The sequence below is a fragment of the Pyxicephalus adspersus genome, chromosome 5 (genome assembly GCF_032062135.1).
Source record: "Pyxicephalus adspersus chromosome 5, UCB_Pads_2.0, whole genome shotgun sequence".
In the NCBI taxonomy this organism is placed as follows: Eukaryota; Metazoa; Chordata; class Amphibia; order Anura; family Pyxicephalidae; genus Pyxicephalus; species Pyxicephalus adspersus.
This window is the reverse complement of record NC_092862.1, coordinates 73,649,647-73,872,119: the sequence shown is the minus strand read 5'-3', so window position 1 is coordinate 73,872,119 and position 222,473 is coordinate 73,649,647. Positions and strand designations below refer to the sequence as shown.

The following is a 222,473-nucleotide window of genomic DNA, read 5'->3' as shown; positions in this document are numbered from 1 at the left end:
AATTTTATTAAAAGTATTTTTTTTTTTTACATGATTGTGTGTTTCAAACATTTTTTTATATTCATGATATCTACTAGAACCCTGTTCGGACATATTTCTGTAAGTTACAGGTCTGCAATTTAAAAAAAAAATTTCATGAAAAACTGTTAACGCTTTTGGAACAGAAATCTAGACCTCAGGTGGTTAATATTATTATTATTATTAATATTATTAATAAACAGGATTTATATAGTGCCAACATATTACGCAGCGCTGTACATTAAATAGGGGTTACAAATGACACACTAATACAGACAGTGATACAGGAGGAGAGAACCCTGCCCGGAAGAGCTTACAATCTAGTAGAATTCCTTCTGGAGTGCAAAACTGTAAGCAGCATACACAATTCAGGCAAAACTTTCTATTACTATATCTGCACCTCTTTCTCATTAACTAGAGACAGCAGCAGATCATTTGGAGGTTAATTTTGCTCAGATGTAGGTCCTAAAACCCCACTAAGGGTTTTTTTTTTGGTCCCCTTCTTTTACTGAGTTATGTGGCTCCTTACCTCTAAAGCTGCATACACACATACAATTATTGTCGTTGGAAAGGATCTTTCACGATCCTTGCGATCCTACGACTAAGGACTACATGATGCATGAACGACTGCTGTATATACATTCTGCTCTATGGAGAGGGGAGGGGGAGAACGACCGAGCGGCCCGCTGCTGCATGCTCTCCCCCTTCCCTTGCATTAGAATTTTTCGTCGTCCATCGTCTGTGGATCCGCCAGGACGGTTGTTCGGATGATGACGACGGGCACTGTACACACGCCAGATTACTGTCCCATATTGGGCGAGAACTATTGGACGTGTGTACGTAGCTTTAGGAAGGTGATTGATTAACACATTTCATAATTTTTGAAGCTGTATGCTTGGGCTTTTCTGGCCACAGTTAATGCTAAATGAAGGTTTATGTCCAATATAATGCCAATAAACTTTGGTTTTGTGTACTTATTTTAAGTTGTTTTCACATGATGCTACTGTTTCATGCTTTTTATAGTGTATATATAAACAGTTAGGTCCATTGTATGTGGAAGATTGTGCTGTGAACAGACAACATGCGGTCAGAGGAGCTCTCCATGCAGGTGAAACAAGCCATCCTTAAGCCATCCAACACTCTCCAGGAAGTAGGCGTATCGATATCCAAGTCTACCATAAAGAGAAGACTGCATGAAAGTAAAGCTGTGTACACACGGCAAATTTTTCTCGCCCGATAATCGGTATCGGCCAATTATCGGGCGAAAATCTGCCGTGTGTACAGTCGGTCGTCGTCCATCGTCCGACGACCGTCCTGGCGGATCCATGGACGATGGACGACGACCGATCCTAATGAAAGGGAAGGGGGAGGGCGCGCAGCAGGGTGCCGCTCCGTCGCTCTCCCCCTCCCCTCTCCATAGAGCATGAACGGTGCTGTATGTACAGCATCGTTCATGCATCGTGCAGTCTTTTCTCGTTGGAAAGGATCGTGAAAGATCCTTTCCAACGAGAAAAATTGCAGGTGTGTACGCAGCTTAAATACAGAGGGTGCACTGCAAGGTGCAAGCCCTTCATTAGCCTCAAGAATAGAAAGGCTAGATTGGACTTTGCTCAAAAACATCTAAAAAAGCCAGCACAGGTCTGATAAAACATTCTTTGTACAGATGAAACCAAGATCAACCTTTACCAGAATGATGGCAAGAAAAAAGTATGGAGAAGGCATGGAACAGCTCATGATCCAAAGCATACCACTTCATCTGTAAAACATGGCGGAGGCAGTGTGATGGCTTGGGCGTGCATGGCTGCCAGTGGCACTGGGACACTAGTGTTTATCCATGATGTGACACAGGACAGAAGCAGCCGAATGAATTCTGAGGTGCATTAAAAAGAAGGAAACCCAGCATCTGGTGATGTCCATGAGTTCAAGACTACAGGCTGTCATTGCCAGCAAAGGGTCTTCAACCAAGTATTAGAATGAACATTTTTTTTTCAGCTTTTTTAATTTGTCCAATTACTTTTGAGTGTCTGAAATGAAGTGATTGTGTTAAAAAAATATTTAGTTCCTCACATTTTATGCAATCTTTTTGTTCAACCCACTGAATTAAAGCTGAAAGTTTGCAGTTCAACTGCATCTGAGTTGTTTAATTTAAAATAATTGTGGTAATGTACAGAACCAAAATTAGGAAAAGGTTGTCTCTGTCCTAACTGTGTATAGTGAATATAGTGTATATAGTGAATATAGTGTAAAAGTTTGTATAGTGTATAAGTGTATATAGTGTGTATAGTGTATATAGAATATAAGTGTATATAGTGTATATGGTGTGTATATGTAAATATAGTGTATATGCTATATAGTATATAGGTGTATATAATGTATATAGTGTGTATAGGTGTATATAGTATATAGTGTATAAGTGTATATAGTGTGTATAGTTTATGTAGTGTGTATAGTGTGTATAGGTGTATATAGTGTATATGAAAATATAGTGTATATGGTGTATAGTATATAGTGTATATAGTGTATATAAGTGTATATAGTGTATATATAGTGAATATGGTGTATATAGTGAATAAAGTGTATATGGTGTGTATAGGGTGTATTTAGTATATAGTGTGTATAGGTGTATACAGTATATCGGTGTATATAGTGAATATGGTGTATTATTATTATTATTAAACAGGATTTATATAGCGCCAACATATTACGCAGCGCTGTACATTAAATAGGGATATAGTGAATACAGTGTATATGGTGTGTATAGGGTGTATATAGTGTATATAGAATATAGTGTGTATAGGTGTATTTAGTGTATATGGTGTATAGTATATAGGGTATATATAGTGTATATAGTGAATATAGTGTATATAGTATATATATAGTGAATAAGTCTGCAGCCCCTGAGACACTGGCACTGTGATGACAGACAGATGCCCCCATGCTCCCTCTCCAGCTGTTGTCATCCCTCTCCCTCACACACAGGCTCCATTGAGTGGTGAGGTGCAGCCGCTGTGTGTTGGGAACAATCATGGAGCCATAGCTCACCTCTGCTTTTAGCAGTAGAAGGACGTGTGCAGAGAACAAGGCTGATGGTAATGATAGGCAGAGCAGGCAGACTCCGGGGGAGGGCTCTCATACTGGGACTGGGGGGGGGGGGGGGGAGGCTTCCAGCATACTGCGAGCCAGCCTAAGCAGCGCCACCGACACAGCTCCGGGACAACTTCATCCACAGGCTTGGAAAGTTTCAGAGAAATAGACAGGGAACATGTGCCGGGATCAGCCCCAGTGCTGCTGAACTCAGGATACCTAAAACAAAGGACAAAGGTGCAGATCTCTGGAGGAGAGGAATGGATTAGCTGCCTTATACATGGTGCTCCACAATCCTACACTAACCTACACTTCCTGAGACTGGAATAAACAATGGATCATTTCTTTACTGAGGTGAGTAAACAAATGGAACACATGTGTATTGTATTTGTTGATAAATATATGCTTTGTGTTATAAAAGTGTGAATGGAGTGAGCACATGCACACAGATGTGCCCACCTTTACCCATTCACTCTCCTGTATCCTGGACAGAAATACTCCTAATACAGCACAACTATTTCTGAATACTTAGAAGTCTCCTGAACAACCTCCCTCAATTCCTGTCGCCTCTGACTTTCCTGTTTTTCTCTGGAAGGGACGTGATACAGACGGCATTCCCAGATGCTGCACAAAGGACATATAACCTGGACCATCACCCTGTCATTTGTATCAGCGCTGCTTTCATTATATAAATATGCTTTTCAGGAGTTTTATACATTGCACATGTGCGCCTGAGCTGAACATAGCGTGCCATGGTGTATCTTCTTTTTATAGCTTATTCTGGTGTTTTGTTAGTGTCTAATTCTATACACAACAAAACAAAGGCTTGAAACAAGATGATGGCAGGGTGCCTGATTTCTCACACAGGTCTGGTATTTCCTTTAGTTTCCTGTGTGGGGTACCTTGATGGCTGAGGTGAACGTGCAATTCATCCGACTCACACCAGGGAATAATGAGACATACGTCTGGCAAAGTGCTTGGGAAAAAATTTATTATAGATCCTGACAGATGAAAAACTACCTTTGTAATGGGTCGTCCTATCATTTCAATCACTCTTTTACTTACGTTATCCTTGGCTCTCCCAGCAGCAGACCGGTTCCCTTGATGTCTTCACATTGCAGGATTGGTGGTCCTGCATTATGTCAGATGATTTCAGGTCTGTGAATGATGGAGAAATCTTCGAGGGACCGCTTACACAAAAACAAGCATCCAACAGGGAGCCCCATTGCAAGGGTTGGTTTTTATTTTCATCAGAGTTCAGCTTTAAATCTGTCTGTGACTCCACACAGGAAATGGTTAATTGAAGGGATTTACCCTCAATTTTGGTGGTGTAGGCACAACAGAATGAGAGTAGTGGGGCAATCATTTCTCAGGTCAGGAGTAAGTTTCACTAATAAAAATTTCTCCTCCTGTTCTGGTGACAATTCAAAGTTTTTAACCACTTTTTTGTTTCAGTTCACGTGAACCAATAGAGAGAATGATTCTCCTGAGAAACAAATGGCAATAAAAGCAATAAAAAACGAACAGGGTTGGGCTTGGATACAATATATTGCTGAACTCCAGTCACAAAAGTAATTATACACATGCAATTCATCTATGAAAGTTGTTTTACCCGCCAAACATTTGTATTTCTGTCCTAAGATTTTTACAGCTCAGCCACAGAGCCCTATCATGTACGGATCTTTCACTGCTGCAGTTTATTTTTCACTGCAAACAGTGCCTGGCCCTATAGGAGAGTCAGAGGGGTGCTTGACGAATGCCTGCCTAGCACAATCTAGGGCAGGCAGACAATTGGGCACACATTCATACCAAAGTGTGTTGCTTTATCTTTCATTTTGGTGTAACAATGAAAATGAATGGTACTCCAGTGCACTCAATGTTCTCCCCAGCCACTTTTAGCCAGGCGCACCACCTAGCAGTTTTCAGTAACCATCCGGCTGTTTTTAAATAGTTACTGAAAAGTTAAGTCACAATACAGGGTTTGATACCTGCCTACAGTTTCTTTCAACCCTTTTTGAAAAAAATTCTGGGGAGAACGCTGAGTGCACAAATTCACGTAGTATAGAGTCAATTCTGGCTCCAATGGACATGTGAAACCTGTGTTATTTGTATTTGTACCCAAAGCTGATCTGCTGATTCATGGCAGGGATTCCGAAAAAAGAAATCCTGGCATGTACTAAAATGCTTTCTGGACAGCACATATCTGTTAAGAAGATGTTGAATACTTCTTCTACCCCTAGCATCACTGAGTGCTTATGAGTGACTGAGTTGTAGAGCAGTGGTCCCCACCCTTTAGGAGATCGCGGACCACTAAATGCACGGACACCAGAGCCGTCTGTCACTCAAAAGCGGAAGAAACTTCCCCCAGAGTGACGTCATGATGTCAGAACCTTCCCACTCTCCCATCGCAGGTCTGCACAGGTCCTTCTCCTGAACCTGCTGGGGGGTCCACTGGTCCCCCACTGTGGGTTGGAAACCCCTGTTGTAGAGAACTGGTCCCCTGAAGACCACAGAGACTGACACTCCTGTAAGTGTTGGTTACCCATCAGACTTTGGGAATCCAGTTCTCTGTATAATCACAGCATTAGGTGGCACAAGCAGTGTGGATCAAGAGGGGCTGGGGAAACACTTTTGGTCTTCAGTAGAAAAGAGCTCCTCCACAAGAGAAGCACCGAGTATAGTTGGGGGCAGGAGTGCTAAGTATTCATTTGCCTTCTGTTTAACAGGCTTTTTCTGTAACTATTTTTGTACTTGATTGGGTCTCTTTTTAAGACTACATACTAGAACAGATGGGGTCATTTTTCACATTCAGTTTGCTTAAGATCCCAAAGGTTTCTAACATCTTAAAACCTGGATACGTCCTCTACAAAATGCTGATTAGGTAAGATCACCAATGGTGAGAATAGGATCTCCCCACCTCTATTTTCACCAATATGGAGTTACGAGGACTATAAGAATTGCTGGTATATTTCAGCCCACATTTTTACCATCTTAGCAGACCTCATTAGAAATGTTTCTGATCATGGCATTGTTGGTAATAAGTGGATAGTGTATGTTTTTTTAATGAAAGAATCCATTCAGAGTAATATTATCCTGAATTATTTAGGTTGGGAGTGGAATACATATGTGCTGCAGATGCCTGCCAGCTGTAACAAGGTGGCCACACATGTCATATATGTAGAAGGTAACTATACAAAGGCCGGCATTAGTGGTACAAGTAAACCAATCAGTCAGAGTATAGGTGGACTATAATATTCAGCACTTGTAGGTATCATTTTTTGCTATTTACCATATTGTTACCAATGTTTTTGTCTGAGAACTACCTATGTGAAATGAGAACTTCAAGGTCAGCATGTTAATGCAAAACTGAACTGCACCATTCACACAAGCCATGTGATGTGTTATCTCGAGCTGTGTTGAATGGGCTGTTTCATGCTGTCTGTAATGTCTACAGTAAAGAAAAAACCCTATTTTCAGTTACAATAAAAGCCACATTTACAAGAAAACCATATCATGTCATTGGCAAGCTAAATTTGCAAAGCAGGATGTAACAGCACTTTACAGTTTACAACAGTTGGTGAATCAGGAACAAAGGATGAATACTCATCTACGCTCGTCGCACTTTTAAATACAGAGTTTTGATAGGTGCTTGGTCCACCTATACTTTTCTAATAGGGGGTGTTTTGAACCAAATAGTTCAGCACACACCGGTGTTTAGTGTATTAGGCATGAAGTATTTGCATTTCTCTTCAATTCTAGTTCTAGGAGTTCTAGCTCACCTATTCTCACCCATGGCACCACTTCATCAGACGTCTGATAACTGATAAGTGCCGCAGCCAGCATGAAGCTACAGGGAAGTGTTATGGATATGGGATTCTTACTAGTGCAGGGCACTGGGATGATATCTGGAACAAGACACTTCCCTGCAACTTCAGGTGCTGCAAAGCAGTGATCATCAGAGTTCTGACAGAAGCAGGGGGCATGCTGAGCACATTTAATAGAAGGATATATTGGTGAGGGGATACTGGGAGTTTGCTAGGAAAGAAAACATGAATAATGGGGAAAGTCAAGTTTCTAAGGGGGGACATGCACTCTGGGGGTTGCTAAGGTCTCTCAAGTTAATTTTTTTGTGAGGATGCTGGGATGGGGGTGATGTTGCCCTTCTAAAACTTTGCTATAGATCCAGTGATTTCTAGCTTTGTCCCTTGTTGGACATATATATGTGTATATTTCTGTCATATGGCATCTGTTAGTCTTTGATCCTTATTCACATTCAATGCTGCTGGTTTAATTTTTTTCTTTGACTCGTATTCTTGAATATGCAACTCCAGATCCAAAATCCCACCCATGCTCGTGAAACTTAGTCCTACTCCACAAGCCAGTAAGTTCTGGCTGATATGATCCAAGGACAATATAAGAAATGAGCGGGACAGCTTGGCAGCCTGCAGAAAGCCTAATTTGTTTCCAAAACACTTTGTACTTGGTTTTTGTCTGCAAAATCAGACAGAAGTCCATAGCTGTGGTGATATGTTTATAATGACTGAAATGTAATATACCTAGATACTCATACAAAAGAATATTGAAGGAATAATAATCCAAACATCAAAACTTTTATAAATGATGCCCAGGATCTCTATTTAACACTGTAAGAACTAAATACTAGTATAACCTTTATTTTTATACCATAGACTAGAAAGTAGTTTCATGTAGATTGGCTTTTCATGTCATGATTTTTATGTGTGCATAATGAAGAGAACATTATTAAATAATTGTGCATTTTGGTATTTTCTAAAACTTTCCATTGAACTCGTTTGATATAAATATATAAAACTACAGCCAATTGAGGGTTGAGTTGGGAGGACCCTGGAAGGTTTTATTGTTGTCTGGGTTCCCATTTTCTTCCAATCTAGGATTTTGCCACTTTATCACTGTATCAGTGCACACAAATACTTGTTGACGCGCAAGAAACACACTTAACTTTTAATTTTCTCATTGTGAGTTGACAACATATAGCATGTTTGTGAACTGAATAGTGGTAGCCCTACCCAATTATGTTTAACAAAACTACTGACACTCTCCCACTGTCCTAATCTGTACAGGTAAAAACCTGTATAGGTAATATTTGTTCTTTAGTTTGAAAACAAAAAGACTAATAAATTTCCTTAAGGTAACCCAGGAACTGCACCACAGGACATTTAACAAACAAAAACAGAAATGTATTGTTAGGGCTTGCGTGCACTTGTTTAAACCAGGATTTCTCAACCAGGCTTCTGTGGAACCTTAGGGTTTCTCTAGAGTTTTTTCAGGGGTTTCTTGAGCAATAAGCAATTTGTGACTCTTGGGTCAGTTTAAGTGACCCCAATGATCTTTTTGGCTATATGTAAGGGTGACATTCTACCCACTGACCAGCAATGTAAGAGTCATTCTTCTATTTGACCACAAGCTTCATATTGTAATATTAGAAGGGGTTCCTTAAGACATGAAAGTTATTTCAAGGGTTCCCCATGTCTAAAAGGTTAGGAAACACTGGTTTAGATTATGGGCTAAATGTTACTTGTGAAACAGACATGTCAGCTTTCCCTCCCAGAAGGAGTCACCTTGAGGTTCATAGGAATGTGTGTTGAGGCCTGGTTTTCAAAAAGGACAAACTGGGGAAGAGTTTTTGCTCACTGAATATAAACAAAATATTGGATTTATAGTGGTAATATTGGATATATAGTAAACCACTCAAGATATAACTAAGTTTTTTTATTTTATAGCTTTATTTCTTCATTTATCTTATGAATCTGTTGGGAAATGTAGGTTCCTAACTTTTTTTTACTGAACTCTTTGAGATTTACGTAACAGTTGTCCTGTTGGTACTAGATGTGCATGATTTGTCTGTCCCTGCTGTTAATAGGATTTACACAACAAAACCATTAATTGATGTGGAATTTGGAGGATTCAGAGCCAGGGAGCTGAGGAGATTTCACCCCCCCCCCCCCTAAATTCATGTTCTGCCATTTGTTTGTGCACAGCATCTTGCCAGATTAGGGCATGTGGCTCTATTAGTAAATCAAATTATGTGAGGAAGGAATTAAGGTTTGGCAACTCTGCTTAGTTTTAGGCAACCCTGCAGCTAGACATGATATGACAGTACCTGCTTTGACTATTTTTATGAACTGCCGTGGCAGCTGACCACTGGAAGAACATGTAAATAGACCTGCTTCATTTATTATGATCTGCAAACTTTGCATACTTCTGCCTGTGCCTGTCTTATCCCTAAGCCACCTTTGTAAGGTTCTGGAGCACATACCGTGTCATAAGTGCATAATAAATGTGCAACAATTATCTTTCTATTGTATTTCCTTATAGAAGCATATTGATGTCTAGGTGATTTTGGATAATAGAAGTGGGTACACAATAGTGTGAAATGATTACATGTCTAATTTAGGCTCATTGACAAAAGCTGTGTTAGTTAAAGATTAGTGTACAAAAGGCATAGTTTGTTGTACATTCCCTCATACCATGACATAAATGAACCATGCCTTTTGTTTATTACAGACAATTCCCATTGAGTTACTATACTGATATATTTAACAAATCTTGTATACAGATCACCTGCCTATTGTTAGCTTAGTATGGAGGCACAGGTGAGACACATCCTCAGTGTTTGTATATGCATGAAAGTAAAGCTTTGTATACAATGTGTAATTCATTTGTTGAATTGCCTTGCTTGTTTTTAATCTCTTGTGTATGAGCTTTCAAGATCAAAAAGCACCTTTAATATTGGAGAAACTTTACTGGGGGAAGGAACATGTTTTATCCTTTATTGAACAAGTAAACTTGAAAGATCTGCTAATGATTAACCAGGCATAGGAGGTTGAAGCAATAAAGCTTTGGGATCCAGCCACAGCTTTCTGACTTGCTCCACTTGTTACCACTTGCTTTTTTTCAAACAGGACTGTCATGTCACTAACAGTCAGTGGAAATTTGCTGACTACTACTGATTCACCTCAGCCAGCAAACCAGGAAATCCTAGAAGCCTAGACTTTGTTTTATGACTTACTATGCACTGTGTAACTGAGACGATATGCTGTAAAACTTTCTGTTTCGGAAGGAGCATATATTCTATGTCTCTTTTGAAACAAGTGAACATTCCATTGGAGTTTTTTTTTTTTTTGCTTATGGTGTCCATAGATGGGAAGATGTCTGACCAAGAAGAAGTGGTAGCAGCCAATACTCATCCCTTGTGTCAATCAGCCAACAAGCAGATTTGACATTTGAATATTTTATGCTCTTGTCTCAGGAAAGGAAAGGATTGACAGGTTTCTACAAATTATATAATAATCGGGAACAATATTTAAACTTCTTAATCTTTGAGCAACAAGCACAACTGGAAGTCAAATCAGCACTAATTCAAGATGTCCATGGCTACTTTTAAAGCACGCTTAGATGTCTTTGCTGGGTGAACAACATAATAATGGGATTGCATTATGTTGTTCACCAAGCTAAGTACATACTTACTTTGAAACTCATCTTGCAGATTGAATGTTAGTAAAAACATTGAAATTTTATTCACATATTTATGTACAAAATAAGATTTATGCAAATACATTATTGGGTGTTCAGAGAGAACAAGCGAAAAGATTCAGCCTATTCCTCATATGATTTTACTTAGCTTAACTACCCAACCCTGGTAAATGCTTATACACAAGACAGAGTGTAACTAAAGTAGGTAGTGGGACCATATCTAATTTGGTGATCCTTAAACTTTGGATAGTCTTTCCAGACTGGAAATACCAATTGCACTTCAGTCAAAGAAATGATGTTCTTTTTTTCGGACGGGTGGGGGTCATCTCCTAATAAACCAGAAATGGCTTCAACTCAAGCAAGGTATTCTGTTTTGTCTGCATGGCTTTAGGAGGTACTGTATATACATGAACACCACCAAAATTACCAAAAACCACTAATAAAAGCAGCGTTCGCCTTTCCTGAAATCAGTGCTCTCTGTATAACTGGAAGTTACATAGTTGATGCAGCCTTTGTAACAGTTGTTGTTTCAAGAGGTGTGTCAGCAGATAGGACTATTATATGGGAAATGTTTAGACACTCTTTGAAGTATTTTAAGGTACTGGTAAACCTGAACTGCAGCTTGGTAAACATGTCCTTATAGAATTGCTATTAAATGAGTCAGTTTTGACATGACAGCCACTGCTGATTTCAGATCTCAAGTAGGGTTGTCAACTGCAAGGAGAAAGTACTGACGGTGTTTCAAAGTGAAATGTGCATGTATTGGAGAGTACATAGTAATAAAAAAGTGTTTTGATATTTTTGTAAATTATGTTTTATGTGTTAATTTAATAATTATTTATTTCTATAAAATATGAACTTCAGGGCATGCCCACTGGTTTAATTAAACAGCTCTCTATGGAACATCACACTAAACTCTACCAACACTGCACTACCAACTGCATTTTATAAGTTATTCATGAACTAGGCTGCACTCAGAAGTCAGTACAGTAATCAAGTGTGTTGTTAAGAAATGTTCATGACATGCTTGAAGTGACTTATAAAATTATTGTTCTGTACAGTAGTGTTTAGTTTAATTATAGGTACGTTATATTCTAATTCAAATCTTGATGATTTTCTAATGGGCTTTGGTAGGCAGATGTGTCTATGAGAATTAGTGGTTGGGAGGTACCACTGGAACTGAGATCTGCCATGATACTCACCAAGAGATGTATGGTGGGTATGTTCAGTACCTCAGATCCTTTGCAATTCTAAATTGCATGGAGAGGCGTGCTTTTAGGTAGAATCCCCAACAAACATGGACAACAGTGGAACTCCAGGCTGGCTGCAAAATAAATATTGTAGGTCTATTAATTCTTCTGGCACATAGTAGATATCTGGATTGTTTATTCTAAGGGGGCTCTGTTGGAATGTATCACTTTATTCCAAGGTTCTGCAGACTTCCATCTCACCAGTAAAGCTGCGTACGCAATTTTTGTCGTTGGAAAGGATCTTTCACGATCCTTTCCAACGACAAGGGACTGCACGATGCATGAACGGTGCTGTACATACAGCACCGTTCATGCTCTATGATGAGGGGAGGGGGAGAGCGACGGAGCGGCACCCTGCTGCGCGCTCTCCCCCTTCCCTTTCATTAGGATCGGTCGTCGTCCATCGTCCGTGGATCCGGCAGGTCGGTCGTTCGGACGATGGACGACACCGACTGTACACACGGCAGATTTTCGCCCGACATTTGGGCGATGCCGATTATCGGGCGATAAAAATCTGCCGTGTGTACGTAGCTTTACAGGGCTAGACCAGCAGTATTTCCTTGTATTTGGTGATAGGGAGATAAAGGAGGCTGGAGGATTAGCTACCATAGTGCCAAAGTGTAGGGCAAGCAATTGTCTCTATCACACACCCCTGGTCAAAACAAATGTTTAAACAATAATATATATATATATATATATATATATATATATATATATATATGCAATGGAATAATATTTATTTTTGCAACATGTCTGTAATTGTACTTTAAAGCCACCAAAACAGCACAACAGGTAGACAACTAGCAATTTCTAATATTGAGATGTATTTTTCTAAAAAGTATCTTTACCTAATTTTCTCTTCTCTTGCCCCTCACCCACTGCAGTTGTACTCATATCCCTTACCATAAATAAACATCTGTCCCAGAAGGGCTTTCCAATTACTTACAATTACCTCTGAAGATTCCCGTCTCAGGCAGGATAAGTTGTTTGGGTTTGAAAGCTAGTTTTGTGTGCGTTGAAAACAAATTCATGCAACCTTCACAAGTCATGTGGTAGTAATTTCATACACAATATCCAATGTGAAAGGAGCTGGCATGCTACATTTGATTTATATAAGGTTTTGCCAATGAACACAGTTGATGCAGTTAAAACTTACTGCATACACCAGTTTGGATGTATAGCTGATATCTGTCCACTTACATAGATACCTAATGTTGTTGCCATTTAAAAAGAGTCCAGTTGTTATTAAAAAGCACAGAACACCAGCAATGTGTGTGCTTTGCATCATATCTGAAATTCAGAATGAGGGATACTCTGAGTGGACCATGCCACGTAGTGAATTCTTAATATAGAAGCCAAGCCATAATTTTATATCGCGTTTCTGCTAGGATCATCCAGCTTTGGGAAGACAAAGCAGGGACATAAGCTGTATCAACTAGATGTGATTGGATATATTTGTGTTATGGTTCATCTTGATTATTTTTATATTGTGTAATCAGTGATTTTTTCATATTTCTTTATTATTGGGACAAACAGATGTTTTGAAACATGATGATTTGTAACCATTGTTCTGAAATCCCTGTTAGAATAATTTTGCTTTAAAGTTACCAAACGTTAAAATGGTCTTTTCTATTTTATTTATTAAATAGGCAAACATTTTGATTGTTACCAGACTATGAACGTATAATTAACCTCTAGCTGATTTTAAAAGTATTTTTCCCTTTTTTTCACATTATATGCACCATACAGATATGATTAATACATGTCTGGCAACATCTAACTATCTCAAAAAAGTATATATTTTTTTAATAAATATGTTAAAAAAAAGGAAAAGCACCATGATTTCTATTGTTATTATTGGGGTTATTTTGTTTGATAATCCAGTAGTCAAAGATTTTATATTTGACTCTATTTGGGTACAGACACAAACTGACTGAGGTCCAGCAGCCCAGTATGAAATCCGTACCCAAATCCATCTTTATGGTGTCATTTAATTCCTTAATGATCATTTATCATCAACATTCACTCTATACATGATTTTAGATCTAAAACGCTCTTGTATGCTCTTATACAACCTGGTCTTTTTCCGACATAAATGAACAGTTATGAGACGCTTTCTTTTATGTCAGGTTAGCAGAAGACATGGTCAGAATACTTTTTTATGCATAGCTGAGCTGAGTTTTGGTAAGAAGTTACAAATTCGTCATTATAAGCGTCAATATATGACAAATTAATTATAATTCGTCATATATTATATTGTTTATACCTAAAGCTAATCTCTAGAATAAATTTGTTCTCCCTTCTACACCTGGCTCTCACTTTCTTCCTTGCACATCCCTGGCACTAAAAAAACCTAAAAATGTCCATGTTACTGCCCATGTAAAGTAAAGCCCATCAGCCAATAAATAATATGAATTTTTTAAATCATTGTTACCAGTGTGATTCTGGTTCTATATGTGTGCAGTAAAATGCCCTAAACTTGTTAGGCCATGAGGACAATTTGACCTGCCTTTCTCCTGCATCTTTGTACCTTTACTTGTGAAGAGTCTTAGCTCAGATGTATTGTGTTTGTTGACAGCTCTGTAATCTTTCCCTAACTACCACTAGATTTTCTAGGATAGGTTGTATGAGGATTTTGTGTCAAAACCTTATAATTACATGAAACATTGTCTTGTCACCATGCATGTCAATATTATAAGACAGGTACTTGAATGATATGAAGTGGTATCCCAAAATGTTCTCCTGTAAAAAGTTAATTGTGTAGTTTTTAAATAAATTGTTTTCACTTTTTAGTCAACTACTACATTCATGAAATAATTTACATTTAAACAATATGGAGATTTTCACATTCCCAAAAAGATAATTTGTGATCAATATCACACATTTTCATGACTCAGAAATGTTTGTTAGTAATTGTTGCCTTGTGCACACTGCCATTGTTTCTTAAGTACTGCTTACATTTTTGTTTTGTCAGATGAAAAATTGTACCGTGTTTAGCCAGTTTAATTTATGTGTTTGTTGTACAAGTAACATCATCTAGAAAACTATAAAATTGTCCATAACAGAGCATTGTGAAAAGGGACCGATTCTTTTGTCCATTATGGCAAAATGTTATACAAGTCATTAACGGCCAGCCTTCTTTATGGTTGATAGCGTCATGTCAATATGTAGGTAAGCAAAATTATTAATATGTTAATTCTGCCACTACATTTAACACTCCTAACAATTATAACATGTAAGAATATAGAAATCACGGCACATTTAAGATAGGCCTTGTTGTGTCTATATAACTTGTTGCATTGTTTTAAAACACTTATACATACAACTGTTCGCTGTAAAATGTACAAAGGACCTCAAAATTATACACACTTCCTATGTGATTACTATATTCCTAAATCTTTTTTTAATGTTTTGAGTGTTACTGCCAGAGCTTGTAAACCTGCTTGGAATAAAGGCCTCATTTATGCTTTTTTGTTGTTGTGACACACCCGGTCCTGAAACACAGTTTTGCCGACCATGTGGCAAATTAAATTCCTATTCATCTCTGCCCTCTGCCCACCCAGACTTCCTAATGACTAAGAGTTATATTTTTAACTACTAGCAGTTACTGTTGCCAGACAGACATAAATTGTTTCTCCTTTTTTAATGGGCTGGTTTGCTAATATTAAATTTCTGCCTTTAGCAATTTTAGGTTTCTGCTTTTCAAAACCTGGTTTCTGATTTACTAGTTTGTGGGATGGTAATGTTTAAAATGAGCTTTATAGAGAGCAGATTTTTTTTTTTTTTTTTTTTTTTTTTTTTTTTTTTTAGTACATTGTTCTTTCGCAACTACTGACCCAATATTTCTGAACTACAGATATATACAAATCACCAGGGAACAGGGATACCTCTAGCTTTTTTTATTTACTTTTTCCATGTTAAGAGGAAAAAATAGCCATCTTGTCATGTATGAATATTGACTACCTGCAGGGTTGGCTCAGGCTGACACCTGAATGTGTAATCAAAGGTCATAGATGAGAAAGAATGGGATTTGAAGTCATAATTACATCTTTTAATGTGCATATGTTATTCTCAAACCATTATCTCACCTGTTGCATAAATAATCAATTCGATATTAGGTTATGGAAAAGAAGAACAAGGAATCTTTTAATTTTTTTTTTTTTACAGAGCTTTTTACCATTGTTTGTTATGCCCCTACAAACAGTTTTATACATGCTAAAGCACAGGGGCCAAGCCTTTGATCAGAGGACATGGTTCATAGGGCATAACACATCTAAAACATTGGCTACCACAAGCATTGATGAGGAATAAACACATAATCCCATACATTTGCAGACCATAGGCTAAAAATATAATAGAATCCTTGTTTTAAAAGAATAAAGTTGACTTTTGCTTGAGTTTGGAAAATAACAGACACATGACTAAAATAAAGACCCTTATTGTTGTGTTAAAGCCTTGTGAATTGAGCTGTATGTACAAAGTCTTTTTTTTAATGGTTGTTAGTAACAATCTAATTTTAAAGTGGTAAAAAACTGCAATACTCCTTCTGTCGCAGGGCATCTTCTTCTCTTCCTGTAGAGCAGGGGTCCCCAACCCCTGGTCCGCTGCCCACTAGTCTGTGAGTCTGACAGCTGGGCCACGAGAGCTCGAAGACCTGCGGTCCCCAACCTGGCGGGGCACACCGGCCAGAACCACGGACCTTGTCTCCCATATGCTTTGCAGGCTCAGGGCGATGGACGGGTTGTGTCTCTGGACACAACCCACCCACTCTCCCATCACAGGCTCATGACGTCACTCTGGAGAAAGTTTCTTCCCCTTTGATTGACATACGGCGGCTCCCTGCGCATGTGCGACCCAGAGTCTGTAAACGTAGTGGTCCAAAAGGTTGGTGACCACTATCTTTGGCAATCTTCATTCTCGGGCCAGGATGATCCTTACCTGTCTGATCATGTATTTTTAAATTGTGAACTTTAGTTCCGCTTTAGGCAGCACTTCACCTATAAAATCATTTTGCCAACAGATATTTATTTTAGATTTTCACAGAGCTATTATTCATATTCATCTATAAGTAAAACTAAATAATATCTCAGTATTGTTTCTACCTTCTGACTTTAGGTGCTTATCTTTGTCATCAACTTGTTTTACCATGTACCTGGCCTAAAACATTCACTGATTCACTGGTGTGCATACCAAATATAATTAGACATTGTATTCTTTGTGCATCCGTATGTCAAAATGATGGGTGTTATCACCAGGCAGTCTGCTTGCTCTTTGACATTTGGTGACACAACAATTAGTAATGAATGACTTGTAAGCATTTGCAAATCATTTTAGCCTCAGGTAGCCCATGGCAGTAGTTCTATCAGTCATCACTTATGAAGGGTGTGGTGTGAATTAGTTTTGTGTTACTGACTTACACAATCAGATTTATATTTAAATGACTCGGTGGGTGTCATCAGTTTTTGAAAAGCTCATGAAAGATAAGAAAGGTTACCTACTTTTGTACCACGTGTAGATACTTCTTTACATTACTAACGAGTTACTAACCAACTATTCCAATATGAGAACTTGTTTCTGTCTAAAAAGAACACCCTAGGTTATCTATTCTGGGAGAAATCAAGTTAGCAGGTTTTGTGATATTAGTATTGTTTACATCAATTGTTGTATTTGTTTATGTTAAGGGAAATTATTATCACAGTATTGCAGTCCAGACATGTATTCTTTTACAAGCTACCATATTGACATTTATGCATTCATTGCACAAACAATAGGTTCTTCCTCTAAAATTCAGGCTTGGATTGTCTGGTAACATACATATGGAGATTTGTTCCCCAGTCCTACATTTTTACTCTTTTTATTGCCTATTGTAAGATGTCCATGAATACTAAAGGTACATGTCATGACAAACACATTAAATAGATCTGCGTAGGTCATGCACATTTTCTCTGTGTTTTATCCCCTAAAATTCTGCATGAAATGACCTTTCTGAAACCCAGTGTTCTCCTAAATTCCTGTTTAGACTGGCAACACATTGCCTTTGCTACACTGAAATCCTAACCAGTGTTGGTCCAACTCTAATGGACTACATCACTCTTATCCCACCCCTTGGTGTCCCACTCCACATACATATGTGCATTTCTTCTTTCACAAAACAATTCTGCTGCCTTGACTCCCAAGGTCCTGCTTGTACATACAAGTGTATGGAAAAAGTTTTTTGGGTTTGCCTACACTGATAGATATTGACCTACTAGTAGCTGCACCAATCATTTATAGGCCTAGTGATAGAATCATAGGAATTAATACTGGCTGTTTTGTGCTATACAAACAAAGTAAAGGAAAAAAAAATGTTTGGACATGCTCCAGATGGGAGTTTGAAGGAATTATCTATAGCACCCATGTATGCACACCTGGGCAGTACTGTAAAAATTATTTCAAAGAGTTAGTGGCTTAAGTCCTTGAATTATTTTTCTAGGATGCCCGCAAAAAGAAATGAAAAAGTTGTGAATTATTTAGGTCTTTTTTGAGAACTGATAGTGATAATTTTCAATCATGAAGCCTAAAAAATGCAATGGTAGGTTTTATGTAAAACATAGATACATTTATCAGTGTGTTTTCTGAGTTTTATTTTGCTTAGATAAAGTACTCTCTCTCTCCGTGTGTGGAAGTTTTACACATGACTAAGCCTTGTCCTATGTCATTACTATCGCTTTGATATTATCTATTACACGGTAACCTTTGTACCCAACTTGCAGCCTGTAAATTTATTCTCTGTATGGGATTGGTAGGTTTTAATGTTTGTGGGAGGCACCTGAGATATGTATTCTTTTCAAATGTTAACCGCTCTTACTGAATGGAAAGTATAATACTGACTCTTCATTGTCTCAATTTACCTGGTAACTGCCTTAACAAAATTATTTAATTTTCTAAGCTATTGTGCCATATAGAGGATAATCTATTGAAGTGTACTATTTGACTTCAATCCCCAATATTTAATGAAAAAACGTTAGGGAGCTATACCTGTGGAGTTTACTTACCAGTTTATTTATCAGTTCTTTCCTCATTGTCTGTGATCAGAAAAGGATGGAGGAAGGAGCAGTGGACATATTTCGTTCCTGTCTTCCTGTACATTGCACTGGCCACCAATAGTGCTTAGACATAAATAATATTTCAATAATACAAACTTCACGTGGCAGGTATTCCTGTCCATCATATGAGCTAATTTGAACTCTTGCAGTCACCACAGTGATACATTTAGAAGTCACACATCTTTTGCAGCTCAGTAGGGTAATGTAGGTTGTTAATGTAAATTATCAACCTGTTTAGGCCTAAGATTGGATTAAATAATCTAAAAATGGTATCCCATGACATTTCTCAATGAAAGGAAATCATTGCAAAAAAGCACATATTTGAATAGCCCTTCAGCTGTAATAGCCCTTTATGGTGTCATGTCATGTTGTACTTTTTGTGGTCTTGTGTGTTTAGTTCTGACTAAAACTGAAGTCGGACTGAAGTCCTTTGTTACAGAATGGACAGGCCATGTTCCTTCCACAATAAAAAAACCCTACCTGCCTAGCCTTCTAGTGGGCGGAAGCTCAGTCAGTCCTGACAGCCCCAATGGTGCATCCTGGCATCATGATCTGAGCTGCGCATACATGTGCAACTTTTATTGCAAATCGGACATCAACTTTTCCTTTCTGCAATGAAGACCTGTTTAATTGCAAATTTATTTGTGGAACTATAGTTTCGCTATAATGCATGTGGTGGCTTCTATCAGTGGACTACCATGTAAGTCACACTCAATGATGCAAGAGCTGGGTTAATAATATAGCATTGTTGAAGTTTAGATATACAATAACCCGAGCTGAACAGCAGTGGCAGGATTAGGATAAGCCTTCTCTCTCTCTGATGTCTTTATAAAAAACATTTCTTTGCTTTATGTACAGAATAAATAAGGAATTTCCATGTGGCACAAGACCAGTAATATAATATAAGGACAAAAGCACTTGCAGCTGTTAAACAGGACTGGTAGAATCTGTAGTACTTGTTAATCAAGTTCTCTATCCAAACACTAATCCCATATAGTTTAGAAACAATTTATGAGTGTTTATTAGAGAAAGTCAGTTTTACCTAAGGCTTTTCTAACCAAGTACAGTTTGTTGGAGTCTTGATAATTGCTTTAACGCAGCTTTAGCAGTTGTTGGCTTTCATGGGGTCTCTGTCACCCCATCTGACCTACAATTCTGGTTCAGTTATTTGCATAACATTTTTAGGATGTTTTTTTTATCTGTTTTATATTGAGAAGGGAAAAATATGAATATTTAAAGAGACCCTGTTACCAGAGCATTCATTTCAGCAAGAATAAATTCATGTTCAAAACAGCTCATATCAATTAGCAGAGTGGAATGTTGCATCTGCACCACCGGCTACATAAATGAAATAAAGTCCAAGAACCTTAAGCAAGACAAATAATTATGTGTTGTCTTTTAATTATACTTGTGATTTACCTGATTACTTCTGAGGAGATTATATTACAACACTGACCTGAAAACAAAAAAAGGCTTCAGTCACTATGTTTATCTAACAATTCTCAAATTTCCAATTAGACTTTACTCCTGTCTTTGTTTGATGGGACTGCAGAGGTAACTTGAAGTGGACAGGACTGCACAGATTTTTTATTTTTACTCAGGTTTACTAGCTTGGTAATTTCTGAAAGACTACCAGGTGTCAGCTTTCTGAACATAACACAGTAGAAATCTATATTAACCAGTCCGGAAGTAATACTTCTCTGATTTGGTTGTGTATTATATTTATTGATATTACTTGAGGCTACACATTTGTCCTTTGCCATCATGGTCACATATACATCTATTCATCAGTTTGTCAAAATGTGATGAATATTTTTTTATGTAAATTTTTATTTGCTAAATAAAAGTGTTAAAAACAAATATAAAATCTTCTTATATGATTTTATAAAATAGTCAATATTGTAATTTTACCAAAATAAAGCATGCATTGTGCATGCATTGCTTTGTAACTGTATGATCTGTATGGTACACAGCAGTTTTATCTTCTCCATGCTTTTAGCAGTCTGCACCAATACAACAATGTTTATATTCAAATTCAAATTGTGCAATAAAAGGCGAGTCTACGGTACGCCGTTACCTGCAGCTTAATCATTGTTGGGAAGCTTATCAGCACTCGTCACACCTGGCTTCTGGGACGCTGCTCTGCAACAGCTTGTGGGCTTGCACTATGCTTTTAGTCAATGTTATGAATCAGATTACAAGGTAATAAAAAACCTCAGCAGTACAGTGTATCCCAGGGATTCATGACACATGAACATTCATTTTAGGTGAAAATCCAGTGTTTGTACCACGGTTCTCCAGTGTCGTTTAGTGATCTGTCCTGCGTAATCAGTAAATGACCAAGAGGAACAGTCAATTTCTGTTTTCTAATGGAGAGGATGCAGCATGGTACCTCCCTTTCCAAAAAACAAACAGCGCTGTCTGTACAGTTTGTTCCTATTATCACTGGTAACAATTGCTAATGATTTATAGGTAAGTATCTGTACACAGTTATGTTGCACTGGTGAATTCATGGTGAAGAAAGCCTTTTTATGTTAACAGGTTTCTTCTTTTGTGCCAAGTCTTTGTGTGTTGCTCTGGTTAATGTTTTACAATGAGGGAGTTTAGGCATACCCTTGTCTCTGTTATACTTTGTCTGTATAAAGAATACAAATGAACTAAGATTGAGGGCAGCTGTAATAGACAGCCCCAATCAACTTTAACAGATTACCTCTATTTTACATAAAAATTAGCACTTAGCTGTAACAACACGCTTGTGGTACTGGGAAGTCCCCGTGAGATTGATTAAAAAATATTGTTGTCTACACTAACAAAGTATACATGAACTGCAAATGCTCAGTTATTAAGAAACAGTCCATCTGAAAAGATGTGCATTTTATGAACACCAATGTATCCACATACTGTGAGAGCTATAGCATTCAGGTGCAAAAATAGCTGCCATTTTCACACTTTGTTATGAATTCTGGTCTGCCCTCTCTTATGGCTCCAAAGCGACTTGTTTAGTAAGTGTATGTTCATGAATAGTTTTGATTGTTGATAATAAATTTAGTCTAAGTGGATTTTTATTGGTAAAACTGTAAGCATTAAAAAATGTAATTTGTTGAGCAGATGTTGTAGGTGAATTTAAGCTCTGCCTTACCCGAAATCATACCATAGTGGGTATGAAAACCCTTTTTACTTTAATGTGTGCATTGTACTGGACATCAATGCGTGTTAATATACATGCTGATGCATGGTACAACAACATGAACTGGGCACTCTTAAAGCGTACCTAAACTCAGAATTTTCACTTTACATAAAATGGTAGGAACCCTTTTATGAAAGGTAAAAATTCTGGGTTTTTTTTTAGGTGCAACACACTTTAAAAAAAAAAAAAAAAAAGGTGCAGCACTGCCCCCCAATTCTCGGCATTGCGCAGAAGGAGCCTTTTTGCTCAAAGAGAAAAATCTGCCTGTATTCGCAGTGAGATGGGCAATTTTTTTTTTCATCCTACGTCACCCAATCTCTCACCTGGGTCAGGTGACCTAGGATGAAGACCCCAGGAGAGAAGACAAACATCCAGGACGGATGCCAAGACTACACGGGACCCGATGCCGGACATCCCCCGAGTGATCAGACTGCTCTGTGGGATTGAAGGTAAGTGTATTTTTGTTTTGTTCTTGAGTTTTGAGTATAGTTCCTCTTTAACACATTGGGTTTGATTTATTAAAGCTCTCCAAGGCTGGAGAGGATGCATTTTCATCAGTGAAGCTGGGTGATCCAGCAAACCTGGGTCATATTCCTTCCAAGATATTTTCTAGCAAAGTTATTTGCTGGAAAATGTTTTAAATCCATAAGCAGATCCATTCCAAGTTTGCTGAATCACCCAGCTTCACTGATGAAAATGTATCTTCTCCAGTCTTGGAGAGCTTTAAATAATCAGACCCAATGTATGCATTGACCGGTCCACTAGCGTAACACTCTCACCTGGGTTGTGTAACAGTAGATTGTGAAAGATTGTCAACATTCAAGCACATAAGGCAAATTTATTGGTGTAGCAAAATGTTAGGGGTCCCATATTGACCATCATACTTTTTCTGGTGTTATAGAAAACTGAATTTGATTTTGTGCTATTATTCATATATATGTGTATGTGTATATATATATATATATATATATATATATATATAATATATATATATATATATATATATATATATATATATATATATATATATATATATATATATATATATATATATATATATATGTTTGTGCGTGTGTGCATGTGTATATTTATAATTCATGTATTTTTGGTACGTTTAAAACTGTCTTCTAAAATAAATAATATTGAAGCAGTTGGTAGTTTGGTTGGAGCCTGCCAAGTTCTACAGAAGTGCAGCTGTCCTTTAATAACTAAATTTGCCAAATCCAAGGGCAGCTGCAAGTGTCGAATGTATTATACCCTTTAAGGCTATTTCTTTTAGGTTTTCTGTTTGCTGTCAAAGACACTGTATTTTTAAATCAACTGAATCAAACATGTGCACCTATGACTCCAATTATATCAAAATGTTGAACCCCCATTCAAGAGAGTTAAGCTTTGCAAAATACCCTTGCAGACCATTGAATGCTATTTTATCATTATCCTAGTGTTCCTCAGCTCTTTGGAACCACTGATTTGGTATGTTTTGAATCAGTAAAAAAGCTACCTAATTTCCCTTTTGATTTTGTGAACGGTGATGATGCATTCATACAATAAGTCAGACGATTGTTGTACTACTAATATGGCCTTCACAAATCAGGTCTATACCAACGGTGTGCATGCAGTTTGGACGTTATTCTACATATAGTACTGAAATTGAAATATCCTATTTCCCTAGCTTTCTTTATTTTCAAATTGCGATGTTGTTCCAAATTGTTGACCGATATTACAAATGTAAAATAAAATATATAATACTACAGTTATTTTCCATGAATGCTAAAGTATCACGTAACAGCATGTTGACAATATGACCTACGTCATTAAAAGTGAAATGGTTGCTTCTCTTGTTGCATCTTTGTTTGGTGGTTTATTAATAGCAACACAAATACTGAATGCGTAATCACATTTTCCCTTGTACATCCCTGCAGCACATAATGCAATGGCAAAAGGAGGGAAAAAATGTTGGGTTGGGTAATATATTAATGTAAATTCAGACTACTGTAAACCTTTGTAATTTGCAAAGAATATATTTTTAGGATGTTATTAGATGATATTATATTATTAATAATCATAATTTTACTAATAATATAATTATTATTAGATAATATTTGAAGCAGCTGGTGAGTTCACTTTTTACGCCCACTTTAGTTATATTGTATTGTCAAGGAGAATACCTTGCCAGCCTGCAGGGGTAGAAGGTGGAAATAAATGGGGTCAGATGGGTGAGACCTGGACCAGGGAAAAGAAAATTGAAAGGTTCCAATAGTTGAGATTCAGATCAGTAGGGATGCCAGGTTAATAAAATTAACCATTATGTAGTGGTAAAAAGTGGTAAAACAGCATATAGTCCACTTTTGGTTTTGCCAAAAGTTTGTAAAAGAGAAACAGAGATTCCTATATATTTTAAGTGGTTATCTTTAAAACATGTTACAATTCATTTCAAACATGGTAAAATTCATTTCTTAGAGTGAAACTCCAAAATAAGTCAGTAATATCTAACTCTAACTATAAAAGTCATGTACACGTAATCTTCGTGTGCTTAAAGTATCTCTTGCATTGTAGTGATAAGTTAGAAACTTTACCACCATGCAGGAGCCTTCTGTATGAAGATTAATCACCACTGGCCTCTCTCTATGTGTTTGGTGATTAGTCTTTGGCTTTTTCCCCTTCTGTAGTTTTTCAGACAGTTCTGTGCAGCAATGTCAAACTAATTTTACAAAGCAATAAAGAGTTTTAAAAAAACATATACTGCTTACACATTAGGCCTGATTTATTAAAGCTCCCCAAAGCTGGAGAGAATACACTTTAATCAGTGAACCTGGGTGATCCAGCAAACCTGGAATGAATTTCTTAAAGTTTTTGCTATTAGCAAATGTTTTCAATCCTGGACAAGATCCATTCTAGGTTTGCTGGATCACCCAGCTTCCCTGATAAAAGTGTATCCTTTCCAGTGTTGGAGAGCTAATAAATCAGGCCCATTTCTTTTGTTATATTTGTTCCTCTAAATTTGTATAATTATGTAAAATAATATATATATATATTTTTTTTTATGCAGGGAACACAAGTCTGGTTACGAGAAAATGGACAGTACTACCCTAGTTATGTTCAGTCCTGTTCTGGGGGTGTTATTGTATTTAAAACATATTATAATCAGGTAAGTACCTAAAATAATCTACATTATGCCTAATGATGCAAAACTAAATAATCTTTTTTGAAAATAAAGGCTGTAATTTTTGCTGATATATATGTTAACAACACACTGCTATTCATATAGGCAAAGAATAAGTAACTCATAGTAACCATTATAACTTATTTTAGGAATTTGAAATCTGGTTGCTATTGGCTGTTTTACTTTGAAGAGTTCCCTTTTCCACAATTTCTATTCTAGGCTACTTTTAGTGAATCATATGCGTATGTTGACATTTAAAAGAGTGCATAGTGACATTTACAATGATTGTTATTTTATTGCTAACACAGACAGTTACAATAAAGCTACTATATATTATTTACCTTTCTATATAAAAAGTTAAACTACACCAATCCTTAATGTTCTTCAGGACCAGTTCAATATTAAAAAGTTTGACATTATTTTCAGCATTGTAGATGAGCTGCTGTAGTTATTATACATTATGTACAGACATTCAGTGAACTCCGAATTTGTAGAAACTGTTAGAACTAGACAGCATCAAAACACATCTAATATGAATTTTAATTAGTCACATTGCAGAATTTCTAAAATATTATGTATGGTGAACCGTATAACAGTCATTCCTGGATTCATAGTCTGTTGATTCTTGAAATGCAAAGACTAATTCAGGTCATTAAAAAAGATGTTTATAACAGTTGCACTCATGGCTCCTCCCTATTCTTTTATACACTGGTTATGTCTACAAGACGTGTAAATGATTGGCGATGATAGCGTGCTTATGTCATGGCTATTGTATACAAAAAGTGTTGCTGGATGTGTCTCCTCTTTGTAAAAGTATCAATACATGTAATTACGTAAACCTATACAGAGTTTAGCAACTATTGTAACGCTGCTTGCACATATTTACTTATTCCTTTCATGGTCTGCTTCATATCTTTTGTTGGAAAATCATGTTGTTTCATAGATATATATATAAATATTTATATATAATAGGAATGCATGCCATCCATGAATTAACATACAATATCTACATGAAACCTCTCTCGAGCTGCAGAAGATGAGCAAAGAACTGAATGAATGTTTAAAAGAACTATTTTTTAAACTAGATAGTGCTACAGTGTTAAACCTTTTATAAAAAGTTATATATATATATATATTTATATATATATATATATTTACAAACAAAGGGCTTTTACAGAAAATGTTATACTAGATAGCTGATATAAATCATATGTCTTGGCAGTAATCTTGTTCCAGTGACACTTTCAGTTCTAGAGACAATAGTAATAATGACAACAAGTCTGGGTGAAACTCCAAAGTGGAGAAATGGACAGCAGTAAGGCAGACAGAGGTTTTAACCCTCCTACCCTCTTTCCAAATGGGTTTTAGGTGGGAACTCCAAATCCCAGACCAGTGGCATACCAATAAGTTGTAATTATTATATAAGGGATGTCACAGAGGTAGGTATGGATTAGTACACTCACAGCACATTATCTGTAGGGCAGTGGAAAAAAGTCCTGTTAAGTTCGGCACGCAGGAGGTGCTGCTTGATTGTGTGTCAGCCTGACATCTGCAACATCCCTTATATGATAATTGCAACTTATCACAAATTGCAAAAAAAAGTTTTTCAAACTCCCTGAGGATGCCGAAAGGCAAAACGCATCGGTTACGAGTCATTTTCTTCCTTTTGCTAACACTTCATTAGGGATACCACTGTATAGTTCGTCAGTCGCTTTTCCCAAATGGGAAAGACCCTTTAAAACATTGTGCTCTTATGCTAAACAATGATTTAAATTGTTTTCTACAATACATTATCTTATTGCCACACCCTAGCTGTTCTTGGTCTTCTTTTTTCAATTTATTATCTCCAGGGAAGAGATAATGCTATTCTCACCTAGGGAAGCAATTCATGTGTGTGAGGAAGTGAAAACTACACCCACCACACACTATCACTAATTTTGTAGAAAAATGCACCAAATTATAATAAAAACATGCTCAATGTTGCATTTATCCTCCAAATTACTATATTCCTAATTGTAATAATAATTTAGATGTGTAGTTACTAAAATACACTTATGTTCTCCTAAAGGAATCATTGTTTAGATTACAGGTCCATAGGACAGTTATAAAAGTGATAACATATGTAACAAATAATGTAAACCAAATATATAGAATTGGGAAACTACATTTTGTAATGTATTTATGAATATATTTATCATTTATAATATAATCATAAATTTGATGGCTGATTTTTTGGTTTTGGCTTCTTCTTCTGGCCTTCCTACCCTGTATTTCACCGGTCCTGGTTTAATTCCTTTGACACTAAATGCAAATTATCATGATTATAGAAAATTGTTGATGTTTGTAATTAAATAGCCTGGGAATTTTTGGTCCACATGATTTGTACTAATACCATTTAGATAAATGACTACTTGTTTTAGTAAATCTGAACAATTTTTAACTAAAAGCTGCAACACAGCTGTTATAAATCAAAGCCATATTACAGCTTTTGCCAAAATAACTCTACCTAACTTTCTGCTACAATAATGTCTTTCATTCAGTAACTTTTTGCCAGCAGAGATCTTTTTATATACAGACGCAAGCTCTGAAATTTCTGAATATAAATATAGCATGAGTGGCTGGAATCATTAAAACACTCCAAAATGGTAATATAGTTTACACTGCTTGCAAACAAGCTGAGGCTGTTATTAACTTATGGCAAGTTGGGTTTACACTTCTTTTTTTACCTGTTTGCTCCTTAAAGAAGACATTGTGGTTCTATATTTATTAGGTAAATCATACAGTAGTGTCCTCTCTTTCAGCTGGTTTGCCAAATTACATATTCGCTAGTTTGTATGTTGCACAGTTTACTGTGTCTAATCCTATCACTGCCAGAGCCATATTTTTTCATTTTGCCCCTATATTTTAAAGTTTTGTTTTTACAACCCCAAAACTTTGTACAGTATACTTTCTGTAAAGAGAGAACCTGTAGAAATAAATCATTTTTATGTCACCCAATATTTGTGCTACTGGTTATCAAATGTGTAATTTCAGCAAAAATACACTTAGAAAAGAAATATAAGGTTGTGTTTACCAAATAGATATAAAATATGCCAAATTCTAAAGTTGTGTGCACTTGTCAGGTGGTAAAAAATTAAAAGCCAGGCTGTGGTTACCAATGTAGTAAATACAGTAGATTCCAAATATGTCAACCTTGTGCACCTGTAAAGTGAAGCTGATCAAACTTAAGCTTCATTCCATACCACAAACATCACTTTATTTTTTTTATAATATATTAAATAATATACCTGTAAAAGAACAACTAGTGTCTTCTTGATGCTTGTGCTGTTATAGGGGTTTGTAAATCTCAAACAGCTAAGCACCTACTTGTACATGGCCTCATGTATCAAAGCAAATTTCCTTTGCTTCATCACCGGACATCTTATATAACAGCAAGTGTTCTGAAAGTCTGGTAGACTGTGTTTTATGTTATCCCTTTGTTCAAACCAATTAGCCATCAGATTTATTGAAGACAGGAAGATGTCTCATCTATGTCTCTATGGCTAACCTAAAGCACTTTTATATTTCTGAATATTTGTGTTTTTGTGGGCAGAATGGCATGTCCATGTGTTTTAAATAACTGAAACAGAAATTTGTTTTTTTTACTTACATACATAAATGATGTATTTTTAAAAAACACCTACTGAAATAGCAGATGTACCATTGATTATGTCAGGTTTGCCCTGTTTTTTTTTTTTTTTTTAGTAAACTTGGCCTTAACTATCAAAAAAATTGGTAATGAGATGCCGAGCAGCAAAATGTTCTATTACTGTTTATTCTGGCTGTTATTATATGTTATAATTAGCCCATTTTAGACATAATATTTGCTCACTGCTCTTCCCTTTGTAGTCAAGTGTGATTGGAAAACTTGGTTAGGCACTACATGCAACTTTACACTTATGTAGTTATTGGCCGGACCTGTTAATACCCTACTCAATTTATCCTGGGCTATATATTCCCATTATTAAAGGACCATGCATGGAAAAACCAGCTGTCAGGATGAATGGCCTGTCAGTTATTTACAGCTTTGTGGATCATCTCAGGGCCTGATTTCCCATGTCACCAATTTTGTGTAGCCATTTCTGGGAGGTCTCATATTGTATATTGTATTGTTTTTTTTGTGGTGGTTAGGTGACCACATTTTCCTGTTTGAATCCTGCAAATCAGTTATTAATTATGAATGGACATATCACAATGAACCAATTGCTTGTTTTTTGTGATAGTCTAGTGAGATGCTTTTAGTCATTTTCCATATTCATTGATGTGTATTAGGGAGAATGCAAATGGAGTACCCCTAGTTAATACCTCAGGTAACCATATGAAAAAAAAACTGAAAGAAAAGATGCTTAGCCAAAGCTTATTTCTGTTGAAATAGCTGAGCAAGTAATTCCAGTTGGTACAAGTAAATGCTTCAGCACATTTTTGTGCAGGATTGCTTATTACAACTAAGCAATAGCGCTTTTCACACCAAATGAAACATTTTGTACTTTATAAATCTAGTGTATAATGTATACATTTTGTACCTAAAACAAGAAATGTTTCTTGAATAATTACAAGTGTATTAGTCCTGTAATTAAAAATAGTAAATTATATTTGCCTTTAGCTATGAAAATGATGAAACTCCATTGTCTTCTGCACTGTTTTAATGAATGCATCCTCAGAAGAAAGAGTTCCTTTTAACTATTCTCAAGCATTCTGGCACATTGCTGGATAAAATTTTGCATAGTCAATAAAAGGTCACATTTCCAAAAGTTTTGTGAAACACGCCTTAATTATTATTTTTTTTTAGGAAGTTCATCTTTAACAGCTGTGGGATAATGTGATGGAAAAATGAAGAATATTTTAGGTGAATAAAAATGTAGCAAGATCAAAAACAGAGGATGCACTTTTATCAAAAGAAAAACAGACTTTCTAATGAGAACATCTTTTTGGCATTAGTCAAGTTCACATGTAACTTGCTTGTACATTATCTTACTACCAAATGTTGATTCCAACAATGGTACTTGTCAGTATTGAAAACATCTCTGCCTGTCAATGCTGTTTTCCTGAATGCTAAGCATCTGTTAGGGTCCCATGTAAACAGAGCCACTGGCAGATGCTAAATGGTCAAGATATATATACCCTGATAACAATACATTGCACAGCATATGCTGCTCATGGCCAGACATCCAGTTTTGTTTCCTCAAACATTATCTGCTTAGATCTTTACTCTAAAACCAAGGTAAAGTTTCAGGAATCAGCTCAGTTGGCACAATAATCTGCAGTATTCTTTAGAAAGAGTGACCATGCAAGAAGAAGACACTAGCGATCTGAAAACTGTGCTAATTAATTAAGATGATTCCATACTGTAACATATATCCAAAAAATGCTGAAAATCTTAATGCATATCTGACCTTGAAAACATAAATTGAATATAATGCAGTGTGCTGGTCCTTGAATGTAAGGACTGTTATAGTTTTTCAAGCTAACAACATCAGTGCAGAAAACATATGGTGATCTTTCCAGAAATGCAGTGTCCTTGCCACTTCCTCTGAGCTTAAAAGAAATCACAAAGGACCTTATATTTATTGTATAAGCTACTACACCCATATATCCACTATGTAATGAAGATGAGCAATGACGTCGAATGACCTACTTCCTCACTCCTGCTTCCTCACTCATAACCTCATCACACAAACAGCTCCAAGACTTCTCTAGAGCTGCCCCGACTCTCTGGAATGGTCTTTCTCAGCCTATTTGGCTTGCTCCTACTTTCTCATTTACCTTGACTTGCTCATTTAAAAGAGCACTCAAAACCCATTTTTTTTAAACTTGCCTACCCATTTTCTTCTGTCTGATGTCATTACTTCCCACCACTACATATCTCCCCTCCTATTGTGTGTTACTTCCCCCAGCTACTAGATTGTAAGCTTTTTGGGGCAGGGTCCTCTCCTCTGTGTCACTGTCTGTTTTCGTCTGTCATCTGCAACCCCCATTTAATGTACAGCGCTGCATAATATGTTGGCGCTATATAAATCCTGTTTAATAATATTAATATTAATACAATGGAAAAATGTATGTAGACATGAAGGATCAGTAATTATTTCATTGTTATTCACTGAATTAATAAGTGAGAATAAAGTTAAAAAAATTATAATAATAAAAAAGATGAAAAATCAGGCTAGTTCACATGGGCATTTGTTCATAGTGGTATCTCCGTGGTTCACATCCGACAACTAGTCCTCAACAGTCCCATTTCCTGGTTATCATTGAAATGACTGAGCAGTTAAAATCCCCTTTTGTACAGGGGAGAAAATATCTTGTGATGTAATGCAACCTGTGCAAGCCTCAAAAACACCTGTCATAAACTCTAATGAACACTTCAGGACATCTAGGGATTAAAAGTGAGCCCCTTGAATGGTTGAAAATGCAATTTTATCCTTGTGTTTAAATTTGGCCATTATACAGTCAGTATACCTAAATGGTAAGATGTGAGGTATAAATGCTTTTGCTTTCAGAGTTTTAGATACACATTAATAATTCTATTTTACTGATTATTATATGATGGATAATATTCTGTCATTCAAGTAAAAATATTGCATAGTGTATCGCCAGCTTTAATACATTTGAAAGCCTTTCTACTCTTTGGTTTCCAGCCTAATTTATTAGGCAGAGGATACATTAAATACATTGAACCTTTTCTCTTACACATTTATATATTTTTTCCATTTATGTGCTTTTGTATTTAGTTTTAAAAAAATTTGAAGTTATAAAAACTACTTATTTTTATAAGTAAAACAAGCATGTGAAGCAGTTGGGTTTTTTTAACTTTATTTTAGAAAGATGGGCTAGAGAATCACCACTGTTGGTAACGGGATATCCCACTAAACAGTTCAAGGCCTCAGTGGAATGCACGTTCATTTATGACCATAAAGAACAGAGCAAGGTCTCATCACATAGGTCAGGCAATGCCAAGGAAGTCATTTAACCTTTGAACTGTCCCTAAATACAGTAAATCACATTCAGGGATGTAGCTGTAGTAAGCTTCTACAACTATGATCTCGGGGAAGAATTACAAAGCACCATTTGAAGGGCATGGGATAGGCATATGCTTTTGTGTAGTAACATTTTAAAAAGACATTGAAATTCTGTTGTACTTTGTCAGTGTTCACTGCAGAAAGTTAACCAAAAACTCAATGACCTACAGATGTCAAAAGCAGTCCAGATTCCAGCAGAGAAGGCTTGGAGGTCAGAGAAGACTGGATCCTTTGTGTATCTGCTTTGTGTTGTGCTGCTGTTGGTTGCAGGCTGACGTCTGAATTTATGAAGCACAGTAATTAATTTTTTGCTTTTCTAACTTCTCTCACAGAAGGAAACAGCAAATGTCATTAGTAATTTTAATTATTTCAGTATTAAATATTTACATTGAATCTTTCCCAAAATAGAAATAGTTGCAACTGTTTTACTGGGTTATCGACTCAGCTGCTGACTTCATTTAGTAATTCACAATTCATTGTAAGCCATATTTATTGAAGAAAAGCCAGAAGTGTGTCCTATTGCTCCTGGCACATTTGCAGCTAAATCCTTCAGGAGACGCCACTGTCTGCAGCTTATAACTGGAAGATAATGCATTCATATTAGAATGTGCAGCTGACTGTACTGATGTATAGAACTAAAGTTACCGCAGTGTTTATATATATTACTGGATGAACTGTAAATGAAATGAATATATATTACCAACTGGATGAACTGATAAAAGGGTCCTTTGAAGCTCAATGTATATGTATCTTTTGTAAATAGTTCAAATAATTAGCACTTATGGAAATGGCTCACTGCTCTCAGAGGCAACATCTAGTTGAATTTCTATTATCTCCCTTGTATTCTGCAAGAATAAATGTGAATGAAGCTGTTAGCTAAATTAATTTTACAGTCACTTAAAATGAGTGTTTGCATATGTGTGCACAATTTCTCATTATTTGTATTGGCAATTATGTGGTGTGCTAACAGCAACTATTTTATTAGCTAAAAATGCTTACTTGGCTGAACACCTAGGATTATTATGTTGCATTCTGGAAGCTGTTAAAAAGCCATCATGCTCAGCAAAATTTGAAGCAGCACCACCCTGGCATAGGCTACCAAATGAAAGCCATGAACACACCTTAAATTATTAAGAGACTCCAGTTTTACCATGATACCTTGTATGTTCCAAGTAGTGGTCTGTGATTTGCCTCTAAAGAAGTCATTACCAATAAAGCTATTCTGTTTCTAGTAGATATCTGTTTGCTTTATGTGGTCTGATGGCTGAAGTTATTGTACCTATTATTGTGAACCATCTGTTGCTGACAAGAATTGTTTCTTTGTAGCTGTCACACTGCCTAAAGACACTCTAGTGTCACATTGTGGCTTCTCATTTATAAATACACAGGCAACAGCTGAGGGCTTTTATGTATTACTAGTAAGACTTCTTTGTATTCAGATCATTTTCTCTATGTTAGTAACATTAATTAAATGCCAGTTTAAGTAAGAACTCTACCTTTCAGTGGTAAATAAACTTTAGAGCTTTATTCCTCACTCCCTTAGCTGTACTCCTCTTCATTTACCTGACCCACTGAAATTACTTTACTTCAGAATTCCATTAGTAACAGGCACTCTGACATTGTCACATATGATTTAAAACTAGCAATCTTGAATTGTAAGTGAGGATGCTAAAGGCCTGCCAACAACCTGTGGTGTTAAAGAGAACAACCTGCACTAGAGAGAAACATTGCCTAACTGCCTCTCAGCTCTTTGGGGCAGGGTCATGTCCTCCTGTGTCAATGTCTGTATTCCTTTGTCATTTGCAACCCAATATAATGTACAGCGATGCGTAATATGTTGGAGCTATATAAATCCAGTTTAATAATAATGATTCATAATATAATATATATAATAAGATAATAATAATAATTTAGCGTAGCAGACTTTCCACATGCATGGTATTAAGGGGTCCAGGTTCACTTGGTGCTTCAACACTTGCCTTCCACTGCATTGCCTCAGTTGACACACACACACACACACACACACACACACACGCACGCACACACACACACTTACATCTATTGGTAAGAGTCATGAAGGGTCTAGATAGGGCAGCTTGCTTTACTTGCAATAAATTATAGGTCTCCAAACCAATAAGAAATGACACGTCATGCTGTATCTGACTTGTTCTGTGTTGGTGGTGGGATTAAAATGACACATGTTGCAGAAATGCTTTAAGTATGTATATTCCATGTAGATAACAATTCCCGGGTCGGGCTGAATACAGGTAGATTGAATGGCCCACATGTCTGGCACTGCCCATTGTTGACCTTGTTGGAAAAAGGTGTTGGGCAGGTAAAAGGAAAGACCCTATTGCAGTTTCCCAGGCACTATCCAAACCGGCACCTGCCACCTCTTATCCATTTCCTGTTTCTCCCCTCTCTATAGACAAAAACTTGCAAAGTCAGTAGAGCCAAACATAGATCTTTATGGAACACTTGCCCTGAGAGCAGTTAGATTGTGTCTGGACAAGTAACTGTCTTCTTTAAGCCTTACTTTATTTAGTCTAATATAAATGGGTTTAAAGGAAGTTAATATATAATGTAGGATTTTATATGTGAAACAGAAACCATATGTGTACCATTGTTTGTGGAGAAAAGTACAGGAATAGCTGCACTGCTGTTGGATTTAGATCCAAGCAGATGTTGCACACAGACCAACATTCTCATTCTGGTATGTTTGAGTTCTAATTCATTTCAGCTGTGTAGTTGGGTATTTGAGAGGCTGATGAGAAAGCCCTCTTTTGATTGTCTGTAAAATGAATTGTTCTGGATAAAAGGTTACAGTACAAGACTGAGACATGAGAATGTTTATTAACTACAAGTAGCAGGATGTGAACCAAGAGACTGGTTCACATACATAGAGGAACTGGAAACAAAAAAATAGATGATATAAACAACAAACTAATAACATGTTAATAAAAAATAGTTTACTTTACTTTACTATTCCATCAAAATCGAAATTAAAATCTGCATGCAAAAGTTTATTTAAATGGGTTGTGTCAGTAAGAACTTTGTGTGCAATAAACATGGGTACCTCCCACCTTAAGAACTAAACAGCCTAGACAAGCTACAAAAAGTCTTCAACAATACAAGAACAAGTCCAGTTAAATGTGACTGCTGCCAGATAGATTTGCTGCTGTTTTATTTCCCAAATCCTAATCAGACTCGTTGCTTGAAAGTTTGTAAGAAGTGACATCTAGTATCATTTCTGACATTCTTACTGGTGGTTGGTGTCCTGTACAGCAAAAAATAAAATGTATGAATGTTGTATTGAATGAAAATGTGTGTTCTACAAAATCATCTTTTCATTCAATAGGCCTGATTTAATAAAGCTCTCCAAGGCTGGAGAGTATACACTTTTATTGGTGAAGCTGAGTGATCCAGCAAACCTGGAATGGTTTGCTATTTGTTTTTTGCTAGCAAATGTTTTGAATCCTGGACCAGATCCATTCCAGGTTTGCTGGATTACCCAGCTTTACTGATGAAAGTATATCCTCTTCAGCCTTGTAAAGCTTTAATAAATCAGGCCCAATGTCTCATCAGGATTCATGTCTTGGCATTAATGCCATTTCAGAGTAAAAGGACTTTTTAACAAGACAAATCAGTCATTATGGTTGCCAGGACATATTTTCAGTCAATGCTAGTGGCTGTCAACATTTTCAGACTCAGCCAATATATATAATTTTTCGAGCCAATATAATGTAAGTTATCACCTCCATCCAGTCTGAGATTTTCAAACATATTTAAATAAAAGGTTTTTAAAAGTAAAAAAATCAACAATGATCAAAAAAGTGACAATATGGACACCTCATATTTGTGAATCTGACAAGCCTGGGTAGCAATCAGGGTAGCAATCAGGATGACTAGGCGACTGACTAGAACAACAGACGATCTCAGGACACCTCTGTCATGGGAGAGTCATCAGTTTGGAAATCTTTCATGAAAAGTCTCTGGTTTGCAGCCTTTGCTATATGGAAAGTGATTCATAGTATAGGAGGCATGGTCTGCTAAAGCTAATGGCCAGCTTAAAGCACAATTAAAGTGTCACACCTCTTTTCCTTTCTTAGGTTTGCCTAAAGTGCCTTCTAAATTAATTCTGCTTGGAATTGTGTAATACTGTTTCATTTTAATTAAAAATGCCAGTGCTCACCTGCCTGACAATCCCCTTCACCAGAGGTGTCCCCACAGATTCTTAGTTCAGAGAAAGACTGCCTAGAATTCATAGTTCATTGAACAGAAAAAGCAAACTCAGGTACCTAATAGGCAAAACAGTCTTAGACACTTAGCATCTGCTATCACACCAAAGTAGAGGTAGGATTGGTAAAAAGTTGTTTTTTGTAGCTGTCTGTGACTGTGTTTTAACCCCTGTCATTTCCATGTTCTCCTTGTATGCCTTTAAAAAGTCTTCATGTTCTTACAAATTATATTAAATTAAAGTTATACAGTGTTTATGAAAAGGAAGGAGACAGCAAGAAATAGCATTGCAACTTAAGTAAATATTAGTACAGATGCTGTTTTAAGTTATGAAATGATTCATAGTTTAAGATTAAAAACTTTATTACTAATTAAACAGTTTATCAACATCTCTTTTCCTGTGAACTCTTACAAAAAAAATCATGTTTACTCCCCCAAAAAATCACTTATAGATACATTTAGGATGGCAAGGTAATTTTGTCTTTTATGTTTTTTTTTTGGTGTAATATGTTTGGAAAGAAAACACTTGAATTCCTTTTTATCAGACCGTATTTACAAGTTCCTATAAATATTACCCAAATTGGTCAATTTTTTAACTAGAAAAATATTTGTCTACTGTAATTAGCTCAGAGGCTGCTATTAAATGTTCTGTGATGTCAGTTGGTCTCTTCAGTCGTTCTCCGTCTACCAAGGCTACCACTGCATGTAAAGAAATATATCTTATGTGATTCATAGGTTGGGTTTTATATTACAGGTATTTTTCTTACCACAGTTGGCAGACTTTGTAATATATTTTGGATTTTCACCTTGACATGTGCGTTTTGACATTTCTACTGGTATGTTTGTCACAAATTCCTTTAAAAGTAATGGTTAATCTGGTAGCCTATTAATTAGCACACTTTCCTGCAGCTCTATGTTCAGATTCCATTTAGAATGCCAAGCTAAATGGCCACAAGCTTGTGTACACCTGTCATTTAGTCATATATGAGCTTGTTGCATGACCCTTTCCGTAGTTAAGGATGTTACTATACAATTGCTCCCCCACCTCACGCACCCCACTTAGCAGATAAAACAGCCAACATTCTTCTGACAAAGCTTCCCACAAGACTATGGAGTGCGTCTGTAATTTCTGCACATTCACCCAAAAGAACATTTGGGAAACAAAGCACTGATGTTGGATGGGAAATTCTGGCTTGCAATCAGCGTTCCAAATTCTTCTCATTAATAATTCCAGGAACAGCTTCCAAATATGAACTATTTCGTTTATGAAGAACCCAGCAGTGCATAATAAGAAAACAAGAACTCTGGTTTGCACTCACTCAATTACTTTCTATGGGCAATGCTATTTTAACATTTAAACCTAACATTGGCTAGCTGTCCTTCAGAGTCCACATATCAAAATGTGATGATTATGGCTACATTTATATTGGGGGTTTTGTGGTGGCTGTCTCACGTTTTGCAAGGGCTGTAATCCTGTTTCTTAGGTTTTAAAGTATACTACTGTAGTTCAATGTATATGCTTTGTCAGTTTGCAGTCAAAACTGCTTTAGTAACATCCAAACTAATGTAAACTTTTGGTAACTAAATGTGGACTTCATAGCATACTTTGCAAAGAAACTCTCTCTGAAGAAAAACAAATAGTAATTTTTTGGCTTTCCTGAAATGTATTGTGCCTAGGAGGACACCATCCAGATGTTCTGTTAGGGTGATAAGACTATAAGAGATACTGTACATACTTCTGTATGCAATGGGGTGTATATAGGCTTCAAATTTTGGTGCGATTTTTTTTGCTTGGGTTTACACAGAAGCAAGCAGACCCTTTGAATGGTGCTGAGAATAAATTCTTTCACAGTACATTATTCTCTGAGAAGGAGGAAGAAGAGTAAGTCAAAACTTCCTGGGCTTTTGGATAACAGGGAAAGTTTTTGTATAACCACCACCCACCACACCCTTTACATTTAGAAAGAAAAAACACACATAGTAACATTTCAATGCTATTTTTATTAAAATCATGAACGTGAGTTACATCAGCCATGTTAGATCTTATATGTTTATATGTAGACATGGAGCCTTTAGTTTTAAAGTTCTACTTGAACGTATCCTTTAGGACAATCGCAACCAGTTTAAGAATGTAAATATAGAGAATGGGGGCAAGAGGGGGTAATATTTACCAGGGAAATTTAGGCAGCAGGAGTTGGGAAGACGGAGTTTACATTATACATTAAAAAAAATCAAGACTTGCATAACATTTAGGCGGCTTATGTCATCAGATATGCTTACTGCTTGGACATGCAGTTGTCACTGAAGATAACCTTTTCATATACCTTTCTTTTTACCATATTCCCAGCTTGCCTGGAGGGTGGTATAGGCTACCATGGACCATCCAGGTTTGTGGCCGGTTGAATTTAGAAATCCAAATTAATTAAGAAATGATGTATTTTTTGTAATGGTAACATTATGTGTTTTAAGTTGGAAAAGTCAAACCTTTGTTTATAATGTCTTTTGTAGACAGAGAAAGAGAATTGGCAATGTCAATTCAGTGTTTTTGGGCCACATGCAACCTTCTAACCCAGGGGTGGGCAAACTTTTTCAGTCAGGGGCCACAATATAAGGGCCAGAGAAATGACTGTATTGGGCGGTATATGGCCCGCGGGACGTAGTTTGCCCGTGCCTGATCTAACCCACTTATTTCTTTTCTTTAGATCTCAACTTATGAAAGTATTTTAAGTTGAACAGGTCTCCAGCTGCTCTTTCGATAATATTTTGCAGCTACATACTTCCATGGATTGAATGCATTGCTTTAAAGCGGATGTAAACTAAAGACAGAAGGGGAGGGGCTTTACTTTCTTTTAAGAAAGGCTTTTAAACCCGCTCCCCCCAAAAAGAAATGTATTTTTACCTTACATAAAAGGGTTTTGTCTACCATTTTATGTAAGGCCAAAATTTTAGTTTAGGTCCACTTTACCAGGTTTGGTTTTGGGCTGCTTTAGTTCATACAATGGACTGATGTACTTCTTTTCCGTCCCATAGGTCAGCTTTATTATCTCATATAAAACCTTGTACAGGTGCTCAAAAATTTTCACTCAAAACAAATATTAATGTTTTTTTTAGGATAGGAAGATCTGATAGAGAACTGATTTACAAGTGGCTGTTAACTTTCCTCTTTTAAAATGATACCTTAAATTGCTATTTTTGTTATTTACTTTCCATTGTGTACTTCTTATAGTAATGCCTGATGGTGCTTGTTGTTACAAAATATGTTTATAATATCCTGTATGCATATGCCCTAAGACTTGCTATTTAAATCTAACTTTCCGAAGTCTTGCCAGAAATTTCTTTGACTTGCTTCTACTGTTGCCCTATAGGGTATAACCAGCAACAAACTCAATGGTGTCTCACAAACTGTGTTTGAAAGCAATCACCAAAGGCACACAGCTAAATCTTCTATTCAGGTCACATAAATATCTCATTTATCTTTTCAATGAGCTTGTCCAAATTACTGTACCCAAAATCATGAAATCAGGATATTTTGGGCTTTTTCACAACACATCTATTGGGTAGCGTTACTCAACATAGACCCAACGTAATGATGTGCCAGTAAGAAATTGTTTCCAGTAGGCTCATTTTACACTAATGCTGTGCATTGGTGAGTGCTTGGTTGAGAAAGAAATATTATGTATGTTGGTGTGGCGTAGTGCACTCAAGACAAAGGTGAACTAATTCAAGCTCTGAGAAAACCTGGGTTCACAAATCACCAACAAATTTGCCAAATCTTCCTAAATTAAAATATTATTGATATGGTCTCTCAATATATATATATATATTATAGTTTACTGAAAGGTAATATAAAGCAAATGTAATGTCAGTAGTACAAATGAACATATCATTTCATACAGGCAGAGCATGTACGTGTATATTAGTCATTATCAGCTTTTAGAAGAGGTATCATTTTCACCTAAGTTTCAAAAAGAGCACTTGTCTTATGTTCATTCATCGTAAATTGATACTAAATATAATCAAAATATAGTCTAATCATATTTAATGCCTTTTTGAAAAGTGTTATTTTGAAGTTCTCTCTGTGGAGACACTACTTACTATGCTTTGATGTGGCAGACACCATTCTGGCTTGATCTTCAGTTTGACTAATGTGGTTGTGTGGGGCATGGCACAGTAATGCTTGAAGAAGAACATGCTACAAAATAAACTCAATTCACATGTTGTTAAGAAAGAAAGTTTATTTCAAAAACTTACATTTATTCCCTATCGCACTTGTGTTAATGGAAACTGAAATCCTGGGCAGGATAAAATCATTGGCATTTTTTGCATAACATTAAAGTAAAACTGTGGTCACAATAAAAAAAAAAAAAACTAAATAGCACAACTTAAATGGCCCAAACATGGGAAATGATCCTTATTCTTCTGGATCTGATCTTGTTTAAATCTAAATCGGATCAGCAACACATGCATCTTTCTATTTCAAATCTTTTCAAGTGTCCTGGTCAGAACAAGATTGTTAATATACATCTAAAACTGTTTTGAATATGTACAGAAAAACTCAGAAGCCCAGAATCTGAGAAAAACTCACTCCAAGTAAATCCAGATAAGGCTATCATCCTTTGTTAGCTCTATGCATATCTATATATTGTAGTTTCTGTGCACAGATGGCACATTTCCAATCCAAAATGTGAACACAGCTGTTGATTCAGAATATCACTTGCTGAAAGGTATATACTTAGGTTATAGTGAGCAGTCAAACTATCTGTATGCAATATTGCAAATATATATATATATATATATATACACATATAAGCAGTGCGGATATAGTTCCACTTTAATGTTATGAATTATAAAGAAATTTAAAAGGTTATATTTTGCTTTCCACATATTTACCTAATATTGACAGATAAAAACTTTCATTAAGTCTATATCTCAGAAATCCTCTATAATAATAAGCATCTTACCTGACTAGGGTGTTTATTCCTGGTAAGTACACAAAATACAGAGGATTATTACAAAACCTTGAAAGAAGCTGTTGGAAATTCCCTTTCCTTTTATGTACAAATGTTGTAACTGTAATAATTCTGCAGCTGTAGATTTTAAACCGTGCATTGAAACAGTCACAATTTGGCATTCTGGAAGAATATACCACAGAAACGTATAATTATGTTAACTTTCCCTCTAAGAAAAAAAATAATTACTATCAGACTTTATTTTGACAGTTGTAAAATGTTTTATCATGTTAAAGTTATCAACCACAGTGTTCTACCCAGAAATTTTTAGGTGGGTGGCAGCCATTGTATTGTGATCTAACACTTTAGTAACCATCCAAAAACACTCGGGTGGTAACTGAAAACTGCCGGGTGGTACACCTGACTAAAAGGGACTGGGGAGAACACTGAACCATATGCTGACACACTTGTATAAAACATTTGTCAATAGACTGTTGACATATGACATAAATAACATTAGGTTCTACATTTGCAGAATATTTGGCTTGTGTAATGTGTACGAAAGAATTATAAATGGCTGCATTGGTTGGCTTCAGCCTGAGAGCTGACTGTAGATGCAGGGCAGCCTTTAGACATATGTGGCCCAAGACAAGAATTGTTCTAGAGGTTAACCCTTGAACTATTTTTGCAAAGGCAGAAGATAACTAGAGTAGCCTCTTAGAGTAGACATTATATACAAAAATGTTTTAATACCCAGTTTTGTTCTATGTTCTGAGCTTTTGCCCATTAGTCGTTTTGGTAAATTGCACAATTTACTCCTGAACTTTATTCAATGGTGGGCATGGCCTCCTGAGGTATAGGTACTTTGCCATACTGTGAGGGTATCTGATATGTATGAATATCTTATGTGTAAAAAAAAAAAATATATATATATATATATATATATATATATATATATATATATGTATAGCAGCTCCAGTGGGACTATGTGATAAATTGTGATAGTGGTAGTGCTATGTTTTTATTATTTGTCTCCAGAACGTTTCTGTATTTAGAAGTGGACAAATGCTAGGTAAACCTAACTATAAATATAATTGTATTAATAACAACATTTCCATATCAATACTTATTTTTTTCATGGTCATGGTATGTCAGTGGTATGCCCATATTTCTTCTACAGATCTTTGGGGTTTGAATATAAGCAAGTCAGTTTAAATGCAGGAGATAGCCTTTTTTATCTTTTGGCCCCAGGGCCATCATTACCCTCTATTATTTTGATCGCCATGTTGACAAAGTGAGGACCTATTTTTCATACCATTCCATCCAAGATATTTTATATCCTTCATTCTTACCTTTTAAAAAAATGGAAATATCATGATCTACTCACAACTACAAGTTGGAAAATCATCCTTTACAGTACCAGCAGCCTGTTCTGCCATTTCACTTGCCAGAAACAGCCTGATAATTACTAGAGAAACTAGTATTGGTTGTCTAGCTTTCATTAGGCAAGATATTCTTAAACCAACCAGAAAAAAAACTGTTTTGCTGAAAGTCATTTTAAAATGTTAACAAGTATGATTTAATGCCTGTGGTTTTTGTGGCAGACAGAAAAATATAAAATAACACCTAATACGCTTTAGTATTGCGTCAAAGAGCAATTATTTGCTTTTTGGAAGTAGATAAGGGCTATGTATTTTTGTTACAATCAATCTGTAGTCAAGGATGTGGTGTAGTTTAATTTTGTCTCTCAGTTAAAGAGCTTAGCTATAAATCGTGCAGATTGTTGGCTTTAACCATTATTTAGCATTGAAAGCAATCAGAGTGCTACAAGGTTATTAGGCAAGGAACACATGATAACTTTTTTGCTGCTATAGGCAGAGTTTGTGATTACATCTATGCTTTTGTCTTATATAATTATAGACAATATTATAATTATTAAAGCGTGTTAGATTTTTTTTCACACAGGCATAAAACAGGGACACTTGATGTGTTGTTTAACACTGTCCAGTTCCCCTCTTGGGAACAAAGTATATTGATCTTACATTTAACTTTGTAACAAATGTATTACACAAGTGTTCAACAAGGTTTGGCTCTGTCATGAAAAGTTGTCTCAGTTTTATGTTGGCTTATGTTGAGCACCATGGCTTTCTTAGGTTTAATTCTTCACACTTGCAGGCCCAAATCATACACTGCTGCATACAGTGCTTAGCATTAAGGTGTTTATATCGATTTGAAAAATATAAATAAATAAATTAAAGAATATTTACATATTGCTTGACAGATTTCTCATTACTTTTTAAAGTGACTTTGAATTGTAGTTTTGGTTTCTTGTTACTCCCTTCTACCTTAATTGTTATAATGAAACCCTAGATCTTCTAACAATTTCTGCTGTGTAGGGAAAGTATGATCTAACTTCTGTATTTTGTAATCCACAGGGAGAGGCAACTGCTTGCTTACTCTAGTGAGTCTATTAATTGTAACATTTCTAGGCCAAATCCAAAAAAAAGAATGTCAGACAATTACTAGGGAGATTTGCATTGGTTGGACTTTCATGACTTAAGAAACTGAATATGGGTCATTGGCCCTGATTTATTAAAGTTCTTCAAGACTGGAGAGGATACACTTTCATCAGTAAAGTTAGGTATTTACCAGCAAACCTGGAATGGATCTGGTCCAGGATTGAAAACATTTGCTAACAAATAGCAAATTACTTTTAGGATGTCCATCCCAGGTTTGCTGGATCACCCAGCTTCACTGATGAAAGTGTATCCTCTCTAGCCCTGGAGGGCTTTAATAAATCAGGGCCATTGCGTCCCCTCAGTTCCCAAAGAATGCAGTGGTGGGATGACATCACAAAAAGGGGACCAGTAAGTCCTCTGTGTATCACTCATACATGCATTTTGAAATTTTATCTTATAATGCACTTGTTGTTCCTTACCATCCCCTTCCTACCCCTAGCACTTATTATGATATCCTCACTAAAGGGGGTTGGGATGATAATTGCATTTATCATATACATTTTGGGGGAATTGGCATGTACGCATCTACAACATTTGGTGTTCTTGTGTTTTGAGAATTTATTTAGTAAATGTTGCAGGATCATTCTAGTCACATGCATTTTCATGCATTTTTATAATTTTCCATGCATGAGCAGTAGAAAAAATCCATTGTTTTCAGTAGGGCCCTCAACATCATCATGTTGTGTTCAAATAGAAAAGGTAAAAAAAAGTCCTGTATGCTATTTTATTGAGTTGACTTTTTTCATATAACTCTGAAAATGAAGTACTTCCATTGCATCCAGGAACATAAAGTAATATATGTATGTTTTTTAAAGTCCCTGTTACAAACCTAAAGCTTAGGAAAATTGTGTACAATTATGTATATTATGAACATTACTAAACTTACTTTGACTTGCTTTTCCTTTACCTTCACATTGAAGTAGTCTAGGCTTTTCTTGTAGGACACATAATGATAATATCACATGTTTCCGTTCTTTACCTGACTGCATTCTAAATCCCTGACCATGCTGAATGACAGTGAACTTTTAGCATGACTTGTGTTTCAGGGCAGACATTCTTACCTCCTGGGCTAAATGATTAAACAGGAGCCCTTAATGTACTGTGGGCGTCTGTTTTTCATCAGCTAGTCTGTCCCAGGGAGGTTCACAATTTAGACATATAAGGTACCAAACTATTACAATTTTGCAAAGAACTGAACATGGAATGTTTGTCCTAGGTTATGTTTATATTTCTGGTAAATGTGTTCCAGTATAGGGAAAGCAAACCCCCATACATCTATTAAAAGTTACTATTTTATGTCTGCACACATTATAATATAACTGTGCATTGTTTTCTACAAATAGCTGTATCCAGTGAGATATTCTTATAACAGTGTCTTCAGACTGCAAAAAGAGTCTGGCATCTTAGGTCAGGCTCCATTGGATGTCACATTCCACAACTTGTAACATGAACCCTGGGCCTCATTCCCCCCTACAGGGCTAAGATGTGAGAGCTTTAGCAAGTTTGGGGTATATGGGTATAGTTTCTAAATATATACAATTAAGAATTCCCTATTGTCAGGCAGATTTCCTTGGAATTTCTGCAATGCAGCAGTCTGATATGATACACGTGTATTTGTATAGATAAAACAAGGGGGGCCATCAGTCTTTTAAAAAATGTATACCGTAGATATTTATGGTAACGTGAATAACTTAATTCAAATAATGTTATCCATATGTATTAAGGCCAAAACACTTTTTTTTTAGCTGTGGTGCATTGCATACATTAGTGCCTTGCGGTGCAATTTATTATCAGTATCCAACCCAATGCCCCAAGCTATCCCAACTCTAAAACACGTGCATTGCAGTGCTACACCTTGCAAGGCAAGTGCTCTATTGTTTGTTGTGCCCCCCTTTTTTTTTCTTTTAAATGTTGTCTCTGCAAATCATTTATACGAATAGGCTACCTTATTGCTGTGCATGTTAGTGTTTGAAAAAACACATAGCTCACCAGGACTCAAGGTTTGAATGGACCTTTAATTGTTTGAAAACCTTATTTTTGATTCCACCTATTAAAAACATATGTGAATGGGCACAGATATACAAGACTTTTATATTTGCCATTTGTGCTTCCCACATCATAACACTTGTCCTTGCCTACTCACACTAATAAAAGACAGAGAATTTCCAGATATGTACATATACTCTGCAGCTTGAAGGTTAAATAATAATCCTTTTTTCAGTATACAGTAGTTTCTTTCTGGTTAAATTCTTCAGTATGGGTGCATAGGATGAAATACATACCATTCTATACTGGGTAAGAAAGTTGAATGGGTTGATTAGACCTGTAAATTTCTGTATATAATATACATGTCTGTGGAAACACCTTTTAATCTACATTATGCTCTGTTCCTAACTGCTGCCATTTCTGTGCTGTAAAGATTTATTTTTACTCAAAAATGTATGTATATTGATATTGATGGTATATATACAAAAAAAGGAGCAACATATTCAATTAACATTGATAAATTGATGTCTTGTTTAGTTGTATTCACTGTAAACAGTTAAATGTTGAGTAAATTGATTGCTCCTATTTGTTTTATTTTGATTTAGGTATTCACATATAAACAAAGCACAATTACTCGTCAGAAGGTGACCACTATGCATCCAACCAGCACAAATGGTGTAGAAGACATGGCATCATTGGGTGATCTCCATGAAGGGTCAATAATGTACAATCTTTACAAGCGATACCAGGAAGACAACATTTATGTAAGTTTATATCTGAAATACTTTGGAGGGTAATAACAGCTTCTTTGATAAAACATTTTTGCACATCCAAACACAAACCAAAGAAAAAAACATGTATTGCTTTAACTGGAGATGAACAAAGCCCATTCTGTGTGACAATCATGACTGCCATAGACACAGTGAGTGTAGCTGACCATGCAAGCTAGTAAAAAAAACTAAGCATTGTTTTTTCTAAACCTTAAAAGTATTAGATGTTTGACGTTTCACATAAAAGAGAAAGAGTTCCTGTTGAATGTGATTGGATTCCAGCCCTTTTATTTTAGATAATCAGTTGCATTATCCGACAGTCATTTTTCTAACTGGCTTCTTTCACTTATTTATATCTGCCTTTTACAGCTTAGCTTTTTACTGCATCTCCAAGGAACGAGTGGAGGTGGCAAATTTCATGTAACAGGTGCAGAGGGGGTAAAACACCTGTATGGGCCATAAACTTGAGTTTAACTGGCAGAGCATTAGGTTACTACAGGAATACACTGGATATATAGTAGAAAAGTTTTCTGAGTGGATTAGGGTTATTTAGGTGATACAAATGGAGTGTTCTACTCTTTTGAGTGAGCTCCCTTGGGCTTCTTAGCCTCAAGGAGCCCAGTTTAAAATAAATAAAACATTGCAGCATTGTATTAAAAATGTGTAAACATTATATTACTTCCAGGCTTGGCAGACATAGTCACTTATGCAGGTGTGGGTTGGTGTACGCCTTATATTTTTATTGCTGCCAGTTCAGCCTTGAGAGATGATGATGCCTTTTACAATCTGTTACAGGTGTCCAAAAACTCTTCAATAAAACTTCTTCAGTCTATATAAAATAGTTGTGAATGTCTGAAGGGTCAAATTTGAATCAAAATTTTCCTCACTAGAACATTTTTCAGGGCTATGTTTTCTCCTAAGATACAATTTTCAACTAAAATTCACACATATAAAATGTTGTGGTCTAATGTTTTTGTGGGAGTAAATTGACTGCCATATATGGATTTATTTGTAATACAAATATGCATTTAATGTGAATATTGTGGTAAAATGAATGCTTTAAAACTTCACGCTAAAGTCCCTCACTTTTGCCCTATTGCATGGATGCTAAATCTGGTAGCATCTAATACTATAGTTTTTATTGTTCTGTATACATAGTGCAAGATACACAGTTTGTTTAAGCTAGAATGGACTCAGGGTTCAGTATTTGGGTTTGGCAATCTTGAAATGCTCACATTTAAATTTTGGAAAACACAGAACGTAAATTTTTAACTGTCCTTGCCCGAGGAAGACTGAAACCATCTGGTAATTATCTTGTTCATCCAGTCACTAAATTTTCAGGCAGAAAGCGGATGTGTCAATTAAATCATTGCTCTTTCACATTAGTTTAAACTCATCTTTGCCCTAAAGGCAATTAACTATTATCTTTTAACCCATCCCAGCATCTGATTTCATAGTACATGCACTACCCCTCAATTGTGCTTTTTTACTCTGCCAGAGTATAGCCTTAGTAAATCCTGTCCCAAAATGACAGATGTGCAAATACAGATATCCTAAATGATTTGTATAGTTATCATTTTTTAATTATGAGGCTAGAAGCACACTATAATGTAGAAGCTGCCGTTCAGTAAAGCTTCAGTTAATATGTAATGTATGACCTACAATGGATGCACAGGTATGGTTCCAACAAACTCATCGGAAATACCTAACTTGTCGATGATTGTTTTTCTACATTACACAGTAGATTTTGACAGCCACTTATGATAGTTCACATAGATAAAACCAGTTTTGCATAGCTCATAATAACAACGCACACGAGTGAGAAGTAACCCATAGCAGCCAATTTGATTTCAGTTTGTAGTAAAGTAAAAGATGAATTCTTAATGGTCGAACACAACTACTTAGTACACATGTATAAATACTATTATTTAAAATATTGTTATCCTTTTGGATAGCAGTTTAGGAATGATGACTGTAAAAATTTGGTACTTGGCAAAGTAGCCTTTACTTTTCCATGGAGAGGGGAGAGGAGCATGAGGCACCCAGCCTCATTTTTGTACTTTAATATAACAATAGGGGTTATTAGTAGATCTTTGTTAGTGATCCACTTATCCAAGTGGATCGCTAACTGCCTGCTCATCCAAGTCCAGTGACACTTGTACTAACATTAGATTATTACCCAAGAGCATCACAAACAATTGTTTTAAGCAACTAAAAATCTATAAATCTAGAGACCTGACTTTGTGTTACATGACATTTATTACATTTTTGTGATATAGCATGTATTATTCACTTTCCCGACATGTTGCAAGATATATATATATATATAAATAATATATATTTAAAGCACATCGTTGCTTTGATGTTTTCCAGCAATAGTACCAGCACAGAAAGAGTTTTGCAATTTCTACTTTAGTCTTCCCACACTTTATAGAATATGCATGGAATGCTTTATGAACAGGAAACCTCAGTGCTGATATGAAATAAAAAACCATTCCTAATCCACAACTGCTATCTTTGGGGCAGCATTCTATTCCATTGTGTTAAAAGCTGTCTCCAGCTGCACATAGTATCATATGTGGCATTAAAGAATGAAGCAAAATCATGCAAAGAGCTCAGGAATTTCAAACTATCATTCAAAAAGGAAAAAAAAAAAAACTCGATTGCTTATATTCACACAGCATTTTTGTGGTATGAGTTGACCTTTACCTTCACAGCAAACTATAAATATTCTTTGCTATTCTTTTTTGTTTAAAATGGACCTATATATAGTTATGTAGCATGCAATGTGAGGGATTAGCTTTATTGGCAGGCTGGCAATGATGTAACTCAGGCAACAGTGTCTCTTTATGGCTTCTGCCCGTATTTATTTAGTCCAAAACAATGGCAAAACCAAAACAGCTCCCTTGCAGTGCTGTTTCAACAAAACAAAAGTCCTTGAAATCAAAGATATATCATCTTGGCTAACATAAATCAATTGTCTAGGCTGCTTCAAAAACCAGCGCTTTTCTCTATACAGGTCAGAATCAGAGAGACTGGTTGACACAGTCACAGAGCCACAGCTTCTTAGCACTAGGTGTGCTTCATAGGCTTGTGGGCCTTGTAAAATGTGGGACCCAGAATTGGGAATCTACCCCACCCTGCTCTTGCAGATTCCCAGGGAAACCAGCCCCAGGATAGATATTTTACCCAACCATCAGGGAAAGCTAGAGCTTCCCTGCAAACAAAACTCTGCTGCTTCCACCTAAGTACTGACACCTGAGATACCGCCGTCCCACATACTGTCCATTCAGGACTTTTCCCAGTAACACCGGTGGTCTCTTTGTCCCCATGTTACAATATTCACTGTAGATATTGAGGGATATACATTCTCATAGAGAATCCATGCAAATGGTATTCTTGGTGGGATATTAGCCTATGACCCAGCAAACGTGCCTAACTGTTGTGCTAATCATGTTCTGAGCTTGGCATGGTAAATAGTTATGAGGTATTTTAATCACACTATCCAAATGCTTATCTAGACTTGTGTTATTTACTAATTAGACACTCGTTAGTGTCCTGAAATCCTGAGAATGTTACTGCAATGTTGCAGATGCAGATTTTTTTTCTTTTCAGTTTTAGTTTTTATTATTATGTCTGTTTACTCTTCATTGAAACCTTTATATAGGTAAGAGACACTTGCAGAATATGGCATTTACAACCACTAAGGTATGAAGGATATGTGGGCGTTATTCTTACGTAGACTGAGGGAAAAGACTTTAGACATGGGCTTTACACATTTTGTGACAGTTAGAAACATAAAATGGAAGAATGCCAACGCTCTAACATAAATAACCAAGATTTGTCCCATGGAAAAACACTGTAAAATGTAAAATATATTTCCTAACAATGATTAAAGATAGAGGGACAAAAGGAAAATAAACAGATTAAACTAATTTAAAAGCTGACATTGAGGTGGTTTAGAAATGAGTAAAAAATTGGATTTGATAGAAAGTTTAAAGCTGAATTATGTATATAAAATGCTGTTAAACATTGGATTGAAAATCAATGTTTACACACTGTTGGTATATGTACCTTGTTCTGTTTTTCATTCAGCTTCACGTAATCCCCCACATAGCAGAATTTATAAATAGAGAGTGTGGTCCAGTGGAAGCCAGCTAGACTACATTGCAGGGTATGGTCTAACATTGGTAACATGCTCACAGGAGGGAAAAGCACAACAATAAACTGCTTTACTGTTACTTTGTGGTCCAGTAATCATTCTCCTGGCTAGGCAATGTGGCAGGGGTGAGTGAATAGAAAGTGGCTGATACAAATCACAAATATTTTGGTAGGTATGTGTTTCAGTTGTGTTCAGCTGTTTGGCCAGATGACAGCTTGAAATTCACATTTATATCCAAAAAAGGAAATCCAACCACTTCATAGAAAATTTCATAATAGACGCTGCTCTCTTTCACGCTGTAGGTAGATCAGCGATGGCAAAGATCTGCGTTCCTTTTCAGGAGTCACTTGAACATTAAAAACTTTAAAACTAGGACAAATTTAAACTGCTGTCGGATTCACCAAAATCTCCATTAGCTAAGCTTAATTTTTATAAAAACGGTGTTTTCCTATAAATAAAATCATTTTGAAGTTTTGTCCTTTGTTACAGCCATGAACATTGTTTACACCAGATATGGGCAACATGTGGAAGATTTTTGCACAACTACAGCTCAATGTATATTAAAAAAGTGTTATTCCAAAGTACAGAGAACCCTGGATTGCCATCATGTGCTCTTTACTGCTGTAAATATAAATGTTCTCAAATAAACCTTAATGTTTTTAAATCGTCTCAAGAAAATATTATAAATATCCAAAAAAAAGCATACAACTAATGTGCCATATTTTATTTCTCACATACCTGTAACATAGGGATTTACTTTTTATAAAGAGAACATAAGAACATTCCTTTGCCAAAAACAACCTGTAATTGATTTTTGCAGAGATCCTGGATTCTTAATCCAGGTCTTCCTGTTCTTCAGGACGTGATTCAGTCCAGTGTGTTTCCTGCATTTCACTGCTGGTTTCCTATTCATTTTTATCGTGCTTATGAAAATGAAGACAAATAATAAAGTGCATACGGTCTGAAGAACTGACTTATTATAATCATACTTCAAGGCAGTATTTGATTGCTGTGTAAGCTGTTGACGTTTTACCAGGTAGTAGTTCAAGTTGAGTAAATTTGATATAATAATTTAGAGGTGGATTGGAACTAATTGGCCACCTACCACCACCTAGGAATGGCTTTATGCTAAATGTTTTTTTGTTCTTTGCAGTATGAAACGCTGCAAGCCAGTTTTGTAGAACCTATAGTAACATTGGATAAGTACAATGAATTTATTTGGTTTCTCTTGCACAGGGTATTTTAATATTTAGCCAGCTATGTAGTGTCTGGAGAGGGCCCATACAGTAATTTAGAATTGGACAATAATTTGCTTGAGATGAATGGGCATCTTTGGTAGAAGAATTTCCTGTAGCACTGTAGAGGTGGAATCATTGATGGTATCCCAAATTTTGCATCACACAACCTCTTTTTTCATTTTAACATCATGATAGTACAACTAAAAACTTTTGTCAGACCTAGCAAATGCAGAAACTACAAGTGTTTTAAAACTAATATTTTGTATTCAGTTAACTTTTGCACAGATTTTTAAGCACAAGAGTACACAAAATTGACCTTGTACCTATGAATAACTAATCTCTGAAGAATATGGTTTGATCTTTTGATCTCTAACTGTACCAATGTGTTCTGGTATGAAACACATCATTGTCTAGGTAGATTTAGATTTAATTCCATAACATAGACTAGCATGTGTTTCTCTAACACACTGTCTCTTAAATTGTTTTTTTCAGTGTTGTGATTAGAAGAAATGTATATTGTTTTTTTCATGTACCTTCTCTAGTAATTGTGTTCAGGGCTAAAACATTATCACACATGTACAGTTGGATAGGACAGAGACCTCCTTTTCTTTGTGCTAGCATATATAGAACCATATGACTTTCCAATTGTAAGAGCTTTATTAACACCTAGATGCTTTTGTTGTGGTGACAGATGTGGGATTTTGTCAAAGAAATGCTAAGCGCAGAGTATACCTATTAACCCTGAGACCTGTTGTGGTTGCACAGAGCCCAGAGAGGAGACAGGGCTGACCTTTATTTCCTTTTTAAAGGGTCATGTGGCTGCCTGTGGCCCTGCCACCTCTTTTTCCCTGCTGTTTTAATTGCATGGATGGCATAGAAATGTAGAAAGTGTCCGACCCTGTTGTAGCATCCACTGGAATTAGACACACTCTTAATAATATTAAACAGTATTTATATGGCACCAACATATTACACAGCGTGTACATTAAATAGAGAAATTACAAATGACAGACAGATACAAACAGTGACACAGGAAGAGGAGAGGACCCTGCCCCGAAGAGCTTACAATCTAAGAGGTGGGGGAAGTAGCGCACAATAGGAGGGGCCCTTTCTGGGCTTTACAATCTTTATATCTGTCGACTGCACATCTTTTATAAAGCTAATTACATATTCTGCAATTAAACAAATTAAGCAAATGCTGTGCCCATTTACCATCCTGTACACTTAATCATATTATTAAACAACCTTAACCTTGTTATCATAAAACAGAAACTGGCAGAATAAGCATATACAAAAAATAAATAAAGTAGAAAACTTTTATAGCTACCTCATTAAAGGACCAAAAAGTTGTACTTTTTTTACAGTTTGTGTTAGAATTTAGGTGTGTGTTAACTTTGTATGATAAATTTGAATATAGCAAAATATACATGTCAGTAGCATACATGATTTGTTATTGGTCATGCCACAATGCAGCTCTTACAAATAAATCTGTAAAGCAAATCAATATGGATGAAACAATTTAATTAATTTGTGACCTGAGCTGTTTTTCCAAGGTCACAGAGTCCTGGGGTGATCCTACAGCATCTGTGCCAGTCATGCGGGTTAATACTGCCTCCAGCACTTTCAGCTTACATGTCTAATTTCTGCTCACATGGCTCTGATTTTTCTACAGTCGGCCATTAAAAACACATGTCTGCTTATATTCAAGCCTATTAAAAGAGAAAAAAATAAATAAAATGAGAGTTTTATTAGTATCAGCTTTTCAAATTGTACTAACTTGAAAATGATCTAATGGAACTGATAGCCGGAATTTTTATTGCAACTTTGCAGGTTGTTTTGATATAAAATATATTTTTCATAGTATCTATGTGTATTTGTGATTTTTTTGTTTTGTATTCTGATTTTATATGTAATAAATGTGTTCAAATTGTTCTTAGAATATACAGAAAATAGTTCTAATATAAGTATAAAAGGAGTGCTAATATAACAGGAAAAGTACAGTATATATTCATGAAATATACATTTTGATTTGACTTATTTAATTACTTTTGAAATTACTTTTATGTTCTTATATTCCTACTTTTCCATGTTTTTTTATTATATGAATTATACATTTAAAATAATAACAAGAGGATGTTCTCATTGGCATTGTACATTTACCCATACCTTTACCTCTATCCATACACTTGCAAACTATCTGTACTTTTGCAATTTGACAGTCACTCCTTTCATATAATGCAATGTAATCTATGGCTGTCATTTAAAAAAGCTAGTAATTGCTGGTAAAAGTAACAGGAAAAGAATAAAGTATTTATCATGTATAATATTACACAACTTTGGACATTTTTAACCCGTCATATTTTCACTGCAGCCTGAGACTTGATTAAAGAAATTTTTTGCCCGTTTCCTATCCTGTTTACACTTGTGGGGGGAAAATCTGTGAACACAGCACAGACAGTTACAAAAACTGTTTTAATAGAGTATGAGGGGGGAAGCTAGAATTTCTATAAGATTTTCATTTCTGTTTGTGTTCCTTATGCAGATTTTCCCTCACTTCCTGTCTGGTGGAACAGTCTCAAAGGACAGATGAGGACAAGGGCTTTAACCTTACTTTGCTCCTTCCAAAAACAAAAACTTTTGGATTGGGAAAAAAGAAATGGTCATGAACAGTTGTTTTAATTGGTGATCAAATTTTGTAGCTTTTCTAAACAGGAGTGAAAATGGTCAAAGTTTGTGTTGGTGGTATGGTTGGGGGGAGAGGGGTGAAAGATCCTGCAAAGATATTCCTTCCACCACAGGCTATATTACAGAAAAGCTTTCCTCATACTTTCTGTTGTGTCCACAGGAAAAGAAAAATCGAGAAATCTCCCCAATTGTGCACAGATGCCCAAAAATATGACAGGGTTTTTACCTTTATGTACTCTAAACAAATTGAGACTGAGATTGAGAAATTTAGATATACTTTATTTAGGCAACCAAAGAAAAGGGTTAGCTGAACAGATTATAGATTTGTCTGCTGCGTCTCTCATTATTACTACATTCTTACTACACATGTATGACATTTTAACTCCTTTTAAGATGTTGTGGCTCTGTTATGGGGGGGCCATTAATGCAGAGGGTAATATTATAATACTGCACTACACACAGACAAGGCAGTCAGTTACTCCTGTTTTTCTTGTTGTCCTGTGCTACATGAATGAGCTGATTTAATGCAACACACAATATCTTGTGAAATACTGCACATTAACCACAAAGGTCCGAAGGGTCCCTTACATTATAGATTCACCTGAAAACGTAAAAAGCGGCAAGTTTCTAGACGATGCCTGCATATAACTCAAAATGTAAGGCAATAGGGCTGATTTACTAAAGAATTTGACTGTTTTATTATTTTTTCATGTGCAGATAACAGAAGTAAAAATTTGTTTCTCACATGATTAGTTAATTGACATGAACATTCACATAAATATTCATGTTTATACAAGTTATTGGGCAAAGATTATTTACTCCTTCAGTAAATTAGTCTCAGTGTGTGTGGCAAAAATGGTTTATGTTTTGGAAGATCTTAGCTATGTTCTTGAATTCCATATGGCACCTGTTAATATATGAATTTAGCCCATAGCCCAATATAATATGTTTAGTAATGAATTTCAGGTACTTTGCATTTGTTTTGCACATAAAATAACCACTTCATATATTTGCCTTATTGCTGAGAACAATAGAAAGCGTTAAATGTCATTTGATGAATTGATGAAAGAAAATTACATATGAAACAGATCACGGTACAGGGTGTTTTATCATAAAAATTGATATCCAAAATGTAAAAAAACAAAAAGTAAAGCAAAGGCCAATAAAGTAAAGAATTGCTCTTGCTACCTCTTTAGTAAAAAGATCAGGTTACCCTATGAGCATACCCAACAAAGAAATGACAGTCCTGCTCAGAGTATCACCAACTATATTATAGTAACTAAAATTGCACTGTTCCATGCATGACTGTCTTCATACAAGATTTGAGTTTTACATCATCCCTAGGATCTCACTAGAAGGATTGGGAGGAAAGTAAATATATTGTCTAACTTTCTCTCACAGGTTTATCATATTTTTTTTATTTTGCAATGATTATTTAGCTCTCAGTAATAGGTGACCTTGCAAAAAAAAACAAAAAAACCATGGAGAACCACCATCTTAATTTTCATTTATGAGGTTCTCTTCTTCCTACATCACCTGAAGTTGCAGTGCAAAATTGGGTGGTGTATGAAGAAGAACCCAGAAGAAGAGGACGAAGATGGAGACGCCTTCCGGAAATGTAATAAAAAGTAAACACTGGACTCCATGCACATGTGCGTGTTCAGCGCCCAATTCAGTCTTTATTGCTACAGCAGTAAAGATGCTTCAATGTTAAAAAAGGGAGAAAAAAAAACAGTTGTCCACTCTTTTATATGAAATAAAAAAAAATGTGATTGGTGAGGATTGATATCCATTCAGTACCATTACAAGATCTAGTTCTACTTGCCAAGAAGTAATTATTCTGTTTGTCTGGTTTTCTGAGGGCAGCTAATTTATATATTGAAAACCTGATCAGGTCCCAGCAGGTAAAAATATGACCTCATTTGCACATTAACTTGATTGATCCGACCTTAAATGCCTTCTAACAGGTACCACTGTCTTTCACCTGAATAGGGGCATTGTCCTAAGTATTTGCTTTTACTCCTAAAAATAGGTCTGCTTGAGTCACTATGGAATATCTGTCAGTGCAAGTTTTACCCACAGTAAGCTTGTTATTCCTGCTTAACCGGCAACATTTTAAATGGTGTCCCAAGATTTCCTAAACCAAATAAACAAAAATTTTGGACCTGCCTCAATTGCAGCAAGCACAAAGACTTCATCTTAAAACAGCAGGGGCAACCTGTGGCCTTACTGTGAATTGACAGGTCAGAAGACCACGGCGTAAACACTTTAAATGACTTCCAGAAACCCAGTGTAACCTCAGCGTGTGTAGCTTGATTTGCTCATCAAAGAGTAAAAAACTGCATGAAGATTATTATGGAATGTGAGAAAACTGCAGATTTCACATACTAAAAGTAAGTAAGCTGGGTTCCTTCAGCTTCCAAGATAGATGCTAGGACTTTTAATTCTGTACTGATGAAACTAACTACAGCTTTGTGTGTTGCCAAATTACCAAATTAAATTATTTTAAGGCTTGTAGGTAAAATTCTGATTTAAAGCGAAGATCTTTTAGTTTACACCTTTTGACAGCTTCACATACTCATCTCTTCTTTCTTTGTTAACGCTGAAGAATACAGAAGTGTTAACGTCTCATCCCAGCCTGCTGATTGGACAGTGAAAGAGCAGCAATATGATGATGCTAACTAATAACTTTGCTTACTCTTCTCCTTTCTCTGAATGTCAGCACATGCAAAGCAAAGTCTGAGTAGCTCCTTGTCCTAGTCTTGTCTTTTCCTCTCCCAATTTGAGTGTGTTGTGCCAGGGATAGCAATTGACAGATCTACCGGTAGGTACTTAAATTAGTTGTATATATTTGTAATGGTACACATTACTGCAATAAATTGTCACCACGTACCCGGCATATATGGATTTCTGAAGACATCTAAAGTAGTCTGAAGTACTACTAATTTCAACATTTTCACACCTCTTTTACCATTTTCCTTGTTGAGATATAGTTTAAATGGATAGAACTAGTATGTTGTAAATAAGACATTTTGTGGTTTTCATACGCAGGCCACATCTTGCTCCGTTGACTTAGTCAAGGTCAAAATTACAAGGAGTATAAATGAATCACTTGAGTTTCGTTTGAAACTTCAGAGACAAGCAAGATTTGGGATGGGGTGTTTTGTTGGTGTTGTACAATATTTCCAAAATATTATTCCAGTAACATTCAATAACAACACCTTGTTGTGTGAAGCAAAAGCAGGAAACTGTATCTGTGAGAAAACTGGATAATGAGACTGATGGTGTAGTGACATCAGCACTGCTTGTTCTACATGATTCCAGCACGTGATACACAAAGGCATTGCTCAACCATTGCTCAAGGACTGTTTCTCCTTCTTTATTATACAGAAACATGGGGTTTAGTAAAATGCTACCGATCAATGAAGGAGCATTACAGACAAAGTCATGTAATATAAAAATAATGTCCCTCTTCAGTACATACAGTTGTGAGTATGGAAGCTAGGTGGACACGAGGAGGTTCCATGAATCCCCCCCCCCTTTTTTTTTTAGTTTTTTTTTTTACAAAATTCTATTTATTCAGGTTAAAGGACAAGAACATTAGGATCATCTGTTCAACATCACATGTCTTATGATTCCTGGTATGTTATCTTCTTGCAGACGGGTTCAGTATAGTACAGTTGTTTTTAGACAGTTTTTATTTTTTTTGCACTACTGTTCTGGATAAAGTCAACACAAACAATACCGCAATGCTAGGAATGTAACCTTAGAAGCACAGTTTATAATTTAGGGAGAAAGTTGGATGAAACCCAGTGCAAATTAGTAAGAAGCAGGAAAATATGCTCATTACATTTACCACAGGCCTTAAAACCAACTTTTAAGAGCTAAAACAAGCATATGGATTATCTTGTCTGTGTTTATGATGGATCAGCAGTTATAGTCTCTAAGTAATGTTCTTTCAATGGCCTGTTTCTTCTCAGTGACATGTGTTTTCTTTGTGACTGAGTGCACAACAGTGACTACATCCAGCTGTTCCAGCCTGTCTTACTGGCCTGTGAGCTACACTTTATTCTTGTCGTTTTTGTAGATAAATGAGCATGGCACAGTTCCAGTTATTGTTGGCATCATAGTAGAGTTTAATATAAACAGTATTCTGTTGATGCTGGGTAAATATCTAACTGGAAGTCTTCACCTAACAGTTGACCCCTTAGTGTGGATGTATGGATTGATTTTGAATGTGCTTGGAGCCATTTCTGTAAAGTCCTCACCTGTCATAGCACACAGTGGAACCATAGGAAAATGCAATCTATGTGCTATTGCAGCATCTGAAAATGCTTTGTAGAAAATCAAGCAGCATATAAGGAAACAAGCTGTGTTTTGTAATTTCAAACATATGTGACATACTACTACAATGAAAATGAATAAAAAATCCTGCAATCATGTTTTTTAGAGTTTGTGTGCTTTTTAAAAACAAGTAAGTAAATAAAAAGACTTTCACAAATAATCTCTGAAAGAAAGGGCTCCATATATGAAATGTTATCCGAAGGGAAACTGATCATTTTGTCTATAAAGGCCAATAAACTCTCACTTTTCATTTTACAAGTGTATTTCAAAACAAAAGGAAAACTGGTTGTTATGGTAGAAACGATTCAGAATCCAGTTTTATCAACACATATTATACAACCTAACAAAAGCAAAGGAGTCATTTCTCAGCACTCTCCACTCAGGAGAACCTTACTGAAATAGTAAGTACAGTATGTCTGTATTGAGCAGTTTCTATTAGGTTTGTCACACACTAATGTCTCCTACTTTCACACAGTGATGAGACTTGCAAGGCCTTGTCGTCTTGAGAGTACAACCACCAGTACCGACAACATTGTCATGAAGGTCTCTTGCAATGACCCAGACAAAAAGGAATAACCTGGCCCTTCAGGTTGGGGGTCAGGTAATTTTTAATTGTAATAATAACAAGACTTTTTGCAAAGATGTAGTAAGCCAAGGGCTTTTCTAGGCTGTATTGTAGTGGAGAAATAGTCCCATGGATGTGAATCACAAAGCTAGTTTATCTTTTTACAATCAGATTGCTGCATAGTTGTTCTAGAACTATTTTGATTGTGATGAAGCCTTGCTATTAACCAAGATTATCAGCGATACCATTTCTCTCTATGGGTTACTTTTCAACTTTCAAACAAACCTTTAGATGAGGTATTTAAAATCAGGATGCTTTACAAGATAAAGTGTCCTAAACTACATAGCTAGGAATAAATTTAGAAGTACAAATGAGTTCCTTGAAAACAGACAACTAAATAATACATTTTAGAGAAATAAAGTTTGAAAGATTCTCTTCATTCATTGGGCCTGATTTAATAAAACTCCTCAAGCCTGGAGAATATAAACTATCATGTCATGTTAAGGAGGCATACTGTCCAACTGGTTGGGGATACTCAGTGAATATGAAAGTGAAACCTGATTTATTAACGCTCTCCAAGACCGGAGATGATAGATTATCATGGGTGATCCAGCAAGTCTGGATTTGATCTGGTCCAGGATTAAAAACATTTGCCAATTAAAAGCACATAATTTTTAGGAAATCCACAGCAGATTTGTTGGAATGACTGACACATGTGGGGACTGACGCCTCTAAAAACAGGTAGATCGCAAAGGCCACCCGCGTAGATCTCAGAGCCCTGCCTTTCAAAAACTCCACTGCTCACAGGAGTTATTAAGTCCAAGTTTTTATTGTTGGTAGATCATTTTGACTTGGTCATTTCAAAAGTAGCTTGCAAGCCAAAAAAAGTTTGGGCACCTCTGGTCTAGACTATATACATAGTAATAGTACAGTATTTTAAAACAAACCCGCATTCACCTCTGTAGCTTTATGAACTGAATACATTTTTCTTTTACAACAGAGACATTTCATTACTATTACTTTATAGTGTACCTGAATCTGGGCAGCCTGCCAGCCTTCAATGTAATACACAGCATTCGTTTCCAAATTTTTAGAAACCCACCAAAATACAATGTTAGAATATTGTTGTAATCAGTGAAGATTTTTAGGAATAATTAATTCATGTTGAAATAAGCAGAGAATGTTATAAAGCTCATGTTTTTCTTGTTAAGAATATCTATATAATTTATTGTTCAATGTCTAGGAATGGGTATACTGTAGACAAAAATTCTCTATCTAGATACAGCCAAGCAAGGGCTTGCTGATGCTTTGTTCAGATTTCTAGTGACTTTGTGTTAGGTTGCACATATGAAGGTTTTATATTTAGATACTTTATTCATTCATTAATTAAAAAAATCTGTTAAATTTACTCTTAAAATAGAAAAAAGGTTTGCTATGTGTAGGCCATTTGATGGCCATACCACAGAGATTAAGTGAAATATATTTAAGCAAAATAGTAGTTCAGAACGTCCAGTTTTGAAATGTTAAACTCTGGAAAAACTTGAGTGTGTGGCTTTACTGGAGAGAAACCATTTCAAAAATAGAAAGACGTGTGTTGTTCTCCAGCTTTGACATCAAAGAAAGTAGTGGCTAACAACCAGATGAGTGAAATATGAGAAAACAAGCAAAAAAGGAATCAGCCTGTCCCTAGTAAAAAGTAAGAAAACACTAAAAAGGTTGAATGTTCACATGTTATTCCGCACATTTTTTTTATACTTACCCATAGTTTTTTGCACAGTACTTACGAAGCTGTCATCCTGACACAAGCTAAACCTAGCCCAGTCCTTTGGTCAGGAAATGCTGATGATATGATCTGAGAATGTATATTCTGCTGGAAAAATTGTTGAGTTTTCCGCCTTAGTAAACCACACTTTTTTGTGGGAAAACTATAAACAGAAAAGTATGTTTCTGCAAAATTAAAATAGAAGTTTCAGCTGCATATATTTGATTTTTTTTTGTGTATGTCACATGATATGATCTAATTATATCGAGGCGCCTCTTTAAAGTGTGGTCTTAATCTTTAGGTCCAGCAACATAAGGCACACTAACTCTTTTTTGTTTCATATTTTGGGCCCTCCTTGCATGCTGGCATGGTTGAGTGTTTGGGAGTTTTGTACTGTGTATTTGTGTAATCATGTGTGCAAGTTGTATTCTGTGGCATAAATTATCTTTTGCTTTTGAAGTGTTGACACTGTTAGCTAATGAAAATTGTTTGAAAGAGCACATTTTACAATAATTGAAGTGCTTTAAAAGCAAAGGGTTATTTCAAAGCATCATTCTGTAAATGCCTACTCTGTGATCATAGAGGATATAATAACAATAGACCTCTCCAATGGGCCTAATTCAGAAACAGTCATGTTAGGAATCCCTCATCATCTAATCTTCAAAGGATGATCAACTAATGACCATGCTTACACTAAATGGATCTTATGTCTGTGGTTAGTCTAAATCACTCTCATAAAGATATAATAATTCACAATTTTTAAGTGTCTAAATGTAAATTTGTATTGCTAAAGATTACTTCGCTTTGGTTCATTAGCCATTTTTGATTTTTTGAGTTATCAACTGGTCAATGATTTGTTTTTTGGTGATTTTTTGGTCGATGATTTGTTAAGGCTGCTTTCCTATTACGAAACATGATAAGTACACTCCCTAGCATCAGCTAAAATCCATACCTAAATTTAAATTGTGTGTATATGTGGGGCAGGGGCAGGGTAAGGGAAATCTTCCCAACAGGCACATCGATGACAATAAAATCTGAAAAAGGTACTTTGGCCTTGAACGGATACAATGTTGCTGCTACCAGTTTTCCTAGTTGTATTACACTACATATAGCTGGATGAGATTTTGCCCTTTCTGATTCTTCATCTTGGATAGAAATTGATTGGAATTTGGATCAGATGGCTGCTCAATTCTTTGCGAGTTTACTAAACATTTGTTTGTTTTATCAGTTTGCAAATCAGATTATTCGTGAAATAATGGTCATGACCCTAAGTCTTACCCATTTTATTACAGAGAATTGCCTCCCTTCCACCCTTTTCTCAGTAATCATCCATTTGTATTCTAATTTATCCATCAAAATGTTTTTTTTTTACTAGTTCTTTTTTAAGTAATTATTTTTTCTTTACTTTTCAGACATATATTGGCTCCATTTTGACTTCTGTGAACCCTTACAAATTAATTCCTGGTTTGTATGATCAAAACACAACGGAACTGTACAGTAGACATCACATGGGAGAAATACCACCTCACATCTTTGCCGTGGCCAATGAATGTTATCGCTGCTTATGGAAAAGACATGACAACCAGTGTGTCCTCATCAGGTACTATTACTCAATAATATTACTAGAAGTAGCACAACTAAAATATTTTGGATTGGTTTCCACTTAAAAATCATTTAATATTTGTAGAATTGTATTGAGATATACAATAGCACTGTTTTGCTAAATAGTTAAATGGGGGATAATTGAGGGAGATATATACAGATCAGACAAAACATCAAAACTACCTGTCAAATAATATGCAAGCCTTGTTAAGGTGATTATGGTTCCCTTTCTATACTAGTTACAATGTTTTCACAAAGACTGCATATGTGAGAAAATCATTATAATAGATTCCAATAGCAAAAATGAACAAACAGTAATGTTCCATACCTAGCATATTTGACAGCCAGTTCTGATAATTTTGTATTGCATAAATATGTTCTGTAATATCTTTGAAATGAATATATCTGCTGAAAATAAAGCAAAAATTATAGTGCCAGCTAACATTAGTGTTTAGTGTACATGGCTAGTTACTGGAAAATTGTTACCTTGCACTGGTGGTAAGTGTAAGTAGATGAGTGCATCATTATTACAGCTCCAGGAACCTCTAACCACACTAGGGATGAGTCCTTTTTTAAGAAACACTGCTTTAATGAACTGAAAAAAGTTAGTATATACACCTTTAGGTAACTAAATATACAGTATATTATAGCAAAGCATTGGCACTAGGTGGTTTGTACCTTAAAGCATTTGGGGTATTAGAACTGACTTCTACCAGATACATTATCTTTAGCAGCCCTTTACATGCTCTCCTTGTGTGATCACAAGTTTCCGGGGCTCTGATTTTCTCCCACAACCCAAAATATAGTTGCTGAGAACAGCTCAGTGTTGGTCAGCTGGCTTCCTGGGTATGGTTTGTCCTAGGATAACACTGCTGAGACGAATTAAGTTGATAGCTTTCAGTGAAAATTAAAGACAAATCTAATGTGTAAAATTAGTTCTGCTTCTTTAACTGGAAGCTTGATAAATTTGAACAATTAGTGCCCCCTTTTGGTCATCAAGCATCTTACAACTTCAGTCACATTTAGGTAACTAATTCACAACTAATTCAACATTTAAACTACGGTAAATTATTATTTATATTCTGCGTTAGGGGAAAAAGAAACAGATATACCTGCATTAAATGCATTATTTTATTTCCATGTTTTTGAAAATCCATTTTACTGTAAGCACAATGTAAGGATTAGGTATGTTAGCCAATATCACTATTACATACATACTTATAGACATAGGCCACCAGAATTAAAGCTGATCCCTTCTTAAAATATCTTCCCCAGAAAACAGCTTTGAATGATTCATGGTAAACAGAAATATAGGAACTGCCTTTGCTTGGTTTTTAAACTTGTAAGCTCCAAAGCCACCAACTCAATCTTGACTAGATCACATAAGTTGCCGAACTTTAAGAAGTATGCAGTAGGACCTATAGGTTTGAACTGACTGGCTGTATGTCCTGGAGCTGCACTTCTTAGCAAAGTGGATTCTATATGTCTGTATTTTGGGTATGATAAACATAGAACAAATTATATGAGCATTAAGTAACCGATGTAAAGTGTACACTAAAAACTGTTCATTTTGTTGGCTCTCTTTGTTCTATAATTCCCCAGAGCTTGTTAAAGATCTTTGTGAAATCTGCAAGCCCAGTTTCTCTGTCAGCATCCAAACCACCATATTCTGTGCTTTTTCAAACTATATTTGGTTGTCCTTGTTACTGATTTCCCTTATCCTGACATTGCAGTGGTTAAAAAGACATTGTTTTCTCTTCTAATTTCCCTTCTGGCGCCAAGCTGCAAGACACTAAGCTTTTAGTAGGAGATTATTTATTACCACAATATTGCACTGTGTGATTGGCTATAGCTGTCCCAACCAGCTTATAGTAACAGATTGCTTTTTTATTTGGCCAATTACTCAGCCCCTTCTTTTAAAAGCTATGCTTTCTTTATTAGTTCCTTATGGGACTCCCTCATAAGTCATGATATTAAACATTTAGAAAGCCCAAAAGATGTAAAAATAAAAGAGACTTTATATGATCTGTAAAAAAAATGATAGTAAAAGTATTTATTAGAATTTCCTCACGAATGCCCTTGTAAGATGTTTACAAATACAAATATAAATGGTTTCATGTTTTTTTTTTTTGTAATGTATTTTTTCTTTCTAAATGTATTTACATTTACATCTTTGTTCATGTTATGTTGTAAACCTGTAGGATTCTGGCCTGATTTTAGGTACTGTCAATTAATTTGTTAGAACTGAGATTACAAGTGGTTCCTTTTAAACAGCCCAGATAACCCTGCTTTTGATAAATTGCCTTGTTCATATAGACCATATGTGTGTGTGATATATGTGCTTTAAATTCTTACAGCAACTCTAAACTCACTAAACTATAAAAGCTGCCCTATGTATGTTTCAATGTGATTGTTCTTAAAGTGGGAATTGTTAGTTTAGTATGGGGGAAAATTAGATATTTGTCTTTATGTCTTTATATATTTGTCCATATGGTTGTCAGTGTTTCTATTGGGGGGACATTCTTTTACCCCCCTATGGATGGAAGTCTGCCCACTCCCCAATCCTTTAGATTAGATGGTACGTTAGGACAGGACTGTATTGCAAATCACCAAGACACAATCTAAATGTACCCTGACGGTGTTTTTTATTGATGATTATTTAGGTTCTGTGCAGCCATGTGTAGGTATTTAATAGCAATTATTACTTTGATCACTTGTATACGTCGTGGAAAATGTATAGTTTTTTTTTCTTTTTCGCAGTGGTGAAAGCGGGGCAGGCAAGACAGAGAGCACAAAACACATTTTAAAGTACTTGTCTGCAATGAGCCAGCATTCCCTGGAAGTGTCTTCAAAAGTAAAGACTGCCAGTGTGGAACAAGCAATTTTGGAGAGCAGGTAATGTATCATTTTATGTCAATGGCACCTTCCCATTTCACCAGATGGAGGCCTATTATAGACTGCTTGGCTCTTTGCAGAGGATACATGAAGCTGTGATTTAATGTGTGTTGCTGAGTCATTTTTAGCTATATTGTGGTGCTGAGGCAATAAAAGTATTCTGATAACATCATTAAGCCTGACAGGCTCCCACCTGTGGCAATCCCAGTTGAACTATTACGTTCTTTATGGAGATGGGTTCATATTCATATCAAGATTCAGGCAAACATTTATTGAATACAACTCTCAGATTTACATACTTAAAAAAATTCATAGTATACTATGTTTCTACAGAAAGAGTAGGCCCGGTTGTGTTTTATTCTTTTTCCACTTCACAGTCCTGGAGACAGTCTAAGGCAGGGGTGCCCACACTTTTTTGACCTGCGAGCTACTTTTAAAATGACTAAGTCAAAATGATCTACCAACAATAAAAATGCTAAACATATATTTAATTATATATATATACCGAGTATGACACAGAAGTGACTGGAGCTCATGGGACATTGAATGGCAGAACTTTGTACAGACATTGCACTACAAGACTTATAGTGACAGGAAAGCTACAGTTCACTTGTCATAGGAGAATGATGTGCTGCACAAGTAAAAGAACTGCTAATCTGTACAAAGGTATCTCGATAATTGAACCCTGACCCCGAGCCTGAACTGACTTGGCCCCCCAGCACTGCTCACCTCAGACTGCCCTCCTGCCCTCTCTGCCTCCCTCCCCACTCCCCACTGTTACACGAGCCTTCTCACGCACCGAAAGACATCCCCAGCATCCCTATAGACGTACAGCAGGGTGGCTGGTAAACAGCAGAGAGGGGTAAGGCAAGGCTCATCGATTGATTCGCATTGCCTCTGCAATCGTCCAGTAAATCCCAATTGACGTTTTGGGCACCCCTGGTCTAAGGCTGCATGCAAACATCAAATAATCATCACCTGAGATGAATGGTTGTGCTCGCCGTCAAATCTGACATGTTTACAGCAGTCGCCAAACCTCAGCTACTGCTCCATCCTGGTGGATCAGTAAACAAACAGTCCGGAATGACTGCTATGTATGTCAATGGAGGAGAGCACAGTGGGGTGCTACTCGCTTGTCCCTCCCCTCTCTGTACAACCAAAAGGGAGCTATGTGTATTGCTTTTATTTGTTCATCTGTCACTGGAAACGATCAAAAAGAATTGTTTCCAGTGACAGAAATCTGATGTGTGTACATAGCAAATACTTTTCTATAATAATACTAAGTTGGTGTAAAGATCAGCTTGAAAACTAGAACAACAGACTAGTCCTTAGATTACACACTGTTGTCAGGAGGGCTGAAATTTCCAAATGCCAAGACAATTTATGGTGTAAACCTGGGACAGTGATTGACTTAAAAAAAACAACATTTGACTGTGGCAACCAGTCTTAATGTATAGTATATAATATAACATTACCTTGAGTGATTGTAATGCACAATTATTCCACTGTTTAATTCAGCTTTTAAACTGGAGCAATTATTTTTTTAAACTTATACATCTCTGGACTTTTAGGGTCACTTCTTACTTGTCTCATTATATACTACCAACTTCTATTGCAATTAAATGGTAAATATTAATAGCTATTATCTCTGACATTGTTATGAGCTTGTTAAAGGTCTATCCTAGTGGAGTATGATTTACATTTACATTTTACCAAATATTCATTACATTTTTTACATCATACCAATAAATATCGGCCCTGAATATTTATTTGTTGTTGAACTAATAAACATTAGCAAGAGTCTTTTGTAAAACACTGACATCCCAAATCACAATCTAGTTTCCCAGGGAAGTTATTTGTTCAGCTTTTCCTAATTGATGCACTGTTAACCTTAGGAAAGTAAGAGACAGACAGATGATGGAATGCAGGAAACTAGCTGCAGAAATAGAAATTATGGTCACTAAAGAATGTTATCAGGTAGATAATACTATATCTGAGGGTGCTAAGGCAAAAAAAAAAAAACTGCAACAGAAAAGTAGTTTTTTTTATAAATATATATATATATATATATTTGTATGTTTTTCTTTCACAGCCCTATCATGGAGGCCTTTGGGAATGCAAAGACTGTTTACAATAATAATTCAAGCCGATTTGGAAAATTCATTCAACTGCATATATGTCAGAAAGGACATATTCAGGGAGGAAGAATTGTAGATTGTATCCTTTTTTGTACCTATTAAAGTGGTAATAAGCATTTCGTAAGGATGGAAATTTTGAAAACAGCCAGTAACCACTACTAATATTCTGTAAAAGTTGTATTAGGGATCCAACTATTGGCAGCACCTATTCTGCAGTTTTTTCTCTTTGTAGTAATATACTCTGAATTATCTGTATCCTGCTCTCTGCTATGCACCAAAACAAGGATATGGCATTAGTTACAGGCATAATTCATCTGGGTCAGAATCATTGTTTGTGTTGTGTTCATGAATTACACATAATATATACAATCACCAAATTATATTTAGGAAAATAAAGGTTTATTACCATAATTCTGTTGATAGTGTATCTCTAGGCAGATTTAATTAGTTTTGGGGGAATCCAAAATCTTTAGAAGCATCCCTCGGAGACAGTATGAAAACAAAAAACTACCTAGAGTTTTAATCCTTCCATATTCTTCACAAAAATTGTTTTATTCATTGGTGTCATGCATAAAGACGTGTGTAAAAAGTTTCAACAACCCAACAGAGAGATTTTATAAACTGTTTGAATCTATTAGCTTTTGATAAAGTCTTCTTTTAACAAATGTTATCATCCAGGCATTTATATCACACATTAACATATGTCTGATAAATTGGCATGGAGGCACTCCTAAAATACCTTAAAAGTAATTTTATAGCATCTGGTAGTAAATGTTATTTATGCTAAGGATGACAAAAAAGTATAAATAATATGTATTGCTGATAAAATATTTGCTGGCTTTGTAAAAACCCAGACCTAATATGATTTGGATATGGACTCATTTTTAGAAGACGTTAAAGTAGTGAGACATTCACTTAAATCTGTAGTATAGCAAGGTATAACAAAGCTCTTCATCATCATGTGGTATGTGTACAATCACAATAAAGCAAGGCATTTGAAAGGAAACAATCCAGAAAAATTTTATTCTAAGACATGGAGTACAGGTTTACATTGTTTGAATGCCATACTCCCTGTAGTAGATGCTGCATTTCTAAACGTAATGCCTATCCTGTATGGGCCTAATTTACTAAAGGAGTAGAGTATGTTCACCTATACTAATGTTGCTTACTGCAATTCAGCTATAATTAATGCAGTCATGTACAAGGAATATTTTTAAAGCTCCTGCACATGATTAGGGATTCAATGTGAACATAATTCTACTTTATTTACTAAACCTGTTCAGTTTTACTTATTAAGTGAACATTCTGTACTTCTTCAGTAAATCCACTGCCTGTCCCTAGGAATAAATAACTCCAGTTTTTATAATTTCATCTGTGACTAGTCAATGACGATTGATAATGTAACAGGAACCTAGACTACTTATAAGACAGTAAATGTGACTTTCAGCAAATGTTCACAGTTGGTAAAGTCATCACTGCCAAAAAACAAAACACATAAACTAAAAAGTTTCACCTACAAGCTGAATGTTTGATTCTCAGCTTCCTGTTAGAGTACCCCCCAGTTCTGGCATGTTCAAAGGTTAAAAATAATGACATAATAATTCTGGGTGCCAATTTGAAAATGAAAGCACGTCTATATGGTGGCTATTGACTAATGTACGTTATTTGACTCTGCAGTATTTGAACATGTGAACATTGCCAAAGGTACATGTCCTCTCTGGCTGCATGATAAAAAAAAGTAGACAGGATACATGTGTTCAGTACAAGAAATGTGTGTCCTTGCAGCTGTTAGTATTCCGGTATTTGATTCATCTTAGTGATTTTTTTTTCCTTTCATATTATAAACATGAACACATGGAATGCCCTTTGTAAATCACATTAATTAACTGTGAATGTATGCATTTTGTTAAAGCATTGCTTTTCATTTTGGACTATGTTATGCATCTTTAACTCCAGCTTTTTCCTAATGAAGATTTATTAGAAAAGGTTAGTGAGCTATTTTCATTCTTCATTTGTCAACGTCTTTCAGACGCCAACATACCAGAGAATAACCACAGATTATTTTTTTCCTTTTTTGTAGAATCGAGTAGTAAGACAGAATCCCGAGGAGAGAAATTACCACATATTCTATGCACTGCTGGAAGGGGCAGGGAAAGAGGAGAAAGGTAATTTTAATAAATGTCCAGTACATTAAAAATGTAACATTGAGGCTTTGGTTTCTTTTACTCTTTTTGAACATTTTAGGATTTTCCTGTGGTTTGTTAATCCTTAAAAAGAAATAAAATAGATTATATATCAAGCAATCCCTTTATTTATAACTGCATATACTGTGGAGTAATTTCTCCACAAACATCACAACTGAACCTCTAGGGCATAGGTGTCAAACACAAGGCCCTGCGGAGCGAAATCCAGCCCGTCTGGCCATTTTATGTGACTGTGCCACATCCAAGCGCCTGACATTTGCAGGCAGAAGGACCCCAGTTGCTTCTTTAGACTCCTGCCTAGACCCAGCACTAAGCACGACTGTGCCAGAATCCTGATCCTGCTGCCAGTAGTATGCTGCTGCTGCTCCAAGTATGGAATCTTAGTGGGATGCTACATTAGCATTGTCTCCAGACTCAGAAACACAGGCCACCACCTCAGCACAGTCAGTGGCTCCATTTCCCTAACATAGACAGGACAGGATAGGTTAGGTACACCTACCTCAGAAAAAGCTGCTAAGAACAAAAAGCAATCACTCCCAAAATGTCCAACTAGAGAAAGAAGACAATTTAATAAAGATGGGAAAGCAAATATATGTTCATGCTTCACAAAGACGAGCGTGTTCTTATTTACATAACATGATCAATGTACGAGGATGGCGTGTGATATGGTGTCTCAGGGTCAGGAAGGATCTATACTTAAAAGTGTTTTATATTTCGGACCCTTATGTGATTTGAAAAAAAAAAAAAAATTCTTTCCTGTTTCAATGAGGCAATCGGATGTTCCCTGGATCAACAGTTCCTGTTATCCTTACTTTAAAGCTTTAATACCCAGTTACATTCTGTGCTTCTAGAAAAGTATCCAGCTTTTTCCTCAAGCAATTAATAGTAATTGCTGAAACTACTTCCTGAGGGAGCGGATTCCACATTTTCACAGACCTCACAGTGAAGAATCCCTTCCTTATCCGGAGCTTAAACTTCTTTTGCTCCAGACACAAAGAGTGCTCTCTTGTCCTTTCTAACGATCTTGAAGAGAATAGTTGCTAAGAGAGTTCTCTATATAGACCATGTATATATTCATACAGGGTGATCATATCCCCCATTATACATCTCTTCTCAAGGGAGAATATGTTCAGTTCAGCTAATCTCTCCTCATAGCTGAGCTCCTCCATTGCTTTTATTAGTTTAGTAATACAAACTTACACTTCTATTTATTTTCCTTGTTTCTACTACTATTCACTATGTCATATGGGCAGATTACTGGGACTCAGACAGAGCAGAATTCTGAAGTTTGGGTAACACTCTTGCTTACTCCTGAATTTTGTAAAAACTTTTTTTTTCTTTTGAATACAGTAGGTAGACAATTAAGAGCCCTGTCAGGTTTCTCCCTATACTGTGGCAGCAACACTGCAGGAAGTTAGAGGAAATGCATCAAGAGCAAGGTGATATCACCTCTTGAGCAGTTGTCACCTGAACAGGTGTCCCTATTGGAAGATTGCCACATCACCTCATGTTCAACATAACATTTGTAAAAGTTTGGACTTCACTTTTTTACCAGTTACATAATTTTTATTTACCAGATATAGCCTTTGACTTATACTTATCAGAAGTATAACATCACTGTCATTTAAACTGCTTTTTTTTACTGTCCACCTTCAGTGTACAACCTTTTTTAATTTCTTTTCCACAGAGGCATTTTATTTATTGCAAACAGAAAAATACCACTACTTGAATCAATCTGGATGTATAACAGACGAGACTATCAGTGACAAGGAAACATTTCAAGAAGTTAAAGTAAGACATTTTTGGGGTACTCTGAGCATATAAAGTGTATAAACTGTTGTTTTTTTGTTGTCAGATTAAAGGCTACATCCGTCATCCTTCTAAAGAAAAGAAAACTTAGCTTTGTTGGAAAATAGACATGTTTCCCAGCTGACAGATAAGGTGTTGCCTGGACCAGACATAATTTTAGAAAGGAGTCTTTTGGCTGTAGCAGAGACCTGTTAATAAAATGTTGTTCTATTATGTCAAAATGTAAAAATTTTGTCCTGTATCATGAAAGTTTGTCTTTTAAGATCAAGCACTTTCATAGATAACTACCATAGTTACCAAATGATAGTAAATAGGCATATATAAAGCATATCAAAGTCAATATTTCCTGGTTATACTGGTTAATATAGAATTTGTGAATCACCTTGTCCAGTCTAGGACCATTTACAACTAAACCAGGGGACATTTGAAGTTGTAGTAGAAGCACAGAATCTGTTTATTTCCTTTGTTGCAGTCTACATTTTTTTAAATGTAGAGTTATTAACAAAAAAAATCATGACTCAGGGATTCAGTGTTTATTAGGAGCTAAAGGTCAGTAAATTCCATATTTATTTAAATGCACTTTCCGCTAAATCAGCTTTTTGGCCTTCTGTTTTGATTTACACTTTCTAAAATTATTTGAGTTGTATTTTACTGAGTTTCACAAAACTGTTTCTCAACTTGTTTTGGGATATTCTTTACAGCTTAGGAGGACACTGTGTTCTGTACATGTCTTGTTTGGTGTCTTGGAATGTGAAATATGTGGGAAGTTTATCTAGAAAGAAATAAGATATAACAAAAAATTAGAAGACATCCACATTTCTTATGTGGATTCACACTTTACATAGTGTGCTACAGCTTTATTTAGAGTAGTATCTTAGATTATTATTATTATTATTATTAATAATAATAAACAGGATTTATGTAGCGCCAACATGTACACAGCGATGAAAATTAAATAGATTGTTAGGGTTCATTTCATAAAAGGATTATGCTTCAATCCATGCTCTCATTCATTCAGGGGGTAAGTGTTTAACCCTGGAATTTGTCCTCTGGGACTGATATGTTTTCAGTCCTGTGTGGAGATTTGTGATTTTGTTATAAATGACATGAAAGATAAGTGACTCTCTCAGCAAATCAAAGAAAAAGTCGATAGCTGTGGCACACTCTATTGAGGAACAGGGCATGAAACAGTATCATTTGGCACAAAATAAAAATTTGAGAAGTAAAAATATACATTTACTTATTTGATTTGCTAACAGGTTAAACTATCTGTATTCATAAAAAAACAATCAAACTGTGATAACATATCAGTTTAATATAACATATCAGTTATGGCAATACAGACAGAATTTGCTAGTTAACATAATTTTATATTATTTATATTTCTCTTATTTAAAATATGCCTTTTTTACTGTGCATTATACTTATTTTTCCAATTGATTGCAGACCGCCATGAAAGTTATGCAGTTTACCTCCGAGAATGTGCGAGAAGTTCTTAGGTTGCTTGCTGGAATCTTGCACCTGGGAAACATAGAATTCATGACTGCTGGTGGTGCTCAGATCTGCACAAAGACAGGTAAACACACACCGTTCCAGTTTAAGTTTCAGTTACTTATGTACATATGTGTATGTGATTTTTGCTTTTATTAGTAAATGATGTGATTTATGACAGCTCTCTTATGTTTAAATAAAAAACAATACTTTAGCTATCTTTGTTATTCTGGCCTACTCAGTCCATGTTCCTTATGTATCTGAAGAATTCAACTGAAGTCTCACAGAGCTGACCATTAATAACATGTATAAAGTGGGACAAATTCAAGTGGCTTGTTTGTATGTAAACTGGATATGATTATAATCAACATTTTTTTCAGCACTTGGGAGAACTGCTGAGTTGCTGGGGCTGGACTCAGAGCAACTAGCAGAGGCACTAACCCAAAGATCCATGATCCTAAGGGGGGAAGAGATCTCCACACCACTCAGTGTAGAGCAGGTAAGTACACACCAGATTGTATGGTTAGTATTAACAGATACATTTTGTCAACTTTAAATAAATATTCAGGAAAACCCTTCTGTATCTTGTCACACAGCTGATTAAAGTATTATTTACACCACACTAACTGTAATTTTGGAAAGACTAAAAGAAACTGTGCCTTCAGTGGTCCAGTCGCCTTCAGCTTGTCATAGCTTAGCTGACCTGAACCAGAAGAAAAAAAATCTTCTACCTATCTCTGACTGTTAGGATGGCATTAATACCTAAACCATCCTACCCAAACCCTAGTATATACCTTTTAAAATAAACCTTAAAATCTTGACCTGCATGCTAATACCCAATCTTTTTACACTTAACCTCACCCTGACACTAAACAGTCAAGGAAAGGTGTGGACCTTGCATTGGTTACTGTTGTTTAAATATCTTTATTTTAGACAGTTCATATGCACACAAAAGTAAGTTTCTCCAGATCACCACTACCCAGAAGAAGTCTGTGGCTGCGCACGTAGTTGTTGGGGGCTGTAAAAACTTGATTTATTATTTCACAGAATAGTTTTGATTGTTTACAATAAAGTTATTTAAATAGTGCTTTTCATTTTCTGACGTTATATGGAATATATATATATCTGCAAAGCCTGCACAATGCTAGAATTGATAGCCTCTGCTGTTATTTATGATTACACATGTCCCCAATAAAATATTTGCAAGGTATACTGCAGCTATTTCGAATTTATGTGTGAACAATCATTCCTTTCCTTACATTTAACCTTATAGTCTAACACTAACATATTATTTAACCCCCTAAATCCTAACTCAACATTTAGATTCTGATTATCCATTCACGTTCATTTTACTTTGAAACTAGAATTTAAGGTATTAAATTGACATGTTTTTCCATTCGACATCTCAGGCTTTAGATAGCAGGGATTCCATGGCCATGGCACTCTACTCACAGTGCTTTGCATGGGTAATAAAGAAGATTAATAGCCGAATAAAAGGAAAAGATGATTTCAAATCGATTGGCATTCTGGATATCTTTGGATTTGAAAACTTTGAGGTAAGACATGCCTGCAGATTGTGTACATGAAATCAATAAAGCTGAATTACATGCACAATATTTGCCACATTGTTTATTGTACGCATATGGTTCCCAAATATCTGTAAAAATGTATTATTCATCCTGCTCTCTCTTTGTTGGCACTACTCCCTGTCCTCCCTCTTCAGGGCAGGGTCCTCTCCTCCTGTATCACTGTCTGTATTAGTCTGTCATTTGCAATCCCTATTTAATGTACAGCACTGCGTCATATGTTGGCGAAAAATAAATCCTGTTTATTAATAATAATAATAATAATAATATACAGAAAACCTGTCCCCCATCTTGATACTACTCAAATAGTTATCCCACCTGCCTTTGTACTGAACTAATACACAGTTATGTGCGGTTAGTTTTAGTGGCAGGCATTATGCATTGTAATAAGTAATAATGGTGTGGCCAATCTATAGACCACGCCTTTTACCTTTTTGTCTCTGGACGCCCATTTCTTTTTTATGACTTCTTCAATATTATTTCTTTTTACTAGAATTCTTTATTTAATGCCCTAAGGCATTCACAGACCCTTTAGGTCTGTAAATATTTAGACTCTTTATTTTATAAAGCCCAGCAATTACCCTTATGTGTTGTATTGCACATTTTTCCTTTTAGCATGTAATTTTTTGGGGGCAAGGCTCTTGTATCTGTGTGTTCTCCTATTATTTTAGCCCCTGTGTGCCCCTAATGTGTGCAGTACTGTGTGGAGGTTTTATTCTTTATTTTTTAAAACTCAACATGCCTCTTTGATATATTTTCTCACCATTCTGGGTCCATTTTGAAAGAATTGCAGAAAAAAAGGTAACTTGCAGTCATATTCTATGTGTCATTTTTTGGTGTAAAACAGGTTAAAAAGCATGCCATTGTAAAGCATCTGACTGGCAGCCAAGTGCAAGGCCTTTACATCCTCATTTTGCAGTGTTATTGCATGACGCTACATAAACTTTCTGTATCATATAGTTAAAAGTAATTGTTTTTAAAGCCCAACTATAAGCAAAATCTAAAAAGGCAAATTCCTAAAGCTTTTTAGGGTTAATTCTCTATTACATTGAAAACTGAACTTTACAAATTCAAAAACCCATTGTGTAGCTGGGCTGTGCTAAGCCTTTCCACATAGACCTAAGACCTCTCGTGCATTTTAGATTTCTGTTAAAGCGGACCTAAACTCTATAATCAGACTTAACTTTAGATATCTATTCTGACTTATGAGTTTTTGTTTATTTATTTTTACCGTTTAGGAGGTTTAAACAAACATAAAATCGATATAGATCAGTGTAATTGGTGCTTAAATCATCCATAAGCCTAAATTGAAAATGTGAGTTTAGGTCCATTTTAAGAGATCAAAACGTGCCTTCCACCTGCTTCCTGAGACTACAAGTCTTGCCTCTTTATGAAGGCACAATGTGTTCACTGTAATGCATGATTGCTGGAAAATATAGACTGGCATCTGTTGTTTTGTCCACTTAGGGAGTTACATGGTCACTTCTGAATAAATGCCCTGCTTGCTGAATTTAGAGTTAGAGATGAGATGCAATGTGCAAGCATATCTGGCCCATAAAACAGGTATTCCATGGGTTGGTTCTGTAGACTGTTTTTATTCAGTTATTAACCTGATAGCTAAAAGAATTTGCTTTGCTAAATATTGGACATAGTTGGGCTTTAATTATTTGAGTTTCATGTTTATTAGAAAATGTATCCTGCTACATTTCACAGTCATTTTTAGGATTGAAACTGATAAACTTCAGGATAATTTTAGCCTGCCGACTTAGATATTTTAAAAATATTTGTTAGGATAATGCATGTTAATATGAATAAAATATTGCTACTTCTTTAAAAATGACAAAGATACTATATATACGTGTTTTTTTTTTTGTTATAGGTCAATCGCTTTGAGCAATTCAGCATAAACTATGCTAATGAAAAGTTGCAGGAATACTTTAATAAGCACATTTTTTCTTTGGAACAGCTAGAGTATAGCAGGTTAGTACACGTGGCTTGCTACTTGTAAAACAATGCCAAAGGTATTAGACTGATTGACATAACATGTCATTTATACACTGATTTGTGTTCACTTAGATCAGACATTAAAGTGACCATTTAAATTCACCAGGCTAGTGGGAGTCCAAATTAACTGAAAGCATTCTTAGGTATCTGTCAGTACCTTTCAACTTCATGCAACCCATGTCAATTTAATGCAAACAACAACTTGAATGAATAGTCAAGGGGGTGGGCCAGCATATAACACTAATTGTCACTTGTAAATACAAGGTAACAATAATGTTGGTACTGTGTATTTATCCAGGATATAGGCATATTTCACACATTACTATATTTAATTATACAGTATATCTGTAAAATGTGCGTATACTTTAGATTTTATTTTTATAAGTCGTATATATTAAATTGTACAATTTGTTTCACCTAGAGAGGGTCTGGTGTGGGAAGCCATAGACTGGACAGATAATGGAGAATGCCTGGATCTGATAGAGAAGGTAAGATCACAGTTTACCATTTAACATGTTTTGTATAACTTCTCCAAAACAGGTCTGTTTTACAACCCATCAGCACACATTAGGGGTTTTGATATTTGTATATATACTTTATATATAACAGTCAATGCAGGACAGATGGGAAGACCAGAAGTCATTAAAATTGTTGGTCAAGTATTGTGTAGACATTATACAATTACATTACTATAGAAAATATTGGCAACACCAGTTTTGTTGTTTTTTTAGAGTCACGGTAGACATAGCTATCAAGCCTTATATAAAAACTTTATTATTGCTATTTGCAGGAATGATTGATAGGTCTGCGTGCTTATCAAACAAAAATATGTAAAATTAGGATGACATCATGGGTACCAGAAAGTATATTTCCTGAAATATACCTCAGATATATTGCACAATTTTGGTAACTTAATAAAGTTAGATTTTATATAGGGTTTAATGTCCCTTTAAGTTCCCCTTGGCACCTTTAGACATGAAACAAGTGTTGGGAGGGGATTGAGGTCAGCTATTTCACTGAGTATGCGTAAACACTGGTAAGAGCAGGGGTGGTCAAGTGCCGCGGTAGGGGCTGGGCTCATTGGCTTCAGAAGACTAAAGTTCTTGTCTGAGGCGTGCCAACTGTCAGTGTGACATACTACATGACTATGTTGATATGTAGGATACTTACATACATACAACTCCCCGATAAATATATTGTTAGTTTTTAATATATAGGGGAAGGGTTGGAACCCCCTTCAGTTATTATTGCAAGGTCAGGGGGTTGATGTTAGAAGTTTCTATACATACTGAAAACATACATGTACTGTATGTATAAAAACACACATACAAACACATATATAATAAAATGTCCTCATTATATTGAAAATGATAAACAATTTTAATATTATTCCAAATAGCTATTATATATGTAAATATAAAAGAAAATAATTAAAACAGTTTGTATTTTTCTTTTTATCAGAAACTTGGCTTGCTAGCATTGATTAGTGAAGAAAGTTACTTTCCACGAGCTACTGATAGCACCTTATTAGAGAAGTTGCATAACCAGCATGCGGTAGGTGTTTTCACTGCGTCTTTGATTCTTTTTAAGTTTACTGTTTATATAAAGTCTATGCTCATAGTAACAATAAGGTTCATACAACAGAAAACAAAAATACGTACATTTTTTTTTTGGAAAGTTTTATTTTTCAGATTTACCACCCCAGTGAGTGGAGATATTAAAAAGTAGGAACTGTATATCAAGTACACCCATTTCATCTATTTTTCCTCAGTTGTCCTGACATATGTGATTATGAAAATAGTTTACTAATATAATTCTTTCTGTCAGCTATGTTCAGTGTCTATGTGCCAGTGCAGGAATAATTTCATAGAATGTACAGTAATATGGGTAACCAAACCAAGCAATGTCTATACCAAAACCACATAATTCCAAATGCAATGTTCTGTAACTTTTCTTCACTTATCTTTTAATGTATGATATATTTCTTTTCAGACTAACCCTTTCTATGTGAAGCCAAGAGTTGCTGTTCACAATTTTGGTGTAAAACACTATGCTGGAGAGGTAATCATTTTATGTCATTTATCTGCAGTGCATAAACCACTAACTTAGGTACAAGCTTTTACTGATGTTTTTTTTTTTTTTTTTTTTTGTATTTCATTGTCAGATTCATATTTTATGGTATTTTTCATTCACTGACATTTAGAAAAGGTTATCTTGCAATCATATTTTATGGTATTTTTCATTCACTGACATTTAGAAAAGGTTATCTTGCAATCATGTCCTCTGTTTTCATGTAAAGGTCTTATATGATGTCAGAGGTACCTTGGAGAAGAATCGAGACACGTTCAGAGATGACCTTCTTAATCTATTGCGCGAAAGCAGGTAAAGTAACCTACAACCATGTAACAAATAGAAATAGCACATACTGCATATGTCATAAACCTTTCACTATCTTTATGATAACCAAATCTAATTGGGATGCCTGCTGCAGAACCTTAGTTGGGTTTGGAGGCCCAGTTCATGTATATGGCTATTAAAAAAACTGTGCTGAAACAACTTCCACTTATAATTCCACTTATATAATTAGGCAGTGAAAATCAGGGTAAAAGGTAGGTATTTCTCTCTTTACTGTTCAAAATGAATGGATGCTAACCCCCAATATTAAATTAAAATATTCAGAGTAAGAAAGGAATAGAGAACGGAGTTCTTTTTTGGCAAAGCAAAAACGAGTATAATGTTGAAGTATTATACAAAGTAGTATACAAATTCACAAAAATAAACAAAGGTACATTACATTTCTTATTTCTTAAAATAAAACTCTGTTCTCTATTCCTTTCCAAAATTCCTAAATTAGGCAGTGACACACAAAACATTGATACATACATTGATGACGGTCCCAGCTAACTATAATTTTCATGAAATGGTCAGCAGGGACATTCTTTTTTTCCTCTCACGTCATGTTGGTTTAAAATTTATCAATAGCACATATTATTATTATTTATTAATAAAAAGTATTGTTATGTAACAGTATGATTTTATTGTTTTTTGTGCATTGTTTTTTGTTATGCTTGTCTTACATCAATTCTGCCATCTTGTGGCAGCTGGTGATATGAGGCCCAAACCTAGGAACTATTTCTTCCAGCTAGCATTTTGAATTAACATGGTAGTAGGATTTGTATTGTTATTAATATTATTTATATAGTACCATCATCTTATGTGTTAAATACATTAATTAGCATTGTAAATAAATCTGTCAGTTGTAAATTTGAATCCTAATTAGATACGGAAGTTGTTTGTTAATTTTTTATTTAATGCCCTTAAAAGGTGATTTGTTTTTGTTTTCTGCATTTCCTATAATAAAACGTTGGCTAAATATTGTACATTTTCTTCAGTCCTATTCATGTTAGCATATTATAAGTATATTAGGGTATATTAGGGTATCTGTGCATGTTCACACATTTATAGTTTGGCTACGTACACACGCTAGATCAGTGTTTCTCAACCTTTTTGACATGGGGCAAACCTTTGAAATAACTTTTGGGGGTAACCCTTGCTATAATTACTGTATCCAGTAAAGTATACAGTACATTAGTGTGGTGGTCAGTGGGAAGAATGTCTCCTACTTTGCTGACCAGTGGGAAGAATGCCACATTTACAGGTAGCCAAAAAGATCATTGGTATCTAATAAACTGACCTGAGAGAGTGACAAACTGCTCATTACCCAAGGAACCTCCAGCAACCTCCAGAGGAACCCTGTTTGAGAAATACTACACTAAATTATTGTAATCTGAGACTAATGTATTAAGCTAGAGATAAATAAAAGATAAATTTATTTGTATTTTAAAAAATCTAAACTATTTGTGTTAATTTAATAAAAGAAACATGTTTCTATGTGTGGTTTGTAACAAGAGAATCTTCTAGAGTGATTTTTACCATTGGACCATGTGGTTGGAATGTAAGTAAAATAATAGAATAGGATATTAGGTAAACAGAAGCTTTTTGCACTAAGTAAAACATTTAGCAAACTGGTTCCTATGTGATCTAGGCTGGGAGCTGAGGCACAGCAGTTTTCCTCTTAATGGCCAACAATAAGCACATTTTGTTATTTTTTTTGGTTTATTAACTACAGTTCCACATTCCTAACATATTTCATCTGTCATTCACTCGCTGTTTTGTAGAAATCCTAATGTCATTATTTTATGTCATCAACAAATATGGCAAATCATATGTATGTTTCTTTTTACTTCTACTTTATTCAGGCTTGATTTCATATATGATCTATTTGAGCATGTTTCAAGTCGAAATAATCAAGACACACTGAAGTCTGGAAGCAAGCACAGGAAACTTACAGTCAGCCTACAGTTTAAGGTATGTAGCATACTATGAAAGCAGAAAGCTTAAGGGACCTTTCCAAGGTAATAAAATAGGCACTTGCAAAACAACCTTGAGCCACAGGTACTGAACACAGCTCAACTTTTTGTGGTTTAGTACAGTTACATTTATAGGACTATATTTTAGTAATTTGCACTTTTTGTGCATATTTTGTTGTTGAAAATATATATAATTGTTATTGATGTTCTGCTCTATAGAGGTGGTATGATGGAGTGTCACCCCGCTGCCCTCTTTCCCCATCACTTCTCTTATGAGCCTAAGTTTTATATATGAAGGTTATGATTAAAAGCAGAATTTCTGCCCCCTTAAAATTTGTAATTTCCGCAACTGTCCACAATTTTCTGTGTGGTGATTAATGATGATTTACCAACATAGGATTGCACTGTAATTTTTTGAGTACAGCTATCCTGTCATGTTTTGCACAATGTGTAAGAATCAATATAAAAACTGTAAAGGCATGATAAGAAAGAAATAGACTTTAGCGATCTCTGCTCTTGCAGGGTTGCTTAAAATATTGCATTCCACAGTCATGCAGTATTAAAACTTGGAAATTACTGTCTTAAGATATGATAACTAAATACTGGTGTCTCACTCCTGGATGCCAGAACAATGACATACCTAAAGGTGTCATCTGTATTGAACAATTAAAACACTTTATCCCTGTGCCAATATTGGGGTAAATGTGACTTTGATTCTGTCTGTGGAGTTTTATCATCTAGAAATGAACCACTAGAGGGCAAAATGAGAAAACTTGACAAGAAATTGTATTTAATGGCAGTTTTAAAAATCCTACTGTTACAATCTGCTATGTTTGGTTTAAGATTTATTAAGCTTTTCTTTATTTTAGGACTCTTTGCATTCCTTAATGTCAACACTGAGCACATCAAATCCATTCTTTGTTCGCTGCATTAAGCCAAATGTACACAAGGTAAGATGACGTTCTGCACAATTAAGTGACAAAGCCCAGTGTTTTACCTCTTTTTGTTATGTATGTATGTATTATTGTACAGCTATTTACGCTTCAGGTGTTGCTTTGAAATTAATTTTATGTTACATGTAGTAACACATCCATCCTTGGAGTGTAACCTTTTAAATAAGTAAGGTGAATAGAAACACTATTGTAGATTATTGACCTGGGCCATTTGTTTTTTATTTACTTGTAAACATGATACTGCAATATTTAAATCAATTTACACAAGAAACCCTTATGGATTATTTCTGCTTTTTTATTGATAAATTATTATTTTAAGAACAAAAGGTTTAATTCTGAAATCTTACGTTCAGATTTCCCCCCCTAAATTACCGTGTTTCCCCGAAAAAAAGACAGGGTCTTATACTTTACCTCTGAAAATCGCATTGGGATTTTCGGAGGATGTTTTTTTTTCATGTACAAAAAATCTATATTTATTTATGTACAAAAATCTTTGTTTATTTATGTACAAAAAACTGTTTTTACCAAAACCTGTAACCAATATTACAATTCTTTGGAAAGATACCTCTGTTACCTGTGACCTGTCAAAATCACAGACTTTTCTGTTATATACAAGAAGTCATGAATAAGAATGGACAAAAATGATTAATGAAAAAAAAAACACAGCTTCATAAGCAAACAAGTGCAACATAACAAGAAAATGTGCTGACAATTAACATATGACTCAAAGAGTAACATGCAGACACAGAAACAAAACTTCCAAAGCTTTGTTGACCACAAACAGTAACCAATATAAATCTGAGCAAAAGCAAAAAAAAAAAAATATATATTATAATCAGTTGTAGTGTCACACCAGAGTACCGTAGGTAAATTAACCCTGCAATTTCTTCACCCCTTGCTCCAGTGCTTTGAAAATCTCCCGCTCTCTCCTTCCTCTTGGTATCCCTCCGTGTACCACCTGACCGCACCCTCCGAAGAAGCCGATAGGGCTTACTTTCGGGGGAGGGCCAATATTTCACCCTTGCACGATTAGAATGCTAGGGCTTACTTTCGGGGTAGGTCTTTTTTTCGGGGAAACACGGTAGTAGCCTTGTTTATGCTATACATTGTTCCATGTCAATACTTTCACTTTGTGCTATGTTGTGTTTTTGTTTATATCTTAATATTTTAATATTAAGATATAACTTAATATTTCTAGAAATGGTATCCCTAAGGTGCATAAACACAAGCTGTACAGAGTGCCACAATGGTTTTATTGCTAAATAAATCTTTTATTTACTAATAAACTGCTCTCACCTAGAATTCCAGTCTTCTTTAGACTGTGCCTTCCCTTTTAATCTGAATGCTAAGTACCCAAAGTTATACAATCTGACAAAAGCATTCCTAACATATTTTTAGTTCTACCCTTTACATATTTGTGTTCTTCTAGTATGTTGCTCAGGCATGTCACCTCCCCTTTGCCTCACAGCAGGCTAATGGGGCTCTAAACTTTCCTATGTAAGAAATAAAGTGTTATAGCTGTTTTGCAGCATCTTAGATATCTGCTAATAGCGTTTATTTTGCTTTTTTAATGAGCTAACATAATATACATAGAATACAGAAAATACAAATGTCTGCATTTCAAATAAACCTACTTGTGGTATCGACAATCACTTGATGATCAGTGGCTGTAAAGTATACATAATCAGTACACACAGCAATGGGGCTTGCCTCTGCATATTAAGACCACAAATTATATAATTTAAAAATAATAAATATCCCCTTTAATTACAAAACATCCTTAAATGAGTGGCATACTAACAACTTAGGGTTGCTTTTAGAATTCCCAGTAAAACCACCAATGCTCCCCAATTTGAAGAATTGTTCATAGTTAATTGGGCTGCTTCTGTAGTGCTTGTGTTTTATGTTATTGCACAGCAAGCACATCCCAATTGTATGGTCTTTTATTGAGAAGAGTAAACAATACCATCTGCTGTGCAATATGCTGCCAGCAGCATCATGCAAGAATCACCTGTGTCAAAACATAGGTTCAAGCTATGCCAGTCTTAAGTTGCTCTTTAAAATGGCAAACTAAAATTCATAGAATAACTATTACTTCACAGGAATGGCAATTGCCTTAGCATTTTATTCATTTTAATTCTTTAGACTTAGTAGGTTTACTGTTTATTTGGGGAAGGCTTGAATTTGCTTTTTTACAACTCTCTTTTTGTTGAAAATCTCATGGAGTTAATTCTTAGAAGTTTGGAACTAGCAAAGTACAAAAACATTGAAGTACTTGACATTAATAGAATAGAAAGGAAAGTCACATAATGAATAAAAAAGAATTACTAAAAGGCTCACCAAGGTGGCCCTGCCCACTTTAAACATGCCAAAGCGTCTGTAGCCCAATTACACTGCTAGGGTAAAAACTGTTCCCTTTCATGGCCATGACATTGCTTTTGCCAAGTAGCTTTTGGTGTTTTTAATGAGCTAGTCCAGCTGTATAGCTTTCTCAAATGCTTTATTTGCTGTAACCTACCGTATTTTTCGCCATATAAGACGCTCCGGAATATAAGACGCACCTAATTTTAAAGGAGGAAAATCTAGAAAAAAAGATTCTGAAAGATTATTCCCCTTCTGATCACTCATGTGCCATTCATACCGGTATTCCCCTTCTGATCACTCATGTGCCATTCAAATTCCCTTTCTGATCACTCTGTGCCTTTCAAATTCTCTTTCTGATCACTCTGTGTCATTCAAACTCCCTTTCTGATCACTCTGTCATTCAAATTCCCCTTCTGATCACTCTGTGCTTTTTTCCACTGTATGGCAGTTAGGACAGGGAACAGCAGGTGGCGCTGTGCCGGCTTCTTTCGCTCTGCTTTACAGACAGGAGAAGACACGATGCTGGCAGAGGAGAGAAGAGACAGACGCTGCATGCAGCCAGAGACACGCAGGATCGGGTATCGGGTGAGTATATTATTTTAATTATTTTATAACACATTTGTTGTATAGGACGCACTAACTTTCCCCCCCCAGTTTTGGGGAAGAAAAAGTGCGTCTTATACGGCAAAAAATACGGAAATTATTCCTCATAGCAGCATGTAGCTTTTGACTTTCAGTATTTCAGTCAAAAATTGTTGTATTGAGACTATAGGAGGTTGCTTTAAGTTGTATAGCACAATATTCCTTTATATTGATAACAATATGTATACCTGCCTTATTACAGTATGTTCATTCTTGCAATATTGACACTAAAGTGTCTAATACCTAAGTAGAATGTCAAGTGAATCAACCTATGCCTAACATTTCCCCCTTGACACAGTATTTTAAAAATCTTGGTATTGAAATTCAGCCTCTAATAAATTCCAATTTTAACCTCAATATGCAGCCTATTTTGAATGATTTGGCAAAATTAAGACTTTTGCTTAAGTTATAATTAAACTACAAACTATTTTTATCTTGTGAATGTGGCTTACTGGTAGCTTATATTAGTCACCAGAATTTCCAGTACCCTTCAATGTAAATAGCAGACCGGTGGGTTTTCAAATTCTACAATTACACCATGGTTTCATAGCATGTAAATTGCAACTAACAAATCCTTGAGGTTAACCTTAACTACACTAGATTTTAAAAGCCACAGACTATAGAAAGGGAGAAAGTTTCTTATACAGCATATTAGTACTAGTATTATTCCCTTGGTAGACTTCACGACACGATATGCAGAAGAAATAAGAAAAAGTTTGGCAGTTATGTTCCTAAAATTATGTTATTTTCATTGTTCAGCTTTAGGAATTTAACCTTTTTACAATTAGGAATTTTTTGGAATGTAAAAATATTCATTAGGGTATAGAAACTAAATTTTCTTTGAATAAATTACTAAACAAACTTGAGCTCATACTTTATACAACAACTCAAAGAACGTATCAGGAATGGCCATTCTTACATTGTTATAATAGTGCAAGGCAAGGGTTAATCACAGATGTTAGGTCCGATAAGGGTGGTACAGAAGGGTAAGGCAAAGGCAGGTCAGGAACAATCCGAGGTCAGGGCAGACAGCAGGCAAGAGTAGTCACAAACAATCCAAGGTCAGGGCAGGCGGAATTCAGGCAGAATCAGGTATCAGACCGGGTTGCTATTGGTAACGACACAACAGGTTAATATGAACCAACACTGAGAACGTACCCAAGCACACTGTACACACAGAGGCTTATAGTGGGCAATGGTGTTCAGGACAGGTTCTCCTTAAATGGCCAGAGTGCCCAATGACCTTGCGCCACCTGGCGCCATTTGTTTGGAGAATAACTGAATCCCCTGCGGCCAATCGGATTCAAACTAACTATGTCCCGCGGCGGGACAGCCGAGTGCCTAGCCCCCGGGGGGTTCAAGAGGCACACGTGGTAGCGCGCACACCTCTTCCGACAGCACTCCTTGGTTTCAGGATCATAGATGTGGAGCCAGGTTTCATCCTCAGTCACTAACCTAGCCAAAAAGTCCTGTGCAGCTTCAAACTGAGCCAAAACAGCTTTGGATGCTTCAGCTCATTCCTTCTTCTGATCACTGTTCAAACATTTCAGCACCCACTTTGCTCCCGTGAGATGTCAGTGATCTGGGCTAATCTTTTTTGCAGATATTCGCTGGTCCTCAAAAATCAGTTCATGGACAGCATTGCAGGTTGCCGGGTCAGTTGAGGTTGGGGGCCGCCCACTGCGGGGCTCATATTCAACAGTGAAATGCCCAGTCTTGAAATGAGATATCCAGGTTTTGATAGTGCTGTAGGAAGGACACTTCTCCCCCAGTCTTTGTGACATCTCAGTGTGAATGTCCTTTGCTGACTTTCCCTGGAGAAACAAAAACTTCATGACAGCCCGTAACTCCAACGACGTGGTACTTGTTTGTGCCTCTGCCATCACAGCTTCTAACTAAAAGAAAAGACAGTTTTAAGAATTGCAAAGATCTGATATTTGCACAGTTACATACTAAGATATTAGGCTGTCATATTCCCCCACACTCATTTTTCTATTTCATCTGGAAGGAGGCAATGCCAGGAACTTCTCAGGGCCCCCTCGTAAGCAGCTGGATATAGAAAAATCTGTCAAGTAGCAAAACCTATAATTGTCTTTGTTGAAATACCATGTTTACTGTGTGACAGTGTTCCGTGTTACAATGTGATGCAATGTGATATTCAGCCTGACACTTCTGCTATAACAGAGAATACAAACATAAAGATAAAAAAGCACTTTGTATTAGGACTGTATTATTATACCAGTTGTAATGTAAAGATTTAGGTCAATACAAATGTCTTGGTGACTGTTTGGTGTACTTGGTGAAAGTACCTGGACATTATAATTCGTATTGCGGAAAACAGCAAGCAGTTGCTGATTGTAAAATCTCGATAGTCTGGTATTAAGCTGCATATGCTGGACACTAAAGCGAGGTACACACGTGCAATAATTGTTGTTAGAAAGCGAACGACTAACGATTATGAACGATTATTTTGAACAATGGTATTGTGCACAATTCTGTACATGCTGTAATGTTACAATCGTTTGAAATATTCTCCACCAATAATGTACACACACTGGATCGGATCGTTTGAACGATGCAGGAAGTGGCATGAAAAGGAGAAAGTGTACGGCAGAACCATCCATGATCACTGAACGACTGTACACACAATAGATTGCGAACAATCGTTGCCCAATAAGATCCGTTGGGACAGTCATTTGTTTTCAGTGACAATCCTCGTTCATCAGCGTCGTTGTGCACTTTTTTTGTTAACAATTATCGGACAAACGGACTTTAATCGTTCGTTTCCAACGATAATTATTGCACCTGTGTATGCAGCTTAACTGGTATATGTTGGAAAATTAGTTTATCAGATAATGTGATCACTGTATAGAGAAGTCATGGCATATTATGCACTTTATAATATTCAACATATTATTCATGTTGAATTTAGGATAAGTATCTTGTGGGCTGGACTGTTCATTTTAAAAAGGTTGACTGATAAATTGATTAACTGACTAAATTGTACTCACTGTAGTTGTATACAAATGCTGTAAGTATGTTTTAAGCTACGTACACACGTCAAATTTTTCTCGCCCGATAATCGGCTCAGGGCGGACATCAGGTGAGAATCTGGCGTGTGTACAGCCTGCGTCGTTCATCGTTCGTGGATCAATCCTGGCGGATCCATGGACGATGAACGACGAGCGATCCTGATGCAAGGGAAGAGCGCAAAGGAGGGTGCCACTCCATCGCTCCCCCCCTCCCCTCTTCATAGAGCAGAACGGTGTTGTATGTACTGAACACGTTCATGCATTGTGCAGTTTTTATCATTGGAAAGGATCGTGAAAGATCCTTTCCAACGACATGAATTGCATGTGTGTATGCGGCTTTACTGGTCATTGTAGGCATGTAATAGAAGTACTAAACAATGTTGTTACAGGACTACAACAAAGTATGCTAATATATTGTAATTGTTGCTGTTTTATGTATTCAGCATTTATCCATGATTGTGGAAAGCCCCCCTTTTTATTATTAAGATATTTGATTTTTGAAGCTCCAACATGTTATGCAGCACTGTACAATACATAAGGGTTGCAGATAACCAACTTGGGTACATAACAAGTACAAACCATCAGTGTGAACTGTCAATATATCCTTGATATTGATAGTTTTCCTTTTACCACCATCACACATTGACCAGCAGGATTATGTTGTTATTGTAAATGCCAGGGTGAGCTCTTATTTGCTGGTGATTATTAGGCAGTACACCTGAATGTTAGTCAAACCAAAAATGGATATTCCCAGTTAGATCAATCAATAAAATATTAATAAATAAGGTAATTGATAACAATTTGTTTTACCAAATTTAAGGTCTTATATAATATTCTGAAAATATATATTGTAATAATGTATAATCTTGTAGTGTGAGACCACCTTAAGAGACTTTGTTATTGCATTGAAGAAGAAAAACACTTAACTAATCAAGTGACCAGGTTTCCTTGGCAATTACTTGGACATGATTTCCAGTGCCTGCAGAACAAACACATTTAGTTAGGGGCCCATTAATATGTATGTAGAAACAGAGAAAACCTGCAGCAAGTTTTTCAATTTTCTTGAAATTGCCCGTAGAATGGTATTTTTGACAAGCCTCAAGTGCTGTCCGGGCAGCACAAAGTTCTTTAAGTACACAGTCATAGTGGCACTTCTGTTTTATTTGCTGCTACTTGTTCACAGAGTGTTCTGATAGACAGGTAGTGCAAGGCAATCCTCCAAGTTTGACTTCCTTTGAGTGCAAAAAGGGATGAATTAACCAAGCCCAGCCAAAGATATCGCATGGGAGACTTGAAATACCAGCCTGCAGAAGAAAGCCTTGTTTTGTGTGTGTGTGTGCACTGTCTGTGCTTAGTGCTGAGCAGTGATTGCTAGCATGCAGACTTTCTAGAAGGAAGCAAACCCAACAAGAAGTGTGGAAGAAAGGAAATATAGATCTGCTGGCCTCATTATACAGATCATAGGAACAGAGAATGACTGCATTGACCTGCAGCAGCTCAGGTAAAAGGCAAGTGGGGATCTTTTACTAGGGGTTGGAGTTCACACTGACTTAAAGGATTTCTCTGTGAATTCTCTGCATTTGTACTTAGTATATCACAGTATGAGTTCAATCTTTAAACACTGGTAAGAAATAGAGCCGTATTTCCTATTGTACTTAACATTTAAAATTAAGTTGTGTGTTTATACTTAGATCTTTCATAGCAAGGTGTTATTTCTAGATTGTGTGTTTACTATTAGTGCATTCACAATATTCTTATGCTGGCTGTACCCCACTTAATATCCGGTGATGTGTGATATACGTGTGTATTAGTTTTTGAAAAGAAAAACCTATTCCATTAATGGATTGTAGTGCATTGTTCACAACTTTTTTTGTATGTGGCTTTTTGACTTTTGATGAGATTTCTTTTCTCCTTTGTCAAATGCCTTCAAACTCTGACAACAAATAATTCAATGAATGTGTTTCAGTGATGAATTTTATTAATTTAAACTTGACTAACATAAACTATTCTGCATTCTTGAGTCCTGTTCATATAATCACATTTCTTGTTGAATATTTGCTTTCATGTCAACATTTTTGCTTTTATCATTGTACTTTTTTTCAAAAACTCAACCAAACCAGCCTCACCTTAGGTTTTTATTTCATGTATGTCAGTATTTTCAACCTGTGCACTTTATTGTGATATACATCTTATTCTTGAATTATTTAGTATTTCTGCCTTTACAGCACATATTTGTAATTTATTATGATTATTGTCATTTTGTAAAACCAAAACAATTTTATTACATATTGTTTATAAGAGATGATTATAAATAGGACAGAGAATGCTGTTGTTGCATTTGCTATCTCTCTTCTAGTACAGGAGGAGTGGAAATTGATTTCCTATTGTATTCAATGGTGCTAGTTCACACCTGTTCACTGTGCCCCTCAAAATGGTGCAGGCGCACCTTTAGAATAGTAATGCTTGTTGAATATCTTGATTTCAATAGCAGCTTGTTAAAATGCATGTATTAATGTTTATAGAATGTTACAGCACATGACACCCAGACCCTTTCCTAGAAACTTTTGATTGCATTGGCTGAGAAAACTTAACAATAAAAGCATAACAGACAACTAAGTAACACTAAATTGTGCATTAAAATCTCACATGGAAAAGTGTGAAGCCAATCTTACATTTTACTACAGATTGCTATATTGTAATATTACATGAATTAACACATACTTGCTTGATCAATAGAGATGTTTGAAAAAGGACTTCCTTAGAAAATGCATTATTGCATATTGCAAAATATCTATTACTTTAAGGAAAAGGAAAACTTTAGTTAACATATGTGACAATGACCATATGGTGAGCTATAGTGCATGGGCTATGCTATAGTGCACTTGATAAAAAGCTGTAATGAGCTCATTACATACCAGTTACCAGGCAGAAGGTGGTAACATGACACTTGGATCCAAGTCTGCATCAGCAAATCTCAAGCTAGGAATAGATATTCTCTTAAGTCCTACATTTCTTTCATCATACAGGCGCCACATGCAAATAAAACTAACATTTCATTGGGTACTGTGTAACCCTAAGTAAGCTTACCTTTTTAAACATAGATTAGTTTATAGAACATATTTCCGGCATTATTATATGTATTCTGCCTTTGCCTCTGCCTCTGCCTGAGAAAAGAATTTCAGTTTGACTATTTTGTTAGTAACCATTTTGTATGTTAACCTGGTTCATTCTTTTTTCAAAATCAGGGAACAAAATTCTAGTACTGTTATTTGTACGCTTTTGGTCTTTTGTGCCATGAAAAGCTGCCCTAGATTTTTCTGAAAGATAAGAATATCTGAAACAAAGATTGTACAGTATGCTTTTTTATCTAAAAGAGATGGCATTGATTACACCAACAATAGGAGTGAACTCCTAGGAAAAGGAAATCTTGTCCCCATGAGATTGGCCAGCAAACGTATTTATTGTGTATATTGTTATCTAACGTGATGAAAGCAAGACCTCTCTACATTCTAACAGTGAACATGGCATCTTTCCTTCTGATGTACACTCACCATAAAATATTTCTTTTTTTATTTAATGCATTTTTTATCTTAGCTTTCAAATGTTTAGCAGAATTCATGCATTTGTATTTAAAATGAGAGGACATATGGAATCTAAACCAGTTTTGAAAGAAGGCATATAACCAATGATAAAATAAATTACTGTAGATTAGGACTAATAATTAATATTGTTCCCTATTTAATGTACAATGCTGAATAATATGTTGGCACTATATGAATAATAATACATCATCATATTATTAATAATAGTACTGTTCATGGTTTATACTTAATCTGTCATTAAAATTAAATAAAAGTTGGATTGAACTCATACTGTTACTTCATTATTGTGTATACAAACATATATGTATGCTCATATCACTTGACTGATCATTGAGTACAAGCAGTGCTCTGCTTAGAAAAGCTTGCCCATTTGTGGGCACATTTAAACCTTATGAGGAACTGTTTTGTATCATCCATAGGAAGACATTCTTAAACCTAAACTTATTTTCATTTAGTACTAGTGATAACATGGATATCAGTATTCTAAATGGGTGAGGAAGGGTAGCACTTCTGAGTCAAACATCTTACCATACTTACATGAAGAGGGTACATAGGGATAAATGTACTGATTTGTCTTTGTCTCCAGTCACAGGATGGAGTGGTTACATTCTTTATTGCTTACCTTTAATGTAGTCTCTCAGAGAGGTCTAGGACCTGGCTGTGTTGTTTGCAGATATGTCAGGACAATAAGACTGACCGAATATAATTTCAGATCATTTAGAGATTTAAAAAACTTATAATTATGTAATCCAGTTATGTATTTACAGTATCTGCATTTAGTCTAAAACCTCCTTGCCGTTAAGCCCGACCTTCGTTCGGGCAAAAAAAAACTGCAAGGATGGTTAACCCCGAGATTTTTCCCATCCTTACTTACCTGGTCCCCCTGTGCTCATCCAGCGTCGTCCTCCACCGTTCCTCTGGCGGAGCGTGATGACACCTGCGTGCGTGATGACATCAGCGCGTGTGCGGGAAATTCAAACTGAAACTCATTCAAACATTTTGTATTGGATTCAATACAAACTCCTGTATCCAATCCAATACAAAATAATTTTCAAACATTTTTTATATTCATATTATCTACTAGAACCCCTGTTCGGACATATTTCTGTAAGTTACAGGTCTACAATTTAAAAAAATTTTCATGAAAAACAGTGGATCACTTTTGGTACAGAAATCTAGACCTTAGTGTAACGCTCAGGTGGTTAAACTACTTGTAGTAAAATATTATTTACGTTGTACTCTACTACTAATCACCTAATTTATTTTTCATAGTTAGGCTTTTTCTACAGATTATAGATTATGCCTTTACAAAAGAAAAAAAACACTTACCAGTGTGATACTATGATACTATTCTTGATTCATCTCCTTGCAGCATTAGGATTTATCACTATAGTTCAGCACAACTAGTGATCCCCCAGTGGTATACATTTATTCAAGTAAAAGATTAGATTGTCAGTCTTCCTAATGCTTTTGCATGATTAATAGCTAGGGCATTATGTGGGCGCTTTAGTAATACAGCAAGTTGACTTCATGGTGTTCAGGGAACTATTTTATTATACTTATTCTGTGTATCAATTGGTGTTTCCTGTGGGTAGTCTTTTTTTCTATCAGACCTAAACAAACTTTCTAGTAAAAAGTTTCCATAGACACAAAAATCTATTCTAATCCCATATATAGACAAATATATTGTATTCGTGATTGTGTGCAATTTAGCACTGAGCATTCAAAAGAATTGAAACCCGGTATCACATTTCAGACAATGCATCTTTTTAGCTATTCTATTCTGGAGTAGCAGATGCCAGATAATGGGCTTGCAACTGTCTGTTTATCATAGTAATCTATCAGGCAGCCAGAAAACTGTTTTTTTTGTTTTTTTTGTTTTTTTTTTGTTTTTTTTTAGAGAGAGAGATAGCCATTTGTAGTAAAGATGCAAAAATGATTTGTAGTGAAGGTGCAAAAATGCCAAGTAGGCATGCAGTGGCAGGATTAATTATCATAAAGAGTTTAATTGGCTTGACTTTAGACCATATTATTAACACATTATGGAAATTAAGGTGTCAGTGACTCAATCGCTTTCCACATGTGAGACCCATGTGCAGGGTCATGATCTTGTCCCACCCCTGTCATTCAAAAGGAGTCAAGAAAGGCGGAGAGTTATTATTTACAACGACTCAGAAAAATGTGGAATGGTTAGACATCCAGGAATTATACTAAAGAAGCTAGAAGTCTACTATAAATATTTTATTATTAATATTTTATTAGTTTTATTTTTTAGCAGTTTGGGTACATTCATTGTGTTCTAGGGAACTTAAATAAAGGGCTTTTTCACACGATAATTTATTTACAGCTGCTGCTTATTACCAAGTACTAAATCAAACTGCTACAGACATTTTCATATTGATATTATTTATGGATATTTAAATAGAGTAAATAGAGCTAGGGTTAAATGTAAGAAGAAGTAGATGTGTGTTTTATGTGTCTGTGTGTCATGCACAGTTGTAAGGTGGTTAAAAAACCTATATTGTAAAAAATATTAAAATATATTTTTTTTGTATACCTACTTTATTTTACTAGATATATGTAAAACAGAGAAAAGGTTTTTAGTTGTGTCTTGTATTTTGCAACATTCCTAATAAAAAATGTTGGTATTTAACCCCTCCCTGATTTGACCCTTAGGGATCTAGAATAAGTAATATGTGCACAGAACAGTAAATCTAGCAGCCAATAATTACACATATTTTGTGGTCCTTGGTATTGGATTGTAGGGGTTATGTACTTTGTATGTTATTAGTGTATACTTTTTAACTGGATAAAACCATTTCTGTTCTATTCATTTAAAATGGAACTCTGTTCAAAACACTTTTAGTGTATTACATTACATTTTTCATTGGTTGGGGTTAGGTTAGTACATCTGTGAGGCTTTAATACTAAAGTTTAAAATTAAAAAAATTGTGAACAGGCAAATTTAATATGACAGAAGGGGTAGATTATGTCCGTGCTGCAATAAAACAAATTTACCTGCCTATTTTCAATGTTTGGTAGAATTTAAATTGGGCTGTGCGTGCTATTTTAGGCTATATAATAATCTTTGTTTGACTTTCCTCTCCTATACCTGTCTAAAATTGTTTTTTAAACATTAATATTTAAAACAAAGAATTCCCAGAGTGTTAGGAGTTAGCAGATGTCCCTTACTTAGGCTACCATTGTCTAATAACCATCTTTACTGATCTATCTGATAAGGGATGAATTACTGCTCCTATGACGCTTTCTTTTAGCATTACAGCAGGAGGGAGCCAATGCTAAACATGAAATGGAACTTAGAAATCTATCTGCTAAAAGAAGAAAAGACTACATAACAATAATATTCTCTATTTAACCTCCTTGCAGTTAAGCCCGACCTTCGCTCGGGCAAAAAAAAATTGCAAGGATGGTTAAGCCCGAGATTTTTCACTTACCTGGTCCCCCTGTGCTCATCCAGCGTCGTCCTCCATCGTTTTTATATTCATATTATCTACTAGAACCCGTTCGGACATATTTCTGTAAGTTACAGGTCTACAATTTAAAAAAAAATTTCATGAAAAACAGTGGATCACTTTTGGTACAGAAATCTAGACCTCAGTGTAACGCTTAGGTGGTTAATATTTACGTGGCTAAAAATAAATACATATTATGTTTAAATATGTAAATAATATATGTAGAAAACCTCAGTGCAAACACTCGTTTTCCATTTCTTTATTTCCAACACTTGCTGCTCATCAGTATTTATTAGATAGCTCCAAAAATAGGATTTACACAGTGTGTTCCTTGATTTTAAGTTTAGCCTTCTGTGCTTAGTCTGTGAGGTCTTTGATACACCTGGTATATATATTGAAAAGATGGTTCTCCATGGTGTTTAAAAGGTAAACTACCAAACAAGATAGGGGGTTAGTTACTGTAACATGTTAAAGAATCTTTGTATTCATTATACTTTTTTTTACAATTTAAATCTTTAATTGGTAAAGGACCAGTTTGTAAAAAGGACCAGAAGATCTCTTTTAGGAGGCTAGCGTTTTTCTTTTACGAAACAATCATTTGTTCTGTTCATGACAAACTGAGATTTGTGTATAAAGGAAATGTGAACATTGTGACCTCTCAGCCATTTTACAATAGTTTCTGCTGCTCGGTAGACACTGCCCTACTTTGTTACTGTATCAGATATCCCTATAGAGCCCCACATTATATACAGTTTTGTGCTTGTTAGCTTTGTTTTCAGGTGTGTGTGTGTCTGTGTGTTTCTAGATCTAGATCTAGATCACTTCTATACTCATGAACTTACTGACTGTAAAGGTAAAGATTAAGGTTGAAACCTTTTTTCAAATAATCCGCTTTCTTAAAAGATCTTTGTGGTCAATAGTACACCGACAGTACACGTTTTATTTGCACCAATCCTTTAGTGACCTTAGGTAACATTTACAGACATGCTTCACAGGAAAGCTGTACTTTTTCTTTGAACACCAAACAAATGATTGATATAATGATGTTTCCCTCAATGCGTATGAATTTTGTGATTCATTACTCTTTAATCTCACAAGTACTTCTTTTGATGCTAGTAATATAAACAGGATCTAAATTTACCACCCTTTTTAAATCTGTGTGGAAGGGTGACCTGCTGCACAGGTGCAACAATTAATTTTTCTGCAATGGTTTTCAAAGTGCGTATGTAACAACAAAGTACAAACATTGTTATGTTAATATCACTAGAATACTAGTATCAGTAGTTTTGTAATAATTGTTGTAGGTATGTTCACTGTAAATGTTTGTTAAAAAAACTTCTAGAAAATATTAATTTATTTCTGCTTACCATTTCTTTGATAATGCAGTTGCATTCATTTTTTAGGCTTTATTTTCACCTGGTAGTCCTACATATAACACACTATGCCCATACACTATGTAGGTGATTACCCTCTTTCATTTTCTGTATCAATGGAGGAAGCCATGCTTGGCTCCCTGACTGGACTATTTTTTTGCATTTGTTCATCTTTATTAGGCCACATAGAGATGCTAGATTTCCATCACCTGATTGAAATGTTTGCAATAATCTTGGGTGAAAATTAAGCATCTGTACATCTGTCCCTATACGTTGTTTAGCAATCCGCCATATCAGATGACTAAATGATTGTCAGGAATGGCCTGTATAGAAGGAGCAGCAAGGTGCCTCCCACACATTGCTTACAGAACAAAGAGAACATTGTTTTTTGCTTCCGGTTCAGCTCACGTGTAACAACAAAGGCATTTCTGACAAGATCAACAGGTATTTTCTGTACTTTTGGAAACTTAGGCCATTAGAAAAAAGATATTTAATGCCATGACCACATCTAAGAACTAGTAACCTGCAATGTACTATATTTTTGTTCTTTGGTTACGTTTTCTGTTATCAACCATATTAGATGGCCTCCCAAATACTGGTGGTAATATTCCGGTTGTATAAGGCTTTAAGGTATATGCAAATTAACTTGCTCCCTTTCTAATGCAAGGTTAGATCTCTGCAATCAGTAGGAGACATGAACTTTGCCAATTGCAGATAAATAGATCTACTATAGCAGAGAGCATGTCAGACCTCCACAGAGAGACCACTGGGGGTTGGTTCTGCATAGTTCAGCTTTACGTAAAAGACCTACCCAGCCCACATGTGGTATAAATACACTTTAGATGAATTTAGTTGACTTTCTCGTTTTCGTTAATAACATTAGTAGTTTAGTGATATCACATATTGTTTTGAGCGGCTTTTTAAAGACTTACCTGCAAGAAAAGTTTTGCAGTCAAAGGTGATCCATTTTCTCTGTAGAGCAAAGCCTTTTCTGGCTGTGCTTTAAAAAGAATATTTACCTGAGCAGTAGAAAAAAGCAGTGTGTTCATCAGAGTAGAGACACCAAAAAGGACAAGTCTATGTGAAAAGTTTAATAAGGCATGTCTATGGTGGGATGTCTTGTATGGGGTTAGTGGATTGTAATCACCATTGCACATATGGGAGCAGACATATGTTAACATCCAGATCTAACCAAATTCTTTACCTGATTGCCATACTCATGCAGCCCACATGTACAATTAGAATACTTTAATCGTGTAAATGAAGCCACAATCAGTGGACTATGCAGTTTGTGTACTCAGTGATAATCTAAATGTTTGTTTAATAAACACTTGGACGGTATTGTACTCTCTTTGTCACAGTGTTTCTGTGATATTTGTGAATTACAAAATCAGTTTATTACAGAATAAAACAATGCTGATATGATAGATCTTTTAGTTGACTGAATGTTTCAGGGACATTTTGTACTGTTTTCCTAAACAGTTTATATATAGGAGAAACAAGTTTCCTTATAGCTTTACTATGCAGTGCAAAGAAAAACCAGCTGTCAGTAAAAGCTAACATTACTGAATAACTTAAGGGAAGAGCAAAACAAACTTGTCATTGGTGTGACAGGTCGTAATGTCCTGTTCAGGCATCAAATTCTCATTCTTGTGGTATTGAGGTTAAATAGTTCCTATGGGAAAGAGAAGGGGGTATTACATAGGCACTGTACATACATCAGATACTAGTAAAATACATTAAAAGTTTATTATATTACCTATACAGGATTTTTAAACGTATGCTAGAATTATGTATATGGTTCATTTTAAAAAATACCAAGGTTGACTAGATTAAAAATGTCCAGTGACTTCTCTGGGTCAAAGAGGCCCCTGAGAGATCATCAAATTTACACAATGCGCTTCCTTAGAATGGGAAGTGTTACTATGGTGACAGAGCACATGGAGGGACCGGCTGTGGCGTTCATTAGAGCCCACTCTTCATTTCACTGCTTCAGGTCACTGTGCATCTTGTTCTTCAAATAAATGTAGTGAAGAGAGGAAACCAATGCCAGGCACTGAGGACTGTTCACTGTTCTGGCAAAATAGAGCTTTTATCTGGAATTTATGGGGAGCCGTAACACTATTGCCTATATGACTAATGTGTTTTTGTTGAAATATAAGGTAAGTTGTATATATACATCTAGTTGTATTATTGAATTTGCAGGATGCTCTTGTGGCCTGAGAGCTTTTGAAATAACTTTTTATTACTTGGAATCCCAGCGTTCTTTTTCCCTGCTTGTTATAGTGCATTGCACACAGCATGCTATCAGTGGTATATTCATTTTCTACAAATACTTCTCTGCCAGTATTCTATGTCTAGCACTGAATTGAAGCTTCAGATTTAATTCTAAGTTTGATCTTTGTAGAATTCGGAAAGTGGCAAAAGAGAGAACAATTACAATGAAAAATGATCAGGTTCGCTGGTTTGGTATAGAAAAAGAAAAGACAACTCAAATGGCTTACATAGGAATAATGATAATAATTACTGTACATATTCTTTATATATTTGTGTACATAACCCATTCACAGAACCTATTTGCAGTGCTTTGTGTGCCTTCAGTTGTAACAAGCTAATTTTCTGAATCTTTTGTTCAAAGAAAACTAGCTTCTTCAAAGTTTACATTGTTTTTTTTTTAGCATTTAGGTTTTGTGCCGAGATTAATCCGGTCTTGGCTAGTAGACAAAATAGTATCAGATTTTTAACAGTGTCATTCATCCCACTAACTGTAACTGGTTTGTGTTTCTTCTTCATATAGTATGATGTTTCATGAAAGGCAGCAAGAAAGGAATGTGTAACAAAAATATGCTTCTTTCTGCAGATGCCGGACCAGTTTGATCAGACACTGGTACTGAACCAGTTAAAGTACTCTGGCATGCTGGAAACAGTCAGGATCCGCAGAGCTGGCTTTCCCGTCAGAATTGCATTTCAAGATTTTTGTTTTAGGTAAAATAAGTACTATTAGTTGCCATAGAGTCTTGCATTTCCTACATTACACTTTGCGTTTTTTTTTTTGTTTAGAGAATAATAAAACATAAACAAGGTTTATAATTTTGCTAAACAATTATGAACACATCTTTTCCTAACTAAAATTTAAGACTTCTAGATTATTAAACCCAGACTATCATGTAAAGTGACTTTTTGTTGTTTTCTTTCACATTTTACAACAATATTATCTGTTTTTACATTTAAAATTCTACCACAACAATGAGGGCAGTTACTGAGTAACTTGTAAAGGTCCAGGGGATGTGTGCTCGAAGAATGCTAAAACAAACAGGGTATAATCTATTTAATAGGATAGAAGACCTGAGACCAGTCAAATTGTGTCTGCATGTGTACCATTCCATAATTCTATGGGCAGCTAATAAAAAGGTCATCAGAGCCAGTCTTAAGAGACTTATTTATCAGTCTGGTTTTTCAGAACTTAGGTTTTTAGGTCTAACAACATATAGGATTTCTAGATGTTCTCTATTTGATTGATATGATTGTTGTCTGCTTTATTACGAGTAGTTTGACAATCAAGTTGGTGTCATCCCATATGGCTAATAGACGGGATGTATTTAAATAGATCATATTATCAATTAAACATTTTATTAAGAAATGCCTAAATAAAAATTGTAAGTGAGAACATCTGTGATAATGCACCTGTGGCTGCTGGTCTTTTGTGGTTTTAAAGTGACTCTACAGACTCTACTTTTAAAACAGGAAACCAAACATTCCCAGGTGGAGACCATCCATCTTCCAGGTGGAGACATCTTCCAGGTCCATGTGTTTCAATAACAGTAATTGATTCCCACCAGGGAATGCCCAGGGGAATGTCAGATTTCCTTTTTTTTAATGCCCTAAATGTTTTCAATACAGAGTTCTCACTTTCTTCTTTTCCTTTCAAAAGGGTACAGTTTCTAAATGTGTGTTTTGCTTTTATTTAGCATTATTGATCAATTTCTTAGTCCTAAAAAAAGTTAAATTAGAGAGTTTTAAACAGAGAAGCAAAACAAGATGTTTTTGGTTTGTGTCTTGAATTCTGTGCTATGTGTCTTTGCGCTATAAAAATAATGCAGATACTCAGAGCCTACTATTTGCTTTCCTTTTTAAAAAAAATATTTTCTAGATATAAAGTGCTTATGCGGAACATAACCCTTCCTGATGATATGAAAGGCAAATGTGAGACTTTACTTCATCTTAATGACACAACGAACACAGAATGGCAGCTCGGAAGGACTAAGGTAATACTGTTGACGGATTTCTCCACTTAAAATAATTGCACTTTTCCAGATCAGCAGCATTGGAATCCGATGTCCTGATTTATTTAAAGCTGAATTCAAATTACTAGTGAAGGCGAGCAATGGTTTATTTCTTACGCTGGCAAAATATTTCTTGCTGTGCACCTTGTTTATGCATGTTCAAATGTAACTTTTCTCAGTGGCCTCTGGGATGTAACACACTATGGGTGCTTAATTACCCAATAAATTATCAGGTATAGTGGATCATGTCACATTGGACCAGCTTTACTGAAGGATATGCTAACAGATTCATTATGCAAGCGGAAACAAGCGTATTGTATTATCATATTATTTACTATGAGCCCACAATGTGTCTGGACATGCACTCACAGACTACTGTGTACATACACTGAGTTTACCAACAAGTGGAGTTTGCTCCTGTTATTTATCTAGGGTTTTTATTTTCAATTTACCTGTAATAGCATTTTAATGTGTATAATATTCAGGAATAAAGCCATAGTGTATGTACGCCTGTTGCCTACGTCTTTAAACAACAAGTTCTAGCACTAGTGGCTGTAAAAGCATGTAGTCAAGTGTTGCATGCCTACCAGTGATTTATTCTAACTGTTGTTTATGTGCTTTAGTAAATCAGCCCTAATGCACTGTATACCTAGAAAGCATTCTGAGTTAGTTTTGCATTTTTTTCATGGATACCATACCCCAAATCTCATACATAAATAACAGTGTATGAAATTACACATTGTTAAATGTGGTATGTTTGCCTTAGTGAAGTTGTATGACCATGTGATGATAATTTTATGTCTTTACTCTTGTCATTCAACATAATTATGTTCAAATGTATAACAAAAAAAGCAAATACAAAACAAACCTGGTCTGAATTCTTTAACTCCTTCTGAATATGTAAAATACCCTCTCACCTATTCATCATATACACTGTAACTGCATCAAAGAGTGACATCACATGGGAACTGTTAGCTTCCAGTATTAAATACTGTTGGTTTCTGTTGCACTTGCCATTCAACATGGCAACATAGCAAGAGTAAACAGCATTTCATGGTAAAGATTTTCTAACAGTAAAACCCTGTAAAAACTGTTCTGTTTTTTTTTAATGTTAATGTTAGTAACATCTATTATTTTTATAATGATATAATTACTTGTTTGAATTTGTAATAATTTAGCTGTTGCATGTCATTATTTACTTACTTTGTGTTGTGTAAAACTTATGACACAAGCAATGGGACAACAAAAATTATATTTATTATAACAGTGGCTGAACTTTATAGTTCTTTAGTAATCATACCATAGTTTAGTAGAGGTCCTGCGAAATGTGAGCCATTACCACCAATAGCACTTCAGCTGCCCACAATATAACAGAACGCTGCCAAAAAGAGAAGAGAAGACACACATCCTATGCATAAACACACAAAACCCAGTGCCTAAGCTTTTCTTTCATATTCTTCATGATGCAGTCTTAGTAAAACCAACAAATGAAATGGCAGATGGGCTGGGAGGCAGTGGGGAATAGGGCAGAAAGCTTGCGCCCTTTGGTCCTGGTCACAGATGTGACAGGTGTGACCCCCCGCCCCCCCCCCAAGCAATGCTGGTTCAGAGACAAATGTTTTCAGATACAGTCCTGTAGGCCCATGTAGATCGATCATGTGAACTACTGCTGTGTGTTGTATTCATCCATTGCAGTTGTATGAAACCCATAATTCTCTATTAGATGGCATTTAAACTAAAGAGTGGGTTAGTAAGCCCATTGCAGATGCCAGGTCACATGCACCCCAAAACAGACTAATTCCTTCTATTCTATTTTTGCTCACTGATTTTGTTTCCAAATACAATTTAGGCTGTAGTGAAGCTCCAGAAATCTTTCAATTGCTAATTTGAAATATTACTTTCTATATTACAGTTTTTGGTATGTTTACATTGATTTTTTAAGAGTGTAAAAAATATCCAATAAATCTGAATTATTGAAATATTATCACTCAGGACACAGCACAGAGACTCTGTAAATTATTATAACATTTTGGCATCTGAGTTTGATTAGGATTCTTATTACATTTCAGACTGTGCTTATTTCAGTAAAAGATGTGAGCTTTAATAGAAGCATCACTGCTTTTGTCCTATAACCTATAATCCATTACCCTATTAATTGCATTTAGAAGTCTTTTGTAGGGTGAGTAAAGAGCAGAGGAGAAGTTTAGGATGAATGACTGCTATTTGAAAAAGAAATGACTCTATGTTTTATTTTGAGTACAGGTCTTCCTGCGAGAGTCCTTGGAGCACAATTTGGAAAAGCAGCGTGAGGTTGAGGTCTTCAAGGCAGCCTTAACAATACAGTCACACATCATGGGCTTTGTGGCACGGTGCGTGAAATGAGCTTTGCCTATTAAACTGCAGGAGTAACTAATATTTAGTGTTTATTAACCAAGACCTTGTTACTGTTGTGTTCTTTCAATTTAAGTAGCTATAATGTCTAACTCATGAACAAAAACAATGGTCTGTGTAGAAATTGTCTGTAAAGAGTTAAAAATTCAGCAGTATTGTGGCAGAATAAACCAGGAATGCATTTATTGCATTATGTGCCTATCACTGTGCTAAATAAACAGTAACTAAATGCACTGGAGAATCCTATGGAGTTAACTGCAAAGGTTAAATTATTGTTATTAGGTGTCACTGTCTTGTCAGCAGCCTAAAGAGCCTTGTCAGCCTAGATAGAACAGTGGCCTCCCATTATCAATATGTGCTGCGGCACAACCTTCATATACACTTACAGTTTTGTCTTAGTCCCACGCCAATGTCCCATAATATCTGTTAATCCTGTAAAGTTTACCCAGTTTGCTTCCAGTGATAGTAAGGCAAAGGTTAAATCAGCTAGCATTACAGTGGAATAAGACAAATTTGCTCTTGTCAATCAGAACCTGAATCCTTTGTTACTGAACTCCCATCTCTTAGGCCTGAAGTCTAGCTTTAAACTTGATCCAATCAATAAACAAGTCAAGCATTGAGGTATGATAAAAAGGTACATGTGTACAAAGAATATCTTAGAGAACATGCATGTGCCAATGACATTGATGCAGTCATTCTGGAGCTGCATTTGCACTTATGAGGCAGTTGAATGGCTATATCTTTTGTCAGGCACACAATACGAGCCATTGGCACCTGCTTAGATAGTCTACCAGTTTACCTGTCATTGTGGGTAGTTAAATCTGCTGCAAATCTTGCCAGACCATTCCAAAAAATATTTGCCTCTAGGGGCTCTGCATGCAGATATGTGGGTATGTTACAAGAAAACTCTTGCACATAAGTGGATATTTAAAGCAGAGAACATCTAAGTACTTCACTTTAGTAAATAACCCTTAAAGTAACAGTAGAGCATTTCTGAAAACCAAAGCTATGTTGCTATGAGTTTCAACAGATTAATTTTGTTTGCATTAATCAAGCCAGCAGGGACCCTTCAAAATGAATATCCCCTATATCCTCGCATCTGTCAAGTTTGAGCTTCGAATATAAAATAACAAATGTTTAATGATGCCTACTTTATAGGTTTTTGTAATCTCAGATTACAAAGTATCATACATTATGTATTAAATCTTGACCACTATCAGGCATCTGTTTACCTTTGTATGTCTGCAAAAAGTCAATGGTAGACAGTTCAATAGCTGTTTGCATAATGAGGTAATCTCTTTTCATGTGCATATGAGCCCTGGCTGTATGTATAAGAGAATGTGTCACCCAGAAAGGCATCCTGCTGTGTGTAATTACTTTTTCTGTAAGCATGGCATATATCAGAGCCTATTCTTTCTCTTACAAGACACTGTTGTGCCATGGCAAAGAAAGATAGTGCTGTGTTTAATATTAGCTTAGCCAGGATTTAGCTGCACTTCTGTGTAGGTCTGTACATGGCTTTTATAGTGGGTGTAATTTATATATCAGTTGTTCCTTTGCAAGTGACAACTGCTGTAAATGAGTATCATAAATAGAATGGATTATGTTTTATTGATTCTGGTGTGTGAAACAAGCTTGTTGTTTATTTATTCAGGAAGCAGTACAGAAAGGTTCTCCACTGCATCGTGGTCATACAGAAGAACTATCGGGCTTTCCTTTGGAGGACAAAGTTTTTACGTCTCAAAAAAGCTGCCCTGACCTTCCAGAAGCAGCTGCGTGGGCAGCTAGCCCGGCGTTTGTACAAGCAGCTCCGGGAACAGAAACGGAAAGAAGAAGAAGAAAAGAAAAGGAGAGAGGAAGAAGAAAAGAGGAGGAAAGAGGAGGAAGAAAGGCTTAAGAAAGAGGAAGAAAGAAAAAGACAGGAAGAAGAAAATCTAAAGAAAGAGGCAGAAGAAGAACGGTATGTTTATTTGCATAACTAGGAACTATATTCAATGCTTCTGCATAAGGAGGGCTTTATCTTATATTTGCTGAAACATAGCTGTATCTGGTATATATCACGTTTGGCCGTTGTTGTTTTAAACAGTGTTGCATGCTCTATACAGATTATTTAAAAAAAAAGTTTAACTCAACACAGACCAAATCTATCATTTAATTTGGTTCATTTGTTAAAAGAAAAAACAAGCTTGTTGCACCAGGCTGTTGTATTTAGCTAGTGCATTTTACATCATAAAAAATATACTGTGACTTTATGTAAAGGCACATTTAGTGTTCAGTTTTTGATATATGTTTGTTTTTAAAAGGATGACACAGCAAAAGTTATTTTTTATCCAGGGGATCTGTTTATTAATGCTTTCACCGAAGATTCAAACATTTTTCCATTTGAATCATATCTTATGAACCTTGGGCAAAAACATTGATAGATAGAATCTTATGTCCCTGTAGGTGGAAAATGTGTTGGTAATATATTATATAAGAGGAATTCAGAACAATAAACTGGAAGTGAGATGAGTCCAGAGCAGATGCCTCTATCGCTATAAATTAGTAACAAACCCAGAGGTGTAAGGCCTTGTCTTCACTGACATTATGCAAGCTTCAGGCTGCTTAGCAAGGAAAACATGGCATTCTTCATTTAGCAAGGAAAAACTTTTAGCACTTTTACAGTGTCTTTTCTGATATTTCAAAAATCCTATTTAAAGCATTTGACAAAAAAGGCACTAGGCATAAGGAGTAGCATCAGCATTGAGTTGTGACTGTCCAAACTGCTGGGCTGACCAAAGGTTTGTTTGTTAAGTACTCAGGTGTTTTTACAGCTTTATATTGTTACTTTAAATTAGTACTACCTCGTGTACTGATAGCAGCAGGCTTACTACTACATTTTTAGCAGTTTTGGGCATCAGGTATTTAGTGAGAAAATGTTAGTTATCAGCTAAATGCTCTTAGCTGTATATGTGAAAACAGGGCAGTAACTTACGTATGTTTATTACCTGTTTCTGCAGTGAAAGACAAAGACAAGAGGCAGAACTACAAGCCAAGCAGGTAAGTGAGTCCTCATTCTCTAAAGCCGAAGTAGACTTAAAAAATAAAAAACTGCGGACAGGCATTTTCTTTATTGCAGAAAGGACAGACAATGTCTCCTTTGCAGTAAAATAAACCCACCAGCCTGTTCGTAATTTTTTGAAAAGTAAACTTACCTTTTCTTCCTTCCCAGTCCAATTTGGGGTTCGTAATTCTATCCATCTTCATTGGTCAGGTATGAATTATGTTTTTTCTGCTCATGTGCACATGAATTTATTTGTTCTGGGCAGCCAGCTATGCCAGGATCATATACTAAGTTGTGCGAACACATAGAGTGTGAACAGGCAAGTAAGTTTGCTTTTTTGTTTTTTTTTTGCAGAAGGGATCTTCTGCAATAAAGAACCTGCCTGCTTGAAAATTATATTTTTTAGGTTTAGTTCTGCTTTCAAATTTGATTTATTTGAACTACATGCATTTTGAGGCTAAATAAATAGGTTTTTTGATTCAGTCATCACATTATTTGTGTTAATCATTCAGGGAGCCTGTTATTCATATTTTTCAGATTATAAAGTAAATCTGCCATAGGAAAAGGGCTACTCTTGCTGTTTTCCTCCTAAAAATCCTAGTGGCATGGCTACTATGCTGATCCAAGTTTCAGTACTTTTGGAAGTATACAACTTGGAACACATATACAGATCAGGAAAGAAAGATACAGATCAACAGGTATTTGCAGAGAGGATATCAATGGGAAAATGTTTATTTGGCAGGGCAGTAACACCCAGCCAAAACCTAATATAACAAGTTTCTTAGGCCTTATGCATATTATTACACTGGAAAGCATAAAGTATAGTTGTAGCCCAATCATTATTTTGAGTACAGTATGGAAAAACCATATCCTTCATCAGGTGTCATTTGCTGTTTGAACTTTTTTTTTGCTTCCTGCCACAGGTACAGAAAATAATGGTGGCATTTCCCCATAAGGTGAAATAAAAAGCCATAGGCATGCCCCAATCCATCCAAAACTAATTACCAGTGCAGTTGATATAAAAACTAGGTCAAATGTCTCATGAAATCTGAAGATACTGACTGATTTTTCTGAAGTGTATATTTGTATTCAGGGTCACTTGAGAAACCTTAATTGACAACTCCTCATCTTATAAACTCCCCACAGGGACGGTCTGTAGTCACCATAGGACAACTTTTGAACCGATCTGTGATGGTCATGGCTCCACCCAACTTACTGTCGTTTCTGTACGCTGTACCAAATGCATCTTCTGGGGATTATTCCCCCTTCTTCTTCCAGACATGGGGGAGGGAGCTGGGATACTCTTCAGACGCAGAACAAAAAGCAAAGATCCTATACCTTGATTCATAATTTGTCAATAAGTAGCCCATTTCCAAGAAATGGGATACAAAATACTGGCTCACTGGTACAGGTTTTTTTATGCTGCATATATTCTGGTCTTGCCCCTGATTCACCCCTTCTGGGACCAAGTGAGATCTCTCATGGAAAGACTCACCACACACCACTTACCTGCAGACCATGGGTTTTTTTGCTTCACCATAATACCTTGTCAGTAAATGAATGAGTGAATAAGGGCTCCATTCTTAGACACCTTATCATCGCTGCAAGTTGGGCATTCCAACTTGCTGGAAATCTACCTCACCACTGACATTAGGTCTTTGGTTGCAAAAAATGTATTATAATAATGGAAGATTAGGCAAGTGTGTGTGGTACCTCTGACAAATTTAACAGTGTATGCACGGCAGTTGGGTGTACTACAGAAATACTCCAGAATTTAAATGCCTCCTGGACCCTATCCCTTCCTGAAACTGTATGATGTAGACCACTATAGGATATCCATATCTTGTTGTACATGTAATTTATAAAGACACAAGTTTTTTTTTTTTCTGCCCGACCTGCTATAAAAACCATGCTAAATATCTTGTTTATAGTTGTTTAGCTGTAAAACCTCAGGAAATTGTCTGTTATTATATCACTAATATATCACTTATGTAAATATATCACTTACCTTGCTGCTTTTAAAATCCTCATCCAAATATGTCAGCCTATAGTGTACCCTAAATTGGGATTTATATGATATAGGCTTTTCTGCTCACAAAGCTAACCAATGTTAGCTAATGAATGTTTGTATTAGTGGAATCTGAGGATTGTGACAATTGTACTGCAATTAGTACAAAATTCAATTGTAGCATTTAAAAAGTTTTGTGAAAGGGGTCTAATACATTTTTATTGCTTGTGATTGTAGGCTGAGGAAACTAGAAGACATCAGGAGCTTGCTGCCATGTTGGAGGCCCATACAGAGACTGGAAAGAAATCTGATTTAGAGAAACAAAAAGAAAACAAGCAGGTGGAAGAAATTCTTAGACTTGAAAAAGAAATTGATGACTTACAGCGTATGAAGGAAAAGCAAGAACTGTCTTTAACAGAGGCATCTTTACAAAGGCTTCAGGAGCTCCGTGACCAGGAGTTAAAACGCTTAGAAGAAGAAGCATGTAGAGCAGCTCAGGAGTTTCTCGAGTCTCTTAATTTTGATGAGATTGATGAATGTGTTAAAAACATTGAAATGTCTCTCTCTGTTAGTGATGTGGTTCCAGGTGACCTCAGTGGCATTGCTAGCTGTGAGAAACCAAACTTTAACTTCAGTCAGCCATACCCTGAGGAAGAGGTAGATGAAGGGTTTGTTGCTGATGATGATGCATTTAAAGATTCACCTAACCCTAGTGAACATGGGCACTCAGACCAAAGAACAAGTGGAATTAGGACCAGTGATGATTCATCTGAAGAAGATCCTTATATGAATTACACAGTTGGACCAGAACATTCAGCTGTGCCAAATAACACATTAGTTCCCAAAGGACAAGAGTCAAAAACATTCAAGAAAACAACTGGAGGAGAGCCTGCCTACTGTTTTCCAGAAAAGGCACGCAATGAACCAAAAGGTCTTGAAAACCTTATTATCCAAGATGGGGATTATGACTATGATCATGATGATTATCAAGATGGGGCCATCACCTCAGGAAGCAGTGTAACATTTTCTAACTCACACAGTAGTCAGTGGTCTCCTGATTATCAGTGTTCAATAGGGACATACAACAGCTCATCTGCTTACAGATTCAGTTCAGAAGGAGCCCAGTCTTCCGTAAGTTGTATTAGGATTCTTTTTTTGTTTTTACAGTTTTGGTAAATATGTTAATATATATGAAAGCCTTATGGAAAATGAATATACTTTAGGTTTATTTTTACAAACCACATGGAAATATTTTACATAGGGCATTTTACATTTTTTCCAGAAAGTACCCAGTTAACCCTTTACCTGGTACAGCATGCATGCTACGTACAGAAAGTGAACTGAATGATGTCTGTGCAGGTTTTCATTTATATAGCTTATGGTGCAGCTACAAGTAGTTAGTCACAATCAAATAGACATGTGTTATATTGTTGAAGGGTTTTGATTCATTCAGGTATCCTCCTGAGATCTAGTTACATCTGGGAAAGCTGCTTGAGTAAGTGGGGAAAAATCTTACATATTTGAACAAGTCTGATTTAATTTGACATTTTAAAACAAGTTGGGTTTAAATACTACAAGCTAATCCCTAATTATGGTAGTGGGATACAGAAATGCAGCCTCCAGTGTCACCTTTGCTACTTATATCTTTCAAGTCTTATACAAACCTCTTTACAAAGCAAACTTTACATGTTTTTAGTGGAAAGTACAGATATAGTTTCCACAGTCTTCTGTTTGTCTTCTTTTTTTTTTTACTGGAAACATGTAAAAATTTACAAAACCTGAGTTCTGATTATGTTTATTCTAGCCCCACACTGTGCAAACAAAGATTACTAGAAAACCTAAAGATATAGTTAACTACAAACCACAACAATTTCTGCATACTAGAAATTGGGCCGCTTTTTTACTTAGAAGTAACGAATGTATGGTTAGTGCTTTTTTTTATACATGTAGAAGAGAGCAGTTTTCTATAGCTAACCTTATCAGTGCATACTGGTAAATAGTGTGTCATTTAATAAGATCTATTTATAAATGTTTTCACCAATGATTCACTCAACGTTTGTCTCTCATTTACACATTTTTCACATTGAATTTAATTATTCATGATCCATACAATTCTTATAAATAACAGTGTAAAACAAATTGTAAATATTGGGTAAAAGTTGGGTGAATCTTTGGAGAAAACATTCATCTACAGACCCCAATTAGTCAATTAGCTGAATGATTTAATAATCTAAAAATTTTGGAACATTGGTCATACTAATTCAAAACCGTATTAAAAGATAAAGAGGATAAGACATAAACCACTGGAGAGGTGGGTATAACACCTCTCTTATTGCAAGGAGTCATTTTAAGCAACTGACATAGTTGTTCCATGCAGAGAGAGAGCATTTTTGTAGCTGTTAATCACCATGCTCCGAATGGTTAGTGTACAAATCCCTGGATTTATTCAGTAACAAAATCACTGAAGAGTTAAACTGTTAAATGCAAACGTAATACTATTGTTTTATGGTGTGTCTGTAAATTCCTCATGTGGTTTATGCAGATTTTGGTGAATACAACTATAGTTCTTACATCTTCTACAGATTTACTCATGTATGTTTTTAAAAATATTTCAAATGTTTTGAATAAAAGTGGTCCATATTCATATTCTAGAAGTGTAGGAGTAAGGAGCCCATAGATAGTAGCAATGAGCAGAGGCGCCCAGAATCATATAAATGCATATTTACACATTCATCCTCATGTTACACGTACCACAATAAAAGGTAATAACTATATTATTCATATTGAAGGGAGGTAAAGAGAACAAGAATAGATGACTTTCTTACCACTCACGTTTGCTTTCCAGTTTGAAGACAGTGAAGAAGACTTTGATTCAAGATTTGACACAGATGATGAGCTTTCTTATAGACGAGATTCTGTCTACAGTTGTGTTACACTGCCTTATTTCCACAGTTTTCTATACATGAAAGGTAGGTCACTCATTTAGTAAAGTATTGATGAACTTTGATGAGACTTATTTAGGTTTAAACCTCAACCAAATTTTGTTTATTCCATATCTGACACCCATAGACATAGAGATTTATTGAAATTATTGGTTTCTTTTGTTCTCCTTCTTGATATTTGCCTTGTGGTTGTACTCATTACTCAAGGGAGTTTACCATTTTCATAAATGAACTGAACATACCTTTAGTGGGGTACTTATGTTTCAAAGCAGGTTACAACTTTCTCATATCAATTTCAGTGCAGAACAAAGCTATGAAACAGAAAATGAATTGTATATATAAAAAAGGAGAGATCCAGTTTCAGTACAAAGAACTGTAACATCGGTGACTACTAGACATAGTGAGTTCAATGAAAGACACAGCTTAGGGTTTGCTGGATCACCATGCTTCACCAATGAAAGTGTATCCTCTCCAGTCTATAACTAAAAATATTGATGTTCAAAGAATTTTATTTTAGGTTTAAGATAGGGATGCACATGTAAAATTTAGTTGACGGAAGATTCTTTAAAAAGTGTTCTGGATCTTTTGTGACACCAGATACTCTGAAGTAAAATATTAGCAGACTGTTTGTGTAAAAATCAAATCATTCTCCTCCTCATGTCCACTGCATTTGGTTTTCCTAAACAATACCCAAATTTTAACACTTATTTGTTTTTTTATGAATCCATATCTATTATTAGTTGTTCCTTCATTGTGACATCTACTAAAGTAAATATATTCAGGCTCTTGTCTTGCTTTCTTTTGTCTGTGATGTATATGGGTAAGAAGTAAAGGGGGGAGCACACGTGTCACGCTATGTTAAAGAAACCCACTGCTTATAGGGCACACGTTCAGACACTTGTGCATAACAAGAAACAAAGAGGTCATACTGAGCGGTACTTCTGATTGTTACAGGTCATGCCTATTGTGTGTTTATAGCTGACATCTGGAGAGGGAGAAGCGTGTGATTTAAATCAAATTAAAATAAATTGCAGATAGATTGGTAGATCAAGGAAGGCTCTTGAGTAGAAATCTTTCTGAATGACCTTCCACCCTTAAGCTATCTCAAAATAGAGATAGGATAGGGACACCTCGAATTTTTGTACTTATTATCTAATAGTAGCAGCACATCTATTGACAACTACTAATTATGGCACAGCCGGCATGTACTACCCATTCAGCTCTTTCCTTGACAAGGAGGAAAAATGAATACAGGTTTTCTTTTTGTAGGCTCTGTTTGTATTTTGTCTGTATTTTGATAATTTCTTAATGTTATATTCATTAAATACTTACTTTACAAATGTCTGGAACATCAAACAAGGCTTTCATCATCAAGTCTCACTGACATGAAATTTGCATTTTTTTAAATGTGCTGGTACATTATTCTTTTTTCTTTTTGTCAAACGATACTGGCAACCTGGACAATTTAGATTACAAACCACTTAAGTAACCCATACAGGTCACCTTTTCAGACAAAAACAAATCACTAGATACAGACATACAACACAGAAAACAAATGTATTAGTAAATAATTGCAACATTGTATTGTAGATATAGAATTAGGAAAGCAAATACAGTGCACTGTCACTGACATCATTGTAACAGGGGTAGCTGTTTTTAGCCTAAGGACAAACTGAAGTGGTCAAACTTGTTTTCTTAGCAGTCTCCATAAAGTCATTTTCCATGCTTAATGTGTATAGTTTACAGAGAGACAGGATTATAAGTATTCATCTAAATCTGTTTGGCTGGCTGGACTTATTAGGACCTAAGGAGAACTTGTACTTGACATATACAGGGCAAAGCATCAGGCTCACTAGGGTAGCCTGATTTGATTCTAATACTTTCTCTTCAGCACTTCCCCACCCATTTGGCAGTTGAGAACAGATGGAAAAGGGTTTCTTCATATTTGAACAGCATGTATTAAGTATTACCTAGGTATTTACCTTATATCTAGTGAGTTGAAATATTTATCAAATTCCCGCCTATAGCACTGCTCATAAAAATGTATAGAAAGTTAGATATTTTGTTGAACTTTGTTCCAATTAATTTTAACACAAATTTGTATTCTTTCACAAGTGATATATCAGAAAGATATGGGTTTGTTTTAACACAAATATTTGCAGCTTAAACATCTATATTAAAGATAAACATTGTTATATTAAGTGCTGACAATCAGACTCTAGATTAATTTATGTTAAAATCAAGCCTCAAATCCAGCTAACAGTGGTTTTTTTCATATTTCTTAACATAAATCTAGATAAGTAGGAGTACAGCTACCTTTCAAAGAGACAAATGTGCATTACTTCTGGTCTCTAAAAAAACTTCAGAAAAAATGTTCTAAGTGATTGTAATCAACTAGTTAGTCCCAAGGATTGGAACAGAAAAAACAGTTTATTGGAATTTTAGTTGCTTTAAATAAATTCTTACTACCTAATAGTAACTACCTAATAGAGTAGATATAAAAAATACCTAATTCTAAAATACACATTTTTATATATGTTTGTTTTCTTCATGGGCCAGTGCATGCAATAATCCATATTTTTACTTTGATTCTGGCAGGTGGGATGATGAACACATGGAAGAAGCGCTGGTGTGTTTTAAAAGATGAGACATTCTTGTGGTTCAGGTCTAAGCAGGAAGCCCTGAAGCAGGGATGGCTTCATAAAAAGGGTGGAGGGTCATCAACCCTTTCTAGAAGGAACTGGAAGAAACGCTGGTTCGTTCTCCGCCAGTCCAAGCTAATGTACTTTGAAAGTGATAGCGAGGAAAAACTGAAGGGGACCATAGAACTACGGGGAGCTAGGTAAGTTCTTTTGTGTCAGATTTGGTATTGATGTACCATTGATATTTTAGATTTAAAAACTCAAATTTATATTTAAACTTTGAACTTTCATTAACCATTCCCAAGGCATCACACATTAGTTTGCAAATATTACACACTTCCATATGTTTGGTATTGACTGTTTTTGTCCTGTAATATATGTTTACTAGAAAAATTGGATGTGATGCATAGCACAAATACTTTTTATATGACAACATAAGAGATGGCTACAATTTGTATTGCCTACTATATTCAGTAGAGCAGGCATTTCCATTGGATGCCACATAGGAGACAACCTGGATCTCTGATAATCAGCTTTGCCACCATTACCATCGCTCCCAGCACTACCGACAGGGACAGGGGCCAGAGATAGATGATGTCAGCATGGGAGTGCAGCCACATGGATAAAAAAAAAAAACAACTTAAAAAGACCACCAGCAACACATTTTGTTATAGTATCAAAATGAAAGATTACCTCCACTGTCCCTGTTACTGTGCATATGAAGAAATGGTTTTTACCCTGACAGTAAGAGCAGCTGATCTAATTCACAGAATGAGCCCTGTTTTTCTACCCCCCCCCCCCCCCCACTTCTCTCATTGGTCGGTTGCAGCATATTTAAAAAATACAACATGCTCTGCGATTGGTAAAGGAAGGAAGGTACATTGTTCTCATTATAAAAACCCCTAAGGTACAGCAGCTTAACTGTTTTTTTTTTTTTGTTTGTTTTTTTTTAATTGAATACGGGAAGAGCGTGATCCTGAAAACAAAAACCCTAGTGCTCAGCAAAAAAGTGAAGATGTATGAACACCACACAAAAAACGTGTACTGGGGGTGTTTTATGGTCCCTCCTCTAAAGAAGAAGGGACACTTCCTTTCTGACCTTCCGGGGCATAATGCTCCTTAGGGGGGCAAGGTTCTAAGCTGGCTGAAGCCAGATTGACAATACTATGCCAATTTAGCTGTAACCAAGCGGGTCCCATTCTCTGTGGGCTTGGCATAAACCTTCTCAGGTACTTGGGCTTGAAGTTCTCACAAAGAGAGATTCCCACTAATGTAGAGCCACGACGATAACACCAGTGAGCTCCCCTGATGTCAGGGCCGAGCCCATAAATAAACTTGCACCCTCCATCAAAACCAGTTACAACCACAAAACAAAACTACACACAGAAATCGTGTGACACACAAAAATACATAAAAATAGATAAATAAATGCCCGTGCATAACACACAGGGCAAGATAAAAAATTGCCAATCTGTACTACTTGCAGCTTTACTGTTTACCTGGGATAAACTGTATGTGATTCATGTGAATACAAAAATGTGTTGCTGGTGGCTGGAGTTTTCAAATTCTGTGGTGACACTGCTGTTGATGCCCCCTCCCCTTCCCATCCCTATTAATAATGCAATATGGTAATCAAGGTATTTACCCATTTATTTAGTTTGTTATTTTTTAACTTATATATGAAATTTGTGGAAATGCGATCTATTGTTATTTGTTGTTACAAAGATAGTTTTCTGTTTATTTAAGGGAGATCATTGACAACACAGGCAAGGAAAATGGTATTGATATTGTAATGGAAAATCGGACATACCATTTAATTGCAGAGTCACCAGAAGATGCAAGGTACGAAAATGCAATCTGAGACAAGTATAATTAGCTAATTGAATTAAGCAAAGTGCAAAGTACTAAGCACCTATTTTCCTTGGTCACCACTATGACAACCGTTTTTCTAAATCAAACCGAACTAAACCCCACAACACTCACTTGTCCCAGTTTCCTGGATGACATAACTTAATATCCGGCATGGCCATCACCTGTCCCTTCCTGCAATAAGGACCTTCTTTTATTGTATGACTACACAAACGTGCTGAAAGCTGATTTGTCAGTAAGGTTACAGCACATAATTGGTGTCTAATTAAATAAATGACCCCCTTGTAATGTACCATTAATCACAAAATAGAAATATGGGGTGAGGTTGTTCAAAACATATCATCATCTATCGTTGCCCCACAGAATATGTATCTCCTCTATATCATAGAGATGAGATTAGGTCTGTAGTTACATATTTATGTAGTTTATAATATTAGGGTTACCAGTAAAAGAGAAAATCTCATTAGAGACAGTCATAAAGTCTGGTAACATTTGCTATATGTTTGTTTTTTTTCTCATAATTCTCAGTGAATGTAATTTTTGTATGCTTTCTTAAACTGTTATGACAGCAGCACCATCTGTTGGTGTTTAACCTCCCAACCGCTAACCCCGTACTTTACCGTGCAAAAAATATTTGCAACTATCGATAACCCCGTACTTTTTCGTCTATATTAAAATCTCACTTACCTGGTCCCGCTGTGCTCATCCAGCGTCGGGTCCGTGTTCCAGCGTCATCCTCCAGCGTCGATCTCCCTCTCCAGCGTCGGGTGCCGTCTCCTATACCAGCGGGACCGGTAAGATGCCGGCCGGCTTCTTACCTGGTCCCGCTGATCGCCCCACATCGTTCTCTGTCCAGCGTCGGGTGCTTCTAACACAAGCCGGCCGGCGGAGAAAAAAAAAGCCGACCGGCTTCTTGTGCATGCGTGATGGCGTTGGCTCGTGTGCGGGAAATTCAAATTCAAACTCATTCATTCATTTTGTATTGGATTGAATACAAAGTCCTGTATCCAATCCAATACAAAATAATTAAAAATAAATACAAAGTATGTTTTTTGAATTGGATTGGATACAGGAGTTTGTATTCAATCCAATACATAATGAGAGTTTGAATTTTGTTCTCATTTTGTATTGGATTGAATACAAAGTCCTGTATCCAATCCAATCCAAAATAATAGAAAATATATTTATGTGGTTTTGTCTATTGGTATGTGACGGACACTAGGGAGGTGATTTCGAAAAATATATTACTATACAGTATACCGAATTATCGCATTTTCAGTGATTTTTGTGTTTTTCCTTTAATTTTATTAAAAGTAATTTTTTTTTTTTACATGATTGTGTTTCAAACATTTTTTATATTCATTATATCTACTAGACCCCTATTCAGACATATTTCTGTAAGTTAGAGGTCTACAATTTAAAAAAAAAAAATTCATGAAAACCTGTAATGCTTTTGGTACAGAAATCTAGACATCAGTGTAACGCTCAGGTGGTTAAGTAAAAGTCCAGTTGGAACAATAGCAACATTAAAGGAAACTTGTACTCAAAGAACCAGGGAGGCTGCCATTGCTAAATAAATAGGCACTTGTATTCTAGAACAAAAACTATGATTGACTGATGATTAACAAGTGTTTGTCAAAACAGTTATAATCTAAAAATATGAATAATTAGTTCAACTTCAGAGCAGAAATTAGCCAAAGATTTCTATTAACAATGTATACTTATTTACACCAAATACCACAAGATGCATCCCATTGCCTTTATTAAGCATGAAAACCTGTTTTGTGTGCCTTTATTAAAATAGCATTACACTTGAGATTCCTTTTGCTGGCAGTGCTTTCTAATCTGGTCAGTGAAACTCCTGCTGGGACTCATCCCTGCAGTTAAACCAAATACACACTTCCAATTATAGTCGTTGGAAAGGATCTTTCACGATCCTTTCCAACAACTATGCACTGCACGATGCATAATTGAGTGCTGTACATACAGCTCTGTTCTGCTGTATGCAGAGGGGAGGGGGGGAGAGCGACGGAGCAGCACCCTGCTGCACGCGCTCCCTCTTCCCTTACATTACGATTGTTCATCGTCCGTGGATCCGCCAGGACAATCGTTCAGACGATGAACGACCCACGCTGTACACACTCCAGATTCTCGCTCCATATCGGCCCTGAGAACCATTGGCCTCTGGTAAAAAAGGGACGTTGGTATACGAAGAGCACAAAATGGAGAGTTTCTGGCTAACATAGTAATAGTAGGCATCTTGTGGAATCTGCTGTAAGCCAGGATATTTGCTTTTTTATATTAAAATGGCTCTATGAATCATTTTATATTAAGTGGTTTCTTGTTTTTCACAAATATCAGAGTCTATAATAAACATTTGCCTTTTCCCAAATTTGCCCATTCGTTTAAACACCGTTTTGTAGCTGGTCCACAATCGTTGTGGTATGATAAATGTTAAAAAGAAGTAAACCTATAGAAAGTGTACTGAAAGGTGCCTTTTACCTAGGGAGTGGTTGTTTTATTAATGCATTACTGAAATACAGGTCAACACGCAGTGTTGCTTGTTGTGTTAAGTCTATTTTGTGACCCATGTCTAACTTTTCCAAAACACTGGATGAGATTGTGGGTATGTTTCTAGTAAACAAAGAGAACAGTGCGTATAAAATGTGCTGCACGTCTACATGCACATTCCTGTAAACGGGTGCAGATATAGAATTATAAAAGCTGTGTTGCTTAGTTGCTTTTTCTTACTCATATTTTCAAACATTTACTTATTTTGTTACACAAATCAGAAAACATGCCCAAAGTTGGGTTAATGTTTTAAGTGAATATAGTTGCTCCAAATTCTTCAGCCAGGTTTATCTCCTCATTTCACTGACATTCACTGACACGGAGCATTGGATTCTTGGTCCCCTACCATCTATATTGGTTCAGTTTTGCTGGTCACTACCATTTCCTATAGTCATGTAGGGTCAACGAAAGTGTCAGTTTCTCAACATCTTTTAGCCAGGGTAATGTAGCCAGGGTAAAAACCTATAAAACATTAAAGCAGTGTTCATTACCATGTGTTATAATAAATGGAAGCTTTGAGTTGCATGAGTGGTAACATGCACAGTAATGCAATGCCCTGCAAAGTTCTGATCCTGGCCTTAGACAGCTGTCATTAGAACAGGATTAGTCAATAAAGATCCCCCCTCACCTTCTGTTTTTGTACCAACAATTTTGAATTTCCCTTAAAAATAGAGTCCAGGATTGATAGTGAGGGAGAATTCCCTCCCATTCGCCCCAGTGGTGACACAGACAATAACAAAAACCTGACAGAAGACGTAATCCTTTCACATTCTAAAGCAAACAAAAACAGTTTTTGGCTTTGCATACACTTCAAAATAAATATTTTATGTTCGGTTTTAAAGCAAACGTGTTGTAACTGATACAGGACTACTGTTTGTTAACTTAATTGTTTTTATCAATATTTGATAGTACCAGTCTAAAGTCATGAGGTGCAGTTTAATTAGGCCTAATGTGTTAACAAAACAATGCTGAGAAGCATTGCATAGAAAGGGAGTTAAGTGTGCTGGTGCAGAATCCAATAATTGCTGTCATGTCTCTACAGCCAGTGGTTCAGTGTGATGAGCCAGGTCCATTCATCCACAGAGCAGGAGATTCGGGAGATGCACGATGAGCAAGCAAATCCACAAAATGCTGTGGTAAGTGAAAACTATTTCTAGCTGAGTTTATTATTTAATCATTATTTTAATCCTGCTAGGCCTATTTGCATTTCACAACTTGTATATCTGTCAGCTAAATACATTTCTCTGTACGTCAGAATTCACCTGAATGAAATTAGCCAGGATGTTAGTAATTGTAATTTATTCTAAAAATAACTTAACTTCCTATTTATTGATTGTGCTTTCATTGCAGATAATTTACTGACTCCATAGGTGCATAGATGGTGCACGTTTACACTAGTATATTTAGTCTCATAAGTTCATAAAGTTTTTACAAGATGTACTAGTGTGGAATTCAGTCAGTTCTGTCTGAGAAGGGTAAAGAGATAGTGCCTTTTACCTGTCCTTTGGGTTTTGGCACTATATCTGTTTATTGGATCTTGTGTATTAAATTATCCTATATTTTTGGGATATTGGTATATATTGGTGATATATCTTTTTTTCCATTGGCCAGTGACCTACTGCACAAATAGTATTGTATTGAATTAAGAATATTGCTTCTCCTCACTAGTAACCGATAGTCATAATTCGGTTACTGTAGTGCCATGTTTACTAACCCTTTGCATTATAGTGAGAGTGGAAAGTCCTACGGTATCTGGTGTGGCTTCTATCAGAATCCTCCATTGTGGATGGAACTAAATAACACAGAAGGCTTGTTTAGTAGAGTTTTAGTTTAAGATAAAACTAGATGCAGCTGTTAGTGCCACAGTAGCTACTCCGCTTCATTCATGGAATGAATAATGTCTAGCAACAAAGGGCACTGTTTTATAAATAACATTTAGTATGTACATGTTTTCTGGGTAAAATGAATGGATATTAACGTGGATCCAATTTGACAGATCATGTAAGCTGCCCTTGCTGATCAGGCTCTTAAAACACGCAGCTTGTGCAGTTGGTGTCCTGGTCCTCTGCCTTTAATGTGTTTTTTAATCACTGAACCAGAATAGGAATATAGCTCAGGTGTTTAGCAAAGTGTCACACAACTTATCACATGGTTACCTGCATGATTGTTACAAATGTGTGACCGAAACTACTGAAACCAAAAGGTCATATTTACATGCTGGCAATTAGCATTTTTTGGAATGAATTAATAATTTCAGCTTTCATATTCTCCTAATTTAGTTCCACTTTAGGCTAGGTTCATATGGTCAGTGATGCACTAGCCTTTGGGTGGGTGGTAACCTTACAGTTGCTAAGTAGCTGCCACCAGCATGCTTGTTCAAATGAATGAGCACTTGATGGCCTTGATGGACAGTTGATGGGCAGTAGTCAGTAGCTATCTCTCCAATTTGTTCTCAATGGGCAACCATCAGAAAGACGAGCATGGATGTGGATGTGGTTACCTGCATTGAAGAAGTACAGCTTCCTTATTGTTTATGTGAACTAGCCTTGGCTAACTCCAAGGCCTATTCTTTAGATTTACATTTAAAACTGTAGCAGTTTTTATATTTGGGCATGGTTCTTGCAGATTCTTGTTACAAGAACACATGGTTCTTGTGTTATTAAAGTAGAACTCCAGGCAAGCTGAACATTAACAAAGCTGGATAATAGAAAAAGTGGTATATGCTAAAATAATTTTCCTTGTTGATGTAGTTTAATGGATGTATTTTTTTGGTGACATTGACAAATCAAAGTATTATTTTCTTTCTGCAGGGCACTTTAGATGTTGGATTGATTGATTCAGTCTGTGCTTCAGATAACCCAGATAGGTAAGTCTTGCATTTTCATTTTCTTTGTGCACATTTTCTACACAATGCCTTGGTTGCCATACAGATATTGGGTGCCCTAAATAAAAGAGCTAAATTAAAAAATGCAACCCCATGGCAACTTTTATTGTAGGACCCCATGATTGCACAGCTTTCTGATCAACTGTTTTCATACACTTAAGCTGATAGAAAATAGAAAAAATTAAATATTATATTAAAGGAGGCAGTACTACATTTATGTTGTCCTTTAACCAAAGTGAAAGTGTAACAAAATAAAATGAGTGTGCAGTATCTAAAGCTTATAAAGTACTTTCTTGTAGTACAAGAGGAATAGACTGCAGAGATGGAGACATATTACTGCCCCTGTATAAAGCATTGGTCAGATCACATCTGGAATATGCAGTCCAGTTTTGGACACCAGTTAACAAAAAGGATATTGTGGAATTGGAGAGAATGCAGAGAAGGACAACTAAACTAATAAAAGGAATGGAGGAGCTCAGCTATGAGGAGAGATTAGCTGAACTGAATCTATTCTCCCTTGAGAAGAGACGTTTAAGGGGGGATATGATCACCCTGTATAAATATATAAATGGTCCATATAGAGAACTCTCTTCCCAATTATTCACTTTGAGATCATTACAAAGAACAAGAGGACACTCTTTGCGTCTGGAGGAAAAGAAGTTTAAGCTCTGGATAAGGAAGGGATTCTTCACTGTAAAGTCTGTGAAAATGTGGAATCGGCTCCCTCAGGAAGTAGTTTCAGCAACTATTATAGATTGCTTTAAGAAAAAGCTGGATGCTTTTCTAGAAGCACAGAATATAACTGGGTATTAAGGATTTAGAGTATAGATAGCAGAGACTGTTGATCCAGGGAACATCAGATTGCCTCATGGAATCAGAAAGGATTTTGTTTCCCCTGTTGAAGCAAATTGTACCGGGTTTTTTTGCCTTCCTCTGGACCAACTCTTAGGGTTTTATATCTGGGATATGTTTATTTCCTTAGTGGTCTTTTTTCAACCTAACCTACTATGTAACTATGTAAATGCAATAAGGTAATTTTTACTTATTTCTCATTAAACCTTCTGTGCTAAACTGACATTCTAGTTATTGGTATTACTATTATTGGATTTCATGAGTATTAAAATTATCAGGCAGCCTTGCTTAGATTCTTAATATATTGTGTTCCTTTGGTGAAAATTGATTTACACACATGCAGTTCAATTGTGAATATAACAGAAAAGGTTTTTGATTGGTAGACTATGGACAGAATCAGGACATCCAGCCAATACATTATACCCAGTTAACATTTTTAAATGTATATTTTTCTTTCATCTATTGGAACATAATGATTTTCCTGGCTAGTAACAGGTTGTGTCAGTAATCTGAGTAGTAGTTCAGGGGAAATAGGCATTAATGACACAGTTTTTAATATGATCTTTCAGGTGAGAATTGTTTTCCAGTGATTTATAGAATAAATTATTTTACTTAGTTTTCCTGGACTTAAACACTTTAATTTATAATACTATATAGAGCTGCTAAATATTGTGAATGGCTCACCTGTGGATCAAAAGTATATTTCAGGTGCTTCGCTTTTTTGTAGCTGCCTGCTTTCACTCACCTCGGTTCTGCTTTCAAAACTTGCATGTCCCCTGGTGTCACAAGAAATACAAGAAGTTTTGGGAACAGGACAGAGATAAGCGACAGGGAGTGGCTGCATGGAAGTGGAGGGCACTTGTTATGGGGGTGTGGGTGCACAGTTTGGCGTAGTTTTAGATGCCAGCACTTTTATGGGGGTAGGTTTGGTGCAAACAATATGGAGGGGGTTATTTTAGTGTTATTGGGGGGTTATGGTAATTGTTCTTGGTAATATGACTCCTGGTGCATGTACCCCCTGGCCAATAGGGTTGCTACATAGAGAGGGGGCCCTATGATTTGTAGTTAGTTATGCCCCTGATGTTAGTTGTAACCACACAACAAAAAATTGTCCAATGTATTTTAGGTAAGGGTTATTTAGTGAAAGTTTTTGAAGCTTTTTTTTCCTTGATTCTCTGTCAATTTTTCCAAAACCTCTTTACAGCTTTACTGTAAATAACATTAAAATGAGCATTTTCCACCTATTTAAAGTAAAACAGGACAGGTATTAGTAAAAATTGTGAGTGAGTGATTGTTGTGCAAACATTGCTCATGTTGCCAAACAACTAAATATTTTTTTTTTAAAGACCAAACTCATTTGTAATCATTACGGCAAACCGAGTTCTTCACTGTAACTCAGACACCCCTGAGGAAATGCATCACTGGATAACACTACTGCAGAGATCCAAAGGTGACACCCGTGTGGAAGGGCAGGAATTCATTGTCAGAGGTAGGAAGCACTTCTTCTTCGTATTATTAATATTATTCATTTGTATTATTATTATTGTTGTTAGTAATATTATCACATTATGTTTTTTGTCATGAACAGAAGATAGTAATTATTCTTTTACCAAGAGCAATGCCTGGTGCTTTTATATTTAGTGAGAGGATCAGCTCACATGATTTGTTTTGATCAGCAGATATGTTTGATAAAATGCACCTTTATTTTTTTTATTATTTTTTATATAATAAGTTTATTATGCAGTATTTGCAATTTTAAAAAAAAAATGTTTGTGAATATATTAAAAATGCTAACTTTTAATATGATCTGAAAGGTTGGCTACACAAGGAAGTGAAAAATAGCCCAAAGATGTCTTCATTGAAACTGAAGAAACGTTGGTTTGTTCTTACCCACAATTCATTGGACTATTATAAGAACTCAGAGAAAAATGCCATGAAATTGGGAACCTTGGTTCTGAACAGCCTCTGCTCTGTCGTACAACCTGAGGAGAAGATTTTTAAGGAAACTGGTATGATCCTTTACCCTTCTTTGTTTTCTGTAGGAAGGGGTAGCACCTCTGTTAGGTTTCCAGCTGTCTCTGGTCTTAGGAAGAGAAAATCTTCCCAACGACATATATCATTAATAAAACTTAACTATGAATCCAAGCTTTCCCCATGCTATTTTGGATTGAAAAATTTGTGACTGATGTTACACTTTAAAGAGTAGGACATTTTTAGCATGTGTTAACAAGGTTCTGAAATAGATTATAACATGATTTGTTTGTTAATAACAGGATACTGGAATGTAATGGTTTATGGACGCAAGCACTGTTACCGTCTTTACACAAAACTTCTAAATGAAGCTACAAGGTGGGCCAGTGCTATTCAGAATGTCATAGACACTAAGGCACCCATTGACACTCCAACACAGCAACTTATACAGGATATTAAGGTAAGCAGAACTTACAACAAATCAATGCTTTAAATCTGTTAGTGCAGCTAACTGATACTGTTTATACTGTAAATATTTGATTTAATGGCATGAAATTTACATTTCTCCTGTAGGGTCTCTTTTGTTCTTTGTTGGCAAATGTTTAAATCCCTGGACCAAATCCATTCCTGGTTTGCTGGATTACCCAGGTTCACCAATGATAGTCTAGTTTCCTGTTTTTATTAAATCAGGCCTATACTGTACTATTACCTAAAACATGTATTTTATATAGCAGAATAAAAACAAATTGCTGTATTACATTTGCATAGGTTTACATTTTTAAATGACAAGTTATAGAACTATAGTCATGATCGAGCATCGGGAAAAAGACAGAACAATGCACAAGCCTAAAACTCCAGTATCATCAGTATTTATTGAACTGTGTCAGCTTTTTTAATATATATATATATATATATATATATTCATTTTTTAAAGGAGAACTGTCTGAATTCTGAAGTTGTGGAGCAGATTTACCGAAGAAACCCAATACTGAGATATACTTACCACCCCCTGCACTCTCCCCTATTACCCCTTCCTTACGGAGACATCAATTTGAACCGTGAGTACCTGTATATATTTTTATAATGTACTGCATACTTCCCAAAAAACTGTCAATTTATATTAGATGCTGGTGAATTTAATGTGCATGGGCAGCTGATAAAATATCCAAGAGTTAATGTTGAAGCAAAATTTAAAATATAAAAAGTCACCAGGAGGTGGAGGTTTTTGACAGAAGAAACATTCAAAATCTTTTTTGCCAACAAACCTTTCTCCTGCTCCTGGACACTTTCTTTGTTTAAACTACACACCACATGTGCCATGCAAGGAAGAGCCTGGCTGTATTACCTGCACCACTAAGAATAATGTAACAACAATGTAACTCCTGCAATCCTTACTTAACTAGCTACATTTATTTGTAGTAAAACAAATTCCCATAAGTAAATTAAAATACGATTTTAAAATACTATGTTTACCAAATTAGGACAATATTACTGTCATTACAGAGCATCTAATGATTTAATTAACTGTAACTGAAATTAAATTAAAGTCCGAATTTTGTCAGACTGCTGTGTAATAAAAACATTTTCATGTTATGTCATAGTGCTAAAAGACAAAGGCTATACCACACTCCAGGATGAAGCGATCAAGATTTTTCATTCTTTGCAGCAGCTTGAATCTGTGTCTGATCCTGTACCAATAATTCAAGGCATTCTGCAGACAGGCCATGATCTGCGACCATTAAGGGATGAACTTTACTGCCAGCTTATCAAACAAACCAACAAAGCTGTACAACCTGGCAGCACTGGAAACCTGTACCACTGGCAGATACTCACCTGTCTGAGCTGCACCTTTCCACCCAGCCGCAACATTCTCAAATATCTCAAGTTTCATTTGAAGAGGTGAGGTTAAATAGACTTAATAGTAACAAAATACTATTAATTAAATTACAGTCATGTTTAGGAGTATGTATATGGATCTAACAAAAATTATTAATGTCTGCTTAGACAGCAAACAACCCTGAAACTACTTGGTATGATGGTGATGGCATCCAGCAATGGATGTGGCCTTTGGGCAACTAGCACTTTTGAACTCTTGCAGTCTGGGAAATTTTCCAGAATAGACAAATGTCACAAAAATGGTCCAGTTGCCATTACTGACTTGTTTCAAAGTACGCTCTGCAAATCTTACCATACTTATATTGGATTGTAAGAACACCTATCTTTGATGCGTGTCTGTGATTGTCTTGATAGTGAAGAAAGAATGACATGCCTAGTGTTTGACCATCACCAACAAGTTAGGAATGACAACTGCTGTATTCTGGCCTCACAAGTTTCTTTAGGTGCATGACAGTCGGTTTACACAGTTACTATCCCAGGATTAGAATCCTTATTTTAAAGTGAGTGATTTTAATGAGAATTTTCTGCAAATAGATTGTACCACATAAATACAGTCTCATATGGTCTAAATACAAATAAAAAGAAACTCTTTGGCCTTATGTATCCTTATGTATTAAAAAGAGCATTAATTTAAAATTAAACGTTTTAATTTTTAAGGAAATATTTCAGTGGGGTTGTGTTATGTAAACAGGTCTCCTGTAAACACGAGCAATTTATATTTAATTTAGGGGCCACTTTTGAAGTGGTGCTAGGGCAGATTGTTCGTTCCCATCAGAGATGCCACCAAGCGAGAACTATTCTGCAACATAATGTCTATTTTAGATATACGATTTCTAGATGTTGGCATGGTTTACTTCAATACTGGATCTTTGGCAAAAAAAAGGATACCAGTTTTCTGGATATTGTATTTTTGCAGTTTTTACATATATATATATATATATATATATATATATATATATATGCCTAAGATTAATCTTTTTGTATTTTTTTGCTTTTGTAGGATTCGAGAACAACATCAAGGCTCAGAAATGGAAAAGTATGCTATATTTATCTACGATTCACTAAAGAAATCCAAGTGCAGAGAGTTTGTGCCATCTCGAGATGAAATTCAAGCATTAATTAACAAGCAGGAAATTACAACAACCGTGTACTGCCATGGTGGAGGAGCATGCAAGATCACTATCAACTCCCACACCACAGCTGGCGAGGTTAGACCTGTTTCCAGTGTTTCATGTTCTTTACTCACACCAAAGATTGGCATTGTGTTGTAGGCTATATCCGTTTCCAAGTTGTTCTGAGTTAGTGTTGGCCTATAGGGTTGCATATAGCAGTAATATAGACCACAGTTGATTTAGGTTTCCTGTTGTCATTGTTTTTTAGTAGTTTAATCACTGTCTAATGTTTTATTGTGTAACCGTGCAAAACTGTTCATGCACTTGACATTTTCCACATTTGCATTGTCTATGATGCAAAAGCAAAATTTGTCAAAATGATAAACACTGCCTCATGTAATGTACCCGTTATATATTTTAATAGAAGAAAATGGATACATATGAATGACTTTTAACCAAAGCCTGCTTGCTTTAAAGTGTTGCAGAATATTACTGTATATCCAAACTCCATACACATACCATATTGAGCTTCAGATGCTAGCACAGACTTCATGTTTCACCCCGTTTTTTTCAGTCCCTGAATGTTTAGAAACCGTATTCACACCTCATTCATTTGCTTGAACAGAGACATCAAGACCCATCAAGGCGATTATAGGCCCCCAAATAGAATATATAGTATATGAAGGTTTTATTAGTAATGCAGCACTGCCTTTAGAGTTGTATGGTAACTATATTATAGTTTTTAGAATGTATATAAAAAATACCATTATTGTACGTTTTATGGTATGATTCCTAATGACATTCCTTTATTCTTTTCAGGTTGTAGAAAAGTTGATTCGGGGCCTGGCCATGGAAGATAGCAGAAATATGTTTGCTCTTTTTGAATACAACGGGGTGACAGAGAAAGCTATAGAAAGCAGAACTGTGGTGGCAGATGTATTGGCTAAATTTGAAAAGTAAGTGGTTCTGTAGTTTTACAATTCTGTGTGATGTTGGTTGTGAATCATAATTTGTGTTTTAAAACCTCAGTATGTTGCAAATTTCTTTTTAAAGTAAACCTGTGCTTTGCCCTTGCTTATATTTACCTTACCATGTGACATATATGTTACGTCCAGATAAGGGGAGTTTATGTGATATGCAACCCCTAACTCCCACAAGTAAGAAGGGTAACAAGAAAGTTCCTAGAAAGGAAATATAAGCATTAAAGTGAACTTGTTCTTTTGTTCTGCCCAAACAAAGCATACTTACAAAACATATTTACTTTGGTTTGGTTTACTTCTGGTTCATTATTATAGTAGGGGGCCCGGTTAGATTCATTAGTACTGTAAAATGCAGAATGGCACTCCAGTACACTTTGCCAACAGTGCATTGCAGTGAAAGCTACATGAACTCAAATTTTTTGAGGCTCCCCTAACCCATTAAAATACATAGACTCCTTTAATGCAACATGTGTTATATACACTGCACTCTTGGACACATGTGCTAATGTGGTCCAGTAGCATGAATAGGCCCTTAAAAGTTTACAGATCATTCACTATATGTTTTAATTGCAGTAGGTAACTGTATACCTTGTTGTTCTTTACTTCAGGTTTTCTGTCAATGCTGAAGCGGGAGATCGACCATGGAAGTTTTATTTTAAACTTTACTGCTTCCTAGACACAGAACATGTGCCAAAAGACAGTGTTGAATATGTGTTTATGTTTGAACAGGTGAGAAAAAAAGTGAAAAAGAAAAGTTTTAAATAAGAAATCAAAAACACATAATGTGATCCTAAATCCTGAGAAACCGTTTTATTATGCTCCATTCTTAGGCACATGAAGCTGTTATTCGAGGCCATTATCCAGCACCGGAGGAGACTTTGCAATCCTTGGCAGCCTTAAGGTTACAGTATTCACAAGGAGACTACAATCTACACACTAATGTGCCAGAAATGGAGGAATTTTACCCAGTGCATAAACTAAAGGCCCGTGTAACTCAGTCTGCCAAAGCCTCCACATCATTTGAAAGATCTGAGAGGAAGAGGTCTAGTTTCTTAGAAGGAACATTAAGGAGAAGCTTTCGAAGTGGCTCTGTGAGTAAACAAAGGGTAGAAGAGGAGCAAATGCTGGACATGTGGTTGAAAGAAGAGGTCCTGTCAACCAAAGCCAATATTACTGACAAATGGAAGAAGCTGCAAGGCATCAATCCAGATCAGTGCATTTCTAAGTACATGGCTCTGATAAAAGAGTGGCCTGGCTATGGATCAACTTTGTTTGAAGTTGAGGTAAGAGCATACTTTTACCGAATGTGATAGTATAGTACATTACAGGTCATTTTATTATTATTGTATTATTATTTAATACTTTGCTGTGTGAAAAAAGTAAAAACATCCCTGTGTATCTTTTCATCAGATACCTTATAACATTGGTTTTAAAAAGTATAGCATTCCCTTTTGTTATATATTCTTTGTATCCTAGATACTGCTTTAACATATTTAATGTGCTTTTTTATATATTTTAGTGCAAAGAAGGTGGATTCCCACAAGAGCTGTGGCTGGGTGTCAGTGTTGAGGCTGTCTCTGTCTACAAGAGAGGAGAGGGAAGACCTTTGGAAGTGTTTCATTATGAACATATCCTTTCTTTTGGTGCTCCACTTGCCAATACTTACAAAATTGTTGTTGATGAGAGGGAACTTCTTTTTGAAACTAGTGCGGTAAGTTTATATGTGTGCCTTCACACTGGCATCAGAAAGAATATTATAATTAAGGAAAGCACATTACAATGTTGAGCTAGTCTCTTTCAATCAGACAGATACGTTTATAATCAATGATATACTTGAGTCACCTTACAGACTTGGCTTACTCAAACTGAACATATGAACAGATGGACTGCAAGCGGGTGATATGGTCTCCATTTGCCAATAAATTGGGGGCTGTTTTCATGGGTGGAGATTGAGTGAAGAAGGTTGTGTTTGCTTTGACATACAGTTTAGACTTGGTTTACACTGTTCACTTATCAAAGTAAAGTTTTACTCTGCAAGGGATAATTCAATTAGTTTTAACTAGTTTATTTTGGAAAAAAAAATCACTTTGCAAGAAATACCCATTTATTTACAAGGTGATATAAAAAAAAGCAAGAATGTTGCTGTTTCAGATAGCTGAAGCAGTGCCACATCATTTACTAAACTAAGTGAATTGTCCACTGCACAGAAATATTTAAATTTGATAAACTCTCCAGCACTCTCTGCCATTTAGTTTGTTGTCAATCACATGAATTGTGTTTCCCCTCATGTGCTGAAATGATAAGTGTAAACTTTGAGCAACGTGTGAATTTGAAATTTTTTGTTAAATTTCACACCAAAGCAAAAAGAGTGGCACAAGGAAACATTCTGCAGCTACATGACCTGAACCTTTTTCAAAAAGTCATCACTTGTGAGGAAACCTGGATCTTCAAGTATGATCCTGAAACAAAATGACAGTCAATGCACTGAAAACACCTTCAGCATCAAAAATCAAAACTGCTGTCAAAGCAAATCCAAATTCAAAGCCATTCTAATTGTGTTTTCTTGACAAGGGCAAAATTTTGGCAGAATGGAATCATTACGGCTAGGTAAATTTCATTGCTTTCTTTGCAACACCATAAACGCAAAGATCCTACTTTAAGACCCATGAAATTGAACTGATATTCTTTTCATTATTTATGTATGTTAAATTTAAATTTTCTCTTGATACAGGTTGTTGACATTGCAAAGCTCATGAAGGCCTACATCAGCATGATAGTAAAGAAAAGGTTCAGCACTACACGATCTGAGAGCAGCCACAGCCAAGCAAGTTCTAGGTGAAGACAGTGCCTTTTCCATATCAGCTGTCAATACTGCCTGGGTCTCGCATAAGCAAAATGGTGCTTTAAATATAAATTGCTGGAAAAGTTTTCATCACTTCACAAGGCAAAACCTAGATGATTCAGTGCCTAAAGAGTTTGAACTGTCAGCAGGATCCCCAAAGCTGTACTACTTTACGTTGACAAATTGCCTTAGGAAACAACAACCTGCCTTTATTGCGGAGTGATGTGCCTTCAGTATAAATTCACTCTTAACAGCCAAATGAGAAGTGTGCCCACCTGTTTTCCTTTAAGGGAAAGTATTGGAGTGCTGCAGGCAGCCTCCTCCAGGGACATTTTTCTGAAGTGGCAAGCATTTTGCTTGAAGTTTAGTATTTTGCCTCTTTGTGAATATTTTTAAGTCTTAACTTTTTTTATTCTGGGTTACAGAAGAAAGGGAATGATGATGTGCAATTGTGTGTACAGTTTATTTCTCAGTTATTTGTATGTTTCTCAACAGTTTAGTATTGTTAAAATTTCAACCATACCAAGTTGTATTGTTTTCTTCATAGCCAGTATACTGTACATCATCTATCTGCTGTATTTTAAATTAAGAGATGACTTAGCTTATAGAATGGTAACCAGTATTTATAAAAAAGCCTTATTGAAGATACCTAAACTATATTGGTAGCACTTGGTCTACAGATTTACTTGATACCTTTTGGCATAATGGGATGGTCAAAGTGTTTGTACATAGGTAAATGTGAGTGCTTTATTTTTGTATGAAAAGTTGTAATATGAAGCTATTACTACCCAGTGGAAAGAGTCGGGAACCAGAAATGATATATGCTGAAAGGTTTTTAAAAATAAATAATTGTCAATAAAATGCTGTATTTAATATGAATTAATATGGAAATGTGTTTTGTAAATTATACTCCACTATATAATGAGTATAGGTTTGCAAATTTTACAACTACATTAAAGTTTCAGTTTGGACTCATATAATTTATTCCAAGTTCACAACCAAGGCATGCAGAGTCTTACAGTTTGCTTTCCTTAGAAAGTAGCTACATCCAGAGTAAAAAACCACTCTTGCCATGATTCTTGCCATTAAGCTGCAAAAGGGACCCTGGTTGTCTACACTAGAGGTCAGGAACTGGTTACTGACCATGGTATACTTATAGTAATAAACCAAAATGATCATCACCTGGAATCAGAGAAGATACAATGGGCCTGATTTATTAAAGCACTCCAAGGCAGGAGAGGATACATTTTCTTCAGTGAACCTGGGTGATCCAGCAAACCTGGAATGAATTTCTTAAAAGCATTTTGCTATTTGTTAGCTAATGTATTAAATTGTAGACCAGATCATCCTTTTCAGGTTTGCTGGATCACCCAGCTTCACTGATGAAAGTGTATCTTCTCCAGTCTTGGAGAGTTTTAATAATTTAGACCCAAGGTATGTAGACTTTTATTCTGTTTTTACATTTTTGTTAAAAAAATGTAATTTATATTATATATATATATTTTTAAATGATCTTTAGCCAAAAAAGAGCCTAAACAGTCCTGCAAAATAACCAGTACTTGTAGTCACCTAGTTCCGAACATCTGAGTTACATACAACTTGTACTTACAAACCCCAGTCTTCTCTGTGCAATACTGTCATCTTCCACTAGTTGTCGCTATACTGGAAAGTGCTAGCAACCACTGTTTTTCCCTGTGCAACCTTGGCACTTCCCTCTAGGTGTCACTATACTTGACAGAGCAAGCTTCAGCTTTACAGTTAGGAAGTTTCCGGAGGGTTTTTATTCACTTTTTGTACACTTCCTGTCTTGTTCATTCTAGATAAGGTGATATTGTCTGCATTGTACAGACTTCAGGTAGAATATACATCTCCCCTTCATCTCTATTTTACCACGTATAACTGCAGTGGTTCTGGATTTTAGATTTTGTAGTTGTCCATCATTTTCTACCAATATTGTTTAAGGTTGTAGTGCTGTTTAGGCATTTAGTAATATGTTAGGACAAACTTCTGTCTAACTTTCATTTAATAAAAAAAATGTACCTGTTCCAACTTACATACAAACTCAACAAGAACAAACCTACAGAACGTTGTTTGTAACCTGGGGACTGCCTGTAGCATATTTCTGTGGTTGTTGTGTTAACAAATAAATGAAATATGCAATGTAAAGTGGTATAGTATTGAAAGGGGTTTAATGCAAAACTGTTCTTTATCTTGCTGCTTCCTTCACCCACAGGTCTGAAGCAAAGACATCCTGTGTAAAGTTCACATCTGTCCTGGATTTACACAGAGCTAAAAACTATCTGCCCCCACTTGGCAGCACCAGCTGCTTCTGGCCATTCTCCTAATGCTGTATACTTGCTATGGCCAGCAAGCAGATACTATCTATGACCCTGATGTGGAGGTTTCTCTTAACTCCTGTTCATAGAGTTACAGTGTGCAGAATAAACTAGGAGCAGTTGACACCATAAAGTTGGTGTTACCGGCCTCAGGGTCAGACCGGCCTGTTACCCTACCTGTACAGACAGTCCCCGGGTTACACTGTAGGTTTGTTTTTAAGTTGAATTTGTATGTAAATTGGAACAGGTACATTATTTTAATTAATGCAATTAAGACAGATGTTTGCCCCAACATATTATAAGTCAGCATGGGGTGTCAGTTACTGTATAAAATCCTCACTGTGATTTTATCACAAAGGAAAAAAAAAACTAGACATTCATTAACTTCTGGAACTAGCTGTGCTTTGATATGCAAAAAGAAACAACTGCAGAGTTTGTCTTGGTCATTAAAAAGTTACAAGAGGCTGCAGAAAGAGCTCACCCCCCTAAGATTGCCCACAACCTCAGATGTGTTTAGCAAAAGATTTCTTCTGCAAGTCATGCAAACCACCTCCCTTCAAGCCTCTGTCCTGCACAGAGCGAGCAGGAAAGCCCCATTCTTAGGGGACGCCCCGTATGTTGGATGTCCTTAACCTGGGGACCACCTATATTATGTATGAGCTATTCCTTCATTTGGTAGGGAAAGCATTTTTCGCTTCAGTACGAACTTTGTGCTGTAATTCCCTAACCAAGCTGTCCTATTCTGTACACAGTGTTGTGCATTCCATATTCCACACCACTGCAATTTATATACTTGGCTGTACAATAACTTTTCCAAACCATATCATCCTATATGCTGTGCTGTACATTGCCTCTTCCACTCCTTCCCATTTCATGCACTGTTTGGAATAGGAAGGACTGCACTGTGCACTGTGTTGCGCACCCCCTTGTACACTTGGCTCTATTCTGTATGTGCTGCTGAACATGTATCATGTTTCAGTGCATATATGTGGGCTGGACCTTTTGTGAAAAGTGTTTTCCCCACAGGCATAAAGTGCCCAGTCCTCTCTTCCTCCCACCCAGCTCACTTTTCCTATATAAAGCTGCTCTCTCCCTGTCATAGTACATCCCTCCCTTCCATCTCACCTTTCATCTTTACACCCCTCCCTCTCCTCACCGTCCTTTGACAAAAGGGAGGTGGAAAAACCATCCTGACAATGGCTTCACCTGGACCCCTAAATGAGGTGTGTGAAATGCAGGTAAAGCAGGTCAGCATTTCCCTTCAGTCTCTGCAATGAACATTCACATGTGTATTTGCATGACAACGTCTACGTATAATAGAATGAGCCCTTAGCGTGCCCCCCCCCCCCCCCCNNNCCCCCCCCCCCAGCTGAGAAAGTGAAAGTGATGCTGTACACAGCTATGGTAGGTATAACTGCATAGAGAAATACAGAACATTTTCCTCCTCGTGGTCCCAGCCCCTTCTACTGCTTCCCAACTACCATAAACAATGGCTAGGTGAGGGAATTGTGATTTTTTACACCGGTGACACTGGGAGAAATGTAGGATAATACATTTTTATTGTTTGTTATGCCAAACCATAATTCAGCTGTAAGGCCACAAAGTACTTCAGGGACCAAAACTCCCTCCAGAGAGTCAAGGCCTGGCACAGGTTTTATATGCCATAGGGTCGGCACACTATTCTGGAACGAGGAAATACCCCTCATTTTTGGGATGTGTGATGAAATGAGACTTTTTTGTTGAATGTTAGCCAGAGTTAGGTGAGCGTCTAATCTTCCTGTGCTTAACGTTATTATATATAGTATACAGTATATATGGATAATACAGAGAACCGTACCTCAATCCTCCTAAAATATAACCCCCCAATGAAGCACAATGAGCTTTCCACTGTACGGGGGTGGCACTGAGACCCCACCCAAACACTGACATCCACACCGACTGCAGGACCAAAGCTAAGGTATTTTCCTAAAGCATCATCCCCATCACACGACATTCTATTACCCTTCCACCAGGAAACACTACCCCCCTCAAAGGAGTTCACCAGGTGAATGGATAGTAAATAGGGCAATAAAGAACAGAAGTTTGTACCACAGAAAATTCACCCGGGTGGATGATTTCCGCTCGTGCACTATTGTTATATTGAAATCACTGTCTGTACTACATATAGAAAGAAACGCATGCACAAATGCTGCAGACATGAGGTGAATGTACTGTGTAAAACAAGCAGTATGGTTTGTGTGGTAGGTGTGTGTGTGGCAGACATGACATGAGGTGAATGTACTGTGCATCAATGGCAGTGTGGGTGTATGTGTTGCAGATATGGCATGAGGTGAATCTACTGTGTAATACAGGCAGTGTGGGGTGTATGTGTTTCAGACACAAGATGAATGTACCGTTTAAAATTGGCTAAATAGAATGTAAGCTGGGTGTATATGGTGCAGGCATGAGGTGAATGTTATCTTTAAAACAGGACATGTGGGGTATATGCTGGGTGTATGAACTGCAAACATGACATAATGTGAATGTGACATGTAATAGAAGCAGAGTAGGGTGTATGTTGAGTGTATGTGTTGCAGACATGGCATGAGGTGAATGTGACATGTAATAGAAGTAGAGTGGGGTGTATGCTGGGTGTATGTAGAGGCAGTATGAAATAGGTGTATATATATGGTACAGATATGAGGTGAATGTACCGTACAATACAGACAGTATGGAATGGGTGTATATGGTACAGATATGAGGTGAATGTACCTTACAATACAGACTGCGTGGAATGAGTGTATATGGTGCAGATAGGAGGTGAATGTACCGTATAATAGAGGCAGTATGGAATGGGTGTATATGGTACAGATATGAGGTGAATGTACCTTACAATACAGACTGCGTGGAATGAGTGTATATGGTGCAGATAGGAGGTGAATGTACCGTATAATAGAGGCAGTATGGAATGGGTGTATATGGTACAGATATGAGGTGAATAGCATAGGCCATACAGAAACGAGTTTGGTAATGCTGGCAGTGTAGGATGTGTGCCCGCTGTGACCTGTAGGGGGCAGCACCCGCAGGCGGACAGAGCAGTTCCCACCTGCGGCCTCCTGATGGGGGGATGAGCTGAGACGGCGGAGGGAGGACCAGTGATTCCTCTGCCCGGTATTCGTCCATCATGAGCCCTATAACCGGCGGGGAGAGGCGGCAGCCTGATGTCATGCAGCGTATATCACACACCCTATCCTGGCACAGGCCTCTCCATAGCCTGGCCGCCTTCATCGGATGTAACCTGCTCTTCTGGTAGGTGCTACCTGTCACCCCGGGGGATGCTGAGCACACAGGAGGGGGATGGATGGGGCTGAGCTGTGGCCCCTGGCAGGTCCTGCACTGTCATCCCGGGCCTGATGGACCCTCCGTGCTGTGTAATTCCTGCATAGGGGGTCAGCTCATTGTCCTGTGCCTCGTACAGTGTTATATTTCAGGCAGAGGACAGGAGAGCCCCAACTTTAATAGAAGGGAAAACAAGCTAATATTCATCCAGATAAAGTATATATTCATTGTTTTGTATAATATAGGAAATCACACATCAATCATCAATTTATTTCTGTCCCACCCTAACCTGAATACACAACATAAAGTGAGAGGAAATCTATCTGGAGATAAGGAAATTTCATGAAAGTTGTGTTAAGATTTTCCCTGCACATCCTGTTATGGTGACAACATCTTGGATTCCTCATGACTTCCTGTCTTGGTGTCAGTGCTTACCGCACACTGCTCCCATCATCAGCAGCCATGCTCTGAGCTGATCATTAAAGAGGAACTCCGGTATCTATAACATATCATTTACTTATTTACCATTTTACCCCCCCTTCCCTGGTAAAGAGGGGGTTGTGGTGTCATCCCTGGGTATGAGGGGTGCAGGGGCACCATCAAACCTCTGGAGTCTCCCGGGTAGCCGGCTGTCTGTCCAGGCTGCGGTCAGCATTCAGTACTGTATTCCTTGCTGTGGCATAGAACTGATAATGAAAATAATTTGTTTTCATATATGCAGCCAGACTATATGACAGCGATAAATACAGAATGTTTAATTGGGCTGTAGTGCCAGTCTGTGCTCACCTTAAAAAAACAACAGGGTAATTTTAATAGAGAGCTTCATAGACACTTGTACCTACTTCACTTTAGTTCCCTTACAGTTCTCTTCAAGGACTGGAAGCAAAGGAATTTCTGTATAAACTATTAGCATGTAGGTCTGAGAATGGAAGGACAGGCAGCACAGGCATCCAACACACCCCGAAGTGGAAGGCTCGGCACTGGGATGGGTGAAAGGTGGGACACACAGCCATTGGAGAGGTAAGTATAATACCCCTGTGTTGTTGGAAACATTCAGAGCTGTTTATTTAAATTTTATTTAGTGCAGATAACTTTGTGTATTAGTTAAAAAGACAGCAAGGAAATCTTCTTTCTTTGAGAAACACACCAAGACTCTTTAAAGGTGTCAAGGAGCCTCCCTTCTGGGTATCTAATATTTAATATTTACCTGACTAGAATATTATATTAATTTTAAATATTAGTTTAAACCTGACCGTTCGAAAATGCATGTCATCAGGAATTGAAAAAAAGACAGTCTGCCATTACTGACCCTTGAAAATGTTTTTTATCTGACTGTCACTGGCAGTACTTCCTTTCCATTGTTACTGAACAAGTATGCAACAAGTAAAGTCAGAATGGGGTTGGAGTCCCAATCCACACAGTTGTCTCTCATCAGTTACTCAGCATAATGAAACAGATGGATCAGTCTGGCAGCCAGGCAACATGCATTTTCAGAATGAAGTCAGTGATGACATCTCTCTTCCCTGGGTACAGGTTTCCTGTATCCAATGATATTACAAACACTAAATCCACAGATTAAATGCATAACAAGAAACTGTTTTTCCTGCTATTGGTTTGTAATTTTGCCTATCCTGCCTAATAGTCCATATTTATACAGTCGTGACACAGCACAGTTCTGTCCGGGGATCTGACCTTTTTCTGCAGTTTTACCTTTAATGACAGGTCAACTCGCCACCCTCCCATGTGACTGAAGAGTGAAAAGAGAAGAAGCAGATTCATGAGCTGACTTCTTTATCATTTTGCTGTTTCCTGCCATCAGTTTGCTACTTATATTGCAGCACAAGTGACTCCCCCAGTCTGAGCACTGCTGTACAGGGACTGCAAGAGGCTGATTCAGCTATTTAAATTGTATTTAAAAATCCCAATCAATCACTTATCATTCAATGCAGATCTAAATTAATTTGTGTCTTTTACCTGTCTGAAGTTCAGCTTTATTGTCCCACTGTACTAAATCAGTGCAAACGAGTCAATGTAGTGGCAACTATTTAGAAAATCGTGTGACTTTTAGCTAAAAGCTCTCATATTGTCCCACTGGCAGAAAGTGATACCAAGGAATAGCAGATAATGTTGATTTGTAGAAGTATGTCGGCTCAGAGCCTGAGGCAGAAACAGCAAAATTATGTAGAGGCAGCAGAAAAGTCAGAAAAAAGAATCTGGAGAACCTGGCAGGACCGGATCCAAGAATCACACCAAGGTCGGCAAATATAACAAATCTGACATTGCAGTCCATGGTAGTATAACAAGGAGCCGACTGCTGGGGTACTAAATCTGCAATTTATTTTTATTCAAAGGGGGTATTTAAATTGGAACTAAACCCAAAATAACAAAAATTACACTTACCTTTAATCCCGCAGAATCCGTTGGGAAGTTTTTTCTATTGGGTCCCACCTCATCCTAGTATACGTCTTCAGCCTGGCTTCTCTCTTCCTCCGGGTTTTGCTACTTGCGTCACCCGATCTTGTACTGTGCAGGCGCGAGTGTGACGTAGATTGGGAAAATAGATTGCCGATCTCACTGCATGCCTGAGATTGGCATTTTTTTCCCCATTAATGAAAGGGCTCCTTCTGCGCATGCCCTGATCTCCTGAGCCGAGCCAAGAGCCTCCCGTAGATAGCTTGGGAGGCTTTGTGCTCCCATTCTGTCGCAGGAATCAAGACAGAAAGGGACAATGGTGCACCTTTTTTTTTTTTTTTTTTTTTTTTCACCTAATAGAAACCTTTTATGTAAAGTAAAAATTCTGAGTTTAGGTACGCTTTAAGGTACACACACACAAACACATATACAGTATATTTATCATTTATTTTATTATATAAAATAATAAACATTCACTAATATACAAGGCACCACTGGTTACATTATATGGTTACCTCCTTGTTCCCACTATTGACCATTTCCCTATTTCACTGTTGAAAGTATATAAAAGTACATAACAGGAAGATTGCCCATTCTCATCGAAGGAAACCCTCTGCATGTTTCATCTACTTTCCCTCTGGGGTTTCTGGAGATATTCCATGAAACATGTAGAGACTGGTCTACACAGGGTTTCCTTCAAATTCAGTCATTAGTTTCAATTCAATTTATAAATTATTTTTTTTGTCTGGGCTTGAAATATTTAATACACCATTTTATTATACTTTTTTTTATTCATTGGCTTTGCTTTATTTGTATGAGGAATACTTTTGCATTCAAAGAGTGAGATGCCTCTTCACAAAAGACATTGTTTCTGCCTAAAAAAATGAAAGCTAGAAACAGGTTTTAACTAAGGAGTTGTGTTACTTGAAACTGTTACATGCATTTGGAGACAGGTGGCCCAATTCAAGTTGTAACATGCATTATATACAGTCATACATATATGAGAAAAAGAAAGTATTCCTCTTCCAGGGTTTTGCCAGGACACAATAAAAAAATCCTCTGATCCTTAGCAGGTTCCAAAATGAGGTAAATACAACCTCAGATGAACAACAACATATGACATGTTATACTGTATCGTTATTTATTTATTTAACAAAGACTAAAATACATAGGCAGTGTGTGAGAAAATCATACTTCTTCCATAGGAATTAAGTGGGTAGGTAACAGCCAGGTGCTGCTAAAAAAAAAATGCACTCGATTGACCATTTTTGGGAAATGTGACCACCACTATAAAATCATATGTTTTGGCAGTTTGTTGTATTTTGCATTTAGGTGTGTGTTACACAATGTCAAGGTTAAAATATATATCAGCAATGATCTTAGAGAAGCTTGCTTTTCATCAGTCTAGGAAAGGTTAGAAGACTTTTTGCAAACAATTTAAAGTCAATCATTCTACATGGAAGTGGAAAAAACGATTGAACAAGATCCTTGCAGATCTTTCCAGGCGTGGACGTCCTAGCAAATTTACCCCAAGGTCAGGCTGTGCAATGTAAGAAAAATTGTAAAAACCCCAAGGTCTCAGAATCCACAGACATCAGCATGTCAAATGTTAAAGTTCATGAAAGTACAATTAGAAGAAAATGATTTCGCACTTACGCTATTTGCCTTTCTGGACCTCATTTCACTCTGCCACTATTTGTAGGGAATTGGAGGAATCCTAGATTTTCCCAATCCATCCTAATGTGATGCTTTGGAGCTCCTTCCTCCTACTGGCAGATAAAGATTTGCTCTCACCAATGCTGTTTACTAGGAATCTGTGGCGGGCCTATAAAATTAAATACAGTTTATCCTCCACAGCATCGGTTCTGACATCTATTATTCACAACCCCCTATTGCCTGACAGTCTTACCAGAGGGATGTGGAAACCCTGGAGGGAGAAGGGATTGTTCCACATTCGGGATATATTGCACCCAGTGGAGAAGAGGTTGTTTTCCATGGTGGAACTCCAAGCCAAGTTTGACCTTCCCCAAACGGCCTTTTTTGGGTATCTGCAGATCAGGCATTACGCCCTCTCCCTCACACAGGCACCTAGGTTTGCAGAACCCACTTCTTTTGAGAGGATATGCATCCTTGGCCCATATACTAAAGGTCTGGTTTCCTCAATTTACCGCCTCCTTCATACTAGTGTACGAGGGACTTCTGGAAAATTTGCCTATATGAACACCTGGGAATCTATTCTCGGTCGCTCCTTGGATAGTGAGGAGTGGTCAGACATCTGGGAAGCAGCGCATAAAAGCTCCATTTGTACGCTCTATAAGGAAATATTATACAAAATACTATTTCGATGGTATCATACACCTGATGTCTTACACTTTGGAACATGTGTTTTGGTACTGTCCCATTATTCGGAGTTATTGGGACCGGGTTCATAAGCTGCTTCAGGATGTCATTCAACAACAAATGTCCCTAGACCCGCTTACCCATTTACTGGGGCTACCCTTAACGGGTCTCCCCAGACCTACTGGCAAACTGGTAGCACATGTCTTAGTGGCAGCCCGCACCCTGATACCGACCAGATGGAAGTCCACTTTACCTCCCTCCTTGGATATTTACATTGTTCCTATTCCTGTATTGCTGTACTTCTTGTTTGTATTTACAAAAAACTCAATAAAAACACAATTTAAAAAAAAAAAAAAAAAAAGAAGAAAATGATTTCGGCTTGTTGGAAAGGATTAGCAGGAGAAAGCTTTTCCCTAGGAAAAACATGTCAGCAAGGCTTATGTTTGCAAAATTGCATCTACACCAACCACAAGTCTTCTGGAACAGTGCCCTGAACTGGTGATGTTTGGCCATAATGCACAGTGCCACATTTAGCAAGAAACAAACACAGCATATCAGAACAAACACCTAATAATACCGATTGTCAAGCACAGTGGTGGAGGGGTAATGATTTGTGCTTGTTTCATAGCGTCATGACCTGGGAAGCCATGAAGTCAGCCATTAATTCCTCTGTACACCAAAGCATGCCAGGGTCAAATGTGGGACCATCTTTGCACCAACTAAAGCTTGGCTGAAAATGGGATATGCAACAGGACAATGATCCCAAGCACACCGTCAACTCTACAAAAGAAAAGAATGAAGGAGATCCATGGCCCAGTCAAAGTCGAGGGAGCTGTACATAAACGATTGCCCGCAAACCTTAATTGAAGCAGTGTTGTAAAGAGTCGGCTTAATTTGCTCCACGATAAAGTCATACCTAACAGTGACCTAAAATTATTGCTGCTACAAGTTAGTGAATCATGGTGTGTACTTAGTTTTACACACATGGCTTCTCCATTTTGCCTTTTTTTGTTCAATAAATAATGACACAGTGGAATCTGATTGTTTTAAAACTGAAGCTTTATTTAAAAAAATTAGAACCTGCTGAGGGCCAGATGATTGTTTTATTTTTGTTGTTATGTACAACCTTACACGTGTACTTTTCTTTATGACTGTACCATAGTACAGCGTGTGATTGTCATTTTCATTCCATAATAACGCATATGATACATTAACACACTAGTTTCATTCTGTAACATAATTATCTGATGACGTGACCGGTATGTCTGTTTTCTTCCTATTTCTTTTAAATGAGTGACGAGGCTCTTTGTAAAAACTTGCCTGTTCACTCCAGGTTTCTGGCAAAAAAGCTGAGCTGCGCATGTGCAAAATCTGCTTTGGTTGCCAGGATACCCAATAATCCCGCCTTCTCTTGCTCATGCCAGTAATGACCAAACTCCTGTTAGATAGTCCAATTAAGGAGGCCGAAGATTGCCAGGAGGATGGGAAAAAAGACAATAGCGAGGGAGCTTAGTTCCGCTTTAATACTAACTTTACAGAAATTAACTCAATGCAATAATTTAGAAAACAGTGGTTTTCACTATGGGATCTTAGGTTTTTAACTCATATACACAAAAGAATATTTGTAATGCTCACCTTGAAGAAAGGTTTTACATTTTATTTTTTGTAGCACTATAATTTTCTGTTGCACTGTACACAAGAGATTACATAGCAATGATAATTAAACAGACAGTAAAGGTAGATACGAATACTGCCCAGTTGAACAGCTAACCTTATAATATTGACATTAGAGCAACAATAGGGTCTATTTATTAGGGCAGTCAATGTCAGATTTACTGCTTTACAAATAGACTCCAATGTGTATGTTCAATATTTGTACAAGTGGTGAAGGAGATACAGGTAATGGACAACTGAACAGCCCCCCTCAGTAAGATTAACTTTTATATTCTTATGTAGGCTCCCCTTTAAAGTTTAAGGGTGCATATTAATAAAGCATTAAATGTGACATTCACCAAATATTTATTGCTGGTGCATGCTTTTTATTTTACAGTGATTGATTAAAAACTTAAAATATTTGGTCAATGTCAAATGAACTGTTTTATAAAAAATATATAACATAAAGTTATATAAAGTCTAATTTTCATTTTTCTGCATGTTTTAAGTAAAAAAAAAAGGCTTTTACAAATATGGTCTGACAGACTTGGTAGAAATATCAATTTATTTGTTAATTGATTTATGTTAATGAGCACAATTTATTAGGGACCTGACCTGTTTTAAAGGATGTCAAGAAGTGTGATTTCTTTTCTATAAACTTTTATCTGATATTGTGACTCTGGAATCTACCGGACATCTTAATGAGCCTAATGAATTCTAATAGTATTCTAATATCTAATACATTTTATATAAATAAACAGGTATCCTTTGATGCAAATTTTTATTTGTGTGCTTTCTTTCTTTCAGGTTTTTAGCGCTCACTACATGGAGAATTTATCATTTACTATCACTCCTTTTACTTGGATCTCTTCTGGTACAGATTATTAAACATTTCCTGCTATCCAGCAACACAGGTGAGTAGGTCTGAGTGTTATCATTCTATGGTTGGGACCTATTAGTCATGAACTACAAGCCTGATTAGCAGGGTTTTTACTGGCAAAGAGTGTTGGTGCATTCAGAGTCCAGTATGTCTTGGATAAGGGGCTCCATTCATGTTTCTGTGTGGGGGAGCCATTTAATGACATGGGGCTGCCAGATTAGGATGGGATGATATCTCCCTTGTTCAGTCTTTATGCAGTAGATGAAGTTCATAAAGCCAACACTCCAGGATACGGATCCTAATTTTTGTACAAGGGGACAATGTGGTAAAGGTTTGTGGCCAATCCTAATCTCCTTCAGATCTATTAAATATATGTAGAACCCTTTCCCAACAAAACTATGGTATTCAATTTGTATCTATTCTTTTTTTTTGTAATTATCAAACCTGCTCATATTTGAACCCATCATATCCTTTAGAACAGTCTTTTAAATCAAATATGAGCAGATATCTGCCTATATCCTGATCCCCTTCCTTATTAAACCACATTACACAGCAATTCTTTTATTTTTAATGACAAGGCCATGCAGCACAAGTGTCAGGTACAGGGTTTGGAAAACCATATAACACAGAGAGGGTTACTTAGAATGATCCACTTTATCTCATACAGTGTAAACCATGAAAAAATGTGCTGTTATAACTGTTTAAAGAGTATTAGCTGAATTTGGACTTTGTCTTTTATGTAAAGTTCATTTAGAATTACAATTTGATCTAAGACCATCCTGTCCAGAGGGTGACAATACAACTGCACAATTTTGCTGCAAAACATTGTTGTCATACTATTACTCACTCGTGTATTTTGGCAGGATGAATGGTAATAAAACTGTAGTGGCATAAATTTAGGTTTGCACAGCAGGCACTTTACTTGCTTTGTGGTACAAATACGTAGCAATGCACTACTGTGTGCTGTGGATTGCTGTATGCCCATTGTCTTGTTGTTTTACCTAATGTAATGCATCTAATACAATGCATGGAAACATAAATATATAAATGAGTTCTCATGGAAGACAAGTTATTACATTATATATGTTATTTGTGATTTAACCCATCAAAACACATTTTAAATGTATTTAATTTGAAAATCTGCAATGCCTATCTACATGAGGCTTTAAAGTTTTCATTTCAGCATCAGTCATCATCTGGCTCCATATAATTACTGGGTGCAGCACAAATAAATTCTGTTTTCTCGGATTTTCTCTGTCCACCTGTAACTAGTGGTTGTCAAACTCTGCTGTAGCCATTATAATGTAGCACAAATGTAGAAAACAGTATCATGACTTTTCCTCTAACATGCTGTATCTATCTAGTGGGTGAGTTGGGAACTTCGGAGAGAAAATCTCATTAGTGTACTCCCCATATAAGAAGCTTTTTGATTCAGCTCATCAGCACCCATCCCAAACTGTTTCAGATGTATAACTTTGAAAGCATTTCCTTAGTCAGAATCGGAACAGTGCTTTCTTTTTATTTTATTATTATTATTTCTAGTTTTGAACATAATGTATGCTTGCTTTTTTTTCAGGTGCTCGACTGTGGAGAGGTATTGTCAAAAGGTAGAGTAAATTTTGTTACATGTCATTAATATGCGGTGTTCCTCTACAACTGATAATCATTAGGGTGTAATGTAAAAATTATTTCTTTAAAATACAACCCATCTATTTAAGATTATTGTCTGTACATGATCTTCTACTTTTACCTTCTTCTCCCTGCCTCTACATTACATAGTGTCATCTGTCAGACCCCTGCACAGGAAGACAGTAGTAGAACATCTTCTCTGCCGGTTGTGTTTACAGCAGAGAGCAGCCAGTGAAGTTACTATCTTAGGGGCTCCTGACCTAAAGGGGAGATATCGATATAAATGGGGGACTTTAGTGTTATGAGGGAGATTCCACATGTGAGGAAGGACTTTAATATGGAGGAGGAGATTCTGATGGGAAGGGGGAGCACTGATGTAGGCTTGAGTAGAGTGGGTTCTGATGTAAGAGGGGGGCAACTCTGATTGAAGGTTGGGTCTCGATGTGGAGCAGGGAGACTCTGATTTTTAGGCTTTTGACATGAAGAGGGGAATTCTGACGGTGGGGCTCTTGATGTGAATGGGGGGATCATGATGTGAAGAGGGAACCCTCCTGTTATGGGAAATGACTCTTGTTGTCAAGACTCTGATGTCCTAAATGGTTGCTGCCTTCTCAAACATTCATATTGGGGCCCAAAATTTTGTAGCTGGGAGACGATGTGCAGAGTTGTGGTGGAAAGGGATCCAATTCCACATCAGGGCCCCTAAGTCTGTAGTTACACCAGTTAGTACACAGAATGTTGTATATTTGTTCATAAATTTGAAAATGTGTAAAGGGAAACGAAACAGACTGAATAGCTTGGATTCAGTATCTGGCCTGGTTTAGGGTTTGGTGTTTTGTACAGAAGAAAAAAAACTAGTAAAGTAAAGGAGATGTACAGGAGTTGGCAAGGATGCTGATAGCAAAAAGTAAACATAAATGGGTAGTGGATGCAACATTTTGTATATATTGGTGGTTCTCCCTTAAGCATTCTACAGGTGTAAACAACTTTTGCAAACTTACATCTTCTACCAATATTCATACTAAGTTTTATAGGATCTCAATAACAAAAAGCACCAATTAGCAGGATATATGCCATATATATGATGGTTGTCTTGCTTTTTTTCATTTACCTCTTTTTTTCATGTTTCCCTTTTGTTTGCAAAATATTTTGTCAGTCTGTTCACAAATTAGGTTTTTCTACTCTATGATGTTGCCATTGTTTCACAGATTTCCTGTTCAAAAGTTGTACTCACTCCATCTCAAAGACAGCATGTCACTGCATGCTTTGTATTTACACATTACTACTAAATTATATCATTAATCCTTTATTCATGCAGTCAGTCATACCCTCTCTCCACACACTCCACACATACAGTGACTTAATTTATGCCCTGTTCTCTGCTACATACTCCTCATCTTTACAGCAGGAGTACTGTAGCTGCACTGAAACTTTGTGATCTATTAGATCAGTGTTTCTCAACCAGGGTTCTGTGGCACCCTAGGGTTCCTCCAGAGGTTGCTAGGGGTTTCTTGAGTAGTGAGGAATTTGTGACTCTCAGGTCAGTTTTACTGATGCAAATCATCTTTTTGTTTAATGTAATGTTCTTACCGATGGCCAGCAATGTAATAGACATGCCTACTGACCACCACACTAATGTACTGTGAGCTGTGTATATATAATTATATTTAATTATAGCCATGATTCCCTAACGACCTTAAAGTTTTTTCAAGGGTCCCCCCATTTTACTTTCAACCTCTGAATACTTCAAAAACTCAACTGATATTTTATTTGTACAGAATTGCCCAGGCTTTGTTGAAAGTCTACACACACACTGATACCTAGCATGTCCCGTCCGGCTTCCTCTACCCCTTGCTGCTCATATCAGGCACTCCCAAATTAATAACCATTACTTGCTGAGTAGTACAGCAGCATCTCTAGCTACTGCTCTCAAAAACTGACTTTTTGGACAATGTTTGTAACTTAAATGTCACTTTGTATTTACTCTGGTATATATAAAGAAACATTTTCTTATATCTCTGTAATCTATTAATATTTAATTATTTGTTCTTATTATTTTTTTCAATATTTTTCCAGTATAAATTTATATATGCTTTTTTTTTTATACAAAACACTACTTACTATACCACCAGGGGGTCTATTTATAAAGCACTGAATCTGACGTTCAGTGCATTTACTAAAACATTCCCAGGGGGAGAAAGTCAGATTCAAATAGTCCCCTAGGTCATGTGTGTGTGTGTTTTTTTTTTTTTAGGTGTTTTTTTCCATCTATAGATTGTTTAGAAAATTAAATAATTTCCTAAAAACAGTATATATGTAGCAGAAATGTAAAAATAGTTCTGGTCCAGGTGCAAGAGCTAAAGTGTTTAAAAAGCAATTGGCATGTAAAACGGTCTGTTTCTATGTGTCTCAGATGTGCTCTCACATTCACCTCTCTGTCTAAAAACACAATAGCATGTTCATCTTGACATGGACACTTCAGCTAAAATCTTCAACTAAAACTGTCCTCAAGTTCATTCAATCTTGGTGATTACAGTTACAGTACAATGTTAGCACTGACCTCATCTAAGTTTTTCTGAAACATATCTGAATTACAAACTTTGTGATAGAATGGCATCTTTATCTTCCAGGTCCCAGACAGTGTCCTTATACTACCCCATGCACGGCATCTGCCAAAAGACTATATTTTCTGGATGCTCATGTGTGGATTAGGTTCTGCTATTGATGTCTATTCACTAGAAGTAGCTTTCCTCGTATGTCATTTCTGAGAACTAATGTACTACTAGGCTAAAATTACAACAGAAAAAAATGATATAGTGCTTGTTGTGTTAGAAACTCACACTATATTTGTTGATGCTCTATAAGGCAAAATGTAGTAACTCATAGCAACCAATCTTAATTTATCTTTTCGTTGCCCTTCCCTTTGGGCTCTTTTTATAAATTATTCACGCTGTCATTTCATCTAAAATTCCCTGACAGATGGTCCAATCTCCCTACACTTCTTTTATCAGTTCCTTTAAAACAATGATTTATTCTGTCATTTGGTGACCAATCGTCAAAAGTTTGCAGCTGTCACAAAATAGGAATGGAATAGGAAATAAATAGCAGTAGTGAATTGACAGGTGAACAATTTTTAAATAGAGCCCCTTGTGTTGAGTGGAGTAGCTTTGTGATGCTGTACTTCAAGCATTGTCTTTGCACAGTCTTTTAAATAAGTAAGTTTTGTACACAGGTCCTTTTAAACTTTGGCACCCATATCACACCAATGATTTCTGAATTAAATTCATACTAAGGGAACCAAGTAGAAGGCATTGCTAGTAATTTGGCTGCCTCTGGCTTTTAGTGTTTTATGTCTCAACCCTAGATCAAGTAAATAGCAGGATGGGTTGGAGTAAAGTCAAAACACCTGATCTTCATAATTTCTCTGCGTCTGATATAAAATCCAACAGATTAGCATGGCAGCCAGGAAAGTAGTAGTTTGCATATTTCTCCAAACACAGATTTTCTTTCTAGTAAATATTTGCTTCTGTAGATCATATATTCCTGGCTACCATGCTGATCCATTAGCTTTTGTATTTTCCTAGAACAATTGTGTATATCAGAAAACTCATAATATAAGTAAACAACCCTTAAATAAAGCAACAACCCTTTATTAACCACTTCAAGGTCAGTGGCTATAGTAAGTAAAGTAAATAAAGCAAGAAAGTCAGCATGACAGCCTGGAAAATTATAATCTGCAGAATGAGGGTTTAGCAGTCTGCTTTCCAGAAAACTAAAAAAAAAAAAATCAAATTTGTAAATTGTATCCATCTCAAACTACCAGTAGATGGCAGCATTGTACAGCACACTATTTACTGTGTGAGTATATATATATATATATATATATATATATATATATATATATATATATATCTCAAGAATATCCCAATACTATGGATACCAAAAATGACAAGGATAACCTACTATAGATACATGCCCAAAATCAATAACCTACTTAGGGTTGAATTCAAAAGTACACTGAATATCAAAGCAAAAACTGCCTGTTTGTAGTCTTTACAATGCCCGGGATTGCTTCTGATGGGATGTTAGATGGTGCCTTGGGTGATCTTCTCCGAGACCTGGGTCAGGGAACTTAGTATTCTCCTGGACAGTCTGTGGTGTCCAGGAGTCAAATGCACTGATACCTAACTACATCACAGGAACTGCTTACACACTCTGACCTCATACGTTTGGGATTCATTGCACCAACCTAAGGCCTGACAATAAGTAGCACCTGGTGGTGTGTGCTTTCCTCTAAATATTTGCCCTCTCAGACCATCACCGACAACTAGCCTTGCTGCATGATGTTGTGCAGTGTTGTAAATTCACCACAGCTTTTCCAAACTTCTTCACATCAGTCACGAGTACAGAATGTACACCTGTTTTCATCTTTAAATAAAGCTGAATAACAATGTTGAACCTACCAATTCTGGTGTTCTCCAGCAAATGCCAATTTAACTTTCTAGCTGTGGGCACAGGTATCACTACAGAATGTCAGACCCGCATGCCACCATCATGTCTTTTTTCAGACATGCACACAAGGAGGCCACTGGAAGTGATCTTGGCAATGTTTCTCCTTATCCAAAATACCTGTCCTCCTCTGTTTGTGTAATAGCCCATCTTCTGGTATCTCTTTCATGCTCAAGATGCTTTGCCCACTTGCTGTTGCTTTCATTTGCAACAAAGCATGTGAAACTGATTCACAACTATATACACCTCCTAACTGGATAGATCGATACCCAGATGTTTAATTGACTTAATGCTATACTGTGTTAAGTGAATTAGGTGCTTTCTTTTTTTGTTACCATGCTAAATCAGACCCCTCAAATAGTGGATTTTCCCTGTTTTCTATAGCTTTCTTTCTGATCCTCTTAGACAACTTTCTCTTTTGCTTTCCTTGGCCTATGTTCCGTGTGGGACACATGATAGTACCAGACACCAGAGCAACTAGTTTTCCCCATTTTAATAGGCTGAATGATTTATTATTTTGTCTTTTTCTATGTATACATGGGACATTTGCTTTTCACTGAATCACTTTTCAGGAGGCATAAAACACTTTTTCTGTGAGCTGTCAACATACCAACGATCACTCTCACATACCCTAAAGAACACACTATGCTTGGTAAAGTATGAACAACATTTTATTCCAATACAGCTTGTTCTCATATGGTGTTTCAAATACATCTGAGAAGAAGCACGTCACAATATATCACTGTACCATTTACACCTTCCTTAGAAATGTAGCCTGGAGTAGTCAGAGGTCTATATGTCCTTAATTTATAACTTTCTTCTTGTAAAAATGTCAAACATTTGATGACATTTTATTTTTATTCTGTGGCTTGTGGATGAATGTGGAACAGGACAGATAGAGGACAGTAACTTCCAACCTCTGACCACGACTGCTTGCAATGTTAAGTGCATGTTGCTTTCCAAGTGTTTGCTAGCAGTACATTTTATTAAAAGAAATGTTAAATCTTAACTGCAGACAAGCAGGTAACCCATATTCACTATGAGATGTTTAACCATCCAAAGGATTTGTTTTTATGTCCATCCAGTTTTACAATTTGTGCCATTTAGTCACACAGCACAGTTCTGCCTGGCAGGAAAGGACATTTGATCATTTCTGCAGTTTTATTTCATGTACAGGTATCTTTCTCACCCCATTAGGGACATTTAAGGGGGAAACTGTAAACTAATGGGCTCACATACATGCTCTCTTCTACCATCAGCGTGTTCCTTGCACTGCAGGACGCCTTACTGGCTGCATGTGTTGTTCATCACTAAACGTATGTTACTTTGAACCTGTACTTTACCCATTTTATCAATAGAAGAGTAAAACACTCTATCATCTTATTTTTTGTAATTAAATGTTATTTTACTTTCTTTGATGCAATACTTGTCTGGTCTGGGCAGGTTTCTAGTGTCAGTAAAATCATTCTTTTGGTGCTAATGCAATCCAGAAAAGCTTCCACTCTGCAGAAGTCAGAAATTTCATTTACATCCTCTAATTCAAATTTCTATTGTAATGTATGTTTCCAATATTTCCTAGCAGTAGGATCAAGTGAGAGTGACTCTGCCTTGTATATATCATTCTGCAATCTGGTGACTTCATCCTATTGCAATAGCAGGGGTAAAGAGGTGATGCAGCCACTAGCTAGCCAGCATGTAGGCAATTGTGAAAATTCAGCCTCAGCAATGCAGTTTGTTAACTGGGTTGATGTAATCCCCAACACATCTTCCTATAATGGTATAACTATACAGTATCATTTTTTTTTTGTTTTCAGATAAAGGTATAAAGGTAATACAGCTCATACAAATGAACAGTAATGTCACATTTTTGTCTTTGCTGTTTCATGATTTCACAATAGAAACTGGAATAGCAATATAATCTTATATACCAGTATAGCCTGGCTTGTATGTAGGATTTAAAATGTATACCTGGGCTAAAAGATATAAAAAACATTTTTCTTATGCCAGTGCTAAGCCATTTACTCAACATTTCAAAATACAGGATAATACTTGTAAATCCGACAGAAATCCAGCAAGTTCCCAACTCCCTGCTTACTCTGTTGGCTTTCCAATCAGTGTTATTTTGTCCATTTCTACTCTGTGGCCACCTAGTTACTATGTTTTGCACATGAGGAGAGGGGAAGGTGTTCTGAAGTCTACATCAAGGGTGATCTGCCGAGGAGGGCAATACTCTCCCACATAGATCCAGTACAAGGGCAGTTTCTTCAAAAGAAAATGAAAAAAATTGATGTATCAACCTCAAAAAAGAATAAAATGTAGCTACCTCATCAAAGAACAGTTAGGCCAGAGTGTATGATTATCTGTTCTCTTAGATTTAGATAGACTTTAAGTTTTTTTTTTTTTTTTTTTTTTTTTTTTTTTGGTAACACAGCCTATTCAGCTAACACTGATTGAAATGATTTAACAATTCACTTATTTTTCCTTGAGGTTATAAAGCCATTACATAATATATTTATATATACAAACATGTCTTAGGCAAGGGCAATTTTTAGCACCATACAAATGTATTATGAATGCTGTATCTATGGCAATGTGAATCTATGGCCACCAATGGTGATAGGCAGCTGGCAATCAGAACTCCAATCAAGTTTTTGCACCATACCAGAGCTCCGGCGGCTCCAGCTCTGGTAGTTTGTTTCAGGCCCAGTCCTGGCTGGTAACCCGCGGCTCCGGAGTCACACATCGGCCGGGGGCGTTAGGCCAGAACAAACTACCAGCTAGGCCGTATCTGGCTGACCTCTGATCTAAAGCATTACTTTTAACACAGAGACATTTTTGATTTTTGGCGTTCTATATATCATTGCTAAAATGTACTTTTAAAGAGGAACTAAACTCATTATATACTTACCTTTAATCCCGCAGGGCAGTCTGATCCATATTATTATTATTATTACACAGTATTTATATAGCGACATCATATTACGCAGCGCTGTACAAAGTCCATAGTCGTGTCACTAACTGTCCCTCAAAGGAGCTCACAATCTAATGTCCCTACCATAGTCATATGTGATTAATGTAGTCTAAGGTCAATTGTTAGGGAGAAGCCAATGAACCTAACTGCATGTTTTTGGGATGTGGGAGGAAACCCACGCAGACGAACCTGGGACCTAGAGCTGCAAAGGCCAGAGTGCTAACCCCTGAGCCACCGTGCTGCCCCATATGGGGGTGTCTTGCATCTGGTCCCGCGTCGGCGCCATCATCTCTTCTTCCGGGTTCTTCATCCTACGTCACCGACCCAGGCGCGGAATCGGGTGACATAGGATGAAAAAAAATCTGCCAATCCCACCTCGCATGCATGAGATCGGTAAATTTTTCTATTTGCGCAAAGAGGCTCCTATCGCCTTTCCATGTTGGCTTAGTTGAAATGATTGTTATAGAGTGGCCCAGTGATGTGGCTGTTCCAGTTAGGACTGGGTGTTTCTCATCTTCAGTAATGTGATTTTCTTTCAATGGTATTTTTAATTGATATAACAATCTATTTAAATTAATCCTTGTGATCAACTACAATTTTTAATATACTATCCACTTAGTTAATGATTGATCTTAATTACAGTTGATTTTACCATTACCATATATATATTCCAGGATAAAACTTTGATTTGTTTGACCTGAATATGCCATTAGAAATAGAATTTGGGTTTATACTCTGTTTTCTTATGTAAAGTGAAACATGTATAAGTAGTATTGCTTTGTTCGATTTAACATATTCAGTTGGTCAAATAAAAATATTGCTTAGTGTATATCTAACTGTCGTCAGAGATCTGCTGGTCTGTGGCCCTTATTCTATCTTTCCCTGTTACATTGTTTACCATATACAAAATCCCAAGGCCAGATTTATGTTGTTTTTATGTATTATTTTCAATAGGCTAATAATGCAAATTAGCTCAATGCACAGTTTTGAATCTATAGTTTTGTGGCACACTAAAACCCTTGTGCTAAGTACTAATGTAAATATGGCCTAAATGTTCATTTCTAAAGTGCAATAGTCATAAACTCATATCTGTTACCCGATGTCCAAATGTACAGATGTTCCTGGATATGCTTACCTGGTGGTGTCATTCCTTTCTAATTTATTTTTGTAGTTGAGGCATTTAGACTGTGGCAATTAAACACAGTGATACCCTAGACCAGGGGTGTCAAACTTAAATACACAGTGGGCCAAAATGAAAAATGTGGACAAATTACAGGCCCACCTTGATATTTATTGAAAAAATATCTACAATTGAGGAAAGTGGCTAATGAATGTCAACAGAGGAGGAGACGCTTGTGGGTCCTGATTGACGCATGAGCAGAGCATTCTGAGATCTGTAGTATTAGCGGTGCATGCACTGTCTACTGGCGGGACAGCTCTAGTAGACATTTGGTTTTTTCTTGCTGGCCAGATTTGGTCCGCGGGCCTGAGATTGACACCCCTGCCCTAGACCAATTTTGCTTTGTTCGTTTTTTTTCTTTTGCATAGGGATATGAGAACCTTTGTCAAGTCTAGTTTTCCTCTTGCAGCCATGTCCAGAGACATCAAGCTGCTTGGCTATGGTCTCATAGTTTGTGTACAGTTTTTTGTCTGATCCTCTCAGACAACTCTCTCCTTTTGCTTTCTCTGGTCCAGGTTCATTGTGTGACACACCATGATACAAAACAGTGAGTAAATTTCTCTATTAAAAAAGGCTGAATGACAGATTGCACAACTGAGTGATATGAATGAATGTTTCTAACAAATGTGTCCAGACCATTTTAGAATATCTTTGTTAAATAATAAATACTTCTTTTTGCTTTATTCAATGACAAATTAAGTCATGCAAGTGTACAGTACATGGAACAATTGCTTTTCACTGGAGCATTTTTCAGGAGGCATAACACACTTGAGTTGTAAGGGTACCAACAAATTAGTCAGTGGTCCATTTAAATATATCGGTTATTTTTGTTACTGCTTTTTGTGGAACTGGCCAATTAAATTATTTGGCATGTGTGCAAGTTTAGATCAGTATCTAAAATTTGTAGATCACAATGCAGGGGTGATTATACTGAGTCTATTTCCTGATTCATAGTCACTGCAATGTCATATCTTTGCCTGAGCTGAATGATTAGAACAGAGATGTGTCATGAGTGAACATTCTTCTAGTGTCAGGGAAAGCTGCCCTGGCAGTTGGCACATTATGTCTACCTATTTCTGCAGAGTTAATAGAAGCGGGCACCACAGTGACCTTTTTGTTAGAGTAGCACTGTGGTGATAGAATATGGGGACAAGTAGGTATTTAGCTTACCAGTTCTGTGTTTGTATTGCTGGGACAAATCTGTCATCTTATTTTTTGTTACTTCATTCCATCTACTGCCTGCAGATGACTGCCTAAATACAGCTGGAAAGTTACAAGGCAAAGGAATGCCATTGCGGCATTGGATCGGCTTCATAAAGTTTATTTTTACACTACAGCTTTTGGAATCACAAAGTCAAATGCTAGAAAGCCGGTAAACTGGCTGATGATTAATAGATCCATAACTAGAAATGTCCATTGTCATATTTATCAGGTGGTAGGGCTTTTCATAAGCTGTGTGTTTCTAGATCCACAGAAATAACTATTGGGCGAAGTATCATGGTATGTGCCACAAAGTTTTCACACCTTAGTTACAGTAAGCAGAGGAATGTGATATACATTACCTTCCCATAGAAGAAAGGTAAAGGTCATAGCAGCTTTTCTTTGAATGTAGGTAATCTTATTTTAAAGTTAAAGCTGATCTTTGGGCATAGGAACATCCCCCCATTCCAACAACTCACCTCTCCAGTTAACCACTGGGAAGAAAAAAACTCTAATACTCATTTTTACTCACCTAAAGCCACATCATGGCTGTCATATGTTGTTCTCACATCTTTTATCCATCAGCTTAGCTGGTCTGGGAGATGGGCTTTCACATAAGTCTTTCAGTGCTATACCAGTTTCTTTAGACCTACTTGGCCTCCTGCAATACAGTTGGTTGTATATTTGTATTACTTACATGAACTCTAGCCTTGCTGCCCTTCGCCCTATTGTCCAGAACTATACATTATTCTTCTGACAGTACTTGCCCTATTTGCGCTCAGTACTCTGTTGCTATTGTGTATTGTAATGCTGGATCCTGCAGGACACGGACACTGTAATGCAGGGTACATAATCTTGGGTATGTCTTGAACTCGAAATAAAAAAAATCCCTTACCTCTACTTTCATAGATCCCTTGATCCTTCCGAAGCTTTCCTGGATTGGGTCCCATGCCATCCAGGAATCCTCCTTTCTTCTGGCAGGTGCAAGATCGAGTCATGTATCCTGCTGTAAATAGGAAAAAACTGCACATGCATGAGATATGCCTTTTTTTCCCCATGTAGGAAAAAGCCCCTTGCTCATGCCCAATCTCGGGTATGCATAGAAGGAGCAGCCAGAAGCCTTCTGGGATGCATGACGTGGGTATCCAAGGAGGCTCTCCTCTCCCATCCTGTCTTTACTGCTGAGGCGGTAAAGACAGAAGTGGCTTCACTCTTTTTTTTTTTAAAAAAAAAAAGATAAAATTGGTTTTAAACCCCCCAAAAAAGAATATATTTTCATCTTACATAAAAGGGTTGTCAGAACATTTTGGTAATAGGTCTGCTTTAAGCATCTAGAGCTGTATCAACTATATATTGTACTTTTTCAGCAAGATTTGTAGGTTATAGTTCCCTGCCTCCATTTCTTACTTGTAATCTTTTTGACATAAAAAAGCGCCTTTTGCCTTTGTATAAATACCACAGGTCAACAAACATTTTCATGCCAAACAGAAAAAAGTCATTTTAGGTTATGTTTGATGCACAGATTCCTGATATGGTATTAGTTTTGCCAGATTGGCTCTAGTTTTTGAAATAATGACCTCAATAATAACCTAATAGAAAACTAATGAAACATGAAAAATAAGCACAATTAAACTAGATATGCCTACGTATACAAAATTACATTACAGAACTAATCACAAAGAAGTAACTGAAAAACTCTGCTTGTTTGATTTCCATTTACGCTGATGATCAGGACAATCACGTTGAAGGCTCCAGCAGTATTCTTCCATCATGTGTCCATCCCATCTGCCCTGATTCCTTTCTTCCATCACCTTTGAATCTTGATGGAACCTCTCCCCTTGTTCCTCACTAAAAATCGCCAAGTTTTTTTTAGAAATGTTTGCAAATGGCTATGGAGATAGTATACATTTATGCTCATAGTGGAACCCAAATTTTTAAAGTTTAAGAGCAAGTTTTGTACCAGTTCTTCAATAATTTTGTGCTTTATGGTTACCCAAGTTCTTGACAACCATGACATAGTTGTGCCAGGCAGAAGCTTCAGTATCAGTCATGTAACTTGGGAAATTTGAATCATTTATCCGTTTTCTGGGGTCCATCAAAGATTCCTGCTTTTAATTTTTCAGTACTCAATCCAGGGAAGAATCTACAAATGTATTTGAAGCAATCACCGTCCTTGTTCAGAGCTCCAACAAATTGCTTCATTAATCCCAACTTTATGTGTAGTGGAGGGAGAATGATTTTTTCTTTGTCAACCATTGGCTCGGTAATGATGTTTGTTGAACCTTTTTCATGTTTTCCCTTGGAGGCCATGTCACTTTTTTTCCAGTGATCCTGCTTTGCTCTACTATCCCACAAGCATATGAAACATGGGTACTTTGTGTATCCACTTTGCTGTCCAAGTAGGAAGCTCACCATTTTTAAACCAACACATACGGAATATTGGTGTTCATAATGTCAAAGCTTTTGTATAACCATTTTGATATTTTCATATTCTTCTTTGAGTTTTGTTGGGGGACCAATTGGAATTGATGCATAGCAGTTGCCATTATGCCGTAAAACAGATTTCAAACAGTCTTCTGCTCAGTATTCTGGTACTCTCATATGGGCTAGTAGTCCAGGGATGTTACAACAGTACACAAAGTCTCCATCTTCACTGAAATATGGTAGGAGTGTCACCTCTCTTGTCCTATAAATGGTTATTTTAACTTCCCGTCTCAGAAAGTTCTCTTTTAGCCTGGATGCTAAAATTTCAGATGCGTATTTTGACAGACATAGTTCACTTATTAAATCTTTGAGCTCTTCAAACTGCTGGTTTGGTGAAACACTTCCTTCATATTCACTTCCACTGCTAACTCCTGGATTACACTCCAAACCCTGTATATCCTCCATGTGGGATACAGGAATATCAGGGAGTGTACTGAACACTGGTATAGGAACATCAGCACCATGCGGCACAGATCGTCTTGCTGATTCCTAATCAGGGTACTCCCACTTGTTTTACTTCTATCGATTGAAACCTTTTACATTCACAGCACAAAAATAATAACCATTATGAAGATTTTTGGGCTTTCACCATACCATAGGTACACCAAATTTCAAACTTTTCAGGTTTCCATTTTTCCAGTGACGTAGACAAAAGTTTGCATACCATATGGGGAGCCCAATCCTTATCTTGGTCCCCCAGTTTAATACCAAAATATGAAAGATATGCTTGTTTCTCAAATTCTGTAATGTTTCTTCTCTGTTTTTGCTGAGAATATTCACCACAAATGTATCAAAATACATTAGGGTCATTTAAACAACTTCTTGAAGAACTCAATTCACTACTTGAATGTATGAATTAAAGAAGGCAAATGAAAGTTTCATGAAAATAATGCTACATTTATTATATAAAATGCAAAACATCTGTGTAAATAAAGATTGATAATAATATGCTGTGTTAACATTTGTTGTTGGTAAAATTGTCTATTCCGATTCCTGTATCACAAGAACTAGAGGCAAAATAATGAAACTGATATCATTTCTGGATTTAGCAAACCTAAAATACACTAAATATATTGAAAAAATCCTTGGCAAGTGATCCCCTCAAATGTTCCCCTCTTACTCCTGATGTCAGTAGATCAGGCTACTTGAACATTTCATGTGTTTCCAGTACAGTGTGATTGGTGGCCACAATGCAATGCATTTGTTTTTATTTGATTGTGGACGGTGCTGTCCCTGCAAACTAAAGTAAAATGTTTGCCGTACATATCCTTGTAAATATCCTGGCTCCTGTGACACATTGCAAGTAGGTGTGTTACCTGGAATTGAATCCTATTGGCTTGTGAAGAGATAGCTTGGTTATAAAACTGTATGCAAATCACAATAACATGTTTTGTTTCCCTCTATGTTTATTGACTTTCTGAAGGTACAGTTAGTACAAAAGTTTTCCTTGTAATACAGAAATAAATTCCAGTGTCCCCATGAGCAATCCCTGCATACAGAGTGTTGTATACTGAAATGTATTGGTTAATTGTTATACAATGTGGGCGAGATTTAGGAATGTCTGTCACAACCATGAGATAAAATTCATTGGAAAATGCTAGACTTTGTTTTATACTTTGATTAAATTGGAATGATTTTAGAAAATCCATTATTTTTATAAATTCATATGTAGGATCCTGCTGCTGTGGAAAAAAAAAACCTAAAAAAATGTGTACCTGTAGCCACTGCTTGTCTTCAAGAAAAGTCACTGCACCAGTCATGGTGAACTCTTTCTACTTTATTTTCATGGCTGTTTTGTGTCCTTGCTAGAGAGTTTTCTAGTCAAGTCATGTTACATGACAGAGAAGAATAGAGAGTAATGTTAAACCATTGGGTCTGACATATTAAAACTCTCCAAGGCTGGATAAGATACACTTTCATCAATGCAGCTGGGTGATCCAGCAAACCTGGAATGGATTTCTTCAAAGGTATTTGCTAGCAAATGTTTTGAATCCTGGACCATATCCATTCCAGGTTTGCTGGATCACCCAGCTTCACTGATAAAAGAATATCCTCTCTTAGAACGTCTGTTAGGTATGTAGTGCTGCTCATTCACATTGTGCCCCAAGTTCCTTGGTAACTCTGTACTTGATGTGAAATTTCTTTTAGATATTTCTGTTAAAGAAAATATTTTTTTCAGTGGGGATGCTGTTTTTACCTTCCAGCTTCTGGGTAATGGGGGGTGGAGTAAATAATATTATACATGGTAATGTATAGAAGACATGGTTATTTCAATGTTTTTAGTATTGGGCCCACAGAAGGAACATCATACACAGACATGTATTACTCTGCCTAGCATATCATCTTTTGTCAGCGGACATATAATTATCTTGTCTTGTAAGCTTGGTTACCACAGAGTATTACACAAACATACTTTCTGTGTTGCAAGTATGTTAGTGGCTTGTGACAGTGTGTCCTTCTATTCTCAGAAACTGATTTTGGTCTCTGCTTCTCTCCCAAACTAGAAAGTGACATCAGATGGGAGGTCGAATTCGAAAACATTGAAAACAAAGCCACCTATTTTGCTGTGTCATTTCCACCATGTTTTTTAAAACCTGTTCAGATCAACATCAAGGATGCCTGATATATATTAACTAACATTCTGTTTAGATAGCTATAAGTATTTTAGGTTTGATTCCACATGTATAAGCTTAAGCTAAGTAATGTTTTCCTATACTATACTTGTTTAAAGCTGAAATTAAGTTCCACGTTTTTGGATCAGGTATGCCTTTATTGCAGAAAAAAAAGTTTCAGTTCGAGTCAAGCTGGGGTATTGACTGGCCATTCCAGCATTTTTATTTTCCTTCTCTGAAACCAACTGAGAGTTTCCTTGGCTGTGTTGGTGAGATCATTGTGTTGTTGAAATGTCTACCCTCAATTCATCTGCAGCATCCTGGTACATGGCAGCAAATTCTTATCCCAGTACATTTGTTTTTTATTCATTCTTCACTCAATTGTATGACGTCTGCTTAGTACCATATGCTGAAAAACAGCCCCACACCATGATGTTTCCACCCCCAAATTCATTGTCAGTATGGTGTTTTTGGGTGATGAGGAGTCTTGCCCGGTGATCATGTTTAGAGGCCATTTCTGTTTTAGTGCATTACTTATTATTTTCTTTGAAACAACTGTACCTGCTAATTCTAGGTCTTTCTGAAGCTGTCCCCAAGTGATTCTTGGCTCTTGAACAACTCTTCTGATTTTCCATTTTTCACTCTTCTATCAAGAAATCTTGTGAGAAACACCTAGTTGTGGCCGGTTTAGGGTGAAACAATGTTCTTTTCCACTTCCAGATTATGGCCCCAACAGTGCTCACATACAGAACATTCAGAAGCTTAGAAATATGTCTGTAACCAATTCCATCAGTATGCTTTGCAACTATAAGGTTGCAAAGGTCTTGAGAGTGCTCTTTGCTTTTACCCATCATGAGAGACCTTTTGTGTGATACGCTGGTAATGGGAACACTTTTTATAGGCTATTAATTAGGACTAAACCAGCTAATATTAATTATAAAAAGATTGCTTTCTAAATACTGACAGATTTTAGCAGGTTTCTTGGCTACCCATGCCTTTTTGACCCTCCTATTCTTCAAGTGTTCGGTACTTTATCCCTGTGTCCACTGTATTACACATAACTTACTTTCTGGACATATTTGTTTTGATTTTTATATGTGGGGATTACTCGGGTTGTTACCAACATCTGGTGTAAATTTCATGGCAATTGACCCATATTTACTGAAGTATATTTACTGAAACGTTGGCGCATTTAATACTTATTTCCCCCATTGTAGAAGAAGGCTTAATGAAAATAATAGTTCTATTTAATATTTGTAACTGTCTATAGAGTTATACAGGTTCATTATTTGAGCTAATTATCATTAACAGGCTATTTTTCAGGGTTTTAAGTTCTTATTATTTCATATGCAATCTCCAGATTTGAAAGGACAAGTCCAATATGTGTGCAAATCCCCTATCCCCTTATTTGCACTAAGTTGATGTACTGTATTTTAGAAAGAAATGTATTTCTGAATTTTGAGTTTGGCATACATTCCATCATGTTTTTCTCTCTTTAAATTGTTAACTGTATTTTTGCAAAATTTTTAAAGGACTGAAAAATTATTTTCCCCTAAAAAATGTCCATGCAAAAGGACAGAGTAAATACTCTCTGCTGCTTACATTGTCAAATGCTACTTTACTAATAAAAATCATCAGATCATCCACTGAAGGGTTTCTCCCTCCAACCTCCACATGACTATGTGACACATTAAGTATGTAGAGGCCAACTCTACGAAACACTGAGCACAAAAGATTGACACTCCAGGAAATCGTTGTTTTCTACACAAGCTTTAGTTATCAATTTATTTTCAACAGAGCAGTGTTTGGAAATGCAAGCAGCAGAAGTATTTACTCCCCATTTTTGCAGAGACAGCCTTAAATAATAATTTCATTATCAATTAACAAACACATTAGTTAATCTGATTATAACTTCTGTGTACATTTTTCCAAATAGCTCTTTATTCCTGTGTTTGTATCACAGTTAATGTTTTACTCCTTAGATAACAGACCATGGTCACCTGCAAATAGTTTATATTTACGTTAACGGTAAGGATGCTTAAATTTGTGCTTGAACAAAACGTTATGAAGCTTATCAGTATGCTCTTCCACCCTGGTAGTCAGTAGGGATGAGCGAACGATTTTAATAAATTCGGTCTCGCTGCGAATTGGGCACTTCTCGCTTACCAAACATGTAGGCGAGAACGGTCTCTTCTCTGTGCACAACCCCTCAGATCTTTCATTCCTCTTCTGTTTGTACAGTTCCTTTAGGCCTCTCATCCCTCTTTTCTGTTTAATAATTTGTCAGACCTCTCCTCTGTTCATCTCCTTAGTCTTCTCACTCCTGGTCTCTGTATGCAGCTCCACAGACCTAAACTATTTCTCTGTATAAAATTTCTCAGACCTTGTATCCCTCATCTCTGTGTACAGTACTCAGGCCTTTCATACCTCTTCTCTGTGCAGCTCTTTGGATCTCTCACGTCCCTTCTCTGTTTTTATCCCTTTTTTTCCTGTGCAACTCCTCAGACCTCCTATCCCTTTTTACTGGGCCTGATTTATTAAGGTTCTCCAAGACTGGAGAAGATAGACATTTGTGGGAGAACATGGGTAAGCCAGAAAACCTGGAACTGATTTAATAAAAAATAACTGTCTCTGTGTGTACAGTTGATCAGACCTCTCGTCCCACTTTTCTTCATACAATCCCTGAGACATTTCACCCATGTGTTCAGTTCCTTGAAAATGTTACCTGCATATAAGCAGTTTCTCGGACCTTTTACTTTTCTAATCATGTCTTGGTTCTCAATCCTCTACCCTCTCTGGGCTTCTTCAGTGGATAGTCATGTTACCAGCTGCCTAGACATTGGGCACCATATCTTAGTGAATGGGGAACACCATTGATTGTCTTTATTTACCCATATATCAATTCTTAAGCCTCCTAAGTGGTATTCACATATGCTGTTTTGAGTAACATTTCTTTTGGATGGAAATTACAGAGATGTTTAACATTTATCATGGTATCAAAAACATCAAACAGCCGAGCCATATGCCTGGATGACTTTCCTGGTCCTCTGAATATCCTTTTACCCACGGAGTACTTTGTTGTTTCTTCACGAGCAGGAATAGGCTGCAGTGTTGCTAAGAAAGTGACAAAAGAGCCAAGACAACTGCTAGAAGGAAGGTGACAGGAAATTGAGCTGAGCTGTCAAAGTGATCAGATGTGGCTGTGGACAGAGGTCAGCTGTGGATACATAGGTGAGCTTCTGAGGAGGGTTCAGAGGTTATCTGCATTCTGAGGTGCACAGGTGACCTGTGGAAAGTTTCTCCCTTTCTTTTTTTGTGAAAAGTTAAGGTAGTTTTAGACAAAATGTAAGTCGTTATGTCTGTATATCTATGTATGTCAGCTACCCTCTGAAGTCTGTGTTACTTACTCTGACCCCTGAACTACTGACCCCTGCACTCTGCTTTATTAACTCCTACAAACTAATACTGAAACTTTCACTCCACTATTTTCAGTTTCTTTCACTGTTAGCATAGTTTGGCCACAACCACAATTTGCGGTCGCATATTGGTACTCTCCTCGGGTGCCTGTGGGTGCCCCAGGTCTTTTATAAAGAATTTTTTTAATGTAGTGGGATGAATAAAATAGAGTAGATTACATTTTAGTATGTTGGAAGAAAACATTGGGCACTTGAAAATCTCACTAAACAAAAAAATGTTCAGGTACATTCTTTCCCTTGCACTACCTGATCAATATACCATTCACAATATGCTTCGGTTTCTAAGGTCAAGAAATGTCCTTGATTCTCAGGGAAGATGGGAAATATATTAAAAATATTAGAGCCCAGGGTGATAATAGCACTAATATCAATACTCAAACCCGGTGTCAATACTTTTCTCAATACATTAGCCAATAAATGTAACCAGGCTGTATGGAAGAGGTGCCTAATGCATTATATGAACCTGTTTATCATGTGGTTTCTGTAGGCTGCAGCTAGTTCACATGATACACTGTTAACAGGAATGAGCCAAACAGCTGCTCTGTTTATTCTGGAGACATGCACTCTGTTCCTGTGACAAGCCTCCAGCACAGCTCACCAGACCCAATTCCTAAATCTGTTTAAGTCTTGTCTGGTGGCAAGCTTGTGACATTGATTTAACCTGAATACCTTCTACAAGCAGGATATCATATTTATACAAAAAAAGGATCCTGATAATGCTACAAATCCTATATCGATTTTCAGCTATGCTTGGATCTATTAGTCCTATATGGTATTATAATAGCTATCAGATGATAAACACTTTAGGTTGGAACAGAGAATGAAAACCCACTTGTAACGGAAATAGCCCATAAGGATGCATTTCAAAGGTAATTCCCTAAATATGTAAACTCCTTGAAACCTTGACGGGTAGCAACATGGCACCCTTTCCTGTCTTATAACATTCCGTGAAAATGGTATGATAATGTGATAGGAACCTACTACCATCAATCAGCTTTTCATTTCAAATGTGACCTGACTCTAATGTTTCATACCATTTGCTGGCTTTGTCTTTAATTGTTCTTGCTATTTCCTGTGAACTTTGAACTTTGAGTTTCAAAAAATAATTGTTTTAATAAATGTTTTAAAAGGAAAATCAAAACTTTTTATCAGTTTTTACAGAGAATCTGTCCCTTGAACAGGTTTCCTTTTTTGAAAAAAAATACTCAGCCTCTTGCTCTGGGGATCCCTTCCCTTTCATTTATGACCTTGATCAGTGGCACAGACTGCAATAAAAACCAGAGCAGGGTTTAACTTTTTCCCACTCTATCTAAAACTGAATATATATTACCATATAACCATTACCTGGACATACCCTGCAAGAGAATTCATTTTAGATGTTTTCTTAACGCAATGAAAGAAAGCTGACCAGATGACTAAAACCTGAAAAAAAAAACATTTACTGAATAAATGTACCTTCATTTTCCTTCACTCTAGAGACAGAGGACATTTATTGCCCATTTATAGACTGTGCTGGGTCCTGGACAAAGCCTAAAGTGGAAGTAAATCTTGTTCCTTAAACAAAGGAAATCATCAGTTAACTCCTTCGTAGAAGACTTTTTTTGTTTGGGAGTTTCTAGGTCCTGTTTTTTTTTCTTGAAATTCTATTGTCTGATGTTCAAGTTCTGTGAGGCCTTCATTAGTTAGTTAGTGGTTGCCAACCTTTCCGGTCCTGCGGACCACTAAAATTTCGATCTCTGGACCGCGCATGCATAGGGAGCGGGTATCCCTCAAAGGGTAAGAAACTTGCCAGAAGCACCTCCCCCCACTCTCCGATCGCAGACTCAGATCTGTGAGCCTGCGTTTCAAAGGGGGAAATTTTCTCGCGGACCACTGGTTGGCGACCGCTGCTAACATAATTTTCACTGATGCCCAACTGCAGTTGATTACTAATATCAACCACAGCCTGCCTGGTTTCAGCAATTTCATCATCTGTAAACCCCAGAAATTACAAAATGTGGATTGGGGGCACAATTTGTTCCAAACTTCTTTCATATTTGTCTCTTTCACTTCATCATAAGCATCAACAGTATTTTTGATGGCATCATAAATGTTAAAATTTTTCCAGAACTCCTTTAAGGTCATCTCATCATTTTGGGTAGCATTGACAGCTTGTGAGAATGTTTTCAGTAAATATTAGGCCATAAAAAAGGCTATGATTCCCTGATCTATAGTCAGAAGTAGTGATGTGGTGTCATGGAGTAGAAATACAACTTTACATTGGGGTCATCTAAAGTAGTGCTCGCCAAACTTTTGGGACCCACAGACCTCTAAATTTAACCTGATGCCCATGGTGGGCTCTTCTAAAGCTACATACACCGTCCTGACGTCCTTCAGCAATCCACCTCGGCAAGGTGCCGCCGTCTCGCCCTCCCATCTCCATAGAACAGGACAACACTGTACACACATTTATCTGTCACTGGAAATGATCATGAACGAATAAAATAACAATTATCTGCCGTCCTTCAAAACTTTGTACAAGGCTTAAAGCTGGTGACTGTGGTGGGCTGTGCTTCTGAACTTGGCCTACATGTAGATTCCCCTTCTGTGCTAAACCAAAAAAAAAAAAGTTGTTTGTGCCTTTATAGCAATACAACTAGTATTGAAAACTTCAATTTTATGCACTGATTTTATGCAAATCAAATGCAAATTTAACATACATTGCACTGACTTGAAACTGAGCCAAACCTAACTCCATGCAACTTCAAAAAAAAGAAAACATAAAAAAAATTCTTGACATGCGTTGTATTATAATCAGTTTCTCTTTTAGATTTTAAGTTCTTGTAGTCTTCCCCTACTGACGCAAAGCCAGCAGTGTTAGAACCTTACAGGGTAATGGAGCCAGAGATGGTACAAAACATAAACTGAAGAACAGCTGGAATGATGAGAAAAGCTGCTGGTTGTGTTGTGGTATAAACAGTAAACAGCTATAGTTAATAAGTAGAAAGAATTTGTTAAAGCATGATTGAATAGTACTGTAAGGTTTCCTGTTCATTTTTATATCATATTATAATAAAAAGATGATTAAAATTTTTACATATTCAAATTTTAGTCATATTTAACATAACCGAGCCTGTACATATTACACTTGAGTGCAGATCATCAGGAACTGTCTGAGTAACAACATATTTGTATGGGTGTTGCCCAGTCACACCAGCGGGAGAAGGTGCCAGCATACTGGAGAAGCAGAACAGCCCAGGGGACCGGTGAGTTCACAGCCAGGCCTATTTATAACAACCTATCAGTGCTTTCTCCCAGCCAGCTTCATTCAAGACAAGTTGACACACAGGAGGTTTGTAAACACACGCTTTCCCAGCACTGGGCTTACAGAACTGAGCTGCAGTCAAGGTTAAGTTCTGGACAACCCTCTCTAACTGGATTACACTGACTGGCACAAAAGTCCTTAGAAACAAGGCAGAAATGCCTGAAAGAGAAGACTTTGAACTAAATGAAAGGTAACAACCAGAGCATTTTTTTCTCTAATGTGTAGGTGAAGTCAGAATGAGGAAGAAAACACAATGACATTGTTTATAAATGTGTTCTCTACACATGTTTGTAGCAGTTTGCTGGTGGTGTATACATGTTTGGATATCAATTGCTATGTGATAGGTCCAGCCATGGTAGTATTAGAATTATACTTTATCATATAAATTGTCATAGAAACAAACTTGACCATGTTTCAACTGACTTAATAACGTCTTTAAAAAACATATGGATTGTACCTCAAACCAGCTGTCCTGGTGATACTTCTATAGTCAAAAAAAATATTGTATCAAATATTATTATTGTAATGGCTTAAACTGCAGTTTATTAATCTAATTTCTTGATTGATCTTATGTTGACTGATACCTTGTTTATAATTATATATCAGGCCAGTGGAGAGAAAAGAATATTGGTAAACTTTCGAAACATCCGGTGAACATATAGTCAGATCAACATTTACAAGCAGCTGTGTGGAGCTTAAAGAGGTGAAGTGCTGGAGCTCGATAACTGGTTCACCTGCAGGAATTCCTATAGTGCCCCACAGTACCCCCAGTTATTTGGAATTTGTCATCATGTGCCAGCCTTCTCACATAGGCCAACCCAGCCCAGGACCAGTCCACAATGTCATCTATCTTATTAGTGATGGCGCTTGTACCAAATGCAGCTGTCTTGTGACTGGATCTGCATGAACTTCTCTGGATCAGTGATCTACACAATAGCCATATGGCAGGACAGAATTGGTAGGAGCCTGGAAATATGACCTAGAGCAAGATATAAACAAATACAGTCAGGCAGCCTTCTCATAGTCAGCAGTCAGTCAGACATGTTTACCCACTGACTTGTGTGATCTTTGGTGAGACTGTTTGTCTTGCTTGTGTTTTTGTTTTCACATTCTTTATTCTGATGTCTTTATTCTGACACCTCAGCTATGTTCTATGTATGAACATGAGAAGAGCTGCTACTTTTAAATGATGGATCATGTGGCATGTTACCCTGAACATCTGCTTTAAGCGAAGAATGTGTTTGTGTCATAACTGTTGTATATTCTCCATGCTGTCACAGGGACAGCTACTGGAAGAGAAGAATGTAAAATACATTAAGTTCTGCCATCCACCTCCTTTTTAAAAATACAGAGATATATCTCTGAAGTACATAGAGATTCGTCAGAGGGCTTCAAACTTACTTTATGATAAAAAAGGCACTCTGTAAGCCACAGGCTTTTGGGTGGCTGGCCTACAAGAATTAAAGTTTTTTTTTTATACACAATCATGAAAATCTCAGAGTGGAAAAATCTAGCATTTGTAGTTTCCCCAAATCCTGTACTATGTTATTAATATACATATTTGCATTATGTGTTGCATAATTTACACATAGCCATTTGGGTGGATTTACTAAAGGAATCTAGGCTGTTTAGATAGCAAAATGAATTATCTCCTTCCAAGCGAAACATCATCTAGCTTAGTAAATGAGATGAAGCTCTGCTGACTTCAACCATTTAATCACATGCAAAGAATATATTTTTTTTAGATTTCTTTGGGTGTTTAGGTATTCTTTGCAAAGGGAATTGTCAACACATTTGTGTCTTGCAAGGTGTTAATCCCCATTTGCTAAGCGAAAAGCCCAACAACCACCACCAGTGTTTGCCCCAGAGGAGTTTACATTCTACTAGCCCTTAAAATTCCCAATTGAATCAGATATTTCAAGCACAGTTAGTACATGTATCAGAACACATAGCCTGGATCAGCTCATACATTTCTTTTAATTTTGATCTGGATAATAGAAGTACTAGTATTTCTCCACAGCATGCTTTACTATGGTAATAGAACATAAGAAAGCTACTGTTTGTTACTTCTCCCACTCACTGTACATCACATGCATCAGCAAGGGACTGCCTAACGCATTATATTTTAGGTGGATTGTGAACCATGTAGTTATCAGTACATTGTTTTGTCTAACAGACCAAAATCTGATTGTGAGTGGATAGCATAGCTTTGCATGCATAGTGTGACCAGATTTCAGGAGTCAGGAATAATATATTGAGTGCTATGTATACCATATCTGCATAAAGAGCAGAAGAGAATATCCTAAGGTTATTTTTGTTTAACTTTGTATTTTGCTTTCCAGGTGGGTTGTTGAGCAATATACAGTATATTGTGGTAACAATAGTCACCACCTGCTTGTAGCTAATATTTAACAGACGCTACAGAGTCATTTCTTTACTGCTCTTCTAATTCTAAGTCTGCTCCAACAACTAGGTGTTAGGGGTAGACAAATACCAGATCATTTACATAAGCAAATAGACTCACAGCGTATCATTTTTAATAAAAAAAAAGTCATGAGATAGCACTGTAAATTGTATCATTCAATTTTTTTTTGTTTTTAATGTATGTCATTATTTCATTACATAAAGAGTAATCAATGTGTGAATATGTTCCTTCTGGGCTATCCAGTGATTTTAGTACTTTCTAAATCATAAATTTCCTTTTCTGCAAGCTTGCTCAAAGTGAGAGTCTAAAGGTGTTAAAACCAGAGAAAGAACAAAACTTTAGTTGGTGTTTCACGAAGGTGGATGGGAGGACCTGGAAGAAATGTTATTTTACATTGTGAAATAAAGTGTTTTTGTGGAGTGGAATGACTTTGATTAGGCAACGTTTGGGAATGAAGAAGCTTCAGATAGTTACCTTACTTTTGAACCCCTCAATGTCTTTGAAGTCATCCAACTTTCAAGTAAAAGCCAATATCTGATGAAGGGTTATTATGCAAACCCCAGAAAATGTTTCCTTTATTATCCTGTTCATAGTTAATTAAATAATTTTCTACTCTGATACCACTAAAATATTCCTAATCCCCTAGTAAGTGTCACAAAGCCAGAGGTCAGATGACGTTTGGCAGGTGATTGATCTCACACACTCCACATTTGTTTATGTTCAGACAATGGGACGGGGAACAACTATTAGACTTCAGGTGACTTATCTTACTGTGTCAGCAATGAAAGCTCCCAGAGCAGTGGAGCTGTTAACAGCGGCCACAGATGCAAATACCATAAATATAAAATGATAGTTACAGATATGCATGTTTTTTATTTCTTTTTATAAAACATAAGTGGTGAAGATGTAATGGAAACAAATACTTCATGATTCAATATGCAGCAAGAATGTTTACTCAAGTTAAAAAGTCATACTTTTATTGCAGCTCTTTTTTTTTAGCAAGGGACTCTGGGACATTGAGAATCAGTGTCAATTCTGCTGCTGAACCCCTACACCCAACCTAAATCCAAAAATAATTTTCTAACGCCTAACATGCTTCAGCACTTAATATTTACCACTTAGCATTTTTCTGGAGGCTTACTGTGTTCAGTATATAAATTATTAATATATTAAGCACCTGAGGTGTTGCCTGCTCAGATAATTCTGCTGCTCTGTTCCAGCATTGGTTCAGAAGCCTACTGGCCGTCTCATATTCAATGTAAACACAGAGCAGGAGCTGTGAAAAATAGGTGCTGGGGTAGCTGAGCTGCTGAGACAATGACAAGAGGGACTTCAGTGCAGTATATGCTAGACTGTCCAAACCCTGTATGCAGTTACACTTTAACTCTCACAATTACCTCCCAAACGTAACCTTTATCTTGTCAATCCCTAAACCTAACCTTTAACACCAAACTTAAAGTTCTGCACTGTTCTGTACTATAGCATAGCAGGCATAGCAGGGCAGTGACTACTGCAGTCAAAGTTATAATAGTGATATTGATAACAATTTAAACAGATCCAAACTGTTTATGTCTGGTAGAAGAATAATCCAGAACACAAACATCTGAATTCATTCATTTCCCTTTGTTTTTGCACATATTCAGGGCATCAGTACAATTCAAAGTGCATCTGTACTTCAGGATTTGAAAAATCCTAGATTATATGGATAATATATGTTCCTAGATAATATAGGAATTTAAAGTGATTTGTTACTGATTGTTTTATATTAGGATTCCATTGTTTACCTGTTTAAAATAATAAAGTGCGCCTAGGTGGTGTTATGATGTTGTTTAATACCTTCCAAATCACTTCGGCCAGGTGCCTCCTCTGCGACAGATAGTAGCCAACCATCACTCCTTGCAGAGAACTGATTCTAGAATGGGCAAGACTACATTAGGATTAACCTCAAACCTTTAAAGGGACCTTGCAATACCCAAGGGGTTCTACACTACATAAAATATTATTAAATGGTGGGCAAGTTCTCTAGCCCAGTGCTATGTTGTCTTTCCTCCTTCACAAATGGTCACAACTTGGTGTTGGACTTTACCTGACAGTTTTCAAGATTTTTTTATTTATTTATTTTTTCACAACTTACTTTTACATTACTGTTATTAGGGAGCTGTAATACATAAAATATAGCTATTGTTGCTTTCAGAATTAAATTTGATCACTTTTAACATATGTGTATAAATATTTTTTGACACATGACATCACTCTGTCTTTTGTTGATCAAGATTTCTTGAAAGCTGAAGTTTTATCTTGCTTATATTATCTTCTTTGCATCTTCCCTTCTTTTCTCTTCAACATGCCAGTGAACATTTTAAAGAAATTTTTATTTTTTACATGTAGATTTTTATTGCATACCCTATACTTAACCTAGTGATGTCATCACCAGGTCTTTGTGCTTCTTTATGCAATGCAGACAAATCAAGGCTGGCAGGAGGAAAAAGAAAAAATATATATAACTAAAAATGTTTAGATGAATCCAAAATAACATGGGTCTCCACTGACGTTTTATATTGTTTATGTTGCCTACAAGATTTCCATAGTGCTGTGGAAACATTGTTAAGTACTTGATTTGTATGATCCTGAAATAATAACTGCTTATGCTTATTCATGATCTACTGTTTTTATTTGTGTACTACTTTATTGTGCTAATTTGGTTTAGTTTAAATAAATCATTTGAAAAAACTGGCAAGGGAGCCTGCAGGATACTGTACATGGCTCTCTGAGACATCTCTGTAAAATACTGAGCCTTTATGAATAAAGAATGGAAATTCAATTAATAAAAAGAGGACACGCAAGAGACTGTAAGGCTGAAGAGTAAACATGCTAGGTAATACTGGATTTACTTTAGTCATGTAGTCATGAGACTGTTTATATCTGACTTGCTGCAGCCTCTAATACACATTTTGAGAAGCTTACAGTGAGCTCTGAAAACAATTGTACGAGAGGATGCCTGTACAACTGTGCAAAATTTAAGGAAATGCTAGAGTTGAATTACCATACACATATGCTAGAAATAACATAAATTTACCTTTTTTTATTTTTGGACAGTTTGCATCATCAGTTTTAGGTTACAGCAACCCTAGTAAATATCAAATATCCTGTGTGAAATATACTAGATATTGCAGACAACCCAATAACAACACACGCCTAATCTGTTGTGTACTCTCAATATGATAACTGAACAAATTGGGAGTATTCTAATAATTTTAATGCAGTCTAATAATTAGAAACAGACAGCCTTAGTAAAACTTAATGAAACTTTCTGTACCTAACACCATAGTGGTAAAGAGGTTTTTTGACTATAAGTACCAGTAATATACCTTTTTAGACACTAACTAAAGTTATTTTAGCAAAAGGCTGTAAGTCTTCACATTTCATTCATCTTAATTGCTGAGATACAGGTACAGTATATACCTGAGAATAAACTATGATATTTTGTTCAAGTTTTTACTCACGTCACACAGTAGATGGCACTCACGTGAAGTATGTAATACCTTATTGTCGGAATTATGGGAAAAAGTTTGTTACACACTTTAAATGATGACGCAGTGCAATCCACTGGTGACCAACAGTAATGCACAAAAGATCATTTAAAAGCAGGTGACCCTATATTTATGTAGTGTGGTTTTTCTAGCACTAAGCTGGTCTAGCATGATATTTAGATAATACTTTTAACTGTTATCAATTGTCCTTACAGCATACAAATATATTTAACTAACGCTTTATATAATAAAGGTTGCTAAAGGCAATAGAAACAAAATTGTTGATAACATTAAACAAATTAATTTATACATTTACAAGTACAGCTCCTCTCCAGTTATTGCAAATAAGGCCTAGCTAAGTACATTCTTTAAATATGATATTCAACTTCTAATCTGTAAGAGGAACCAGTTTTAGGGTTTAATGTAGTTAGAATTTACACACTTATAGGTATGAAATAACAGTAACAATTAGACTGAACTTTATTAGGAAAGCAGTTCTGCGTCAAAAGTATGGTTTTCAGCTACAAGATCACAGAACGATAAAGGGCAGCTTTCCATTGCTGTTAGTGTTAGCGCTTGGTGTTTCATAGTAGCGTCTCCCTGGGGCAGCTCCACAGGAAATAAATTGGTGTGGCAGTACTAGTACTTCTCATTGCTGCCAACACTCATATATGCAGATGCTGGTTCTTGGAAGTAGGTGCCAGCTGTGGAGAGCCGTACAGGATCCTTCCATCCCAAAACAGCTCTGTACCTGCCCCTAGGTTTTGGAAGTTGTGGAGAGTGAAGTGAAACTGGTTATTTATAACATTTTGTTAGCAACAAAAGACCCACAGTAAGACATGCTAGGCTAGAAACAAGTGTACTAATCAAACACAATTGGAACATTATTATAAAGGTTTTCACATTGATTGAATCACACTAAAAAAGCTGATTTGATCAACACAATTGGATCACATCTATATAGTCATAGTGTTTGCTTCAGTTTGAATTTTTTTCATAACACATTACATTACCCAATAAGGCAAAGAACAATGTGCAAAGTGCATTACCACATTGGAATTAATTGTCATTATCTGTAAAGTACTCTAAACCCATAGAAGGTAAATCTGATTGTATGTTATTATTATTATTATTAAACAGGATTTATATAGCGCCAACATATTACGCAGCGCTGTACATTAAATAGGGATTGCAAATGACAGACTAATACAGACAGTGATACAGGAGGAGAGGATGGGTTACTGTTTATAATAATTGCGCTTTTGACTACTTTTTTATTAAGAAGGACATGACTTTTGTCTGTTTATCTAAGGTTATGTAAGTGAGTGTATGTGTCCTGTACATTATGTCTGTTTGCACAAGAATATCCTTTTTAAAGCAGCAGATTGACATATGAGCCATCACATGCTGATGTTGTGTTGGAAAAACTGGTCAGCATCCAAAAGCTCAGGTTTAGCATATGTGTGTTATCTCCAGGAAACCTATTTTGTTTTCCTGGGTTTACTTATGGTGACTTTTGCTAGACTCTTTTATTTATAGAACTTCTAAATTGTGCTTGTTGTTTTATTGTGCTAATCCAATGTGCATATATTTAGGTTACCAGCTAGATGTTGGAGTGAAAAACCTGTCTAAAATAATAAAGCACTGTAATTCAGTGTAACTAAACTAGAGTAACTAAAAATTATACACTATTGTTAACCCAGAACAGGACACAGTACTTATTATATACAAAAGATTGTATCTGTTGCACAGCCTAAAAAGTATAACCTCTATCTATCTATGTATTAAATCACTGAAGATAGCCTGGCATATGTTTATGTTCAGTCAACATAAGTTTGGTTCTTTTCTTAGTCTAGATCAGAACTATCCAATGGTTTACTGAAGATATTAAATGAAAATTGTCTGATCAGACAAGCCATTCTCAACCAGGGCTTTTTACAGTGACCATCAATATAAGGGGCATTTCACAATAATCCCTGATAATTTTTTAATTGGGGTTCCCTATGATTTAACACATGTTGTAATGGTTCCTTATGAAACAAAAAGGCAGAGAAATGCTGGATTAGACAACATATGTAGTAACAGCTCAAACCAAGCACCCTCTGACAAACCCTGAGGTATTATACTCTAAGATTCAATTGTATATGTAGTTAAGGAGAAAACTAAGCAGAAGAGCCATCATCTCCACCGTGTACATCTGGCTGCTGACATATGCAGAAAGCAGTGACACATGAATGTTACTGAGAAATCAGAGGTGTTTGGTCATTCCTATCAACTAGTTTATTTCCATTTTATGTTTTAATAACAGTCCTAGGAAAGCATTATTAAAACATAAATCAGTTTTTTAATCATAAAAGGGCTGTGTCAGTGAGTTGGTCAAATGATCACTGGGGTGATTTTTAATATTTATTTGGGCAAACAAATCATTGCACATGTATTTTTTTTAAAGAACAAACTTTTCACAATATTTTTTAGGTAATTAAAAGTGATACTACATTTTCTTTTTGTCACAACTCAATGTAAACTGTAGATGAAATGCATGTGCTTCATTTATCTTCTTTTCCTAGCTTTCCCAAAGTTTTTTTTAAATGTGTTTCCTTAAACTATAAACCAAAATATTTACTTGTAAGTATTTACTATCCTCTCACATGACTAGTGTGGTCATGGACATTCTCATAGTTTAAAACGGCATATTTAGAAATCTGCAACCTGAAACTCGGAGATCTGAGGTGGGTTAAAGTCTGGTAACCAACCAGACCCGGCAGCCCATGATGTTGCCTCACCACTCTTACTACACAAGACCATAAGGTCATTAGTCATCCTCTCCAGCAAGATATGAGATGATACCCTGAAGAGATGAGGCAGCTGATGGGTGTCGAAGTGACGTCTCCTGATGTGTATGTGTGTATGCTGTAGACTGGATTTGGTTTCAGTAGCTTGGTGGAATGCCAGAACCCCAAGCACTTAGAGATAACATTGCTTCAGTCATACCAAACTATCTGGTAATGCCAACAGGAATCACGTGAATAGTCATAGGATTTGGATATTTTAAATAGATTACTAAAGCCGTGTATATGATCCCACTACATACATAATATACGTTATATTATTTAAATTAAAACATCATGTAGAATAGACTTGGCAACTGTTTCATTCTAGTTTTGGTCTCTGAGCTCTCATAACCTCACTCCCTTCACTGCCATGATGGATTTGTGATTGTTGCTGTTCAATGCAAGTAAAATGCTTAAATTTTCACAGGCAATCTAGCAGTGACACAGTTTTATAGGTTATCTACAATCTGTTATTTCAAATCAATGTCAGTATTGTAACATTTACCTAACAGTTGCTTTCCTTCATGATACCATTTCCTTTGCAGGTCAGATTTGGGGATTTTCCTTGCAGTTTGTATGTCAGGGAGTTGCAGTCAGGGCCCTTTCTAAGTAACAACTGCTGAATGTAAACCAAATTTAGTATAAACCATATGAACCTTTTACATACCAGCCCATATTTCCTTCAGCATCAGATATTTCTTCTGAAGTTGTGAAAGAGACTGACACCAGTTGTAAAATACCTTCATGCCTCCTGTTCTGCACTGTATCATTTATCTACCAGTTAACAGTGTTTCTTGCCAATACGTGAAGTAACTAATAACAGCACTGTAGTGTTGGAATCTCCCATAGTTCCTCCCTTCAGTTACTATAATAAATCTCTGAGATTTTCTTCTTGGGAAACCCTGTGCCCATTAGCAATGAGCTGGCATTTTGAATCACTCACCTGATTCTCAAGGACATACAGATTTGTAGGTCAGGGGCTTTGCACTGTTGTAACCCTTTGTTAGGACTATATACAGTATGTGTGCAGGGCAATGTATTTTTCTCTGCAAATGGGAGAGAACATTTTTTTAAACTAAATTAAATGAAAAATAAAAAGAAATTGTATGGGAGAATTGAAGCTCTGTAAACAGGAGGCTCAAAAGAACAATCATTTAAACTGATTTTTAATTATTCCTCTCATCTCTATTTATTTTGTAAAATATTTGGCATAGTTAACATTTTATTATGTTATGATTTGCTCCAGTAATGTGTATAGAGAAAATGAGGGTAGTTAAATTGACATGGCTTACCTTGTATTACTAATAAAGCATAAATGTTCTTTGCCTTTTACAGATACAAATTAACAATGGTTCAGAAAAGCAGTCATCTTTAGGTGATAACATTTACCTTTACCTCACTCACAGAGCCCCCAATTTTTCTGATTCTTCATATGAGGAAACATAAAACATTCTCCTTTCCTCCCTATAAAGGAACACTAAATGTCTGAGTTGTCAAATGTGAATTAGGAGGAGCTTGCTGGAATCTGTGCAGGGAAGCCATAGGTAATCAAGTGCAAAGACACTTTATATTTCTTGTTCTGCAGCTATCCTGCTACTTTGCCCCTAATGAGAAAAATACAGGGTCATTTTTATACTCAAATTACCTGTTCCTTTTTACATTTTCTCTACCACTGTTCTACTTTGGCATTTAGTATGCATGTTGTGGTAAGTCTAAGTATGTTCTCTCCATAAGGTCAAAATCAATATAGTGTAGTTTTGCCTGTTTTTAACACCTGATTTAAACTGAAATTTCAAGGTTTAGCACCACTTTATGGCCACAATGTAAGTAATATTGGTTTAATTTGTTCAGGTAGGACGTTCTGCCTGTTTTCCCATATTTAAGTATTTTTAATAAAAGTTGGAGGAGGAGATTTTCTTGGGGTGGTATCACTTTCTTTTTTTTTGTGTAGTCCTTCTACAGTTTCAGCAATTAGAAATCACAGCTTACTATAATAAACTGTAGCAAAAGCCAGTAAATGTCACTAAAGAATAAAGCACAAGAAAAAAAACAGTTGTTTTGCTGACGTTTATAAATAAATCCTTAAGTCTGTAAAAGGTCGTGGCTCAATGTGTCTACTACACGTGAGCCCTGACATTTTGCTCTTTCCTTTTCTGGATATGTATAAGCTTTTTAATGCGCCTCAGTAATGTGGTAGTGGTTACCTGCCAAATTCATATAACAACACATGTGATCATTTGTTAGCTCTTGTTATTGGAGGAGATGACATAAGGCGGCTAGTGCTCCGTCTGCTTATGTTAGCTAACCATTATATACCTAACCAATATAATATGAATATTATAAGGGATATAGAACACTTAACAACCTAGTATATCTCTGCTTGTTATTTATGCACAGATGCTATTCACATCCATGTTTTTATTGATTTATGAGCCTTTTTAAAATATTTGTTATGCTAGTAGGAGATCCATTCATGTCATTTTGGTCCCTACTGCAATTTTTATGTTGCATTTGACTTTATCTGTTCAAGGGACAGCCTCATGCTGACAGCTGCAGACTGGGTACCGTCTCTCTAAAGATGCAAGCTGGTTGAGATTGTTTTTCCCTTTGATGGGGCCTGTATAGTTGCTGAGACATATGTCAATCTTCATTAGCAGTAGCATGGGGCCATCAATGTAAGGAGGCCCTTGTGCCAAGGAGCAGCAAAGTGTCGAACAAAAACCATGCTGCAATCTTCTGCAGAACGATGCAGCTCACTGTGGGTCTAAATTGGTGCTAAGAGGGCCCTTCTACACCCCTCATGGTCTACCAATGTAAGGGAACTCATTTTTTTATTGACCACCAATGTAAGATGAACTTTATATCCTCCAGATCACTAGTGTAAGAGGAGCTCTATACACTGTAGGTACACCACATTTTTTATTCTTTTATTTTTTTTATGTGAATATACTGAGAGGTAAGGATGTATTTAGAACCTCTTTTTTATTTTTTAGGTGGGAGGCAATCAACTCTAGGTCAGAATGCAAGCCTCAGCTTGGTCAGTGCATGGAAGAGTCCTGGTCAAGTTACAGCACTTTCCTTCAAGAATTGTCCCTATTTAAACAACAAAATCCAGGCAAAGTATGTTACCCATGCTGTATGTTTAGAGACTATGAAGGTTATGTAATGTTTATTATAAAAGTATGGTTAGTTCTTTGATAAAGTCTAATAACATCCATGATGATTAGGTAAAAAATGTCACCCTACCCCAAAATAAACCACTTCTGCAGCATAGATTGGAAGCCCTGTCTTTTTACTGGAGATCATCATGCCACTTATATAAGCACTTAATATAAAAAGTATGCACAGGTAGGTACTTTGCTGTATAATATTCCTATTACCTCTTATAGATCTGGAAAAGGGTAGCATGATGATTAGCTTGGCTTACCTACAATAAAAAGATGAAGAAATTGTTGGCATGTATCTTTCATTAATTAATCGATTGCAAGCTTTATATTATAAGCAAACCCTGTCACATTTCACACATTTCAATCCTAACTACTACAATCCCCACAGCTGGGACTTAAGCTGCATACACACTTGAGAGGACACAGCAGGGTGCTTTTCACTCCTCCTCCTCCATCCCTCTCCATAGAATTGAATATTGCTAGATGTACTGTACTTATTCATTCTACTGTCACTGAAAATAATTACAAAGGATTGTTTCCAGTGACCGGAATCTAGTGCATGTAAATAGCTTAGGTGGCTTGCTTTATGGGACCAAGGTTTGAATTTCAGTCCTAATGTTATGTGCGTGAAGTTGTGGGGTCTGGGAGTCCTGAATTATGCTGGTTGATTGATCATTCTCAATGAAAAAAAGCATCTGTGTTTGCACGTTCCAACATTTAACAAAACAGAAATCAATCAAAATGACTCAAAAACCCAAACATTGTGTGAATGATGAAAATTGGGGTTCTCTTGCTTTTCGACTCTATATTGATCAATTGACCTGTGTTTGGCCAGCCTTCGTGCATAAAGCCCCAAAGTTCCAATTTTAATTACAATGATATAGGCAGCAGAGTACCATAAAATTCAGCACTACAATGTCACAACTACAAGCTTGTAAAAAAGTAATAACAATAATAGGATTTTTATCTTCTGGTGGGCTTTTGGTGTACTGGAAAAATGTGTTTTAATCATTCCATGTGGTGTAACAGAAAACAGAGATTATATCATAGGACTATGCATGGTTTAAATGACTAAAATCACTAAATACCATGCTTTTTTAGCTAAATAAGATAGAATGAGCACATTAGTCCTTGTAGGTCTCTAGTAAAGTGATGGTAAAGGGTCCTAGAACCCAGAGGGCATGCGCTGTTTGCCATTACACTCACTGAACTACATCCAGTGTATTGTTTAAATATCAGACCATGTCCTCTTAGCTGGACCATTTTTATACTGGTGACTTCTGTTAACTATTTTTTTTGTCTGTTATTTACATTTTAAAAAATATTAGCAATGTATGTCCATTGATTCACAGTACAAATGACTTTTCTTTTTGCAGTTTTGCCTTCTGGCATGCAGTGTGTGTTCATTTCTTATCATATTGGGAAGCTACGTTCCAGGAGTTGTCATCTCCTATGTACTTTGTAAGTATTTTTATTGAGCTTCATACTTTTCAATTGTTTGAAAATGCCTGTGATTTTATTTAGGTTATTTTGACCTTAAGTTATATTTACCTTATGGATTACTTTTACAAGATCAACTTCCTTTTGGACATTTCTAATACATGGTGCACTTTTAACAGAAAATATTTTTAAAAATGCAGTTTCTTCTATTCCTAGTTTTGATCATCCTAATTAACTGTGGGCAAAACTCGTTTCCCCCTCCCCGCTACAAGATTTGTTCGTTTTTTGTAGGGATCAGGTGAAAAACGTCCTTACTCCCTGCTCCTGCAGCAGTCAGTGCTCTCATCTGCTTCACATAGCTGCTTCCCAGCAGTTTCTTCATAAGTTGCATGGCCCAGCCATCCCTTTCTATCCACTGTACAGGATGAGGGTCCGTTTACAATCCGGAGCATTAGAGCAGAGCACTGCGCATTGCAAGAGTTAAGAGTAAAGTTTTTTTTTCTCACAGCATCATCCCCTAAAAAGAAAATAAACACACAAAAAATTGCATGAAGTTCAGCTTTTATTGAGAAAGTTTCTAGTGACATTACACTACTGATGGCTTTGCACTGTATTTTTTAACAATCAAATATATACCTGACCTACATTTCCTGTTTTAATATTAACATAGAGCCTTTGATAGTCTGTAAAGTATTTTATATATCCAGGTCGTAGTCGTTTGTCACATTTAACTGAACTTACTGTTTTTACTCATCATGCTGCTCATCAAACAGCTTCCTATTTGTCAGGAACATACCCCTGTATATAAATAGCAACGCAGATAACTAAGTCACATAAGAGCCCCAGTCTGGGCTACTGTAAAAATCATCTGTACAGCAATCCTAATTTGTATGTGTAGATGGAAAGCCGCCCACCTCGTCACATCCTGGGACACTAGAGAGCAGAGGAGCACCAGCTGCTGGTGGAAAGAGAAATATGGAAAGTATTTTTACTTGTTCCTTTCCGTTAGGGCAGGGGTGTCAAACTCAAATACACAGAGGGCCAAAATTAAAAACTTAGACAAAGTCTTGGGCCAACCTTAAAATTTATTGACAAAATTGAGGAAGTTTTTCCTTCTCATTAGATATAAAACCTCTTCATATGGAAACAAAGAGGTGTTGCTTCACATTCAATATGGAACATGCCTATAATAGAGGCATAAGAATTTTTTTAAAAATTTATTTAAGAAAAAATCTTATGCCTCTTCCTCTGTTTGTAGCCTTCTGAGTTAAATTTCAATGGTAACCTTTTTGTACAGGCTAACAATAATAATAACAATTTTCTTCTCAGAAAATCTAACAATTCAAGTCTATGCCTTGAATTAGGGAGTGCTGGAAATGCCAGACGCGTCAAAAGCAGGGCTGGAACTCAGCATTACTCGCTTCTATAAAACAGTCCAATGCAGGGCCACTCAAAGGCAGAGAGCCTGCTGGTCTATGGACGCTAATGCCCGGAACTGTAATCGCGGCACTATTTCAATGCAGCGGAGGGCCAGCTGCAGTTTATATTTAGGATTCCTTTGGGGGGCCAAAAAAAGGACACTGGGGGCCAGAGTGTGACACCCCTGCCTTAGGGCAAAACAAGATTTTAACCCATGCAGTGCTCTGCATTGAATGTAAAGAATGATGGTTTATGTGCACAGGCAGGTGAGTGTTAAAAAAAGGACAATTACAACTGCTTTGTAGGTGTTTCCGAAGCGCAATCTGGATTGTAGCATTTATGTTTTCAGATCGATATAATAAATATCAGGTTTATAAATGCAGTAAAGTTGTATTATAAGTAAAAAAAATGGTTAAAATGGTTATAAATGTTATGAGTTTCTTTTATTGTATTTTCAATACAGTATTGTGTGCCTTCCTGTGTCCATTGTTAAAATGCAATGAAATTGGACAGAAAGCATACAGCAAGCTGAAGCCAGTTCTGCAGAAGCTGGATTTTGGGTTGCAGGCCTGGATTTTGCAGGTCATCAGCCAGTGGATGAAAGCCAGGTCTAGTAAGTGAATTGTTTCTTTTGGATCTCAATAAATAACCTCAGATTACTCTGTCTGCATTACACTGTACTGAACAGAAGAGTGGAGGCAGCCTCTATTGTCTGCTGGAGTGCACTGCTATTTATAGAGAAATTACTCCTCTCTAGCACTGGCTAATCTAGAGTCAGCTTTTTTTCAAGCATTCATTACCAACAAAGATTCTTTTTTAGAAAGATTGTGATGTTTGCTGTGTTGATAAAACACATCCTTCATTCTTGTTGTTTACACATCTAATGCACATCAAACTAGGATTATATAAATATTGGGTAAAGTGGTCCATTCCATATTGGAAAAAGTTCTCAATATAACAATAATGTGCAAAATATTGAGCAGGAGAATGTGACGGCAGGCAGTGTGTACAGATGATTATTGACTTATGTATAATGGGAGGCAATATGTGCAGAAGAGGCATGCGGAGACTATTCCTGCTGGCAGTATATGCAGGAGGAGTCTGCATATTGCAGCAGACAGTATGTGCCGAGGTTGACTCCCGAGGTTGACTCTTCTTCTGGTGGCTGATGGTTGAGAGAATAATACTTCAGAATGTTCACTGTTAAGTTAATGCTTTTTGTTGGTGGAGCAGGTGGAAGCAGAAACTGCCACTGAATTGCCCTATTTACAAGCACTTTACCATTGTAGCTACTCCCAAGCTCTCTTACTGTTTGGAGGAGAAACCATTTAGTCCTAGGGGTAGTTTTTGGGAGTGCTTGCTGTTAATGCCTAGCTAGGATTTTGGTATATGCTGGTAACCATATACAGATAGGTATAGCTACTAAAAACGTAGTAAAAAATATATTAAGAGTCATAATTTTTTCTTTTTTTTAACAGAAAAAATTGAAAAGTCTCCTGAAGAAAGTGAATTAGAATTGTCTGCATTATATCCTCAGGTAAATAATATGTAATTGTTTAATTTAGCAATCACTTGTAGGTTGATTTGTTGATCGTTAAATTATATCCAAAACCCTTTTTTAGTTTAATTTTGGATAGTAAAATACTTGTCAACTTAAAATTTTGTATTATAGGTAATTTCAATACTGATGACAATCAAAATGATACTGATGAATATTCCGCCTGGCACATTTTCAGCAGCTCTGAACTAAGACTAATTTGTCAAGCCACATTGATCACAATATTACATTACTACAAGGAATTATACTATAAAAACATGGAACACGAGGGAGTTGGATTAAAATACACAGTACTGGACTGTTGAGGCATAATATAAAAAAAAAAGAAATGGAAAAATTGTACATTCTAACAAGCCAGGCATTAGAAAGTTGGAACAAAGTATAGGGGGTAGGTAGAACACTGACACAATAGCAGGGGTTACTGGATACCTATGGCATAAATAACTAGGAGCTCTTAGTTTGCCGTGTCTAGCCCTGCCCTTTTTTTTTTACCACCCGGCTACAGTTTCCCTCCAGACGGCTGAAAAAAATTTCTGGGGAGAACACTAATGTATATTCTGCTATCACTCAGCTCATTCACTAAATTCTACTTGCTGGGTAGCAGAAAGTTAATCACTGAGAACTCCTGGATCTGTACTGTTATTGTTGGTGACTTGCTAAGTATTGAAGCAGTTGAATCACAATGACAGTAAGGTAAGGAACAATTAACAAGGAGAGGCCATTACATGAAGCAACACAAGTTTTCTTAAAGATAAGAAAGTTTTGACTTAATTTATTTAGTCTGTCTTTGATGTATATCTTTTGATGCATGTCTTATATGTATGAACTGTACATATATTGTAGTGGGCAGGTCTACATTCCTCATCAGGGCCTGTAGCTATGCCACTGGTAAGAAAGCAAAATATACTTTTTTGTTTTAAAAATTATTTGGTCATTTAGGCCACAGAATATTACATTGGATTTAAGTATGCAGGGAAGTATACTAATAGGTATTCTAGAAGCTGTTTAAAGGTTGCTTCCTCCTTGTAGAAATATAGAATGGAATACCTAGGACTAGTATCATCTGAGCTGTTGGGTGACGCAGTTCACTAACTTTCCCCAACATAGTCCAGAAGGTCTAAGACTGCCATGGAATGTTAGGAGTGGTTGATGTTGGGTGTCATTAAACTGAAAAAAAGGGTGGAGGCATTAAGCAGAACAGGACTATTTATGCACTTAGCAAGAAGAAGGTAAGTAATAGGCTGCTTATTAGCTATCAACATAACCTAGCTAATCATCTACGAAGGGTAAAGTTGCGGCCTGTTGTTGTTGTTGCCCAGCAATAAAAACAAAATAAAAGTCCTTTTAGACATTGATCCTTGGTACAAAGAGCTTTCTAAGATGCCAATAGTATCTATGTTTTCCGTTTCCCTATGTTCTCCTTGTTTCTTATAAGTTAGTTAAGAATGATTCTCATTGAACTATAATGTCAGCTATTCACCTGGGCAAAACTCCAGGTAACTCTAACGTCATGTGTTTTTTCATGTAGATCAATCCGGGAACATTAGTCAAGGAACTGTCAATTTCTGATACAGAGCCATCAGATTTGACTTGGACCGAAAATGGAACTTTCAACCTTTCAGAGGGCTACACTCCACAGACCGATTCATCAGATGGTAAAGTTATAGAAGTAATACAACTAACTTGCTGCATTCTAAGGCTAGAGGAAGTGGGGGACATTTATCAAGCAAAGTTTTGTCACAAATCAGGCTGCAAGTTTCTGCGACATGTTTATAGACTGATGCGCCTGTGTTTCTGGGCAGCCAAGTGTAGCAGTTTGCAAAGCTGTAAGACAGTTTTATTACTAACTGTAAGAAAGAATTTCTCTCTAAACAGTCTAGAGTCTAAAGTAGTCAGGGTCAGGTTTCATTATGTTACTTTGGAACAGCTGATGAAGGAAATTTCCTAGTGCTCTAACCTTGTAATAAATCTATCTGCTCCTGTTTAGCATTGATAAATGCCCCCCCCCCCTCCCCCCAGTATTTTTCCATGTACCATGTAGTATCTGTGAAACTTTACCATACTCATTATATTTTATAATATTTAAACAAAGTATTTGTGTCACATATGGGACTTGTTAGTACTGATTTTACTGTAAAATACTGGCAAAACATATTGGCATGTGTAAATTGTCTCATAGCAATACATAGATTAAAATATTTTGCAGCTGACCAGTCCTTAGGTTTGGGGGCTGCTTTAGTTTTATTTTTAAGTCTTTATTCCTTTATTTTTACCTGCTGGTACTGCTATAGTAAGATGCATCATATTCTAGGCTCACTTTCTGTATTTTATCTGATAGTAGGATAGTCACCCTAGCTTAGAGCAATTTTTACATTTTTGCCATGAGCTTAATATTGGCAACATCTGTCATTACTTAAAGTAAAATGTGTGGATAAATATGGCAATATTGTTTTGCAAAAATATTGCCAAAATTGCATGTTGGCAATGGGGGGTTAAGAGTTAAATCAATTCAGTTGCTAAAACAAAATGCAATGGAGCATCTTAAAAATACAACACTTGTGGGAGTGATGATCTTCTAGTTCCCCTATCCAGCCCCTGCATTACTATCACTACTGTGTCCTATAGTGATGTAGGGTAACAGGAAAAACCACTATGCACAGTGGGACACCAGGAATTTGATACTCTCATGCCTCCTGTTAGGGAGACTTTTTATTTACACTTTTAGCTAAATATTTGCTCCAGTGATTCATTTTACATATTTCGTTAGTGGTTAAGGGTTGAAATGTAAAGGGTAAGTAGGAAAGTTCCCACTTTAAAAAATCATCTCTCATCAAGTAGGTTTCAAAGATAACAGAGTAGATTGACTTTGCTGAGGACTATGGGATGTATAGGTGTGGGATGTTGAGATGGTGTTGTTGCCAGTTTGTGGGGGATCAACACCACATCAGGTCACGTGTGACTAGTAAATCTCACAACATCAAACAACTATGGACTTTTTTACTAGATTTGTTGTGTGTGTAACTGCCTGTGTGAAATGTATTGTACAATTACTAGGAAGGACTATAAGGAAATTAGGTGATAGATTCAAAGAATACTTACAAAGACATTCAGCTTTAGTTATGTTTAGAAGTTAGCAGCTGTTCTATCCATAGACATAATGCTGATGTAGAGTCTCTGAAGGCAGATAATAGAACAAGTGAAGACATATGGTGGAGGGGTGATTGGTTTTCCATTTTGAATAGGATTACATTAAATAGTCACATTCCCGCAGGTGCAAAATTTTGAGTGGGATGTTTAACAATATTAATTTTAGTAATGAGGTTGGAAGAAGGATTGTGGTTCAGAGTACATATTTTTTTACATTAAAGAAGTGCTTTGGGGAGTACATGAACACTTGATGCCAGCACCAGCAGCCAGATACAATTGTTGCGATAAGTTTGTTCATGAGATGCATCATTGGATTTCAAAATTTGGGGGTGCTTTAGTTCTACAGACATCTGTAGGAAAGAAAAGAAAGCATGTGCTGCTTGGGAGGGGGAATATAGGCAACCCCCTTCCTTTGCCCTTAAAATAGTCACTATAAAAAAACATAAATATTCCTATTGGATCGACATGTCATGCACTGCCTACTTTTAATGCACAGACAGTTTTAATATACCACTATCATTGTAACCTTGTGAGAATTAGTCTTTGTGTATAGTACATCAGTGGAATGTTCTGAATAATATAATTTTGTACATTATAGAGGTAAGGTGGTTTGATCCATATCATTCAGCATAGAGTTCATGCTGGGGTGTTTAAGATTCCCTTTTTTATTTAAGACTTATCTAGATCTGTAGGTTTTCTTTGATTAACCAATGCAAAGCATTTTAGTTATGAACTTTTATTTCACTGTTTCTGCTTTTTTAACACAGATCTGGATCGACCAAGTGACCAGGAGGAAGCCTTCACCAAAGGCCTGGCTGATTTTCCTTCTCCTGAGAATGGTTCCCCATCCAATGATGAAGACTTTAGCATAGGCCTACCTGCAATGCCAAAGAGCAAACACAAAAATAGTAAAAAACCACATGGTGAAAAAAGTTCAGCATCAGCGTTGTCAGCGCTTCTGGGCAGTGAGCAGCCATATAATCTAGTAAGTGGTTTGGCTAGTGAAGTCATCACAGCTGCTGTTTCTGCAGCTATCACTGACCAGTTACAGTCAGCCTTTCTCTCCTCACAAACTCCCGCTCCCACTGAGGATACTGACACCGAGGAAGCTGATGACTTTGAACTTTTGGACCAGTCAGAACTGGAGGATATAGAAGAGGAAGTGGGGAACTCGTCAAGCCAAGAATCCGAGAGCAAAAAGTCTTCAGGATTTCTCTCCAGTCTACTGGGTGGGCATTAACCTAACAATGCTTCCACTCCTTTTACTACAGATTGTAAAGAAAACGAGGGGGCCTCACAGGAACAAATAAATACAAGCATTAAACATGCAGCAAGAATAATTAGGGAAAATGTGTACTTTGTAAGCTTTAAGTATTGTTACCTTTAGTCACTTTAGGCCTATGTAAACTGTTGCAGATGTTCAGCTGTCTTGTTAATATTTTCCCCACTGCCCCTTAAAGTTGTTGCATGGACCTGAATTACGTTACAGTATATATACAGTATGTAAGGTAGGTATAAGACAGTGTTCTTACATGTTAAAAGAGTAAAGCCTAAAAATGTTTCATAACAAGGTTTACAAAGAAAATCTCTTGGGCTGTAAGAATCTTTTCAAATGTTGAAATAGTTCCAAACACAGGCATCTAGAAGATTATGAAGGAGCTGAAAGTTGCGGTGCTCACAAGGGTGCTCCATTTTTCAATGCAGAACTCTCTTGTTTCTAGTATCACCTCCAAACTTCCACTCTCTTAATAGCCATATGAGATCAATGCAATTCTATTATATCTGCCAAATATACTTACAGTTTTTTTTTGCACTTTATTCTTTTAGACGAGTCAAGAGATGTTTGGCAACTAAATTTAGCAAAAGTACCATTACATCTTTGATTGAAATGCACATCAGTAGAAAATACTTATTATAAGTACAAATACATTTTATTCCTATATAAGGTAATCCAACTATAGTGCCAGGTAAGATAAGTTTACAGAACTTAGTATGATTTGCATTTGTGATCCTTACTGTGCACAGAAATAGCAGATAATGGCAATTCTCTGGCTGCTTGAATGTAGTTGGTAACTATACTGACTTTGATTGACCAGGCTGATGACACTACATACAAATAGGGAATACATTGATATCCTTTCTCCACCCTATCCTGCTGACTGGGCAGTAAAAGTGCAGCAGCAGACTTTTCAGGTCATCTGTTCTTCCTGTCAGCATATTCCTTGGCAATACATATGCATGTAGCCAACAAGACTGGCTCCCAGATTTGCCCTTTTTTCCAGTGCTTCTGTACAGAGGATAGAAAAAGTTACCAAATCAAAAAATCTTACACAATGTGACTAATGAATGTAAAGCATTTATTTTTGTCTGTTATCTGCCTTATGTGCAATTTTAACTCTAAGTTTCCTAGAGCCTTCTTGGGTAACACCAGCAGTGCCTGTTTTTTACAATTCTCAGTAGAAGCTGTATTGAGGAAATAATCTGCTCTATTTAGTAATGTTCCAGGAACCAAAAAATTTTGTTTCATGTGCAGAGTTGTAGAAACCAGGCACTGCTATTATGGCTGTTCTGTCAGAAGAGGAAAAATACCAGATGTGTGGTTTGTGTCAACCCTTTTGGTCAGAATTTCAATGGATTGTATAGACACATTATCGCATTAAAGGCAGAATAATGACTACTTGAGGATAAGCTTATGAAACATTAGGGGACAGTACACTTTTTCTAACATGCAGACATAAACTGGCAGTTGTGGTGGAGCTTTTCTCCTTTGCAAAATACAAATACAGAGAACATTTCATACATTTGCTGTTACAAGCCACTGCCCTCCTGCTTGCACTGCAGTTTTGCAGTTATTGCTCCACCACAATATATGTTGCAGGTAGAAACAACTGTTCCCACATATGTCCTTAAAATAGCCTGAATTTCCATCATGGCTGCCGCAGATGGGTCAGCTTTCCTGAGTCCTGTTAGGAGAACCTATGGAAAAGCTTCCATGGATGCTAAATGAACAAAGTTTGCTTAGTTCACTCCTCAACATATTTCATGCACATCTGTCTGTTTGGTAAGCAGTAAGTGCAAAGCAGTACCAAGCTGTTTTAGAAATATCATAATGTATCAGTAAAACTGTAAACTTGGATGTCTGGACTTGTCATGATTGGGTCACTATTTATAGAGAGGTCCTAAAGAAGCCATTTACTTGGTTGATTTTAATATTTGATGGTATGACAAATTCACTATCTATGTTTACAATGGGCCAGGAACATCAACTTTATGATAAAATATTTTTACCAACTGCTTTATTTGTCAGTTTGCAGGTTTAGTTTAGTTGTAGATATGTGCTGTGTTTAGGACTTATTAAAACATTATTTCTTTTAGGTATACTTATTCTCTACCAAAAAACGCAATACATCATATGAGAAATATGTTTCATCAGCACTGTGTAGCCTTCAACCACTTTTTTGCTATACCCAAAGTGTATGCAATACCTGTGCATGCACCCACCTTCATAGATGCCATCTTCTTGACACTGCTGCCCCCATCAGGTGTAGAGTAGAGCTCTTTACTTTTGAAAGGCTCAGAAAAAGTTTTATAAAAGTTTTTGAAATATTTTCTGCATTAAAAATGCTATGACAAAAAGGCAAACTAGAAAAGGGATCAAGCATAAATAAAACGTTACACAAATATGGGATCAAACTCCTGAAGATAAGTGGATTTAATTTACCTTGCATGGTGTTCATAAAGTATATGTCCAGCCAAAACTTTTTTGGGACTGATTAGAACCTCTGGTGGGTGTTTACAACTAACTAGGGCTCTGTTAGGGAGATCTACCCTCCCTTTATATCCCAGTAACAACAGTTGTATCAGACAGTAAAAGAATGTCTGCAGCTAGGACAGCTATAAATGCTAATTGGGGTTCTGGAGTCTCATTACTCAAATTAGAAAAAAAAGTTTTGCCTTAGTTTGGCCTGGCCAATAAAGCATATACCAAGACAAAATTTATTCTGTACCTATCTGCAGAACATGTACATTTTCCTGTGCTCTAAATTTGTGATTAGATTTTATTTTGCACTTCTCAAACAGATATAACAAAATGCTTCCAATGGTATGTTTAAAGCGGATCTAAATACACTATCTGCTTTCCAGCAGAGAGCGTCGCCATCTTTTCTTTTTGCAGCAGATGTTCCTTGGTTATCATGATTGGCCATGCCGGGATGACACAACACTTACACAGACACACAAAGGGAAGCCAGGATTGCTGGGTTTCCTTGGCATCCAAAGCTGATACTGTACATGCACAGCTCAGCTGTGATGCTAGAAACCCACAGTAATCAGGCAGGTAAGACATTCTTGAAGATGGGACATCCCCTGCCCCTTTCTGCAAAAATGACCTGCCTGATCATGCAAAACTAAAAGGTTGAATTTTAGTTCCACTATAACATATCACACATAGGGAACAAATAGGAGAGGTTTTAGTTTTACCTCTTATCAAACGCTACCTGGTACCTTGGTAATGTCAAAGTATGTAACAATTACTAACTTCCAACTTACTATTGGTTTTTACAACTTTTTGGAAGCAAAGTGTCCAGAGCAGATAAACCTGTACATGTACTTGTTTGAAATGGCATGCATGTTATTAAGACGGTAATTCTGTACGCTTAGTACAGTAGATCTATTAATCTAGCTAATACATTGACCAGAGCTTAATGTCTTTGTAATATCATTCTGTAGTATAAATATACATTTGTAATTTAGATTATCCTATTATGGTATAAATTGACTTTGTTTACATGCATGCCAATGAATAATAAAAAGCACCTTTAGGTTTTTATTATGGCCCATTCAGAACAATCAGGTCTATTTCAGTGCAATAATTGTTATGTCACTCATTAGTATGCATGGTGGTAAGTCAGCCCAATTATGTAAAGCTGAATTCCAGCCTTACCCTTTTCTTATCTAATAATAAAGAGAATAGTAATTTACATGCACAATTCACTTTACACACGAGCCCCAATAAAAACAGTAGCAGGTATCCTATGCCCACCTAATTTCTTTTCAAATGCACTACAAGCACCGTCAAGCCCTCTCCTACTGATCTCCACTCCTTCAGCATGGCACTTGGCACTAACTCCTTCAGCATGGCACTTGTATTCTAACTGATAGGAATCTGCATTCCTGTCTTGCACAGTGGTCACCTTTAGTGTAATGGTTAGTGGTGCTAAACTACATTTTATGTCACAGATTATCCAACTTCTTCAGGTTCAGGGGTATGTAATAGGATACACACATCACATCACAATAGGATAACCACGTCACCACCAAGAACTCACATTTCTGTATAAATCAGAACAGTAGGATTACAGCTACTTTAAAAGAAGCAGCCATCAACTAAAGAAATGTCTTATGTTCACCAAACACGTGCCATACTATATGCCATATCTGCTTTGCTTTGTACAGTCTCACAGTGAACACAGTGTTGATTTTTTATTTGCTGTTATGAAATGATCAGTTTCCACTGTAGTTCCAGTAAGGGCTATAAATTTCATTTGTTATATCTGTTCTGTATTGTTTTGTATATCCTAGGCACATCCCAATATAATTATACATGTGATAGTTCTGTCTGTTTTTTGTCAGACTGACAAAAATTGATTTACATGTCTTTATAACACTAAAGGGCTTAATAAATAACATGCATAACAGTAATTGTGTGCTATAAAGTTTAGCAACCAATCTCCAGTCAGAGTAGGTGAGTAGTTTTTCATGGTGCCTGTATACAAATCCCCACACAGATCCCAGTGTCAGCCACACTCCTCTGGAAATATCAACTGCAACAATATCATTTGTTAAGCCAATGAATAGAACTACATATCCTATATTTTGAGCTATTCAGGTTTGATTTCGGTGTAGAATGTCTGATGAATGTTCATCTCTGAATGGCTTTCATGGTTCATTGGATATCTCTGGTCTGCTATTGTGCCATGTTATTATACAGAACCCTTCAAAATGAACATCTTTTAAAGCAACATGAATGTGTGTACCTCAAAATAAAAACCTTTACTAATCTATGACAGTTTAGGAAAATCTCAATTTTCAGACATCTAAGCATTAGAACACATTGATCTGCAGGAGAAATATCATTAAAGTAATGTAATACATAACAATGCTGTTAATTGAAAGCATTGTACATTTCTAACCAGTATTTGTATATTCCACTTTACTGAAAGATCTGTACATTTTGAAAATTTTAATTCACTCATAGCTTTGCTTGACTTTTTCAATCCATGAACCAACAGTAACCATGGGGGAAATGACAGAGGTAATAAATGATCTAGGTAAGAAGGGTTTGAGCTTATGAAGTGCCAGAAAATAAAACGCCTTCTTTATTGTGTGCAAAACTAGATGTATAATTGTAACTAACTCATACATATATTGGCTACTCTTGGCTCCCAATATGATAATAAAAATGCACTTTAGTTTTAGAAAGGGTCAGTTCACCAAAAAGTGGCATTTTAGTTATGTGCAAAGTCTGGTGTCCTGATTTATCCCTGGCGTCTTATATCTCTCTGATGAGATGTTCCAGTTATACCCTTTTACACCTTCTTTGATTTTTGGGTGTTCCAATTCTTTTAGCATTCTCATTAGTATAGAACAGATTAAAAATCCAGAGAACCGGAATTTTAAAAGTAGTTGTACTATCACAGCCCCTTATTTTCAGAGATCTCCTGCCCAAAACACAACTGGTAGGTGGATAAATTCTCCGACTTCAAGCAAAGACTGAAATATTCATTTTGGTGGGCTGACCTTTTATTCACTTTAACTCCATATTATGATTACTCTGTATTTGTAAACTGTGAGAGTAGGAAAGTTACTGTACTTGTAGGAGGTCCTCTGGTTTTATCATATTAATGCTTTTAGTGCTACATGTGTAGTTCATTGATTTTGTTTTTACAGTTATTTATTGTCTAATTTGCTGAAGGTTGCTTACGCCATAACCATAAACAATGCACTTTGATATGTTACTAATTGAAGTAGTTTGGTATAAAGATAGAAGGTGAAACATGAAATTACTTAGGGCTCAAATACCAATATGAATAAAGGTATTAAAAGTGTAAAAATGTTGTTTGTTTATAATTACAGCTTCTTTTTACAGAAATGTGTTGTCTGTGCTGTTATACAACCTAAAGCCCATCTCTGTCCCTATATGAACCACCGGGATCGCTCTTTTGATCAAGGCCCAGGACAGAAATACCCCTTGTCCCCCATGAAAAAAGTCTTGTGGACCACAAAACACTATCATATATCATTTGCAGTCATTCACTCATTTATGACAGTGTGACCCTTACCAAAGCTTGTCCTACATGAATGATACATTTTCAATTTACCCAGATTGTTTATTATAAATGTCAACCACTGACCACAAATGTTTGGATCATACTACCATAAACTTCGCTCCATACAGAGTCAGTTCTTAAGTTACAGTTTTTTTTGTAAGCAATGTAATTCAGTGATCGTTTCTAATTTTGGGATTTTTAAGGTACTGAAAAATACATGCAATATTATAGAATGTGTTAAAGCAAAGATATTTCTACTATCGAAACATAAAAAAGTCACATTACAGATAAATGACACCTCTTTTTTGTAGCCATATACAATGTACATAACCTCTGTTACTCATTATGTTTCACATTTGCTTCTTCAGGAGTCAGAGGTGGAAAAGAAATTACTTTTCTTTCCTATTTCTTTCCTCTGATGGATCAGCAGGTGGTAAAGTAGCTTAGCATATATAGAGGTCATGCAACTTGGAGGTCAAGCAAAGCAACGTTCTCTGGAAGGGTGTGATACATTTATCCAACTTTTACCTCAAACATTCAAATTTTTCATATTGAATTAAATTAGAAAATGAGTAAATCAACTTTTCCCCACGACTTGTACATTTTCTGAAGTGAATCCAATGTGAAAAATGTGTTAGTTTTGTGTAAAAGTTGGGTTAGTCTTGGATGAAGATTTTTCAAAATATTAACTCCATAATGTCTCTAAAAAAGAAAATGACTCATTTTAAGGAGGATCTTGAAAAGCGGTTGGGAAACATGGATGCATAGGAAGAGGTACTGCAAACAATAAGGTAAAGGTCTGTTAGGAGGAATATTGAAATTAAAATGCAGATTTTTCTTCACAGTACCACAAGCAAACAGTTGTAAAGGACCTATGTAAGTTTGCAGAGTAAAAGAAAAGGGAGAAGATGAACATCATGAGTGGGTGACATACAGAAAATGACAGCTGTGCTGGAAAACTGAAGAATAACTGGGCAAAAGACAAGGTAAAAGTGAGGAAGAATCCAGAGAAGATGGGGACCCAGGGTGCCAGAAGAAAAGAGAGAGGTAGAAAATGTGTTAAAAATGAGGAGAGAACAAGTAAGAGATAAAGAATAGTAGCTTAAGATTTAACAGTTACAGAACAACTTTGATTAAAACAAAACAAAACACCTTTACTTTCGAAGATCCCTTTTCAATCTGATTCCAGTCATTCCTGCGCCATCTCAGAATTTTTTATTCCAGCGCTGACAAGATGGCGGGCATCACTGTCTTCCTATGGTTTCTTCATACGTCACCCAATCTCGCAATGCACAGGCAGATCAGAAGAGGTTTCTTCCTAAAAATGTAAACACAAAAAGTGCCAATCTCGCTGTGCATGTGTGAGCAGGTATATAAATGACAGGGAGGGACAATGAGGATGGAGGAATCAGTCACAATGGGTCAGCTAAGACATATGGGGCAGTCAGGATGGAGTGGAAGGCTGAGATGGAGAAGTCAGCCAGGATGGAGGGGTATAGGCAGAACAAAGGAAGGCGGTCCAGATCAAGGGGAACAGCCAGGGAGGGAGAAGTCACAACCAAGGGAAAAGGAGTCACTGCCAGAACTGAATTGGTCACAGCAGGGATGGATGTGGTCACAGCCAAAATGGAGGGGTCACAACCATGATGGAGAGCATTGCTTCCAGTGTAACGTGGTGCATGTTGAGGGAGTGAGACCCATCATATTGTTTGTAGGCCCCGGGGGACCCCTTAACATGTCCCAATGTTACCCCTAGCGCTTCGCAGAAAACATGTTGAGAAACTTCTCTATAATAAATAAAAACCTACCCTTGGTGTTAAATTGGGGAAAGTTCACCAAAAAGTAATATTTTCTGACTTTAGGGTTACAAAGATCACTTTTGGACTGTACTTACCACAACCACCAGCAGATGGCAGGAAAACCTAATGCCGTTAGCTTTGCCCACAATCAAAATGGCCGCCAATGCTTCATACCACATGTCCTTGTATCACCGTGCCTTGTGACTGGCAGGACTCTCAAGCCATAGGAAGTTGTCTATGGTGAGGCCGGAAGCAGGAAGTGGCATACGGAAAGCGTGACAGACAGGAGACGGTGTAAGTATTCGGTGTGTTGTGTGTGGGATTTCTAACAAACTGTGTATAGCGATATACTGAGCACAAGTGGAGCTGAGAGCTCTCTGTGGTATCTCTAACTACAATACATGTCCGCCTTCTGTACTAAGCATGTACTATCCAATACACCAAAGGCTCTATATATAAAACAGGGAATCTGACATCACACTAAACATTCCCTGGAGGGAATCAATTACTGACATTGAAACACATGGACCAGGAACATTCCCGCGAGGGAATATTTGAGGGAATGTCTGATTCCCTGTTTTATAAATAGAGCCCCAATTGTATAGATTGGCTGATTGTAGTCAATAATGTGTAAATCTGATAAAATGTTTATTATAATAATGCTTACTGATTAATAGATGACACAGGGTGTATGTCCACTATAGCTTTGAGTTGAGTATTGTTAAAATGTTTATTGCAGAAAACAGTATTCTAAACATTTTCTGTGCGATTGCACTGGTCAGCAAACATTTTCTTGCCAAACACATTAAAGTCATTTTAGGTTATATTTGATGCACAGATTACAAATATGGTATTGGTTTTGCTAGATTGGCTCTAGTTTTTAAAATAAAAACCTCAATAATAACCTCATAGAAAACTAATGAAACATGAAAACTAAACTAGATATGCCTAGGTATACAAAATTACATTTTTGAAATACCTAATGTCAAAATATTCTATATTCAGTATATTTTTAGAACTAATTACAAAGAAGTATTTAAAAACTCTGTATGATTTCCTTTTATGCTGATGATCAGGACAGTCAATTTAAAAGCTCCAGCAGTAGTCTGTCATCCTGTGTCTATCCCATATACCCTGATTCCTTTCTTCCATCACCTTTATATCTTGATGGAACCTCTCCCCTTGGTCCTCACTGAAATCGCCAAGCTTTCTGGAAATTTTTGCAAATGGCTATGGAGATAGTGTACCTTTATGCTCATAGTAGCACCCAAATTTTTAAAGTTTAAGGGCAAGTTTTGTACCAGTTCTTAATACATTTGTGCTTTATGGTTACCTAAGAAGTTCTTGACAATCATGACATAGCTGTGCAAGGCAGAGGCTTCAGTATCAGTCATGTAAATTGTGACATTTGAATAATTTATCAGTTTCTGAATCTGGGGCCCATCAAAGATTCCTGCTTTTAATTTTTCAGTACTCAGTCCAGGGAAGAATCTACAAATGTATTTGAAGCAATCACCGTCCTTGTTCAGAGCTCTAACATATTGCTTAAATATTCCCAACTTTATGTGTAGTGGAGGGAGAATGATTTTTTCTTTGTCAACCATTGGCTCAGTAATGTGATGTTCGCTGCACCTTTTTCATGTTTTACCTTGGAGGCCATGTCATTTTTTTCCAGTGATCCTGCTTTGCTCTACTATCCCAGAAGCAGATGAAACATGGGTACTTTGTGTATCCACTTTGCTGTCCAAGTAGGAAGCTCACCATTTTTAAACCAACCTATATGGAATATTGGTGTTCATGATGTCAAAGCTTTTGTATAACCATTTTGATACTTTGATATTCTTCTTTAAGTTTTGTTGAGTGACCAATTGGAATTAATGCATAGCAGTTGCCATTATGCAGTAAAACAAATTTTAAACATTGAGTGGAACTGTCTATGAAAAGCCACCAGTCTTCTGCTCGGTATTCTGGTACTCCCATATGGGCTAGTAGTCCAGTGATGTTACAACAGTACACAAAGTCTCCATCTTCACTGAAATATGGTAGGAGTGTCACCTCTCTTGTCCTATAAACGTTTTTTTTAACTTCCGGTCTCAGACAGTTCTTTTCTTTTAACCTGGATGCTAAAAGTTCATATGCGTGTTTTGACAGACTTAGGTCACATATTAAATCATTGAGCTCTTCTTGGGAGAACTGCTGGTTTGATGAAACACTTCCTTCATATTCACTTCCACTGCTAACTCCTGGATTACACTCCAAACCCTGTATGTCCTCCATGTCGGATACAGGAATATCAGGGGGTGTACTGAACACTGGTATAGGAACATCAGCACCATGCGGCACAGCTTGCCGATTCCAAATCAGTACTCCCACTTGTTTTTCTTGTAACGATTGAAACCTTTCACATTCACAGCATAAAAATCACAGTCATTATGATGATTGTAAGCTCTTCGGGGCAGGGTCCTCTCCTCCTGTATCACTGTCTGTATTAGTCTGTCATTTGCAATCCCTATTTAATGTACAGCGCTGCGTAATATGTTGGCGCTATATAAATCCTGTTTAATAATAATAATAATAATTTTTGGCTTGGCCATACCATAGGTACACCAAATTTTAAACTTTTCTGTTTTTCCACTGACAAAGACACTCCACACAAGTTTTACATACCATATGGGGAGCCCAATATTTATCTTGGTCCCCCAGTTTAATACCAAAATTTGAAAGATATGCTTGTTTCACTAATTCTGTAATGTTTCTTCTCTGTTTTTGCCGACAATATTTACCACAAATGTAGCCAAATACATTAGGGTCATTTAAACAACTTTTTCTTGAAGAACTGTAAAAAAAAGAAAATGTATGAATAAAAAAAAGGCAAATGAAAGTTTCATGAAAATATTGCTACATTTAATATATAAAATGCAAAACATAGGTATAAATAAAAGTTGATAATAATATGCTGCCTTACAAATTGTTTTTGGTAAAATCGTCTATTCCGATTCCTGTATCACAAGAACTAGAGCCAATTCAATGAAACTGATGTCATTTCTGGATTCAGCAGACCTGAAATACATTAAATATATTGAAAAATCCTTGGCAAGTGAAAACAAATCTTATTTTATTGTTGAGCTATATTATTAGTTGAGGAAAATGACATTTAGAAGCTTGCTTTGTTACCAATGATGTGTACCATTGAAATAATATCACCCCTGAAGTCTGAAACCCATATTGTGAGTGTCCATCTCCTGATTTATGCTCAGTGGCGCCTCCTACAGGCCCTTACAGGGCTACAGGGTTCTGCCCAGTGAGAGTTGTATTTATGTATGTTGGTCATGTAACTTTAATTGAGCTGTAACCTGTCTGAAGTAAGGGATGCACACAATCCAAGCTCCTCTTGCTGAATTGTAGATGGACTCCAAGTATGATGAAGTATACAAGTACTCCACTGTATCATCCTTGGGTCTAAGCGGTCAATTGCCAGGACAGAAGAAGATTATATTTACGCGGGGACAGTTATGACTGTGACCACCCCAGTAATGTACATCAGAGAGGCGTTGAGGGAGTATGTATTGGCCAGTGAACCTTGCTAGTTGAGTATGGGTTACCCAAAGACACGATCTTTCTGCTCTAAATGCTTTTAATTTAGTAGTGATCTTTAAAAGGGGTAGGTATCTAGTTTGGAAGTTCAATTTATAATAATGTAGAAATGTCTTGTGGTTTGTTTTCCAGCAGTTAAGAGCCTTCATAGTGACCAAGTCTTACAAAGATGTCTGCTTACACTTGCATTACCTGCCGAGTGGCATTTGCAGATCCTGATATTCAGAGAGCTCATTACAAGACAGACTGGCACAGGTATAATCTGAAGAGGAAGGTGGCTGACATGCCTTCAGTGACTGCAGAAAATTTCCAAGAACGGGTCCTGGCTCAGAGAGCTGTGGTAGAAGAGCAAAGTAAAGAAACGGCCACCTACTGTACAGTGTGCAGTAAACGATTCTCTACATTCAATGCCTTTGAAAACCATCTAAAATCTAGAAAGCACCTAGACTTGGAGAAGAAGACAGCGCTGGCAGTCACAAAGAAGGTTGAGATGTTAAATGAAAAAAATCTGGAAAAAGGTTTGCGGGCAGAAAATGTAGACAAGGATGCCATGAATTCTGTTATTCAGCAAGCAATCAAAGCACAGCCCTCTATGTCTCCAAAAAAGAAAGTCAGCATTGCTCAGGACACTGACATGGCTTCTGTCTCAGACAAACAAGGATCCCAAGTGAAAACTAGGCCTGAAAAACCACCCAGATTGCAGTGGTATGAACAGCAAGCAAAGAAATTGTCGTCTAAAGATGATGAGAATGATTCTGTGGAGGACGAAGAAGATAATGAAGGTAATACTGAAAATATAAGACATTTTTACAACTTCACCTGCAGCAGGGGGTTTTGGCATCTAAGTAAATTTAACTTGCTATGCTTCAGTAATTCATGTAGACACAAGAGCTTCACAGTCAGGTAATGTAAGGCTATGTATGTAATATCACTGTTTAGAACTCACCAGAGACAGGACAATTCTGCACACATAAATCTGGTAGGAAAAGTATTTGACCACTTCCATATGGCTTCTCCAGTTGAATAAGGGGGACATCTCACCCTCACTGCTAACTTCCATTAATTACTAAGTGAAGGAGGAACTCATAAAAGTAGGTCAGTATTCTCTCTGTTGTTTTTATGTAAATTGAAGCAAGTACGGGCAAAAGGGGAATGAGTGACATGATCCTCATTAAAATATTATACAGGGTGCCTGGCAGCTGAATGGCAGAACAAGAGAGCAAAGTAAAGAAAGGAATATCATGTGGGTGGATTAAATTGAACCTGTTGTATTGCCTTGCTTTTGCAAATCATAGCTTTATTTTAAGGTTAGATGAGCTTTCATTAGACAGCATTTTTAGCTTTGTAAATGTGTACTCTTGTTGCTTGGCATTGTTCTTTATGCTGATGTTTATTTCTTGTAGGATGGGAAGACATGGGATCAGAAGATGATGAGGACAGTGAGGAGGAGGAGCATGAGGAGATGGAAGATGATGTAGCTGAAGAAGGTTCTGCTGCTGCAGCTGATATCACTACTCCCCATGGTGCAATCCCTGTCACAGAGTGCTTGTTCTGCTCTCATCACTCCCGCTCACTGGTGAAGAATGTTGCCCACATGACAAAAATCCATAGCTTCTTTATTCCTGACGTAGAGTATCTGCAGGATCTTCATGGTCTCATTAGCTACTTGGGTCAGTGCCTGTTCAATACATTGTTACCTAAATTTAACAAAATAAAAGTTCAAAGTGAAACATAACCAACCATCCTATTACACGTCACATATACGATAAGTGCATGATTCATTGACTTACAAACAGCCAGAGTCATTACAGAGGCTGCAAGGCAACCATATAAGAAAGAATAAAATGCAATGTTGTTGTAACTTTTACATAATATTAAGGAAAGAGTTACCTTAACCTGGTATGATTTTCAGTGACCCACACTGCTTTAAGTTGAATCACAGGCAACAATAAAACCAGTTCATTCAGCAGTAAAAGTTGCTATTTGGATGTCATTTGTGTCCCAGTTACAGCTGCTCACTTTTTATGGTCACAAAGAATGAAAGGGTGAGGCATTTTCCTTTAACCCCCCCTGGCAGGAATCCCGTGTGTGGCTCCAGGTTAAACTTCATCACAAAAAGTGGTAACCCCAAGCCACACTCGGGGTGGAATTGAGGGCTTTACCTGGTCCTCACAAGCCCGCGGCGTCCTCCGGTGATACAGGCCTGGCACCTGTGTTCACTTGGCCACAAGAGGCTAGGAGATACAGTTGCGGGGCTGGCAAGCGTGCGTTGGGGGGCGGGACCGGCGGGAAACTTAAATAAGGTATTTTTAAATGTCAAATGAACCGATTTAACATTTAAAAATTCTAAATTAATCATACCGCCAGGGAGGTTAAGGAAGCATTAAATAAAGCCTAACCAAGAGGACAGCACTAAAATGACAGCTTAGGATGATTCCTTTAAAAAGTCGTGTGAGCTATTGGGACATTAATTCTTCATAAATTAACTTTACGTCTTTTTACCCAGAAAAAAACATTATTACATTGTGATTATTATATTGCTAAACTGTTTAGAATAACAGAATGTAATAAATGTATTATAAAGTCTAATGGTGACTAGGTAGCGATTTGTTTTAGGTAATTGATCATTTCACAGGCTTGATAAGATACTGTGATAATATGATTTTATTTTGTGTTTCCTGACTTTGTAGGTGAGAAGGTGGGTGTTGGGAAAATATGTCTTTGGTGTAATGAAAAAGGAAAGTCCTTTTACACTACGGAATCGGTCCAAGCTCACATGGTTGATAAGAGTCACTGCAGGCTCTTCACTGATGGGGATGCTGCGCTGGAATTTGCAGACTTTTATGACTTTAGGTATGAAAGAAATTACAAATGAAGAGTTTTAGCATTTTTTTTTTATTTATTATTATTTTAGTGATATTTTTGTTATGTTACCTGTTTGTTCTTTTATATGAATATAAAAGGGTAGAAAAGAACACTGGTATAGATTTATATGTAGTGATTTATAAATAAGTTATTATTCTTCAAGGAATACTTGTTGTAAATTACATGTATGTGCAAAGGAGAAGGCAATGCATATTGGTTTTTATTCTTTTTTTTTTTTTAACCTTATTTAATTAAGCTTTACCATTAGGGTATAAATGATTTTATGTTCACTTTAAAATACCTAAAGTTAATGAACTGTATGAAAAGACTTTGTCTTGCTGTTCTCAATATTTGAAGGTGGTTCTGGTTTTTTGAATCCAATTGCAGCGTTCATAATCTCTCAGTGTAGTCTCTTGAGTTGGATAGGAAATTGAGCATTTGTTTTTTTTTTTTTGTTTTGTTTTTTTCAATAAGTCTTTTAGTATATTTCTTTCTGATGAGATACGTGAGGAAATGATGTCCTTTTAGGTTTACTTATTAGTAGGTTGGGAGGCTCTTTTGCCAAAGTATTTGTAAAGTTGTGACTGCAGGCAAAGGTGGGTTTCTTTGGTGAAAATTAAGCATTTGTCTTCTGGTGGTAGGGGTTGTGTACATTTGGGGGCTTGTTCAGCCCAAATCAATCCCACTAATATACATTAGGGTCCTATCCTGATGAAGTATGTAAATGTCCTTATCTCTAAACTCACTTTTAGTTTTCAGTCTAGGGCTTTATAGGTATTATGGTACTCATTATAGGTTAATGCATACACAGAATAATGTTGTGTGACAATCTGTACATGCAACTACAAGGTGAAAAATGTGCCAAAACTCTGGTTATTGTTTTTTTGCAGCTTAATTACAACAGCATTTATGTTTTACCAGGTCTAGCTACCCTGACCACAAAGAAGGGGATGATGTGGAAATGGATGATGGTGATGTGCCTGATGAGAAGAATTTGGAGTATGATGAGGAGACAATGGAGCTGGTACTACCATCAGGTATACTGACCATTGGCATAAAATGTCACAGTCCAATGTCAATGACATTTCTGTTAACAACATAGATGTGTGAAAAAAATGTTTGTTCATTTTTGTTTTCTTAGTAAGAGTGTACATAGTAGTTTTGTAAATATTTATTGTCATATTATGGTCAGCATTCAAAAAAAAAAGGTATAAATATTGGGTAATATGAAATATTGCAAATTGTGTAACCAACTGTTCAGCTCACTGTTGGTGTTCTAGGCTTCTTTTTTATGTAAATCCTTGTATCCCTGCAAGCTTGAAGGATACAACCCAGCAGTTGCTTATTCCTTATCAGAATAGTTAGAAGTTTCAGTAAGACAAACTGTACCTGTTATGCTGTCTCTAACAAACCTTTTACACTCTGAAAGTCTTTTTTTCATGTAAAAAAGTAAAAGCAGCTAGCAGGTATAGATTTCAGGCAGCTTTCATTCACACCTCTACTTGTTTAACTTGTCCTACAAATACCTATTAGTTCATGAGTAAGCCTGTCATGATGGGTCAGTAAGATTGTTTCGGGGTAGCAGGAAAACTGCCTTAAATAGCTTTTTGAAATGGTTTTTATTGGTTTTTAAAAATTAAGAAAGGTGGAATTGAAATGGCATGACATGTTAACCTGCTTGGAAATACACTATGTCATAAAGGGTGGACATGCTCAGCAACAATTCTAAGGTAAGCTGTGGCATTTAATATTGCTCAAGTGGCACTAACAAAATACCAAATCAAACTGTGCCAAGAAAATATCCCTCATACCATGACACCACCAGCTTTAACCAATAATACCAAACAGGTTTGATCAATGTTTTCTTGTTGACACCAAATTTTGACCCTATCATCCAAATGTCGCAGCACAAATTGAGACTTTTCAGACCAGGCAATGTGGTGAGATTGTGCAAATTTTGGTGTATTTTCCTAGCTGCTAGGAGTGGCACCAGATGTGGTCTCCTAATTCAAGTTTTGATGTGTGATGTGATGCTCTTCTGCATACGTGCACAAGTCTTTGTGAGTTATTCATTCAATATTCATTTTCATTCAAACCAGTCTGGCCATTTTCCTCTGACTTCTGGTATTAACAAGGCATTTTCACCTAAAGAATTGCCACTCATTGGATATTTTCCCTTTTTCTGTAAACCCTAAAATGCTTGTGCATGAAACTCCCAGCAGACCAGCACCAACAACCATCCCTAGTTCCATGTCGCCCCTAAATCACTTTTGTTCCCCATTCTGATGCTCAATATGAACTTCAGCAGGTTGTCTTGACAATGTGTACTTACCCAAATGCATTGAATTGCTGCCATGTGATTGGTCGTTCAGATATTTGCTTTAACAAGCAGTTGAACAAGTGTACACAATGAAGTGTCTAGTTAGTGCATTCTGTATACTTAACACAAAATTAATATTTTCTGCATTTAACATACTTAAAACACTGAAACATAAATGAAGTCTGGTTTAAGTGTTGTAAACCTGACTTCATCTTCAGTGTAATCACGCTTATGCCATACAGCAGGTCAAGTGTAAGGCACAGTACCTTTCCATTGTTATACTGGAGATCAAGTCAGTTTTGGGGCACTCATATTTTGGATTCAATGACGATTCATACATATGGTGAAGTACCTACAGTATGTCAGCAGCACCCTTTGAGTTCATGCATTGGTCACTGCAGTTTAAATTGACGCGGAGAATTTTATCTGCTGTTGAATGTTCTCTGTGGTCTGATTTTTAGAAGGCAAATGCTGCATATACTTATATTCCAGTTGTATAAAGATCAATTTTATTAAATCCAACATATGCCCTTCTATTTTATCTCATTTTGTTTTTTGTGCAATAATTAATTATTAATTAGGCCTTACTTCAAGTCAAGTAAAGACAGCTAAGAGTTTAACACCAATCAGCATGCTTAGCCTAATCTTGGTTGTCATAGGCCATTCAAAGCAGCTTACTGAGAATTGGAGAATAGATAATTGGCTTTTACACAATGGGGAAACTGATAAAATGTTATGCTAAAGCTCTGCACTTTTAATCCAAAATGTAAAAGGGAAGGCAAAGGAAACTGTTGAATTCAGTTGAATATATATATAAAAAAGGAAAAATATTCAGCAGACTAGTCAGGTAGGCAGTGCTAAACCAAACTCTTATATTAGTGCAAGGGCCCTGTCCTCTGGGCAGTGTTGCATACACAGCATATAGAAAAACAAGAAATGTTGTCTGATAAGGCAAATATTTGATACTGGTTTCACTTTTGGGGAAAAAAATAGGGATCTCCTATGCTTTGCAATTACCTGGCAGCTAGTAACCAAGGATATAGCAATTGGAGGGAAATGTAGATTCCACTTTTGTGTGAACACATCCTGGGAACCAGTGAAGAAAACCCTCCATTTTGCACAGTTGTTAAGGCTCCTCCCCTGCAGTAAAAATTATCAATAATTTTGCTGCACATTGTGAACTTCTAACAATGAATTGTAAACTGCAGGAAGTCTGATAAAGCCAATGTATATACTGGTTGGAGGCCATTCCCAACTTTACTGCCCCTTTTGATTCTTTTATAGGTTTAATCTTTCCTATTATGGAGGCTCATCATGTCATTATATACCATATCACAATATAGTATATAATCAGAGAAAAAACATTTTATTTAAAATATAACATATATGAGCAGCATAAACCTCAGCTTTAAGAAACAAAATTACATTTTGGATAGGCTTCACAGTCCTAAAACTTTAATATTAGTACATTCTTTAAAACTATTTGAAACAAAAAACATTTAGAGGCAGTAATTATTTACAAATGGGGTATTAATAAATATTGAATTACAAGATATGTCAACAAGTTTTTATACATAATTTTGTTGCCAATCTGTAAAGGCCGATGGTGTTTGCTTGGTACCTGCAAAACTGTACATGTAAGATATATTTGTGTGTCCTAAAACAAAAGACAATAAAGAGACCAATAGAAAGACCATTAGATATTACTAAAGTGCTTTTTACTGGTGCAGTGGTCAGTGCAAAGCCAAACAAGGAAATGAGCTGACTAGGCAGGACTTTGAAATGCTCTAGCTATTGATTTAAAATTAAAGCAAGGTTAATTTTAGCAGAGATGTTGCATTACGTATTGATTTCAGGTTGAATAAAACCTACATGTGAGGAAAAAACAGAGAAAATGACATGAAACGTGATGATAAATTATAGTTCACAATGTAGTAAATGAGTTCATATACTGACTTCAAAATACTGTCCAGCAGATCATTATTGTTGCTTGTGTCACATTATAATCAATAATACATTTTCCAATGTTTTATATACCCAGTGTCAGTACGGTGACAATGATACTTCTATGAGAACCATACAAAAATAACTTACAATGGTATTGTAAATCAAGATTACAACAATAAAAGCATTGCAGGAAATACTGACTTTTTCTGAAGAGTGTAATTTCAAATGTTTTAATTTTTATAGGATGTTGCCATAAAGCTTATATATCCTGTGTAGTCAATACTGGTCAGTTCTGTCAGTGGTAACGTGGGTTTTAGTTATGTGATTAATGCTTAAATCTTCCATATAAAATTCAGTAACAGTGGTCACCAGAACTGGGTGAATCTTTGCCAAAGGTGTGCAGATTGTTATAGAAAACTTGGTAGTGTTGGGGAAGGATAAATTTAAAGTTTAGCCGTAAGATACACTGTTATGTCAGCATTACATTTTAGGTAGTTACTATTGATTACAACATGCAGCAGTTCACAACTCATTCTTTTTGTTTACAGGTGCTAGAATCGGACATCGCACATTAATGAGATACTACAAACAAAAGTTTGGTTTGTCCAGAGCTGTGGTCGTATCCAAAAACCAAAAAGCTGTGGGCCGTGTCTTACAGCAATACAAAGCTTTAGGATGGACTGGAGGAACTGGTAAGTTTATTTCAGCAGCAGGAGGTGGAAGGTGGTTAACCGTACTAATGTTACATAGGTACAACAAAAGCATAGCCATTTAGGACTCTGGCATTGTAAAAAAAAAATGGAACTAAATAATATTCGCTTACTTTTCTATAGGCATTTTGGCAAAATGAAAAGCTATATAACCCGATAAATCATTATTAGGAGAAATTCCATTCAGTGGATTAGTGTATGGACAATACATGATGTTTAACAATAAATCAACACTTTTGCTATACATAAGCTAAAACAAAATTTGGTAATCTCATCATCATTATTAATCCAATACATCCACAAGGGTTCCTTCTTCTAACTCTTTAATCACTACTGTGTCCTGTAATGACATGGAGGTCTACCGGCCTGACCACATGTGTAGACGTATGATGATTCTCCCTAGGCATCTGTACCAGTAGTGTTGGCCAAAAGTTGTCTTTGGCTTTGTGCAAGGTGGAAAGCTTCAAAAGCAAAACCTATGAAGTCCTGATTTTTTTTAAATTCAGATTCTTACATCCTAAAAATGTTTATTAGGTCAAAGGGGTCAGCAGGCTTCATCAAGTCTTGGTACTTTTGAAATAAGTGCTGAAGGGATAATTGAGGGTAATCAGTATGGTTGCCAGATGCCAGTATTGTAGGCTTGGGTCCACCTCTTGTGTCTTGACCAATCACAATAATAAAGAGCCTCACTTGTCACCAGTAAAATGAAAGGACTGGAATGGCAGAGCATGCAACCACCTAAACTGATCATTGGATTTATTAAAAAGCAGCATAGATCTGCCAAAAGATGATATTTGCAGATTGTTGTTGCAGATTGCATATTTGCAAAGCATGTAATTTTATTTTAAAAGATTGATTGACCTGGCTGCTAATTAGTCTCTTCATTTCCTATTAGATTATTTGTGTCAGCTAGATGATATTTGAGCCCTTTGTAAACTAACTTTATAATATTGTTTGCTTCCACAGGCGGTACTCTTCAGCATGGTCGTGATATGCAATATATACAGAAGATGAAGTCTAAATGGATGTTAAAAACTGGAATGGCTAATAATGCTACAAAGCAAATGCATTTCAGACCACAAATCATATTTTAAATTCTTAATTTTTGTACGTAGATTGCGGTTATTATTGGATAATTTACCTAATTGCTATTGTGACCATTTAATGACAGTTGCTTTACCACTTGGTGCATCTAGTGGTTATCAGTAAGACTTGGTTCAAGCCACTGAGTGTCCTACAGAGAAAGCTACGTATGCAACAGTGCCTTCCTAAATCTCCATCATATAATAGTAGTCTTTATCACTAATTCAACTGACAGCAAGTAAATCGAGCCAGCTAATCGTCTTCAAAACTTCCTTAGAATATGTAAGATGTACCAAAATAGTTATATTCCTTTTAAACAAGTCCATTCAGCTTTTTATGACACATTGTTAATGTTCATGGCACATTGGACTATAACATATATCGACTATATATTTATTAAAGTATTTGATGAAATACATTACCACAAAGAAACTTTACCTGTGATCTTCTGGAACTGTTGATGATATCTTACGTTCAATAAAAGGCTGTTAATTAAAATTAAAATTGGCAAATTACTGACACTCTGTTGTTTTATTGTAACAAGGGAAAGAGAAGATATTTTTAAATAAATGCCAACATTACATTTACATAAATAAATTTAAAATTATTACATGTTTTTACAGGGAATAGAAATGCTTAGAGAAAAGAATTCAGGAGGAAAAATGGATGAATCTATTACAAGTTATTTAATGTGAACAGTTTAGTTTGATCACCTTGTGGCAAGATGTGCATATGTCACACATGATGTTATTGGGATATGAAGGTACAGTGATTGTAATACCTATTTTAATGTGTCGTTTTTACAGCAGCAGCACCACACTGAGCATTTATATACAACCTAGATTTCTGATTTACAGGTAGGCAGCCTCTACTCATTGTGTGATCAGATTTTTAGATTTTTTTTCTCTATGTTTATGTGCTGTAATGTATGTATAGAGGATCTGCACCATCACTGCAGAATGTGCTCCTAGTTATCACAATATCCTGGGGATATTCGCCTCTCCTTGCTCCGTCGCAGGTGCCACCATCTTCTTCCTTCTCTTCTGCATTCCGATCTTCGGACATCTTGATTGGCCAGGCCGGAATGACATTCATTCAAAAAAGCAGTTAATTGACAGAAAGCCAAGATCAGACCGTTATCCCAGCATGCATAGCTCTGCAAATTTTGACAGACGGGAGGCGATCAGGCAGGTAAGACCTTGCCTGTCCCTTTCTGCAATAAAGCCCTGAATGATGCCACATATTTCCACTTTATTAAAATGTAATTTATCAGTAAGTGTCATCACATGAAATAAAGAAATGCTAAGTGCAGCAGCACAATGCAAAAAAAACAGAACAGTTAAATAAGTAACTTTTAACATATAGCAGAATGTAATTATTCTGTGAAACATTACTGTTAATTTTTTCAATTTGTATTTATTGGTGCTGTTTGTACAGAAGTCTGTGTTCTTCTGTTTGATGAATCAATGCAAATAAAGGATTGCTGTGGGTGAGATTTACAATGGATTGCCCACATAAAACTTGCAATTTGTTATACCTATGCAAATCTTTTGCAATTTATGTATGGATGAGGGGGTACATAGATCTGACTACAAATTTCTAAAAGAATGGAATGGTAATATAGTGGAAACCTGTGTGTTTTGCTTTTTTTAAAGCGGGACTCTAGGCATACATAAAACAAACAATACAGTTTTGTGTTGTATTATGATTAAATTGACCTGATGTTACCCAATTCCCGTTCCTGTCCAGCAGGGTTGGAGTTTGAGAGAATAAGCAGTGAAAGAAGACTATTTCATATCCTGTCGCAAAGAATGCTGATTGAATTACTGTGCTGCTCTTCTTTTCACTGACCAATCACAGGAGGTGAGTCAAGGATGACCTGAAGACAGAGTAGTCTGTTGAATGTTGGTAATCAAACTTAGGGCATCTAGTAGCAGAAAAAGGTACAGCAGTTGAAATTTTGGAATTTCAGCTTAATGTAGCAGGAAAAGTTGCCTTATTGTTTTTTTGTTTTTATTTCCTTCTACTTTAGCTTTTTAAATTCTACTTAGACACTCTCTATATATTTTTTTTTTATAGGTATATGATTTGTTTATCATCTATTTGTGTTTGAAAAGAAAATGTGGATATTACATCAGCCTTTACAATAGCTAGCACTATGGCATTCTTTCAAACACCTGGACATGTCTAAAGCACTCATGCTGCTCTGCTGAAAAGAAAAACTGCTTCAATCAACAAAGTAGAAATGCCAAACTCTCCAACATTAATTTGCATGAAGTGTTGGCAGCCGTTGACAAGGACAAGCAGGCTGGTGTTGTATGTGTAATGAAAAACAGCTCTTCAATAATATGTAGACAGATGTTTCATAGTTGAGATAAATGGCCTATTAGAAGGAAAGAGATGCAAAGTGTTGCTGTCAATATTTTATAATGTGTTGGCAAAGAAGAAAGCAAGACATTCGCAGCAATGAAAAGGTCAGAACGATCACATCTAAGATTCTGTAGTCTGACACGTTTCTCTGGCCCTACCCTGACAGCTGAAGCATATTCCATGCTCTTCTTTTTTTATTCCCTCTTTTCTGCTTTGTTGTTATTAGATCCACTCTGCACTCATTGAAATCCCTCCTACTATTTTTCATAGTTATGCCAGTATGATATAGAATATTTAGGGATGTCTCAGGATCATCAGATATCTAGTCTTGGCATTTTCTGAGCTTTTAAAAGGCTTTCCCATGCAGTATTCTTTTTTGTGGAACCTGTGTTTCTCCAACATTGCAGTCATCATCATTTTGCATAAAAAAATGCAGCACACTGAAAGTCAAAGCTATACTTCGTACTACAGAAAATAAAGGTACAGAAACTTTCTGGTACTTTGTTATAGTTTAACCACCCAACCGATAAGCCCGACCTTGGTTCGGGCTAAAAAAAAGTTACAACTATCGATAAGCCCAAACTTTTCTCCCTACCTAATTTCCCCATACTTACCTGGTCCCCGCTGCGATGATCCAGCGTCGATCGAAAAAAAAAAATACCTTCTCCCCGCAGCTCCTCCGGACACGTCTTCCGTCTTCTTGCTTCAGCCGGCGAGTGCAGTGACGATCACCGGGGTTTCCCGGTGACGTCGCTGCATGCGTCGGTGCGGGAGGGAGGCGGGGCGGGAAATTCAAAATTTTGTATTGAGTTCCTTTGCATTGAATACAAAAATGCTGTATTGAGTCCAATACAAAGAAATCCTTATATAATATATATATATATATATATATATATATAATTGTATTATATATATATTTTATATAGGCTACTGTACATTACATTATACACTTTTTTTTTTTAAACTTTTTTAAAGATTTTTTTTTTTAAAGGTTTTTTTTTATGTTTTAAAAAAAAAAATTTATTATTAAATTTATAAAATTTTGGACATATTTTGGTGAGTTATGCGGTAATTCAGTGAATTATAAGTAATTATTGAGTAATTCGGTGAATTATAGTCTACAATCTGAAATAAATTTCCATGCAAAAAATGTAACACTTTTTGCATGAAAGTACAGCAGTTTGGAAAGAATTAGAATACCCGGCGTTCGCGTACGCGTCCCTCGGCAATTTCTGATGATGTGCGTGCATGCGCCCGTCGATGAGGGTCATAGCGGGAAATTCAAATATTTTGTATTGGATTCAATACAAAGTTCTGAATCCAGTCCAATACAAAATAATACAAAATATATTTATGTGGTTTTGTCTATAGGTATGTGACGTTGGACTGTTGGACACTAGGGAGGTGTTTTAGAAAAATATATTACTATACATTATACCGAATTATAGCATTTGCAGTATTTTTCATTTATTTATGTATTCTTGTTTAAGCTGATTTTTGTGTATTTTAATTTTATTAAAAGTATTTTTTTTTTTTTTACATGATTGTGTGTTTCAAACTTTTTTTATATTCATGATATCTACTAGACCCCTATTCGGACATATTTCTGTAAGTTACAGGTCTACAATTTAAAAAAAAAAAAATAATGAAAAACTGTAACGCTTTTGGTACAGAAATCTAGACCTCAGTGTAACGCCCAGGTGGTTAAAGCATATCTGCCCCTTTATTATGTATTGGCAAAAGAAAAATAAACTTGTAGAGTGTCAGCTAAAAGTACAGTGATACTTTATTTTCCCAGTGAAATTTAAAAACAAAAGGGCCAAACACATAACTCTACTAATCATGGACTGCTTTTCCCAGCACACACTGTGATTTTAAATAGCCCATGCTCTACATCAGTGTTGTTAACCTTTTTTGAGCCACAGCGCATTTTGACAGTGGTTGAAAATCACTGAAATATTTAAACCCCAGTGTGGCCCTGCAGCTGCTTTGAAAGACCTTTATAAGTCAAAGCAATGACTCTGAGGGCACATTCACACTGTGCTCTGTGCAATGCACACTTCCTGCATGTGGTAATACACAGTGCCATAACAGATAGCAACATACCTGCTTAGTGGGTTGCATTGTGAATGGCACAGTCTGTGAAAGCTAAAGCATAGTCCATGCTTTCTTTTTTTCAGTGTTACCAGAATGGTAATGAATTCAACATGTGATTTACACTCCAACATAATTTACAGTAGAGTTCAACATAGTAATCCACAACACATATACCATGAGATGTAGTGCGCTGTGCTGTTAAAGAGTGGACTAGCACACCACAATGGAAAGCTTTGCCTTAAGTGTTAAAGGAAACCATTTTTTAAATGAATATAGAGAAAAATGCCTGGTATTGTGAGAATTTGTAAAGTAAATCAAATCAGCATAAGAATTTTTCGTACCAAAGCAAAGCGACGGCTTCTTAGCTTGTTTCCAGTATTTTTCATCCGTTTTTTGAGCCACTGCACATTGAAAACATGTTACAAAATGACACTCTGTAGCTAATTCTCTTGTCTCCAAGAATAAACCAGGCAATCAAGCTACCTACTGCCACCCACTGACATGGAAAAGTATTACATTACTCTGCCAGTCACTCCAGCACAGACACTCCACAATGGTAATTGGATAATTTCCCACGGTACAACTGAAGATCTCTCACGGTACACTAGTTGAAAATCACTGCTCTACATGATAGAGTGATGGAGACACATATCTTCCATCCTGGACCCATCCCATTACTTCTGAATCTATGTAACTTTTTCGTACATTACTAAGGCAATAAGAAGTGGAGTGCAATCTCTCCAATGCGGACATAAGCAGCTGTTTTTGTCTAAGAGTTTCATTTTAAAGCATGGAACAAATAAAGTTGAGTGACTCCAGCAGAGTACTGTGCTTCAAGTGTAATGCTAAAATATTTAATTCCAGGTAGATATAAAAGATATAAATGAGTAAAGCTATTTTTTATGAACAAATACATACATGTCTTTCTTAAGCAGATAGTGTGAGTACATAAATATGAAGTAGTTACCTCTTGCAACGTTTATTGACTGTAATATTTTTACTGCTATCCAGGAATTAGTTAAAAAGATTTTCTCTCTCTTCCTGTCCATGTGACCACAGACAAAAATTAAATTGTAACTAAAAAAAATCTGAACCCCACTCTATCCAAAGAACATTCTAGCTCATGGGTGGGCTTATTTTTTGGCTCTGGGGCAACAAAATTAGTTTTACAATTTGACAGATGGGCCAGTATCAGATGAATGGAGAGTGCTTGTATGAACTCATATAAATTTCATGTAAAAGCCATTAGCCGAAAGTAAAAAAAAAAAAAAATTACATTCAAATTACATTCAGCTACAGTCGGAACAGTGTTGTTGGTCACTTTTTTTGGTGGACAATTTTGTACCAATATTTGACAGGCCAGATTGAAAAGCCCAGAGGGCCGTAGTTTGATCATGCCTGTTCTAGTTGAACACACAGATTAAAACATATCTGCCATAAGAGAGCTACTAATGCTGGAATGAGTATACAGATTATGTTGACCTAGGCTAACCCTACTTACCTGCATACCTATCTAAAGTGAGTCACCTAATCATTCTAATCAGGGGCTGCAGATTACACTCAGGTAACTTTCTTTTTGGGAAATAAATCAGTCATGGCTGCTCCCATAGATCTCTCAGGACAGGTGTCCTTAAACCAAATGATACCACTTTTTTAAAGACTGGATGGACAGAAACACAAATACGTTGGCAGGTGACAGAGCGCCTTTTATATCATAACAATAAACAATTAAAAAAAACACCCTATTATGGCACTTCTTCAAATAGTATAGTGATTCACAAAGTAAAATCATTTGAATTTGTTCTGCCACAAATATTAGGAATGGTTGATTTTCAGGTTACCTTTCATACTTATTGTTGTATTGTGGAAAAGCCACACAAATTGACACCAAAGTTGCAACATTTCAAAGCTTAATAGCCTATGATGGCATCATTACCATTGATTTTTTTTATTCAACTAATATAGGGAAAAATACTTATGCAAAATCATATGTTCAGCCTGAATCCTGAGGCAGACAGTGTATGAGAATCAATCTCCCTGCACTTACCCCCACCCATGTGACTCCTCTCCAAGTACTGGGGTCACTTGACTGACCAAGAGAGGTGACAAGAGACAGTAATATAGTGGGTTGATGTTAGGTGCGATCAGACTTACAGAGTGACCTGGGTGGGGTGTCTGGAGAGATCATGGTCAATAGGTGACCTAGGTAGGGGTGAAGAATTGGTGGGCAACCTGACCCAGGTGCCATGGCCAATAAGTTTCAGTTCTTAAGCCAAACTGCAAAGACTTTTAAAAGAGCCAATCAAGAGAGAGTGGTCATCCAAGCCTGCCATTAGGGGGAGAAGGTCACCCCAGAGGGCAGGAATGGAAATGTAGTGATCTATATATGTATTTTGCATTAAGCAGTTATGCTGTGTGATGTAAATTGGAGTAAAGAAGTCCAAGTCCTTTCCTTCCAACCAGGGCCCCATCACGGGGTTCCGAACAGCACTAAATATGCAATCGTAGTAATTGCCACTCTGGCAAGCTGGTGTCGCCCCTGTTCTTTGCCGCCTAAGGCAGAAGACTCTTTTCACCTTATGGTCATTAAGACACGGTGTATGGTTTAGGGTTTGCGATATTGTATAAAAATAGTACAGTGCATCTGACCAGCACAGTAATAACAATTAGGGGAGTGTCACATATCCTTCAAACTGAACAAAGGTTCTTATATTGGTAAGATTGTGGTAAAATACGTGAAGTGTTAAGAATATTTTTTTTCATCGACACTGTGCTGTGTAAGTGTAGGTCCCAAGGCATCTGTCACAGTAATTAGTCACTGATTATACTAATGTGCACCATAGGGAACATTGCTGTTCTCCATAAAGCATTTTATAGGGATTAGGAAGTCCAGTAATGAAATAGGAAATACATGTTATGGCTCTAGATAAATGTGAGAAAAGGTCAAACATCATTCTGAGCAGCTCATAACAATCTTTGAGATACACACCAGCATACATCTGCACACTACAGAACACTGGTAACATCTGGAAAAGATATGGTAGAAACTGCTAAAATAAATGCTTATGGGTGGTCCAGGGACATGACCTCTCAAGTATTCCACAGATACATCAACAACAACAATAGGCATCTAGAAAATATATGATATGGTAGGATTCTGGATCCATTAGCACCTACTTTTATTTTACCCAGGTTGTATTAAAAACAATCAATCGGCTGTTTGCTTTCATGTTTTTATATGCCTGAGAAACTGTCAGCTCACAGTGGATTGTTTGCTTTTAGAAATCACTAATCTCCTGAAAAGTAAGGATGCAAATTGATGCATATTTTGGATGTCTATGCTGCCACTTAATCTGAAAGGGACTCCTCTCTTAGTGATGGATGGAATAAATAAAATTAGATCCTCATGGATGAGCACTCTAAGATACCAATGAACATCATTTAAATAGCATAAACAGTTTATTTACCATAGTTTCTGGTCTGATGAGAAATGATACAAAACCTCAGTCAGATTATTGCTGTCTGTGCCCCCCTTGGAGAGATTACACTTCTATTCCTGTCCTTGGTAAAGTGGTTGGGACTCTGGGTCAGCAAAATAAAAATTTCACAAGTGCACAGACCAAAAGCTTGGCGTAAGTTTAATTTCTTTCCTACTGTAACCAAAACTATGCAGCACACTGAAAGTCAAAGCTATACTTCGTACTACAGAAAATAAAGGTACAGAAACTTTCTGGTACTTTGTTATAGTTTAACCACCCAACCGATAAGCCCGACCTTGGTTCGGGCTAAAAAAAGTTACAACTATCGATAAGCCCGAACTTTTCTCCCTACCTAATTTCCCCATACTTACCTGGTCCCCACTGCGATGATCCAGCGTCGATCGAAAAAAAACTTCCACTTTTTTGGGTGGAAGTTTACGTACAATGCAACAAGACAACTATGTTTGTTTCATCTGCTCAAGTTTGGAGGGCTCTATCTAGCTCTTCTAATTAAAATATAAAGCTATGCCTGACATGTTTCCTGGTTATTGAACATGGCTGATGTTATGACAGGCTTGTCTTAAAAGATCCTTGAAAGTAAAGAGCAGAGAGAGAAATAAATATGAATAAATGTGGAATGGAAGAAACAGATGCTTCCAGGATCTAAAAAGAAGATACTCAGAGAGCTGTATTTGTCTTTTGTGCCAGAGCAATTGAGAAATAATCAGCAGCTCTACTTATAGTCTAGCGGTACCCAAAGCTGTGCTCTGCTACTCATCCATCAGAGGCAAGGCGCCACATAACAAAACCATCAGCTTTACACATAAAGCAGAACTAGCCTTGTAAATAATGTTCTATATATAACCAAAGCATTCTAGTATTGCGAAGCAAGGATTTGAAATACTCCAGTGCTTTCGTTTACTTGGATGCTATCAGTACCACTGCCAAGTAGCGCTAGATCAGATCCACAGAGATAATAAATGTTGCCAGAGGTTTGAGACTACGAACGATTGCTTTTACTAACTGCCTTCAAATGAGAGCCCTGCCAGGACATCTGTTATATGTTTATTCACAAAACAAATGAAAACGACAAGGCCTTATGAGAGCCACAAAACAACTGCCGATGCACAGTTCACTTCAGACACATGAATGTTGTAGAAGTCCAATGGTGTGAAAACAATATATTGTACAAAGAACAGAAGACGATCTGTAATGTACAAGCTGGATACACCCACAATAGGATTGCTTTCTATATTTTTATTTTTTACGTGCAAAGACACTATAAATTATTATGACACTCTGCAATAAGTAACACAGCCGATTATTTTCCCCCTCTTCTTATCTGTCATCTCTTTTTCCTTATTCAAAAACGTTTATCAGAATATCATATTAGTAACACATGTCAGATGATCCAAATGTGAAAGAGCAATCCCTTGTAAGACTAGTATGAACCAAAGCCAGGGACAGATGTTTCATCCTGGTGACAGATGTTTTTCCTCTTCAGAGATGACATTGTAAATATATGAACAATTACTTTCAATGTTCCTTTACAGAAATTTTGACCTAAGAAATATCTCTTGGCTATTCTCTTTGACCTGGATGGAGATTTTGAAGTTGTGACAGCCATTTGCATTATATCCAAATGATATCATATAAAAATGGTATATTTCATGCTGTCCATACAACTGCAACTAAATTTAGGTTGCTTTTAGCTATATTAATGTATATGACCTAAAGCAATTGGCTGGTTTTATAGGTCAAGGGTTTGTTATAAACCAGAATATCACACAAAAGCTTGTTGTAGTTACCGGGGCCAATATTTTCATTACTTTGTACTGTCACCATATACTGAAAGTATAACTTCAGGCCAAACACAGCTAATGGTCTAGTTTTGATATTTCCCTAAAAATCTATGCATATGTATTTTTTTTGTGTTTTTATGTTTATTTTTAATGATAATGTAATGAATAAAGCTGCAAACACGTGCAATTATTGTCGTTGGAAAAGATCCTTCACAATCCTTTCCAATGACTAGGGACCGCACGATGCATGAACCAGTGCTGTACACACAGCACCGTTCTGCTCTACGGAGAGAGGAGGGGAAAACAACGCTGCACGCTCACCCCCTTCCCTTGCTTTAGGATCGTTAGACGCTTTAGGGACGATGGGCGCTGTACACACGCAGGATTCTCATCTGATATCGGCCCTGAGCCGATTATCGGGCGAGAACCATTGGACATGTGTACGTAGCTTAAACTATCGAGTCCATTCAGTGCAAAGCTTTAATCCTCACCCCTATGGTTACTCTGGATGGGAAAGTTGGGTACTCATTCAATGCTAATAGTGTGGTTTACACAACCACACCCCTTTTATTGTCCATCCTCAAGATGTGGAAAGGCAATTTTAACATACCATACTAAAAAGTAAAGATATCATTTAGAATTATCATTTTACTTTACAACTAGTTATCAGTATCGCAGTGGAGTGTGTAATGGGATTATGCCAGCATTTTGGTTTATACAACTGTCACGCTTCCTTGCTTTTAGATATTTTTCCAATCCCTTATGTATTTTAAATAGGTACATCCCTAAAATCCAGTCAATAGGGATCCTAGATGAGGTGTCCATGTTATTTAATGTGCTCCAGGCTCCTAATAAAGAAAGAAGTAACAGACACAATTGAAGCGAGACTTCATTGTGCAACCTTTTTATTTGTCGCGGCCCCAAATTATTGGATTCAGTAATGGGCTGAAAGCATTATTTTAGTTGGTCAAAATAATATTTCTGTGTGTTTTTATCTTTTCAGGCTTTCTGGACCATCTGTTCTATAATGACACGGTGGACACCTCCTGTCAATTCAATATTGTTCAGATGACTATTTATTAAGATGTTTGGAGGGTATAAGTCTGAAAATATATGATTCTATGCTACTATTTTGCATTGAAATCGTGGGTTTGGGCTATTGCCCCATGATCTTTATAACATTGGAACATAAACCTTGTAGTACCTACATCTTTAAAGAAAAGAAAAGGACAGTATCTTGGATGAAGAAACATAAATAAAAGTTCAATGTCAGGATCCCTTACTAGCTGTATATTAATTCCTGCTATAAAAGATAACTAGATTGAATAAAATTAAAAAGCCAATATTAATTAGAGAACATATATGGGAATATTGTACCGTATTAGCACACAATTTCAAATCTAATTCGATCTTTTAGGCTTATGTGAGCACTAGTAGACATGTTGCATAAATCAGATAATATTTCCTATTTTTTGCTTCTGTGCACATTCAAAAAAAAAATCTTTTTCATTGTTAGTACCAATACATCAATGAAAGAAATAGTAATAAGTAGTGATCAAGATAGCAGTATTTTCCTTTGCAGTGAGGAAGCATGATGCAGAGATGCAGGATGTGGGCTAGGGATATATAGAATCTTCAGAAAGACAGTATTAAATGATGGAAGCAGAGAGTGAGAATGAAGAAATGCTTAAACAGCGCTTTACTAGTAATTACTACAAATAATGTGCGGCAACAGGAAATGGAGTACTGGAAAAACATTGTTAGCAGAATAAGTAATGAATACACTTGTACTTTATTTAGTTGTTGGCTAAACACTTTTTAAATAGAAATGTAATTTCTCTTTAAAGATATCCTACCATTGAAGCATTTTCTTTCTGTTTTTAGAAACCTTAGTCCACTAGATGAAGCTTTTTTAGATGAATGGGGTATTGTATAGAATGCTCTTTTATTATTCCAACAAGATTATGTGGTTATTTGTTACATTAATGGCTTAGGTAAATACATGTAATAGGTATCAAGGACCGTATCAAGGACCTAAAGCATTTTCAAGTGTTTTCTGGCAAATGGTAAGTGGCCAATATATATTATACAGTGTACAGAGAGAGTTTGAGAGGTATTCCGTATGCTTGAAAATAATTAGAGAAGCGCGCAATTAGACTTTCCATTTCATCCCAAATGTGTTTGTGCTGTATCTATTAGCTTTTTGGTTTGTTGGTATCATTTGTGTTTTTTGGCTTTGCAGATAAACATTTATCGACATTTGAAGCAAAAGATAGATTATCCTTAGTGACATGGTCTCTAGATACAGCCAGTACTGTGGTAAGGTTTCATCCAAGGTCTGGGAGTGCAATCGTTTCTAGAACATCATGAGTACTAGGACCAAATAATATTTCTAATGGCCATTTCCCCAGATAGTTGCTGTCAATGGCTTTGAATGACTTTAGATAGGGAAGGGTAGTTTAATTAAACATGTTACATTAAATGAACATTAAAAAAGAGGCAAACAAATTCAAGCATAACTCCAGCTAACATGTTTAGGTAGGTAAAGCCTTTTGTTGTTGTTTTATTTTTTTATTTTTTTTAGGGAAAAAGTTTTAATGCATGTAGTTAAAACTGTAAGTACCCTTGTCACAACTATCGTTTATCCCAACCACTGTAATGGATATTTTTACTGGACAGCTTTTACAGGGCACAAAAAACAGATCAACTGGCAGGGTTAACAGGTATTACCATTATCTTATTCAAAAACATTTCTTTGCTGATCCTAGTATAAGAATGCATCACACGTGTAATTTTTTATTGTATCTTTTTATCCAAAAACTCAAAAGCAAACCAGGGTTAGAGAGGAAAACCCAATATACTGGATAACCTATAGAGCACTAAAGCAGAATCTTACTGACTGTTTTGAAAGGAGCTACACACGCTGGCCACTTTATTAGGTATACCTGTCCAACAGCTTGTCAACACAAATAACTAATTAGCCAATCCCATGGCAGCAACTAATTGCATATCCGCATGTTAGCATTGTCTGTTGTAGTTCAAACTGAGCATCAGAATGGGAAGAAGGATGACTTTGAATATAGCATGGTTGTTGGTACCACGAGCACTGGCCTGAGTATTTTAGAAATTGCTGATATTGTGCGATCAATGCCATCCTAACCATCTCTGAGGGTTAATATTATTATAAAGTATTTATATAGCGCCTACATATTACAAAGCGCTGTACAAAGTCTACAGGTTTACAGATAATGATTTGAAAAATATCCAGCTAGCAGCAGAACTTGGGGCAAACACATCTTGTTCATGCCAGAAGTTCTGGTTGCCAGACTGGTTCAAGCTGATAGAAAGGCAAGAGTAGCTCAAATAACCACTTGTTACAACATGCAGAAGAGCAACTAGAGCAACTTCACTATATATAAAATATGATGTTACAAATAGACATTTAATACAGTGTATGTAAAGCCCCAACACAGAGAATTACAGTTTTTTTAAAGGTAGAGCACAGCAAAAGCTTTTTTCTTTCAGCTTCACTGGGCCTCCTCATGGAGCATTAACTATGGACTTTATATCCAAGGAGGTGAGAATAGCTTGCATAACGTGAAAAAAAACAGTTCTTTTTCACCTCAAAATAGTAATACCGTGTTTCCCCGATGATAAGGCATCCCCATCAAATAAGCCACCCCCCGATTTTTGCTCAAACAATTAAAATAAAGCACCCCCCGCAAATAAGACATCTTCCGATACCTGATACTGTGTGCCTCTGTGTGACTCCTCGATGCTGGCTGCAGTGCAGAATGAAATTGAAAGTAACTTCAAAGGACAAGCAAGCTGCTGATCCCTGCCCTAACAGAGTCTGTTACCCGG

The 222,473-nt window shown here is 36.5% G+C and overlaps 3 protein-coding genes across 5 annotated transcripts; all 3 read left to right on the top strand.

The window, feature by feature from the left end:
* Positions 1-3,198: 3,198 nt before the first annotated feature.
* Positions 3,199-132,285, top strand: MYO10 (myosin X). The gene is made up of 41 exons (XM_072411863.1): positions 3,199-3,456; positions 25,186-25,284; positions 46,650-46,808; positions 62,983-63,170; positions 65,933-66,067; positions 68,160-68,284; positions 70,178-70,191; positions 70,286-70,370; positions 72,097-72,200; positions 73,665-73,794; positions 74,090-74,208; positions 75,119-75,265; positions 77,175-77,275; positions 77,721-77,787; positions 78,761-78,853; positions 79,292-79,360; positions 79,599-79,681; positions 81,559-81,667; positions 82,539-82,619; positions 99,969-100,093; positions 101,259-101,373; positions 103,654-103,760; positions 105,437-105,742; positions 106,782-106,821; positions 109,071-109,964; positions 111,679-111,802; positions 114,374-114,617; positions 116,164-116,259; positions 119,900-119,993; positions 121,668-121,723; positions 123,940-124,082; positions 124,408-124,602; positions 124,867-125,024; positions 125,499-125,622; positions 126,166-126,463; positions 127,461-127,668; positions 128,392-128,528; positions 129,161-129,281; positions 129,383-129,835; positions 130,072-130,263; positions 131,284-132,285. The coding sequence occupies exons 1-41, from the start codon at positions 3,436-3,438 to the stop codon at positions 131,389-131,391; spliced, it is 6,267 nt and encodes a 2,088-aa protein (XP_072267964.1). The 5' UTR covers positions 3,199-3,435; the 3' UTR covers positions 131,392-132,285.
* Positions 132,286-136,830: 4,545 nt separating this feature from the next.
* On the top strand, positions 136,831-194,835 carry RETREG1 (reticulophagy regulator 1). Of its 2 annotated transcripts, XM_072411860.1 has the most exons (9): positions 136,831-137,018; positions 144,261-144,367; positions 145,910-145,940; positions 179,478-179,604; positions 181,028-181,112; positions 182,974-183,123; positions 183,989-184,047; positions 185,597-185,723; positions 187,983-194,835. In XM_072411860.1, the coding sequence occupies exons 1-9, from the start codon at positions 136,894-136,896 to the stop codon at positions 188,453-188,455; spliced, it is 1,284 nt and encodes a 427-aa protein (XP_072267961.1). In that variant the 5' UTR covers positions 136,831-136,893; the 3' UTR covers positions 188,456-194,835. The 2 variants fall into 2 exon arrangements, with proteins under 2 accessions (XP_072267961.1, XP_072267963.1); XM_072411862.1 differs by lacking the exons at positions 136,831-137,018; positions 144,261-144,367; positions 145,910-145,940 and adding an exon at positions 167,691-167,888.
* Positions 194,836-196,487: 1,652 nt separating this feature from the next.
* On the top strand, positions 196,488-209,382 carry ZNF622 (zinc finger protein 622). 2 transcript variants are annotated; one of them, XM_072411858.1, is made up of 7 exons: positions 196,488-196,636; positions 200,069-200,718; positions 201,340-201,606; positions 202,627-202,789; positions 203,723-203,838; positions 207,617-207,760; positions 208,745-209,382. In XM_072411858.1, the coding sequence occupies exons 2-7, from the start codon at positions 200,106-200,108 to the stop codon at positions 208,870-208,872; spliced, it is 1,431 nt and encodes a 476-aa protein (XP_072267959.1). In that variant the 5' UTR covers positions 196,488-196,636; positions 200,069-200,105; the 3' UTR covers positions 208,873-209,382. The 2 variants fall into 2 exon arrangements, with proteins under 2 accessions (XP_072267959.1, XP_072267960.1); XM_072411859.1 differs by having other exon boundaries at positions 196,515-196,636; positions 200,072-200,718.
* The last annotated feature ends 13,091 nt before the right edge of the window (positions 209,383-222,473 follow it).

Coding starts and splice junctions, on each gene's coding strand:
- ZNF622 (XM_072411858.1), top strand. CDS start 200,106: ATGTCTGCTTACACTTGCATTACCTGCCGAGTGGCATTTGCAGATCCT. Junction 203,839..207,616: donor GGAGCTGGTACTACCATCAG/GTATACTGACCA, acceptor TTTTGTTTACAG/GTGCTAGAATCGGACATCGC. Junction 207,761..208,744: donor AGGATGGACTGGAGGAACTG/GTAAGTTTATTT, acceptor TTGCTTCCACAG/GCGGTACTCTTCAGCATGGT.
- MYO10 (XM_072411863.1), top strand. CDS start 3,436: ATGGATCATTTCTTTACTGAG. Junction 74,209..75,118: donor CACCACTCAGTGTAGAGCAG/GTAAGTACACAC, acceptor TCGACATCTCAG/GCTTTAGATAGCAGGGATTC. Junction 82,620..99,968: donor TTAAGCCAAATGTACACAAG/GTAAGATGACGT, acceptor TTCTTTCTGCAG/ATGCCGGACCAGTTTGATCA.
- RETREG1 (XM_072411860.1), top strand. CDS start 136,894: ATGAGCCCTATAACCGGCGGGGAGAGGCGGCAGCCTGATGTCATGCAG. Junction 144,368..145,909: donor CCTGCTATCCAGCAACACAG/GTGAGTAGGTCT, acceptor CTTTTTTTTCAG/GTGCTCGACTGTGGAGAGGT. Junction 145,941..179,477: donor TGGAGAGGTATTGTCAAAAG/GTAGAGTAAATT, acceptor TTTATTTTTTAG/GTGGGAGGCAATCAACTCTA.